The following is a 280991-nucleotide window of genomic DNA, read 5'->3' as shown; positions in this document are numbered from 1 at the left end:
TTATTGACCTTAAAAAAACCGAGTTCTAGAAACTTGTGGCGAGTTACTAATATTTCTGGTATTGGTTTCTTCCTCCCCTTTAAAATGAATAGCTTCAATATGATATGAATCTATGATCTTCCATTATTTAATAAATAATAAATAACAAATACATTGATGCTGTAGTAGAAGTATGAAATCTAAACCATGTTGGCAAAACCCAGTGTCATTTATGGGGTAAAAAAGCCATTATGATAGAAAAAGCTTTGATGAGCTTTTTAATGTTGTTAAAACTTAACTGAAGTTTCCCTCTAGTGGAATTAGAATATCTCAGGGGTCTCAGCTGAGTTTTGGACTACAGGTGTAGAGGGCCAGGAGTCTGGTGACTTACCCTCCTGGGGTAGTTCAGTGGTTTGTGATCTCGGTGTGCATCGTAATCTCTTGAGGAATTTTGCTCCAATACAGACGTCTGGGCTCTGCGAGCCGTACTGCATTGTGATCTCCAGGGCGACCTGCATAAAGAACTGTCCACGGCAGGACTGGTAATTTCTACAATCCTTCCCAGCTCTGAAAATTCTAGACTTAGGATAGAACAACTGTTATAACTGGGCTTATACGGGTTTTTTCCTTCCTTACATACACATCTCATTTACTTACACATCTTCTCTTCATTCTGACCTTTCCCAGTAATAGGGAAGTGTTTTTAAACTTCTTTTTTACTGAAGGGTAACATAGGGAAAAGTACAATCCAGTGAAGAGAAACACACCTGTGCAACCAACAATGTCAAGAAATAGGACATCACCAGTGCACAGAAGCCCCCCTCGAGCTCCTCTTCCAATATTGCTTCCTCTCTTCTCTCTGAGTTATTTTTGAAATGACACTTGTATACTCCCCTCTGCTGCTATTATCAGAACATCACTGCAGCTCACTTTTGTGTTCCTGTGTGTATAGATACATCCTTAATTAAGCCTCCCACTCCTGTTAATAAACTATTCATTTTGGAATAATTTTAGATTTATTAGAAAAGTTGCAAAAATTATGCAGAAAGTTCCTGTATACCCTTTGCCCAGCTTCCTTTAATGTTAACATTTTATGTACCATGATGCATGTCAAAACTGAGAAATTGGGACTTCCCTGGCAGTCCAGTGGTTAAGACTCTGCCCTTCCAATGCAGGGGTGTGGGTTCGATCCCTGGTTGAGGAACTAAGATCCCACATGCCATGGGACGCGGCCTAAAAAAAAATGAATGTAGAAACTTAAGAAGTAGGGACTTCCCTGGTGGCGCAGTGGTTAAGAATCCGCCTGCCAATGCAGGGGACACGGGTTCAAGCCCTGGTCCGGGAAGATCTCACATGCCGCGGAGCAACTAACCCTGTGCGCCACAACTACTGAGCCTGCGCTCTAGAGCCCACGTGCCACAACTACAGAGCCCACGAGCCACAACTACTGAAGCCCACACACCTAGAGCCCATGCACCACAAGAAGAGAAGCCACTGCAATGAGAAGCCCACGCACCGCAACGAAGGGTAGCCCCCGCTCGCCGCAACTAGAGAAAGCCCACATGCAGCAACGAAGACCCAACGCAACCAATAAATAAATAAATAAATAAATATTTTAAAAAATAGTTTTTTTTAAAAAAAAGACGATCTGGCATGCTTATGTAAGGAAGGAAGAAAGGAAGGAAAGGCTATTTTTTTTTTTTTTCCCCTGTTGACTTAGAATCTCGGAGGAGTGGACCTGGAAATCCAGGTGATTCTTTGGGAAATACTGAGGGCTGTAATAAGGAGTTAAGACCATTTAACGTACATTTATTATGATTTGATCTCGATCCAATCACTGTGCAGCAGTTGTGTTCAAAGCTGTCCATTTTGTATCCACCTAAATATCAGAATCACATTTAGAACTAAGTGAGCTCATTAACATCACCGGATCTCCAAACCTTTTTTAACCTGCAGAATCCTTCTTATACCCGGCAACCCCACAGAACAGCAGAACGGCCTTTCAGTCATGACGGTTGAAAGCGGTGTTGCTCTGATCCTAGTGAGGGTGTGGCCTCTTAGTTTGGCCCCCTTTCTTTGCCAAGCAGTAAAGCTGAGGCATTGTCTCAGTGATTAAAAGGCTTGGCTGTGTACTGTTTGGAAAATCTCGAGCTGTTCCATCTTCCCTTTGCAGATGAGGAAATTTGAGTTTCAGAGGCTGTGACTAGCCAAATTCTCTGTGGCAGGTTATTTCCTTGCTGAGATTTGGAACGTACTGCAGTAGTACCAGTACCCAATCTGTGGGAGCCACTTTTGTAAACATGTGCAGATGCCAGGATGGGGACAGTGGCTTCAATCTAAGCTAGAAAGTTGTACCTAAAAGAAGTGTTCAGGACCTGTGAGGTGAATACAGGGTCTGTTGATCTCTACAGTTACTCAGGCGAAATTCCCCCACTTCCCCCTTTGTCATTCCCCATTTACCAGGTCTGTGGACTTGATTAACTTAGTCTGTATCTTTCTTATCCACAAAATAGGGATCCTCGTAGTATCTGCCTCCATAGAGGTGTGAAGATTAAATAGGGTAATGAATGTAATGCATGTAAAGTGGCCAGAAGTACCTGACTCATAGGATGGGCTCAGTACATCTTAGCAATTACTGTTACATCCCACAGGACGTCACAGTGGTTACTGGCATCGTGCATGACCCCCTTGGCAGGGACTGGAGTAGTGCCGTCCTCCAGGATTGTTCTGTGCATCAAACCAGGGCTTGGTAAACTATGGCCTGTGGGCCAAATCCAGCCCACTGCCTATTTTTTGTAAATAAAACTTTATTGGAACATAGCTGTGCTCATGCATGTTTGTATTGTCTGTGGCTGCTTTTGCACCATGATGGCAGAGTAGTTGCAACAGAGACCATTATGGCCCATAAAGCCTAAAATATTCTCTGTCTGGCCTTCTATGGAAAGTTTGCAGACCCTCGCATCAAACCAAGAGTGCCTGTTCCCAACAGAACACACAGGTCCATGTGCCAAATGACAGTGGCCTCTCTCAATATCATTCCCATGAACCCATTTGCAGAATTTATGCTTCCTGCCTCTGTAGCTTTAGGCACTGCTGTACTGGAGTTCCTGAATCCTCGAGAGTGAGGGTACATTTTCACCTGGGAATATAGCAGGGGGTCCACTAAACCTGAAACTATCAGTATGTCTGCCACTTAGTCACGCTGAGGTCCTCACACTGTGGAACAGAAAGCAGTTACTGCGTTGTCATCTCTGTCAGGAGGGGCTAGACTTCACAGCTACATAACGGGGCAGGAAATTTGCAGAGGGAACTTGCTGTTTCCATGCTAGGTGGTCACAGTAAACAGGCAGTCTGGTGAAGGACTAGGGAAGCAAGGGCTCTGTGCCCTTAGTGATGAAGGTGTGAATCATTGTAACAGGCAAGCAACCTAGTACAGCTGAAGTTCTGGCCAAGAATGAGGAAACTCTAAAAAGGATGGTAGAGGAGAGAAGAAGTAATTCTGGGCTTGTGACCAGCGGCAGCAATGAGGACTAGCTAGCTCCACTGCCCCTCCTGTATTGTGTTTTCTAGAGATTCTTGCTGACCTCCCTCAGAAAGTCCAGAGTGCACTTAATGTGGGCATGCGTGGATCTGCATGGTGAATGGGGTAGATGCAATAGATGGTGCTGGTGCCGTGTCATATCTCCTCTGCACCTCTGTTGGGTTCCGGCTGTCGTGGACGGCTCCACGTGAGCTCAGATCATGTTGACAGCACCCCTCCTCCAGCCTGCACCACAAATCTCTTCACTTTTCTGCGCTAGGGCCTTCTCCAAAGCTGAAGGAAACTGCTCAGCCCGCGTGCAAATGTAGCCTGAAACTGCAGGGGTGTTGACACCCCAGGAGCACCCCTCAACCAGCAGGGATCAGAGCCAGGGGACACATGCCCCAGGCTTACGTTCTTCAGATAAGGAATTACAGGAGGCATTCCGCAGCGTTCTCAGAGGTGGAGTTGGGCTTCTGTGCCTACAGAGGCAACTGCAATGACACACCTGTATGTGAGCTTTTCCTCCTTTCCTGGCTCACTCTGTTTCCTACTCCAGTTTCCTAGTGTCACCTGAACTCAAGTCCTTACCTTGGTGTTCTTTTAGAGGATCACAAGCTAAAACATATTCCCATTAAGACCAGAAACAAGACAAGCATGTCTACTATTATTGCTAGTCTCTAACATGGTACTGTCCGTATTTACAAATGAGCTGGTCTTCTACATAGAAAACCCAAAGAATCAATGCAGAATCTATTAGAGGTAGTATAGGAGTTCAACAGGTATGATATATGTAAGGTTAATTTATAAAAAAAGTAATTTTCCTTTATGTCAGCAATAACGAACTAGAAAATACAATGGAAGACAAGATACTGTTCATAGGAGCAATAAAACCATATTAAAGAATGCATAAAATCTTTAAGAAATTTAAAGAAACACTTAAAGGGCATTAAGGAAGTTCTGAATAGATGAGGAGTTATGTTTCTGATATTGTAAAGACGTCAGTTCTCCCCAAACTAATCAATAAATTCAATGCAATTCCAATTAAATTTCAGCAGGACTTTTTGCTCCCTTTCCTCCTCCCCTACCCTCATGCCCCGGGACCCATCAAACTTGTTCTGACATTTATATGGAAAAAAGCAGTACACAAAAATAGCCTAGTCAGTAAAAAGAGGGCCAAAAAGGAGAACACATATGAAGACCTTAGCACATATGAAGGAGGACATAATAAAAAATTATCGTGCAGGAACATTCAGAGATGGGTGTAAGAGGTTAAAGGATTCAAAAATAGACACACATATACATGAACCTGAAATATATCAGTGATGCCATGAACTAGTAAAGAAAATGACTTATTTAATAGAGAGCACTGATAAAACTGGCTCAATTATATGGAGAAAAATACCTATGGACCTTATGCAAAGTTACTCTTAAGATGTATTCAGTGAGAAAGTAAAATTGTAAGTTTAATAAATAAAAGTTTGTGACCTTACAAAGGTCTCTTTAAAACCCCCAAAACCATACAGCAAAAAAAAAAAAAAAATATTGATGGATATTACTCTTAATACATGAACACCAAGGAAACATTGACAAAATTACCAGTCTGATGAGAGATATTAACAGAGTCCAAAACTGATAAGGGATTAATACTTAAACCACACAAGGAACTTATGCAAATCAACAAAATAGACTATGACACAGTGGAAAAATAGACAATGAACAGAAACACACCTGTTTCCCATTAGATCAAAGCGTACTATTTTTGAAGACTTGAATAGGCAATTTACAAAAAGGAAACCCAAATATTGAACAATGTTCAACCTTATTAGGAATCAGAGAAGTGCAAAATAAAATGACACCTTATTTCAAAACCATTCCATTACAAAGATTAGGAAGCTAGATGGTACCAATGCTGGTGAGGGTCTGGGTAGAACTGTAGTGAAATCGTAGACTGCTGCCATTATTCTGGAGGGCAACCTGCCAGTTCTGGGTGAGATTAAATGTTTATATACCTGGGACTCAGCATTCCACTTCTTGTTATGTACCCACTGAGGAACTCATGAAAAGTCAACAGGGGAATCATGTATGAAGATTTTGAAACAGCAGAAATATTAGAGCCAACCATTCACTGTAGGAATGCATAAGTACAATGCAGTGGCTGTACACTTGGAAACACTAATACAATCATCAGAATAACTTACTAGAGGTACATACTGCAGAAGAAGTAATGTGTCAATCGTTGTTTCTGAACATAAAAAGATGCCTTTTTCAAAGTCTAAGCCTTTACTATTAGTCTCATGATACAAGACAAATTACCCAACTGCTTCTACTTAAGAAACAGACAACTCTTACATCTGCTATTAAGTCTTTATTAAGAAGTAAAGTGCTCAGTATTACACATTAATGAAATTCTTGATTGTTGAGAGACTTGCATATGTAACAACTTCTTAATGATACCAATATAGAGGGGAAGATGATAGGGGAGGGATGAGGAGGTAATTCTCCATGACTAAAGAAGAAAAAAAATATGTAACTTATGAGTAAAGAGAAAGAACTCTGCAAAATTTTACAGGTGAAATGAAAAACAGTATGATAATAAGTATCATAAAAAGACTTTCTAGTGACCATAATTGATATATGGCACATGGTCAATACACATGGATACCACATAATGGCTGCACTTCAAATTGAAGTTTGTTTACATGTAACAACATGGTACAAATACATAAATACGTACACTCAATATCCCTGGAATGCAAACTTTAGTACCTAGTAATAAAGAACTTTGTGTAGCATATTCAAAAGAAAGCAAAGATGGAGTTGAGCCATGGGAAATAACTGTTAAAGAAACCCAATCTGTATCACTTCTGTAGAAGCCAGCTAAGAAAGGCTGGTTTGCTCATGTTCTCTTTGAAGATTTGACTGACATATTCTACCAGTTAAACAAACAACTATGTGAGTTTAAACTACAGTATTAGAAACAGGCCTCTCTGCTATTCTCCAAGTGAGAGTTATTCACCAGCACTGCATTCTCTCTTGCTCTCAAAGGTCAGCTTACTCAGTTTTGAAAAATAAGATTTTCAGTTTTTGTTGAGAAATAGGTTTCTTCCCCATAAATTTGGTGAGGCCCTCTCCTAATGAAAAAAAAACAAAAACAAAAACAAAACTGCTGCAAACTCAAACTTTAGCTTATACCTTCTGATAATGGTTGAACTTTCAATAACCAAAACTCCTTTTCATTAAATTGAGCTCCACTTGGGCTATAAATTCTAGTTTTGAAATGCAGGATCAAGAGTATTTGAGTTCTGTGTTCTTAAAATGGTATAAAACTCAAACCTTTTAGTTTTATACTATTTTATATGAATTTCAAAATTCCTTAATATTTTGTTTAAAATGAACATATTTGCTCAGTTAAAACGTTCAGTACATCCTAAAAAATTTAGTAAGTTGATCTTCCTAGATTAGTTACAACATTAAATTCAGTTGCAAATAAGTTGAGCCACATGGGAAAAAAGACTATACGGATAAATCTTTATACTAAACTAATTATTAGAAAAAAATCAAATTTAGTGATTTGGCTCCTTCCAATTCTACTGTGTTATGGTCAGAGATGACACTTTAACCCACAATTGATCTTTAGTGGTTTCACGCAGCTCATTTCAAATGAGAGTGAAAACAGTGTAAAAATTAAGTGAAATGGTTAGTCCCCCAGGCATTAGATACGATAAAATAACGAAAAAGCATAGTGTTCAACATTTATCGTAACCATTCATACAACTTCTAGCATAATGACTACATTCTATGGTTTGGGGTTCTTTTCCAGCTCATCTTCTAGAAAAGTGTACCCCAGGAAGGTAGTTGAAATAAAAGGCTCCTTTCTTAAAAGAAAGCTATGTATTTAAGCCCATGAGCGAAGCCTGAGTGGAAAGGAATGCCCCTATTTTCCCTTCACACACTCGGCAAAAATGACAATACTGATTTTTGTGATTGGAAATAAAAAACTCAGAAGCCTTTTCACAGTTCTTTTTTAGCTTTAAAAGGCTACTTCATTGTCAACTGAGGAGACTCAGTTATGGTACCAAGTGGGCGTACCACTCAATATACTTTACAAAGATTTTCTTTTCTGTACTCAATATTTACACCTGGATTTCTTATATGAGAAAAAGAAAAAACATCTTCTTTGATCCATGGGCAAAGTTTACCTAAAATAAATTAAAGTGCAGAAGAATTAACGATTGGTCACAAAGACCAGCATCATATGGTGGTCAGGGCATATAAATAGTGTACTTGTCACGGCAACTCAAGACAGTCACCTTCTCACCTATTAAGAACACATACACTAGCACATGTCCTACACGTGGATATTGGAACTCCCGTTTCCACCTCCACCTTCCATTCCTTCTGTAGACTGGGAGGAAGAAGGGCGGGAGCTCCTGGGGCGAGGCTGACCATTTAGTCCCACAGGTGTGCCTAAACCATGACTTATTTGGGAAGCTGCGTCATCGGATTCCCAGCGTTCCAACTCTTCCCGCACAAGTCGTTCCATCTGTTCCCTGTGGATTTCACTGTCACGACCCAGCCTTTCATCCTAATAAAGGAAAGAGAAACCAAGATGTTGAGGCAGAGTGGTGCATCCTCTTGTACTTAGAAATTGCCTTAGGAAATTTGGGGACCCAATTATCTGTTCTTAGGTAAGGCTGGAGCAATACCACCAGCCTTAATAGCAATTCTGAGAATCACTGGAGTAATTTTTTTGGCTTAATTCTATAGTCCAGTGAAGGCAGTTGCATCAGTGTGAGAGGAGTATTAAGAAAGTAACACCTCTGGGTTATCATTTTATCTGCACTGATCTGCAGGTACGGAGAAAAAAATCCTCTCAGGTTAAGGGTTACAAACTATGACCCTGATATTTTACAGAATCAGGGTGTTTCTGTTTCAGACGACCACTGACCTCAGCCACTCCATCCAGCAGCCTTCCCAGCACCTCCCTTCTCTTCAGTTTGGCCCGCTCCATGATCTCCAGCTTCACTATCACAGCGTCAATCTTGGACACGATGCTGCCGATGGAGTGCTCCATCCGGTCCACCCGTCTCACTAGGCTGCAGGAAACGCGGTTGAGAGGGGGCAAAGCCACCTTGTGTTGTTGGCTTTTCGGCCCAGTTGGTTTGTCAAATGGAAATGCTAAGATTTTTTTTTTTCTTAAACAATATTATAATCTAAAACACTTTCTAAATAGTCTCAAACTTTAGAGAGAAACTCTCATACACTGCTGGTGGGAACGCTAACTGGCACAACCTTTTTGCAAGTCAACACTGCATCAGAAATATGCCTGTCAGAAAAAGGTGTGCCTATTCTTTTGTTCAGATATTCCATTTTTTGAAAAGTTTTAAAGGACATAAGTATATGCGTAATTTTTGGCCACAAGGATATTCCCTAGGGTTCTGCTTATTAATAGTGGGTCATTGAAAAATGGCTACATTAATAATTAATAGAAGATGGCTTAAATATATTATTCTTCATCTATACAATAGAATTCTAAGAAGACACCAGAAATTATATTGTGACAATATTTAATGCAATAGAATGATGTTCACATTCTAATGATGAAATAGAATGACGTCATCTATAACATAAAAAAAGCAGTTAGAAAATAGTATGCTCACTTATGATCCTATTATTTTAAATAAACAAAATGTTATATAAATACTTTAAAAACATTTAATAGGAGACAAAACTTCTGGAATGGTGGCATGAGAGCCCTGGAGGCCCTCTCCCCATTGAAACAACCATAACTTGTGAGAATTTTTTTTTTTTTTTAATTTCTGGAAATTTTCTTAAGGGCATACCACAAATGAAGAAGCTTTTATTTAAGAAAATCCACTAAAGCAGTGGCACAGCACAGGGGATCATCTTGGTGCTTTGTGACCACCTAAAGGGGTGGGATAGGGAGGGTGGAAGGGAGATGCAAGAGGGAGGGGATATGGGGTATATGTATATGTATAGCTGATTCACTTTGTTTTACAGCAGAAACTAACACAACACCGTAAAGCAATTATACTCCAATAAAGATGTTAAAAAAAAAAAGAAAATCCACTAAATTTCAGTAAGAAGAATAAGAGTGAGTGATATTTGAGCCACAATCTGCCCTCTTTCTCTCTTGCTCCCTAGATCAGTGTGACAGAGCTCCACTAGGGGTGGGTGCAGCAAAGAACACCCACCCCTATCCCATCAGCTCCTAGTGGAGGGCTACACTATTTCCCAGGGAGGGGCAGGCTGCCGGTATTTCTCATCCCTATGCCTCCACCTCCAAATCCACAATGCAGAGGCTCTAATCCAGGCAAGAGTGGATGGAAGGTAGAAGGCTCTTTTCTTCCACTCAACTTCCAATTGTAGGGTGGATTTTCCATGCTGGGAGAGGCGAGCTGAGACTGCCAAAGGCTGCCATCCCAGCCCAGTGCCTTATTCATGAAGCAGGGGTGTCACTGTGAGAGAGATGGGCCAGCCACTAGCTCTGGAGCAGTGGCACAGAGGTTTCGCCTAGGGGGAGAGTCAGGCCATAGGACAGAGCTCCAAAGCTTCCCCAAGTGAACTTGCTTTAATTTGGAACAAACTGGGGGTAAATTCAAGCCTAAGAGTGCTCTTGAAAACAGTGGAGACTGTGGTGATAAGCAGTTAAGAGGAGGCTGGTCACTTCATGAGATCATCACGTTAAACTGTTTATCGGCTAGTTTACCAGAGAGAACCAGGGAAAGAGACAGCCAGGAAGACAGCTAAAGACTGGCTTCAAAACCTACCCCTGCAAAGGGACCTGAATTTCACTGGATCGCACTGTGAAGAAATTTGTATCCCAAGACATTATTGAAAACAATAGACCAATCAGCCAACAATTAGCAGAACTGAAGAGGTAGATGTAATATCCACAGAGGCAGAAGGCTTAACAGAGAGAAAAGGAAAAGGGAAAAGACAAGGCAAGGGAAAGACAATGCAAGCCCTGCTAAAACCTCTGTCTTCCCAGGATGACTGTGTGCATGGTCAGGGTGTGACCTCTGAGAAGTGACATCAGCGGCTTCACAATGCGGGGGAAATAGACTTCACTAAAAAACAAACACACAAATGACAATGAAAACAAGCTCCGGGGGGAAGGGGAATTTATATATATATATATATATATATATATATATATATAAAATATCATTTAACATCTCCAGGTTTCAAAAAAAAAAAAACTACGAGACACAAAGAAAAAGGAAAATGTGACGCATACACAGGAATAAAAAGCAGGCAATAGAGACTGCCTTTGAGAAGGCCCAGATACAGATAGACTCAGTAGACAAAGAAGTCAAAGTAGCTATTCTAAATATATTCAAAGAACTAAATGAAATCATGCATAAAGAAAAATAAAGGACAGTATGATGGTGTTGCCTCATCAGATAGAGAATATCAATAAAGGGAGAGAGATTGTTAAAAAGAACCAAATAGAAATTCTGGAGTTGAAAAGAATAAGAAATGCAATGAAAAATTCACTAGAGGGTCTCAAGACTAGATATGAGGCAGCAGAAGAAAGAACCAGCAAACTTGAAGACAGATGGGCAGAAACTATGCAATCTAAAGAACAGAGAGAAAAAAGAATGAAGAAAAATGAACAGAGCCTAAGAGAAATGTGGGATACCATTAAGACCCCAACTACACATAATGGGAGTCCCAGAAGAAAAGGAGAGAGAGAGGAGCAGAAAAATATTTGAAGACATAATGGTTGAAAACTTCCTATATTTGATGAACATATTATGCATCCGAGAAGTTTAATAAACTCCAAGTAGGATAATTGCGAAGAAATCCACACTCAGATATATAGTAAAAATACTGAAAGACAAAGACGAAGAAAAAAATCTTGAAAGCAGCAAGAGAAAAATGACTCATCACATACAAGGGAACCTCAGTAAGACTAACATCTGTCTTCTCGTTAGAAACAATGGGGGCCAGAAGGCAATGAAGGTGAAATAAAAATATTCCCAGATAAAGAAAAACTGAGAGAATTCATGCTAGCAGGCCTGCCTTAGAAAAGATACTAAAAGAAGTTCTTTGGGCTGAAAGCAAGTGATTCCAGATAGTAATTAGAATCCACATCAAAAAACAAAGAGCACTGGTAACAGTAATTATTTAACTATAAAGGATAGTATAAATGCATATTTCTTCTTTTTTCTCTTAACTGATTTAAAAAGCAATTGTAGAAGACAATATGTACATACTTATATTATTGGGTCTATAATATATAAAAATGTAATAGTATATTTCATAATAACAGGACAAATGAGGTAGGTAAGAGCAAAGTTGCATTGGAATACAGAAATGGTATCAGATAGTAACTTGAATCCACAGGAACGAATGAAGAGAACCAGGAATCGTAAGTAAGAAGGTTAATACAACAACCTCTATATACTCATCTCTTGTTTCTTGTCTCATCTCCTTTAAGAGACATAAAATTATATAAAGTGATAATTATAAGAATGTAATGTTGGGTTTGTAATACACATAGGTAAATGTGTATAATAATGGCACAAAAAGGGAGAGGAGTTGATAGTTATATAGAAATGATATTTCTATATCTCATTGAATTAATTAACTTAGTATAAATATGAAGTAGATTCTGATAAGTTGATTTGTATATGTTAAGTCCTAGAGCAGCCACTAAGAAAATAACTAAAAAACATTGTGAAAAAAATCATTAAAGGAATTAAAATGTTACACCAGAAAATATTCACTTTATGTAAAAGAAAGCAGCAAAGAAGGAAAAGAGGAACAAAAAAGACCTATAGAAAACAAAAAATAAAATGGCAAAACTAAATCCAACTATAGCAATAATAACATTAAATATAAATGGAGTAAACATTCTAATTAAAAGGCGGAGATTGTCAGACTGGATAAAAAGACCAGGTCCAACTATATGCTGTGTAAAGGAGACACACTTTAGATTCAAAGATACAAACAGGTTGAAAGTAAAAGGATGGAAAAAGATATATCATGCAAAAAGCAACCATAAGAAAGTTGGAGTTGCTACAGTAATGTCAGACAAAAAAGACTTTAAAACAAAAAAATTTACTAGAGATAAAGTAGGACATTTTATAATGAAAACAGGGTCAATCAATTAGGAAGATACACCAATTATAAACATGTATGCACCTAACAAGAGAATTCAAAATATACAAAGTAAAACCTCACAGAAATGAAGTCGACAATTGAATAATAACAGTTGGGGAATTTAATACCCCACTTTCAAAAAGTGGATAAAACTAGGCAGAACAACAAGGAAATAAAAGAACTGAATAACACTAAAAACCAAGTAGACCTAACAAACATCTATAGAACATTCCACTCAACAACAACAGAACATACCTCAAATGCACATGGAACATTCTCCAGGATATACCATATGCTAGGCCATAAAAACATAAAAAAATAAACACATGTAAATGGAGACACAAACACCAAAATGTTAACTGACATTTTTTGGTTGCTGGGAATATGAGAGATTTTAATATTTTCTTTCGTTTTTCTTTATTTGCTACTTTTCCTATAACGAACATATTACTTTTATAAAAAGAAAAAACACCAATAAAAGTTATAAAAAAGAACTGATGATCAGTCATGGAAAAGACAAATTGAGAGAGGTGGGAGGAACTACTTAGTGTCATTTTGATTCTTGTCCACTCAAATTCTGCCAATTCCTTTATACTTACACTTGAAACTCTTCATAAGAAACCCCACTGGAGACGCTTCCCCTCCTTCTGGAGCTGTGCCCACTGTCTTCATCATCATCCTCCTCAGAGTCATCCAGGCTTCGAGGGAAACTTCGGCTGCTCATGGGGCGCGGTAAAGAGCTGTGATCCAAGTCCAGGTCCTCCTGAAGAACACGGTATCGCTGAGTGACAAGCAGGAACCCCTAGACTCCACAGACGCTTCACTGAGGGCTTTTGGGCAAATGGGAAATGGGTGTGTGCCATTTACCCAGGATGTCTGTGAGGTTAACACCAGACCGTGATTCTCATACTTTTCAATCTTAGACTGGCAAATTTTCAAAACAGATTTTAATGACCAGCAAGAAGCTGCTAACTTTTTGTTTGGACAAGAAAGAACGGTAAACACAGAGCAAAGCAAAGAAAAAAGTAAATGAAGAAAAATATATTATCATCTTTTCATAAAAGTTAACACATGTAATAGCTACAAAGGAAGGATACAATCTTAGAATAAGAATTTTATTAAATACAGCCATGTGAAAATATTACTCATTGTCTTCTTGTTCATATTTCACTATGACTGGAGCAGCATTTAGAAACCACTGTTCTGTACTGTCTCCTCATAGGAAACTAACTTTTTTGTGTGACATTAATTTGTATTCTCTGTACCTCAATTACCATGGATTTTTTTTTTTTTGGTTTGTTTAACCATTTATTTATTTATTTAATAAATGTATTTATTTTTACTTATTTATTTTTGCTTGCATTGGGTCTTTGTTGCTGCGTGCGGGCTTTCTCTAGCTGTAGCGAGCGGGGGCTACTCTCTGTTGAGGTACGCGGGCTTCTCATTGCGGTGGCTTCTCTTGTTGTGGAGCACGGGCTCTAGGTGCGCAGGCTTCAGTAGTTGTGGCATGCGGACTCAGTAGTTGTGGCTCGCGGGCTCTAGAGTGCAGGCTCAGTAGTTGTGGTGCACGGGCTTAGCTGATCTGCAGCATGTGGGATCTTCCGGGACCCGGGCTCGAACCCAAGTCCCCTGCATTGGCAGGCGAATTCTTAACCACTATGCCACCAGGGAAGCCCTTAACCATTTATTTTTAAAGTTAAAGCTTTAAATTATTTTTTCTGATTATAAAAGCTCATGTAAGTTTATTTTTAACAGTTTCATAGTAAGTATTCAAATGGAAGGCAGCTGTTAGTTTTATTTTATTATAAACGATAATTTAAAGAACAACTAATTAATTTTATCTCTCCTGAGAAATCTTTTTTTCCCATTCTCATGGACATTGTGAAGTATATAACTACTCAGAGGTTTCCCCTCAAGTGGCTTATTAGAAAGCTTAGGGCTAAATTTGTTGCTCAATCTTATTAAACATATGTATTTTTGTGGAATGCATTTTTTTTTAGTTTCATTCACATTCAGTTTCATATCTCAGTTTTGTTTTGCTTCACTCTTTTTTTTATATTTATGCTAACATTGCATTTTAATATATATTTTTTAAAACTTTTTACTTTATATTAGAGTATAGCCAATTAACAATGTTGTGATAGTTTCAGGTGCACAGCAAAGCAACTCAGCCATATATATACATGTATCCATTCTCCCCCAGACTCCCACCCTTTTTGGAGTAAGCAAGGTACTATTACATCAATTGAGAGAGAGAGAGAGAGAGAGAGAAGGAAAGAGAGAAGACACACACGCACATGCTCTCAGTAACCCACTACTTAGTAAGGTGTTTGAAACATGGTAGGTAATGAATCAATCATGTTCTCCTATACTAGACCCACCCTCTCTTTTTCCAGGTCGTCTCTCATCTGCTGGTGCTCATGTTCAGTCAGTTCTTGGTCTCCATCCTGGTCGTACTTGGTGAATATTGCCTCAATCTCTGCATCAGTATGGCCCTTCCTGAAATTAGTGAGAGGTTACAGATGAATTCATTCATGTACACGGTCCAGCCCAAACACAGAGACATCCACGTGCAGGAGGAAAGGAGAAACTGCTGAGTCAGGGCCAGTCCTCCTCTTACAATACGTTCCAAAAAGATACCCACCTCTGAAAAAGAAGTGTCTTCATGAGCACTTGGGTCAGCTTATCACCAAGGATTTATCTTTACATAAGGACTTTGCCAGGGCCACAGAAATTGTGATTCTTACCCTTTGAGATCTTGTCGAAGTTCATCAAAGTTTAACTTGCCTCCCCCTTGTCGCAGACTCTCTGAAATGTCATCCACGGTATTTTTCTTCAGTTTTAGTTTGACCAAGGCTTTATGGTAGCCCTGTTGAAAAGAAAAGACTTGATTTAGTTTATCCTCCTTTTGCATTTGCTCTGCCTTCCAATTACAGTCGTAGCTACTGTAAACCCAGTGACAAGAACAGTGCCTGATGTAAGTGGGCCACAAAACAAGTATGTGTTGGATGAATGATGGATGCGTCCTGCGGTGTCTGTGAAGCTCTTGTGGGAGAGTTATATGGGGAGAGTCAGGGTCTTTCCGTAAATCAAGAACTAGGGGCCTTTTGGTTTGTATTCACGTTTAGGTTACAGGAATGAAAATCACCATGTTCCACAGCTGTCTGTCTCAGAATATGTAGGAATGTGCAACAGCTCTTAAGAAAACTAAGAAACCTGAGTCATGGATTAATTATTTTCCATATTATCTCATAGTTGGTAATTTCCTTACATATGTCACGTGTGTAAAAAAATTTCGGTGACATGGAGATGAGGATCTTTCACTAATGCATTGCAGGCAGACCTTGCTACACATGGCAGCGTGGGGCTGTGCAAACCACCACGCAACTGTGTGAAGCGATGCAAATAATCAATAGGAAAAATTATGATTGTTCTGTGACCTTTAAAACTTCTGTCAAAACATTAAAAACTCCCTTGGTGTTGGTTATAAATTTTACTGAAATTTAAAAAATAGTAAAATGAGTATTTTAGTATGTTGACATTTTAAACAGTAGAAACATCGAAAATTAACGTTTTACTTCTTTGTTAAAAAACTTATCCAGAGCAGTTTGAACAGTGCTTGCATTCTTCTTGTTGTTGTGTAACTTACAATACAGAGTGAACATCTTTTCTACGTCTTGATGAGTTACCGTAATTCTTTCTTAACCTGTATCAGCTTCCAACATTTTATCCCTTGCACTTTCAAAGTTGTGAAATATCTCCAAGAGTTCCTTTAATGTGAAATTTGTTTCCAGTGTGACCTCCTCTGAGACATCTTCATCCTACTCATCAGTCACTTTCCTCATTTATGTTGATAAATTTGCCTTCACTGAGTTCTTCTGGCTGCCGTCTAGCTCTCGAATGGTGGCAGTATCAACACTCCCATGGCCAGCTACATATTTCTTCTGTAAATCCATTACGTTTGTTTTTAATTTCACTTCCAGTGTTATCATTCCTTGTTTCTTTCCTATACTTTCTCTTCTTTGCTGGCCTATTCTCTTTTTTAATTCTGCATATTTGTAAAATGTCACATGGTTTTATCACTGGGAGATAAGGACACAACAGAACTACAAGTTTTGTACGTAAACTGAATAGCAGATGCTCAGTGACCAGCCTTGACTTTGAAAGAAGTGACACTATTAGTCACTGATTATGATGCACATCTGTTATTTATGGAATGATCTGTAGAGCTAGTAGTGAAGTTTGTCCTTCGTGCTATGACTCACAGTTAATATACTGTAATAACTGAAATGTACTGTGATAACTGCAAGTGAAGTTTGTACTTTATGCTATTACTCACAGTCAGTATACTGTAATAACTGAAATTTGAACTATGTTGAGAGGTTCGTATTACTTAACTGAAATCACTGATATTGTGGCACATCAGAACCAAAGTACAAAGTGAGGACTGCTTGTATTACCCCCGGGATTTGCTAGAATGTAATCAACTATTATGCAAAATTCAGCGTAACACAAATGTTAGGTCCTGTCCAAGGGACTTTGTTTTACAAAGCGGAAGTTCTCTGTTTCAACATGATTCACAGACAACATTGTCCCGTGGTTTGAACCAAACGGAAAAATATTATGGTTAACGGGGCACTGTATGTTAGCTGCATGATGACAGGGAACAAGCTGTGCACTTCAGATGTAGTTATTTGTTGTTGCTGAAGTTTTATATTTTAAGTCAAGCATAGAAGTCACATCGAGAAGAACAAAGCTGCCCAGCTTTCCTGTCCTGCCCTCCCATTTAACAATTAAACACTTCCTGAGAAGGTGCGTAAGTGAAAGTTCTCAGGCCCTTAGGTCGTGGCCTTGCTCCAAGGACTTTTTCCTTTGACTATTTTAAAACTTCCCTGGAAGGTCAGGGTAAAGGGTGAACAACAAAAATATTTGCCTCTAAAATTTCTTTCCTTCTTTTTTTTTTTAAATCGTAATTAAGATAGAAGAAGGGAAAATGTCTTTATATAATCTTCCCTTCCCGTTTATTCTGAACTCTGGATCTGAAAGTGAGAGCCGACTAGAGGAGATATCAAAATAAATAAAGGGGATGAACCCAGCAGCTCAGCTCTTAAGAGGCAAAAGAGATTATTGAGAATTTAATTCTAGGGCACTAAAGGATTCCCAGAATTTAAGTTCAAGCTAGCATTATATCCATCTCTATTTCCAATGTAGAGAACATTTAAATTATTCCTGGAACATAGCAATCTACACTTTAAGTGGTGTCAATGGATCAGTGTTGATTTGGCAATCTGGCTGAAACAATGTTCATTTTACATAGAAAATAAAACGATTCTGAGAATTAGGGCTTGTCATACCTTTCTGACAAGATCTGAGAGTTCCATTTCAGCTTTCTGCTGGGCCAAATCAGATTTAACTTCAGAGTAAGTATCATTGATGATGGCCAAAAACATATTCTGTTTGTAAATCAAAGGAAGGTAGAGATTAAAGAAGAAACCTAAATATATTTTGTTAACATCAATCTAAAATTTGACATGTCTTTTTTTTTTAACAATTTGAGTATTTTATGAAGTCATCAATTAATAGTTTTGCTACCAAATTCTTTGGGAAAATTAGTTTTTCCATTGTCATGGCAAGGGAAAATGCAATATATAGTCTTACTTACAAAACCATACACTGATATATTTTGCAAAAAGAGACAATAATGAAATAGAACAAAATATTAATGTATTTACCTATGAATGGTGGGATTATTTTATTATTTTTGCTTATCTATGTTCTCTACATTTTTTCATCTGACATAAATTATTAGAGGTGTAGAACTCTAAATAGCTCCTCAAATTTCAACAGTCAACACAGACAAGTGGAATTCTATGCTTATTCCAAATATTGTTATAATAGTTGAGATTCCAGAACATATTTTAAGGAGATAAAAAGACCTCTGCAAACAGAAACATGGTAGGCCTAGTAGAAAGAGAGTCAAGAAAAGCTTAGTGCTAAAGACAGAGACTTTGAAGTCAAGCAAACTTGGGTTTCTGTCTTGGCGCTGCAAGACTATATTGTGTCTTCTACTCCTAATTTGAAAATTTGTTTGTCTTTACATTTATAAAATGGGAGAAATAGTAGTACCTCCCCTACAGATTTGTTGTAAGGATGAATGAGTTCATCTATGTAAAGCACTTTAGGACAGGGCCTAACGGATGGCAGGTGCTACATAATTTATAGCTATTATTATTATTCAGTGGCGGTTAGTTCATTTTCCTGACTTGTCCCTTCCCCACTATAACGGGTTGTATTTCTAACACCTATTTCCAACGGGTTTTCTCAAAGCACCACACCCACTGATCAGTCCCTTCTTTAACACGCTCTTCCACTGTTTTTCCTTTTTAGCATGTAACTATGGTTTGTGACTGCACAGTTGTGTACTACGTCTGTTCTCCCCACAAGTCTGTGGAATCTTCACGAGGGGAGGGTTGGTATCTATTTTCCTTACCACTTGCATCCCCAGGACCCAGCACATTGCCTGGAATATAGTGGCTCAGTAAATATTTACTGAATGACTGATGAATGAACAAATGAGAGAGCTCTGTTATTTTAATGAGCTACTAAATCTCTATGAATTAAGGAGGAATACCGTTTAAGACTCTGTAGCAGAAATGAGAACAGAATAGAAAATACACGCAAGTTCCTGGCTTAATGCTTGATTCTAAGGGCCGACGGCTGCAGTCAGTGGACCATCTCCCGCCTTCGCCCATCCAACACAGGCATCTAATGTTTCATTTCTGCTTCCAAATGATGGTTAGCTAATGCCCGCAAGTGTCTTAGTTGAAATGCATTAAAGTGTGTGTCCTCTGAAGAGGTTTCAAAAAATGCAAAGTGACTGAGAATGGCTCTCGAAGGTGTGGGGAGAGGAAGTTCACCTCCTCTCCATCCTGTCTCACGAGCTTCACTTAATTGTGGGATGGACTTTGCAATAGGAGGCCTTTCCCTGTTGATGGCAGGGCTTTTGCTTCCTGACTCAGCCGAGCCCCTCACACCACTGTGGCTTTTTAAGTGGCGGCAGTACGTTAACACCCAGCAGTCATCTCAGAATAGTGGCCAGCCCTGCACTTGGCTTGCCATTAAAAAAAAAAAAAAAAAAAAAAAAAAATCAGTACTGACAGTAGCCTCCCCTCTCTCTGGAGGGTACAGGGAGAACAGTTCCCTTTTGTGCAGTGGTACAAACAAATATTTCAGTAGAAAGACAAAAACTAAGAGCTTTTCATGTTCTAGTGACTGATCTGATAAAATGACTGAATAATGTAGGTGCACTGCCTACTAGAGGACAACATTCAAACAAGCCCACATTTGAGCATTTTCAATTGCCACCATCACGTCCCTCACTTGGCAGACTGACGTACAAAGAACGTCAGAGTGAAAGAGATTTTTATTCTCTTAGTAGAGATTCGGGGATTCAGCTGCTCCAGAATTCAAAGTACTACCAATGTTAGAGAGTAACAAAGGCTTACTCTTCCCTCTATTTTTTTCTTTAATATATAACAGGAATGAGAAACTTTTAAGAGGCTTAAGTTTAAAACTAATAATGATACATGCACACAGCAAGATATAAGTGGATTTGCATGCTATTCCTGACTCTTTCAGTACCATTAAAGTACATCTAATTCTCAATCAGTAAATACATATACTTAAGCACTAAATACCTGGACCAACTCTGGAGCTCTTACAACTGAATTAATGAACTTTATACAAAAGATCTTTAGAAAATCGATTAAAAATGGAAACAATGTTTTTTTTCTTAAAATGGTTAAGATTTTATTTTCTTAAGGAAAATCTTAAGTGTTGGTGTTTAAATGAAAAATACCCATGCCTAGGTTAAGCTAACTTAATTTAATACTTTCTTAGTGGAGTGGACAAATAAATGTATAAATGTTAAGATGAAGAAAAAAATGCCTTTTAAAAAAATCTTAATTAATTTAAGGCCAAAATGTTAAAAATGTGCATCTGTACCAAATCAAAAGAATAAAAGAATTATTTTTGAAAATAATACTTAAAGCCATTTCCATTCATTGTGAGATTTAGTTTTAAATTAAAATTTGAATATTTTTTGTAGGCAGCCTCTAGATATATTAAATATGAGTAAGTTAAAACAGCCTATCTTGATCTTGAGAAGCAATAATTCACTCAAATGTTACTGCTGACACCCTGCATCTGGGCTTGCTTTGTCAGTTTCTATTTTTTAAAAAGAAAAGAAGAAGGAGAGAAATGAAAAGTCACTCAAGCAAGTGACCATGAAAGTGCTGACATTCGTGTTAAAAAAAGCATGTAAGCATATTCTACTTCTTAAAGGGCAAAGCACTATTTTAGGTAACTATAAATTTGCACTTGATCTACTTTTTTTGCATTGAGTACATATATAAATGAAAGATCATGGAAAAGATATTTGGTGAAGACTTAAAACTGTGAATGAATGAGAAGTAAAATAAAATATGCTTCCTAATATCTATGTTTTTTCTACTTCCTGAGTCTTTAAAAAATTGATAGGCAATAAAGTGTGAGAGAAAAGAAGAGAGGATGTTTTATGATGGTGATATATGAAGTTTAAACCACCTCAGTATAAACAAAAGTGTACATACCAAAAGAATGAAGAACATAAAGAACACAAATGTAGTGAAATAAATTGGTCCCAAAACTCGATTAGCTTCCTCAATCTCTGCGAAGTTGACATCACCCAAAATGATACGGAATTGAGTGAAGCTATAAAAACAAAACAAAGCACAACACCACAATACAAAAACAAAGAATGTCCAGCATTCTTTTGCCATAACATTTCCTAAAAGATGATTTCATACTTTTGGACATTTTGTTTTTTAATCAGTGTGGAAAGCTGCCAAATAATGGAAAACTGTCAACCCCTTTGGAAAACTCTTGTTACTTATATGAGCAACTAAAGCCTTCTAGAATCAAAATAATATGCTTTCATGCTAAATAATGTTATTTCCATTTGGTAAAAAGAAAATATATTATTAGATGACTTATAAAGCAATAGGCTCTAAGAAATTAAAACATAATCTGGGTAAAATATGATAACTCTAAACCTTCACAATGGTCACCCTGAGTCTAAATTTAAAATCTCATAAGAAAAAAAGATTTTTGAAGGATAGTCAAAATTGTACATGTATGAAGATGCACTATTTCAATGCACTTGAAGTGGGGTTGAGAATTGCTGCATGTTGCCAGATGCTGGGTCTTAATCAGTACAATTGTTTCCATTCCTGACTTTCATCAAACAGCAACATTAATTAGGGGTCCTCTTGCACAAAGCCCCATTAACTTCTATTATCATGATCATCTTCTTTCCTAACTAACTCCTTTCTAAGTGACATGGAAGTCTGAAATGGTTTTTCATATACTATTTGAGAACTTTGGAAAAAAGACTGAAAATTCCTGTATTGGTTTGAGCTTCTCCTAGAATATTAGAAATACCCTTTTTTTCTTAGAAAATAGGCTGAAGTTTGAAGTTTATGGCAACATTATTTAATAGGAATAAAAGTATAGGCAAAGGTCTCTTAAACGCTACCATCTGCATTTGGTGCTAAGAAGACCTCAGTCTTTGGAACAGAGTTGGCTTACTATAGCTGTTCTAGAAGAACATCCTACTACTTTCGGGCTCTGTCTTAAACATTAGCATTTCAGAGGGTATCGTCATCTTTGCATTGATGGGTCAGTGTTTCTGGGGAAGAGAATTAATTCTCATTTTAAACAACTACTTTTAAGTACTTGGTAGCTAAACAGCCACCATGAAGATTTCTTTAACCTTGAGAAGGCAGTACTATCTATGATTCAATTTTTCTTCTTAATTTCATATATACTTACATACACTCTTGGAAAGTACTGAAGTCATCAACCTGAGTGCCAAAGACAAGGTATGCCAACTGAGCATATGCTAAGAAAATAATGAAGAACATAATTGCAAAGCCAAAGAGGTCTTTGGCACACCGAGACATGGTTGTGGAGAGCTGACTCATGGTCCTGTTGAAGTTGATGAATTTGAAGAGCTGTAGAAGAGAGGGGAGATGATATACGAAGATGAATGAGTAAATAAACTGTGGTATATACATGTGCTGGATCATTATTCAGCCCTATAAAGGAAGGAAATTTTGATTCATGCTACAACATGAATGAAACTTGGAAAGCGCTGTGCTAAGTGAAATAAGCCAGACACAAAAAGACAAATATTGCATGATTCCACTCATGTGAGGTACCTAGAGTAGGGAAATTCACAGAGACAGAAGGAGAACAGAAGTTACCAGGGGCTGCAGGGAGGGGGAAATGGAGAGTTAGTGTTGAATGGATAAAAAAGTTGCAGCTGGGATGATGAAAAAGTTCTGCAAGTGCACAGTGGTGATGGTTGCACGACACTGTGAAGGTACTTAATGCCATTAAGTTGTGCACTTAAAAGTAGTTAAAATGGAAAATGTTTTTATGTATATTTTACAACAAAAAGAAAGAGAGGACAAAAATGACTTGCTTTTTTTCAAATCCAGCCACTTGTATTTTCTCATGTATAGTGAAAACAAGTTTAATTATAATTAAAATGACCATTGATATTTTTCCCCTAGAAAGATTAAAATAAAGGAGAAAAAAAACCCCACAAATGAAAACTAGCTAGATAAATGACAAGGACCTACTGTGTAGCACGGGGAACTATACTCAACATCTTGTAATAACCTATAATGGAAAAGAATCCGAAAAAGAATATATGTATGTACATATGTATGTAACTGAATCACTTTGCTGTACACCTGAAACTAACACAACATTGCAAATTAACTGTACTTCAATAAAAACAAAGAGTTAACATAAAAAAGCACTAGTTAAGGGACTTCCCTGGCGGTCCAGTGGTTAAGACTTTGCCTTCCAATAGAGGGGGTGTGGGTTTGATCCCTGGTCGGGGAGCTAAGATCCCACATGCCTGGCGGCCAAAAAAAAAAAAAAAAAAAAAACCAGAAGCAATATTATAACAAATTCAACAAAGACTTTAAAATTGGTCCACATCAAAAAAAAAAAATCTTTAAAAAGAAAACACTAGTAACAAAAACCTCCAGAAAATACTTATTGTGTATTAACAGTCATTTATTGTGCATCAGCTACGTGCCAGGCACTGGCCAGGGCTTGGAGTGAGGATTTGAACCGGGCTCTATCTGACTGCACAGCCACATGGCGCATTTCTGTAGACAAGGCACAGAGGATGTTGCCCAGGTTCGGCAGCTCGAGCCCAGAGGGCACGACAAACCGCACGGCTCTAGCTGGGAGTCTCGGTGGAGGGAAGTGGGGAGATCCGTTAGAAGTTGAGTTCCAATCTCCGTCTTAAAGAACTTAATGGTTCACAAGGTCTTGGGGGCAAGATATTTACAGGCGAAGCACTAAATAAGACGAACACCCTGAGGCACACACTGAAAGGAAATCTCTAGAATTTTACTTAAAGACCTCTTATAAAGCGCTTCTGGTCACAACAAAATGTTTCTGACGGTTGTTGTAATCACATTACTTAACACAATTCCTAGTAGTATTTCTATGAGATCTCGATTATTGTTCTGTTTTGTGATAAAGGTATGGTACGTTAGTGATGGTTTCTCTTGAACAAACATGTAACTGAATAAATAGCACGAGAGATACAGGATGAGGTCTAAGCCCTCTTATAAATTTCAGGCCTTCCGGATGTGAATAACAATTCAGGAAAATAAGTAACTGTTGGAAAGTACCTTCTAGAACGGTGCTCTTCAACACAATTTTCTCTGATGATGGAAATGCTCTGTATTTCCACTATCTAATACAGTAGCCACTAGCCACATATAGACGTTGAACACTTAAAGTGTGGCCAGAGTGACTGAGGAACTGAATGTTTAATTGCATGTCATTTTAATTAATTTAACTTAAAATCTAAATAGTTACTTGCGGCTAATAGCTACTATCTGGATGGCACAATCATGGAACTTAAGTGGTGACAGGCTGGCAGTTGCCCTCAAAAACAGTGAAATTTCCTGAACCTCCAGAATTGAGGCTCGTTGTATACGAGGTGACCTGAGCTTTCACGCACAAGGAAATGCACATGATGCCCTGGGAGAAGAAGGAAATGAGTCGTGAAGGTACTACGCGGAGGAGCTTGTCTGTCTCAATCTCGATTCTAGGTAAAGCTGCCCTGGCCTCCACCTGGAAAGGAGGCAATCCTTCCAGAGAACATTTCCAGCGCAGGATCTCTCCCTTCCCTTTCCCCACCCTTCCCCTCCTTTCTCTTAGTTCCTTTTCCTCCACCTGGTCACCCCACTTAAGGTGAAACTTGAACCTGTCTCTGGGTTAGCACAGCCAGGGGCCCCAGGCCCAGGTGACACACAAAGGTCTCTTAATGCATTTGTTAAATGAAACCTCCAAAGACAGGTCTTCCAAGAGTGCAGGTAGCAGGCAAACAGTGAGATGAACGGTCACGTGAGTCCTGCTAGCTGACTTTACTTGTAAACACGGAGCAGCTTTTGGCTGGCTGCTTAAACTTGGCCACAGAAATGAATTCAAGTCCTTCAACATTTTGTGTGACTCACGTTAATAAAAAGACAAAAACAGTATTAAAAATCTGAACCTGACATTTATAAATTACCTTAATCCAGACAAAAAATACTATGACGGCAGCTATGTTGTTGAACTGTATTTGCCAGTATGCCAGATTCTCAAAGTTGGGGAAAGCATTTTGATCTTCTAGAAACTGTAGGAGCACCTCCACATTTGATGTTCTGTGTATGTTAATTCCTGCAGCTACCACTGACAGCTGGAAGACAAAAGATTTATATATTATTGCAGTGTTCTAGAAATATATAACTTACCTTAAAATGACTAGTTTATTTTCCTTCACGAATGTATTAGTTCTAGGGCTCACCATTCTACTCACCCAACAGCATTCATAAATTAAGTCACTCACACGGAGGGAAAGTGTTGAGCACTGCCGTAAAAGAGTAAAACGATATATCGCTCGCACTTCCTTAGGAATAGAAATCCAGTGAGTGCACGTGTGCACGCATGTGCCTGCACACACGCGTGCACACACCCGAGAGATGTCACTTTATTACAAAAGGAAACTCAAACAGGAATGCCTTCTGTTTTTTTCTGCCACCTTCATTTAAATCACTTTCCACCCTTCTGCTTTCTCAGGCCTCACCTCGCTCTCTGTTTTTATTTGCAGGGCCTTTTTTTTTTTCATTTTCTAGCCATCTATTCTTCCCTTTATTCAACAAACACATGGTGGGTATCTGTGGCCACAGCACCGTGCGAAGGATCAAGAGGAACAAATACAAGTAAAAAGTACAAACCTTCTCCTCGAGAAACTTATACTCTGGTCCAAGAGCAGATAAACACACAAAGACAAATAGCACAAAAACCTTCTAAGAAGCTGGCATCACACAACATAGGTGAAGGGTGAAAGAAGACATGCTCAAAGGAGCGCTCGTGACAGGAAAGAATGAGCTTGGTCTTAGGTGGCGGGAACGAAGGGCACAGAGGGCTCGAGAAGGCTCGCAGTGGGGATATGTGAGCCAAGGGTTCCCCTCTTGCTTGCTTCTGTCCTTTAACTCATGACCATACAACTCTTCACATCTGCTTTGGTTCTGGCCTATAAAAATCCGAGGGGAACGCTGGGCCCGCCTTGTACCCATCACCACTGGATTAACGTGTATGTGTGTAAAGTGCTAGGGGTGAGCCATAACCACGGGGCCCCCACATGGACCCCAAATCCACGGCAGGCGGGCTATGGCAGTTGCCGTGACCTCTGCTGTCCATCTCTCTCTTCTCACGGATGATGGCCAAGGGCCACTCCATCAGCCCTTCTTGAGATGGCTGTCCTGGTGATTATCAGAGTCGGGACCTGCCTGTCTGCCAGCCACAGCTGAAAAAGCCAACCTCCCCACCTTCCTTGTCTTCCCCGTGAAGGGTTCCCAGACTTAGTCTAGTATTTCTGCACTGGTGGTAGGAATACTTCCTTTGAGCTCTCTGGAATACCCTGATAAGTGTTTTTCTGCATGGACTTCCCTGAGAAAAAAGGGCTGACTGACTAATCTAAAAATAACCCTTTACCAACTCTCACTAGGTACCCTTTGTTTTTGCTCTGCCTGGGGCAAATGTTTATAAAAATATGGAATATGTGGTCATTTATACAATATCATAGAAATACACTAAATTTCCTGAGACTCTTCCTTCCAAATAGAGAATGAGAGAGAAGAACAGAGGAAAGAGGTTTGGTGGGCATTTGTGGTCGTTATGTGGCTCTGAGGTTTCTTTGAGATTCTCATCTCTTGTCTACAAAAGAACTTTCTTTCTTTGACATAAGCTTCACGGAAAGCATGCCCTATTTCTAAAGGGTTAGAGAAGGTTTCAAAGGAGAAGTAGGATGCCAGCAGCCGTTCCTTGTTCTCATAAAAGCACACTGTCTGAACTGTTGTCTTGTCAGCACTAAGAGTTAAAAAAAATAAGAGCACAGGGAAGCAAGTTTTCAAAGAAACACTTGCAAAATTCTGCAGCTGCTGAGCCAAGAAACTAGCCTCAATTTCCATGATGTCATCAGCTATTTTCCCAGTGGTCTCCAAGGTGGGTACGAGGCAATTCACTGGGATGTGAGATGAAAACATTAAAACTTCTAGGCAGGTGATAAGAAAGTGTTAGAATTCTATTTGTATTTATTTTTATCCAAATATTTCAAATTCTATGCTGTGTATGTTTTTACAAATGTACTTATTACACCACTACACACACACACTTTATAAATAAAAATACACTAGGGTGTGTCATCAAAGTTTTCATTGATATGTGTACATAATCAAAAAGCTGAATGCCGCTGACTAGTCCTTTGCTCACATTGAAGGTATTTGGTTAAAAAAAAAAAAGAAAACATTAATTAGCATAATATCACACCCACTTTTTTACCATTATTCTCAATGACAGAAACATAAATGTATCCATGTAAACTAAAAAAGCGGAGTTTGCATCCTTAGGCCTCCAAATAATAATTGTTTTCTAGACTGATTTGCAGTGTATATGAACTGCACTCTGCCATCGTGCAGTACAGAAATATTTTGGAAAATTATTTCCCATATCATCGCCTTTCCTGCCTCTTTAAGTACGGGAATTCTTTTGTAATTCTGTTCATTATTAATATGTTGAGAATTTGGGAATCAAGAGTTTAGCTACAGGAATTCTGTGATGTTACACAGCCATCGTGAAAGAAGGGATGCACTTCTAACTGCATCGGGATCAGATGGGTTCCGTGCTGTATTCCATAGGAATATGTATTTGATGTAAAAGTTATTTCTGAAGTACACATGTATGTGGCGTGAGGGCGGTGGCAGAGTGGCTAAGAGGGTTATTGTGAGGACTAAATGAACTGCCGTAGAGGAAAAGCACTTGGAATTGTGCCTAGCACAGACAGCTTCTGAAGTGTTAGCAATTATTGTTATTATTGCGCCTATTTGTATCATTATCGCCATGCAATACACACATATAGCTTATGTCTTAAGTATCCTTTTACTTACATATGAATAACATTTTTTCTATATTTAATAGCATATTAAAATATATTAAGTAACATACTTTCTATATTTTACCAACTGACCCTAGTGGTGATTTGATAATGACTTGATGTAAATGCTTCACAAAGCCAAATGAATTTTGGGTTGGGGAGGAACAATATTGGTTAAGAAGCAGGATAACAGAAGAGAGAATGCGAACAGGATAACGCATCACTTACTAAGATTTCAGAGGCGCAGCTCTGTCGTTGGAAAGGATGGACTTTTAAGCGTGTTACCATTAAGCATGTTGTTATATGCTCTAACGTGTAACAGACTAGCAGAAGATTATGTGTTATTGCTGAAGGGAGAAAAGCTTGCAAAAATACATCTTACACTAAGGCCTCTGGAAGGAAGTGATTAAGACGGTGCTGAAGAGAAACCGTCTTGAACAAGTGTTGGAATCTGTAACAGAGTCACAGGCAGGCAAGGGCTCCACAAGGGGTGACAGTCTTAACTCAATCGTAACTCTGCCTTATGGTTTCTTGCACCTCCTACAGAAAACGCTGATGGCCATCATTTACATTTTGTACACTGTGGACTATTTGCAGGACATTTGAAACTGCAGGGAGGTTTTCTCTGCCACCTCCAAAATTTCCTGGATGTTTCTTTATGCCGTAACTTTACACATGTGCAGAAAGATATAAACTGATTTTTGTTCTGGTTGAAGAAAAATATCATTAGCCAAAGCAGAATAAACAAAATCGTTTTCTCCCCACATCTCATATGGCATGCCAAAGCCAAATACGAATTACTAACCCATTCTTGTTATTAGTGTGGCCAAGTGAGAGCTTATTGCAAATGCCTCTCCACTTCCATATGCAGAAGGGTCACTCATGCAAAATGAGAAAGTTAGTAACAGTGAAGTTGATAGCATAGAGGAGAACCTTTAGATTCTCCTTCAGGAAGATCAAGACCCACAACACCGAGGGGAGCAAAGCCTCTACCACATTTTTATAACAGAGCAGGGGATTTGGTGTTGTTCTCAAACCTACCACAATGATCACAACATCCAGACAATTCCAGAAACTCCTGAAATAGTGCAGCTTGTGAATGCGAATTTCCAATATCTCTTCCACCACATAGTAAAGGATAAAGAAACAAAAGACAATCTCACAGGCTGCCAGGAAGAAATCGAAAGTTGTGACATATCGGATCAGCTTCACAGGCTGAAACTGCCAAGATGGAATCACACCGCCTGTTGCTGGGAATTCGACCAATAATCTGCGTTGCAATAAGAACAGTTAAAACAATTAACAACATCAACAATAACAACAACGCATGGATGCAGCCAGGAAAAACATCATCTATTCTGTCCCTGCTCTAGAAGGTAACAAAACGGAGACCACAGTCACTCCAAACTAGTGGCAAAATGTTTTTATCACAGCCAGTAACTCCATCCTTGTAGAATTCTGTGTCACAAAAACAACAAGACTTCCCAAGGCCTCCCAGACAAAGAGGTTATTCCTCCTCCGTCTCCCATTTACTCTTCTGGTATTGATACCACTCAAAATGCTATACACTTATTTTTAAATGTAGAAGTTAATCAACACACAAGACTTTATAGGACTTTGATTAAATGCAAGTCCTTCAACTGGGGAATGAAGAACATAAGAAATATATGTCATCAATCAAAACATGTATGGCCTGGTTGAGAAGCAGGATGTCTCTTTCATATACATATAAAGATAGGGAATGAGTTTCTCATTCACGCATTTGGTGACACCTAACCAGCATCAGATAATTTGCCTACAGGGACCATTTTGCTATCGGAACTTCTCAGAGCGTTATAGTGAATTGGTGCTCAGGAAATGTCTGACTGTCTGCAACACTGACATATGCTTTTACACTCACGCTGATGGCACTGATCTTTAGTGCTTTATAATAACTGAAGTGAAGATGCTTCTTGCCAAATTCCCATTTGTAGGTGTCACACTGAGAAGGTTCAACGATTCACTTAATGGTACAATTTCCCTTCACACTAGAAACAGACTCTCTAGATCCTTAACTTTAAGACTTTTAAAAGATCTCCAGTCAGCGATTAGGTGTAACCATCTCTCCCATTACAGGATGGACAGGACAGGTGGCCGCTCCTAGAACCTAAGTATCTAGGGCTCAAGCATGAGCAATAATCAAGTATAGGCAAGGACTATAGCAAATCAGAATTGGTCAAAGAAGTGTGAAACATTTTCCTTCCCTGGCACTATCAACCTCCTGTTTTCTTCTGATTCAATATGCCAGAGCGTAGGGGTGAGAACCACAAACTCAGGAGAGCAATACTGAAACAAAGAGCCTGTGGCAGCCTCAGTGGGAACTCACAAGGGCAGGAAGTGGCCTCTGTGTGCTGAATCATCTCTCTCTGCCTGTTCTGGTGCTGCATCATCAAGCCCTCCAGAAATTGAGGCAACAATGTAGAGAAATGAAGCAACTGCCTTGACGATATTCACTCTTACAGTATGGGGAGGAAGTGGAAGACATACTCATTTATACCTTCTATAAATAGATATCTCCTTAAATGTCAATCAGAGTTGCCTGCCTGCGTGTATCCTCTTTCTGTGCTCACTGGAATCATTAGGAGAAGTTCAACAATAATTGCAATAGATTTTCATTCATTTTTAGTAGTAACTATTACTTGATTTAATGTGATATTGTTTTCTGCAAAAGTGTTAGATATAAACACTGGGAGAATCCAGGTGGCTATGTAAAGCGCAGTTGAGTTTAGCCTCAAAAATAATCACAAAATAAGGCTATTATGAGAATTTAGCCTTCTTATTTGGTGGGTAAATATATGTGCGAGTAATTCATGTCAGCAACGTCTGGATGTTGCTGCCATATTCACCAGGAGGATTAAGGCGGGTGAATTCTGGATCCCCCTTGCCTTGTTGTGCATTTTTTATAGCACATATTACCTTCTAACATGCTATTTAATTAATTTGTTTCCTTTGCTTATTGTTTATCATCTAGTATCTCCTCCGGGTTGAATGTGAGCTCCACAAGGGCAGAGATCTTTATTCTGTTCACTGATGCATCCCAAGAGCCTTGAACAGTGCCTGGCACATATTAAGTGTCCAATAAACGTTTGCTGAATGAATGAATGAGCAAGAGGTCCCAGACAAGCCAGTGGGATCTTTGTCAGTTTCCTCGCTGCCGCCAGAACGGTCATGATGGCAACATCACAGAACCTGCGGAAGGAACTTTATGTGCCTTTGGTAATTCTTGAGTGTGAGCAGGTACCGGGGCGCCTACTGAACACAGGCATAGCCCCGACTACTGTGCTTGCGTTCTAATCGCACGCGCATCATCTGAGAAGGGGAAACTCAGGGAAATGAGTTAAGACACGATGCCTGGGGGCCTCGGTAGCAGAGCATGGAGCACTGATCGTCCTCATAATGGGAAAGGAGAGATGTTAGCAAAACACAGTGCTTTATCTGGGAAGGTTCCAGCCTTGGGATGAACTTGGACCAGACTTAAGGTTCTTCCTAACTCATAATATCCCCGGATCCTAACTCCCTTCCCCCAAAAACCCCTATCCCAGTAAGCTTTGGTTTTCACCCCCCCTTGCTGTCAGCTCTGATCCTTGAAACTCTCATTTAGCCAATGGCAGGCAATGATTTTCTGGTCTAACTCCAGACTAGGATGTATATACAAATACACAGAAGTGGGAGGCATGAGTGCCCTTTATACACACCTGATCACACAGAACAGATTAATGTTGGCATTGTACACTGAAAAGTCAATAAAAGTTGCCCGGGTTCCTCGGTCCAGCCAGACATTTTTCTTGAGGTTGGCAACCTGAGCGGCTGTTTCCTCTCTTGTTCTTGACAAATCCAGGTAATAGCCAGCTCCACTATAAGTTGCAATCATTCCCCAGTGGCTACTCCCATTCAAGTCTTTTTCACTTGTGTAGATCCAACTAATTCAAAGACAAAACAAACAGGTAAAATCAGTGGCACACTTGGGGCAATTACAAAGACAACTGGTTCCTGGTAAGACAGAGTACGTAACAAATAACTGTAAGTCTCGTCAAGCTGGGTAATGTGCTTGCCATGCTGCTTTGTGCTTTCTTACATCATTCTCATATAGCTATTATGCCCATTTTAGGAATAAGGGCCCTGAGGCTTAGTGAGGTCAAGTCAGTCTCAAATCTTTTGAAGGTAGAGTCAGGAAACCACCCCAGGACAGTCTGCCTTCAGAGGCCTGTGCTATCAGCCCTCAGTTTATATGGTTGCCTTTCAGGGTGACTTACTTAGGGACTAGCTGACTCTAGGCCCCCCACAAATTGCAGCCAAAAGAGGTACAAGTTCATCAAGTGCCACCATCAGCATCTCAACTAAATAAGACTCCACACAGCATTTGGGAGTTTAATCCACAAACATTGACAGGGCTCTCAGGAACCAGATGCTTCTTTGGTACTAATGAGGACAGAAAGATGAACTAAGATCCTTTCTCTCCCAAATTTATAATAAGTGGGGAGAGAAAAGTTGTAATTAAACACCGAAAATACAAGGTAGGTGATAATAAGAACCAAAAAAGAATTGCTCGGGCCAATCAGAGGGAAGCTAGCCTTCTTTGGAGGTTCAGCGATGATGGGAAAGGTGAACCAGAGAAGGCTTTGGAAGAAGCCACGTTGAACCTAGGCTGTGAAAGGTAAGCAGGGTTCAGACTTAGGCAGGCGGGGCCAGAGAAGTACGAGGCATCCGCCAGTCGTTCGGTTTGGCTCCCACATGATGAAGAAGAGAAGGCTGAAAGGTAGACTCTGGTCAGATGGTGAGGGGCAGGCATGAAGGGGTCCCCGCAGGGCAGGTTTCTGGAGGCACAGAACGGGGTTACTCTGGTGGCGGTGGAGAAGCCTGGAGTGGGGAGGAACAGAGAGAGGGCACGCGTGTGGAAAAGAGCTAACACAGCGGGTCTGAGACCGCCTTTCCTTAAAGAGTCCAGGTTGGACTCGGCTGGCATCCGGAATTTCGGTGATAATCGGCTCCCTACACTGATGTAAAACTTCCTCTGACCAGAAGGAGTGGCTCAGAGTGCCTAGGCTTCTGTACAAACAAGGTGGCTTATGCCCACGCCTGCTTCCCCTCTGGGAGTCTGAGATTTGGGGATGTGCCGGGCAGAGCCTGCCTATGTAACCAGCACCAAGTCTCTGCCGAGCTTCTCGGACAGACAATGCTTCCTACATGTTGTCACAACTCGTTACTGGGGGAAGACGCATGTCTTGTGTGACTCCACTGGGAGAGGACCTTTCCAACCTGGCACCTGGTTCCCTCCAGACTTGGCCCCATGAGCCTGTCCCTTTCGCTGCTTTTGCGTATTTCCTTTCACTGTAGTAAAGCTCAGCCATGAATATATGCTGAATCCTGGGAGCCCTTCCAGAGAATCGCTGAACCTGAGGCTGGTCCCAGGGACCCCGACACAGCTGAGTCAGCTGTCCTTGCAAGAACCGAGAGGTGATGAGGCCTGAAGTAGAGCAGTGAGGTGGGAAGGACAAGGGAGGGCCGAGACAGGGCCACGGAGGTGACTGTCAACAGAGCCTGGCACTGATTTGGAAGTTGGGGGCAAGGGAGAGGGGACTTCTGAAAAAAGACTCGAGTCTCTTTTTGGGTAATGCAAAGATGGTGGTGCCATGAACAGGAGGAAGAACAGATCCGACAAGAAAGTGATGAGTTCCAGGACTTCCCTGGTGGTCCCGCGGCTAAGACTCCGCACTCCCAATGCAGGGGGCCCGGGTTCGATCCCTGGTCAGGGAACTAGAACCCACATGCATGCCGCAACTAAGAGTCTGCATGCCGCAACTAAAGATCCCGCACGTGGCAAAGAAGATCCCGCGTGCTGCAACTAAGACCTGTCGCAGCAAAAAAAAAAAAAGGCTCCGCGCTCCCAATGCAGGGGGCACGGGTTCAATCCCTGGTTGGGGAAGTAGGATCCCACATGCCGCGTGGCATGGCCAAAAATAAATAAAAGAGAAAAAGCGATGAGTTCGGTTTGGCGCATGTTGAGTCATCGGAGCTGGTGGGACATACAGGTGGCACACACACTCATCTTCTATCACTAGAATGTACGCTCTGCCAAGACAGGGGATTTACTTCTGTTTTGTTTACTGCTGCTTTGTCACTCCAACCAGCACCAAGAGCATTTCTAGAAAAGGGAGACCTCACTGGGAACATGCCTGGCGCATGTTAGCACGCAGTCTATCTGTTGAAGAAACGATGAATCATCAAATAGAGATGAGAGTGGGAGCCATCTGAATGTCAAGGGAAAGAGTATAAAGAAAGAAAACACAGAGGCCTGAATATAGAACCTGGCAATAAGAGATAAGAAGCGGGGTGCAGAATTAAGAGGATCCAATTTCAGTGTCACTCACCAAAGTCAAAAGAACGAGCCTTCAACACGGCCGAATCCTGCAGAGGGGCTGATCAGCATGAAGGCAGGACATCGATCAGTGAATCAGCAAACTGAACAAACCCCCTGGTAGCTTCCAAGAGAGATGTCAAAAGCAAGGGCTTAAGCTTTAAGGGGTGAATCACCGGTAAGGAAAAGTGAATCACTGGCAAGTGAAAACTATTCTTTCAAGAAGTTTGGAGTTGAACGGAAGGAGAAATGGGAGTAACTCAGACCCTGGCAGGACCAGGGATGGTTTAAATACACCCAAGAAGGATCCCTTCAGTAGCCCACCCTGTAGTGAAAATCACTTATAAGCGTCTTGGATGTTCCAGGCACCGTTCAAAGCTTTGGAAATACAGCAGTGAACGAACCAGAGTCCCTGCCCTCAAGAAGCTTGAACTCTGACGGGGAGCTGAGGGCGGCAGCAACCACCGTAGCAACATAATTAATAGGGAAGAAGCAATGTGGCGTCATAAAAGAAACATGGGTTTTGGAGTCAAGCTGGTTCCATTTACTAGCGGTGATGTTTTTTCATCTATAAAGTGGAGCTGATACCTATTTCAGAGTTGTTCCGTGAAAAGTAGATGAGATAATGCATGAATTCACTTCTTAGATAGCATCTAGCATAGGATAGAGGCTGCATGAATCTCTCTTGCCAATGGCATGAGATAAAATATTAGACAAGGTACCATAGTTTAAGTGCAAGCATATGCGTTGCAGGAACTGGAAAAAGGAGCATTAGTGAGCAAAATCACTATCACAACCTGGGAAAAAATGTCTTTTGAGATTCAGTCTTTTTACTCTAAATCTTCGGATGTTTAGTAAGTTTGTTCCTTATGGGTCCAGGTACTAAAGAGGGTGTGTACTGGACGATAGACAAAGAATCTGGTTATGGAAAAGGTGTTTGTCCTCATTGTGTATTAACTAATCTGGATTCTGGTGTCTCGGTTCTCAAGAAAGGGATCTAGATGAACTGAAAGAATTAGTTTAGTGAAACTTGGAAGACAATTCTATCCGCAGTGACTCACCCAGGGCCCGTGCCCCAAGATGTCGACCTTGGGACAACCTGAGAACTCTTCTCACTTTTTATAATAATTCTAGAAATAAGGATGGTCCTCCCTTAATACACAGGATGTTTTAAGTATGGTTAACAAAGAGTACCCAAAATCCCTGCAAATACGCACAATGCAGACACGTACTCAAAATCAAAAACACGCATTTGAGAAGGACAGGCTTTACACCAGACAGAATAACTGCCTCACGAGCTTATGATACACTTTAAGTAATTGTAGTGTGAACGCGAATTTATTTCTAAGAGCTAATAAAAAAGAATTTCTGTACCAAAAAACTTCCTACTAACAACCTAGTGAACCACGTTACTGGATTTATAAGAATAGGAATCAGGCACCTTAACAGAAACCTCTGAAGGTGAAGGTAGCTTCTTTCCTGTGGGGATATGGTCAGCAATTTAGCCTTCTGAAAAATAAGTATGCAGAAGCTGAAAGGGGGTAAAAAGTAAAGAAAACTTGAGAAACCAAAGTTTGGCCACGGCCTTAAGTACAAGCATTGAAGGCATCTTCTCCCTGGCGAAGGGGTTAGAGAACGAACGAATGAATGTCCGTGACAGCCCAGGGCCCGGAGCCACAGACACTTACGCGGTTCCATTTCTCGGACCGAACGGAGCCCTGTCTTCACTGCTGACAGAGTAGACGTCATAGCACTCTTTAATCTCGTCTCTCAAGTCCAGGGGGATGGAACAGGATCCATTTCTGACTCTGAGTTGCCGTATACGTGGTACCCCTAAGAGTAGGTTCTCGTAGTAGATGAAGCTCCGGTCGTCGTCTTCGGTTCTGTTGCCGGGTTGCATCTTCCAGTAGAGCCCATCCAACAAGGTGCCTTCCGCAAACTGAAAGCAAAGGCAACATTTTGGAAAAACTCTAAGCTCAGAGGCTGCCTTGCTCCTTCCTGGAATGTCTGTGTGACCAACAGTGTGGCAACTCCGTGAACAGGGTAGAGTGACAGGGGTGGGTTTTGCTGTCAGAGAGATTGGCTATTGCTCCAGTCTTGCTGCGTCATTTCCTTGCTAGCTGTGAGGCCTCGAGCATCTGTAATATCTATCTTTTGCATGGTGGTTACACCTGGCACAGAATGGGCACTTCATACGTGGCGACTCTGATTTTTACTCTGGGACTAAAGGCTGGGGAGAGGGTGCAGTTTGCAATGAATCCATAACCATGACCAATTCCACTTTCCCTTATTAAAACAGCATCCCACATAATCATGGTTCACAATCATTGGAGAGGAAAAGATGATAGTTTTGAAAACCAGTCTGCTATCTGATGGATCTTTAAATTGTCTGGATTATTTTGTCATAGGGTGAATGAACTCTCTAACTTCTCACCCCGCTCCTCCCCTCCATTTTTAGAGTATGGCATTCATTATCACAGAACTGTGTATATGTGAGAAGTCTCTCATTACTTTGCCTATAGGAAAGACAGACCCAGCCATTTCTCAGTGTCTTATCCTTATCAGACAATCAATAGAGATGGAGTGATTTGCCCCCTTGAGGTGGAAAAGATTCATATTATACAAGTGTGGTTTTGGATGCCAGGTATTTTTAGGCATTATTTAGTATATTTAGGTTCTTGTGATCCAGTTCTTCTATCTTTAAAATCAATAGCTCTGACCCCAGGGTTTACTAAGAATTTTAGAAAGTATTTCCCCAGAAGGAAGTAATCATTTCCTTTCCAATTTCCCTCCCCATTTTCTTAGATTCTGAACACATCTTCCAGATCAGTTTAATATTTTTCCTATGGTATCCCTCATTGCTTATCCTCTAATACTAATGTTGGAATTTGTGACAATTTGGGGAGGGCTGGGTTGAATTTTACATTAGAGATCTTTGAAAGAATGTGCCTGCCTTGTATCAGGCACTGTTCTGGGGTACATTCCAACACCAGCAAAGAGACAAAAACAAAAAAACGAAGCAAGACAAAACAATCAAATTCTGCCCTTGTGGGCCTGAACTGAATTTATGAAGCCAAATGAACAATTTTCAATAACAAGAGATCATCTGCAAATACCTTCCAGAAGTCTTCCACTGAAGAAAGAGTTTTAAAGTTAGTTTTCTCCGTTTTGGACACCGGGGTGTCCAGGAAGAGCTGGGACATGATGCGGGTATAGTAGTACACGCTGGAGCTCATCATCCCATAGGTCACTGGAAGACAGAAAGAGCCAAATGAACTCTGCCAGGGACCTTGCACACGCACTCACACGGTCCCGGCGGACGGGCAGATAGCCATCCCGCCTTCCTTCCCTGCATCGTTGTTCCAGGATCCCTCCCCAGCTCTCTGGCTCACACAAGAAATGAATTAACATTGGCTTACATGAAACAAAACTGGCTTACCACTGAGTACCAGATTGAGATCAGGTGACCCCTCCTGGACGCTTGGGACCTCCCGGAGCCCTTCACCTTCACCTCCCCCCACCTCCCGGACGCCCTTCACCTTCACCTCCCCCCACCTCCCGGACGCCCTTCACCTTCACCTCCCCCCACCTCCCGGAGCCCTTCACCTTCACCTCCCCCCACCTCCCGGAGCCCCCTCCACAGGAGAGCCTGCGCCCCAGCCGACGCCACGCCCAGCTCCTCATCCTCCGGCTGGACCCCTGCGGCTCCCTCTCCCAACGACGGCGTGGGCAGCCCACTCTCGTTCTGTTCCCACATCAGCAACTCCCCGTTCTCGTCTGCCCTGCTCTGTACCCTGAGGCTGAGCCCCGCAGACCGACTGGACTCCCCTGCCTTCTGGTTTCCAGTGCATTCAGCCAACAGGAGATCTGGGGGCCCGAGGAGACACAGAGTTGGGTTTGTTCCCAACTCCCTCCTCCCACTCTCTCACTGCCTGGGTGCAGTTTGCTGGGGACCCTCTAACGGTGGCCACCGCTGCTGGGGGCCTCTCTTCTCCCCCAGCCACACCAGGTTCACCCCACGCCATTCCCTGCCCTTGTCCCTCCAGGCCCGGAGGTGGGAACCTTCCCCAAGAGCCTCATGTCCCCTCGTTGGCTCCTATAACCCTGCCGCCACGCCTCTGTACACGGTCCTTTCGTTGAACTCCCATAATTGCCACTGTGAGTCTCCCATCTCTTTCCTTCTGGGATGCTAACAGACGCATCTGCCTCCCACCCACCTGTCAGCTCTTGCGTGGCACACTCGAAACTCAAGCCACAGCCCTGACGTGAAGACTTGCTGATCTTACAGCCCATTCTGAATGGTCCTGGAGAAAGGTGGGGAGATCATGTACGGGCTCAGCAGGTCACAGGAGATCAGGGTTTGAGTCTGGGTCATGCCTCTCACTTGCTGTACAAGCTGTACAAGTTGCTCAGACTTTCTAAGCTTTAGTTGCCTCTTCTGTAAGGAATAATGAGCTATCTCATGGGAGTTTTGGGTGCTTAAAAAAAAATAACTAAATGGGACTTCCCTGGTGGTTCCAGTGGTTAAGAATCCACATTCCAACGCAGGGGATGCAGGTTCGAACCCCGGTCGGGGAACTAAGATCCCACATGCCGCGGGGCAACGAAGCCCACACGCTGCAACTACTGAGCCCACATGCTCCGGAACCTGTGCGCCACAACTAGAGAGCCCGCGTGCCGCAAAGCAGAGCCCACACACCGCAACAAAGACCCAGCACAGCCAAAATTAAAAATAAATAAATAAAGGGAAAGAAGAGGCAGAACAGCATTTCTTAAAAAAAAAAACAAAACTAGAAATTATCCAATACAGTGGTTGACACTTAAATGTCCAATAATGGTGGTTCTTCCTCCTTAACCAGATCGCTACAACATATCTATTAAAAATTTCAGCACTTTGACGAGTGCTGTCTTATGCTGAACTCTAATGATTGCTGGTATCATACGCTTTGATACCTACAATTAGATGACAAAACACTTCAAGAGGAAGGAAATACTTCCTTTTACGCTTCTTTTGACCACAGAGGGTTTTAGAGGTCTTTTGATCACAGTTCTCAACGCCCAGCAAGCAATGAATACCTAGCTGGTTCTGTAATAATCTTGAGGCAGCATAAAATGCATTTTAAAACCTCATATTAAGTGATTTGGGGATTACATCTTTCCTTCACCTGGTCCCCTTCCCTACCCAAGCATCATAGAGAATTAAGATTAAAAGAGAGGAGTGGATAATAGTGATCCAAACACAAGTGTGTCTGTGGGTCCAGCTCGAGCAGTCAGTGAAGCAATAAGCACACACAACCACATGGCTCGTGTGCCGCATCTAGAGGGGAAGGGACCTCTTCCAGTCCTCCATCACCTGTCATCCACGACAGGTTCCATCCCCTGTCATCCTATGACCCACTAGTTAGGACAAGAACACTCCTCTTCCAGTGTGCCATGTCCTGTCACCTCTTCAAACTGCACTGGACCGGAGTTCAGGGTTTGGACTTTTAATCCACTGATGGGACAAGGTGTTGGACATGAAGATGAGCAAGATGTGATCTCTGTCCTCAAGAAGAGGAGCTCATGGTGTCCCCAGGGGGGGCACTGCCTACCAGCTCCCACAGAGGGGTGGACAAGGTACAGTGTGTTCTGCAAAGGCCTCCTTCAGATCCAAAGCTGATACCATGCTGAAGAGGAGTCGTGAAGGCTCCCCAAAGCCCACTAAATGATTACTATATTGATTTTTGGAATTAATTTGAAATTAGAAATTTCTCTAGATTGGCTGGTTAATGTAGATCACTCTCAAATTGTTTTACCTGTGGGGTTTTTTTGGTTGTTGAAAAAGAATTATGACAAATTATTTAAATTTTTTGATTTATAAATATGCAGTATGTATGTATTTTAGCCACTGATTTTAAAATGCATCTCCTTTATTGTCCTGTACTTTTAATATTGATTGCTTTTGAAATTCTCAGGACCTGTATGGAATTTAATAGCTTCACTGAAAGGGAAGGGATACATCCTCTTGGCTCTGCAGTGCCACCTGCTGGACATCCAGAGAAACAATGCCACCTAGTGTTGACGGGGATGATGATTTTAACACCTTCAATCAGCTAACGTTAACTCCGTCCCTCCCTCGTGCCGGGCAGTGGGCTGGTCCAAGGGATATCTTCGAGTGACAGCGCCACACACTCCAGGGGTCAGCTGCATCACGAGTCCAGCTAGGCTGTAGCTAAAGGACCCCCTGGGATTTGAAATCAGAACGATTTGGGTTTGAGTTTAAGATTTCCTTCACCCTTAAGTCAGCCTCTGTGTTCATAATTGTGGGTCTCGGTATCTTGGGAACTTGGTCAAGTATTTAATTTTTCTGAGCTTGAGTTTCATTATCTAGAAAATGGGAATAATAACATCTAAGGCTTTTGTGTAGTTCACTGGGAGAAATGTATGTGAACACAGATTTTGCATACTGTTAAATGCAATAGAAATGTAAGACTGTTATATCGTTTCTCCTTTCAGTCCCTGATGGGGAAAGCCCACTTGGAAGGTAACATACACTCTTTAAATGAACTGAATTGTAAAGAAAAAAGTTACAGCATGAAATAACCATAAATGACGATCAGAAAGTAGAGGAAAATATTTTAAAAATATAAGGTAAAGGACACATATATCCTATGTGCATATATTTTTTTCTGCTATTTAGTCCTTGTCTTAACTCTCAGATTCAATTTTCTATGAAATAAGCCAGAATAAAAAAACATTATCACAGCATCACCAACTAATCAGCATGTAAACTAAAGCTGTCTTAAAACATGGTCTCATTTAAAAATAGGCTATAGACACCATTTTATTCTTAATATGGTTGAAAAAATACAGGCTTAAATACTAAAAACTATATAAAGGGGATTGCACTGTATAAACTCCAAATCAGTGGAATAAAAAACAAAGAAAAAATTTCCAATGTAACAAAAAGAAAAAGAGAAATGAAAAATAACAAGAAAGTGTAAAAGAGAGGAAAAAATAAGATGGCAGAAATTTGACAAAAGCATGAAACGTAAAGAGCTTAAACTTATTAGATGACAAAGTCTTAAATATTGGTTAAAAAATTTTAAAATGTATCTTTAGAATTTTTATGAGACCCATTCAAAATGAAGTTAAAAATAAAGGAATGAGAAAATATATATTAGATATACAAAAGGTGTTAAGTGGTATTGTAATCATCTGACAAAGGAGATTAAAAGGTGAGTACTGAGTTAAAGAAAAAGATTATCTTTTATTGATAAATGATACTTTACACAATGATATAACTATAATGAACTTTCATGTATTGAATAACAATATCAAGATATATAAAGCAATGTCTTCTAGTAATAGAAGGAGAATTACCAAAACCACAATAGCAGCTGGAAACAAATTTATACCTCTCAATCTTTGACAGAGAAAGAAGATAAAAATGATCTTGGGATATTAGGGGTTTTATATAGAACATATGACTTAATGTATTATATATATATCAAACTTTATACTGTATCAAAAGAGCTCACATTCTTTTTCAAATATCCGTGGAAGATTTAAGAAAATTAATCATATTCTGGGCCACAAAGACAACACCAGTAAATCCCTAAAATTAAAAATCAACCAGGCAGGTGTCCAGTGAAGAACGCCCAGTGAAGATGAAGGATTGGAATGATCCCGCTACACGCCAAGGATACCAAAGAGTGCAGGTAAACTCCCACAAATGAGGAAGAGGCAAGGAAGGATGCCCTACAGGTTTCAGAGGGAGCACGGCCCTGCAGGCACCTTGATTTCAGACTTCTATCCTCCAGAACTGTGAGAGAATAAATTTTTGTTGTTTAAAGCCAAAAAAAACAAAACAAACAAAAACCTCCAAAACAAACAACTCCCTCCCAAAAAAGCCCCCAAAACTAACCAAACAATAGTTTTTAAACCACAAATGCAGAAAATTATTTTAAAAGGATGAACAAAGATAGATAAAACTGAACCATTTAGAAATTAAAAATATTTTTCTGTCAGTCACTCTTGGGCCAGCCAAAGAGGAAATCAAAACCGGAGCACAAATATAAATACACCAGATGTAGAGACAGTAGGACCAAGGTGCCTCGGTCCCAGTATTCTAGGTCATCTGCCACAGAGTGACGCCATCACGTTGAACAGGAACCCTGACTTCTCTGCAAGCTCTGTGTTGTACGGTATCCTCACAGGGACACGGTGGAGATAAAATAGGAACAGATATCTGCAGGGATTCTACGAACTAAAAAGTGCGATATCAAGGCAAGGTGCTATTCAGAAACCAAAGAAAGTTGAGGCTTGCATTGCTTCAGTTGTCATATTAGGAAAAGTTCTGTTTGTGAATGAAAAGAAGTACGAGTGAACACGAGAGAAAAGGAAAATGGGCCAAGTTGCCGACACTTAGGGAGAAGATCTATGTGCCACCTCTGAGATGTGCCTGCCAGCAACCCTGGCTGTCCCCCTCCCCGGCCCCTGCACTGAGGGAGACAAGTGCGTGAACGTGTCTGCAATCCAGCGTGAGGGGCACCCACTATGGGAGCGGGCTGGCTGATACAGGCCTCTCCGTAGATCTGGCTCTTGAGCTGACCTTGAAGGATGAGGAGGAACTAAACAGACTGACAGGAAAGGGACAGCACAGTCCAAGGCCTTTTTGAGACTCATAAGTAGTTTGATGTGGTGGAAGTACCAGATATTCACAGGTCGGAAGAAGTAAGCAAAGATCATACAGTGAAAGACTAGCCTATCAGGTAAAGATTTCAAACTTTATCTCGAAGGTGAGGTGATGACAGCATGTCCGATGAAAAGAGTGACCTGATTTAATCTGGTTTCAGAGACAGCAGTCCGGAGCCAGTGCCTGGGAGTCCTAACGTCCAAACATTGGGTCCCATCCAGTCTGTGCTCCAATGGCATTCAGAGCCACTATCTTAAAATTTAAATAAATCTTACCACCCCCTACTTAAAACCCTGGCTTCCCCTTACCGAAGCCTACCGGACCTGTAGGGTCTGACCCCTGACCTTATCTGATAGCACTCTCTCCAATCACTATCTTCACTCAGCTTCTGGAATGTTCTGAGCTCTTTCCTGCCTCAGAACATTCACCCACACAGTCCCCTCTTCAACTGACTGGCTCCCATTCTTGCTTCAGGCCTCAGAGAGGCCTTCTCTTCGGGGAATCCTCTTCCCCAGCTGTCTTCTTCCTCATCACTTACCACATCTAAGGCCAGGGCTATGTATGTTCTTAATTAAATTACTCAACAGTCCATTGAATCAATAAATGAATAATCCACGAGAGAGACAATAAAGGTTAAAAAGAGGGACAACAGCAATCTACGAAAGAAGACAGATTTGAGAGGCACTACAGAGGAAGAAGTACGTGGAATGATACCACGAGAGGAGAGAGAGAAAGCATCTAGGATGATGCCCAGGTTTGGGGAGAGGCATTCATGGGGGTGACGTTAATAGTAACCCAGATGGAGAACGTGAGCAAAGCATGTTTGGATGGACAGGATGAGTCCAGGTTGAGAAATGTTAAGGGTGCCCCTGAGATGCACCAGTGGAGAGGTCCAGTAAAAGCTGGCACAAGATCTGTGGTCCATGAGAGGTCGAGAGGGACTTGGGAGCACCAGCGTACAGGACCAGTTGAAGCTGCAGGAAAGATCCCTTGAAGAGAAAGCCAAAGACCCAGTCACAGAGAACCCTCTGTCTAAACACATTTCAGAAAGAGAAAAATGAAGAAAGTGAATAGAGTAAGGAGGAGTACAGGAAGAGAGGGAGTCACAGAAGCCAGAGAGGGGAGTTTGCAGAATGCCAAATGTCTCGAGAGAAAGGCTAAAAGGAGCCCATAAAATTTGGCAATTAAGACGTCCCTGGTGACCTGCGTGAGGGCCTTTCAGCAGGCAGAGTGAGGCTGCAGAATAAACCAGAGAGGCGAATTAAAGTTACTAACACTCCCAAATATTTTAATGCAGTTTTGGTTAAAATTCAAAGGTGGGCTTCCCTGGTGGCGCAGTGGTTGAGAATCTGCCTGCCAATGCAGGGGACACGGGTTCGAGCCCTGGTCTGGGAAGATCCCACATGCCGCGGAGCAACTGGGCCCGTGAGCCACAACTACTGAGCCTGCGCGTCTGGAGCCTGTGCTCTGCAACAAGAGAGGCCGCGACAGTGAGAGGCCCGCGCACCGCGATGAAGAGTGGCCCCCACTTGCCGCAACTAGAGAAAGCCCTCGCGCAGAAACGAAGACCCAACACAGCCAAAAATAAATAAATAAATAAATAATAATTAAAGGTGTTAATAATTTAAAAAAAAAAATTCAAAGGTAAGTAACAAGTTGTGATGGAAATCTTTGAGGGACAGAGGTTGTCAACACAAGTGCTTTTGTGAATGCCTGCCTGTATTAAGTAGTGTAATTTTTGTTTTAAAACAAGAGAGAAGAGCATGTAATATTTACACAGAAGTTACCACGAAGAAATAAAGAGAGAGCTATGCACGTGGAGTGAAGGCCATGTGTAAAGTAATATTTACATGTGAATCTACCTTTCTTGTTACTGTAGGTTTTGTCCAGTACTGAAAAGGACAGAGAGCTTTCCAGCCATAGCTGGTCTTTAGCAGTTCCTTCCACGGACTGCAGCCTGTGAACTTAAGACGGCACGTGTTTGTGGGGGAAGCTCTGTGGGGAGATGAATGTCTGTCACCAGAAAAGGAAGTAGCTCCCCCAGCGTGATGATTAACCCACTGCCTTTGACTTCACTGACCTGGTTATCAACGATTAACCTGCATGGATTCCCTTACAAATTCAGAAAACGATCTCTATGCTATCATCCTTGCAAGATTTTTACAGGTAAAATAAAATATTAATTTCTTTTTTATTGACATATGATTGACATACAACATGGTGTCAGTTTAAGGTGTACAAAGTGTGGATCTGATACTATTCATTTCTCTGTTTAGAATACAAGGCAAAGTCTCCTTCCAGAGATAAAGAAAAGGAGATTCATAGGTTTCTTCTTAAAAGAGCTCTTCCTGTCCTAGGACATACCATGCTGCATTATGATTATGCTGTTTCTTTCTCCATTTTCATAACTTCTTTGGATACTAGTGAGTTTAAGGTTAAAGACTTTCCCACACTAATCGACTGTATTTTCTATGCTGTGAAAGGTGTTATACTTTCTATTCTGTAAAATATTTACTGAAGTCTTAGTGTTTTTCTCAGTGATTTGTGGGTTCCAAATGTGTTAAAATATTAATTTTTTGTCGTATTTCTTGTAAGTATGCTTTACAATTGTTTTCTGCCTTTTAATTTTGTCTATTTCTTTGACACATAGAAATATTACATTTCTACGATGCTGACTGAACTTTTTGTGTGTGATTTCTATTATTATGTGTAAGCATAGAAGATCTGAGCAATTTTATAGAATGAGTAGAGAGAGCAGAAAAAAAGAAGTGGCAACTATATTTTTATCATAGATTCACCGAAGACTTTCCTTTGTCTTTCACAGAGATCTACTATAATTCGATTTATTCCTTTCTTTAACTTCAGCATCTAACTCACACAGAGAAATACCATTACTATTTATAGCTGTAACCCATATATAAGTAAGTACTCTAATGATAAATTCATAGCAACCTTAGGTTTTAAGTAAGAATAAATGCTAAATTACAGGGAAAGTGGGATTACTTAGTTTCCATGGTATTCTGTCCTCTTGGTGAAGGAGACTGCTTTTAAAGCCACAGGGACGAGAACCAACACTGATAAGATGGAAAATAAGCTTTTATTTATTTATTTATTTTTGGCTGTGTTGGGTCTTCGTTGCTGCGTGCAAGCTTTCTCTAGTTGTGGCGAGTGGGAACTACTCTTCGTTGTGGTGCACGGGCTCTAGGCGCGCGGGCTTCAGTAGTTGCGGCTCGCGGGCTCTAGAGCGCAGGCTCAGTAGTTGTGGCTCAGGGGCTTAGTTGCTCCGCGGCATGTGGGATCTTCCCAGACCAGGGCTCGAACCCATGTCCCCTGCATTGGCAGGCGGATTCTTAACCACTGCGCCACCAGGGAAGTCCAGAAAATAAGCTCTTGATGGGCACTTAGCTGCTCCAAATGAATGTCCAAACAATTTGAACCTATAATTCTTAGAACCTACTGATGAGAGAATTCAGACATTGTCAACAATCGTCAGGACAAATTTGCTCTTATTACTATTATATGACAGACAGCATCCTAAGATGTTTTCGTGTATGATTCCTAATCCCCACAGAATCTTTCAAAATAAGTATTTTACAGAGGAGAAGACAAAGGCTCAGAAAGGTTAACTAACTTGCTTGAGTGGACCTAGTGTGTAAGTGGTAGAACTGGGATTTGAACTCAGATCTCTGTGATGCCAAAAAATCTATACTTTTCCTACTATGTCAGGCTGCTTTCAGAACCCTATCTACTGCATATAAAGTATTTCTAATATCCAAGGCACAGGGATAAGTATTTATCTCATTTACCCACAAAGCAATGAGCTTGATATTATCAGTCATTTGATGTTGACATTGCTGAGAAGATTTTAAAACTGGTAATTAAAAAGATGGTCTTTGAACGATGGGGAAAGGACTCAATCACTAGGAGCCAGCAAGGCTTTCCTAGAGGTAAATCATGCCTGCTTATCCTTTTTAACTCGGTCAGCAGCTGATAGATTAGCTAACAGGTCAGAAGAACGGTGGAGTTATTCAGACAGGCATTTGAAAAAAAATCCTTCTTATCCTATTTCACGAATAGTCTGAGCTAGATGATAATATAATTCAGTAAACTCCACCCAAAGACCTTTGACTAAATGGACTGATGTTCTTAGATCAATCCTTTTTGATTTATTGATTTACTAGGATAAGGACCTGGATGGTATCAACTCTGCTGACGCTATGAAGCTGAGGGGGATAGCTGATATATGAGGTGGATGAATCCAGATGCAAGATAATTTCACTAGATTGGAATGATGAGTAGATCACCATGAGTTGAAATTGAACAGAGCTGAAAGGGAAGGCCTGCATTATGTTCCAGGAAAATGTACTCAGATACTAGCTGGGGAACACAGTGCTTTATAAGCTTTTGGTGAAGAGACTAAGGAATGAGGTATATGAAGGGTCAGGCAATGGTAGAATGCATGGACCACAGTGTAGTATCTGGATGAGGATGCTCATGGCCCCACTGCTCCACTCTTTCATGATGAGGCTCCTGCTGCACATTCAAAGGGACTCTGATACACAGAAGACCCCGAGTAGCCAAAGCAATCTTGCGAAAGAAAAACGGAGCTGGAGGAATCGGGCTCCCTGACTTCAGACTATGCTACAAAGCTACAGTAATCAACACAGTATGGTACTGGCACAAAAACAGAAATACAGATCAATGGAACAGGAGAGAAAGCCCACAGATAAACCCACGCACATATGGTCAGCTTATCTTTGATAAAGGAGTCAAGAATATACAATGGAGAAAAGACAGCCTCTTCAATAAGTGGTGCTGGGAAAACTGGACAGCTACCTGTAAAAGAATGACATTAGAACACTCCCTAACACCATACACAAAAAATAAACTCAAAATGGATTAAAGACCTAAATGTAAGGCCAGACACTATCAAACTCTTAGAGGAAAACATAGGCAGAACACTCTATGACATAAATCACAGCAAGATCTTTTTTGACCCACCTCCTAAAGAAATGGAAATAAAAACAAAAATAAACAAATGGGAACTAATGAAACTTAAAAGCTTTTGCACAGCAAAGGAAACCATAAACAAGATGAAAAGACAACCCTCAGAATGGGAGAAAATATTTGCCAATGAAGAAACTGACAAAGGATTAATCTCCAAAATTTACATGCAGCTCATGCAGCTCAATATCAAAAAAACAAACAACCCAATCCAAAAATGGGCAGAAGACCTAAATAGACATTTCTCCAAAGAAGATATACAGATTGCCAATAAACACATGAAAGAATGCTCAACATCATTAATCATTAGAGAAATGCAAAATAAAATTACAATGAGATATCACCTCACACCGGTCAGAATAGCTATCATCAAAAAATCCACAAACAATAAGTGCTGGAGAGGTGTGGAGAAAAGGGAACCCTCTTGCACTGTTGGTGGGAATGTAAATTGATACAGCCACTATGGAGAACAGTATGGAGGTTCCTTAAAAAACTAAAAATAGAACTACCATACGACCCAGCAATCCCACTACTGGGCATATACCCTGAGAAAACCATAATTCAAAAAAATTCATGTACCACAATGTTCATTGCAGCTCTATTTACAATAGCCAGGACATGGAAGCAACCTAAGTGTCCATCGACAGATGAATGGATAAGGAAGATGTGGCACATATATACAATGGAACATTACTCAGCCATAAAAGGAAACGAAATTGAGTTATTTGTAGTGAGGTGGATGGACCTAGAGTCTGTCATACAGAGTGAAGTAAGTCAGAAAGAGAAAAACAAATACCGTATGCTAACACATATATATGGAATCTAAAAAACAAAACAAAACAAAAACAAACAAAAATGGTCATGAAGAACCTAGGGGCAAGACGGGAATAAAGACACAGCTTAGGTGAGCTGTTTATGAGAATATCAGAACCAGTTTATGTTTGTGGTTTTGGGAAAAATTATTTGTGTTGGGGAGAATGTTGTGGAGGTGAGGGGGATTGAGTTGGCGGTTATTTTCTAATTTTTTTGGTGCATTTGGAAGAAGAGTGACAATAAATGTGCCCCCTTTAAAAAAAAGAAGGGGGGGACTCTGATAAACTGGAGGGAGTTTCTATCAGGTGGGTTGTTCAAAGGCATGTCTCCGATCACATGATCAACAGCTAAGGGAACTGGAAAGGTTTAACCTAGAGAAGACTTGGAGGAGATTGAACGTCTGTCTCCAAACTTCTGATGGGTTAAATTGGAAGAGAGACATGGGAAAGGTCCCTGGTATTAGGTTGGCTTAGAGAGTAGAACTAAGAGGGGAAGTTAGATGAGGACACACTTTGATTTGCATAAGGAAGAACTTTCTAACACAGCCATAGAAAAATAAAATGAACTATTTCAAAGGAGTCAGTCCCTTAACCTGGAACTCTTGCTCAACTGGAGGCAGGATGACTGACCTTTTGGGAAGGATGTTGCAGGCGGGAATTTTAGCATTCAGTGGAGGTTCGATCCATGAGTGCCAAGATTCCTTCTTACCCAGAGATTCTACAATATTTTGAAAAAAAAACTTTGCCTATGTAAAAAATGTAGCTGATATAAGAAGAAAAAATGTGATTAGTGTGAAAAAGAACAAGAAGCATAAAAATTCTAAAATAAACAAGACAACACTAGTTAGTTATATGACAAGCTTGTTTCCTAAAACTCTAGCTATTCAGTTTATTTATCTGGCCTAGTTCCCAAACCTTGTCAGTGCATCTGAAAATTCACTTCTCTGGAAGGCTTTGATTTAGTAGATCCAGGCAAACTGTAATTATAAAAAAAATTCTCTTGGTGATTCTGATGTTCAGGAAATTTTGGGGAACACTGAAATTTTAGACTTGTAGGAGTGCTTATATTTTGCATAAAATCTACGTATGTGTCATGCTCGAAAAAAATTAGTAATAATAATGATTCTAATCTACCTGTTAAAATTTAAGGCCACTGAAGTTTAATATTTAAGCACCATTTCTACGCTGGAAGCAAACGTGACTTCAGCATTTACTCTAAGTTCTAACAGCTTAGAACATAAAAGTTAAAAAATATCACATCTCTTGCTTAATAACTTTTAATGTACTGAATAGATCATTTCTAGGTTTTCAGCATTTCTTAGATAACATGCTTTTAAAAGTAATGAGAGATTCCTTCCTAAACAAACAACAGAAAAGTTCAGAAAATTAGGAAGAAAAAAGCAAGAAAACGAATGTTGTTCATACATATATACTTTTTAGCTTAAATAACTTCTTTTTTTTTCTTTTTCTTAAGTTCCCACTTGGATAGTCAAATTCTCAGAAAATGTGAGAAGAAGTCATGCCCTGTTTGAGGCTCATTAAGAGCTTACCAGTATTAGTAAAAACCAGTGTGGGGATATTAAATAAATCAATATTCAATTTCTTAAAATTACTTAAAATTTCTTAAAATTACAAATATCAAAAGCTTAAATGTTTCCTCAATCTTTTATGTTCAACGTACACATCTTCTTATAAATCTAGTAAACAAAAAACATTTTTAAAGGAAGCTTTTAGCACTTAGTCAATTAAATTCAAGGTGGTCAATTTTAATGTAATAAGAATGGCATTATTAAAGTATTGATTAAATCATGACTCTCTCCATTTACAAAGAAGGGAACTCTTTCCAAGGCTGATGTTGCTTTTTAAGCATTCCCAAGTGTACACTGTAAGAACAAACTCCTTTCCCTGAGGAATACGCTAAGAGGTCCTGGTGGTCATAAATCTGCTTCCTGTCTGTTCTCATAAAGGGCTTTAGAGAGGACACGACAGAACACCATCATCCAATATCCTTTGATTCAGAGGATAAGTCCATTGCCCGTGACCTTCTGGACTTTGAGGCAAACGGTTTCTAAGACTTGTTTCTGGCTAAGGCATCCCTCCCCTCCCAGACAATGCAGGAATGTATTGAAAGAAGAAAGGAAAAAGAAAACAGAAAGAGATGAGTCTGCAGTAAGTTTCCTACAGAATAAAAATCTACGATTATTGAAGATTTGGAAGAAATGATTAGTTAGAATGAAGGCATCCACACAACACATCCGAATCCAAAAAAAGGGGACTTTTAAGTATAAAGAGCCATAAAAGCAATATTAGGTGACATTATTTGTATTTTCTGAGAGTTAAACTTGGAAAATATTTCCTGTGTACACTTTACATTAATTGATGTAATAATAGTGATGCTGTAATTATTGTTAAGAATCTAACACAAAAATCCTTTTACTTGGTTACTTGGTGTCTGGGCAGGTTGCCCTGTGCATCTCATAGTGAAAATGGTCACAACTGACAACAAACTGGCCAATCAAATCACGCCGAATTTTGATCAATGTTTACCAGAGGAGAGAGGAGAGCTTTACCAAATTGTAAATTGGAATTGATAACAGAGAAGAGAACTTCTGAATTAACCGTTACTGGTGCATCTACAGTTCCTCTTAATCATGATATTGACAGGTCAAATATTTTCAAAACTTTTCCTCTAGTGGAAGAAAATGTTCTACTTACAGATGCACAAGACTATGAGAAAAAGGAGATATGTGGCCAGTTCCCGTAAAACGCTTTTAAGGTATTTCTCTCGGTCAGTGCTGCTTTCCTCCATGAGTCTTGTTCCCCAGAGACCTTTAAAAGAGTAATAAAAGATGTCATTTTATTTTAAAAGTCTCATGAATGGCAAAAGGAAAAACACATAAAAAACAGTATAACTTTAAGGGAGATTCTCCTGTATTTTTTTTTAGCATGCTCTAAAGGCAACCGAGAAATGGTTTTAGCAGGAGTACCTTTAATTTAGGAATACATCAGCCTCTACTATCCCCCCAGATGTGCAAAACACAAGGCAATGATCTGATCATTGTCTAAACTCCCAACCTCATTAGAAAATATCTTAGTAAAAATTTAGAAAGAGAAGAGGAAATTTAGGTTTAATAATTATGCAAGCACATCAGTCCTTCCTATATGCGGGAGGAATTACCCTGTTACTAAATTAATTATCCTCGTTAGTACATGATGTAACACTGCAAACGATACTTTTTAGGTCACCCCTGATGAAAAGAGGTCCTGGCTGGAGCACCATTTCATTATGGAAACATCTATCAAGCTTCTAACACGCTGGTGTAAAATCTCTGCTCTGTACCCATTTTTGCCTTTTAAGAAATTCAGTGCTGACTGATTACACTAAACATGCTTAGCTGAACAGTTTTTTTAAATGCCAATTAACGTATGCTTTTTAAATTAAAAGCAACAAACTCATCCGCCTTCTCTCTCTCTTTGGAGAAAGGGTAAAAGCAGCAACTGTGCCCCATATTCCAGCAGATGGAAAAAGCGTTGGGCCGGCTGAGCGAAGATGACATAAGCGGTGGTGAGCTGGCTGGAGAGAGATCCCACAGTTGTGGACGCAGCCAGCAGACAGACATGGTGGCCGTCCAAACCCCCGCTATTGAACAGTGTGGTCAAGTCACATTGCTGGTTACTTGGAAGAGCCTTAGTGTTTTCCAAAAAAGACAAACCTCTCAGTTCTTTCTGTTAGATTAGGTCAGCTGTTAATGGCAAATTGCCTCACACTTCTCTCCCACAGACTTTAACCCCTTCCATCACAGAAACTCACAGAGCCACTGATGCCACAATCCAGCCACACAGAGAACAAGGGGAAAATGGTATATGGTCTTGCACTTGGAAGAGATGACTTCATTGCTAGTGTTTATGTACTTTTTAAGTCTTATAATCATACATTAGTTCTACTCCTAAATTGGGGTATTTCATTTCCTTTTCTTCTTTTCTCCCGAATTTCCTTTAGGAAAAATCAGCATCTGCCCTCAAAGACACTGGGTTACGCGTCCTAGGTTTCACCACGCCGAAAGGGGAGCATGACTTATGACCAGGTTTGCTTCTGCCAACACCTGGTGGTTGTCAGGGGATTGCTCACTCAGAAGAAATGCCCCAAGCAGAATGTTTGCTCGCTGAAACTCCATCATAGTAAAGAATTATTACGAACTTAGATGACATGGAAAATTGCAGCTCAGAATAACACAGAGGCAACCAAATATTAGGCTCAGTAGCCCTGGACAAAACCACACCATTTCTCTGGGCGTATTTCTTTTGGAGGCCAGGCCTAAAATATACACATAAGTGGAAATTGCTAGTCCCCTGACCATCCGGAGAGACTGCTGCCTTGTCTCACTTGGTCAGTGATTTCACTCTTTCCCATGGTTTATAAACAATTATGCACGAAGGAAAAGTCATGGTTCTTAATATTTGCAAATGGTTTTGCTTGACCTATAAACAGAAAACACCAAACTCCTATCAAATTTTCTTCAGGCTACATTTGCAATGGTCTCTGGCAATTTAATTCTAGCCCTTGAAGGAAGCATTTCAAATGAAAAGAAACAAGCCCTTTTATTTATATTGTGTGTGAGTACATTTCTATGCATTTCCTTTTTTCTAAATTTCTCTAGCTACCTCCTCAAATACTTATTGCTTTACAAATGTCATCCAGTTTCCCCGCTGGGTGTGTATGTAGTAGGGTCAGTCTCAGGATACAGGGATCCCTTCACATCCTGATGGGTGAGAAATGCTGCATCCACAAATGGAAAAAACAGCTGTCCTGTAGCCAACTACTTCCCATGTTTACTTATCATCAGGGATCACAGAATAAGAATGGTGAAGGGCAGCGTTCGCGTCCAGAATGGGAGCATTCTTCAAAAACAACTGTTGTCTTTTCCCGCCATCATCCCAGCTGCGGAGGGCGTACCTCCAGCCGCTCACGTTCAGTACATAACGTGTCTCCATCTGTTAGGAGAACATGATATGAGGGGACACGGGACAATATGCAATTTCCTTCCTGTGTAAGAAGGTGCTTAGTCAATGCCAGAGCCCAAAGTCACAGCACATCACCTCAAGAATAAGTGTTACTTATTAATATGCATATGGGAGAACGCTGAGATGGGTCATCCAAAACACCAAAAAGGTCTCTAACATAAATAACTGACTTTGAAAAAAAATGCCATTTTGCAACTCTTTTATCCAAATGCTTCCAAACCCTTTTTATTTTGCAATATATAAAAAAAAAATCACAAAGAGAGAACGATATAATGAACTCCCATGTATCCCTCACCCAGCTTCAACAGTAATCAACCCAACACCAACCTTGATTTCACGGAAACCCTCACCCAGTCGTCAATTACTTTGAAGCTAATTCCAGCGACTGTATCATTTCACCTGTTAATATCTCAGTTCCACGGTAAAAACAATTCAGTGTGGCTCTTTTGCCTCACATCAACCCTGTCCCACCTGAAATACACTAACCCACTATGACTCACTGATCCTGACGAGGTGCAGTGTGGAGGTCTGGAATCCAAGCTGTGTTCAAATGAAGGGTCAGCCCCTTAGGAGCTGTGAGACCTTACCTAACGCCATGAGCCTCCACTTCCTCGTTTGGAAATGAGGTAAGAGTACCTTTCTGTGGGGTTGTTCTGGGAATTAGAAATATTATGTGCACAGCAATACAGTGGTGGGAAGAGGCCCTTTTATGGCTTCAGAAACAGGTCCAAATCTGAAATGTCCTACTTCTGACGCCTAGTTGGTCCAGATTTGAGAATGGTGTGGAGACCCAAATCCATATGAACTTTGAAGTCATTGTGGATAGCCTGACCAAATTCTCATTGCACTCACATCATGAAAGAATCCTGTTTTTGTGCTTAGACACATGTGGGCCTTGCTTAGGAAGATAAATACAATCCTTCTTCATAGTGATTTGAATTGCAGGGACACCTTCAGAAAGGGAAGTGACTTTTTACTATTGGTCCGTTTTCTACAGAATAGTCAGTTGCTACCTTATGATACTGACGCTTGAATCTCAAATTTCTTAGGCAGCCCCCTCCTGAGACGCAGACGGGTATGCGCCACAGCTAATGGCCAGATCTACCTGCATATTCCACAGACAACTCACACTCACATGCCCCAAACTGAGATTTCTCTTTTTTTCCTTTCTCTAGAAACCTATTTGCCCTGTGTGGGTTAATGGTACTAACCCAGAAACATGGGTTTCATCCTAGAATAGGCCCTTTTCAAAACCCTCACATGGAGTTGGTCCACAATTCTGATGGTTTCTTTCATCTAGCGTTCTTCCATCCCAGCTCACAATCCTCAGTTGTACTGAGGATTGTCAGTGCAACTGACACTTCTTTATCACCTTTGTCACTTTATTCTGACCTATTCTCCCAGCATTTGGCACTATCCACCTCACCCCATTCTCTACATTCTTGCTAGAATCATCTTCAGATTGGCATGATATCATATCAGCCCCCTGCTTGAAGCCCTCACTGACTCTGCCTACAGGAAAAAGTACCAATGAGCTACAGGCTTGCTTGGTCTTTCTTCTCTATTTTTCCCTCCTCCAACTCCCCCCTGAATCCTTCAAAACATAACTCAAGATTCACTTCTTCTAACTTCCCCAGGTAGAGCTGGTCCTCTCTTCTTTGGGTTCCTCCCACACCTGGGACCTGGCGTTGCAATGATTTACTTACACTTCTCACCCCCCTACTAAACTCTAAACTCCTTGGGAGTTGGGATCTTGTATTATTCATCTCTGTATCCCTAGTACCTACCACAAGGGAGATGCTCAATAAATGTTTGTTGACTGCACCAATTCTGTTACTAGCATGGCCTTATCACACCCCTCAGAGTAGCAACCCTCCCTCAAAAAAAATCCCCATGCAATGAAAATACAAAATCTCATTTGTTCACAATTATAGTGCAAATAAAAAGGGAAAAGGAAGCAATTATGGAGTGAGGGTTGGATTAAAAATAAAGGGAAAGTCATAATAGCCAAAAGGTAGAAACAACCCCAGTGTCCATCAACTGATGAATGGGTAAACAAAATGTGGTATATACATACAAGGGAATACTATTCAGTCATCAAAAATGAATGAAGTTCAGATACATGCTACAACATGGATAAACCTCGAAAACATTATACTAAGTGAAATAAGCCAGATACTGCGTGATTCCACTAATATGAGGTACCCAGTATAGGAAAATGCATAGAGTCGGAAAGCGGAAAAGAGGCCGGGGGTGCGGGGAAGAGGAGGGGAACTGGGAGTTAGTGTTTAATGGGTAAACCTTCTATTTGGGATGATAAAGAAGTTCTGGATATGGACAGTGACGGTACAATATAGTGAATGGCAGAGGAGGCATCTATTTGTTACAGCAGCTTAGCCCACCCTGACCAATACAGCTAGTCCTTTACGATTTCTCCAGGAAAACAAACAAAAAACCAACCAAGCATATATGTCTGAAATAACAAACAGAAAGTGACTTTAGTAAACTGATGCATCCATAAAACACATTCAACTCTGGAAATTCAGAAAATATGATAACCCATGAAGAGTCTCAAATTTTCTCTCTGCATGAAGAAGCGTCTGCTAAGCAAAAAGTAAACAAGACCAGTGGGTTGGGGATTCCTTTTCGTTTTGGAGCAGTCTTTCAATCTTTCGGCCATCCTTTGCTTCTTTTGGTGCAGGCCTTCATCACCCCTTCGCTGGCTGCCTCCTACCTGGTCCTCCTGCTTCCCTGTCTCCTTCTGCAAGCTCTCCTGCCCAGCACACTGCTTGACTCAGACTCCCTTTCAACGTGCTCTGCCCCTGCTCAAAATTTTCCAACTGCTTCCTAATATTTAGGGGTGAATTCTTAATTCCTTAGTTAGACACAATGCTTCCCATAATCAGGCCTCAAACATTTCTTCGTTGCTATGTTACTCCCGGCTAAGAGGATAGATCTATTTAGCGTCCAAGGAGAGAAATGACCATTTGCTGTCCAGCTCAGATTCATGTCATTTAACGACAACACAGGGTACGCTGAAACTAGAAGGGACCCTGAAGATTAGGTTCAACTCTTCCATTTTATAAATGAGGAACAGAGCCCGGGAAGTCTGAGTGAGTTACATAAAGTCACAAAGGTTGGAGACCTCCAGGGAAGCTCCTGACCACTTCAAATTTGAGTAATTGCTCCTACCTTTAGAAATTCCAAGTCACTCTCTCTTCTGACCCTGGGCACTACTTATACAATGCATATAAGATTTTTGTCATCGGTATCCCAAGAGGGGAAAAAAAAATCACAACTCATTCATGGTTATTCATTTCACTTTCCTGGGTTTCTGTTCATAGGAGAATGGTGATCTGCTATTTTAGTTTTTTTTTTTTTTTTTTGATAGCACCTAGTATAGTCACTAATTATTTAACAAATGTTACTTAATAAGTGACAAGAATATCAATTATATTTCTTCATAAAAGAAATAAAATAAAATTTATTCTAAATTTTTCTGTAAAAAAGATTTTCATGATTCTATTCTACTAATTAGACCATTGATAAGGTTTGACTAGAAGTTTTACTGTTACCTTATTCATTGTAAATTTTCTGAAACTTTTCTTTAAAAGAGATAAACTTATACATACACTCATATATTTCATTTCATTATATTCCATTATTGAGTTTATTCAAAGAACATTAAGTGTTATCAAATACTTAAGCTGAGTTAACAGGATCATGACTTTCCATTATTTATTAACTTATAAGAAACTCCTCTCATTTCAGTGAATACTTTAAAAAGCACAATTAAAACAATTCAACAACCTTAAAAAAGTTTGAGAGTTTTTTACTCATCTACTCACACAGGTTATTCAAAAAGGATCTTTTGGTCCCCACCATGCTCTGAATCAAATTAACTAGCATAATCACTGTGTAAGAGTACCAAAATGTACACTTTTAGAATCTATGATTTAATTTCTATTTATGAAGCACTCACAACATGGCAGAGACTTGCTACACGTTTTACATTTCACCTCATTTAATCCTCCCAAGTCAAGAACTAAGTATTATGATTATCTCTTTAAAAAAAAAAATTCAAAAACGGGGGATCAGAGAGGTTAGGCAATTTGCTCGAGGTCATGTAGCCAATATGTGGTAGAACTGGGGTTCGGGTATAGGCCTGACTTGGTGTTAATCACGTTGCTGTAAAAACACCTGGATAGCTTTTGGTGCAAGATTTTCAAAACTGACAGGAAGAGGAGGGAAGGGAAATTTTCAAAAGAACTGAGAATGGAAAACTCTTAAAAGTAGAGGTTAAAGTCACTTGGATGGCAAGAGCCAATGCAACTCTTTTCCAAAGATGCCTCTGACAAAACTTTGCAAAAACAGGATCCCATTTGCTCTTGGAAAATTTGTGTCCTCTTAATAGGTACTGGCAATTTTGAAAATTCCTTTCCTGCCTTTTGCAGAGCTGGGTGCACCGAACTCTGACACATTTCCACACAGCTGGTATCTGATGACCTCACTGTCTCATTGGAATTTCAAAGAACATTAACTTAGTTATTTAAAAACATACTTTCAAGTTTTTTAAACAACATTAGCATTTCCTTTGCAACTGTTTTAGCAAAATACCTAGACTTAGAAATGGCCGAACAACTGTTTTCTTAGACATTTTATTCTATTCGTGGTGTTCTTAACAGCTCCCTCTCCCCCAAACAACCAGACACCGCCAAAACAACATCAATGACTATCCAATGACACTCCCTCCACAACTAGGACACTGTACTGCGTACCCTTTCCGGAAAGGAATAAGAGGCAATAGGGCACCCAGGACAGTGAAAGACCATGGGTACTAGCACAAAAGTTTCGTTTTTATTTAGTGAAATTCGCAAATATGCAGTTGCAACCACCATTAGTTGCCTTAGAATATTTTTTTTCCTACAAGGAAAAAAAAAAAAAATCTCCAGATGTACCCCTTCGCTCTAATACGGCTTTCACTTATTTCCAAAGGTAAACATAAGCCGACACATCTTTTAGAAGAAGGAGGTATCCAATAAATTTGCACCAACAAGGGCGCAGTGGAATTCCGTGCTGGGTACCGGAAATAGAACGGAATTAGCAGAGGTGCGGAAGACGCTTCCTAGGGAGGCGGGGACGCAATGGGAACGCGAGCGGGAGCGCCGGAGAGCTGCCCTCCGCGGGCGATGGCTCCGGCGGCGCCCGCACTTCTAGTTTGTGCATCAGCCGCCGAGGGTCGCGCTCTTACCTCGCAGCCCGCGAACCAGCCTCTCGGCCCAGGCCACTCGGGGCAGCTGCCCGTCCAGGGGGAGGTGGCGATGCAGCGGGTCCCCGCCGCCGCCGCCGCCGCCGCCGGCCGGGCTGGGGCTCGGCGGGCCCTGGTCCTCTCGCTGGCGCCGCCTCCCGTTCGGAGGGCCCGCGCCGTGGTAGCCCCCCAGCCCCCGGCCCCGGGCGCCCACTGAGCTCACGGCCGAGGAGGCGACCGACCTCCGGCTGCCCGGGCGCCACTCTACGTCCATCTCCACCACCATTCCCCCTTCTTCTCCCTCCACCTCCTCTTCCTCCTCCTCCTCCTCGGCCTCGAAGCCCGGGTTGTCGCGGCTCCACGCCTGCCGCGAGCACGACGAGAGCGGAGGAGATGGGGAGGCCGAGGCTCCGGCCGGGGGGTCCCGCGCGGCCGCCTGCCGGATGCGCTCCATCTCGATCTCCAGGCCCCTCTGCTCGCGGAGGCCGCCCGGGCCGGCGAGGCCGGCGCCCGCGGCCCGCCCGCCCGCCATCAGCCGGCCCGGGCCCGCCGCTCGGGGCGCCGGCGTCCGCTTCGCGTCCCCGGGCTGCTGCGGCTGCACGCGGCTCGAGTTCACCATCGCGGTCACTGGCGCCCGGCGCGCCGTCGCCCCGTGCCGCGCTCGGCGCTGTCCGCCGCAGGAGCCATGTTCCTTTCTTCCCGGGGCCCGCCGCCTCCTGCTCTCCGCCCCCGAGCTCCCCAGAGTCCCGCGTCCCTCGCCCGCCCCCTCGGCCCGCCTCCCCCCGCCTCGCCTCGCCCAGCGGCCGCGGCGCGCTGCAGGGGGAGGCGCGAGGCAGCCGCCCCCGCGGCCGGCGCGCTGGGCGAGCGGCGCCTGGGCCCGTGTCCCGAGTGCAGCCGGAGCCCGGGCGCCCCCATTGCGTCCGGGGGGAAGGGCTTCCGGAGCTGGCACTGCGTGCGCGACCCCGAGAGAGTGCTTGGGTCCCTGCTAGCCGCCAGCCACTTCTGCCTCGGTTGACCGCGGGCCAGGGAGAGAGGGAAACCCCTTTATGCGACGGCGTGAGCAAGCGAGACCCGGCCCGAGCCGCTCTGCAGCAGGGGCAAAAGTCTTTCCTCCGTCTGGAAACTGCCAGCAAGCTCCCAACAGAGTCCTAGCGCTGACTTCCTTGGCCTCTGGCGCGCTCACCCCCCGCCCCAAGCCTGCTGCTTTTTGCAGGGTTTCCTGACTCTCTGGTTGGCTCCTCTGTCCACGCGTTGCGGGGACCCCGAGGGTTCGGCCGCGGGGCTCTTGGATCGCTGACGCTCCGCAGAGCTCGACCGCCCCCTTCCCACCACCTCACCGTCTGTGAGTCCCGGAACCCCGCCTCAGGCTCCAGGTCCAGAGCTTTATTCCCGCTCTCCAGAGCACGTCCAGCTCGACGCTCTGCAGTTGTCTCGAACCTCACCCATCCCAAGGGAAGTTTATTATCTTTTCCCTTCTGCTTTTAAGCCTGCTTCACCTCCTGTATCCCCGGTTGAGATCTGAGGCATCCTCACTCCCCAAAGTACACTTCTTCATGATAAGCACAGCTGTCGGCGCTTCGCCTCCAACGCCTCATTTCCCCCAAATTGTGTTACTTTTGCCCCACAAAGGTCTCTCTGATTAGGATCTCTGTTGTTCATTCCCCTCGTCAATGATTCCAGTCCAGGGCCCTTAACGGCTTGTTTTATTCTGCCTTGGAACAATGGACCTGTCGACTCCACCATCATTCTTCACTTCCGGGTACCCGCTGTTTCCAAATTCTGTTCGGAACCAAACCTGCTCGTGTCACACTGATGTTCAGACACCCGTGGAGGCTTCTGACAGCTTAAAGGGTAAAATTTAATTTCTGTAGTTTGGCTTGGTAAATTTTCATAATCTGCTCCTATATTTTTTTTTGCTAGGGCTGTCGTAACAAAGTACCACAGACTGGGTTGTCTCGAACGACAGACGTTTATTTTCTCACAGTTCTAGAGGCTGGAAGTCTAAGATCAAGGTGTTGGCAGGCTTGGTTTCTTCCGAGGTCTCCCTCCTTGGCTTGTAGGTGGCCGTCTTCTCCCTGTGTCCTCACATGGTCTCCTTCAGAAGACATTTCCTGCACACTGAACTAGGAGCTGGCACGTAGAGCACAGTATGACACAGCCCCTGCCCTCAAGAGGAGACAGACAAATAAACCAGAAATAACTGTCCTGGGTAAGGGCTGTGATGTCTGCCATCTGAAGAGCCTCTACAGATGCCGGGTCCCCCAACAGAGCACTGCCAGATTGCATCTTCAGAGGATTCCCAACAGACACCTGGCCAGAGGAGAGCCAGGCCTGAAAAAAAAGAGCAGAATCTCAGCCAAAGTGCTGGTCTAGTTTAGTATTTTATTTTATTTTTTAAAAAATTATTTATTTATTTATTTATTTATGGCTGTGTTGGGTCTTCGTTTCTGTGCAAGGGCTCTCTCTAGTTGCGGCAAGCGGGGGCCACTCTTCATCGCGGTGCACGAGCCTCTCACTGTTGTGGCCTCTCTTGTTGCGGAGCACAGGCTCCAGACGCGCAGGCTCAGTAATTGTGGCTCACGGGCCCAGTTGCTCCGCGGCATGTGGGATCTTCCCAGACCAGGGCTCGAACCCGTGTCCCCTGCATTGGCAGGCAGATTCTCAACCACTGCGCCACCAGGGAAGCCCCAAGTTTAGTATTTTTAAAACATGATTCTCAGCATCAGTGTGGCACTTGTTAAAAATCCACATTCCACGTCCCCACTCCAACCTGATGGATTCAGAAACCGCAGGATTTCAGGCCTGAAATTCTGAATCTTCTCTGAGGATTCTGGAGCATCCTAAGTTTGAGAAGCACCAGTACATTCCAAATGGATGGGGTTTCATGAAACGTTTCCCTCGTATTCCTAGGGCTTCATTGTCACCAGTGGTGCCATCTTCTGCAATCCCAGGCCTAGAAGAAACTTCAGTGGTCTTTGAGTCAGACTAACTCTTTGTCTTGTGCCTACACTGTGCTACTTCTGAACCCTGGTTCAGTTCCTGCCCTGCCACTTCCTAGCTGTGTGACCTTGGGCAAGTGGCTTTACCTCGTTGTGCCGGAAGATGGAAATCATAATAGTGTTCACCTCACAGGGTTGTTGTGAAGATTAGGTGCATTAATACATGTAAGGCACGGGGAACACTGCCTGGCACGTGGTAAATGCTCAAGTGTTAGCATTATGAGCTCTTATAGCTTACTTAGGATAAGTATTTTCATCTATTATAATTGCATATTTGGAAGTCTTTGTCCTAACCAGACTATGAGCTTCTTGAGGATGGACACTCCATGACCAAGACAGAGGATTCCATAACAAATATTTATTGAGCACCTACTAGGAGCCAGGCACAACGCCAGGACAGAGTGCAAGCAATGACACTAGTGAAAAGCCCCGCCATTAAAGAGCTTGCATTCCCCGCGGATTGGTTGGGGAAATGAATGAATCTAGTCAGGTACAGTCATTTTAAGGCACACAGCTAGACCTCTCTGGCTTTGACAGGGGTTCCTAATTCTTCATGTAGAGGTCTTTTGAACTTTTGCATACCACCACTTCTCCTCCGGGCTCCAAGGGCCCTTGGAACAGCTTATGCCCACTTGAAGCTATTACGTTCCCTGCTCAAAATGCTGTTTTTAGTTTTGCGATATTTGTCTCCCAAGGATATTTTGAGTTTTTCAGAGTTCAAGGTTTAGAAGACAATAGATTTCTGCTTATTCATTTCTTGTTTGTTCTTCCTGTTTTCTGCTAGCAAGCCTAGAGTCCAGAGACATAAGGAGGAGACTGAATGGAAAAACAATAATATCAAGGAATAATAAACAAATTCATTCAAGTGCTATCTACGTATTCAGTTCAAATTCTGTGCATTTACTATGCATAGTAAATAACATTATTATTTTAGTCAGAATATACAAAACAAAATACTATTTGGACACATCCTTCAGGGAGTTATAATCTCAAGGGAGAGATACACACACTGAGTGTAAATAACAATAGATGAGAGAATATAATTTAGTGTCAAGTCAGTAGAGAAGGTTTTTAGCATGGGAGGGGTTGAGAGGAGAGATTGCCCTTGCCTCGGCTGGCGTGGGACGCACAGGTAGGCAGGCCAGATCATGGAAGTCCTCAGATGCATGGTTAGGAGTACAGACTTTATTCTGTAATTAATGATAATAACATGCCCCCTTTCTGTAGTGTCAATTATTTAAAACAAAATCTGAAATATTCTTTCTAAGACTATACCCCGTCCCTCAAAGAATGCAGATTGATTGAAAATGTGTCCGCACATACATAGTTCAGATTTAGATGTGTGCTTACCTGAAACTCAAATCACAAATCATTGAAAGAAATATGCTTTTTTAAAATGCACAGCAATATTTGTGTAATATGACTTGGATAGTGTTTGATCCAGAGCGTCTTTAAATCCTACACTGTAGGAGTTTCTCTACTAATTTCAGTCTTAGTCATCATAAACCCTTCCCCAGCTGTCCAATATATTTCCTGCTCAAATATTTATTCGTTCTTTCTGGCTTACCAATATTCTCTTTCCTGCTTTTACCTTGACTTTTTTTGCCCCTTCAGAGCGCCTAGCTTTTGCTCAAGCAGGCCCTGAGGTTGTAAATTTCTCTCCCTTCCCACAGAATTCCTTCCTTTAGTACCCATCGTAAAACTCCATTTCTCATAAGAAGTTATCCCTTATTAAATAAGTGAGATACACAAACTCATATTTTTCTTCGTCTGGTTGCTACCTCCTCTTGCCATATTACAAATTTCAGTAATCTGTAGGGCCTGAAATACTGTGTGGGGTAGATAATATAGCTTGGATACTATTTGGTTTTGTTTCATCTGTGTGGTCGATTCTTCTGGGGACACACTTATAAAAACCTCACCTATTAGTGTTAGTGCCACTGAGGACACTCAGAGAAGTCATTTAAAAGGCAACTTTAAAAACAGTCTAGCCTAATTTAATAGTAAACTGTTAATTTAAACTGTTTGTTTCCTGTCTTGCTTTTATTTTCCAATTTGAACTGATGAAGCAGACGCAAGCTGAAGTACCCATTGGTCCCACAGATTCCACCTTCAAAAGGAAATCCAAAAGGAGCCTCTGGCATGTGTGGTGTTGCTTAGCAACCCACCCAAACAAACACGTTTCTCTCTCCATTTTTTTCTCAGCCCTTATTTATTCAAGAACATTGTAAAATAAGTTTTTAATCACTTGACATCTGAAATCAGAAGAAAATTTGGTGTTTGGGGATTTATAAGAACTGCCAACCATACTAAAATGTTTACTTTATTTCTCACTTCACTGCTCTAATAATGCAAGGCTGGGATTTGTGGTATTCCTCTAAATGTCTGGAGTTTGGTTTGGATATGTCCCTGCCTCTGTGGGGGTAACCTTGGAGCCATCGTTGGTTGGCACTGTGATTTTTGATGATCTAATCTCTCTCAGTTTTCTTCTCTGAATAATATGGTTAAATACCAACTTTACAAATTCCTGCAGAATTTTCGTTGAAGACATAATGAGGGAATATTAACAAATTCATCAAACACGTATAGAATATCCACTAGACGCCAGGTACCATGTGGAATTCTGGCGAGGCAAAGATAAGACATGACTCCTACCTTCAGGGGGATCAAGTCTTATAAGTCAACAATGCCACTTACACCGGAAATTAATATAATATTGTAAATTAACAATACCTCAATAAAAAACAAAAACAAAAAAGGGTGCCTGGAAACATTTTTACATCACTCCCAAGCTCTCTTCTGCATTGAAAAGACTTATGAATCTTTCTAGACTCAGGCATCATTTCCTTTTGGAAACTTCCTTAGCCACAAACCTGGCCCCCCTGCTTGAATTTTTTTTTCTTTTTTTTTTAAACTTTTTATTTTACATTGGAGTATAGTTGATTAACAATGTTGTGTTAGTTTCAGGTACACAGCAAAGTGATTCGGTTACACATATACATGTATCTATTCTTTTTCAAATTCCTTTCCCATTTAGGTTGTTGCATAATATTGAGGAGAGTTCCCTGTGCCATACAATAGGTCTTTGCTGGTCATCCATTTTAAATATCCCCCTGCTTGAATTTGCTTGCCCTCTACCTTGCAAACCTTTATCACAACATTTACCACCTTATATTGAAAATGTCTGTTGACATAGTCTTCCTGAGTAGGGCTGGAAGCTCCTGGAGAGCAGAGACCCTGCCTCATTTCGTTTGTAGTTTAGCAGACCAGCAGCCATTTCCCTTTCTTATTATAACGGTAATCAAATTTTCTCGGGAAACAACCCTCTCCGTTCTGAGTCCCTGAGTGCCTCAGATGTGGCTCACACCACTGCTAAGCTCCCAAGTGGTGGGTGTGGATCTCAGGCTTGGCCAACAATTTTGAGTATCATGTCCCCTTGACACCTGTGAATGGTATTTAAGAACAGGCATGGGAGCTGGTTCTATCCAATGGAAATCAGAACAGAATTTTTTTTTTTTTTTGAATTCTTGGAAAAGAAAAGCTTTTCTTCCCACCAGATTCGGAGTTGTAAGGATGTAAGTCTAGACAAGTTGGCAGCCAAAATGTTTATGCTAGGGGAATAATGGAAGCCAACAATATATATGCATGAAAATACGTATAATGTGAAGACTGGAAGAATACCAAAATTGAATTAGTGATAATGTTTGGGTGACCATGCTATTCAAGAGCATTGTAAAATACATTTTTATAATTTGCCATATTCTAGTTTTGTCAGATGCAGATATATGTCTTTATCCACATTCAAAAGAATTTTGAATAATACAGGGCCAAGAATAGAGCTCTTTGGAATATTGTGTGAGGCTTTTCTCTTTACCAACTCAAACTTATTCATTATTACCATTTGGGTGTAGTTGTTCAAAAATTTTGAATACAACTCTACTTTCACTAGCCCAGATTTCCAAAGGATGTCAGATTTTTTTCCAAAGCCTTTTGTTGCCAACACGGATGATGCTTACAGCTTTCCCAGATCTACCAGACTTTACAGAATGTCTGCTTTATAACCATCTAGCATAATCTTAGATATGATTAGGGCGCAAAAGAAGTTGTCTTTGCCTTCAAGGCCCTTCTAATTAGCTTGCAAGTACAAGCTATACACAGATAAAGCAATTACCCAGTGAGTGCTGTATGACACTCAACTGGGAAGGTTTTTATTGTTGTTGTTTTTGTTGTTATTGTTTTGGAGTCTAGCTCCTAGGTGGGTCCTAGGAGATGGAGAATGACCAGGTTCTGATGACATCATCTGAGCCCCTGAAACCAGCACTAATTGAAGTTAGATCTAACCCTGGACTTAGATAGCCAAGAATTTCTCTTTTGATTAACTTATTTTAAGTTTGGGTTTCTGTCTCTTGCAACTGGAATAGTACTAACTAATAGATTTGAATAGAAGCGGATCATACAGACTGGTAAGAGTTGTGTTAATGATATGCATAAGATGCTATATGAACACACAGTTGGGCCCTCTCGCCTGAGCTAAGTGGGCTAAATAGGGCATATAGGGTGGCTAGTAGGCTAACCCACTCTGCAAGTGTTAGGAGATTAGAGATTTGGGGGGATGCCGAACCCTACTTTTCTTTCTTAGTGTCTTTGACATCTTTACTATAGGTACCGTTCCAAAGGACCTTTTAAAGATGTCTTTTCATTCTTACAGTATTTTTTAATAGCATAAGTTCATAATTTTGATAATGTCCAATTTGTGAATTTTTTTCTATGGATTGTACATTTGGTATCATATGTAAGAAATCTTTGCTTCACTTAAGGCCATGCACATTTTCTCCTATATTTTCTTCTAGAAGTTTTATAATTTCAGGTTTTACATTTCAGCACATAATCCATTTAAAGATAATTTTTGTTTATGGTGTGAGGTATGAATAGAGGGTGGTTGTTTTTTTTTTTTTTTTTTGCATATGGATATCCAATTGTTGCAGCACTATTAGTTGAAAAGACTATCCTTTCTCTACCGAATCACCTTTGCACCATTATTGAGAATCAGTTGAGCGTATATGAGTGTTTATTTCTAGATGATCTGTTCTGTTCCTTTGATTTATGTGCTTAACCTTTTAGTCATACCTTCCTGCTTTGGTTACGGTAGCTTCCCTCACTCTTCCTCACAGGCTATAGAAGAGCTTTTAACTTTGCAAATTTTAATGGTTTAATTGTATTGAATGGCTCTCTGGTTCCGATCCCTACTTTGGTATGACCCATAAAGGGCTGTGGCTCATCAGTTGATCATAGAGCATTAGTGAGCTATGTTGGGTTTCTGTCTGAATGATATTTTGAAATTACTTACAAATGTAAATTTTAATGTCAATCATCAATTCTTTAAATGAATCAAGCAATTATTTTATTAATTCATCAATTTTTTTTCAGTAGCCTTTGACTCTTCTTCTGAACGATAAAGAACATTAGCAAATGTATACTCTCCACCAACAAACACTTTTTAAAATTAACAATAACGTTTATGTAGCCAAAGTCTATAAACTTTCATTTTTTCCCTAAAATAATAAAGACAATATTTATTTTTTACATTTAAGTGTATTCAGTACTCATTACCAGTACTTTTTAAATATGCGTTCCCTTTCCTTGAGTTCCTTCTCTCGGCTTAGTTTTTTGGGATAGATTTTTTATCAAGCAGTTCTTTTTTTGTTGGGTTTTTTTTGTTTTTTTAAGGCGGACGCATTAAAGCCTCATTGTTCCCAGAATATGTACAAAATTGAGAATGCCTTTCTGTTGCCATAAACATAAAACAAATGGGCTGGGCACAATATTTTTGGCTCAATCTGTTTTTTCTTGTTTTCAGCATTCTGGAAACATTTCTCCACCTTCCTCTGCCATTAAATGTTGCTATGGAGAAGTAGGAGGTCTGATTAAACCCACATTTTTTTTTCTCTCAGCCCTAGCAGGTGACTTGATTTTTCTGTCCAAAAGTTACCTGTTTAGTGAGTTTTTTAAAGAGTACACATTTGGGTCGATCATTCTGCATAATTGTTTTTCTGGGAAATACTGTACAGGTTGAATCAGTAAATTAAAATTTTCATTTATTTTAGAAAAGCTTTCTACTTTTATAATTTTGAAATATTCTGTTTCATTTGTTTTGTTCCCTTAATCCAAGAATACCAATAATGCATACGTTGGAGCTACTGTTTAATTTCTGCATTATCCTCTTTCTAATGGTTTCTGTCATTTTCTGGTTTTGTTTTTAATAGGATTTTTACAAATCATGTCCCCCATGTTCCTGTACTTTTCATATTTTTGTAGTTTTACATGTGGCTTTCATTTCCCTAATTATTTATTTTAAATCCTTAATTCCTTTCATGAATTATGCCAGCTCACTTTTCATTTCTGCATGGTCATATATTTTATTTGATCTTTTTCATTCTTTTTTTTAAAGTTAAAATTATTTTTAAAGGATTTCTGTTCCTGGCCCTGATGGAGCAACAGAAACATATTTACCCACTTACCTTAAACAAATAAGAAACTAGTCAAAATTTATGATGAATGGTTTCAAACATTGGACAACGGGCAGTGATGAATAGTAATCCTTGAAAGAAGATAAACAAACAACGTGAGTCCTATGGTTTCTCCAGTAAATCCCTAGAGAGTGATTCCAGGTTGCTCTTCAGTCTCCCTTAGTTGAGAAGACAGAGTAAGTTGAGAATTTGGGGGAGCCAAGGTGGATGGAATTCACAGAGTACCAGAGAGGAGAGAGCCACACAGAGAAAGAGCTCCAGAGATCTCCAGGGTTTTGCCCTTGAGTCTTCAAAGCATTTGAAGAATCTGCCTGAGGCAAGAGGAAGAATTACCAGAAAGGAGCAGGTGGAAACATTCTTGATACTCTCATAGAGGGGGAATTTTTAAAATTCTTCAAACATCCAAAGCTGAGAAACCTTGCAATACATGGGGTGTTGAGTAGAAACCTCAGAAGGGTAATGCCTCAGTAGTGAAGCTGAATTAGCCTAGAATAAAAGCTTGTTTGCTCTAAGTTTTGGTCAAAATAGTCTGTTGAGTATGTCATCTATTTCCTAAGTGAATCTAAGTGATATGTTAAAATTTTTTACTTTATTATATTCTTTCGCCCTTATTTAAAGACTTTGCTTTAGATCAGTTTTAGTTTCGCAACAAAGTTGAGAAGAAAATACAAAGATTTGCCAGATAACCATCTTGCCTCACATATGCATAGCTTCCCCTACTATCAGCATCCAGATCAGAGTGGGACATTTATTACAATTGATGAGACTACGTTGACACAATATTACCACTTAAAATCTATAGTCTATATTAGCGTTCACTTTTGGCGTTGTACATTCTATGGTTTTGGGCAAGTGTATAATGACACATATCCATTATTACAGTGTATACGGAATAGTTTCTCTGCGGTAAACATTCTCTGAGCTGCGCTTATTCATCCCTCCCTCACCCCCTAGCTCCCAGCAACCACAGATCTTTTCACTGTCTGCATAGTTTTACTTTTTCCAGAATGTCACTAGTGGAGTTATACAGTATGTAGCCTTTTCAGAGTGGCTTCTTTCACTTAGTAGTATGCTGTAAAGTTTTCTCCATGTCTTTTCATGGACTGAGAACTCATTCCTTTTCAGTGCTGCATAAAATTCTGTTGTCTGGATGTACAACAGTTTATTTAGCCATTCACCCACTGATACCTTGGTTGCTTCCAAGTTTTGGCAATAATGAATAAAGTTGCTATAAACATCCATGTGCAGGTTTTTGTGTGGTTATGTTTTCAGCTCTTTTGGGTAAGTTGCTGTATCCTGTGGTAAGAGTATGTTTAGTTTTGTAAGAAACTACCAAACTGTCTTCCGAAGTGTCTGTACCGTTTTGCATCACCACCAGCAGTGATCCTTGCCAGCATTTGATGTCGTCCGTGTACTGGATTTTGGCCATTCTAATAGGTGTGTAGTGTTATCTCACTGTTCTAATTTACATTTCCCTGATGACATATGATGTGGAGGTTTTTTATATGCTTATTTGGTAAGGTGTCTGTTAAGGTCTTTGGTCCATTTTTTTTTTTTTAACATCTTTATTGGAGTATAATTGCTTTACAATGGTGTGTTAGTTTCTGCTTTATAACAAAGTGAATCAGTTATACATATACATATGGTCCCATATCTCTTCTCTCTTGCGTCTCCCTCCCTCCCACCCTCCCTATCCCACCCCTCTAGGTGGTCACAAAGCACCGAGCTGATCTCCCTGTGCTATGCGGCTGCTTCCCACTAGCTATCTATTTTACATTTGGTAGTGTATATATGTCCATGACACTCTCTCACCCTGTCACATCTCACCCCTCCCCCTCCCTGTATCCTCAAGTCCATTCTCTAGTAGGTCTGTGTCTTTATTCCCGTCTTGCCCCTAGGTTCTTCATGACCTTTTTTTTTTTTTTTCTTAGATTCCATATATATGTGTTAGCATACGGTATTTGTTTTTCTCTTTCTGACTTACTTCACTCTGTATGACAGACTCTAGGTCCATACACCTCACTACAAATATCTCAATTTCATTTCTGTTTATGGCTGAGTAATATTCCATTGTATACATTGCCACATCTTCTTTATCCATTCATCCGATGATGGACACTTAGGTTGCTTCCATGTCCTGGCTATTGTAAATAGAGCTGCAATGAACATTTTGGTACATGACTCTTTTTGAATTACGGTTTTCTCAGGGTATATGCCCAGTAGTGGGATTGCTGGGTCGTATGGTAGTTCTATTTTTAGTTTTTTAAGGAACCTCCATACGGTTCTCCATAGTGGCTGTATCCTCCTAGAGAAATGGAAATAAAAACAAAAATAAACAAATGGGACCTAATGAAACTTAAAAGCTTTTGCACAGCAAAGGAAACCATAAACAAGACCAAAAGACAGCCCTCAGAATGGGAGAAAATATTTGCAAATGAAGCAACTGACAAAGGATTAATCTCCAAGATTTACAAGCAGCTCATGCAGCTCAATACCAAAAAAACAAACAACCCAATCCAAAAATGGGCAGAAGACCTAAATAGACATTTCTCCAAAGAAAATATACAGATTGCCAACAAACACATGAAAGAATGCTCAACATCATTAATCATTAGAGAAATGCAAATCAAAACTACAATGAGATATCATCTCACACCAGTTAGAATGGCCATCATCAAAAAATCTTTGGTCCATTTTTTAACTGTGTTGTTTATCTTCCTGTTGTTGAGTTTTAAGAATTCCTTTTATGTTTTGGATGACAGTCTTTTATCAAATGTGTCTTTTAAAATATTTTCTCCCAGTCTGTAGCTTGTCTTCTCATTCTTTTGACATTGTCATTTGAAGAGCAGAACTTTTAAATTTTAATGAAGTCCAGCTTACAAATTCTTTCTTTCATGGATCACACCTTTGGTATCTTATCTAAGAAGTCATCATCATACCCAAGGTCATCTAGGTTTTCCTATTATTATGTTTTCATCAATTATTTATTGTGATTGTAATAGTTTTTGCTATGTAACATTTTGTTGCCCTGTTATTTGGCATGTAATGGTTCATAATAGTTATATCTTTATTGGACCTTTAACAGTATAGAATAGACTCATAGCTACATTGCATGCTATTTGCTTTTTAATTCTACTTCTTTGACAGTACTATTGCAATTCTTTAAAAAAAGTTTAATCTGTTTATAAGGGAAACACATAAAACAAAGAGAAACAAAAATGTTGTAGGATTTATTATTATTTATTATTATTGTTATTATTTTTATCATTATACATTATATGAATCTGTCTTTGAACAGAGGGGCTTCATTTATTTACATTTATTTTTTCCAGCATTATTGCAATATGATTTACAAATAAAAATTGTACATAATTGGGTTGTATGATGCGATTTTTTGAAAAAGTTGTACAATATGGTGATCTAATATACATATTTATTGTGAAATTATTATCATAATCAAGTTAATTAACACATCCATTACCTCACATAATTACCTTGTGTAACTATGTAGGTGTGTGTATCATGGTGAGAACACTTAAGACCTACTCTCTTAGCATATTTCAAGTAAATGCAGTATTATTAACTATAATCACCATGCTGTACATTAGATTTCCAGAACTTATTCACCTTATTACTGAAAGTTTGTACCCTTGACCAACATCTTCTCATTTCCACCACACCCCAGCCAGCCCTGGAAATGACTGGTTCTATGAGTTTGAATTTTTTAGATTCCACGTATAGGTGAGATGATAACAGTATTTGTCTTTCTGTGTCTGACTTATTTCACTTAGCATAATGTCCTCTGGGTTCATCCATATCATTGCAAACAGCAGGATTGCCTTGTTTTTTAATGACTGAATAATATTCCATTGTGTGTGCGTATATATATATATATATATATATATACACACACACACACCACGTTTTCTTTATCCATTCATCTGTTGATGGACTTATGTAGTTTCCATATCTTGGCTATTGTGAATAATGACGCAATGAACATGAGAGTGCAGATATCTCTTTGAGATATACTGATCTCATTTCGTTTCGATGTATATCCAGAAGTGGGATTGTTGGCTCATACGGTAGTTCTATTTTTAATTTTTTAGGAACCTCCATACTGTTTTTCATAAAGGCTGTGCCAGTTTACATTTCCACCAACACTGTATAATGCACTGTATGATGCATTTTGAGTTAATTTTTGTGTATGGTATAAGATAAGGGTCTAATTTCATTCTTTTGCATGTGGACATCCAGTTTTCCCAGCATCGTTTTCTGAAGAGATTATCCTTTCCCTATTGAGTATTCTTGGTGCCCTTGTCAAAGATTTGTTGACCATATATTTATTTCTCAGCTCCCAGTTCTGTTCCATTGGTCTCTGTGTCTTTTTATGCCAGTACCATAAAATAGTTTGAAATCAGGAAGTGATGCTTCCAGCTTTGCTTTTCTTTCTCAAGATTGCTTTGAGAGGTTTTGCTAGATGCATCTGTAAATACTTCATTGTACATCTCTTAAGAATAAAGCCTGATCCACTTTCATAAACATAATGCAATGATCACGCCAAAGAAAACTATTAATAATTCCATAATATCATGTAACGTACTGTGTATATTCAAATTACCATAATTGCTCCTCAAATGTGTTGTGTAGTTTTATTTCTTTTTTAATCCAGGAGTCAATCAGACTTCCTGTTTTGCCCTTGGTTATACCTGTTTAAGCTTTTAATCTAGTATCCTCCCTCACCTACGCCCTTCTTTTTCTCTCATCACATTGACTGTTTTTGTAGTACTGAAAGATTTAGAAAAGAAAAATACGCTCAGGATGCTCAGTTAATTTGAAGGTCAGACAAACAATGAATCATCTTTTAGTATCATATGCCCCATGCTTACACTAGAAGATGATTTATTGTCCGTCTGAAATTCAAATTTAAGTGAGTGTCCTGTATTTTATCTGGCAACCCTACTTTTCAGAAAGTTGAAGTCTGTTGCATTACAGAGTAGCTCAATTTCTAGATTTGTTTGTTTTCTTCTGATTTGAATGGATTAAACATTTCTTACAAAAGCATTTCATAGGTGATGGTGCATCTTCTTATTGTGTCACGTTAGAAGGTACATATCTAATAGTCCCATTAGTGAAGCTGTTTGATTACTGGATGAAGAGGGTGACTATTAAATCTCTTTAGTTAAAAGCATCTTCTTCCTTTGGAATAAGTAATTAGTTGAGTGGTGTTCTGAGACCAGGTGAATATCCTGTTCGCCATAACCTTCTGTGCAATGATTTTAACATTCATTAGGGATCATTTCCTGAATCAATACTACACTGTGGGTAGCAAAATGATTTTGTAATTTTATTATTTCTCCTACATTTATTATAAGTTGGCATTCATCTGCAAAGAAGATCTTTCTTTTATGCTCTCTCTTGTAGTATCACTATATACTAACGGAATTAAGAAATCCAGTTTGTTATTATCTATTACTGCCATTATTCTTTTTACTCTCAAATTACTCCAGTTTTGGCCAATGGAAGTTCCCTTCAAGTCTGCTCTTCGGTCCCATGTATATGATTCCATTTTGTCTTTGAATGCTTTCTTGCTTTCTATTATTAAAGAGGCTTCCCAGGCTTAATTTTTAACTCATTTTGCCCAAGACCATGAATAAGCCTTTTCCTCAAAGAGCCTGCGACAGCTCTCAGTTTACTGCTGTCCTTCTCAGAGCCCATTGCCTCTGTCCCACTTTGTAATACTGGAGTTGGATCCTGTAAGCATGTTTCCTTTGCCAGCTGGCACAACGGCAGGCTTTGTCAGCAGAGGGCACTGGAAGGACACTGCAGGGGACGGTCTGCTTGTGCTGGTGTGTGTCCTCTCTTTTTGCTCCTGAAGAACAGCTGCTGTGACGTGCTTGCAGAACGTCCAGTACAGCTGGTTTTGCTGGCATCCTGGCAGGCGGTTTCCTGCTCAGTCGTGGACCGTCAAGTTTCCTGCTTGCCAGCCTCAGTTTACTGGCACTCCGGTGGGAGGTGCCCTGTTTGGCGACTTCAGCCCACCAGCTATGGACCGCAAACTGCTCTGTCATCCCCTAGACTCTTTAATGAAGTCTGATCTCAGTCTGGGGGAGAGGGCGCCTCTCTCCAAATCGTTCCTTATTTGAGTACTCTCAATCCTATGGTACTGTTAAGGCTTTTTTTTTTTTTTTAATCTCCTGTGGTTAACCCCCTGTTTCTAGAGTTAATCATTCTTTATGTTAAATTTTCCCTGTTTAAATTACTGGTGTGTTTCTTGTCTTCTCACTGAACCTTGACTGATACAGTACAGAGGATGGTCTTTAATGGTACCACCATTCAAAAATGCAATTTCAGGATTATCTTGGTCATGCCCTCGGATCTGAGTACTGCGCTGAGCCGCTTGCCGATGGGAAATGGGATCCTTGTGTTTGATGGCACGCCACAACACAATTAATAAAGCAATCACCTATGGCTGATTGTGATGAAGTGCCAACAAAAGCAAGTACGTTGGAAGCCCAGTGCACTTGACTAATGATGACGACAGGATGGTGGTGTCTTAGTCTGTTTGGGCTACTACAGACTGGGTGCCTTATAAACACCATTTCATTCTAACAGTTCTGGAGGCTGGAAAGTCCAAGATCAAAGTGTCAGTAGATTTGGTGTCTAATGAGGACTTGCTTTTTGGTTCACTCTATTTGCTGGTACCACAGTGTTTTCATCAGAGAGGCTTTATAGTCTGATTGAATATTTGTTAGGGCTAATCCTCCCTTATTGCTTTTATCTTTCAGGATTTTCCTTCATATTGTTGCATGTTTTTTTTTCCCATATGAACTGTAGAATTAGCTTGCATCGCTCCAGGGGGAAAAATTTACTTTTATTTTATTTAGAATCACATTGCATTTATATATTATTGAGGGAGAATTGACATCTTTATGATGTTGAATTTTCCTATATGAGAACAAACAATGTGTTTCTATTTGTTTAAGGCCTCTTTTTTGTCCTATAGGAGTGTTTCACAGTTTTCCAAAACAGTTTTGGCACATTTCCTGTTAAGTATTTTATCGTTTATTTTGTTTGTTTCTATATTAAATGACATTATACCTTTTGAATGGTCACCGTTAGTACTTTTTCTGTATATGTTCTTAGCTAAATTTTATACCATGCTATATTTCAGAACTGGTTAGTTTTATTTTTAGCACTGATTCTCTGTTTTCTAGGTGTTGTATTATATAATCTACATAAAGATATAAATTAATTATTTCTCAATTCTTATGCATCTAAATGTTTATTATTATTAGCTTATATCTCCAAACCTATGTTATATAGTAGTGGAGAGAAAGGACATACTTGCTTCGTCCTTGATCTTAATGGGAATGCCTGTAATGTTTCTTCATTAGGTATGGTGCAGGTTTGGGGCTGAGATATAAAATATTTCATCATGTCAAGGAAGTGTCCCTTAATTTTTATTTTATTTTTATGAAATTATGAATGAGTGTTGAAATTTGTCAAGGGCTGTATTACAGTTTATTATTTGTTCACGATTCTTTTTTCCCTTCCTTGTTCATGTGTGGGGACTGTACTTAACCTGCACATTGATATTGGGTTTGATCATATGACTTGCTTTGTCTTTAATTTTTTTAACTGAAGTATAGTTGATTTACAATGTTGCAGGTGTATGGCAAGATGATTCAGTTATATATATATATATATTCTTTTTCAGATTCTTTTCCATTATAGGTTATTACAAGATATTGAATATAGTTCCCTGTACTATAGAGTAAGTCCTTGTTGTTTATCTATTATATAGTGTGTATCTGCTAATCCAAAATTCCTAATTTAGCCCTCCCCCCCTTTCCCCTTTGGTAACCATCAGTTTGTTTTCTACGTGTATGACTTGCTTTGAACAATGGGATTTGATCAAAAGTGACAGTGTGTCAGTTCTAAGCCCAAAGCATCATATGTTTCTGCTCACCTGTCTTCTGTTCCTGCCTCTACCATCAGAAAGACAGACATGCCCTGGATAGTTGATCCTAGATAGAGAGACGTATGGAGCAGACCTGAGTCCATCCTGCAGCCTGAAGTACAACCACCCCTGCAAACCCACAGACTGTTGAAGGAGAAAAAGAAAAATATTTGATGTCCTAAGCTACTTAGATATTGAGGGTGTTTGTTACTCATTATTTTCACAGGAATAGCTGACTGATACAAATTCTTTTTTATCATCTATAAGTCTAATCATTTGACATCTTTCTCCCTAGATCTAACTATATGGTGAATTATAGGAATGAATTTACCAATATTGAAGCATCATTGTTTGGGTATAAATCGCCCTTGATTATGATGCCTTCTTTAAACTTGATTTTAGATTCTGTTTATTTAGAATTTTTCCACTGCTACTTATGAGTGAGACTGATTTATACGTGTGTGTGTGTGTGTGTGTGTGTGTGTGTTTGCAATCATTACCAGGTTTGAGTGTCAAAGTAATACTTGTTTCATAAAGATCATTTGAGAGTTTTCTTTTTCTGCTACAATTTAAATGGTATTAGGGTTATCTGGTCTTTGAAGTTTTGATAAAATTTCACTGTAAAATCATTTGGGTCTAGTTTTTATAGTTAGTTCTTTGATAACTTTTTCTCTTTCCACTATAGAAGTTTGTCTATTTGTGTTTTCTATGATTAGCAAAGTTAATTTTGGTAAATTTTATTTTCCTAGGAAATAATCTATTTCATCTAGGTTTTCTGTTTAACTTGTACTGAGTTGTGCAAAATATAAGTTGCTTCTGATTTGTAAAACTTCCTCATGTCCTTGGTTATCTCCTTGTTTTTATTTCTTATTTGTGCTTTCTACCCTTCTTCCTTTATTGGGTTAGCTAGTGGTTTATCTGTGGTGCTGATTTTTTTTTTTAACAAAGAACCAGCATTTTGATTTATTAATTTCTACTATTTTTTCTGTTCCCTATTACTTTTAACTTTATTATTTCCTTCCCTGTGCTTTCTTTTGCTTTACTTTGTTGCTCTTTTCTAATTTTTAAGATGGCAGCTCAGTATCCTTATTTTCATTCTTTTATTTTTGCTGCAAGAATTTAAGGCTATGGATTTTCTGTGATCACTGGTTTAACTGTACTCTATTGAGTTTATGTTTTCATTAGAACTATTTTTTAGAAATTCTGCAATTAAAAATTTTCCCCTTTTGTCCCAAGAGTTGTTTAATAGAGAATTTTTAGATTTCCAATGAGATTTCTAGTCTTAAGAAGAGCAGAGGAGCAAGGCATAGAAATAAGGCACTTGCTCCACTTCAGGTTTCCAGAACTTTTAGTTTTGAATGGAGTTGAAAATTTTGATTATTAGCTTTTAGGTTTTTTCCAGTACAAAGGGACTATTTGTTTATTATCTATAAGTGATCAGAATAGCTATGGGACTTACCAAGTTGTAGTCCAAGGGCAAGAAAGCATAAATTCACTGAGGAAATGAATGGAGAATGGTAAAAAACAATAAAATTGATTTGTGATTGCGTCTAAGCTTTCATTAGCTTTTACATCAGCTTTGTGAAAATTAGAAAAAGTTTGCTCTTACTCAGTGGAAGTGGCCTACAGAGCCCTGCATAGTTGGAGGAGTTCTGGCTGAATATCAACCTCCACTTGACTCCTGTTTCCTTGACTGGGAACTTTAGCTCAGCCAGGGGCTGTATGTTTGATCCAGAAGGTCTTAGATTGCTGTCTACTAAGTCCAGCACATTAATTAAAATGATTACATGTATTAATTGCTAGGCAACTATAGGGAATCAAATAAGAAATGCAATTGACATCACCAAACTCTCATTACATTCGAGATATAAGATTTATTCACACCAACAAAAATAATCACAACAAAATATAAACTAATTTAAAAAACAAAAGATCATAGTGACATGAAATTTTATATTCTCTAAGTGTGTAAAAGTTTTTTTTGCTTCTACGTAAACTTCTTTTCATAAAAGGGTAGCAAACATTAAAATGCAGTGATGGTTTGCATTTCTTAGATGGAAAGAACATAGGCTAAACCCTGAAGCTTTTAGTTTACAAGGGTGTTACCATGAAGTCACACACTAAACTAATGATCAAAACCATGATCTGTTTCCAGATCCACACACATATACATTCACCAACTAAGCAGAGAAATAAGCATTTCATATTCTGTCCCACTCTGCTATAATGTATTTTTTCTTTTTACTAAAAGCAAAGTAGGAAACTGTATTTTTCTCCTTTTAGTTGACCTTGGAAGAGGCACTATCCAATTCATGAGAAACGCGAAATTTCAGGTGTTTGTCTTCTTCACTCTTAAGGTCTGGGACTAGCTTGTCTTCCCGGCTACGGAATTCTTGGCTGTGGAACTCATGGCTGACTTTGGAATTATCCTGACTCTCAATCACGTCGGAACGCTCACTGCTCTCATCCTCGGCCTTCAGCTGGAATTCTTTGGAATGCTCGCGGCTGTGGGTTTCCACACTGCGGTCGTCCGGCTGACTCGTCTCCTGACTGTCCTTCCCGCGGCTGTCCCAGTCAGAAGACCTGTGGAGGCGCTGGGCAACCAGGATGGCCTTGGGTGCATCACCCACCTCCTCGCTCTCCACGTGTGACGTGACGTCCTCCTCTGTGGCATCTGGATACTGAATCACAGCACAAACGGGAGAAGAATTCAATAAACAGCCAGAGATGGGAACACTGTAATTTTCTTCTGCTTTCTAACTTTCAGCCCAACGTATTCTCTAAAAATGTCTAAATTTGGCTGAAGCAAAAAAATAATACTAGCATGTTACATTTTTTCAAACCAAGTCCTTTCATTATGTCATCTCCTCTAGTTCAATAGGTACATCAATTTTGTATGAGAGGAAACCCATGAGGAAGGTCTCATTATCTGTTTTACATAAAGGGAAAATGAATCGAAAGTTAAAAGTAAAGGGACTAGTACATGGCAGGGCTATGTGCTAAATCCAGATCCTTTTTTAATTTAAAAAGGTGAATAGAGGGCTTCCCTGAAGGCGAAGTGGTGAAGAGTCCGCCTGCCAGTGCAGGGGACACGGGTTCGAGCCCTGGGCAGGGAAGATCCCACATGCCGTGGAGCAACTAAGCCCATGCGCCACAACTACTGAGCCTGCGCTCTAGAGCCCGTGAGCCACAACTACTGAGCCCCTGCGCCACAACCACTGAAGCCCACGTGCCTAGAACCCGTGCTCCGCAACAAGAGAAGCCACTGCAATGAGAAGCCTGCGCACTGCAATGAAGAGTAGCTCCCACTCGCCGCAACTAGAGAAAGCCTATGCACAGCAACAAAGACCTGACACAGCCAAAAATAAATAAATAAAATAAATAAATTTTAAAAATAAATAAATAAAAAAGCAAATAGAATAAGTGCTTTATAACCAGGATTTGGAAAAATAGCATTGTGACTGAGAGACAAAATTAGGGAGAAATTATGTGGACTTTAATACAAAAACCACCAAGTGGGAAAAGGTTTTGTATTCAATGATCATAAAGTAATAATACTTGCTGAATGAATGAACAAATGAGCATGCAGACCCTTGTTCCCTAGAACTGGGCTCTACTCATAACCATCTCATGTGTCTTGTTCAAGGATTTACCTGGACTTCAGATCTACGGAACTTCTTAGATTTCGACCTCAGTCCATAAGCCACACTATCACCTCGGCCGTCGTATGTGTCTCCGGTCGGGACAGGTGGAGTGAAAACGGAGGTTGCTGGAACGTCAGTGGGAAAATCAGTGACCACTTCATCAGATTCATCAGAATGGTGAGACTCGTCGGAATGGTCAGCGTCATTGGAGTCATTTGCGTCAGTGTCCTGGCTGTCTCCATCGTCTTCGTCATCCACAGTGTCTGTGTGCTCAGGGCTTTCATTGGACTTACTCGGGAGGGTCTAAAAATCAAGATGGCCGGAAAAATTGGTGTAAGGGTTTTTATTTTCCTTTAGCCTTTACGGTGCCTTAGTCTTTTACTATCTTTATTTAGTTTCAGAATCTTTTTTTTTTTTTAAGTCTTTATTGAATTTGTTACAATATTGCTTCTGTTTTATGTTTTGGTGTTTTGGCCATGAGGCACGTGGGACCCCAGCTCCCTGACCAGGGATCGAACCCGTACCCCCTGCCTTGGAAGGCGAAGTCTTAACCACCAGGCCGCCAGGGAAGTCCCAGTTTCAGAATCTTTGTATTCACGACAAAGCACTCAATGGCTTTTAAGAGCTAAAGTGAGCATCTTCCAATGTCCCTTTTAACACAAGGATAAATGGAATCCTATTCTGAGGCATTTTTCTTGCTTTTTCATAAACATTATTTTCAAGCCAAATGTATGAGTTATAAATTTATATCGATAACATGTTTTTCCTTGTCCATTTTAAACACTATTTAATTTACCAAATTCAATAATGCAGTAAATAGAGATACATAATTGTGAGATTGTTTTTTTTCTATGACAATTCTCAGGAGATCAGAGCATCCATGTATCAATGCTTATCCCCAAACCTAAAACTCCTCCCTATTAGCCTGGATAATCAAAAGGCGACTTTGTTATCCATGTGTATAAACTGCAGCTCAATTAACCAGTTAATGTCTATCACACTTCTGATTGCAAATATATTGGGTCATTTATCTCACTTTCCTTATTAGAAATTCTTAGCATCTTCAAATAGAATCTTAAGGAAAACAAATTTAAGTTATCTCTTTGCTTAGCAAATATATTAATAATTCCAATAAAAAGAATAGTTATTAAATAAACCATGTTAGCAACGGAAACGTTCCTGGAGTCAAAGTCTTGGCTTTGGTAGGCATTAATTAGATGCTTACCAGATATTAGATGACAGCAACAAAATATCTTAAATAAATTGCAAGAGGCTTAGTATTTCAAACAACAGACATTAGTAAACATTTCCTGCCACACTAAACTTATTTGAAACCTGGTATTTCTGACATTTAGTAAATACTTGTGTTTTTTGTGAGCAAGTTTTAGACAGGAAATTTTTTTTTTTTTTTAATGGTTGGCTGAGCTCATATTAGGAAGGGAGGGTGGGTCTCAAGATGCAGGTTTTGAGGAGAAAGTTCCTAGTTCCTATTGTTCCCTTGGATGGTGGTGGCAGAGTCACTCAGAGAAATGAGACAAATATGAATCGGGCTACCAGGAGCCCATCCCATAATATTTCTCCTATACCCGCACGTCCACTCCACTCAGTAAAGGCTCTACTTCCACCATCCCTGACCTAGAGCCCACCATACTGTTGGCCCAGTATAATCAGGTCTGCAGAAAGTTCAAGGCTTTGGGTAGGGAATGTTATGCACCCCTGGAATTTCAGGCCAGTGGATAGACAGGGCATTTACTGGAGAATTTTTTAATGGAATTTTGCCAGAATTGAACCCAGGCAATGTCACTAGGAGAAATAATTGCTTCCTTAGTCCCTACCAGACATGATGGACCTTGGATTCAAAGTGGAACCTCACCTCTTGCTTGTTGTCAGCAGTTTCCTCAGAGGACACAGTATTCTGAAGAAGGAAGGGTACAAATCAGTGTACATCATACTCTCCTAACTTTTTAATTCAAAAGTTAGCCTTTTCCATACAAAGCAGGTCTTATTTTTTAGCCTCATTGGTGGATGGCTTAAGCGGGAAGACAACATGACAAATCAATTGCTGCCCTAAGTTCACGTTTACCAATAGGCAGGAAAGATCTATTTAACAAGCCCAATTGGCCTGCTTGGTGGCTATTTTTTGTGGTGGTTGTTCTTTAATTGTGAGAATTTTAATATTTAGAATTAATTAAAATTAAAGATACCTGTGGTGCTAGGAGAGTCTGCTTCTGAGATGGGTCAGGCTTTAGCCATGTGGCTATAGCATCTGGGTATTTGTTGTAAAGCTACAAAAAAAGAGTTGCATATTTGTCATTATTAAGAAAAAGAAACAGGGATCTCTAAGTGATAAGCTGAAAAAACAACTATACTTCCCCAGTCTTGATCGATAAGCATAATATGCATTATTCAGTCAACTAGAGCCTTAGCCGTATCTTTCATAATTTATTTTTTCTGGTAGAGTCATTTAACAAACCGTTACATAGCACTTATCGTGAGGCAGGCACACTTTCAAAGTAATTTACAAATGCTAATTCATTTCATCCTGGGATAGGTATCATTATTATTACTCCCATTTTACAGACCAGGAGAAACTCAGTCACAATGAAGTTAAGTGATAGTAAGTAGCAGAGCCAGGGTTCAAATCCAGTGGCTGTCCACATTGATGATACACTGTGCTTTTCTGTTCTATGTTTGTTAGCGGAAATTACTCTCAGATGAAACACAGCTAAAGCAGAGGTGCCCTTAATTTGTGTTGATCTTCCTTGTTTCCTGTCTCTGTGGAACAAGGAGAAACTCTCTAAGGCTGTGCTGTCCAGTATGCCATTCTCTAGCCATGAAACACGTGGCTATTCAAATTTAAGTTAATTAAAAAAAATTTAGTTCCTCAGTTGCACTAGCTATATTTCGAGTGTTCAATAGTCACATGTGTCTAGTGGCTACCTTAGTGGGCAGCGCAGAAATGTAATATCAACACCGTTGCATAAAAGTTCTATTGCTTTAAGGTGCCAAAGACATGAATGGAATGGCTTTTCACTTGGCCAAGTCATTTATCTGGAAAATGATAATAATATGCTAGTGCAGAGGAGTGGAAATTGCTCTGAATTAAGTGTCATCTGGTGGGCTGTACAGCCCAGGGCAATCACTTCACATCTCTGTAAAAGTTACCCTGGGGGTTCCAAGAATTCCTTCACAGCCACAAAGGAGGGGAAGAGCAGGAAGGAAACCAGTCGTAGCACTTTGGGTTTCCCCATGGTTGGCTCTAACCAGAGCAGCTTCATATTGGGCTTCTATGACAGTTTTTGCTGAAAGAATGGGTTCCTTGACTAAAAAATGTGAAAACTACTGGTCTAGATGAGTTCAAAGTTTCCCTTTTTTTTTTTCTTTAAAATATATATATTTATATAAATATTATACAGATAAATGTTATGATTGATTACATTGAACGTACATATTTATTCTGATGATACCTGTAATACAGGCTTTATCTGTATTTATAAGATAAATTTATAATGTTTAAAAAGTAATATGAAGAACAAATAGATGAGAAAAACAAACTAAAATCTACCCAGTAATCATATCATTCCTAGATAACCGGTGTTCATCTTCAGGGGTGTCTCTTTACAGACTTTCCATTTTTCCTACTAGCTCTAGATTTCTAGGATTCTAGAAGGTTGAGCTCTTCACTTATCTCCTAAATAACATTTAACCACTTATACTGCCGTGGCTTCATGTGCCATATTTTATTCTATTAAAAAGGCACTAATTGTTGCCTCAAAAAGTGTGATCACTATTTTCTCTGGAAATGTTAATTTTCTGGCTTATTGTTGTGATTGAATACTTGTGTTCTTAAATCACTTGGAAAACAGACACACTTACTTATACCCACTTGCACACCCAAACACACGCAGCAATACTTCTCCTAACATCTTCATTAAGCAATCTAACTGCAGTGACCCCAGGCAGCTCTGTGTTGGCCTTTATTCTGTTTATCTGGAATTGAACTCTGTGTGCCTTTTTGTCCAAGCTCCTTGGGACAATGCCCGTTTGTTGTTTGGCTGGCACGGTTTCACCCTGTGGAGGGGCAGGTACATCTATGGTGCTGGTCGAATAATTATAATAAAGAATTTGATTTGGTCTTATGTTTGGCTAGAAAAATGTGATCTAAAGTCATCTGATAAGCACAATAGATACAAACAGCATAAACAGACTTTCTTTTTATAATGGGCTTCTTAGCAAATATCTTAGGAGATATTGTGAATATTATGGTTATGCCAACTCTCCAATATGTGAGGTGAATTTTAAACTTAGCTTGCCACTAAGTAAAGCAAAAGATGGAATTTTTTACTTCTAGAACAGTATGTTGACTCATGGAAACAAAAAGTCACACAACTTCATAGAACTCATTTTACATAAATGATAGGCCTACAGCATCATTTTATTGTATTAAAAAATCTAGTTTGGTTTTAAGAGACTATATTAATTAAAAGCAATTCTGTGCTTGGTACTGGCCTAGAACCATAGCAGGCACTCAATAAATACTTATAAGTTATTTTGTTTGACTATGAAAATAAGTAAAATTGCCATACGTTTGTAGCACATCTTGCAGCAGTTAAAAAAATAATTTAACTATATGATAAACCTAAAAGATGCTCACCTGCTTTTCCTCAGAGCTGCCAGAATCAGTGTGTTTAACCTTGGAAACAGAAAAGGTGAAGAAAGATTACAGTGTGAATGTGTTCCTAGCACCTTGAAACACACAATTCATTTATTTTGAGGAATTTTCTTTAAGAATCAGCTGTACTCACTGGAAGGGCGGAGGCAATGCCCAAGAGGCAGAAGCAAATCACTGCAATTCTCATCGTAATGAATGTTCCTGCAAAATATTTTGTAAGAAATATTTGATCTTTTCCTAGGTTAAAACAGTGATGCTTTTTTAGGCTACCACATTACAAAATCGTCACAAATAAATATATATTTTCTGTAGAAATACTCTCTACTTCTTAGAGAAAAATTTCTTCTTAATATTATGATGTTTTGAGTTAGTATTTGTAATGCCACCTCCTCTATTCTCCATCTCTTCCTATTAGGCAAGGAGACAGGAATTTTACAAGTCTATATTTATTCAACTTTAAAATTTAGAGTTTCAGAGATTATGCTGTTGCTACCTCATGTCACCAGCCATCTAAACCTAAAAACAGATCAACAGTAATTGAGTTCAAATAATAAGCTGGAATGGGAATATTTATTTTTCAGAGAAGAAAAACACAAAGAGAAAGAGAGAAAATAAAACTGTGAAAGAAACTTGCTTTATCCATTTTCCAGCATGCATTTCAAATGTGATTTTCAACTTAAATTATTTAAAAGGTGTTACTTAGGTGAAATGAAGCTGTCTCTAAAGTTAGTAATTTAAGTAAGGTATTCTAGAAATTTGAAACGAAAAAGAAAAACACTGAAAACAGTCAACAGCTTTCCTATTTGTAAGTCTAAATTGTGTCATACAGGTATTTTGGATAAATTTTAACAGCTAAATACAGAGGTGAAAATACTCAGAAAGGTTTTGCTCCTTGAAAACAAGATAAGTCAAATCATTAAATAATTAGCATGATCATTTGTTTACATTAGCACTAAAAATCATTTTCCTTTTAAATGTCTCCACAATCATCTATCCATTTAAAATGATGTAGATGTAATCATTCCAAAGGGGCACAGACATTTCCTTTTTTTTTCTGATGGCAAGAAGTACTTTCAGTTCTTTTGAGGATGGCGTGGAAATATTTTTTAAGTTTTGTATTCGACTGTCTTTCAAAATAGCCGGCCGCCTTTCCTGCAGGAGATCTGCCCTGGATCTGGCATGCTTATTCCGAAGACTAGGGCCGTTTAAGTCTGATGAACACCTTTTACTGTTCAACTCTTTCCCTTACAGCTTGACCTTCCCCATGAAATGAAACAGTGCCTACGTAGGACAGCAAGCAAGCAGCAGACCGCAGCCTTACCTTGGTCTGCGGCGGCGGAGAAGAGCCGGGTCCCAGGCGGTGCTGATTCTGTCTGTGCTCAGTGCTGCACTCTGGCCGCCTCCTCTCCCTGCTGCTGACAACCAGGACCTCTCAGAATTTAAAGGCTGCTCCAGACGTTCTCCACCAACGCAGGGGGCGGAGAGATGTGTCATGAGGTTTTTTGCCACTGCTCAACCCACTTGCTCCTACACTTCCCCCTCTGGTTTTGTGGTTACAAAACAAACACATGCACACACACACATACACACACACACACAGACTACTCTGCAGTTAAAACATTACTTACGCACAATATCATTAACCAGCTTTTTCGTGTATAGGATTGGCTCTCAGCATCCTGGAAGGGTATCGAGGGCGTCCCATAGAAAGGGAAGGAGGGAAATGACTAGTTCTTACCAAGACTCTATAATTTCTGGATTAGAATAAAAATATAATCTAAATCAGTCTTAAATAAAATGAAATAGAATGGATTTTTGTTTCTTTTGGTTTAAATAACAGATGAAGGTAATATATGCAACCAAATTTGCCTCACAGTTATACTTATTTAAGAGCTACCAGCCTGTTGTTCAGATACATACAAAGAATTCAGAAACCCTTCCTCCATTTTCACTTAAGCTCTGTTTTGTGATTTCAAGTGTGTAGCAGCCTGTCATTTAAACAAATGGCATTAGTAACATTAAAATCCAGGTTCACGCTCATTAAATTGGATTTACATTGACCTTTCAAGGACGTGGATTTTTGTCGCCTTGTTTGAATTGTTTGGAAGTGATGGATCTGCTAATTGCTATATAAAACAGAAGAAAGGTAATTTATTCTCAATGCGGCAGAAGTAAAGCAGCTTCTGACCGAGAGCAGGGTTACTGCTTGAAAGTGCTGCTTCAGGAGCCAGAGTGTGGCTTTGAGTTCCACTCTGCCACTGATTAGCTGTGAGACCTTGGGCAAATCACTTAGCCTATCTATACCTGTTTTCATCTGTCAAATGCACAGTTTGTGGGCGTTTTGAGAGGTTTAAGTGAGTTAGTATGTGTAAAACTAAAAATACTTGGCACATATATGCAAATACCCTGCCTATTTTAACCAGAGTATGTGTGTTAACTATTATTAAGATTTTTAGGAGGAGCAGGTAGTCATGATTGGTAATACCTTTAAACGGAATAGGTTATTGGAATGAGATCAGATGTAAGATTTTTAAACTGTGTACATTGACAGGATAATTCGCACACCTCTGAAGGGCTGGATTAGATTTCTGAATTGTCTTTTTCTAATTTTTCTCCCAGGATATATAAAGTTGGTTACTTAATAAGAAAATTAAAAAGAAAATTCTATATTAAAAAAAAAAAACTTTACAGGGTATTCAAAAGGTGTTTGAAAAAAAATTACAGTTGAAGGTTGAATATTGGAACAGAAATTAGGGTTTGCAGAGCTCTGAGTCCACTTTAAATATTTAATATTGTCTTGAAATTACTTAACCTCTTCATCTACCTTTCTCGGTTGTGAAATGGAGATTGCACTATTAATTTATCTCACACCTCCATTGTAAGAATCATGTGTAAAGTGAGATTAAAGTTAAATGTTCCTATTTATTATTGGTTGTATCTAAGGTGTCAACTCCTATTTACCAAGTATTGCTTTTTTAAAAAAATAAGTTTATTTATTTATTTTTGGCTGTGTTGGGTTTTTGTTGCTGTGCATGGGCTTTCTCTAGTTGCGGCGATGGGGGCTACTCTTCCTTGTGGTGCGTGGGCTTCTCATTACGGTGGCTTCTCTTGTCGTGGAGCACAGGCTTTAGGCACGTGGGCTTCAGAAGTTGCAACACGCAGGCTCAGTAGTTGTGGCTCGTGGGCTCTAGAGCGCAGGCTCAGTAGTTGTGGTGTACGGGCTTAGCTGCTCCGTGGCACGTGGGATCTTCCTGGACCAGGGCTCGAACCCGTGTCCCCTGCATTGGCAGGCGGATTCTTAACCACTGTGCCACCAGGGAAGCCCCCAAGTATTACTTTTAATATAAATACGGGTGAATAATTTTTTGCGGTGTTAACGTAACTAATCCATAGGTTTGTAGACACTTGGTGGGAGGAAATGTATCACTTTTAAATTGTATGTGTTTCTAAGCACACATTTTAATAATTCAGATGTCAGCTATCTCTATAAAATAGAAAGCACACGGGTTATAACGTTGCAAAAACAGATTTCTTATTTCTGCTCTTAAAAACTGTTTTTTTCCCTTTAAACACATAACCCACTTCAGTTTGTCAGATTGTCAGTGTAGCGGAGGGAAGTTCACATATTCTAAAAAAAACCCCAAGATTTCCACAGGATCAACTATGGTTTACTCTTTGCCCGCGGGAGTGATTTAATAGGAACTTAGGAAGTTATAGGAATAGATTCAGCTGGCGCCCAGCCATGTTGAGATGAACCACATGACCTATAGGGCTCTTCCGGTCATAGCGCCAACGTGCCACATGGTGGCAGCGTTTCCGAGGACTCCAGACCACAGTCCGGTTCCGTCAGTGACTCCGGCAGGATGGAACGTTCATGCGTTTAATGACTGAGCCATAAAACAACTGTGAGGGCCTCCATTTCTTGGAACGTCAGGTGAGGAAATATTTCCCAACAATGAGCCGCTACACATTAACAGGGAACACAGAGGCCAAGGGAAGCAAAGCATTCTTTTCTGCTTTGTTGTCTTCAGCAAACCCAGGTGAACGCCATGGGCTCCTTCCCCGTTTCCCACGCTTGCTCAAGAGGTTGCTGATTCCGAGGTTCACTCAGAGTAAAGGCTTGTGAATTCATGGTTAAAGAACGTGTCTGGGATGCTTCAGAGATGACAGGATGAAATGATTTGTGATAGAGGCAGTTCTGTAAAGTATGAGATGGATAGTGCGTCATTCTGATTTTTGGAGAGGCCCATGCTTCTTGCTTTTCGTCATTACACATGCTGCTGACAGTTTTTTCCGAGTAAGATTTTCCAGCTGTCAGAATTAATGTGTTAAATGATTTGAATCAGAGAGGCTTGATCTGTAGCATTTCCACATTATTTCCATTCTCGATGAGGTTAATCCTGGGTTGTTAAAATCAAAAGGTCGACATGATCAAATGCCTTCTAAATCTTGTATGTGGAAAGGAAAAAGTTTAGTTGTTAAACTGGAATGAAGAGTGGGTTGTGATCATAAAATATAGACACTATAAGAGGATATGTGGAAACACAAAAAACATATTTTTTTCTCGAATTACATGAAAATTCTCATATAATATGAAAATTTAAGTGTCCAACTGTTTTGGTGGACTTTATTATACTGACTTCTAGTTTATTTGGATATTTCTATTTTACTAAGTATAATAAACTATTTCGACTCTTTCAGCTCTGCAAATAATTATTTTTTCCCTTAAGTCAAGGTTCAGATAAAAGAAGCTGATCTTGGTACCATTGCCAATCTGTCAGAGAAGTTGGAAATTATATCTAATAAGAAGCCTACCACTCATCATTTCATCATATATAGACTAGGGAAGCAGGGAATTATTTATTAGAGGGAGGAAAACAAGGGTTGAAAATAAGAAGGTTTTTTTTTTTTTTTTAAGTTCAGACATGAAAGTAGAACATTTCAGAAATACAAAATAGACGTGCCATAAAACTTTTTATCCCATTGCTCAATAAATTAGTCAACAAAATTTAAAAAATGGTCTTAAAAATGGTCTTACTATCAGAAACATTAACATCACTTAAAACAAAAGAAAAAAGTTTCATTTTAGACCCATAGAATTGTTATAGAGTAAATAATTCTTCAATAAATTGTTAATGATTAACCACTCAACTCTCCATCCATAGCAACTAATTCTGAGCATATGTTCTTGCTTATCAGTATAATGCATGGGCACTATGCTTGAGTCCATATATCGTATATTGATAGCTATTATTTGCCAGTACTCAAGAATCTAGCAGTATTTCTTTGTTAAATTATCATCACTAACTTTGAGGCCATTCTAACATTCTTTAAATGATAGATTCTTTAAAGTGGACTTAAATTATTAATTTTTTTCTTAAAACAACACCCTTCTTACCCTCCTGGAACCCATTTATTCATGAAGATCAACTAAGAAATTTACAACCTGTGCAGCCAATGGAGTGAAGGGGGCGTGGCTAAACAGTAAATTCAGTGGGATGTGGACAGAGAAGGCACAGGGTGGAGACCCTGTGTCTACACTGGTGTTGAAGGGATGGGTGTTTTGGGATTGGCATCAAACAAGAAGTGTTTCTTCCCATCCAACAGCAATCAAAGCAGCATGGGACTCTACACCTGCAGCAACATGGGCAACAACCCAGGAGCCTGCAGTCAGAGAGGACCCAGAGAGGGGCAGGTGGAAAGCTGAAGAGATGTAGAAATAGAAAGTCTAGCAGCTGCAGACCCTTGTAAGTTCTGGTCACTGGTTGCTGCACTAAGCAGCCAGTGACAGGCATTTTGCAGAATGTATTTGAGGGGAGAAAATCATTCTCTGAAATCAGTTTATGAGAATTCTTATTTAAAATCCGATGTTGGAGTAATTTTTGGTAGAGAATTCATTATGAGGTTGACATGAAAAAGTGACCTTTTCTGTACAACACAGAAGAAAATCGGAAGAAAGGGGACAAAAACTGGACAACAGAGGAACCAGCTACATCAGGTATTTTTCTAGCCACACTTGGCTACGAGTTTTTGTTTGTTTTGCCAATTCCAGTTAAGGAATACCTCACATGAATGTCCCTATTCCATGGCATAACATTTACGTTTTTAAAAAACATTATTTAAAATAATCAGTGACTAAAGTTTGACTTCTTATTTAATGCTGGAATTCCTCAATAGATGTCAGGTCTAAGACATTCTTATCCCTCGTCAGTTTACGCACCAACAAATATTTATGCAGTTAATGAAAAAATTTAAATCTATAATAAATGTGTATAATTCTTATGTAAGTTGAATAATTTATGATGATTATTTTCTGTTGCTTTCATAAAACCCCCAATTGAACTTATCCTCTGGGTCGTATAAGAAGTTGCTATCAGGAAGAATGGATTAGGCCTGAGAACTTCAGGCGTGATTCCTGCAACCAAAGAAGGCTGGCCAGGTGAATGCTATTTTTTTTTATAGGACATGAGGTCCTCTGAGATCCAGCATCCTCTGTCTCTCCAGCCTTCTCTGCCACCAGCTCCCCTCCTTGTACACCACGGGACAAGCACACGGAGCCCCCTGGCGCTCCCCGTTGTGCCACGTACTCTCAAGTCCCCATGCCTCTGTCACAGCACGTGGCCCCCACGTCTAGAATATCCCTCCAGTCCCATTCACACCAGCCTGTGAAATACTTTCACATCTTTCCAGACTTAGTTCACATCAAGCATAAAGGCATCCCCTATCAAGCCTTTTTTGACCTAAATAGAAATAACCACTCCCACCTTTGTACACCTAAGGCACGCTGTGCACGATCGATCTAGCACAGCCCCTATGATACTTCATTGCCCGACCACGCTTGTTTCCTAACACTAATAAGTCAAGTCCCTCGAGGAGCGCCTGGGTCTTAATTCACGTTCGCATCCACAGTTTCCTACTAGGACTCACTCAATGTCTGGGCAACAAGTGAATGAAGGAGCGCTACCCTAATAATGCTTAAACCTATGGGGCCTGCAGCTAACACTTGCATTTACTATCAGCTCCAGGGAGCTGCAGCAACTGCTGGGTTCTCAGAACAATTTATATACACATTCAAAAATGCTATTGCAGGATTTGAAGAGCCAGGGCCTTCTTTCCTGCTCTGAGGGGTTTTGGCCAAGCCCTTTAACTTGTCTGGGTCTCAGGTTTCTTGATAAAGTTAATTGAGATGATTTTTAATGTCAGTTTCAGCTCTAAAGGTCTGCAATTTTATGTTATTTTGAAATCCATGAGCAATGAAATATTGATATTACAACAGGAAGAGCAAACAGTTTGTAGAAATAGAGATGGCATCAAGATTGTAAGAGAAGTTTAGGTTAAAAACCAGAAAGGGAAGATTTGAACACAAAAAATCTGTAATGTGAAAAGCTGAAGAGTCTTCAACATGTTTTTGAGTAAGCTATCATGTGTGTTTTGCTATATTTTAAATCATGGATAAAAAAATTAATGTACTTTTTATAATAATATTAATAAAAATAGAACCTTTTTTTTAAAAAAAGGAGGGAAATCACTTCCAACATATGACTCTAGCAAGTCAATCTTTGATGTTCTGAGAATCTTATATTCTTACCTCCCCAAAAATGGGTTTTCTAGAAGCATTTTCTCAATATGGGTCACATGAATTTCTTTCAGATTCTGTTACACCAAGAATAGGAGATCAAGGACAACGTAACTGAAAAGGTTGGCTTGTTTCTTTCCTGGAAAATGCCGCCTGTGGTTTTAGGAGGCAGTTTCGTTGCCAAACAGATCAGGAACATCAGGCTTCTCCATAATCTGGAGGTGTTTTTAGACTTCCCTCTCCCACACTCACTTGTCTTCATCTCCAAGCATCTGTGGATGAGATTGGTTTAAACAACCTATTAATTTCACTTTGTACGTGATGAAATTATTCAAGAATCAAAGTTGGTGACCAATTTCTCTCCTCTTTTCACCCATTTCAGGCTTAACAAATTTCTACTGCTTGTTTTTTTCCATAAGAAATACTTCCTTGTAATTTACCTTTTCTATGGTAACAAAGAGTAAGCCCAGAACTTCTGCCTTTGCTCATGAAAAGAGACCTATTCAAAATAATAACAATAAGAATGGGAATTATATATGTTTTCATGGAACTCCTATAATGTACTAGATTTGAAAGTATATGTTATGTCTAATATGCTTAACAATCTATGAATTCAGTATTATGATCTTAATTTTTCAGTTAATTATAATAGAAGCCATCTACTTGCAGTCACTTCTATATACAGGATTATCTTCAATCTTTGCAAGCACAGGAAACTCTGCTCAGTATTATGTAACAATCTAAAGGGGGAAAAGAATTTCAAGAACAATAGATATATGTATACATATAACTGAATCACTTTGCTGTACACCTGAAACTAACACAACATTGTTAAATGTACTCCAATATAAAATAAAAATCAAACAAAACAAAACAAACAAACAAACAAAAGAGACTGAATAATCTTGTCTCTAGTAGGTTCAAATGTAATAAAAATGTAAAGCTTTATTTTTCCACATATGCTACCCAGCTAGTGTCATGATATGGTCGTGACACAATGTGAGAGAATGTTAATGCATCTCTCCTAATCTCACACTGTTATGAATCACCAATTCAAAATACATGATTGCTGACTGTGGGTTAATATCGTTGGCTTCATACTTAATACATACAATAACCTTAAATATTAGTTGTCTTGATTAGCTAAATTTTTTTTTTTTTTTGATTAGCTAAATTTTGAGTGAATTGCTCACCATATTTTAACAGGTACAGAAAATCTAGACAAAGGCGTATTCCATGGTTAGCCTTATGTCTTACTACATTTGGTACTTATAGTATCTACCATAATAATTGTGGTAGGTACCGCTGGCTGTGCACAGAAGATTCATATTCTTCAGAGTCGTTGCTGGGAAGCAGCTGGCCAGATGAAACTACATTTCCCAGCCTTTCTTGCACCTGGGTGTGGCCATGTGACTAGCTCTTGCCAATGGAATGTGAAATAAAGTGATATGTTTCACATCTAGGCTGAAGTGCCTAAAAACTAAGCGTGTCTCCTCCATAGTCTTCTTCTTCACCATTTGACTGAATAGAGAGGACTCTGAAGCATTTTTGGAGGGCAGAAATTCAAGGAGGAGGTAGCTTGAACTATCTGCTCACTGGGAACCCTGGTATTGGATAGTGTATGAACCAGAAACATGCTTCTATTGCCTTATATCACTGTTATCTGTTATAATAGCAGGTGTTACCTTAATTAATGTAAACTTGTACACATAATAATGTTCAATCCATAGTTTTTGAATGTTAGTATCTGTGTGCCAGATCACTAGACACATGAGACTGGATTTAAATTGTGGTGCCATAACACACACACACACACACACACATATATATGATTTCTATATTATAATTCCTATCTATATAAATTTCTATTCATTTTTGATTCCCCATTTCTAAAGCACTGAATTAGTCCTTGTGAAATTCTCATATATTAAAATCGGAGTTGATTATTTTATACAATAAGTACGTCACTCAATTCTAAAAGGTGATGGTGTGTAGTACCAGTAGATATCTTAAGTGATTAGGATACCAGGTTTCTCTTGATCATCTGTTTTTGTTTTTCCCACTTTTACCAGAAGAGAATTAGTCTTGATACAGGTTTTAGTGGATAGAGTCCAATGTTGGAAACCTGGGAAACTGAATTCTTTCTTGATTATACTGCAAGCTCCATTAAATGTTGTTACGTTAGTTTGCCTATGAGAAGACAGAGGCTACAGTTATCTCCAGTAAATAATAAATTGATCTTTCAACTTCTGATTGTTCACACGGCATCATTTGCTTTTATTTCTTAATTAGACCACCTGTCTTTTGAGCACCTTTTGTTTTCTGGCCTTGTGTTCACCAAGGGGCAGACGGGCAAGTAGAGATGAAGTTAAGAGCAATTTACCTAGTTATATTTGAGAACTTGAAGTCGTGTTCTCTGAAGGTTTTGGATGACTTCTGTTCCCTGCTAGGAATGTGTTTACAGATTAATTTTAGTCTTCGTTGCCTTTTACCAGATCAAATATTGTGTAAGTGGTGAATTCTAGGAAACTTGAAGAGTTTTAAAACATTTCACCATGGTTCCCGCTATGGAGATGACCATAATTAGAGGAAACGGTAGGTTAAGTTAGAAACTGTGTCTGTTTGGGAGCTGGAGTTTTGACACTTCCTTGTATAGTTCACTGATATTCCCCAAACCGTAGTGGTCTTTTGGTCTGTGGATCATAGCTTGGCCAGGGGTGAGCCAGAGTTCTTAGTGAGGCAGTGAAACAGGTCGTGTAAGGCATCTCAGCAGAGCTGGAACGCCCACTCATCTCGGTTGGGAGGAAGTGGAGGCTGGGATCAGGAAGGTGGCCTTTTCCCACTTTTAGACAGTGCCAGAGCGTCTCGGGCTGGGGTTTCACTTTACTTTGTTTATGTGGAGTTGGTTCAGACACAAGTGAAATTGTGGTGTCTTAACCTCTAGAAAGATTTCAAACATACATCTTGCTTCATCAAGCTTGGTCACTTAAGAATCCAGTTTATATTTTAGAGATGATGGCATTCTGAATTTAGAAAGATGAAAGTGACACACTTTCATTTAAATCTCATAATCTTTGAAAGTTTGGGAATGTAAATTAATGAAAACATTTAACTTCCTTTTAAGAAGAAGGATAAGAATCATACACACAGGAAGTCTATTTGCCTAAAATATGTTTTACCTTCATAGTAGTTTCATAAAATTGGGCAACTTATTTAATTCTTGGGGTCCTGTCTTCTATCCTGAGTGCTAACCATGTGAGCAGGAGAACTAGGACTGGGAAATAAAATCAGTTAAATTTGATTCTACTGTACGAGCTACGTGTGAACCTATGGCTATCTGTGTGTAGCTCTTTCTCTCACACGAAGGACTGGAGTTTTTTATAACAAAAATCCATGAAACATAAAAATACACAATAAATATTTCAACGATCTGGGAAAAGAATGCTACGAAATTAATAAAACTTATAAGTGTTTGAGTAACTTTAGCACAAAAATAGAAAATGTCTAGTTATATGGACTAGACATGGACTTATAAATATTAAATTTAGTTGCCTTGAAGCAACATAATTTTAGTATCAAATGCTTAAAAACACTAATTTCAGTCAATAGAGTTTAAAAATACGGATTGTAGGTACTTGATTGGCTAATAAAAAAGTATCTTTGAAAAAAAAAACAGGTAGTAGGAATCCCAAAAGATAAAGAAGAGACCTCTATTAAAGATAGCATTTCCCAATCTAGTACTATCATTCTAGTCCTAGACTCTCCCAAGCAGCTGGAAGAGGAATGGTAAGAAGACAGGTCATGGAGAAAAAGAGGGGCAGTTCTTAACTTGTGGTTCTCTTTTAGTTCTAAGACAACTCAGGTTCTAGATGGGCAGAAAATCAGTAAAAATGGCAGCAGTTTTGGTTCAAATAAAAAAAGATATCTTCTGTGGTAAATATATATATACGACGTATATACATTGTGTGTGTGTGTGTGTGTGTGTGTGTGTGTGTATATATATATATAATGCGATATTACTCAGCCATAAGAAAGAGTGAAATAATGCCATTTGCAGCAACATGGATGGACCTAGAGATTATCATACTAAGTGAGGTATTTGTCAAAGACAAATATCATGTGATGTCACTTATAGGTGGAATCTAAAAAATGATACAAATGAACTTATTTACAAGACAGAAACAGATTCACAGACATAGAAAAGAAACGTATGGTTACCAAAGGGGAAGAGGGGGGAGGGATAAATAAGGAATTTGGGATTAAGAGATACACATGACTATATAAAAATAGATAAACAACAAGGACCTACTGTATAGCACAGGGAACTATATTCAATATCTTGTAATAACCTATAAAAGAAAAGAATCTGAAAAAGAATATATAACTATAAATGTAACGGACTCACTTTGCTGTACACCAGAAACTACACAACATTGTAAATCAACTATACTTGGATAAAAAGATAAAAATAAATAAATAAATATATCTTCAATGATAGTCAAATCAGTGTATTCAGAAAGCAGCACGGGAATTGTCATGAGCTAGGAGATTTTTTTCTTAGTATCTAAGTTTTTTAATCAGGTGCCAAATTGAAAGACTTCAGCTGTACTCATCCTTTGTTTTACCCTTCTAGATCAGGCGTCAACAAGCTCTTGGGTCAAATCCACTACTTACTTTTGTAAATAACGTCTTACTGGAACATGGCCATGCCCACTTATTTATGTAGTGTCTATGGCTGCTTTAGTGCTACGACAGTAGAGTTGAGTGTCTGGGAAAGAGACCATCTGGTTTGCAAAGCTTAAAATATTTACCATCTGGCCCTTTACAGAAAAGGGCTCACTCCTGTTCCAGATGAAAGCTCTTTCCTTTTTTAATCTATTCTTTAACTCAAGCATGTAAGTCAGTCTCTCACCCTAGTTCCAACACTGTCATTTCTAGCTACATCAAGCCATTTTGTGGTCTGATGAACGGTATTCCATGTGTAGTGTCAGATACAGGGACCTGGCTTTGAACCATGCAGTACAATGCTTTCTAGTTTGTTTTCACTCATCCTGATAATGCCTTGCTTTCAGTCAGCATAGGACACTGAATCAATTGTATTAAGGATGTGTTTAATGATCTTTTGAACTCTTTCTGCTTATGAGCAATAGCTCATTAGACACAATCTTGTGAAAGTACTTGGAATTTCTGCCATGTGTAAATAACCCTTCTTACATGTGCTCATCTGACACCTGTCACTTTTCCTGCCCTTTCCATATAGTCCCTTGTGAGATAATTATGTAATGATACCTATTGTTCTCATCTTCTGCTAACTCAAAATCTTAGTATCTTTTGTAAATCTTGGAATTTTAGTATGAATAATGATCGTACTACCTTTATTAATGTCTTTTAAACATTTAAAATGCTTTCAGATTGATGATATGAATTGATGCTTGTAATGGTGTTTGCCTCTGGGAAGGGGATCTGATTGGCCAGAGACAAGGATGGGAAGGAGACTTAAATTTTCACAGAAATAACTTTTATAGCTTTTAAATTTTGTATCATGTGTGCATTAGTTACCTATTACTGTGTAGCACTATTACCACAAATTTAGAAACTTAAAGTAACACACATTTATTATCTCAGAGTTTCTGTAGGTCAGGTAACCAGGTGTGGCTTTGCTGGGTCCCTTGTGTCAGAGTCTTCACAAAGCTGTAACTGAAGTGTTGGCCAAGGCTAGGGTCTCATCTGAAGACTGGACTGTGGAATGATCTACTTCCAGGCTTACATGATTGTTGGCAGGATTCAGCTCCTTGAGGATTGTTGGACAGAGAGCCTCAGTTCCTAGTTGTTCATTGGCTGGAAGCCTTTGTTCCTCTCCAACATGACAGCTTGCTTCATCAAAGCATGCAAACTGAGAAGGCAATGGGAGGAGTCTGCTAGTAAAACGCAAGTCAGAATTTTACATCCTACACTTCTGTGGGACATCCAATTACCTCTGCCTTTCTCTGCTTGTTAATACAAGTCGTTAGACCATCCCACACTCAAGGGTAGGGAATTTCTCGAGGGCATGAGTACCAGGAGTTGGGGATCATAGAGAGGCTGTTTTAGAGTCTGCTTGTCACAACTGTGTGTATTATCTATATTTAGTAAAATTAAATAAATAATTTTAGACATTCAAGACTTAAATGAAAATGAAAGTCTCAGTATAATGTGTGAAATATGATTTCATTTTTCTAAATAAAAATGACATGTCCATAAATACATGTATATCTATAAATGCATACAAAATGGTGGGAATGATACAGATCAATGATTAGTGTCTTTGTCTGTTCAAGGTGCTATAACAGAATACCATAGACTGGGTGGCATATAAACAACAAACATTTATTTCTCATAGTTCTGGAGGCTGGGAAGTCCAAGACAAGGCACCTGCACATTAGGTGTCTGGTGAGAGCCCACTTCCTTGTTCATAGATGGCCGTCTTTGTGCTGTGTCTTTACATAGCAGAAGGGGCGAGGGAGATTTCTCAGGTCTCCAGTACCATTCATGAGTGATCCACCCTTATGACCTAAGCACCTCCCAAAGACCCTATCTCCTAACACCTACATACTGGGGATTAAGTTTCAACATATGAATTTTGAGAGGGCAAAAATATTCATACTATAGCAGTGATTACTTCTGTGGAAGGGAGTGAGAGAGGAATGGGTGTAAAGGAGCTTTCATAGTTTAATCTAGGTCTTTGTTTTCTTCCAAGAAAAAGGAGCTAGGATCATTTTATAAAGTTATAGAGGATAAATGGCTTTCCAATGGCCATTCATATTCACTTAATCGTAGGATCAGGACTCAAAACATAGTTTTCCTAAATGTCACAGTTTTTTTTTTTCCTATTTATTTATTGAATTATTTATTTATTTCTAAACTAAATTGTTTAAAATAAACACTAAACTAAATAAGTTCAGAAAACTTATTAAAATTATTTATGAGAATGATAGATATTAGTTTGTCTGTTGATTCCTGGCTAATCTTATTGGGTGGCCATCTCTACTCAGTATGTCTGGTAATTAAGCCATTTTTAAAACCATGATAAAACAGAAATCTGTATTTAATCCTATTATGGGGTTACCTGATTTAGCAAATGAAAATATAGGAAGTCCAGTTAAATTTGAATTTAGTGTTTTGGGGTCGTTTTTAACATACCTTAAGGTTTTTTAAACTATAAGCTATAATGAATGCTTAAGACTAGAATATTTTTCTGAAAATTGAGAAATTAAAAAAGTTTTAAAGAGTTCAAACATTGCATTATTTTCTTTGAGTCTTCATCATCTTTTCTACTCTTCTGAAATAGTCACTGAAATCTCTCTGTGGACGTATAAAGAAGTAATGTAATTTTGCAGAATGTGATTTACTGGCATAAGTTAGCCAAATTTGACTTTATGAGTATATTCCAGGAAAACAGAAAAGCAAAACTCAATAAGGAAATAATCTGCAACTAAATTTCAGTAAATGTCCCAGAGACAGAGCTTTGTGTCAAGATCCTTTGTACATTGATTTAGTAGATTTTTTTTTTTTTTTCTGTTTTAAACACATTATTCCTTGAAGTTTATCTCGATGATGTAACATAATTGGATGACCGACCAATTACCGCATGAGTTCTAAAGTTCCACTCTTTTAGATTGAATAACAGCTCTCTGGTGGGGAAAAGGTGACTACGCGTAGCCGCAGAAAAGTGGAGGAGAGAACGGGAGTGTGCCATCCAGGGCCTGATTGCTGTCAGCTCCAGTCTTCTCATCCGCTGGGCTCAGCTCTGGATCAGAGGGAATGGCCCCGGGGGCTGCGTTCCCAAGCCTCCACTCATCCCGCCTTTGGCTCGTTTCAGTCAATAGATGGCGCTGACAGGAGATAGGCAGGCGGGAAGAAGGCAGTAGCCTGGGATTTCTCCTTCTCTCTCTCTGCGTCAGGCAGCATCTCTGACAGTGCCTGTGCCTTCCTCCTGGCCTCAGCCTTCCCCTGGTGGCCCCAGGCCCTGGGCTCTCGTACCATTCCCATTCTCCCCTCTGGTTTTGGGAGGGCAGTGGCCCCTGATGGTGTTGCCTCATGGACCCTATATGGCATCTCAGATCTTCCATCTTCCATGGTATCGATTCCCTGTGTTAAAATCTTCCTGTTATATGTACTGGTTTCTGGTTTTCTGGATAGACCTTGCTCGATACAGGGAACGTGGAAAGTTTTAGGAGAATATCAGAAAATCAAACATCCATGTTTCTTTCTCCTTGACATCGTCTTCAGGGTGTTTCAAATAAACAAATGAGCAACTGTTCCTTTAGCGCTAACGCTTTCTCTGTTTCAAAGATCAGAGGCTGCTCAGGGTCTTCCAGAGCAGATGATTCCTAAGAATGTTTGGCTAGTAGAGCATGAACCTGCCCTTTTCCTCAAACCAAGTTTTCTGTTATTTTCTCCGGGAACACAGACAATTTCCCTTTTTTTTTTTTAGTGGAAGGGAGAGGCCATCATTTCTAGGTCAATAATTCTTAAAATCAATCTGTGCAGGAAAAGAGAATAAAGAAAGGCAGAATGAAATGGGGAAAAAGAGTTCAGAGATAAGGGGAAGAAAACAGGAAGACGACATGGAATCAGATAATGTAACTATCCTCTCAGAGAGAAAGGCAATAGCTTTGATTAAAGGGGGATTAAAAAATCTATTTTCTCAGAAATGTTACTCATAACGCTGTAGTTCGTTAACACATTTCAGATATTTGCATGAAATCGTAAGCCATAGGCATATAGGAAATGATGTTTGCTATAGACATCATAAATACTAATAATCACAACCTCTCAGTGAACTCTTTTTTTGCCAGCAAAGGAAAGGAAAAATCTGTCACAGTGAAAGCAGTGAGCTTGACAAATAGGCAGCAGTGACACAAACCTGATGGAGGTGAGGGGCCAGCATATTGCCTTGGTTTGTGTAGGTGTAAAACTCCTTACTCCAGAAAATTTACCTTCCATCTTGTGAGCTAAGGGCCTTATTAGCTGGCCTGTTAGGCAAGTCAAACCTAGAAGTAGAATTTATGTAAGTCACAGATGGGCTCACTGCTTTCTGGAATCAAATATGAACACCTTTCTTAAATGTCCCAAGGCGTTATTGCTATACAGTGTACCGTTATCCTCAAGAGCAAGGGTTTTGCCGTTGGGCTGCTTTGGTCACTTCCTAACTGAAGCATCTTGAGCAAGTTAGTTAACCTCTCTGGGCTTCCTTTGTAAAATAGGGACAGAAACAGCACTCCTTCAGAACGCTGTAGGGAGGATTAAACATGAGCATACGTATACAACTTAGACCAGCACCTGGAATTCAGTAAACACTCAATAAAAGTTAAATACTATTATCGCTCGGAAATGATACCTGTGATTTTAGAGCTCTGTTAAATTCAACGTATGGAAAATACTCTTTAGATAAATGCATAAAGTTATATACCACATTAAATGTAGGAAACCATGCTGGTTTATAATTTCTATCTTACAAGCCAAAGGAGACGAAAAAATACTATATTGACAGTTGGGAGATTTGACGAATAGGCAGCAATAGAAAAACATTTAAAACATTGAAAAATGACATTTCTTTCTTCAGGAGCATTCTGCACATACATATTGAAAAGAAAAGTGACTGTATGTTATAGTAGCAGAGAAAGCAGAATAACTGGGGTTGGGGAATTTGCAGCAAAATAAAGTCACCACATTTAGCTGGACAGTATATTGGGAAATAGTAGGTCTGAAACTGTGATTAACATTCAGCTGACATTCCCTCTGTTTCTTGAGAATCTTAGCTCACTTAAGTCAAATGACATTTTTTTACAGATGGAAAATTATGACCTGTTTAGGGAAATAGCATATGTCTTAACTGGGCAACATCACCTTTTCCATGAGAAGTGTAAATGAAACTTTAAAAAAGTGTTTAGATAGAAAACAATTGATAGAAACTTTCTCTCTCTTTCCCTCCTTCTCTTCTTCCCTTTCTCCCTCTCTCTTCCTTCCTTGAGATGGGTGTAGGTCCCAATCTTCATATTAACAAATATCAATCCAGCAATAAAGGCTGCCAGCTGTATTTTGAGTGGACATGCATTCCATCAGTATCATTGTTGAAACACCAATTTTGTAGCAGGTTCTGACCAAGTCCTGCTAGAGTGACTTTAATGGGGGATCGGGTCCATGTAGGATTTCCCATATGAGAACTCTGGAAATGAAAGACTTAATTGAAAATAGCTAAATGTCACTGTTTGTAAACACATTCAGGTTTAGGAAAGTGTAAATAACCATGCACGTGCTTTCAGGAAATTTATGATCATAAATTTCCCCTCTAGAACAAAGTTAATACTTGGTGGCTCAAATAAGCTGGTGTTCCCAACTCATCTGACTGAAACAAGTTTACAAGCCAGTGTGGGATGGCCCTATGAATCTTCTAGGAAAAGATAGGAAGTATTGGGTTAGCCAAAAATTTCATTCATTTTTTTCCATAAGATGGCTCTAGTAGCTCTTAGTTGTCTTTAACTTCATTCAAAACAATTTTGTTAGATTGCATGTGACAGCTGTCATATCAGTGTGCATTTTAAAAAAAGACATCAAAATTGGTGAATTTTTGTGTAGCCATTTTAATATTGAAGATGGAAGAAAAAAAGCAACATTTTCGGCATATTATGCTTTATTATTTCAAGAAGGTAAAAACACAACTGAAATGCAAACAAAGATTTGTGCAGTGTATGGAGAAGGTGTTCTGACTGATCGAACGTGTCAAAAGTGTTTTATGAAGTTTCGTGCTGGAGATTTCTTGCTGGACAATGCTCCATGTTCAGGTAGACCAGTTGAAGTTGATAGCAATCAAATCGAGACATTAATTGAGAACGATCAACGTTATACCATGTGGCAGATAGCCAACATACTCAAAATATCCAAATCAAGCGTTGAAAATCATTTGCACCAGCTTGGTTATGTTACTTGCTTTGATGTTTGGGTTCCACATAAGTTAAGCGAAAAAAACCTTCTTGACCATATTTCTGCATGCGATTCTCTACTTAAATGTAATGAAAAATTCCATTTTTAAAACAAATTGTGACAGGTGATAAAAAGTGGATATTGGGGACTTCCCTGGTGGCACAGTGGTTAAGAATCCGCCTGTCAATGCAGGGGACATGGGTTCGAGCCCTGGTCCGGGAAGATCCCACATGCCGTGGAGCAACTAAGCCCGTGCGCCACTACTGAGCCTGTGCTCTAGAGCCCGCGGGCCACAACTACTGAGCCTGTGTGCCTAGAGCCTGTGCTCTGCAACAGGAGAGGCCACCTCAATGAGAGGCTCGTGCACCGCAACGAGGAGAAGCCCCAGCTCACAGCAACTAGAGAAAGCCCGCGCGCAGCAACGAAGACCCAATGCAGCCAAAAATAAATACATAAATAAATAAATATATTAAAAATAAAAGTGGATATTGGACAACAATGTGGAATGGAAGAGATCGTGGGGCAAGGGAAATGAACCACCACCAACCACCAAAGGCCGGTCTTCATCCAAAGGAGGTGATATTGTGTAGATGGTGGGATTGGAAGGGGAGGGCTCTATTATGAGCTTCCAGAAAACCAAACAATTAATTCCAACAAGTACTGCTCCCAATTAGACCAACTGAAAGTACCACTCGATGAAAAGCGTCCGGAATTAGTCAATAGAAAACGCATAATCTTCCATCAGGATACTGCAAGACCGCATGTTTCTTTGATGACCAGGCAAAAACTGTTACAGCTTGGCTGGGAAGTTCTGATTCATCCACCGTATTCACCAGGCATTGCACCTGCGGATTTCCATTGATTTTGGTCTTTACAAAATTCTCTTAATGGAAAAAATTTCAATTCCCTGGAAGACTGTAAAAGGCACCTGGAACAGTTCTTTGCTCAAACAGATAAAAAGTTTTGGGAAGATGGAATTACGAAGTTGCCTGAAAAATGGCAGAAGATAGTGGAATAAGAGGGTAAATACGTTGTTCAATAAAGTTCTTGGTGAAAATGAAAAATGTGTCTTTTATTTTTACTTAAAAACTGAAGGCACCTTTTGGCCCACCCAATATATCTGTGATTTTGAGCTCATAAGCGTTGAGCAGTACTTCTTCACAGTGAACCCATTGATCTACCTACCTGTGGCACTTTAGGTAGCAGGCAGGCCATTTTTTCCCACTTTCTGTTTTATTTTACCAACAACAGCCTCACTTACCTCAACCATCAATGTTTTTAAAAAATTTTTATCTATTTATTTTAAAACTCTATAGTGCTTTACAATTTTTAAAGTTTCACGCACATGATTTCCTATAATCCCATAATAACCCCCTTTTTTGAACCCCTTACCCATTTATTGTTCCTCTCCCCTTCCCTCTCCCCACTGGTAACCACTAGTTTGTTCTCTGTGAGTCTGCTTCTTTTTTGTTTTACTCACTAGTTGGGTGTATTGTTTAGTTTCCACGTATAAGTGATATCATACAGTGTTTGTCTTTCTCTGCCTGACTTATTTCACTCAGCATAATACCCTTGAAGTCCACCCATGTTGATGCATATGTTTTGACCCCCATCCCTCCTCCTTAGCATTTGGAAACACCTATGGCTTTTGACTAGTTTAATGCTCTCACCTTCTCAAGTGTGCAGTGCTGGCACAGAAGATTTATTAAAGATGATGGCAGAGCAACATTTATAGTCTAGAAATGAGAGCACATGTTTGTAAGTAAGAGCAGTGAGGGTGAACAGTCATTATGTGCCTGGGCTAGAGGGGAGATGGGTCGGGGGGCTCCAAAGCCCAGCTCACAGTCTTTCTCCTGGTTTTATTTGCACAGCCTGTGGAATTGCTACCACACCACTGCTCCTGGACCCCCGCCTACTGTGAGACTCTGTGCCATTTTGCAAACACTCAGAAGGATGAAACCTCAGAGCAGCTAAGGTAAATGTGATTAATCACAACTTCTTTTCAATCACTAGTTTGTGAACAGAAGAAAGAAAAATGAACATAGTGAAGGCAGTGAGGTTTGACAGATAGGCAGCAATATCACAATAGAGGAGAGGAAGCTGGACTCAAATGGGACAGCTATTCCCTTCGTCCTGGATGTTCACACTGGTTGCATGAGACACCTAGACAAGAAGGAATGCCGTCTCTCCCACTATGTGAAAGGAACAGCATGTCTCCTGCACAATTTTTCTAGGTCATCCGCAAAGTAGTAATATTTCTCTCCTCTGAATTACCATAGAGCTTTTTTTTTTTGAGAGTTTTATTTTATTTTATTTTTTTACTTATAAACAGCAAACATTTATTTTTCACAGTCCTAGAAGCTGGTTAGTCCAAGATCAAGGCACCGGCAGATTTGGTGTCTGGTGAAGGCCACTGCCTGGATCATAGATGGCAACTTTTCAGTATGTCCTCACATACCATAGAGCTTTAAATTTGCTCTTATTATGGTAATTAACATCTCTTCTCCCTCTCAGTTGGATGAGAGTGGGAGAAAAGGGAAAAAATAATACAAAAAATGAATCTAAATAAAAAGATGTGGTAATATCAAATAAGTTATTCTGATGGTGTGGTCAAGAAAAGCCTCTTTGAGGAGATGATATATAAGCTGGGATCTAAAGAATGAGCAGGGATTGGCTATAAAAGCAGAGAAAAGAATGGTCCAGAGAGACAGAACACCATGCACAAAGGCTCCAAGAAAAGAAAAGACCTGGGGTGTGTATGAGGCCAGTATGAGGCTGTAGGCCAGTCTGACTGGAGCTCAGTGAACGTTCATAGCAGAAGAGAGCCTTAGGGAAGGCAAATCCATATCAGGAATAAGTGTCTATTCTAGCAAGGACGAACCACCGCCCCTTCCGTGATGGAGATGCTCCCGTGTGATCAACCAGATACCAGGTAGCTGGCTGGTCCCCCGGGGGGAATGGCACCATAAGGGAGCTCAGTGTTGGTGTCTGCTGAGTGGCTGCGGCCACTCAGGTGGGCCTTGTCGAAGGGCTGCCTGTGCTAATGAGGCCGTGCATAACCTCCGGCCCCGCCACCGTGGCCGCTTCGCTCACGAGCCCACTGGGTGACTACAGTGATGGCTGGGGAAGGAAGCTGACTGGTGTCCACAGAACAAGTTATCCTGTCCCATTGATTACTAGAGTCCTCCTCTGCTGGCGTCACCCTTAGGTGAGCATTCACGTAGGACACAGACACCTTCATGATCTTTGGCTATTCTGGTAAATCTGTCCACATTACCTCTTCTCCGAATTTCTTCGTCCCCAATTTCCCAATCATGTTTCTTCCAAGTCCCTGATCATCCAGCCAAACCATTGGCCATAGCAACATCCCCTGACCCCCCCCCCCCCCAAAGAAAGAAAAGAAGAAGACAGCCTGACTACTACATCTAATTTAATTGGTCAAAATGGTTTTTAAAAATCATTTTTTTCTGGAATGTATTGCTTGACTAGACACAGTAGATTTATCCATATTATTGAGCATGCTCTGTCCAATGCAGATAATACAGAAATGATTTCTTAATTACTGGAAAGCCTGAAACATAAAAAGATAATTGTCCATTAAAGATATTTCTACTTAAACTTTGGTTTTGTTCATAAGGTATATGGAAGTTTATGAATGCATTTCCATTTAAAAATATACTTAAAGTTCAAGACAAGATAATCACTTATTTTTGAAAAATGTATCCTTTTGTTATCTCATCATCTTGAGGGAAGTATGATCTTGCCAAGCATCTTTATTACTATGTCTTCTATTTTTTGCCTTTGTGTTTGAAAATCATGGAAAACCAAAGCTAGAGAGTAAAGCAGTAAGTGAGTAATGTACTACCCAAAGTGGTCACGAAATATCTTTTGATTAATTCTGTTAAAATTTACAGTCATGAAGTGAGAGAAATATTTTATTTTGTATCTTAATTTTATGGGGCAATTAATTTAATTATTTTTCTAGAACAAAAGAAATGTGATACATAAACATATACTAGTAACTATCAGAAATTCATTCATTCCGTTAACAAAACTGCAGTGAACCGTGCAAAGCCGGGCCTTCAAAGAGTTTGAATTCTAATGTCAAGGCTAACTACTACAAATAAATATACAATATAACATCGTGTAATGATAAATGTATTAAAATAGTGGATTGTGTTCATAGTGTTAATTATCATAATCCTTATCTTCAAATTTGGCTGTCGTTTTAGAAAATCATGGATAGCACACTGTTTTGTAAAGGAATTTGCTCCCTGTTATAAGGTATAATAATTTGGAAAGTAACTTGGAGCTAAGCAAGAAGGTATCAAGCAGTTATTTTTGGTTCTAATTTATGCAATCTTTTTTTCAAATATGTGAAGTTTGTGAAGAAAGCTCTTGTCTCTTTAACTTCTTGCTTAAGTAGTAAAACAGAAGTCTAGGAAATTCTATGACCAAGCGAAAATGACAGTTTATTTGTTGGCGAACTTTGTTTTTTTCCTGCCCATAAGCGTAGCCTTAGGAAGATGAAACCTTCACCACAACATATGTGTACATTTTGCTGACCTGACAAAAATTGTGCAATCCAAATCCCAAACTTACAAGTTAGGAATTACACTGGAAAACCTAACTGAAACTGACAAAGACTACAATTATAACAAGAGCAGTACTTGAGCCCCCCAAAGTCGGTTGTTTAGGATAGTAATTACTAAAGGCAAAACTCAATAATAACAATTTTCTTCTTCTGAAACTGGTCACTAGGGACTTCCCTGGCAGTCCAGTGGTTAAGACTCCACGTTTCCAATGCAGGGGGCATGGGTTCAATCCCTGGTCGGGGGAACTAATATCCCACATGCAGCCTGGCACGGCCAAAAAAGAAAAACAAAAAAAAAACCCTGGTCATTAGGTGGAAAATTCTATTCCTGTTATGTAGAAATCCTTCTTTAGCTGGTTGGAGAAAGAAAGTGTAAAAATAAGTAGTCTGTTCCACAGTACTATGTTTTGCGTGTTAGACAAGACAGTTATCTAATTGTGTGTGCTTTAGAGGTACTGAAACATTTAGAATGTGCAAGAATCTTTTCAGTCCATTTTCATTCTTTTCACTGTCTTTCACATCAATGTACTAGGATATTTATTCTTGGTTATGTACCAGGATATTTATTGTCGATTATGTGGCAATCTATCAAGGCAAAGATGAGTGTTGAGACGCTAGTCTAATCAGGGCTACTTGCTATTGAATTTAGGAGCAGAGATGCAACACACATCACCTAAACTCCTGTTTTCTGCCAATGTTATAGTAGCACAGTGTTGACTATTTACTTCATTGGAACCTTTCAGAAGGAATCTGAGCTCCTTCTCAGTGGGTCTATGTAACTGTCTTGGGTTAATATGAGATTCTGTGTAAAGTAATACGCCAGATGGTAACTACCTATTAGACATTTTCCTTTTTTCATATCTACTTAAGATTCACTTTCTAGGCACTCCACAATCCCTCTGGGCCCTTGAGGGTGGAAACCTACCTTCTCACAGGGCATGCATTCAGTACTGTCTGGTTATGCCAGCAACTCCAGGAGCAGCTGTTGGGATGTCATCAAGTCTCCATTGTCTCCTGTTGCTCTGATATCTGGATCTGCTCAGTTTTTAGTTGTTACCTTTCTCTTGATTCTTGAAACTGCAATCCTTTTTCTAAATCACTTTTCTCCATTCTGAACTCTGCCCCCATTCCTTCATTGACCAAAATATCAATAACACAAGGCATATTTGTATTTAGCAGACCACGCTGAAGCTTTGAAGTTGTGCAGTGGAATTACATTATTACCGACTACAAGCCAAAAGTTAAAATTTAACATTTTTCCACCATGGCCTCCATTGGCCATCCATCCACCATTTCTTACTGGCTGTCTCTCCTTTGGCTTGCTGCCTTCACTTCTCGTCATAGCCACACCCTCCCTCTCCTGTCCTTTCCCTATATTCTCTCATATTAGTTTGCTCAGGTTGCAGTAACAAAATACCACAGACTACGGAGCTTATCCAACAGGAATTTATTATCTCTCAGTTCTGGAGTCTGGAAGTCCAAGATCAAGGTGCTGGCAGGTTTGATTTCTCCTGAGGCCTCTCTCCTTGGCTTGCAAATGGCTGTCTTCTCCCTGTGTCCTAGCATGGCCTTTCCTCTGTACATGCATCCCTGGTGTCTCTTCTGTGTCTTAATCTCCTCTTCTTATACGGACAACAGTCAGAACAGATTAATGTCTACCCTAACAGCTTCATTTTAACTTAATTATCTCTTTAAATATCTGTCTTCAAATGCAGTCACATTCTGAGGGTTTAAGGCTTCAACATATAAATTTGGAGGGAGGGGGACACAATTAAGTCCACACTATTTCCCAAGTCCTTTCTTTTCTGTTCCATTGGCAGTTTCCAATCCCCAAGTTTCAGTTCCTTTTCTAAAGCAGAGCAACTTTGTTTTCCATTAAAAACCTGTCTGTATGTTTGAAGCAAAATGATATCTACATTCAGACTTCATTTTTTCTAGCTCAGGTGAAAGTTTTAATAGTATAGTTTCTCATCCAATACAAATAGGTTCCATGGCAGGACTCCATCAGTTTTTGTACATATGAGGGACAAACATGATTTATTCTCCTTGTCCCAGAGTTCCCTCGGGACCACTGGATGGGACAGAGTTGGCTGAGACGCTTGGTTTTTCCTTCTTCCAGCTCATATATTTTCTCTTGAATTTATTCACTTACGTTATAAAAAGAAGTTGTAAAAATTAACTCAGAGAGAAAAGGAAATACCTTGTCAGCTGCTAATACATAGGTCTCAGGAATTTTTTTAAACAGAAGGTTATCCGTTGCATAACTGTTACCCACCATCCATAAGCCAAAGTAATACCTGAGTCACCATAGCTCCCCATCCCCAGTCTCTCCTGGCAGCTCCTCCTTCAATTCCACTCTTTTAGAGACTTCCTTTTCTTTTCCTTTTTAAAAATATTTATTTACTTATTTGGCTGCATCGGGTCTTAGTTGTGGCACGTGGGATCTTCGTTACCGCATGCGGGATCTTCGTTGCAGCATGCAGGATCTTTAGTTTTGGCATGCGGGATCTAGTTCCCTGACCAGGGACCGAACCCGGGCCCCCTGCACTGGGAGCCTGGAGGCTTAGCCACTGGGCCACCAGCGAAGTGCTGAGACTTCCTTGTCAATTCAAGGGCAGTCTCAGCACTCATCTCTCAAGAAATCTTTGTTGGCCAATTGATCTATATTGTCTTTAATCTTTACAACATTCCTGTAAGGTAGATATTATTAAACATATTATGCAGATGAGAGCTAATAGGTCAAAGTCTCAGTCTTGTGCTATTTAGCGACAGAACCTGAATGTAATCTGTGTCTGCCAGGTCCTACTGTCTCTGCTCTTTACGCTGCACAAGAACAGCAGATTGACAAGAGTCTGGAATACGCAACACTCTTAGCCTTCTCTTCAATATTTGGATACTGTAAGGTCTATCCAAGTTTATGTTCCTCTTGCCCCTTTTTTAAAAATTACAAAGAATATTTGGGGGAATTATCTCTAAAGCATAATCCGCTAAGATTATTCTTATTAATTTTGCATTTTACTTTCCCATGCTGGTTGCCATTAGTTTACACATTGGCAATCGTGGCTGTCGCCTCCTGGCTTTGGCAGGGAGAGAAGAGAGTCATGCCAGTCAGGGCCCTACACAGCAGCAGGAGGGGCACAGCAGTGGGAAGCCCTGAAGGGAAAGCGTCCTGGGTCAGTACCAAAGGACAGTAAATAAGGAGACACTATTCCAGGAAGCCACAAGCTAGTGAAAGTTTTGGGAAAGAAAGGCAACATTCATGAACCAAGAGGTAGTTCAAAAGGTGAATCAAGATGAAAAGCCCAGTAGGAGAGGCGAGAGAATAAAACATAATGGTTAGGGTCCAAAGGAAATAAACAGAGACAGGTTGAAGGGAGGGTTTAAGAACAAAACCTTTGATTGTGCTGATATTGTCCTTTATGCATTTCTAAGCGTGCATCATTAGGGCCCAGTTAAAATGTCACCAGAACTGGAATTTTTGGACCTACCTTTCTATAAGAAATGATTGTGTTATAGGTATCTAAGGTAAATGCTTGGTGAGTGTTATTTGGTTCTTCTGAATTCCTTTTTTCCCCCTAAGTCATCATGGTGGGAAAGAGAGACGCAAACATAATCAGTAGTTAATTTTTATTGAATGCTTAAGTTCTCCTAACAACCCTACGAGAGAAGTATGTTATTATTCCCATTTTACAGATGGGAAAAATGGAGGCACAGAAATGCTAAGTAACTTTCCCGTGGTTGCACAAGGGTAAGTGGCATGGCAAGGATTTGAATTGATTACTCTGCAGCTTAAGAGATAAAATAATGACACAGTGTAAACAAATGAGGATTCAATGTATTCTGCTTGGATGAGGATTAGGGAGACCTCTGCCAATGAGATGACGTGTCTCCTGTGGATCATCCCACAACTTGGTACCCATGTAGATATTACCTCTGATTGTGCTCTCACAGAAATATTACCGTAGGTACTGCTCTCATTACCCAGACACTGAAAGTAATACATGAACAAGGATATGTCCGGATTTTTCTTTTACCAAATAACCCCAAGTCTTAAAGACGTTCCCACTCCACAGGGCTGGGATGTTCCATTCAAGTGAGGGTTTGTTTCAGAAATTCTAGGTATCAAGTGCTACCGTGATTCATCGCTTACACTGACATTTTTAAAGAACTAGTAGAGATGGATAACGTGTTAAAAATCCACGTGATGGTTTTTATACCTCAGGCAGTTTGGATAAGAGGAGAGGGTACTTTCTGAACAAAATGTTTTCCTGGAAGTAGTTCTTCTTGTACGTATTATCCTAAAGGTAAGAGTAGACTGGACTAGACATATTAGTTCAATTCTCTTTTCACTCGCATGGTTCTTTAACAGAACTCCCCACGAGAAAAGTCTGACAGAATAAGGAAGTATGATTAATTTCTTTCTCAAAACATTTATCAGTGAGTATGTGGTTTTTTTTAAAATTAATTAATTAATTTATTTATGGCTGTGTTGGGTCTTCGTTTCTGTGCGAGGGCTTTCTCTAGTTGCGGCGAGTGCGGGCCACTCTTCATCGCGGTGCGCGGGCCTCTCACTATCGCAGCCTCTCTTGTTGCGGAGCACAGGCTCCAGACGCGCAGGCTCAGTAGTTGTGGCTCACGGGCCCAGTTGCTCCGCGGCATGTGGGACCTTCCCAGACCAGGGCTCGAACCCGTGTCCCCTGCATTGGCAGGTGGATTCTCAACCACTGCGCCACCAGGGAAGCCCCAATGAGTATGTTTTTATACATGTTTGCTAACAACTTCTTTAAACGTTTGCTAATACAAGTGGCAGAATTCTTCTGAACATTTCCAGCATACCACTGGGGAATGAAGCTGTGTGGATGAGGACATGTAGGACTCGTCGCTTCTAAATGTAAGTGATAAGCTGTGTGGAAAGCCTTGGCTGGATGTTGAGCAGGGTGGTGACATGCTCAGACTCGCATTTAAAATTCTCCTTTAGTGTAACAGTTATTAATTTTTGAAGATTTAAAAATATTCAGCAGTAATTAGCATATAGGCTTCAAACTCTCCATATAATAGAAATATACTAAATAATCACCCCCTTCTGAGAAGAAAAGCTAGCTTAAAAACAGTCCCAATACTTGAGTAATTATGCTTTGCTCTGTGGGTCATATGGATGATAGAGTGTGACTGTATTTGAAGAGGTAACTAAGTTAAAATGAGGGCATTTGAGTAGACCCCTAATCAAGTATGACTGGAGTGTTTATAAGAAGGGGTGATTAGGACATGGACGCAGATAGAGGGAAGACCCTGTGAGGACACAGAGAGAAGGTGGCCATCTCCAAGCTAAGAAGAGAGGCCTCAGAGGCAATCAACCCTGCTGAAACCTTGACCTTGGACTTCTGTTCTCCAGAACTGTGAAACAATAAGCTTCTGTTGTTTAAACCAGGGCTCCCCAAGCCTGGGCCGGAACCGGGCCATGCCGCAGGAGGTGAGCTGCAGGCGAGCGAGTGAGGCTTCACCTGCCGCTTCCCATGGCTCGCATCACCGCCTGAGTCATCCTCCCCCCGCCCCCCGCCCCCGTGGAAATATTGTCTTCCATGAAACCTGTCCCTGGTGCCAGAAAGGTTGGGGACCGCTGGTTTAAGCCACCCAGTCTGTGGGTGGCTAACGAATACATATCTCAACAACAATAACCATGAGGAAGGAACCATTATTATCTCCATTTTACAGATGAAGAAACAGAGGCACAGGGACGTTGAATATTTGCACAAGGCCAACAGGCAGATGGGAAACTTGGATTTGAATCTACATAGTTGTCTCCGGAGTCTGAGCTCTTCTCCATTCTTTTACTCCCTCTCTGATGGGACATTCTCCGTCTTTGGGCAGGGCTTGTTTTCTAACAGCTGTTATTCCTGGAGCTTGACTGGGGGGTTGAACTGCCTTTTTGATTAGGACACTCCTTCGTGTCTATGACTCTAGCTCTTTTCTTTATGGCTGGTTAACTTCTCCAGAGAGGAGTCCTTTACTCGCCTACATGGTAGATATATTTCTGGCTCCCAGCATTTGGAATCAGGGCCAGGGAAGGGGAGAAGGCCATGAAGTCCTACAAGTCTCTATGCAGACTTCACTTGATCTCATTTGCAGCCCCAAGTCTCTCCATACTCATTCTAGCCAACGTTTCCAAACCTGAAGCCTTTCTGATTGAACGCCTCCAGGGAATATACCTGTGGTCAACGCAGTGCAGTGTGGATGGAGGGGATAAGGAGGGCTGCTTGCCCTGATCAACAAAGTGGAGGAAACTACCTGGTCCTTCCAATACAGACTTTCAGCTGGTCTTCTGGTGTCAGCCTCACACATTAGTCCCACCATCAATAACTGATGCTTCAGCTCCTGGGCGCCTCTCATCTTCGTCAGGAGTGTCACACTTCCTCCTGGGGGTGCCACCCCTGCATCAGCCGTCCCGGTTACCACCACTCCTTCTACTGCCCTTCTTCCAGTGTGTTGGCATCTTTGGTCCACCGTTGTTTCCTCTTCTATTTTCTCTCTCTGAATTTACAAGCTTTGGTTTTTTTACGGCCATGGTAGTGAGTTTGAGAAGAGAAAGGGGATGTCTTTGATCTATTTTACTAGATTTTCTGACACTACCTGTTCCATGACGTTGTTCGAGTACTGGGTTTGGTTTCACTTGCACTTGCTTCAGCTTTCGGCTTGATTAAAGCAGTTCTAGTAGATGGGAGGCACATACAGGTGGACATCTTTTTATTTAGTTCAGACTTGCTTAGCCAGTGTGGAACTAGGATGTATCATATGTGTCTGTTGTTAGAACCACACAGAGGTGATTCTGAAGAAACAGCTCTTTCTCAAAAGAATGCTGTTCTGGCTCAAGTAGATGGCCTATACAGACCAGCTTTACCCAACCCATAACATTATTTGACTTCCTTTTAGTAAAGTCTTTTCTAATAAAACAAACAATCCAACCGATCAACCAACAGACTTTTCAGGTGGGTGGCAGACAGGTAGGAAAAAGCACTCCCACCGCACTGTCCCTTCCCCCCACCACACAGACACACTGTTGAGTTTGATTACACTTCTCATTTATGTAACAACAGGAATCAGAAATTATGAGAGTGGTGTGCCTGGAGATGGGGAATGAGAGCGAGTAAGTTGGCTTTTCTTGGTGCAGGAACTGTGGGTCTATTCAGTCCCTTTTGGGGGGATGAGGGCTCATCAGTGACACCAAAGCAGGATATGGTCGCCCTGAAACTAGAAACCGAAATTTTGCTCTTTGCATTTTTTAAATAAAATATTTATTTATTTATTTAGTTGTGGCAGGCGGGCTCCTTAGTTGCGACATGTGAACTCTTAGCTGCGGCATGCATGTGGGATCTAGTTCCCTGACCAGGGATCGAACCTGGGTTCCCTGCGTTGGGAGCACGGGGTCTTATCCACTGCGCCACCAGGGAAATCCCTGCATTATTATTTTTTTAATTTCAGAGGATTACATCATCGATTCAGAAGTAAAGTCTGTGTGTTTTCATTTGAATCATAAAATACTAATGTGGGGTTATTGAGGGTCTTACATCAAACTTGAATCAACTTTGCCATTTGTGGGGAGAAAACAACACCCCCCTAAAAACTAATCGACTACCACTATTACCACGGAAGTCTTATTCCTTTGCAAAGGAACCGTCCAAAAACCTGGAACGTACTGCACTTGCCAACAAGAGAGCTACAGAGGATAAACACTGAAAAGAAGGAAGTATCCTTTATCCCTCTACTGAAGGTACATTCTGTATTGTTAGCACCAATGTAAACTTTGAGGATCTCATTTCTTGATCAGCAAGCTAAGGGTGAGGCATCTGGTGCTGATTCTAATATGTTTCACTAATTTAAGGTTCATTTAGGACAATATTTAATTAGAGCACTAATAGAAGAGCTCTCACTGGTCACATTTTATCTCCGTTTACTCAGTTCCCTTATTGGTAGTAGATTCGAAAGCTCCTCTACCAATGCTTCCCATTGTGCTGTTTTTAGTGGTACTTTTTCATTTGCAACATTTAAGGGCGTATACAGTTTCTCAAATTTTGGCTGAAGGAAAGAAAGAAAACTTTAAAACACTGACTGTGGATCCTGGGAGAAATCACCTTCTTAGACTTGCTTATTGCAGCTCTAAGGCCGTGGTGTCCCAGGAAACGTGGACTATTGACTCCTTGCAAAAGCTGTAAATGTACGTCTTACCAAGCAAACTCCTCCTAGAGGTATCCAGGACTGGACCTTTAGCTTTTCTGGAAAACATCCTAGAGAACACCATTTCCAGGTGTTTTGAACACTCATGATCTATAGAAGACACCAGAGTATAATATTCTAATAGTTAAATTAAAAAATTTTGATGCTCATAGACTCAGAAAGTGGTGAGCTCCTGCTATACCATATGTGAGGTCATGTTGATGAAAAAACATTTATCTGTTATTTTGATGAATGATGTATCCAGATCCTGTTACATCATTATTAGGCCACAAGTAGAAAAGTGAGAACAAATGGGATTAAATTATAAAAGTGTGTTTACAGAAGCTTTTAGGGGGCATTTTGAGTCTTCTCTTTTCCCATTAAGTCTCTGAGCATCCCAGCACGTATAATGTAATGACATTGATGCCGATTTTTATTTATTTTTTTCTTTGTGGAAGGCCATGGTTCTTGAATTGTTTACGGCCATGATTTAAATGTTCTTGGAGTCCCGTGAGTATCTTGCAGTAGAATTAAAAAATACTTCATATAGAATTATTTTGGGGGTGATTCTGCAGTTTTTTGTATGCTTAAGTATTCATTTTTCCGGAACAAGAAAAATTCTTTAGGGATTTGCATAATTTCAAACCCTAAGAAGAGAGTGTGAACAGGCATGTAGATTTCAAGTGTAACATCTATTGAGTTAAATAAGGTGCCATTTGTTTTGATAACTAGAGAGGAACCGTTGACTTTGTCAAAAAAATATAATGCTTGGGTGTTTTTAAAATTCAGTAAAACACAGTTTCCAACTTCGGGCTGAAAAATATTCTCTTACTAGTTTTTTAGCCATTATGCAACTGGGAAGAGGCAAGCAGAGAATGCTTTCTTTGTGCTGGAGCTTGAAAAATGTAGAAAGCTGCATACCTTGGGCAAATTACTTCTCAAAGTGTGTGGAGAAGTCTGCCTTTAATTAAGACCTGATGGAGTGAGCTGCACTATTTTTATAGCAAGGGTGATTTAAAAAATATTCCTTGTGAAAATATTATACGAAATATTTTAGTTTTAGTTCTTGTTACAATAAGATTTTATTGACTTTCTGTCCGAGGGATGTGAGGAGCAGGGCAACTTCTCCTCTGAATACAGTCTTCCAATAGTAGTGCCTCTTAAATAATGTCTAAAAAGTGGTATGTTGACATGACTGTTAAGACTATTATGAAAAGACTTGAGAGGAAGCAGCATGAAAGCAAGAGTGACAGACTTACCGAGAGGGAAACAAAGGGTGGTCCCTTTGTTATAAGCTCACTTCTGCATTATCCAAGGGTTTGCACACATCATTGAAATATGGTTAGGTGTCTGCTTTCTGAGTATTTTTATATCAAGGCATCACCGTGCTTTATAAATACAGACTCCAGAACAAAATACCTTTAAGACTCTTACCGATTAAGTACAATCTGTCTCAGCTGCAGGTTGACGGAATAATGGGACATCCAAATCCAATCATTTTTCCTGGACCTTTTTTTTCATGTCTCTTGGGACTACCCAAGACCTGGCCTCTGGTTTAGGTCCGTCACAGTCACCACAGAGGTGCTACTGGTCTGAACTCTTATCATCATTCTCAGATGGGAAACTCCACTGGCCCCCCTGTGCCGAACTTGGCCATCAGCACCTTCACCGCATGACGTGACGGTGATGAGTGACTTAGTTCCAGAACCACGCTGCCACTCCATTCAGAGGTCTGGCAATCTCCAAGGGCGCTGCCCTGGATAGAATACAGAATTCTGCTTCTTACGGAAACCACCACTTAAGCATCCTTTTAAACTCGAGGAATCCAGCTGTCTCCTGGAGTGAGATCAGACCTCCCTTTGACTTCAAAGCCCAAGGTCCCCACCAACCACTAATTGGGCAATTTACTTTCTTCCTTCTCTACGCTTGAACTCCACAATGTATTAACACCTCCCGGGGCAAGAGATCCCAGCATTCATAAAAGAGAGGTCAGGTATTATTTCTCTTTGAGGAAATAACCTTTTCATTCTTTTGCTAGTGAGTCCATTTAGCAGTGGGGGAAATTCATTAAGATTTTGTTTTATATTTTACCATTTATCTATGGCTGTAGATTATCACAGATGTAATAAAACGGTAATACAATTGCAGTTGCAGTTCTGAACAAGGTATCTTCACTGGAGCAGGAAATAAACATTGCCCCCTGCCTGGTGTATAGCTATTGACCTAGTACATGCTTTTTTGGCATTTTTATCAGCTAAATTCACAAGGTGTAGTTTGCTTTCTAGTAGCAGGGATAGCAGAATACTGACTTGCCTAAGGGCCATCTAATCTATGTCAACCCACTTCCTTCCTCTTATAATGTGGTTCAGGGGGAACTTGATCACCTTGATACTTTATAGCACATTATGCTAGTGCACTAGGTTGATGAAATTATGCTTATTGGACCTAGTGAGCAGGAAATACCAAGCACCTACATGCCTTCATAAGACAGACATGTGTCAGGGGGAGAGTGAAAAGCCCTGCTGATTTCAAGGACCTGTCACATAGGCGGAGTTTCTAGATAGCCAGTCATCTTGGATGCATTGGGACATCCCTTCTAAATTGAGATATAAGTTTCTGTGCTTTGCTTGGCCCACTGCAAAGAACAAGCACAACATTTTGTGAACCTCTCTGGAACTGGGAGACTGCATATACCACAGAAGGAGATGCTAGTCTTCACATTTGTTGGAAAACCTGTAATGCTGCCAGTTATGAGCAGAGCTTGGAGTAAGAAAAGCAAGGAAGGTTCTTCGGCAAGTCTGTGCTGTTCACACTTGTGACCTGTTAGACCTGACGGTGTTAAGCATTTGTTTTGGACAGAGATGTACAGAGCTTCTTTCAAGCTCACAGGTGCAGACCCTTAGGTGTTTGGAAAACTTGACCTCTTCTGACAACTATTCTCCACTTGAAAAACATCTTTTAACTTGCTACTGGGCATGGTAAAGACTGAACACCTGATCTTTGAATATAAGTGAATATGTGACCCAAAATGCCTATTATGAACTGGGTGTTATCTAAACTGTTGCACCGTAAATGTCGACGTGTGTGGACCATTCCAATAAAAAATGAAAATGATCTATGTGAGACAGGGCCAAAGAAAGTCAGAAGGCACAAATAAATGGCATGAATGAATGGCTTAGACTCCCGTGGTTGCTGCACTTAACTGCTTTCCTGCCATTCCCTCAGACTATACCTACCATCTAATGGGGGATTTCTTTATGACCAGCCGAAAGGAGAAGAAAAAGGATGAGCTTGGTTTGTGAATGGATAGTATGTGGGCATCAAACAGAAATGGATAGTTGCCACATACAGCCTCACTTAGGGGTGGCACTGAAAGACAGCGATGAAAGAAAATATTCTCAGTGGGCAGACCTTTGGGCAGTCCTCTGGTTGTCCACTTAATATGGAAGGTGAGCTAGGCTGCAGTATGGATTTACATAAACTGGATAGACCAGCGGTTAAGGCTTTGGAAAGAAAAATATAGGAAAACTAGTGATAAGGTCTCAGGGAGAGGTATGTGGATGGGCCTTTCAGCATAGCAAAGGTGGGAGAATATTTGTGTTCCATGTAAATGTCCGTTCAACGGTATACTGGTGGTGAATGTGTGCTTTTGATAATTAAGTGGATAAGACGATCTCTCCTAGGGATGTCAGTCAGCCTCTTTCCCTAACCTTTCATATGATTGGTCAGTGGAAGTATATGAAGTAGGTATGGTGGCAGGAATGGAGGCTGTGGGTGGGCTCACCAACAGGGGTACCCTCACATCAAGACCGATTCATTTGACACCAAGAATGTGTCCAATCTGCCTGTAGCAAAGGCCATTGCTGGGCTCTCAACATGATACCATTCATGGTGTTCATGTCATTCTCCTGGAATTGTGGGATGGCATCTGGAGGCTCACTTTGGGCACCATCAGGAGTAAAATCCTGTAAGGACAGGGTGCTGTGTACAAGATTCCGTGTACACCTTCAACCAAGGCCAAAATAGGGTACCATCTTCCACGTATCCATGTATCCAGGAGCTGGAAGTGAGAATGGACTTTCCAATTATTATACCAAATATATAATTTGAGGAATTTTTTTGTTCCCATCCATGCGAGCTTGGTCTCAATGGGTTTATAGTGCTGGAGGGAGAAATGCATCCATTAAGGAATTCAATAATAGTTCCATTGAATTAGAAATGAGCCTGCCCGCTGGTCATTTTAGGCTACTGAAGCAATAGACAGAGAAGAGGTTATTGTACTATTTGGGGTGATGATCCTATTTATCAAGGGGAAATTGAGTTACTGCTATACAGTGCAGGGTGAGGAGAACTATTTCTGGAACCCAAGTGGGACTCTTAGCTACTTAGGACTCTATTACCCCGTGGCCCTTGGCAATAGAAAACTGTGGCAACACAATAAAGACAGGACCACCAAAGGACCCAGCTCCTCCTACAGGACTAAAGTTTTGACTCAAGTGATCAGGTTAAGAACCTGTTCAAGCAACGTGCTTTAAGAAAATAAGGAAAACATGGAATGGGGATTTTGGAAGAAAGTCACTATGTTAAAAATTTAGGCTTAGTGACCAGTTACAGAAGCAGAGATTGTAACACCTTTGCCTTGTAATAATTGTTTCTTTCCCCCATGTTCCCTCCCACTCCTTTTATGAAGGGCACTGTTTGTGGTTACCATTTTAGGTTGCAAGTGGTGATGTGAGTGAATTGACCTGGAAGGGATGGTAGCTGACCGGGGACACAAGCTTTTCACTTAGTCAAAGGACAGGAGTGGTTGCTGAGGGGCAAGAGGAGTGGAGAGTGCTGGGCACTTTCTGCTGCGTCTCCATCCTTACTCCTCGTTCTCTGTGTGGATCTTCATCAATGGGCTTCTTTGCTTTGGACTCCTGAGTGGGTTGGGCCAGTGGGATGCGGGGTAGCGTGACGTGCTGGCTTCTCCCCTTTGTGATGCTGCAGATTGTCTGTATCCCTTTCCTGAAGGTTAAGGCTCTTTTCAGCTGACGTTCTCCATGTAACTACCTTCTCTGGGTTTGGACAGCCAGTCCTCTGAGGCTTTGGGCTCCCTTGTTAACAGCCCACAGGTACTGAACTGTTTCTGGTGTGTTCCTTAAAACCTACTCCTGGCAAATGGTCTCTTTTAAAAATTCTCCTCAGATTACCCAGTCTCAGTATGTCCTGTTGGAACCCTGACTGATTCATGCACAATACTTCATTTAATCTTTATAACCGCTCTATGACATAGATTGAATAGATCTTGTCACTTCCGTCTTTGGAACATTCCAGTGGCTTTTCACCGTACTTGAAAAAATAGCACGGCTTATAAAGCCAACCTTGATCTGGTTTCTGCCTCCTTTTCCAAGCTGATCTCGTATCACTCTCCCTCACCCCCACTGCACTGTCCACTTTAAGACCCTTCACCGCTCTTTCTCCTGAGAGCCTCATCCCAAATATCCGCCTGCCTGTAATTCAAATTTCAGTTTAAATGTCATCGCCTCAGAGGGTCTTTCCTTAACCATTCAATCAAAAGTAGTGGTCCAGATATTATCACATCATCCTATGTTAACTCTTCTTATAGAATTTATCACTCACTGATATTTTCTTATTTATTTTTATACTTATAAAATCTCTCGCTCTCCCTCTCACTCTTTTCTAGAATGTAGATTTCCTGAGAAGTGGCTTTTAACGTTTGTGGATGTTGAATAACAAAGCAGGGATTAACTCTGTTCTATTGATAATGTAACAGAAGTTCAGAGGTTTAAAATTCCTCAAGGATTCACAATTATTACTGGAAGAATCAGCACCTGTGACTTCTGATATCCATATGCCAGGGTCCATTACCCATCTGATTGACTGAACACGAAAATGCCGTGGATTACTCAGCCATATAAAAAGAACAAAATAATGCCATTTGCAACAACACAGATGCAACTAGAGATGATCATACTAAGTGAAGTAAGTTAGAAAGGGAAAGACAGATACCACATGATATCACTTCTATGTGGAATCTAAAATAAGATGCAAATGAACCTATCTATGAAACAGAAACAAAATCTTGGACATAGAGAACAGACTGGTGGTTGCTGAGGAGGAGGGGACTGTTGCGGGAGGGATGGAGTGGGAGGCTGGGGTCAGCAGATGTAAGCTTTGATATATAGAATGGAGAAACAACAGGGTCCTACTGTAGAGCACAGGGAACTATATTCAGTATCTTATGATAAACCATAAGGGAAAAGAACATAAAAATAAAGAATGTATATATATATATATATATATATATATATATATATATATATATATATATTTAACTGAATCACTTTACTGTACAGCAGAAATTAACACAACATTGTAAATCAACTATACTTCAATAGAAAAAAATATTGATTAAAACAAATGCCGTGGAAGAGAGAATGCCATGAGAGAGGGTGTAGTGGGTACACCATCAACTAATGTCTGATCCAAAACTCCTGGAAAAAATAATTCTGGGTCTCTTATCTTCTTAGCCCATTTTGGGTTTGGAAATGAATTGTTTTACTGGATATTAAATTACCATTTCTCCCCAGAAACAATTCAGTAAGATGTTAGAAGTGTTCCATGATTTAGTGGCCAAAATAACTTTGTTAAATACTGAATTAAGCACATCTCTTTACTGTAGGAATTCCCAGAGCCTTTAATATGTACATTGTGAATTTCCAGGAGGCAGATGTACAGCTACCTAAACTGATTAGCATAGAAAATACTTTTATGAGAATCCTGTTAGCATCTCATAGAACATGCATTTCCTGGAACACAGTGGGTAAACACGGAATTAAATCTTTAGTGATAGACATCGCGTTGGCAGAACAGTTTCATTGCAAAGATAAATATTAAAAAAATATTTTGTGTTTAGAGAAGGGAAAATGAGTACGTTTGTATTGGCATCTTCTAAATTTTGTTCATATGTGTGCTTTATTCAGTTTTGTGAAAGTCTTTTTTTTTTTTTCCAAGTATGTGTCTGCCAAATTTTTATTTCTCTGGTCAAACCACAGATTATTTCTGACAGCCTGACTATTCTGGTAGAAGTGTTGAAACATTCGTAAGTCTATTACGGATGTCTTCTGCCTAGATCCAGACAATTTCTAAGGGAGCCTGACGGTCAGTTGTCTACCTCCAGTTCAGTCTGCACAGTTGTAGTTTGTAGTCTGTTCTGTAATATGAGTTACGTTTCTAAGAAGACTCCAGGGGTTAAAAAAATTGAATAATGCAGATGTTTCAATGAGAAAAAGGGACTTGGGACTAGAATGTGTAAGGATAGCAAGAATAAAGTTATTTTTTTCTCACAGGAATTTTAATAATAAAGTGTTTTCCAAACTATAAGACTTTATTATTGCATGCTAAATAAGTTGGCTTATCAAAACAGACAGAAACAGAAACCAGACTTAGAAGCATATTCTTTACCTTTTCATCGATCTAAGTTAAGAAGCAGCCTCTCAGTTTCCTCTGTTACCTCTAGCTTTGCCTTGCTCTTATAATTGTGTTTGCAGCACAGTTTAAAATTACTACAAACTTTAAATAAAAGAATTTAAAAATGCATGAATAAAGAACAGGTGTGGAACTGAATAGCATGTCCCTTGTGTGGTTCTTTGTATCTGAACCCAGTTGCCATCCAGAGGTCCACGTCGTCTTCAGTATTTAAGAAAGACTACCCCGAGGGTATCCAAAGCTCTCCCCAAGATTTCTGCGAATTCTCAGGGCCTCTTCCATTTCCTGGGCTCCTGTGTTCTCAAGCTCTTGAGAAGTAAAATATTGCCTGCTGTATCAGTAAACAAAGGATGTCACAGTCATCAGCGATTGCAGCCACCTCCGACAGTGAGCTGGTGAGCCCTGAGGGAACTCAGGAAGGAAACAAAGAATACCTGCCATCTAGCAGCCATCAGACTGCAGCCACGCCCCAAGGTGAGCCCTGAGCAAACTCAAGATTTGAAAACCTGGGATACTGGCCCCAGAGAGCTGAGGCGCGTATCAAAGGAATGACTTCACTGAGCCCAGATTCTTGCATCTTGCAGAAAAGCGCTAAATTCCTTAACTTGAGATACCTAGTTGTCTTTCATTAACAGTAATCTTTTGTTTCTACTACCCGCCCTTTGTTGCAAAACTCCTATATATCCTAGCTCCCCCCTCGCCTCCTCGGAGCAATTTTCCCAGGGTTACTTGAGATGTTGCCTCCCAGGCTTGCTGTCCTCAGTACGTCCGCTGAAGAAAGCAGAACTCTCAACTTTTAGGTTGTCAATTTTCTTTGAGTCGACGCTCCGCACCATAACGACCCAGATGTGATATTTAATCCTTTTGCCAATTTAGACTTCTTTCCTTCTTACGCAACCACAACATTCAGTGGGTATAGTAGACGCCACTACCAAAATGGAGGAGAAAGGGATCACATAAAGTTCCAGATAACAAACCACTTAAATTTGCATATGAGATACTTCTCTCTCTCTTTCTCCCTCCCTCCCTCCCTCTCCCCCTCTGGAGTGGCCAGAGGGACACTGTACATAGTGGGTTTGTGTCACAGACGAAGAACTCCAAGCTTAGGAAACACCAAAATATTATAATAAGCTTTAAGCAGACCTGCCAGCCGCAAACCTGGAGGGAGACATTATCGTTACTATAGTGGCCAGAAAGCAAACCCGAGCTCCACCCTGGAGGGAGACACTATCTCAATCTTCCAAATCTGTTCACTCTAAAACCATCCTTGAAAAATAGTCTAGAACCAAAAGACAGTTCCTACCTCTGCTCACAAGACATTCAGAAACACCTACGGAGAATTCTTTCCCAACAGCTCTGTCTCAAGTACCTTTTGATACGTAAATTCTCCTTCTATCTATTTTGCCTCTGTCTCCTCCGCCCTCACAGCTTCTTTGTGGGAGAAACTGGTACAGTAGAACGGTAACAACCTGGAATTTGCCAGCTGAATCTGTGGTGTCTTTTAACCGTTCTCCTCCTGTGTTTCCTATAAATTGATATAATCTTGATCAGATTCCGGTTTCACCTTTCACAGGAACACTGTGTAGGTGGTGGTGTCTGAAGAGCCACCACGCTGGCATGTGTCCTTTCTGTGATGTTAGACGCCATCGAAGATCATTTATTCTTTAGGGGTTACAAAATGGTGATATTGTAATTCTTTAACACTTCCTTCGTTGATTAGCTGCAACACTTCCATAAAAACTTTCATAAACTCTTTGGTTACTTTGAGATACAGTTCACATAGAAAAGGGAGGTTAAATGCTTGATTCTTTCCCTTTATTTAATAGCTTTCAAAATGATCAGTTGGTGCCCTCACGCCCTGCTTAGATAACCAGTGAGTATCATTATAAACTCATGAAATTAAACATACTTGCAATTGCTGTTATTAGCCACGTTATTATTGTTTCCAAGAGTTTTTTTGGTAAAAGGTGAATCTAAGATGCAAATGGAAATGGTAAGACACAGAATATACACTCATGAGCAAAAATGAGGTGAAAGGATTTGCTTTATTAGAGAGCAAGACTTATTGCTAAGTGACAAAAATTAAGTATGTTATTGGTGCAAGAATTGACAAGTAGACCAAGAGGATGATTACCGAGTCCCCAAATAGATGGGAATATAAATTGGTACAATCACTTTGGGAAAAAGTTCGGCATTATCTGCCACAATTGAAGATAAGCATACTTATGACAAGGGTGACCAAATAATTTTTTCTCAAAACAGTGCACATGGGTTCTATTTTATTCCTCAACCTCATCAGCCTTTGTTGGTGAACATCTTTTCATATGCTTGCTGGCCACTTGTATGTCTTCTTTGGAGAAATATCTATTCAAGTCCTTTGCACATTTTAAAATCAGGTTATGTAGTTTTGTTGTTGTTGAGATATCCCTTATCAGATAAATGGTTTTCAAATATTTTCTCCCATTCTGTAGGTTGCCTTTTCACTCTGTTGACTGTTTCCTTTTCTGTGAAGAAGCTTTTTAGTTTGATGTAGTCCCATTTGTCTATGTTACTTTTGTTGCCTGTGCCTCTGTGTCATAACCAAGAAATCATTGCAAAGACCAATGCCATCAAGTTTTTCTCCTATGTTTTCTCCTAGGATTTCTATAGTTTCAAGTCTTTATTCCATTTTGAATTGATTTTTGTATACAGTATATGGTAAAGATCCAACACCATTTTTTGCATGTGGCTATCCAGTTTGCCAACACCATTTGGTGAAGAGATTATCCTTTTCTCGTGTTGTAGTCTTGGCACCCTTGTTGAATGTCATTTGAATGTATATGTGAAAGTTTGTTTCTGAGCTCTCTATTATTTTTTTCTTCTGGGTTTATTGAGATATAATTGACACTTAGCATTGTATAAGTTTAAGGTGTACAGCATAATTACTTTACTTACATATATTATGAAATGATTACCAGAATAAATTTAGTTAACATCCATCATCTTATATAGATAGTAAAAAAAAAAGAGGAAAAATTGTTTTTTTCCCTTGTGATGAGAACTCTTAGGATTTATTCTCTAACAGCTTTAAAATACATCATGCCTGGGCTCTCTGTTCTGTTCCATTGGTCTATGTGTCTGTTTTTCTGCCAGCACCATACAGTTTTCATCATTGAAACTTTGTAATATGTTTTGAAAAATGCAAGGCCTCTAGCTTTGTCCTTTCTTGGGATTATTATGGCTATTTAGGGTTCTTTGAGATTCCATATGAATTTTAGGTTTTTTCCTATTTCTGCAAAGAGTGCCATTGGCATTTTGGTAGGGATTGTATTGAATCTGTAAATTACTTTGAATAGTAGGAACATTTAACAATATTAAGTCTTCTGATCCATGAACATGGAGTGTCTTTCCATTGATTTGTAGCTTCTTTAATTTCTTTCAGCAATATATTGTAGTTTTCAGTATACACGACTTTCACCTTCTTGGTTAAGTTTATTCCTAAATAGCTTTTTTGGATGCTATTATAAATGGGGTTGTCATATTAATTTACTTTTTAGACTGTAGTGAAACACAATTAATTTTTGTGTTAATGTTTTTATCCTACAGATCTGCTGAATTTGTTTATTAGTATAACAGCTTTTATTGTGTGTAGAATCTTTGGGGTTTCCTACAAACAAGATTATGTCATCTCTGAACAGAAGTATTTTTACTTTTTCCTTTCCAGTTTGTATGCCTTTAATCCTTTTTTCTTGCCTAACTACTTTGGCAAGGACTCCCAATACTATGTTGAATAAAAGTGGTGATAGTGGGCATCCTTGCCTAGTTCCTGATCATAGAGGAAAAGCTCAGTTTTTCACCATTGAGTGTGATGATTTTTGTGGGCTTATCATATTAGCTATCATTATTTGAGGTAATTTCCTTTTACTCCTAGTTTGTTGAATGTTTTTATCATGAAACCATGCTGAATTTTGTCAAATGCTATTTTTGCATCAATTGAGATGGTCATGTGATTTTTACCCTTCATTCTGTTAATATAGTGTATTACATTGATTATTTTTTGTGTGTTGAGCCATCCTTGCATCCTAGGCATAGCACCCACTTAGTCATGGTGTATAATCCTTTTAAGGTACATTTGAATGTGGTATACTGAGTATCTTGTTGAGAATTTTTGCATCTATATTCATTAGAGATTTTGGTCTGTAGTTTTCTTATCTTGTAATATCTCTGTCTGGCTTTGGTATCAGGATAATGCTGGCCTCAAAGAATGAGTTTGGAAGTGTTCCCTCCTCTTAAATTTTTTGGAAGAGTTTAAGAAGGATTGGTATTAATTCTTCTTTAAATATTTGGTAGAATTCTACAATTGAAGCCTATTGGTCCTGGACCTTTCTTTTTTAGGAGTTTTGATTACTGGTTAAATCTTCTTACTGGGTATAGGTCAGTTTAAATTTTTTATTTCCTCATTATTCTAGTAATTTATCCATTTATTCTAGGTTATCCAATTTGTTGGCACATAATTTTTCATAGTAGACACTTATAATCTTTTTATTTTTGCAAATAAAAGGATTTATTTTATCTTTTATCCTTTTATCTTTTTTCTTTCTGATTTTTGTTGAGTCTTTATTTTTTTTTTAGTTAGTCTACCTAAGAGTGTCATTTTTTTGGATTTTTTCAAAAAAACCAATGTCATAGTTTCATAATATTTTATTTCTTGATTCAGGTGGTGGCTATATGGGAATTTATTTTGTGAAAATTCATTAAAAATTTTTTTAAAATTATTTATTTATTTTTGGCTGCATTGGGTCTTCGTTGTTGCATGTGGGCATTCTCTAGTTGCTGTGAGCGGGAGCTACTCTTTGTTGTGGTGCACGGGCTTCTCATTGTGGTGGCTTCTCTTGTTGCAGAGCATGGGCTCTAGGCACACGGGCTTCAGTAGTTGTGGCACGAGGGCTCAGTAGTTGTGGCTTGCGGGCTCTAGAGTGCAGGCTCAGTAGTTGTGTCACATGGGCTTAGTTGCTCCACAGCATGTGGGATCTTCCCAGACCAGGGCTCAAACCTGTGTCCCCTGAAATGGCAGGTGGATTCTTAACCACTGCACCACCAGGGAAGTCCCTGTGATAATTCATTGAATTTTACATTTATATTTCACATATGCTGTGAAAGACATAATAAAAAAAGGAGTTTAAAAAAACAAGTCCCCTCTGGCTATCCCATTACCAGAGATTTCTTCATCTCAGTTGCTCCTCTTCTACCTGTCTTCTTTGATTCTCATGTCCTCTCTTTCAGAGCCCTACAAATAAACATTGGTCTTTCTTTATTATACAGAACAATTCATCTCTCTCTAAACCTTGCTATCAAACTTGGATAGCCAATCTCATCCAATCAAGGTATTCAGGAGTCAAGAATCCTCCACTTAACCAGTTTAACTACCTTTTTAGAAGGCTGTTTTAACCCTATACATATAAAACAAAGTATTTCCTGTCATATGAAAAGCAACTTCCTTTGCTTTTGAGTGATACTTACTTCCGATCACAATTGTGTATAACCAAATGCACTCTTAAAAATGTGGACCTATCGTAACCAATTTGTCTACTGAAAACTCCTATCATTCAGGAAATGCCTATACTTTATTTTTCTTGTTTAGCTTTAGACAATCAATCAGAATCAAGAGGAGTAAAGCAGAACTTATTAATGTGGGCTGCACATTACTCAGAATATGTGAGGGAGGGGAACCTATTAATTAGTTAATTAGTAGGCATCCAGAGTGATGTTTTCCTTTGCAGAATGTCAGTGAGCAATGGGTAGTTAGATAAACTGGAAAGACTGATTCTTTTAGTTATTTGTGAGCAATCTCAGCAACTCTTTAAGTGGCAAAATAACTCACAATAATTTCCTACCGCAAGAATAGCTTAATAAGTTTGGAGAATCAGACATAAATTATTGAATCTATTGGATTCCATGTCCTAGCTAGGTTGGATTCTGCTTACTCAGTTCATAGCATTAATTCATGGTATTTTAAAGAGCTTTCTGAAATCTGTTCATATCATCCTTACTTCCTTGCTGGAATACATGCCCCAGGAGAGCCGGAATCTTTTTCTGTTTGTTCACTGATGCATACCAACCACCTAGAACAATGCATTCCCCACTCCACGTGCTTGATCATGATTTTGGGGTAGGAGACAGCAACGTACATCTCATTGCACATATGAATGTCATCAACTTTGCTGCCACAGTTTCAATATTTAACGTGATGAGAACAGTTTAGAAAAAAGTAAAAATTGCTACAGCCAAGTGTGGAGACGGACAATAAAAGTTCGTTGGTCTAAGTCGTCTTTCAAGCACAATTGTATTATGACTAATAGATTTGTGTAAGAGGCTTGGGGAGGCTTTGTGGCTTCTCCTTGGCATCACATGGCGTGAGAGAGGGGAGTGAGTCAACCAGGTTAGCAAAGCACTTTTGTCTATAGACAGCAGATCTGTGAGTAGCCCTAGACCGTAGAAGCCGCTTGGAAATGTGGGCATGGCTCTCCACTGGCTATATATTACTATTACCTCCATTTTACAGATGAAGGGACCAAAGCACAGGATATTAAATAATTTGGTCAGGGTCAGATAATTGCTTGAGTAGAATAGCTGGGATTTGAACCAGGGCAGTCTGGCTCTAGAATCCATCCTTTTGCCTACATACTGTAGATTCTACAGAGAGTGATACCCGTCACTGGTGATATTTAATAAGGTTCTAGGTAACTGCTAGTGAGGGAGATGTGAAAGGTCTTTTGCTACTTAAAAGATGGTTGGTCATCTTTCTCTCCTCCTTCCTGTCGGATGTACGTGGTCAACTGCTCTGTGAAGAACTTGCAGTTATTCCCTGTTGGGGTGTGTTTCTGGCTACAAGTTTCGAAATCCTGTTCTCAAGTCTTTCTGATGATGCTGTGAGCTATCGAAAATACTTTCATTAAAATTTCTGCTTAAACTAGCCATAGTTAGTTTCTGTTGTTTTCAGATGAGAGCTTCTGAGTAACAGAATTTAAAATGGAAGAGAGCAGGTTCAGGAGATGGAGAGAGACCAGGTCTTCATGACATCATATGGGTTCCTGAATCCAGCTACAACTGAAGCCAGCACTCCCCTTGATGTTTCAGTTACATGAACCGATGAATTCTCCTTTTCCTTAAGCCAATTTGGGTTGACTTTTGAAACTTGCAAAGCAAATAATTCCAGCTGTTACTATATTGTACTCTTCCTCTCTATTCTCATGCCCTTTTCTATCTTTTTATGATTTTTGTGATAAACTTTAAAATGAATAATACTAAAAAGGAAAAACAAACAAACAACCCATTTAATCCTCATATAAGCTGTTCATTACTGTGATCCAAAGTTCTATTAACAGGGCCAGGCATCTGTTGCTCTTTAATATGAGATGAAGTCAGGACAGAATTTGACAACTATTGATTCCATTTTTCTTTCCTATAAATTCTTTAGTTGTTTGAGCTTTTCATTTTCTTTTTAAGACTAACTCAGGGGAAGTGAAATAAAATGCATGATTTTCTGTCTGACTTCTAAGTTCCATTAACTGAAAAATGGGCTTGATACTTATTCATACTTAAATATTAAAAACTCACACAGTTGTGTACACTTTTATTATTTTATAATCTGCCTACATTGCATTGTAAAAACATAAAATACACATTCAATCAAATTGATGGTCTCCTCCCAGTGGAAGAGTTTCTAGAGTGCAGAGTGTAATTGGCTGAAATGTTTGACATCAGGTTCCTTTTTTTGTTATTAGAATTTCTGGCACATGCATTTTACACAAATGTTGGTCAAGGAATGTTGCTCCCTCCTTCCCAAAGTTATTGCTCCTCAATGTTTATGAAACACAGTTACACAGTTAAAAATATTTTTTTTCAGAACAGGGTGGTGTGGGTCAGTGAGTTTACTCACTGGCATGTGATTTGGACTTTCATCAAACCAGTCAACCAGAGTCTTCCCTGGTGGCACAGTGGTTAAGAATCCACCTGCCAATGCAGGGGACACGGGTTTCCCTGGTCCGGGAAGATTCCACATGCTGTGGAGCAGCTAAGCCCATGCGCCACAACTACTGAGCCCATGTGCCGCAACTACTGAAGCCTGCACACTCTAGGGCCCATGTGCTGCAACTACTGAAGCCCGCATGCCTAGAGCCCATGCTCTGCAACAAGAGAAGCCACCGCAATGAGAAACCTGCATGCTGCAATGAAGAGTACCCCCCCTCGCCGCAACTAGAGAAAGCCCCTGTGCAGCAGCGAAGACCCAAAGCAGCCAAAAATAAATAAAAAATTTTAAAAAAAGCAGTCAACCAAGATGAAATCAAAATGAAAATGTCAACTTATTTGAATGGATACATCTGTGTTATTTAGAAAAAATTTAAGAGCGTGTTGGCATAGCATACTGACACAAATATAATGTTGGACTTATTTTTATTCTTTGGGTTTAAAACTGTAGTTGATTTTTATGATTATAAAAAGTGAATACATGAACATTGTTAAAAAGACTAAAAACTGTAGAATTCAAAAAGGAAAAAGTATGCATAATGTTACTATCAGATATAACCATTGTTATTTTTGGAAGTGTCTTTATATCTTTTAGCCAGACATAGATATTTTTATATATATTTTCTTTTTTGAGATAAGCATGTCCATATGATTTTGCATAATGTTTTTAAAATAACTTTAACATAAAAAATAAAGTAACTTTATGATAAAATATTTTAAAATGTTGAGTTTTGAATCATCTGTTATTTTGATAAATTAGTTCATTGCCTGAAATTGTTACTTTTTCTTTTGAATATGGGAATGTATAAAACTATGGCACTATAATTATAGCTTGTAATCATTACAGATCTAGAATAAAGTCTTAATTTTTATAGTCTTACAATATACTTGGTATTATCAGGTTTAAAAAATATAAACCATCCCATTTAATTCTCTAAATGACTTTAAATGGTATATAAAAGAAGTAGCATTAGCCTAAATGGAGTGGGGTTGGGTGGAGAAGTTGGATAAAATACATACTAAAGGAAGTCAGGAGACCTAGCCACCCAAAACTAATCAACTCTGTGACCGTGATGAGTACATTTTTGTATCAACTTTGCTAGACTATGGTGCCCAGTTGTTGGTCAAACACAAGTCTAGATGTCGCTGCAAAGGTATTTTTTTAAAGATGTGATTAACATTTATAATCAGTTGACTTTAAGTAAAGCAGATTGTCTGGGAGGATGAAGAAGTTCTGGAGATGGGTAGTGGTAATGGGTGTAAAATAATGTGAATGTTCTTAACACCACTGAACAGTACACATAAAAATGGTTAAGATGGTAAATTTTATGTTATGTATAGTTTTCCACAATGAAAAAAACGTAAAGCAGATTACTCTTTATAATGTGGGTGAACCTCATCTAATCAGTTGAAGACCTTAAGAACAAAGGCTGAGGTTTCCTGAAGAAGTAGGAATTCTTTTTTTTTTTTTTAAAAATGTGATGATCCATTTATTTATTTATTTATTTATTTACTTATTTATTTTTGGCTGTGTTGGGTCTTCGTTTCTGTGCAAGGGCTTTCTCTAGTTACGGCAAGCGGGGGCCACTCTTCATCGCGGTGCGCCGGCCTTTCACTATCGCGGCCTCTCTTGTTGCGGAGCACAGGATCCAGACGCGCAGGCTCAGTAGTTGTGGCTCACGGGCCCAGCTGCTCCGCGGCATGTGGGATCTTCCCAGACCAGGGCTCGAACCCGTGTCCCCTGCATTGGCAGGCAGATTCTCAACCACTGCGCCACCAGGGAAGCCCCAGAAGTAGGAATTCTGCTTCAAGACTGCACCATAGAAATTCTACCTGAGTTTTGGACATTTTAACTCAAATCTGATGGCCTGCCCTACAGATTTTGGACTTGCCATTCCCTGCCATCACACGAGCCAATTCCTTAAAATAAATCTCTCTCTCTCTCTCTCTATATATATATGTACTACATATATACATATGTGTTATGTTTTTCTGGATAACTATGACTAATACAGAGAACTTGGCTAAGAGACCCCGAGTTTTCATTTCTTCAGCTGAAGGTTAGGAGATGGAATTAGATCAGTGGTTGTCAAATTACAGACTGTGGATCAGTGTTCATTTTGGACAAAGCTCTACCCAGTCTGTGATAAAAAGAAAAAACAAGTCGGTAAGTTTTTTAGATAACCAAATGTGTTCAGCTATATTTTTCTCTCTGCTGCCCCCTCCCCCCGGGAGTAGAGAGCCTTCCCCTCTCTTTTGGAGTGGAAATAGTCTTTCTTTTATGAAGTGATGTTGCTGATAGTTGGTAGTTGCTCGTTCTGTCTTATGTTTTAATGTACCAAGGCAAAATACAAAGTTGGCAACTTTAAATCAGTTACCAAATTTGGGAAATTCTTACTCGTTAACGTAATTGAAAAATCTGGGAGCCACTGCCTTAGATGATCTCTTCCAACTCTAAAATTCTAAAGCTCTAAGATAAGATATTAAGGACTCAGAGCAGTAAATCTCCACCTAGTTAGAGAGTCAGAAATAAACAAAAACAAAAGCAAAACAGAAAACCCCACAAAATATTATGAAGACAAAGAAAGAAATTATTTGTGGACTTTTAGCCATTTTAGATTACTAATGCTACCCCGTATTCTGTAAACACAATAGACGGCAGTGACTGTGGGTTCGTACAATATAACTTCCCTGTTCTGCTGGTGAAACTTTCAGCCTCAGTTCCTGGTAGAAGTTAACATTTAACATGTCTTTAGTTGAGCCTTCCAATTTATTTCATGGTTAGATGAAAGAGATTATCTAAACCAGCTTCACTAATCTCAGTTTTCAATTTTAATCTGACGGAGCAGGGTAACCAGAAAGCCAGACTCTGTGGAGAAAGAGAGGGGACATTTCCTTTTCCTTTTGAATAGCTTAATATCCTCATATATTAACAACACAAACAGCTGAAAAAAAACACCTGGTGTTCCGTATATAGCTGGTTTTAAAATTCAGCCTTGCAGCTCACTAGGTAGTAAAAACCACTGAGTAGTCCTTTGATAGATGACTCTTCAGTGGGTGTAGAGGTGAAATTATAACTTGTAGGCAAATAATAGGTGAGCTTAAAGAACTGTGCAACCAGGATTCAAATCAGGGCTTCAGTGGCTGCATTTGGGTAGCTCAGTCACTGGTCTGTCATAATTCCTTATGGATTATCACTGTTCAGGGAAGAATTCAAATTAATTCACTTAACTATAATATTCTTGAGGAGAATCATTAAAAGCTTTCTTCCCTTATTGTACACTAAAAAAAAGATTTATAAACCTTAAGTAGAGTTTAAGATAATTTTCCAAACTAAAATATATACTTTTAACTACAGTGTTATATTTAGGGTGGGAGTGTCTTCCAAATATTTCCCTCTGATTTATACTGAATTCTTCACTTTTGTTGATGTGATTCAATTCCATATAAAAGGCAGAGCTTATCACTATAGATCTAGGTATATATTGACAAAATATAGTCGATCTTCATTTAAAAGTTCCAAGTTTCATTTTCTTGTTCATCAAGAATGTCTCATCTTACACAGCTTCTGTGTTTGCATGTGTGTAACACAAAGAGGTTTTGAGTTTCTACTTTCTCTCTCTCTCTTTTTTAAAAATATGGGCAACAGAAAAAGTGTATTTAATTCTTTCTTGTCCCATTTCCTTATTCTGTCCAGGGTTTCCATTCATATGGTTGTCGTCATAGTTGGTATCAGGATATAAATATATTTACTACTCAGCAATAGAAATGACTTTTTTCTCAACAGGGACTGTCAAATTAATGGCTCTGGCTAAATGATGTCTTTGTCTGAATCTTGCTTTTTAATATTGACCTCAATTACGTTTCCATTAAGTCTGGCAAAGATGCAGGGCACCTTTCCCAAGGACACTTAAGTAGAGGTAAACAAAGTCGGCGGGAGGTAATGAGAAGTGATATCACGGTGAGTCACAGGTCTGGTGCTCCAGCTGACAACTGAGGATGTAAATTCCTAGAATGGGTCAATTTTATAAGCATATAAGAGAATAAAGAAATGTCATAAGACCTCCAGAAAATCTCTTTTCAATCTGTTTTGTTTATGGCAAGGGGCATTCAAGAAACAGGCAAGACCAGAAAGTAGCAAAGCAATCAGCTGTAAATAAAGCCTGTGTTTATTCGAAGACAGGGTGTTCTGTAAAGCACCCTGAATGTTTGGATTCTTGCAAAGAACTGTGTCTAGTTTAACTGAAATTTGCAAGTGCAGATGAGAGAAGAAAACATATCCAGGAGAACATAGCACACCATATGGGTGTTTAGTGTCCTGTCCTGTTTTGTTTTTGTTCTAGTCACAGGATAAAAATTTCCATTTTGCCTAGAGTGGCAGCTATTGCAGGGCTGCGCCACAAATTCCATTAACATTCATTCACTTATCTGCTGTGTGCCAGAAACCGAGGCCTGAGGATCTGCAGGAAAGAAGCATATTCCTGCCCATAGTCTAGCAAAAGAGAATGAGAGAGAACTGAGAATTATGAATTATAATCCAGGGTGATGAGTGCTAAGTAGAGTGTGATGTGGGAAGAAAAGTGAGGGCTTAGGGTTACTGACTCATCCTTGTTTGACTGGTAGTTTTCTGGTTGTAGCACTGAAAACCCAGTCCTGGTTTTGACTGGGAAACCCCTTCATCCCAGCCAGACCCAGACAGCTGGTCACCTTAGTGAGGTACCCATTTGGGGGTAACTGGACGTATTAATGGGGATTAGAATGATGAAATTTCCCAGAGGAGAGAAAATATGTAAGCTATGTCTAGAAAGGCTGAGGTAGAAAAACGTAGGTGTTATAGGCTGACTCATGGTCCCCAAGTTATCAGGTCCTAATCATTGGAACCTGTGAATGTTACCTTATATGGCAAAAGGGATTTTGCAGATGGGATTAAATTAAAGATCTTGAGATGGAAAGAGTATCCTGGATGATCCAGGTGGTTCCTAAATGTAATACTAAATGTCCTTATGAAAGGGAGGCAGAGGGAGATTTGACAACAGACGAGGAGATGGACACAAGAGGCTGGAGTAATGTGCAAGGAAGAGGCCACCAGCCAAGGACTGTTCGTGGGCTTCGAAAGCCGGAAAAGGAAAGGAAATGGATTCTTCCCTGGAGCTTCCAGAAGGAACCAGCCCTGCTGACACCTTGATTTTAGCCCAGTGAAACCGATTTCAGCTTTTGGTCTCCAGATCCTAAGAGAAAAAATTAGGGTTGCTTTAAACCACTAAATTTGTGATAATTTGTTACAGCAGCAACAGGAGACTTAATATAGTGGGGAACCCAGAGAAGGGCATTCTAAGCAAGGGAACAGTATAGCAAAGGCTGTTAGAGAACAAGGGCTGTTCAGGATATTACAAGGCTCCAGCCTGGCAGTTTGGCCGCAAAGCATGTGTGGGAACACAGTGGGAGAGGAAGCTTCAGGGGTGGGCAGGGCCTGGAACCCAAACGACCTTGTAACTCACATGAAGGAGTTTTTCTTCCATCTGGAAGACAAATGAAAATGTATTCAGTGATGTAAAGCAGGGCCGTAATGAGGTCATTTTTGCATTTAAGAAAAGTCTTTTTGGTAGCAGGATGGAAAGTGGATTATTGAGAGGAGGAAGAAGATCCAAAGAAGCAGGGAAATCCATTTAGAATGATCATATCGTCCAGGCAAGAAAAGGCAAGAGTCTTGATTGCCAGTGGGGATGGAAAGCAGGGGCAGTTTCTAGGGATTCTTAGAGGGTGGATTATACTGGACTTGATGACCAACGAGGAAAGGTTGAAATTTTCATTTGAGTGCTACGGAAGACAGAGCTGTCATAAGTGAGATGGGGAATCCAGGAGGAATAGTGTGTGTATAGGCTGTGGGTGGGAATGATGGGTTAGCTTCTAGACACGTTGGATTCGAGGAGCTAGTGCTATATACAAGTAAAAATTGAAGAGGACAGTTCAATGAAGAATTTTTAAAAAGCTTTGAAAAAAAAAGTTGTCTTTGGGACATGGGGGCAGTGAAGGCAGTAGAAATGGACCAAAGACAAGATGGTCGGTAATGCAGACTTGCCCTCATGCATGGCCTTTTCTCTCTCAGTATGTCCAGCCATTTCTTAAGCATCACCATCCAGTGTTTTCCTGGCTGTGGTTCAGATAAAAGTCTCAGTTGACCTACTTCATTTGGTCTCTGCATCTCTTACCTTGCTGCTCTCTTGTTTGTCCTCATGCCACTCCTTAAGCTCTGATCATGCTGCACTGCTGCTCAGAATTCTTCCGTAGCTTCTCCAATCAAGTGGCCACCTACCTTTCAGCCTGGTTACCACTACTCTCACTCTATATCGGCAGATAAAAATTACTGAAATAAATTATTGTTTAAAAAGCTAATGAGATGAAGGTGAAACTAACCAAATGTAAATGAAGAAAATAAGTATAAGATTTAAAAGTTGATTTTTTAAAAATATAACAATCTTTAACAATGAAATCCATTAATTGTACCAACATTGAGTTATGTGTAAAGCTCTTTCTGATCTTGCACTAGTAGGGAAATGGTGAGGCTCTAGTTATATGCTAACTCCAAACCGAAGTTGTCCATTATCTCCATTTTTTGTTTAATAATGTTAAAGACAACTTTGTGTACAACTTTTATGCATATGAGGGTGTATGCTAGTGTGTGTTTGAAGATGTTTCAATTGATAGCCAACTCTAGTTTTTGTTTTAAAGAGGTATTCTGATCTGTCTTTATCTCTTTAGTTCATTAGGTATAGATGGGATTTCTGATTAATAATTACTTATATAAATTTAAATACTACCATATTTACCTTCTGGTTCTTGAGCTAGAGTGAAAATCACCTTGTCATAGAAGCCTTGCTTTGTCCATTGTCATTTTCTTTACCCTCTTGAGAATTACGGGGAAATGAAAATGCTTTTAGGAGATGAGTGCTTGGTTCAATTCAAAATTTTAATCATTTGGGTACTTCTCAAGACATGAAAGATTAAGATTTCAGTTTAAAAAAAATCTCAGTTACAGTATTATATCACATATTAAAAACACTATGAAATATTTAAAACAGCCATTTTAATCACCATTATTCTGTTTTTGACTGTTGGAAATGTACTTCTATTTAAAAGTTCTACTTTATTTTCTCTTTTTCTCCACTGAAATCAATCTTTGTCTCCTCTGTTTTCTAAAAGTATCTTGTGTAATAGATATCTTAATATTTATCTTATTTCTTCTTTTAGGGAGATAGACTCCTTAAAGGTAGGCCCATGTCATAGGCAAGTTTGCATCCTCCTACTGTATGGTATAGTAACTACACACAGCTGCACTTGATAAATATTTGTTGAACTCAACTATTTACCATTATTCTTGCTCATAGTACAGCTGACCTCACATTTCCCAATGCCTTACTGTACCTTTCTCATCATAACTAGGTGCTAACGTCACTTTGGTATAAAGGCATAGGTCTTGCTAAGAAAAAAAATCTAGTTCTGTGCTGTACTAATGTTCCTTTATTAATTTTCCACTGTTGTCAGATTCTTTTCAGTGATGAAAATTTCCACAAACATTTAAAAAAATTTGACCTAAGAGTTTGTATTTAATGTCTTTAGGACTCTCTCTCCTTTATGAACAATGGAGGAAAATTATAGTTGTAGAATTTCTATTATTTATTTAAAAATTTATTTCAATTAATTTATTATTTTTGGCTGTGTTGGGTCTTCTTTGCGGTGTGCAGGCTTCTCATTCTGGTGGCTTCTCTTGTTGCGGAGCACGGGCTCTAGAGCGCGAGGGCTTCAGTGATGTGGTGTGTGGGCTCAGTAGTTGTGGCTCGTGGGCTCTCTTAGAGCACAGGCTCAGTAGCTGTGGTGCACGGGCTTAGTTGCTCCACAGCATGTGGGATCTTCCCGGACCAGGGCTTGAACCCATGTCCCCTGCATTGGCAGGCGGATTCTTAACCACTGCGCCACCAGGGAAGCCCAGTTGTAGAATTTTTAGATTGACTTTTAAAAGTCCTTAAAACTTCCTGCTAAAAAAAAAAAAGTGATTTACACAGTGCAAAGTGGAGTGGTTCAATAAGTCCAATTATTTAACAAAATTGTCAGAAGAAGAGATGGGATATTTTTAATGTAAGGTGCAGAGACTGACAATCTTAATAATCACTTAAACTAAGATTACTTTTGTCATTTGAGTGAAAAATCCATTTCTTTTCCTTTTCATTGTACGCTTCACACTTGATTAATATGTCTTCCCTGAAATGTTGAAGGTGCCAGGAGATCAAGGACCATCGCTGATTTGTTCCAGGTGACCTATTCCTGGCTGAATCCCAGTGCCAATGAATGTACTAGGTAGCCAATGATTGTGGGAGGAAGGAACGGAGGCAAGGAGCACGATAGGCGTAAGAGGAAGGAAGAATCAAATGACAATTTCCTTGTCATTCCACCATAATATATGGGCAGCATTTTAACTCTAATTCCTTTTAAAAACTAACATTGAGTCATATTTGAAAGAGTCATATTTGAAAGTTCTCTTTTACTCTTTGGAAATTAAGATATTTTTATTTTCTCAGAATGAGGTTTCGAGCCTGTGATGTGATCCCTCCACTAGAATTTTAGTTATTAATGATATTAGCCTTTTTATTTTATTTTCTGAACATTGTGTTCCCATCCTGATTCACTCTCCTGGCCCACTATCTTGTAAATGTCACCACAAGGGAGATATGATGGAAAATAATTGTAAACAAAAGTAATTTTAAACAAATCTTTTGCGGATCAATAGGTTCTTTGTCGTATTTAAGGAACGTGTACAGAATACCTTTCAATTTGAGAATCAGGAAATGTATATGCAGTTCTGTCACTGACGTGCTTTAACACTGAATAAAGCTCTTTGTAAGTTTTTTCTTTAAAGCCAAACCTCTCAATAACTATTTTACACTGATTACTTGATGACTATTCTTAAATGTCAGGGACATCCAGGAATAAAAATTTCTGTCTCATTGCAGAATGCTCTATTACTTACATTTCTATATAAAACTTATTGTGGAGATTGTTTCTTCTTGTCATTGAAAGAATAAAGCTGGTGTCAACATTTTCCACCGGAGACTGTGATTTTAGGATAACAAAGGCCCACATATTTTATGGTTATATTTAACTAAAATGTCCAGATAGGGAAAATCCATAGAGACAGAAAGCATCTTAGTGGTTACGAGGGCAGGAGGGAGGGGAAATGGGGAATTATTGCTAGGGGGACGGGGCTTCTTTTTAGGGTGATGAAAATGTTCTAAAATTAGATAGTGCTGATGGTTGTACAACTCTGTGAATACACTAAGAATTGTATACTTTTAAGGAATTTTATGGTATGTGAATTATATCTCAACAAAAATGTATTAAAAAAGTCTCCTCCCTCCCCAAAATATAGACTTATAAAGTTAGTATTTTCCCCTTTAGAATCAGTTTTCAAGGAGGATGATTCAGTCATTTAAATTAGATTAACAGTACTTAAAATGGGATTGAGCTCTCCCTTTCACTTGACCTCTGAACTGTTTCTCATTCTTTTTAAATTTTATTTATTATTTTTTTAAACATCTTTATTGGAGTATAATTGCTTTACGATGGTGTGTTAGTTTCTGCTTTATAACAAAGTGAATCAGCTATACATATACATATATCCCCATATCTCCTCCCTCCCACCCTCCTTATCCCACCCCTCTAGGTGGTCACAAAGCACTTAGCTGGTCTCCCTGTGCTATGCGGCTGCTTCCCACTAGCTATCTATTTTACATTTGGTAGTGTATATATGTCCATGCTACTCTCTCACTTTGTTCCAGCTTAGTCTTCCCCCTCCCCGTGTCCTCAAGTCCATTCTCTGTGTCTGTGTCTTTATTACTGTCCTGCCCCTAGGTTCTTCAGAACCATTTTTTTTTTTTTTAAGATTCCATATATATGTCATTCTTTGAGTATACTCTTTGATGGCAAGTTTCCATACTCTGGGGATGAATATGATATTGAAAACAACTAAAGGTCATTGCAGCCAAATACAATTAATGAGGTGTAAGTATAAAATGACACTTCCTTGTGTGCTCATAAAATAGCTCTGAATGTTACTTCCAAAAATTATTTCAGAAACAGTTGGAACAAGGTCAGCATGTTTGAATTCAACATAAAATCACCCATGGTGACCTTCTGGAAATAACACACTTACTTCCCCTTATATTTTGATTAGTGAAAAAGTACTCTTAGTACTTTATAGTTCTACCTCTTGGTCATGACAGATGATGTGACAGCCCAGGATTATAATTAAACAAATGTGCCTGGGTGAAAAGTGTAAAGGTGTCCACCACCTCCAGGCTTACTGGGTACAAGAAGCAAATTCCCTTCCTTTTATGAGCAGAAGAAGTGCTTTGGGATGAGTGTGATGAGAGCCTTAGTAAAGCAGGCGTGTGTGTGAATGGAACTTTCCCCCACTGAGGTTGACTGAACTCACCAAAGAAGAGGAGGAGGTGACTTGATGCTGTAATTTCTTGTCCTAGGTCCTGCCCTGGGGACTTCCATGGATTTCAAAGCAGCCAGGGCATAGGGTGTTGTTTGTGCCTATTGGTGGTCAGCAGTCAGCTCTCTTAGCCTTCGTAATGGACAGAGTGCCCATGTCCATGCCAGGGCAGCTACACCACCACTTGCCTTCCTGCCCTGTGAGAAAGCACACGTGGGTAGCTCATAACTTACAGGCCTCAGGCAATATAGCGGTTGTATCTGGATATGTCACCTTACTGATGCCGTCACACGTGGTGGATTCTCAGAGTCATGTTCTGTTCAAGAAGCCCAGTTCTCAAACATGTTTTAAAAAGTGTTCAATTTATTAATTGAGTATCTCGAAAAGCATTAAAGTGCACAGAACTTATGGTTTTTTTGGACTCTTTCTTGGACCCTTCTTCCTCCACATTTCATTCTGTTTCACACTCCAGATTCTCATTTGGCAACCCCAGTTCCCTCTCTCTTGCTAAGCCTTTCCCTTCCTCTTGGCTCCTGGGTTCTGTAGTATTCTGTCTGTTCACCAATTCTGCGTTCCAAAAAGCTAGAAAAGAGTTTGGCAGAGATAGACTACTTCAGAGAAAGTGAATAGAAATTGGACTGATAAATCAGGAATCAGTTGGCAATTTTTGAGGGGTAGGGAGGAGAGAGAATCTGAATACTCCCTTATCAATATTTTTTTTGAAGTATAGTTAATTTACACTGTTGTGTTAGTTTCAAGTGTACAGCAAAGTGATTCAGTTATACATACATATATGTATATACTTTTTCAGATTCTTTTCCATTATAGGTTATTACAAGATGTTGAATGTAGTTTGCTGTGCTATACAGTAGGTCCTTGTTGTTTATCTATTTTATATATAGTAGTGTGTATATGTTAATCCCAACCTCCTAATTTATCTCCCCCCACCCCTGCTATCCCCTTTGGTAACCATAAGTTTGTTTTCTATGTCTGTGAGTCTATTTCTGTTTTGTAAACAAGTTCTTTTGTATCATATTTTAGATTCCACATATCAGTGATATTATATGGTATTTGTCTTTCTTTTTCTGACTTACTTCACTTAGTATGATAATCTCTAGGTCCACCTATGTTGCTGCAAATGGCATTATTTCATTCTTTTTTACGGCTGAGTAATATTCCATTGTATATATGTACCACATGTTCTTTATCCATTCATCTATCAATGGACATTTAGGTTGCTTCCATGTCTTGGCTATTGTAAATAGTACTGCAGTGAACATTGGGGTACCTGTATCTTTTCAAGCTTATCAATATTTTTTTTAACATGTTTAGTTTATAATTCTAATATCTCCCACCACAGGTTTTAGTGTCTGTGCTACTTTCCCTGTGTTGTGTCATATGTTCTATTCCTTTCCCACAGTATTGTAGCTAACCATCCATTACAAAAGTGTTTTTTGATTGTGGTTGTTGTTTTGATTACTCCTTTTAGTTCTGCTATGTCTCCGACCTCTCTCTATCGCACTGCATTGTCTTCTTCTTGTGCCATGATTTAGCATATCTCCCCAGATTTAAGCCATGTATCCTTTGCCCCTATCCTGCATTGTCTGGTTGCTGGGACAGGATGGAACTAATAGATAAAACAGGAGCAGAGCAAAAGGAGATGCACCAGTTTAGGCAGGGAGGGGTCAGCACGGCAAGATGTAGCTGCAGATAGCAGGAGATAAGGATGGAGGGTTTGCCTCTGGGGAAGAAGCTCATCTAAAGACTGTGCCACAGGCTCCCAGAACAATTCAAAAAGAAAGAATCTAAAAATGACTTGGCAAATGGAAGCATCTTTGAATAGTCTCATAGCCTTTCAATGGGACTACCTTGAAGGGGACAAAATTATTGGGCTGGCCAAAAAGTTCGTTCGGGTTTTTTTGGTAACATCTTAACCAAAAACATATTTGATGTTGTACGTTATGCTGCATTTAGGAAAGAATCATTTATATGACTCTATAGTCATGTCTCCTAATTTCTGTGCCATTATCTTTCATATCTGAAATAAAGGTTGACAGGCATCACTAATTATGCAAATGTGGCCATCTTTCCTTCCTTCCTACCTCTCACCCTTCCTTCCTTCCTTCCTCCCTTCCTCTTCTGTTCTTCCCTCCTCCCTCCCTTCCTCCTTCTCTCTCTCTCTCTCTCTCTCTCTCTCGCCTGAAAGACTGGACAAGGGGCTAAGGCACTAAAACATTTCCAAAATGTACATTGGCTAGTAGCTATCTAGGAAACCTAAATGCACTGCTGTTTTACTTTCTCCTGCAGGCCACTGAGAGTTGTTTCTTGCCCTAGTGAAAAGCGTATGGGGTCCTCCAGCAAGAATCAAGAGGTTAAAATAGGGAACAAAAGAGCTTTCAGAGATTAGGTTCTCAGGAACCTGAACAATCAAGCACTCATCTCTTCAGCCCTGCCTCTCACTGTTTATCTGATACAAGTTCATTTCTTGCTCTTTGCTTTTACATCTAAAGCACGTCTTTCGACTTCTTTTACCTTCCCAGATCACTCCATTCTTTATGGTTCAGATCAAGTCCCAACTCTCCCAAGATTCTCTCTGCCCTGGCTCACATTAATAATTATGTTCTCTGAAATCCTATAGAAGATTTTGGTTCTTGCATCATTTAGAACTTACACAGTGTAAATGTGGGAACGCATAAATGGGGAAGAATTGAAGAACGAAAGGACTGAGAGAGGCTTTGCCAATCTGCCTGGTTGACCTCCCATAATTTGACCCAGTTTTTCTTACATTAAGTGGCAACTGCTGCCTAGCTTTTAGATCCAACCACAGTTATACCCTCTTAAGCTGTTAAGACATTACTCATCAAAGTGATCAAATGGAGCATTAATCAGATTAATGGGTGCTGTGCGAAGTTAAATACAAAACAGGCAGATCTAGAATACGACAGTAACCATGATGGGCCAAGGAGGCAATGAAACTAAGGTTGCATTAACTCCAGAATTAAAGAGCTGTATGAAGATGGCACAGTCTGCATATATAAAGTGTTGACAATGTTTTCTGAATCATTGGTTAAAAACACATCTGTATGGCAGAGCAGGCAAAAAGGTTTGCTCCCTTTTCTCTTTCTTTAAATGTTAAAACCCAGGGCTGAAAGGGCAGCCTCTGAAGCGTTGTGTTCATTTTTGTTTTGGTAGGTGGAGTTCACTAACCGAAATGACAACAGACACTTGCAAATGGGAACTTACTCTATGGCATCAGTTCAAACTCTTAAAACCAGGGATGTTTTCCTGTCTGGTGGATAAGCCACCAAGCACAAACTAAAAACATATGCTTCATGGTTCTCTGAGGATATTTATAGCTCAGAATCTATACTTCCCGGTCATCTCTACAGCAGAACCATCTGAATAGGTAGTGAACATTTTGCAATAAGTCTAGCCCCATTCTAGCAAATTGCGACTTCCCTGTTTTGAAATGAGACTACACGTTTTCTTTCCTCAGCGGAAAAAAATATCTTTGCAGAAAGAAGTTGAAGTATTTTCCATACTACATATGACCTAGTTACATACTCACAAGGTTTGATATGTTAACCAAAAACAAGGATGGTTTTAGGTTTATGTACTTAACTACCTTCCTTGATAAATTCAAGCATTTCAGTATAATCTGTTCTTCAGAACAATAAGTTGAAATATGAAGCACAGCAACATTCATAAAAATAGAATGAAAAACATTAGGGTTTCCATTGGAGGACATAAATATGCCATTTGGATTTATAAATCTATTCCACCAATATTTATTATGTGCAATGTGCATAGAGCCGGTGTTATGGGGATTCAATAAAGAAGCACCATTGGTGCACTTTAACTTCACTGAACTCACATCATTGGGAAGAGAGCACTTGAAAATGGAAGTTGATAATAGAAAATAATACGACAGGTGTTGCCTATATGTATACAGAAAATGGCAATTTGGGAGAGGGATTTTAATTTAGCCTGAAATTGTCATTCTTTTTTTATTAATTAATTAATTAATTAATTTTTGGCTGCACTGAGTATTCGTTGCTGCGCGCAGGCTTTCTCTAGTTGCGGCAAGTGGGGGCTACTCTTCCTTGTGGTGCGCGGGTTTCTCACTGCGGTGGCTTCTCTTGTTGCGGAGCACAGACTCTAGAGCGCAGGCTTCAGTAGTTGTGGCTCGCGGGCTCTAGAGCGCAGGCTTCAGTAGTTGTGGCTCACGGGCTCAGTAGTTGTGGCTCACAGGCTCTAGAGCGCAGGCTCAGTAGTTGTGGCCCACAGGCTTAGTTGCTCCGTGGCATGTGGGATCCTCCCAGACCAGGGCTCGAACCCATGTCGCCTGCATTGGCAGGCGGATTCTTAACCACTGCGCCACCAGGGAAGGCCCTCTATCCAATATTTAACACAGAATCCACTAAGCAGATGAATGCTTCAGTTAATGATTGGAAGTTATAAATAGAGTGCCTTAGACATTTAAAAAGGAAGTTTCATTTTAACATTTGTAAGTCACAGCAGGGCTTATTGAGAAAGTTTCCAACCCTAAAGTAGAATACTGGTGTCATCTTTTTTTTTAAATGAGACGTTTCAAATCTTTTCTCTTTACCAACTTAAACAACTCAGAGTTTTTGAGTATGTTAACAAAAATGATTCAGTAGAAGTGAAAATTTTTGTAAAGTAGGGGACACAGGGGGAGTAATGGAACCTAGAAAGATTCTAAGGGCACAGATGTGGCAATAGGACCCTAAAACTACCTAGGCATCACCTAGAGATTTCAGTTACTGCCAATACCTCCATTGCTCAACCCTGAGATGTCCATCTGTTTCTTTTTATCAGAAAATTAGGTTTCCATGGAAGGCAGGGTCAAGTTTGCTCCTGTACCCCTCCTCCACTCTCCATTTCTTTTTAGCCAGCAAGCTATACCCCAGAGAAGTTCACAGAAAGAATAGCCCCTGAGGTCACTGCTCCTTTTATTTCATTGACTCTAAAATGGAGGAATTTCTTATCTGAACTTCTTTTTCCAACTTTCTATTGAAAGTTACTAGTAAGAAATCCTCACCAACAGAAAAAGTTTAAAGTTTGCTTTTCATGTTGGAATTGCATAGGCTTTGGATTCAAGTCTGTGAATTTCTGTCCTTTGTTCCTACCAAACTATTTGGTCCTAGGCAGCTTACATGACTTGCTCTTCTCTTAGTTTATTTACCAATCAAATTGGAATAAAATAAGGAATCATTATTTCCACCATAGACACTGAACTCTAGTCTTCAGAAAGTATGGCTTACTCTGGAACAGTTTAGAAGCTAGTGTTGGCCACTTTCCTGAGATAATCAAGCTGTAAAAATGAAGTTGATAATGGGTCTCAAGATGCACAGATGACATTGGTGTGAATTACTCGGCACCACCTTCCGCCTGTTGCACGGTGGGCAGCTCTGCTAGTCGGTGAGAACCAAGGACTCTCAAAGATGCCCATTTCGAATCATGAATTCACCTTAGACACTGGTAGCTTTGTCGTGTGGATTCTTTGATGGTACCTTTGGCATGTTTCATTGGCCATACTCCATTTAAACCGTTGTTACTTTGGAGTCCACTATTCTGTCTCTACAGAATTTTCTCTCATTTGGAATAATGCTTCTCAAAAATATCTCTAGCTTAACCTTCTTTAGTCTTTTGCTTGTCTATCAAGAATGATAATGTTCTCGGGGGACTTCCCTGGTGGTCCAGTGGGTAAGACTCTGCGCTCCCAATGCAGGGGGCCCGGGTTTGATCCCTGGTTGGGGAACTAGATCCCGCATGCATGCCACAACTAAGAGTGTGCATGCTGCAACTAAGAAGTCCGCATGCCTCAACTAAAGATCCCGCCTGCTGCGACAAAGATCCCACGTTCCGCAACTAAGACCCGGTGCAGCCAAAATAAATAAATATTTTTAAAAAAGAATGATAGTGTTCTGTTAATGATATTAGTCATGGTAGTGTTGATATATAATAATAGCACTATAAGTGGCTGAGACTTATGTACCATTTACCGTGTGCCAGATACAGTGCTTGCCATATGTTAATTCTTTGAATCCTTCCAATAGCCCTCTGAAGAAGGTACTACTATAATTACCTTTTTACAGAGCAGGAGACTGCCACAGTTTGTTAGCCATGTGTGCAAGTCTTATAGCTAGTAAGTGGTGGGGTGGGGATTTGAACCCAGGCCATCTGGTTCCCAAGGTGTTACTCTTAGCCTCTATGATGCACAGCTTCTTTTTTTTTTTTTTTTTTTTTAAAGCTTTCTCTTTTTTTATTTTTTTTTATTTTAATTGATTAATTTATTTATTTATGGCTGTGTTGGGTCTTCGTTTCTGTGCGAGGGCTTTCTCTAGTTGCGGCAAGCGGGGGCCACTCTTCATCGCGGTGCGCGGGCCTCTCACCGTCGCGGCCTCTCTTGCTGCGGAGCACAGGCTCCAGACGCGCAGGCTCAGTAGTTGTGGCTCACGGGCTTAGTTGCTCCGCGGCATGTGGGATCCTCCCGGACCAGGGCTCGAACCTGTGTCCCCCGCATTGGCAGGCGGATTCTCAACCACTGCGCCACCAGGGAAGCCCCAGCTTCTTTATTAATAATGACAAATACTATTTATTTTGTGCTTTCTTTGTGCCTGTCACTGTTTTTAAGTAGTTTATATGCAACATTTCACTTATTCTTCAAAAGAACCCTATGAGGAAAGTTTTTACTTCTAGCTTTCAGATGAGAAAACTAAGGCTTAGAAAAGTTGAATATCTTACCCAAGCTCACATAGCCAGGAAGTGGCAGAACCGGTATTCCCCAAAACCCTTAGCCTTAACTTGACTACAAAATTGTCCAACGTGCATGCTCCTAGCTTCCTCCAAACTGAATGGAAAATTCCATTTAAGTTATTCGTCACTTTTTATATCCTCTCCATAACGTCGTATCAGGAAGATGACTTGAATCTGAGGCAAACAATTTTTAAAAAATTCAAATATTTATTCTTAATTTATAAGTGGTGAGAAAATACTTTCTGAATAGGGAGGAATTGGTATGTTCATAAGTAAAAGTTTGGGGCATGTGTGGTGAAAAGTAAGTTATGTGTTTTGACTGGAGACTGTGGGAGGGTAATAAATCTTGAAATTATACAGGAAGTAAGCCTGAAGAGTTAGGACGTGGCCAAATCATGGAGAGCCTAGAAAGCCTGGTTTGCAGTTGTAGCAAACTGTATATACCGTGAGGAGCCACTGAGAGCTCTGTGGGGGGCCAGGGCCCGGGCGGACTTGGGGAGATTCCTGGGATGGTGGAGAAGCAGAAGTAGGAGATTAGGTAAAAGGCTATTGCATAGTTTTTGTATATCCACCAAAAGATGTACAAGAATGTTTATGGTACTTCATTCATAATAGCAGCTTTATTCAGTCATACTGAGTGAAGTGAGTCAGACACAGAAAGACAAATATCATGTGATATTGCTTATATGTGGAATCTAAAAAAAAAGGGTACAAATGAACTTATTTACAAAACAGAGGTAGAGTCACGGATGTAGAAAACACACTTATGGTTACCAGGGGATGGCAGGGGAGGGATAAATTGGGAGATTGGGACGGACATATACACACTACTATATATAAAATAGATAACTAATAAGAACCTGCTGCATAGGCCAGGGAACTCTACTCAATACTCTGTAATGGCCTATATGGGAAAAGAATCTAAAAAAAGAAAAAAGAGTGGAGATATATATATATATATATATATATATATATATATATATATATATATATGATTCACTTTGCTGTACACCTGAAACTAACACAACATTGTAAATCAACTATACTCCAATAAAAATTTTTAAAAAACCATAATGGAAAAGAATATGAATAAGAATGTGTATATATATATATATATATATATATATATATATATATATATAGCTGAATCACTTTGCTGTAAATTAACACAACACTGCAAGTCAACTATACTTCATAAACATACATAAATGAAAAACTAGCAGCTTTATTAGTGAAATCCATAGAGTGGAATAATAAATAGCAATAGAAAAGAACAAACTGCTGTTATACACACTGATATGAATGAATCTCACAGACAGACAAAGGCTGAGGGATAGAAGCCAGACACAAAAGAGCATACCCTAAAAAAAAAAAAAAAAAAAAAAAAAGAGCATATTCTGGATTCCAGCGGCAGGAAGTTCAAGAATAGGGACAACAAACCTGTGGTGAGAGAAGTCAGAATAGTTACCTCCGTGAGGGCAAATGGTATTTATTGACTGGGAAGGGGCATGAGTCTTCCGGCCTGTTGGAAATATTTTATCTTTTTATCTGGGTGGGATTACACGTTTTTTACACACATGCACACACACACACATACGTATGAACCTACGTATATACGTAAAAATTCATTGAGTTGCATACTTACCATTTGTGAACTTTATGGTACATATGTTATAACTCAATAAGAAGATTTTTAAAAAGATTATTGCATAGTTCAGTCAATTCTTCTAATAATTGTAGACACTTTCCAATGGAGGGTTTCCTTTTATTTTTCTCTAGTTAAAATAAGAAAGCAGGGATTTCCCTGGCGGTCCAGTGGTTAACACTCTGCACTTCTACTGCCGGGGGTGCGGGTTCCATCTCTGGTCAGGGAACTAAGATCCCACATATCACAAAGCCTGGACAGGAAAAAAAGAAAGAAAAAAAGAAAAAAAGAAAAAAAAAAGCATATTTCTTCTCTTACTTTAGATTTTCTTCCCGTGATTCATTGAATCGGTGGCAAGGGTGGTGGGATTCAGTAAGAGGTGGAGAAAGGAGAGAAGGCTTCCGAGGTGACGGTGGGGAGGAGAGGAAGTGAATCAGCCTCGCTGGGTGTGATGCAGAGTTGGCGGTCCCACTCAGAGATGGCTTCTCTTCCTCGGACGGTGATTTCAACATAGCTTCCCTGTTTTTATTTCCCTCCACCAACCACTGTCCCCTGTGAATGAAAAACGAGTCAGGTCACTGTGATTAAAATAACCAGGGACTATTTTTTTTTTTAAAACCTGGAAGCTAATTGGTAATTTGTATCTACAGCAAAGTGGTTCAGTTATACATAGATAGTCTTTTTCATGTTCTTTTCCATTATGGTTTATTACAGGATATTGAACATAGGTAATTTGTATGTAAAACATACAAAGCGTTTGTAGTGATTAGCCCATACGAATGCCTACAGTGTGTAAATCGACAGCAAGCTGATTTTCTTGCGGGATTACCTATATGGAAGCATGTTTCTGAGATGAACACACAGTTTGGTAAACAAGCTGGTACAAGCCAGACTCAGATACATTTATATTTTTTGCAACCAGTGATTTTGAAAATTCTTTCAGATTCAAGTACTTGCTGAGCAAATTCTATGTGTAAGACAAGGCACTGTTGTTGTTGGGAACCCGAGATAAATGGGGTGTAGTTCCTGTCCCCAAGGAGGATGTAGTCTAGCAGAGAAGATCAGACTGGTGCCCAATAGTTGGCTGGCAAGAAAGTACGTGATAACTACTAAGAGAAAAACGCAGACTTCTTGGGAGTTCAGAGAGAGATGGTAGGATTTCAACAGAAAAAGTGAGCAAGAATCTTTGGAGAGAAAAGGGAATGATGGCATCTGTAGCAACTATTTCTTTTTTCTTTTTTTTTTTCTTAAAGATTCTGATTTTATTTATTCATTTATTTTGGCTGTGCCGTGCGGGGTCTTAGTTTCCTGACCAGGGATCGAACCCATGGCCCCTCAGTGGAAGGGTGGAGTTTTAACCCCTGGACCACGAGGGAAGTCCCTGTAGCCCTATTTCTATGGTACACTGTACAAGATGCTATCACATACTTTCTCACTGAGTCTTTAGAAAAACTCTGTAAGTAGCTATTGTTCACTTCATGTTCTTGATGAGTAAACTGAATCATGGAGAGGTAGTGACTTTCCCAAATCAGAAGATGCAGGACCTAAACCCAGGTCTCTCTGACTCCACGGCCCTTCTTAATAAGGGCAGACAAATTACCCTAAAGTTAAGAAAATGGACACTTGAGCTAAGCTAACTGGCCCTGAATTGCAATCCTTTTACTTCCTTGCTTGGGGACTTCTTGAAAATTCTTTCTTTCTTTCTTTCTTTTTTTAATACATCCCTTTCTTCATCTGTGAACCAGGGTTAAAAATAAAAATGCACTTCAGTAAGATTAAATGTTTACCTACATGAAGCATTTAGAACTGCTCCTGTATGTATGAGCAGTACACAAGTGCTTGCTACTATTATTTTTTTGAAAAAAAATGTTATTATAGGGACTTCCCTGGTGGTGCAGTGGTTAAGAATCCACCTGCCAATGCAGGGCACATGGGTTCGAGCCCTGGTCTGAGAAGATCCCACATGCCGCGGAGCAACTAAGCCCGTGTGCCACAACTACTGAGCCCACATGCCACAACTACTGAAGCCCGCCCACCTAGAGCCCGTGCTCCGCAACAAGAGAAGCCACTGCAATGAGAAGGCCTCACACCGCAACGAAGAGTAGCCCCCGCTCTCTTCAACTAGAGAAAGCCGGCGTGCAGCAACGAAGACCCAATGCAGTAAAAAATAAATAAAATTTAAAAACAAAACAAAACACCTGATTTACAAAGAAAAAAATAAGAGACTGTGCTCCCAATGCAGGGGGCATGGGTTCAATCCCTGGTCAGGGAACTAGATCCCGCATGTGGCAACTAAGATCCCGCGTGCTGCAACTAAGGTCCTGTGCAGCCAAATAAATAAATAAATATTTTAAAAAATTTATTATAAAAATAATGTATACTCTATAGAAAACTGGCAAGTGACGTACTAAAGAGTTTGACACACTTGCTAGAGGCAAGACCAACACATAAAAATCAATAATATTCCTTCACCCAGCAGTGATCTATTTGAAAATGTATTAGAAAAAAGATATAATTCAAAATAGCAACAAAAGCTATAAAGTATTAAGGAATAGAGTTAATGAAAATGTGCGAAATGTTTACGGAGAACTTTTGGAAAACACCAAGATAGGTTGTGTTGGGGAGGGAAGACATTGTAGATAAAGGGAATATCGTGAGCAAAGAGAGTGAGTGGGCATTTTTAGGGAACAGTTTGGTGCAGGGTGGGATACACACAACAGGGAGTGAGATTAAGGCAGAAAAATCCATTCTGAGTAAGATCAGACTAATGATTTTGCAATTAATAGGTAGCAGGAAACCACCGCAGACTTACGAACAGGGAGTAGGACTGACCTCAGAACAGGATACTTCAGGAGAAAAGAATTTAAACAAGAGCCTGGGAATTGCCCCGGGGGTTGGGTAAAGTTTAAAATGTATTGATTTTAGAATGGTTAAAAAGGAAAAATGAGCCCTTTAAAAATAATTCTAAAGAATAAATCTCGATTATATATTCTTATCTGTGAATTACTATTTTTTTGTAGATGTGTGTTGAATCTGAGTAATCAAGTAAATTGCTACTTGGTTTACCATCTGAATATCTCTTATGGTCATCAGGTAATGATAAACTTGGAGGTTTATATTTACCTTGGTTTGTTTTGGGAATATGGCAATGTGGTAGTTATATATTAACGTGCTCTATATGAGAATGTGAATAGTTCTACTCAAAAAAATTCCTTGGCAAAAGTTGGAGATTTTTGGAGGTAGCAATACCAAGGAATAACATTAATAATTTTTTATTTAATGGGATGGAATGCAAAAGACAGGGGTTACATAAAGGCAGAAAGGAAAGGAAAATGAAAATGTAGTGAATGACTACTATGTGCTCCATTAGCTAATTTAATCCTGACAACAATGCCGTAGGGTAGGAATTACAGTATTATCCCCATTTCACAGATGGCAAGTTAAACAGGCTTGTTGTCAACTTTCCCTTTCATTATGTATTAACAATCCATCCTCAGTAAATTACTTAACCTTTTTAAACCTATTACCTCACTGATTAAAATGGGGGAATAGTAATGCCCGAGTCCCAGGGCTATTGTCTGGATTAAATACAATAACACACATTAAATCCTTAGTCCAATGCTTGGCTCACAACAGCTAACACATCCTGACTTACCATGGACCAGGCACAGGGCTAAGAAATTTAAATTCATCATCTCATTAAGTCTTCACACAAACTTGATTGTAGGTACCCAATTGTTACTATTGTTCTAAGAAATAATAAAGTTTATTCTTATTTCATTGTAGTTCAGAGAGATATATCCAAGGTCACATATCCAAGGTCAAGAAATGAACAAGTGGCAAAACTGACATTCAAATTGAGCTTTGAGGGCAAAACCCAGAAACTTTTACGAATACTCCACATCAGAAAATAATAGAAATACTAATAAATTACCTAAATTTTTTTCTGATTTGGACTCTGTTGAGAGAATAAGATATTTACTAGGTGTGCTTTGAACATGAAACAGGTATCATATATTTTAATTTTTTTCTAATGTATGTTCTTTTATTAGTAAGGAAGATTTCCTTCCCTGTCCCCCATATGTCATATTCTTTCAAAATAAAGAATAAGGCAGGAGTAGGACAGATGAGATGAGGAGACAAACGTGCAGTTACACGTGACAGGCAGAGGAAGGCTTGGGGATGCCCCCAGACAATGCTCAGAAAGAAGAATGAGGGTAAGTGATGCAACAGAAATATAAAATGTTTGGGGACAATTGGAGAGGGAGTGGGGGGTTTCTGGGAGGAGGAAGGAGAGGACACAAGAGAGCAGATGGGATGAGGGCGGAGGGAGAGGCAGAAAGAAAGACATGGTGACAGCAAGGCAGGGCAGAACCGCGCAGCGTAGTGACCTGCGGCGTGCAGTAACGTGGGGTAGGAGACAAGCCTGGAGCCCCATCCGATCCCAGGCTCTCTGGGCTCTGTATTGCATCCTCAGTGGAAGAGGAAAAGTTGGCATATCTTTACTTACCCGACTATACTTTCTCTGCTGACCTTTTATCTCCTTCAAGTACACTCTGTTTACTTGTCTAATTAATTGCCACCCCAAACTCGCATAGTTGGATAGTTAGAACCTTTCTCTTCTGACTCATGAAAGGAGTGAACATCATAATGTAGCTGACTTTTCTGGAGCTATTTGTGGGACTGTTTGGTTTGCCTGGAATAATGGCTCTTTTCTTTCTTTGTTTCTCATCAGCCAGTGTGGTTTGTGATTTAATAACCAGGGAGAGCACTGAAATTAATACTGGTCAATTCTTAAGCTTGAAGGAGGAAAAGGGAGGCAGGAATTTTAAATTGTTAGTTCTCTGTTTGTGGGCAGCTTACTGTCTCCTTTGGAAAGAGTTTAGGCCAGGCAAGATCTTACCAACAGTTTTAAAAAATGAGCATGAGAGGGGACATGCCGCTGTTCCTACGTTATTTTCCCTTTGCACACAGTTCCTAGATAAGAAGACAATTTTTGCCACTCTGTACACTTTAAGATGTATCCAAAATGAAGTGATGGCTTGTGATGATTAATTCCCTAAAAAATACCCCTTTGTTTCTTAATTTTTTTGGATGAGTGATCTAAAGTTTTTTTTTTTTCAAAATTATATCAGTGGAAGATAGTTTTCTTTTGTGTGAGTAGGTGGTGTTGGAGAGCTCAGATAAGGAGATGAGTGTGAAGAATTAAGACTTAGATGTCTAAGCAGGTGTGCTTCACCAAAGTAAGATTCACAGCCAACGTATGGTTCCCTTTTTCCTTAACGCCTTGGAAGAGAAGCTGTCTTTTTTTTTCTAAAAGAGAACAATTTTTCCTCTTGCATCGGTAGACCAAGAACAAAGGAACAGTTGACTGTTCTTTATTTAGGAGAGGACCGTTCTTTATTTCCTAATAGCTACTAGGAAATATTCATAGGATACAGAATACACATTTTGAAAAAATGAACGACTGCACTGGACAGTCAGTGTTAAAGAAAATGGACATTTTCCGGTATTGCTTTTGCTGATATATGGTAAATATCATGTTAGTGGACTTGCCGTAGCACTGAATGAATGATTGTGCGAACTCCCTCAGCTAACCCTTCCTTTTTTTTAAAAAAAAAATAATTAATTAATTAATTTATTTTTGGCTGTGTTGGGTCTTCGTTTCTGTGCGAGGGCTTTCTCTAGTTGCGGCAAGTGGGGGCCACTCTTCATCGTGGTGCCCGAGCCTCTCATTGTCGCGGCCTCTCTTGTTGCGGAGCACAGGCTCCAGACGCGCAGGCTCAGTAGTTGTGGCTCACGGGCCTAGTCGCTCCGCGGCATGTGGGATCTTCCCAGACCAGGGCTCGAACCCGTGTCCCCTGCATTGGCAGGCAGACTCTCAACCACTGCACCACCAGGGAAGCCCTAACCCTTCCTTTTTAAAACATTTATTTTGGGCCTGTTGTTTAGATTTTTTCATTTTTCATTTAAAAAATATTCTTTGTCATAATATATATTACTTGATTTCATCTCAAAAACCATATAAAGCTTGGTATGATTGTCCATATTATGCTGATGTCGAAACTGAGGTTCTGAGAGACTAAATAAAGGACAGAACTGGGGTTTGAACCCTGGGCTTTCTAACCCTATACCATATGCTTTTACTAGTATATTCTACCCTGTTTTCCCCAAGGCAACTATGTGTATATAGTAGAGCCATTAGTGACTATTTGTTCACCATAAAAATAATTCGGCATCTTTCAAGATTAAAAAAACAAGTAAACCTATCCAACGTGGCTTCAGGAATCTCCTATTGAAAACTCAAATGGTTCCTGCTCCCATCAGACATGACCATAGGAATCCAGTCATTTTATCAGATTCTTTTTCTCTTACTCTGTCTGTTCTGACTGTTGTTGACCATTTCCCTTAGGTCACCTCTTACCATCTGGTAACTGACTTTGCAGTCCCCTTATAGATTTTCCCCAAACGTGGATGTGAGCCACTTCCTTACTTCCCCAAAGCGTAACAATCACCAGATAGCTGCATATAGAAAAACTCTTGAAAAGGCTCATGAATTACAGAGGGAAATTACAATGCAGAAAAGAAAGAAAACCGTGAAACTCTACATTAGATCAACAGATGCAAGTTCAAGGTATTTGTACCATCTGTCAGCCTCACACCTTCACAGAAAGTCGTTTATTTCTAGGTCCCACCTGCTTGCTGGTGGCAAGCCAGGTGCCATTCCAGATGGCTGTGCCTCTGTTCTCACGTTCCAGTTGCCCACTCCCAAGGGAAACAGACTGCGCATGCCTGCCCTCAAGTTAACATCTGCCTCCTCACGACGGTCATTGCTGAGCTCAGAGACCGCCCTGAAGACTGCTTTCCACATGGGGACTTAGAGCTGTTTGGCCCCTCATCCCCGCACCCCTCCCTCCAGCTGAAGGCTGGGCATTCACTTTTGCACAACCGGAAGACCCATTACGTTTTGTGCCAAATCCAGTCTTTCCCCAAAGAGAAAGTCTCTCGCTGCCCAGAGCAATCAGAAACTACGGGTACAATTAAACATTTCTCCGGCTTTCTTTACAAGTATAGGAATATTGAGGTCCTAGCTCTGAGAATCTCAATACCCAAACATAATGGCAAGTCTGTTTTTCTTTGTTGTTGTTTTTTTTTAGGCAAAGTTAATGCTTTAGTTATAATACATTACGAAATATCCAGGTTATTTTATTTTGGTTGTGAGTGGAGGTGATAACTTTCTAGTATTTTTAAGTAAAGAGCAAATTACTGTGTGGAATATGAGGCACGGAGGGGGAGATGTGCAACACTTGCTGTCAGTGGATACCTTGTAGAGGTCTTGGATCTCAGTTGCATGTGGAACGCTGACATTTTCCTGTTGAAATGTTTAACAAATGATTGCTGTTAGATATGTCTTCAGGATTCGTCAAGAGCTAGTTCCCTTAGCTGGTTAGAACACAATAGTCTTAAAACAAATGGGTGAATGATTCTTGAATGGATAAGCTTGGTTCTGTTAACTGACCACAGATTCTCCTTAAAAAACAATTTAAAAAATGGATAGTACTGTAGTTTTACTTCTTGGATTCAAACCAGTTGTTTACTGTGTAACCTTGCGCACATTACTTAATTTCTCTTTATCTCAATTTTCTTGTTTGCTCATTGACTGTAATAATAATACTTGCCTCAAAGAATTGCTGCAAGGATTAAATAATAGGTATAAGGCCTTAACCCAGTACTTAGCACACAACAAGTACTCAAACAATGTTGACTATGATTACTGGTATTAGTAATACTGCTAGTAGTTTCAGCTGATAGGGGTCACTAATTATTCACTCTCTCAATAAGAATATAACAGGTGGGTGATTAAATGATGTCATATCCAGAAGAGTTAAGATTTTTGAGTCTTCTGGCTTCAAATCTTCATTTTATCACTTGCAAGCTGTGTGACTTTAAGCAAATTGCACAGCCTCTCTGTGTAATGAAAATGGCACCTACCTCACAGTGTGTTGTGAGTATTAAATGAGTTTATCCATGTAAAGAACTTGGTGTAATGCGTGGCATAGACTAAGCCCTGAAACATTAGCTCCTTCTCTGTTCACGTCCTTCATTTTATCTTTCTTATGTTATTATTCTTGTTACCTGACTTCTACTACTGTGAATAGTGGCAATATCCTGAAAGGATTGCCTCTTCCAGGGTACAGAGAGTCATGTAAAAGTGTGCAGGGCTGAGAAACACTTGCAGGTCAAGAAGTCAAGAAAAGGTATCTAGTTAAAATTCTCGGAAAAGTATTTTTCTTCAACCAAAAGTGACAAGTTTAGGTCAAAGAGAAATTGCTGAGAAGGTACTAGGGGACCTCCTCTACATATTCACAGAAATAGTCAAGGATGTGGCTTATTGCCTCACCTGAACGGTGGGTTTCCCTGCCCTCCTGGGCTACAGTCAGCTCTGAGTCACAGCTGTGTCACCCCCTCCTCCCAGCCCAACGCCACTTCCTGAGGCTGGTGAGGATTTTCCTCCAACAACGCCTAGGCCTGCAATGACCTTGCTATTTTAAAGGGACACCGGAGGTAGGATGATGTTGTGAAACACAGCTCCAGCTCAGGATACTGGGAATTTGGCTCCTGGCCCCAACTTCAGCCCTGATTTGTCAGTTGACCTTGGGCAAGTCATTATCTTTTTGCCACTTCATTTCCATTAAGTGTAAAGTAGAGAATGATGTCTACCCTTCTGAACTCGTAGGATCATTTTGAAGATTCCATAACGACATGTGCAGATACCTTTACACATTTAAAACATTCTTGGGCTTCCCTGGTGGCGCAGTGGTTGAGAATCTGCCTGCTAATGCAGGGGACATGGGTTCGAGCCCTGGTCTGGGAAGATCCCACATGCCGCAGAGCAACTAGGCCCGTGAGCCACAACTACTGAGCCTGCGCGTCTGGAGCCTGTGCTCCGCAACAAGAGAGGCCACGATAGTGAGAGGCCCGCGCACCGCAATGAAGAGTGGCCCCCGCTTGCCGCAACTAGAGAAAGCCCTAGCACAGAAACGAAGACCCAACATAGCAATCAATCAAAATAAATAAATAAATCTTAAAAAAAAAAAAAAAAAAAAAAAAAAAAAAAAAAAAAAAAACATTCTTATTTACCTGTGTAATACAATTTAGTGTGATGGAGAAAGCAGAGGCTTGGAGATGAAAAGACCTGAGATCTAATTTCAGCGCTGATACCTGCTAACTTTGTGACCTTAAGTCAATCCCTTACTTTCTTTGAGTCTCATTTTGCTCACTGGTAAAATAAATATAATGATTATCTCATGGGTGGTTGTGAGTGTTAAATGGAATGAAACTTCTGCAAAATGTTAGTTTTTCTTTTTCTCTAATGACTATATCCAGGTTTTTTTCAAAAATAAGCCTTTTCCCTTCTTATTTGGTTCACTAAAATTTGTATAAGTGTGATATGGAGTATTTCTTATTCCTTTTCCAGAATTGTACGTGTATACGTATATACACGTATATATACATATATATTTATTTATATACACATATATAAAGTATATTTATAAAACTACTTCAGCTTTCCTGGGATTTCTTAAGTATATATGTTTATTTATCAGTATAAAAATATATTTTACTTAAGTGTTTATGTGTATGTGATGTGTTTGATATATATATCTGTATCTATCTATTTATCAATAGATATAACACATCACACACACATTATATAAAACATATGTATATAATGACACAACTCATAGACAGTTTTATAAATATAGTCTTAGAAAACAATCCATTTAATGATTCATGGGTTGCCTCTAGATCCTAGCACAATGAGTGACACATAGGAACCTTTCAGTAAATTTAGTAAATGTATTTAGTAAATGTATTCTTTTTTTAAGTAATAACCTAGTATTCTATAAGGACCTAATGTGTTTCTATTTAAAATGCAAATTTGATTATTATTCATAATTCTCCATCTTAAATTCCTACCCAAATTGCCTACTCTCACCTAGTCAGCCTTCTATATTTAGTTTAAGAAATATTCTACTAATATAAATATTAACTTTTAGGTTCTTGTACATGCTCCTAGTAATAGAAGTTAATATCAGTGTAATGTATTATTTAATAGATTAAGAATTCATGGTTATATTTTAACTCTTTCCCAAGGAACATGGAAAAACCAGGTCTTATGAAATTGCTATATTTTGTGTTCTATTTGATAGGGACACAAATTCCTTGAATTAAAATTCATTTATTTTTTTTTCTTAGTATTAACATAGAATAAATTTTGGTTTCTGATTACTAAGTCTCAAAATTATCTTTAAATTCAGCTTTTTATGACTTTTTTTAAAAATTAAAAAAAATTTCCCCTTTTACAAGTTTTATTTTTTCATTTAAAGTTATCTCCATTTATCACGTTATACATTTTATTTTTTGAAATTTTTGTTTTCTTTTTAATTTTACAAACAATACACATTCATTGCAGACAACTAGAAATACATAAAAGCATAAAGTAAAAATTAATAATCACCCATAATCCCCAGCCCCCAGATATAACCATCATTGGTATTTTGATTCATTTTCTGCCAGTGACTATATATATTTTTAATTGAAGTATAATTGACCTACAACACTATGTTAGTTCCATGTGCCCAAGATAGTGATTTAATATTTCTATACATGACAAAATGATCATCACCATGATATATCTGGTTACCACTTGTCAGTATACAAAGATATTACAAGATAATTAACTATATTCCCCGTGCTGTACATTTCATCCCCATGACTCATTTATTTTGTAACTAAAAGTTTGTGCCTCTTAATCTCCCTCACTTATTTCATCTATCCCCCAACCCCCCTTCCCTCTGGCAACCACCATTTTTTTCTCTGTATATATGAGTCTGCTCTGTTTTGCTATGTTTGTTCATTTGTTTTGTTTTTAAGATTCCACATAAAAATATAATCATACAGCATTTGTCTTTTAAGTCTGACTTATTTCACTCAGCATAATACCCTGTAGGTCCATCCATGTCACAAATGGCAAAATTTCATTCTTTTTATGGCTGAGTAATATTTATATATATATGATATATATGTGATATACATACATATCACTTCTTCTTTATCCATTCATCTATCGATAGACACTTTGCTTCCATATCTTGGCTATTGTAAATAATGCTGCAGTGAACATAGGGGTGAATATATCTTTCTAAATTAGTATTTTTGTTTTCTTCAGAAAAATATGCAGGGGAGGAATTGATGTATCCTTTGGTAGTTCTATTTTTAATTTTTTGAGGAGCCTTCATACTGTTTTCCATAGTGGCTGCACCAATTTATGTTCCCACCAACAGTGCACAAGCATTGCCTTTTCTCTGCATCATCACCAACACTTGTTACTTGTTGTCTTTTTGATAATAGCCATTTTGACATGTGTGAGGTGATATTTCACCGTGGTTTTGATTTTCATTTCCCTGATAATTAGTGATGTTGAGCATCTTTTCATGTGTATGTTGGTCACCTGTATGTCTTCTTTGGAAAAATGTCTATTCAGGTCCTCTGCCCATTTTGTAGTTTTTTTTTAATGTTGAATTGTATGAGTTCTTTATATATTTTTGGATATTAACATCTTATCAGACATGTCATTTGCAAATATCTTCTCCCATTCAGTAGGCTGCCCTTTTGTTTTTCTGATGGTTTCCTTCACTGTGCAAAAACTTTTTAGTTTGATGTAGTCCCAGTTGTTTATTTTTGCTTTTGTTTTCCTTGCCTAAGACACATCCAAAAAAATATTTCTAGGACAAATGTCAAAGAATCTACTGCCTATGTTGTCTTCTAGGACCTTTATTGTTTCAGGTCTTATATTTAAGTCTTTAATCCATTTCAAGTATATTTTTGTATATGCTGTAAGAAAGTGAGTGTTTTGCATGTAACTGTCCAGTTTTCCCAATACCATTTATTGGAGGGGTTGTCTTTTCCCCATTGTATACTCTTGCCTCCTTTGTTGTAGATTAGTTGACTGTATAAGTGTGGGCTATTTCTGGGCTTTGTATTCTGTTCCATTGATCTATATGTCTGTTTTTGTGCCAGTACCATACTGTTTTTTTATTACTGTAGCTTTATAGTATAGTTTGAAATCTTTGTCTACAATTTTGTTCTTTTCTTTTCAAGATTGCTTTGGCTATGCTGGGTCTTTTGTGTTTCCATACAAATTTTAGAAGTATTTGTTGTAGTTCTGTGAAAAATGCCACTGGAATTTTGATAGGGATTGCATTGAATCTGTAGATTGCCTTGGTTAGTATGGTCATTTTAACAATATTAATTCTTCCAATCCATAAGGCCAGTACGTCTCTTTATTTGTTTGTGCTGTCTTCAGTTTCTTTCATCAATATTGTGGGTTTCCAAGTACAAGTATTTTACCTCCTTGGTTAGATTTATTCTTAGGTATTTTATTCTTTTTGATGCAACTGTAAATGAGATTGTTTTCTTAATTTCTCTTTCTGACAGTTTTGTTATTAGGATATAGAAATGCAACAGATTCTGTATATTAATTTTTTATTCTGTAACATTGATGAATTCTAGTAGTTTTTTGGTGGCATCTTTAGGATTTTCTATATATAGTATCATGCCATCTGTAAACAGTGGCAGTCTTACTTCTTCCTTTCCAATTTGGATTCTTTTATTTCTTTTTTATGTCTGATTGTTGTGGCTAAGACTTCCAATACTATGTTGAATAAAAGCAGTGAGGGTGGGCAACCTTGTCTTATTCTTGATTTTATAGGAAATGTTTTCAGCCTTTCTCCTTTGAGTATGATGTTAGCTCTGGGCTTCCCATATATGGCCTTTATCATGTTGAGGTATGTTCCCTCTTTACCCACTTTATTGAGAGTTTTTATCTTAAATGGATGTTGAATTTTGTCAAAAGCTTTTTCTACATCTATTGAGAGGACCATATGGTTTTTATTATTTAATTTGTTAAGTGGTGTTAATTGATTTGTGAAAAATAAACTTTTTACTTTGAGATAATTGTAAGCTCACATTCCACTTTCTTTTGGCCCTATGAATTCTGATGAGAAATTGTCTGTCATTAGAGTTGTTTTTCTCATATATAAAGAAAAAGTGTCTTTTCTCTCTGGCTGCTTTCAAGGTTTTCTCTTTGTCTATAGTTTCCAAAAGTTTAATTATGATATACCTTGGCATGGATTCAGCTTCTTGAATCTGTAGGTTTATGTATTTTGCCAAATTTGGGACTTTTTCAACCATTATATTTGCAAGTACTTCTTTTTTTTTTTGGCCATGCCACGCGGCATGTGGGATCCTAGTTCCCCAACCAGGGATCGAACCCACACCCCCTGCATTGGAAGCACAGAGTCTTAACCACTGGACGCCAGGGAAGTCCCTACAAGTACTTTTAAAGTTTGGTTTTTTTCTCCTCTCCTTCTGGGACACTGATGACACAAATGTTAGTTCTTTTGGTATAGTTCCACTGTTCCCTGAGGCTCTGTTTATTTATTTTTCCATTTTCTCTCTGTTGTTAAAAATGAGTAATTTATATTGTTCCATCTGCCAGTTCACTGATTCTTTTCTCTTGTCTTCTCTGTTCTATTTTTGAACCGATTCACTGAGGTTTTCATCTGGGTTATTGTACTTTGCAGTTCTAAAATTTATTTGGTTCTTTTTTTATTTCTTTACTGAGGTTTTCTATTTTTTTTTCATTTGTTTCAATTGTGTTGGTAATTTGTCCTTGAAACATTTTTATTATGGCTGCTTTAAAATCTCTGTCAGATAATTCTAATGTCTCTGTCATCTTGGTGTTAGTATCTATTGATTGTCTTTTTCCATTCAGTTTGAGATCTTCCTGTTTCTTGGTATAATGAATGATTTTTTAATTGAAAATTGGACATTTTCAGATTATTCTATGTGACTCTGGGTCTTTTTCAAACCTTCTGTTTTAATTGGCTTTTTTGGACTGTTAACTTGCTTTTTTTTCCAGTACAGGAAACTTCTGCCCATTACTGCCAGGTAGAGGTAGACATCCAGGTTCCCCATGTGGCTTCCATTGGAAGATACATATATATATATATATATATATATACACTGAAAGGTTTTGGGGGCTCCTCTTTACCACTGGGCAGTTCTGGTTTCCCATGTGGTCTCCAGTGACACCATGGGTGCTGGCCTCATTACTGCTGGGCAGTGGTCAAAGTCTTGACTCTCCACTAGGCTTCCTCTGGTGAAGGAGGAGTGCTTCGTTACTGCTGGGTGGAGGCAGAAGTCTAGATGCCCCACAGAGTCCCCATTGATGCCATGCGAAGGGGTGTGTAGGGGATCTTTATAGGCCAATGCAGATGAAAGCCCTGGCTCTCTACTTGACCTTCTCTGATGCCACCCTGGGATTAGTGTGCCTTGTAACAGCCTCTTAAGGGTGGAAGCCTAGGGTTCCTACTCAGTCTTTGCTGGTGTGGGAAGGAGTGGGGCATCAGTTTTTCCATGGTGTTCAGTTGGAGTAGAGTGGTTGTTGTCTAAACGTTTTCTGTTTTGCTAGACTGCCCCTTTCTTCATTCTTTGGTTAGAGAGAGAGGGCTTTTGTTGGGGCTTGTAGTCTGTTCCCACTGGCCTTTCTAAGTTGCTGGATTCTTCAGCTCCAAGTCTGGTATGTATGAGACAAAAAACAAAACAAAACAAAACAAGGGCACTTAGCACTGTGTTGTTTCTCAGGTCCCAAGGTCCCCAGCCTGTCTGCCTTTCAGTCTTCTTATGTTTGTCTTATATATAATGCCCAAAGTTTTTAGCTGTCCTAATTGTCCTTAGTGGGAAGAGTATGGAAAAGTATGGCTGTGCCGTCTTCCCAGAAGAGAACATGCCACGTATTGTTTTCTAAAATAAAAGTCCCATGAAAATGTTCAAAGTTATAACTTACTCATCTGTGCTGTCCCTTTCAATCAGTTTTTCCTTAATCCAAAGTATTCCTAAAGTGACTGAGATGGAGATTCACAGTCTGAAATGTGTTTTTATGATTTTAATAAATCTCACAAGTAAAAGGGTGGATAAGTTTAGGAAAACTGTGCTAAGCAGTTTCCTTTACTGGTGAATTTCTGAGGACTTTTAATGTTAGTGCATATTCCAACTTTCCCAGGTAATACATTCCTGAACAGGGGAATAGACTGATAGATTTGTTATTTAGAGGAGCAGGCAGGTGGTGATGTACATAATAATATAGATAACTAAGTAAAGTATTATTTAAAAATTTTTGCATTGAGATTAAAATAATATTCTCACCCCACCCACCAATAGACAAAAGTATGTATTAATATGCATGAAAGAAAGTAGAGACTTTAAGTCACTTTGTGGGAAGATTTTTTCATTAGACCAGCATGTACCACTCCTGGTTTCATTCCCTTACCCCATCCCTATCTTTGGAATATCTTGTTAGTTTTCAGAGATTTAGAACACACTTTCTGGGCTCTATCTCCAAGATTCCTTAATGACTCCTCCATATAATTAATGAAATGGAGAAGTTGAAGGAGTAATATGATGACTGAGTGGAAATTAAAGGCACATTTGAAGGTCACTCTATGTTGGGTTTCAATTAAAAAACAAACAAGAAACAATGGAATGCTCTGGTAACCTTGCAGAGAGGTGCTGTTTTCAGCCTTCCGATAAACTGGTCAGTCTGGCCTTTGACTGCAGTAAAGATTTGATTAATAAACAAGACTCGTCAGAAGTAATCCAATGTATTATGAATTGAAAGGTGATTTCTTACAGTGACATGTGGTATAGCTGGGCAAAGAAAATAGTATGTTTTCCTTCCTTTGGTACAAGTTTGAAGGGGGAGAAGAATGCATGAAGTGGAAGAGGAAAAAGAGGACCCCTAAGGAAGGATGTGGTGAGACGGCGTAACCGAAGAAATTCCACGTGAAGGAAATGACCAATTCTACGTGGTCATTGTCCTCAAAAGCATCCATTTGTCTGGGCCAAAGATTACATGTTTGTGCTGGAGCGCTATGCATGCTCCTTTCTGAGTTCAAAACCATTTGGAAAGCTGAAGAGGACAGTTGGTTCCTCTCCTTAAATTATAGTTTTCATTTGGCTTATGAACCAACGTGGTATGTTTTCCATACCATCTGGCTCCTGTTCTTGCTCTTGCCTAAAATCACAGGCAGAGGGCTTGGAAGGGAGCCTCCGGGCATTTAGTGAGCTTGTGGCCATCATGTAGGAACATTCAAATTTCCTAAAACCATCCTCTTTAAATGTATCCTAGTAGTTCGGAAGGAATATTCCAAAACATCTTAATGCAAACTTTTTCTGTGTTCAAATGCTTGTGGAAAATTTCAAACCTGTAGAAATACAGAGGGCAGTAAAGCAAACTTCCATGTACCTCTCAATCAGCTTCAGCAATTAACAACTTGTAGCCAGTCTTGTTTCTTCTATACTTCTGTTCCCACCCAGCATATTTTGAGGCATATCCCAGGCATCATGTCGTTTCATTTATAAATATTTCACTATATACCTCTACAAGTACTTTCATCAAGAGGCACACGTTACCTGGCTGTCTCCCTTTTTGTAAGGTTAACAAGTATTGATGACCATTGTCTAGATCTATTAATTCATTAGGGGTGCAGAATGATGATATTATTTCATTGACTTTTAATCTCCCTTTAGCAATAGAATGACTTACGTCCTGCTCTTCCCTCTCCCAACAAGAATCAAGGACCTATTCATATTTTTTTAGTAACTAAAGAAATCTCAGTTTTTCACAAATCTTTGAGTACAACTTAGAATTAATGTTCATAGACTTTAAAAATTTTTTTAATTGATTAATTAATTTTTACTGAAGTTTAGCTGATTTACAATGCTGTGTTAGTTTCAGGTGTACAGCAAAGTGATTCAGTTATACATACAGATATATCTATTTTTTTTCAGAACCTTTTCCATTATAGGTTATTATAAAATATTGAATATAGTTCCCTGTGCTACACAGTAGGTCCTTGTTGGTTATCTATTTTATATATAGTCGTGTATATATGTTAATCCCAAACTCCTAATTTATCCCTCCCCTCCCCTTTCCCCTTTGGTAACCATAAGTTTGTAGACTTTTATCAACAAGTTCCTTGACACAACTACATGGGTTTAGAATTAAGGTCATGTGTTCCTGAAATACAAGAATCAAAGTAATGTATTTCTTCTTAATAATGTGGTACCTTTATAAATTTAAGTCATAAGAAAAATTCATGAATTAATCAATTCAGCTAGTAAGCACCAAAACAATTTATAGGTTATTGGTTAGGGAGTTAGTTGGTATTTTTTAAGTATGATTTGGCAAGATCTCTCAAAATTAAATATGCAGAAAAACCTATGAACTAGAAAGTCCACTTTAGGAAATTTATCCCATAGATAATTTCCATAAATTTCCAAGGATATATGAACAAACTGTTCATTAAAGTACTATTTATAATAAAAAAGTGAGGGGAAAACCCCTCAGTTTCCTTAGCAGAAGACTGATTAAATAGTTTTACATCATAGTAGATGAACTACTATGACATTTTTACAAAGTATTAAGTAAATCTCTACGTACTGATATGGAGAGTTTACAGTCTGTGAACTCAGTGTTTGTGGCCTGGCAGGAAACGGAATTCTATTACTACGAACTGTATACAATCCTACATTTTTTAAAATATGAAAATGTATTATTTTTTAATAAAAACAAAATCTAATAAGTAATTTACAGCTTTAGATAAGATGGGGAAAAGGAATTTGATGGAAGCTCAGTATTTCTGTTAAGGACATTTAATGCACATGCAGAATCTTACGGTTGGCAATTGTTAAATCATGAGGGACAGTCTCACTTTTAATGCTGAGCATAATTAACCAATGACAATCGACAATGATTAGGAGCTTTAGCTCTTTGGATTGATGATTCACATCGGTTGGACCGAGGTCAGAGCACTGGGTTAGGGCATGATATTATGTAAGTGATAGAGGGACCAGTGAGTTCTAGCTGGAGAATGATCGGAGATGAGATGGGGAGATTTAAGCTTGACTTTTGTGCATTGGGATAGACAGGACAAATGTGACTGGCATTTCAGACAGAGATGACAAAGATATAATTATATGCTTGGAGAAGGTGAGCAGACTGCTTTGGTTGGCTGATGGGTTCGTGCAGGTACGCTTAGAAGGATATATCTGGAGCTTGAAACCTGGTTTGGGGGTGTGACCTTTATTCTACAGGCAACGAGAAGGCACTGAAAACTTACAGGGTTCTTCATAACCTTTTTTTTAGATTCCATATATATGTGTTAGCATACGGTATTTGTTTTTCTCTTTCTGACTTACTTCACTCTGTATGACAGACTTTGTGACCACCTAGAGGGGTGGGATAGGGAGGGTGGGAGGGGGATGCAAGAGGGAGGAGATATGGGGATATATGTATACGTATAGCTGATTCACTATGTTATACAGCAGAAACTAACACACCATTGTAAAGCAATTATACTCCAATAAAGATGTTTAAAAAAAAAAACCAACTTACAGGGTTGATCAGTGGAGGAGAGATTCACCGAACTGCCTCGAATCAGGGAAGAGTGATTGCTAATCATATTTTATAAGGCTACAGGCATGAAATCACCCTTGAGGCCAGGTTTGAGCAAGAAGAGAAGACTATCCCCCTTTGTACTCTCAACCAACAGGAGCTTTTTTTTTTTTTTTTTTTTTTTAAAATTTTTTTATTTATTTATTTATTTATTCATGGCTGTGTTGGGTCTTCGTTTCTGTGCGAGGGCTTTCTCTAGTTGCGGCAAGCGGGGGCCACTCTTCATCGCGGTGCGTGGGCCGATCACTATCGCGGCCTCTCTTGTTGCGGAGCACAGGCTCCAGACGCGCAGGCTCAGCAATTGTGGCTCACGGGCCCAGCCGCTCCGCGGCATGTGGGATCCTCCCAGACCAGGGCTCGAACCCGTGTCCCCTGCATTGGCAGGCAGATTCTCAACCACTGCGCCACCAGGGAAGCCCCCAACAGGAGCTTTTAACACCTGCCTGCCAAAGGAAAACAGTGACAAGAAGGCTGTCACCTTTTGCCTTTTGCTTATTACACTAAATGGCTATTTTAGTGAAAACTCCATTCTGTCTCTCAGCACCTCTAGTTGTTGTAAAGTTTTCCACTGGAGCAAGGAGAGATATCAGCTGACCACTTTAATCATCGGAGTGACAGTGTTAGCTTTCCACCTTCCTAATGAAATTCTCCAGTTGGCTGTGAAAATAGCAGGAAGCCAGCTGTATTTAGCAAAGGAAAGCAACAAGTCTAAGCAGTGTGCAGAGAAGGGGAAAAATAGAAGCACTAAGTCTTATGATTAGTGCAACAAACAGTACGGCTTACAATTTTCCGTATTTTGTAACTGGCAAAAGCAGAATATTTTATTTTGCTTTTTAAACCAAAGTCAAGCCTACAGCTTCCCTCACTATTATGTCTAAATAAAATATTTTATTCATTCAAGGGGCAGGGTAATTTTAGATTTCAAAAGAATGACAGAATAATGTGCTTTTTTGAAATAAACCAGCCAGTAAGTATGATCATGCTCATATTCAGTAATTTCTATTTGATTAAAGACATTTCAAATCAAGGAACTGGCATAAGTATTTCCAGTCAATTTCCTGTAAGACTTCTACTCTCCCATAGTCCTGTATTAAATTATCTCCATTTCTGTGAGTTCTAGCAACTTCACTTGAATTGAAAGTTTTAGATTGTATTCACAAGACTTAATGAGACTTGGAATATAATATTTTTTCATGCTTAGAATTTCAGATCCTTAGCACCTCTATTGTAACCTTTCATCACCACTCTGGTATTTCCTGAGAAGCTGCCTTTTGTTTAAACCTATAGAGGGAGGCATGGAGGAATTTACCAATTTATGAGATCAATTCTATTTTAATTGAAAAGTTCTTCCTTTTATTGAGCTGAAATCTTTCTTCTAATTTCCCCTTAGAAGCGCTGACCTCTTCATAAAAATAGACAGTATCTATTCATAATACATAGTAGCTTTTCAAATTTTTGAAATAGGTATAATCTGATCAGAGTATATGTTTAATAGGCTCAGATAACTTCCAGCCTTTTAACACATGTCCCACCTTTGATTCATAATGAGTGTATGGTCAACTCATCTTCCTAGATTTTAAATTAAAGGGCACAGGTGTTGTACACCTGTGTGTTCAATTAGAGGAACATCTTTCTGACAGTTTTCTAGGGCATCTTCTTTGTGAATACAAGACCCATTGTCCAGAGCATCTGGTCGATTCTTGCAGTGTGGACTCAAATTAGGCAGACACAGAAAGTGTTTGCTTAAACCTTCAAAGGGATAATGTTTCTTCTTCATCTGTGGTTTTACTCTGCATCTCCAAAGTAAACAACTAAATTAAAAAAGAAAATTGAAAGGTTCTATGTTTACTCCAAGGCTAACAAATTGTTAGTTCATTAGTTTGTCAAGCTATTAATATTTTTTAAAGTACGGTTCAGAGTAGTTTTAGACACATACTTATTGCATTTAACTGCAAATTATCCTCCCTAGCATTGGGTTTATTTTTCCAAATCATTTCCTCTTTGGTGGGCTGCTGTAGTTGTTAACTTCAGGAAGTCCCTGAAAGCTTGATCAAAGGAGGATAAAGGGAAAAATCAACAAAATAATGCTTAATCACTAGTCCCAGTGTCCTCATTATTCTTGTCAAGCCTCCAGATGTCACCAGGGGACAATTATTAATAGAAAATCATCTTCCTGGATAATATAAAACACAAATCTTTCTTTAAGACATTTGTACTCTTTAAAAAGTCTAGTACAAAGTGAGAGCAAAATCTGGCAGAAACGATTGGAGTAAATCTTGAACTTTTTCTTAGAATAGGTTTAAATTATATTTGCTTACCATTGGTAATGCTAGTGTTCATTTGAATATGTAAACCTCTCACTTCCTTTGTGACATTTTTCAGTGTTTACATAATTATAACTGGGTGTTCTGAGCTATCCCTCAGGAAAGGCTTGTGTCATATTTTAACATGTGTCTAACCCCAAATCCTAAATACACAACTACTATATTTAAAAAGGGAGGGAATTGTGTGGGTCCTCCATGGGTGCCAGAGTGGCATCCGCAGACTATAAAGTATATAATTCTTTTCCAATTTGTAAACAACAGAAGTCATCGGAGTCTTGGAAACCTTTAATTGCCCTATTATGTCCTGGGTCCAGCTAAGGGTTGAGTTCATAATGAACTCAACATACTGAGTAACCCTTTAGCTCCTCCTGGCAGGGGCTTCTCCTGGCTTAGACAGACCGTGCCAGTCCTGTTCCACAAGGGTGGCTGTGGATGGCAGTTGGGATCAAGTCTTCAATTTCGCTCTAGAAAGTTCTCCCTCATCATCTACACCCTCAGCAATCTTTTCCCCTCTTGAACAAGTGGCCATGCCTTGTTCACTTAGCCCTACATGCCTCTCCGCCAGCTCTTGGGTTGTTTCAACATATCCTTTAACTCATTTTGCTCAAGAAGTTTACATGTATTTGTTTGTCTTGGTTGCCCAAGCAGACGCTAACTTCTTGAGCACCTTAACTCGTTCGATTCCCCACAGTTTTTAGTTTAGGTGTTCAGTGAATAATTATTGATTTTACTCTTTCTGGCACAATTTGGACCAGCTTTATTTTACCATCAGTTTTCTTACTATTATTGTATGTATAAAGTGCTTTCATAAAAGCACACATTTTTGATATAATACAGTGTCATAGTCCTCACTTAGGGAGGAACCTTCTTAGACTTCTGAGTATAGCAGTATAGAGTTTTGTGATCTTAAGAAACGGTTTTTCACTGTTTTCCTACATCGGCTTGGAATACCGCTTCCTGATTTATGAGGGCAAAGCAAGTAAAGAGTACTTGTTTTCATAAGACATTTTCGCTCTAAGTGGCACTTCTCAAAAACACCATGATTCTATGATTTTGGGTTCTCATATTTATTTTAAGTCACTGTTAGGAAAAGTTCCATATTACAATAATGAAAACTAAGTGCTTTAAGATAAATGTTGGCCCTTGTTGGAGGAATTAATAAAAAGCTGCAATCAATTTCCCCCTTTCCCTACTCCCTTACTGTATTTTATGCTGTCCTTTTCCTTTACATTTTATAAAAAACCATTTGCAAAAAAGTAGCTGGATGAGAACTTTATAGAACTTGAACCTCAGCTCTGGGGTCAGTGCTACATGTGGAAGAGGAAAAACTTCATGAGCAGACCCAGCCTCAAGAGTTAGAACACAGCCAGGAAGACAAGATTTACAGGCACATAAAAAGTATAGAATGAAATAAGGGCATAAAGTTATAGAACATAATTAAGTGCACAGTGAGTAAAATACAAGTGTTACATTTTACATTCACATAACTTCTTTTTTTTTAACATCTTTATTGGGGTATAATTGCTTTACAATGGTGTGTTAGTTTCTGTTTTATAACAAACTGAATCAGCTATACATATACATATATCCCCATATCCCCTCGCTCTTGTGTCTCCCTCCCTCCCACCCTCCTGATCCCTCACCTCTAGGTGCTCACAAAGCACCGACTGATCTTCCTGTGCTATGCGGCTGATTCCCACTAGCTATCTGTTTTACATTTGGTAGTGTATATATGTCCATGCCACTCTCTCACTTCGTCCCAGCTTACCCTTCCCCCTCCCCGTGTCCTCAAGTCCATTCTCTACATCTGTGCCTTTATTCCTGTCCTGCCCCGATGTTCTTCAGAAACATTTTTTTTTTTTTACATTCCATATATATGTGTTAGCATACAGTTATGTTTTTCTCTTTCTGACTTACTTCACTCTGTATGACAAACTCTAGGTCCATCCACCCTGCTACAAATAACTCAATTTCGTTTCTTTTTATGGTTGAGTAATATTCCATTGTATATATGTGCCACATCTTCTTTATCCATTCATCTGTCAATGGACACTTAGGTTGCTTCCATGTCCTGGCTGTTGTAAATAGAGCTGCAATGAACATTGTGGTACATGAATCTTTTTGAATTATGGTTTTCTCAGGGTATATGCCCAGTAGTGGGATTGCTGGGTCGTAGGGTAGTTCTATTTTTAGTTTTTTAAGGAACATCCATACTGTTCACCATAGTGGCTGTATCAATTACATTCCTACCAACAGTGCAAGAGGGTTCCCTTTTCTCCACACCCTCTCCAGCATTTATTGTTTGTAGATTTTTTGATGATGGCCATTCTGACTAGTATGAGGTGAAACCTCATTGTAGTTTTGATTGGCGTTTCTCTAATGAATAGTGATGTTGAGCACCCTTTCATGTGTTTGATGGCAATCTGTATATCTTCTTTGGAGAAATGTCTATTTAGGTCTTCTGCCCATGTTTGGATTGGGTTGTTTTTTTTTTTGATATTGAGCTGCAAGAGCGGCTTGTAAATTTTGGAGATTAACCCTTTGTCAGTTGCTTCATTTGCAAATATTTTCTCCCATTCTGAGGGTTGTCTTTTCGTCTTGTTTATGTTTTCCTTTGCTATGCAAAACTTTTAAGTTTCATTAGGTCCCATTTGTTTATTTTTGTTTTTATTTCCATTTCCATTTCACTAGGAGGTGGGTTGAAAAGGATCTTGCTGTGATTTATGTCATAGAGTGTTCTGCCTATGTTTTCCTCTAAGAGTTTGATAGTGTCTGGCCTTACATTTAGGTCTTTAATCCATTTTGAGTTTACTTTTGTGTATGGTGTTAGGGAGTGTTCTAATTTCATTCTTTTACATGTAGCTGTCCAGTTTTCCCAGCACCACTTGCTGAAGAGGCTGTGTTTTCTCCATTGTATATTCTCGCCTCCTTTATCAAAGATAAGGTGACCATATGTGAGTGGGTTTATCTGTGGGCTTTCTATCCTACTCCATTGATCTATATTTCTGTTTTTGTGCCAGTACCATACTCTCTTGATTACTGTAGCTTTGTAGTATAGTCTGAAGTCAGGGAACCTGATTCCTCCAGCTCCGTTTTTTTTTTTTTCTCAAGATTGCTTCAGCTATTCGGAGTCATTTGTGTTTCCATACAAATTGTGAAATTTTTTGTTCTAGTTCTGTGAAAAATGCCATTGCTAGTTTGATAGGGATTGCACTGAATCTGTAGATTGCTTTGGGTAGTATAGTCATTTGCACAATGTTGATACTTCCAATCCAGGAATGTGGTATATCTCTCCAACTGTTTGTATCATCTTTAATTTCTTTCATCAGTGTCTTATAGTTTTCTGCATACAGGTCTTTTGTCTCCTTAGGTAGGTTTATTCCTAGGTATTCTATTCTTTTTGTTGCAATGGTAAATGGGAGTGTTTCCTTAATTTCTCTTTCTGATCTTTCATTGTTAGTGTAGAGGAATGCAAGAGGTTTCTGTGCAGTAATTTTGTATCCTGCTACTTTACCAAATTCATTGATTAGCTCTAGTAGTTTTCTGGTAGCATCTTTAGGATTCTTTATGTGTAGTGTCATGTCATCTGCAAACAATGACAGCTTTACTTCTTCTTTTCCGATTTGTATTCCTTTTGTTTCTTTTTCTTCTCTGATTGCTGTGGCTAAAACTTCCAAAACTATGTTGAATAATAGCGGTGAGGGTAGACAACCTTCTCTTGTCCCTGATCTTAGAGGAAATGATTTCAGTTTTTCAGCATTGAGAATGATGTTGGTTGTGGGTTTGTCATATATGGCCTTTATTTTGTTGAGGTAAGCTCCCTCCCTGCCTACTTTCTGGAGGGTTTTTATCATAAATGGGTGTTGAATTTTGTCGAAAGCTTTTTCTGCATCTATTGAGATGATCATATGGTTTTTCTCCTTAAGTTTGTTAATATGGTTTATCACATTGATTGATTCGCATATATTGAAGAATCCTTGCATTCCTGGGATAAACCCCATTTGATCATGGTGTATGATCCTTTTAATGTGTTGTTGAATTCTGTTTGCTAGTATTTTGTTAAGGATTTATGTTCATCATAAATGATGAATATCTATGTTCATCAGTGATATTGGCCTGTAGTTTTCTTTCATTGTGACATTTTTGCCTGGTTTTGGTGTCAGTGTGATGGTGGCCTCGTAGAATGAATTTGGAAGTGTTCCTCCCTCTGCTATATTTTGGAAGAGTTTGAGAAGGATAGGTGTCAGCTCTTCTCTAAATATTTGATAGAATTCGCCTATGCAGCCATCTGGTCCTGGACTTTTGTTTGTTGGAAGATTTTTAATCACAGTCTCAATTTCAGTGCTTGTGATTGGTCTGTTTATATTTTCTATTTCTTCCTGGTTCAGTCTCAGAAGGTTGTGCTTTTCTAAGAATTTGTCCATTTCTTCCAGGTTGTCCATTTTATTGGCATATAGTTGCTTGTCGTAATCTCTCATGATCCTTTGTATTTCTGTAGTGTCAGTTGTTACTTCTCCATTTTCATTTCTAATTCTATTGATTTGGGTCTTTTCCCTTTTTTCCTTGATGAGTCTGGCTAATGATTTATCAATTTTGTTTATCTTCTCAAAGAACCAGCTTTTAGTTTTATTGATCTTTGCTCTCATTTTCTTCATTTCTTTTTCATTTATTTCTGCTCTGATCTTCATGATTTCTTTCCTTCTGCTAAATTAGGGTTTTTAAAAAATTCTTCTTTCTCTAATTGCTTTTGGTGTAAGGTTAGGTTGTTTATTTGAGATTTCTTTTGTTTCTTGAGGTAGGATTGTATTGCTATAAAATTCCCTCTTAGGACTGCTTTTGCTGCATCCCATAGGTTTTGGGTCATCGTGTTTTCATTGTCATTTCTTTCTAGGTATTTTTTGATTTCCTCTTTGATTTCTTCAGTGATCTCTTGGGTATTTAGTAGTGCATTGTTTAGCCTCCATGTGTTTGTATTTTTTACAGAATTTTCCCTGTAATTGATATCTAGTTTCATAGCGCTGTGATCAGAAAAGATACTTGATACGATTTCAATTTTCTTTAAATTACCAAGGCTTGATTTGTGACCCAAGATATGATCTATCCTGGAGAATGTTCCATGAGCACTTGAGAAGATATCTGCTGTTTTGGGATGGAATGTTCTATAAATATCAATTAAGTCCATCTTGTTTAATGTGTCATTTAAAGCTTGTGTTTCCTTATTTATTTTCATTTTGGATGATCTGTCCATTGGTGAAAGTGGGGCGTTAAAGTCCCCTACTATGACTGTGTTACTGTCGATCTCCCCTTTTATGGCTGTTAGTATTTGCCTTATGTATTGAGGTGCTCCTGTGTTGTATGCATAAATATTTAGAATTGTTATATCTTCTTCTTGGATTGATCCCTTGATCATTATGTAGTGTCCTTCTTTGTCTCTTGTAATAGTCTTTGTTTTAAAGTCTATTTTGTCCAATATGAGAATTGCTACTCCAGCTTTCTTTTGATTTCCATTTGCATGGAATATCTTTTTCCATCCCTCACTTTCAGTCTGTATGTGTCCCTAGGTCTGAAGTGAGTCTCTTGTAGACAGCATATATATGGGTCTTGTTTTTGTATCCATTCAGCCAGTCTATGTCTTTTGGTTGGAGCATTTAATCCATTTACATTTAAGGTAGTTATCGATATGTATCTTCCTATTACAATTTCCTTGATTGTTTTGGGTTTGTTATTGTAGGACTTTTCCTTCTTGTGTTTCCTGCCTAGAGAATTTCCTTTAGCACTTGCTGTAAAGCTTGTTTGGTGGTGCTGAATTCTCTTAGCTTTTGCTTGTCTGTAAAGGTTTTCATTTCTCTGTCAAATCTGAATGAGATCCTTGCTGGGCAGAGTAATCTTGGTTGTAGGTTTTTCCCTTTCATCACTTTAAATATGTCCTGCCACTCCTTTCTGGCTTGCAGAGTTTCTGCTGAAAGATCAGCTGTTAACCTTATGGGAGTTTCCTTGTATGTTATTTGTTGTTTTTCCCTTGCTGCTTTTAATATTTTTTGTCTGTTTTTAATTTTTCATAGTTTGATTAATATGTGTCTTGGCATGTTTCTCCTTGGATTTATCCTGTATGGGACTCTCTGTGCTTCCTGGACTTGACTGACTTTTTCCTTTCCCATATTAGGGAAGTTTTCAACTATAATCTCTTCAAATATTCTCTCAGTCCCTTTCTTTTTCTATTCTTCTTCTGGGACCCCTATATTTGAATGTTGGTGGATTTAATGTTATCCCAGAGGTCTCTGAGACTGTCCTCAATTCTTTTCATTATTTTTTCTTTATTCTGCTCTGCAGTAGTTATTTCCACTATTTTATCTTCCAGGTCACTTATCCGTTCTTCTGCCTCTGTTATTCTGCTATTGATTCCTTCTAGAGAATTTTAAATTTCATTTATTGTGTTGTTCTTCATTGTTTGTTTGCTCTTTCGTTCTTCCAGGTCCTTGTTAAACGTTTCTTGTATTTTCTCATTCTATTTCCAAGATTTTGGATCATCTTTACTATCATTACTCTGAATTCTTTTTCAGGTAGACTGCCTATTTCCTCTTCATTTTTTTGGTCTGGTGGGATTTTTCCTTGCTCCTTCATCTGCTGTGTGTTTCTCTGTCTTCTCATTTTGCTTAACTTACTATGTTTGGGGTCTCCTTTTTGCAGGCTGCAGGTTCATAGTTCCCGTTGTTTTTGGTGTCTGCCCCCAGTGGCTAAGGCTGGTTCAGTGGGTGCTGTAGGCTTCCTGGTGGAGCGGATTGGTGCCTGTGTTCTGGTGGTTGAGCTGGATCTTGTCTTCCTGGTGGGCAGGACTGCATCCGGTCGTGTGTTTTGGGTTGTCTGTGACCTTATTATGATTTTGGGCAGCCTCTCTGCTAATGGGTGTGGTTGTGTTCCTGTCTTGCTAGTTGTTTGGCATAGGGTGTCCAACACTGTAGCTTGCTGGTCTTTGAGCGGAGCTGGGTCTTAGCGTTGAGATGGAGATCTCTGGGAGAGATTTCGCTGTTTGATATTGCGTGGAGCCGGGAGGTCTCTGGTGGTCCAATGTCCTGGACTCGGCTCTCCCACCTCAGAGGCTCAGGACTGACACCCAGTGGAACACCAGGACCCTGTCAGCCACCCGGCTCAGAAGAAAGGGGAGGAAAAAAGAGAGAAAAAATAAATAAATAAAATAAACAAAAAGTTATTAAAATAAAAAGTTAAAAATTTATTAAAAATAAAAAAATTAAAAAGTAAATAAAAAAAGAAAGAAGGAAGAGAGCAACCAAAACATAAAACAAATCCACCAATGATAACAACTGCTAAAAATTATACTAACAACAAAACAACAACAACAAAAAAGGACAGACAGAACCCTAGGTCAAATGGTAAAAGCAAACCTATACAGACAAAATCACACAAAGAAGCATACACATACACACTCACAAAAAGAGAGAAAAAAAAAAAATATATATATATATAAAAATAAAGGAAAAGGAAGAGAGCAACCAAACCAATTAACAGATCTACCATTGATAATAAACTGTAAATACTGAACTAAGATAAACATAAAACCAGAAACAAATTAGATGCAGAAAGCAAACCCCAAGTCTACAGTTGCTCCCAAAGTCCACCCCCTCAATTTTGGGATGATTCGCTGTATGTTCAGGTATTCCACAGATGCAGGGTACATCAAGTTGATTGTGGAGACTTAATCCACTGCTCCTGAGGCTGCTGGGAGAAATTTCCCTTCCTCTTCTTTGTTCGCACAGCTCCCGGGGTTCAGCTTTGGATTTGGACCCGTCTCTGCGTGTAGGTCACCTGAGGGCATCTGTTCTTCGCTCAGACAGGACGGGGTTAAAGGAGCAGCTGCTTCGGGGGCTCTGGCTCACTCAGGCGGGGGGAGGGAGCGGTACGGAGGAGGCGGGGTGAGCCTGCGGCGTCAGAGGCGTCGTGACGTTGCAGCAGCCCGAGGCGCGCCGTGCGTTCTCCCGGGGAAGTTGTACCCGGATCACGGGAGCCTGGCCGTGGCGGGCTGCACCGGCTCCCGGGAGGGGCGGTGTGGAGAGTGACCTGTGCTCGCACACAGGCTTCTTGGTGGCGGCAGCAGCAGCCTTAGCATCTCATGCCCGTCTCTGGGGTCCGCACTGATGGCCGCGGCTCACGCCTGTCTCTGGAGCTCGTTTAGGTGGCGCTCTGAATCCCCTCTCCTCGCGCACCAGGAAACAAAGGGCAAGAAAAAGTCTCTTGCCTCTTCGGCAGCTGCAGACTTTTTCCCGGACTCCCTCCCGGCTCGTCGTGGCGCACTAGCCCCTTCAGGCTGTGTTCACGCCGCCAACCCCAGTCCTCTCCCTGCGATCCAACCGAAGCCCGAGCCTCAGCTCCCAGCCCCGCCCGCCCCGGCGGCTGAGCAGACAAGCCTCTCGGGCTGGTGAGCGCTGGTCGGCGCCGAGCCTCTGTGCGGGAATCTCTCCGCTTTGCCCTCCGCACCCCTGTGGCTGCGCTCTCCTCCGTGGCTCCGAAGCTCCCCCCTCCGCCACCCGCAGTCTCCGCCCACGAAGGGGCTCCTAGTATGTGGACACCTTTCCTCCTTCACGGCTCCCTCCCACTGGTGCAGGTCCCGTCCCTATTCTTTTGTCTCTGTTTTTTCTTTTTTCTTTTGCCCTACCCAGGTACGTGGGGAGTTTCTTGCCCTTTGGGAGGTCTGAGGTCTTCTGCCAGCGTTCAGTAGGTGTTCTGTAGGGCTTGTTCCACATGTAGATGTATTTCTGATGTATTTGTGGGGAGGAAGGTGATCTCCACGTCTTACTTCTCCACCATCTTGAAGGACCACCCACATAACTTCTTTCTCCAAGTTTCTCCAAGGAATTCAAGGTGTGAATTGTAGGTGCTAACAATGACTAACACTTACTCTACGCCATATGCTGAACAAAGGGCTTTGGATGCATTATTTATTTACTACCCCACAACAATCTTTCTAGGTAAGTATTATTATTATTTCTGCCTTAAAGGCGAGCACATCAAAGCCTACTGGGGCTAAATCACTTGTTCAGTATCACAGGGCTCTTAGGGTAAAGTGTGCCCAAGTTTGACCCCATCTCTGTCTCTGGTTCAGACCCCATAGCTGCTCTCAACCTTATTCTTTGTTCTTCAAACTGCAGGTCCCAGCTCACTATTGTGTCATGAGAACAATTTAGTGGGTGACAACTATAATTTTCAGAAATAAAGTAAAATAAAAATGAGCAGAGTACATTCCACATATTGTTTCTTGAGACTCCTGTGTGTAAGTGGACTGAGTCATGATGTGAAATGTAATGCTTAGTATGTGTTCGAGGCAAAGAAGTTTGAAAAGTACAGCCTCTCCGGGAAATCTTAATCAGGATTAAGAGATTTATTATTGGAAACAGAGATTTATTATTATTATTTTTAGTTGATGGATGAAGAGGTTGAGGACCAGAAGAAAGGCAGGACAACTTTTTTTTTTTTGCCACACCTTGTTGCATGTGGAATCTTAGTTCCCCAACCAGGGATAGAAGCTGTGCCCCCTGCAGTGGAAGCGTGGAGTCCTAACCACTGGACCACCAGGGAAGTCCCCCAGGACTACTTCTTAAAATGAGAAATATATGGAACTGGGACTTCAGTTTGGCTTCAGTTTTTTTTTTTTTTTAAATTTTATTTATTTATTTATTTATGGTTGTGTTGGGTCTTCGTTTCTGTGCGAGGGCTTTCTCTAGTTGTGGCGAGCGGGGGCCACTCTTCATCGCGGTGTGCGGGCCTCTCACTGTCGTGGCCTCTCTTGTTGCGGAGCACAGGCTCCAGACACGCAGGCTCAGTAGTTGTGGCTCACGGGCCCAGTTGCTCCGCGGCATGTGGGATCTTCCCAGACCGGGGCTCGAACCCGTGTCCCCTGCATTGGCAGGCAGACTCTCAACCACTGCGCCACCAGGGAAGCCCTGGCTTCAGTTTTGACAGCAAACTCACTGTACTATCCTAAAGGCTATGGTGAATGTAAAGATATTAAAAGTGCTCCTTCCCACCCCTCCCCCGCCCCTGGCTTCCGGTCTAGAGGAACAGGTAATGTTAATGGGGAAAGAGATGATGCGTAAGAGGGGACTCGGAAGTATTATGAAGAGGCAGAGTACGTGTCACCTGAGTGACTTATTCTTTCGTGATTTGGGGTCTATTTGGAGAATGCTTTTTAAAATTTCATGGGAGGGAGTTAGGAAAAAAATATGTCTAAAAAGTCTTCTTGGGGGAGGCAATAATAAAGAGAAGGTTGTAAAACACTAATGTAGACCAGGTAATTGGGAATGCAAAAACCTGAGAAGAAGTTATGGGTGGCAAGAAGTTATGAATTAAAGGTCAAATTTAGTATGTACAGAAAAAATTAGAAGAGACAGAAAGAAAGGAGGTAATAAGTCAATGGGCTTCAGGGAAAACATTCAGGGGAGTATAGCAAGTAAGACCCGGGGGATCTGTGGGGAGAGAAGAAATGAATGCAAGAGAAACGGCGAAAGGGGGTTAAAAAATATTAATGTGGATAGTGAATAAAACCCCTTTGACGCTGGTCTAAAGAAGAAGTAAGGATTAGAATTACACTTACTTAGTTTTGACTTTTGAACTTCAGTGGTGGCATTAAGAAGTCAATTCTTTGGGATGAATAATCTGTGCTTTTTAAATATTATGTAAAATGCTACAAAATGCTGTTATCATAGGTTCTCTGGCACCCTCCTGTAACACAACTAGCTAAGCCCATATTCCTTAGAAGCCACAGCAATTGATTATGTTTCTTTGAAAGCAGGACCTGAGGAGACTGGGCCTCATGAACCCTGGACTTTATTTGGGTTATGGAGTTTACGTAATTATCTCAGAGTCCTTTAGGCTGAATGGTCTGCAGGGTGTGTGGTTCATTTCTTTAGAGCTGCCTCAAAGACATTCAAGTGTATTTTGTGCAGCTTTGAACACCTATCTGTATGAATGCCACCAGTCCAGAGAAGTCCAAAGATCTAGTGTCAGAGTATCTACAAGGGAACCAGGCATCCTCAGTTTTTTCTTGTCCTTAGGGGGGAGCTATGTCTTCTAATGGTGTAGAGAAATGATCCTTCAGAGATCTTGCTGCAAAATCAGTGTCATTCTTGGGAAATGAGTTGAAGTCTACCTTGTTCCACTTACTAACTTAAAATGATAGGATCCTCCTTCAAATGAATAGTAATATGGTCCATCTCCCACTGTCAGGGATGCACTCAAAATCATTCATTGTATTGTGAATAAAGTCTTTTTGTTGTCAGAGAAGGTTTACTTCAGTGTACTAAAGGATGAGGATATTTGTTAAATGGACTACAATACAAATGCCAAATTAGACTTCTCAAAAATAATGCCAGACCCCAAAGTCAGAAAGGCATAGGGCTTTTGCCTTAAATTAGGAGCATAGCTGTTCTAGTTGATTTAATAAGGAATGCCTTACCAATGATAAATCCCTGAACTACCTGAATCAATTATATAAATTAAAGGAGCAGAATATAGCTAGAATTAAATGCAATTGAGTTCTTTCTTAGTACCTTTAAAAAGTGTAAGAATATTTAACATGAGATCTAGCCTTTTAACAAATTGTTAAGTGTAGGATACAGTGTTGATAACTTAGACATGATGTTGTATACCCATCTCTCATCTTGCATGACCGAAACTTTATACCTATCAAAAAACAACTCCCCGTTTCCCCCTCCCCCAGCCCCCAGCAGACAGCAGTCTACTCTGCTCCCATGAGTTTTTTGAGGCTATTCTAGATACCTCATGTACGTGGACTCCTTACTACCTTTAGGTTGGCATATGAGTGTTGGTATAGGAATGAGAGAGAGAAGGGAGAAAAAGGAGCAAAATAATGGTCAAGGGCAGGCAGGGACTTCCCAGACATAGTTTGGAAGTATTCCAAAGTGTGTAGTTAAAAATAAATAATGGTTTTTGCAAATTTCTTTTTCCCAGTTGTGCATTGTCTGATGTGATCATGACCTTGTCAGCAAGTTCTATTTTCACTGTGACTGGAAAATCTTTTACCTCGTGCTCACTTTGGGGAAATTTTAGTCCTTACGGTTATAACTTCTTCCTTCACTAATCTGCCTTCTCCTCCTCTGTCTCCTCCTCTGAGAAGCTTCATGGAAAGTTCAACTCATTTCTCTAAGAGGTTCCTCCTCAGGGTCATTCTAAAATTTCATTGTATTATATAAATTTTATTTTAGTCATTTCTATTTCCCTTACAATAAATATTGTTCTTTATTGCTTGAACCTATGTTGTGAAGCAATATAGCTGGCCCAACCTCAGTTCAGGTGGTATCAATATGATTGGAGTAGTGACAGAAGAATTCTGTCACTGGAAATGGAAAAAATACCTGATATTTTAAAAATGGATTTTATGATATCCCCAGTTCCTCCTGATACTATTAGGGAGTTAGTATCAATTAAACTTTGCTTTGTTTTGAAACTTTTTCAAGAATTTCAGAAAGTATCTCCAAATGATTTAAGAAAATCTGTGAGGTACCACAAATGGGCCCAGAAATTAATGGATTAGAAATACAGTAACCTCACTCTGATACTCTCACTATTTGCACATACCAGATTTGTGTAACACTGTAAATTATCCTATACTGGAGTAGTTAGGCAAGTGCATCAAGGTTAAGATTTACATTTAAAACCGGCTTCATTTTTGGGGGAAATGGGGACATTTATATGTAACTTTTGTACATTCTTCTGCATTATGATACATAGTTAAGCTCTATTCAATATGGAATTAGTCCCATGTTTAGTGCTATAATAAAGAACGTAGGAGTTACAAAGAACTAAGTGGTTTTCTGCCAAGGAGAAAATTATCACTGAAAAGATAAGACAGCACTCACATGAAACTGCTTCAGGGAATTAGAGAAACTTAGTTTCATAGCTAGTATACTCCTTTAAATCACCCATGTGTATTTTGGCAAAAACCTAAAACATGATGAGAAAATAAATTAACCTTCAGTTGTTCAATAGGCAGTATTTTTGTGACTGTCTACTGAATTAGACATGGTAGCCACAGGAAGCGTAGGAAACGAGGTGGGATAGAGAGTGGGTTGGGATGATGATAGTTCTGTCCTACTGTGTTTCAGTGAAGTTTTGTATAAAGTGGGCTTTAGGATGTTTGCTGAAACCCACATACGGGAAATGTTTGGTTTGAACTTGAGGTAAAATAAGCTGCCATGTCCTGGACTTACTGGCTGGCCTCAGTAAGCCAGTCAGGAAGGAGCTATCTCCAGGAACCTCCCTGCCTCTCACCCACTGAAGAGGTCTTACTTTTATTGCCCAACTAATACACCCCTTCTTGGCATTCTTAATCTTCTTCTTACTCTTTGTCTGTGGCCATACCACCCTGAATGCGCCCGATCTTGTCTAAATCTTCTTATTCTTTTATCTAGGAGGAAACAAATATTAAGAATATAAGAAGTTTTCAGAGCAAAAAGAAGAGACAAAGACAAAGTCTGTGACTTTTATATGCATCAGTGGAACCTGGTCGTATCTGAATGGCAGTGATCTCTTGCAGGGCTGGCTCCGTGGGCAGGTGGCTGGCCTGTGCTGTCACACAGACGCCACACTCAGAAGGGACACACACTTGGCTTAATGCGCTGCTGTTGCCATCTTGAAATTCTTAATAATCGTCTTCGAACTTGTGTTTTGTAAGTCAAGTCTGATGGGACAATGCAGGCTGCTCTTGAGCAGATGACCTGTACAGGAGAAAAGAAGGAGCTTTATAATTTAGTACCTTTCCCCTGCTTTCCCTGCTTTCTGAATAAGAGGTCTTGCATTTTCATTTACATTGGGCTTCGCAAATTATGTAGCTGGTCTTGTCTCTGTAGATCTTTACAGTTTTTATCCTACTAATTATAGCACACCTTTCGAGAGTTTTCTCCTGTAAGTGGTCATGTTCATCTATTAAACTTGTATCATAATGTTTTGTTGCAAACATTCTTGAGACTAATAGCTAGGAGTAAGTTGATTAGAATCGTTGTCTTAGTCTGTTTGAGCTGCTATAACAAAGCTACCGTAGACTTACTGGGTGGCTGAAACAATAAACATTTATTTCTCACAGTTCTGGAGGCTGGGAAGTCCAAGATCAAGGCAAGATTCAGTGCCTGGTGAGAGCCCACTTCTGGTCCATAGACAGCCATCTTTCTGTAACTTCACATGGCATAAGGGGCAAAGGGGGTCTCTCTGGGGTCTCATTTATAAGGGCACTAAATTCCATTCTTGAGGACTGGGCCCTCATGCTTAACCACCTCCTAGAGGCCCCCAACCCCGTTCCTGTTCCTTTGACCAGAGAGGGTAGGCTTTTGTTGGGGCTTTTTTTTGTCTACTCCGGTTAGCATTTCTGGGTTGCCAATATCTTCAGCTCCAAGTCTGAGATATAGGAGGCAAAAAGAAAACCCAGGGAATTTAACACCTTGTCATTCCTTGCGTCCCAGGGTCCCTGGCCAGTCTGCCTAATTCTCTCCACCTTTCAGCGTTTTCACTGGTTTGTTTTACATATATGTCCATTATATATATAACGTATGTCCATATATATTAGTTGTACTCAGCAGGAGGAATAGGGAAAAGTACCTCTAATCCATCTTCACTGAAGTAAAACTCATCTATTATTGTTATTTTAAAAACCTTTTTAAAAGAGCAGTTTTAGGTTCACAACAAAATTGAGAGGAAAGTACCAAGATTTCCCATATACTCCCTCTCCCGCCCAAGCATAATATCCCCCATTATCAACATCACTCACCAGACTGTACATTTGTTACCAGGGATCAACTTACATTGACCCATTACTCAAAGTCCATAGTTTACCTTAGGTTTCACCCTTGGTGTTGTACATTCTATGGGTTTGGACAAATGTGTAATGACTTGTATCCATAATTATAACATCATACAAAATATTTAAACCACCCTAAAAATCCTCTTTGCTCTGCCTATTTATGCCCCCCTCCCCAACTGACCTTATTGTTTCCATAGTTTTGCCTTTTCTAGAATGTCATATAGTTGGGGTCATACAGTACATAGCCTTTGCAGGTTGACTTCTTTCACTTAATAATATGAACTTAAGTTTCCTTCATATCTTTTTTATGGCTGGATAGCTCATTTCTTTTTAGTGCTGAATAATATTCCACTGTCTGGTTGTATCACCTTGTATTTATCCAGTCACTTACTGAAGGACATCTTGGTTGCTTCCCAGTTTTGGCAATTATAAATAAAACTGCTATAAACATCCATGTGCAGGTTTTTGTGTGGACGTGTTTTCAAATTCTTTGGGTGAATTTCAAGGGGAGTGATTGCTGGATCATATGATAAGAGTATGTTTAGTTTTGTAAGATCTTGCCGAACTGTCTTCCGAAGTGGCTGTACCACATTGCATCCCCATCAGCGGTATATAAGAGTTCCTGTTGCTCCACATCCTGGCTGGGTTGGTGTTGTCAGTGTTCTGGATTTTGGCCATTCTAATAGATGTGTACTGGTATCTCGTTGTTTTAATTTGCATTTCCTGATGACATATGGTGTGGAGCATCTTTTTATATGCTTATTTGCCATTTGTATGTCTTCTTTGGTTGCACCTCTGTTAAGGTCTTTGATCCATTTTTTTATTAGGTCATTTGTTTTCTTATGTTGAATTTTTTTTTTTTTTAGAAATTCACATTCTTTTATTTATTTATTTATTTATTTATTTATGGCTGTGTTGGGTCTTTGTTTCTGTGCGAGGGCTTTCTCTAGTTGCGGCAAGTGGGGACCACTCTTCATCGCGGTGCACGGGCCTCTCACTGTCGCGGCCTCTCTTGTTGCGGAGCACATGCTCCAGACGCGCAGGCTCAGTAATTGTGGCTCACGGGCCCAGTTGCTCCGTGGCATGTGGGATCTTCCCAGACCAGGGCTCGAACCCGTGTCCCCTGCATTGGCAGGCAGATTCTCAACCACTGCGCCACCAGGGAAGCCCTCTTATGTTGAATTTTAAGAGTTTTTTGCATATTTTGGATAACAGTCCTTTATCAGATGTGTCTTTTGCAAATATTTTCTCTCAGTTTGTGGCTTGTCTTCTAATTCTCTTGACATTGTCTTTCACATACCAGAAGTTTTTAATTTCAATGGTCTAGCTTATCGATTATTTCTTTCATGGATTGTGTCTTTGATGTTGTATATAAAAAGTCATTGCCATACCCAAGGTCATCTAGGTTTTCTCCTATGTGATCTTCTAGGAGTTTTATAGTTTTGCATTTTATATTTAGGTCTATGATCCATTTCGAGTTAATTTTTGTGAAGGGTGTAAAGTCTGGGTCTAGATTCAATTTTTTGGCATGTGGATGTTCTGTTTTCCAGCACCATTTGTTGAAGAGACCATCTTTGCTACACTGTTTTGGTTTTGTTCCTTTGTCAAAGATCAGTTGACTATATTTATGTGGATCTATTTCTGGGTGCTCTATTCTGTTCCATTGATCTATTTGTCTAGCCTTTTGCCAATACCACACTGTCTTGACTACTGTAGCTTTTAGTGAGTCTTGAAGTCAGGTGGTGGTCAGTCCTCCAACTTTGTCCTTCTTCAATACTGTGTTCACTATTCTGGGTCTTTTGCCTCTCCATGTAAACTTTTGGATCAGTTTGTCAATATTCATAAAATAACGGTATGATTTTGATTGAGATTGCATTGAATCTATAGATCAAGTTGGGAAGAACTGGCATCTTGACAATATTGAGTCTTCCTTTCCACGAACATGGGATATTTCTCCTTTTATTTACTTCTTTTTTGATTTCTTTCATCAGCGTTTTAGAGTTTTTCTCATGCAGATCTTGTACATATATTGTTAGATTTATACTAAATGTTTAATTTTAGGGTGTACTAAATGGTATTAAATTTCAGATTCCACTTGTTCATTGTTGGTGTACAGGAAAGTGATTAATTTTTGTATATTAACTTGAATCCTGCAACCTTGCTATCATCACTGATTAGTTCCAGGTTTTTTTTTTTTGTTGATTCTTTTGGGTTTTCTATACAGATAATCATGTCACCTGTGAACAAAAACAATTTTATGTCTTCCTTCCCAATATGTATACCTTTCCCCCACTTTGTTGCCTTATGGCATTAGTAAGGACTTCCAGTATGATGTATGAAAGGAGTGGTGAGAGGGAATATTATTTTTTTAAAAATCTACATTATCACATTTTTGTGTAGTTTTGTTTGTACGATTCTGATTTTAATAGTATTACTGATCTTATAGACTAGGAAATGCTGAAGAGCACAGGGGAGTCAACATCATCATGCAACAGGGCACTGTCCTAGCCTCCACCCTGTTCAAAATTCTTACAGATAGCTGAGATGAATGCCTAAAGGTAATGATATATTTGCATCTCAAAAAACTGAGAGTGATAGTTAATACCTAGGATCATAAAATCAAGGTCCAGAAAACCTTGATAAAATTGTATTATAAAATATTACATTAGGAATTTTGTTTCTGAAAATAAATTATATAATATGGTATAAAGGGCAGAGCTGGTCTAATATTGGTTCTTATGGAGTAAGCAACAAGCAAACAAAAACAGAAGGAGGGTAGCACTTATATAATTAGAAATTAAATAAGAAGCAAAGGAAACTGATATTAATTCAGCCTGTAAATGGAGCCAAGCACTGGCAGAGGCATTTTGTAGGTGCCAAGGAATCTAACACAATCCTAGACCATATTAACAGGAGTTAGTAGCCAGAATACGGGAGGTAACTGCCACACTGTGTGCTGAGAGGTGTTGGTGATTTGTGGACATGGTGCCCAACTAATTGAAGGTGACCAGCATGGTGACAGGTCACACGAAAGGTCATTGAAAAAGGTTTAATTTGAAAGATGTCAGGTAGAAAAAAATGAATTATTCTGTCTAGAACCAGAAGTACAAGGTAGTATGTTCCCCGTCAATGTAAGTATTTAAGCAGTGGCAAAATGACCAGCTGTTAGGGATGAAGGAAAGTGATCTGCTTTAGGTGAGCATTGGACTAGATGACCTCTAAGGTTCCTTCCAAGAATCTAGGTACGTCTTTAGGCCAAGTTAGAAAAAGAATGGCGGAGCATTCATGTCATGGGGGTTTATCCTCACCGAACTGAGCACAGCTGGTCTTCAGCTTTAATGAGATTCAGACAGTGAGAAAGAAAAGAGGTATTTCCAGTTAAGATAAATTCCAGCTATTATCTTAGGAAACAGGAAATTCAGGGTTTTACAGGAGAAATGTGTGCCAAAAAAAGCTGGAGTTAGTTTCTAGGGGGACTATTATTCAAACAAAAGAGCCCTTGTTTTTGATTATGGAGTTCAAAAGTCATGGGATATGGGCATTATAAAAGAGAGGCACCTGCTTGTGTATTAAAAAAAAATTAATTTCCTATATGGAAATATTGTCTCCGAATTTAATCATGAATGAGAAGGAAAAAGACTCAAGTGCTCTGCTTAATTTTGTGTTAAAAATAAAAAAGTGATTGAGGTTGCCACCTAGTGACTGTTTTCTGCTTTTCAATTTTAGCTCTTGAACATGGGTCCCGTGGCAGTGATTTCGAACCTGGCTGTGCATTAGTATCACCTGGAAGTTTTCCTAAACTTTTGATTTCCAGGACCTACCTGAAGCCGAAATCAGAATCTTTGAGGTGGGGCTCTAGAGGTTCTGCTCTATTTTAAAGATCTTCAGATGACTCTACTGGACCTAGTCTACCACCAGTGTTAGGAATTAACTGCCCTGGGGACATATTGTGTGTGGGATGAAGTGTCACAGAGCCAAATTTAAAGTGCAGTATTTACCTACTTTCTGTAACAACTTGGTTTCAGCAACATGCAGCTTGGTGTTGCACCTTTGTACCTGAAACTTAAGATAGGCTTAGCATGGCTAGAGTTTACCCTACTACTAAATACAAAGATACACAATCAAAGATGTTTATTATAACACTGGTTTTAATAATGATTAACAAAAAACTGCTTCAGTGTTCATCAATAAAGTTTGGCTAAAAAATAACAGTAAATCCAAACATTGAAATTCTATACAGCCACTTAAAAAGAATGAGGTATTTCTCTATATGCTGACACCCCAGATGTATTATGTGCAGAAAGCAAGCTGTTATTTCTAGGAAAGAAGTGATTCTGATGTAGGTGGTCTGGAACTGATCTCAGAAACACTGAATTAGTGAGTAGAGGGAGTAATAGTTGTGATACAAGGCCATGAACGGGGTCTAGGGGTTTTCATTTTTAACGGGTTCCTCAAGTGATTTTAATGCAAATCAAAGTTTGAAATCACTAGCTGGTATCTTTCCAGTGACCCTCAAATCAGTCTCCTAGTTTTCCTCTAGGTTTGTGGACAGTCCAGATCTTCCTCTGTGTTAACCTGGCCCTGTGGGGATGCTTTCAGTTTATGATGAAGAGATACTGTGCCTTGTGGCTTGTCTCTATCAGAAAATGATGAAAATATGATTTAAAGTGAGTTTATAAGATGTCTTTCAAACACAGACCTTTAGACAGGCTCTTGCAAAACGGAACATTTTCCCAGTTTGTGGGTGGGGCTTCCCCAATTCACCCCAATGTGGAAAGTAATCTGGTGGCTCTCAAGCTGTGGTGAGCCATCAGGTCACGTACAAATCAGTCGTTCTAGCAGGATATGACCACAGCATATGTCTCTGTAAAAGACAGAACAGAAAGTGTGACAAGGAAACAAAGAAGGAACCGAAGGAGCAAAAGTCAAAAGTGCAAAGGGTCGTAAAGGGCTGATTTGAGATGTGTTTGCTGTTTTATGTTTCCCAAAGGCTTGGGTTCTGGGAGATTGTCCCTTGTTATTTGAATTTTCAGCTGGTAGAATTTGCGAGCAATAATCCATGCGTCTGCAGTGTTCTCCTACAAAGTCGCCTTTGCGCCCTGTCCAGTGTTAGGTTGGTGAAAGGAACCAGCCCCTTACAGGGGAGGTCCCTCAGTTGGGCTCACGTGTTTTATAGCAAGGGGTGGGAGATTGGAGGGATCCATGAAGATGGAGAATATGAATGTGAAAGCCTCCTTGGACCCCCAAGCCTCCCTGCAGCCAGTGGAAACGAGCCTTTACTCTGACTCTCCAACACATGGTGTTACAGGGATTACATAGTTGATTTTGGTTTTTTTGGATGTGGACCATTTTATAAAGTCTTTATTGAATTTGTAACAATACTGCTTCTGTTTTATGTTTTGGTTTTCTGACTGCGAGGCATGTGGGATCTTAGCTCCCTTACCAGGGATGGAATCCGCACCCCCTGCATTGGGAGGCGAAGTCTTAAACACTGGACTGCCAGAGAAGTCCCAGGGATTATATAGTTTCTTTTGTTTTGTTTTGTTTTTGTGTTTGTTTTTTTTTAACATCTTTATTGGAGTATAATTGCTTCACAGTGTTGTGTTAGTTTCTGCTGTATAACAAAGTGAATCAGCTATATGTATACATATATCCCCATATCCCCTCCCTCTTGCATCTCCCTCCCACCCTCCTTATCCCACCCCTCTAGGTGGTCGCAAGGCACCAAGCTGATCTCCCTGTGCCATGCAGCTGCTTCCCACTAGCTATCTATTTTACATTTGGTAGTGTATGTATGTCAATGCTACTCTCTCACTTCGTCCCAGCCTACCCTTCCCCCTCCCCATGTCCTCAAGTCCATTCCCTACATCTGCGTCTTTATTCCAGTCCTGTCCCAAGGTTCATCAGAACCACTTTTTTTTTTTTTAGATTCCATGTATAAGTGTTAGCATATGGTATTTGTTTTTCTCTTTCTGACTTACTTCACTCTGTATGACAGATTCTAGGTCCTCCACCTCACTACAAATAACTCAATTTTGCTTCTTTTTATGACTGAGTAATATTCCATTCTCTATATGTGCCACATCTTCTTTATCCATTCATCTGTTGATGGACACTTAGGTTGCTTCCATGTCCTGGCTATTGTAAATAATGCTGCAATGAACATTGTGGTACAGACTCTTTTTGAATTATGGTTTTCTCAGGGTATATGCCCAGTAGTGGGATTGCAGGGTCATATGGTAGTTCTATTTTTAGTTTTTTAAGTAACCTCCATACTATTCTCCATAGTGGCTGTATCAATTTACATTCCCACCAACAGTGCAAGAGGGTTCCCTTTTCTCCACACTCTCTCCAGCATTTACTGTTTGTAGATTTTTTGATGATGGCCATTCTGACAGGTGTGAGGTGATACCTCATTGTAGTTTTGATTTGCATTTCTCTAATGATTAGTGATGTTCAACCTCTTTTCATGTGCTTCTTGGCAATCTGTATATCTTCTTTGGAGAAATGTCTTCCAACCATTTTTGGATTGGGTTGTTTGTTTTTTTGATACTGAGCTGCATGGGCTGCTTGTATATTTTGGAGATTAATCCTTTGTCAGTTGCTTCATTTGCGAATATTTTCTCCCATTCTGAGGGTTGTCTTTTCGTCTTATTTATGTTTTCCTTTGCTATGCAAAACTTTTAAGTTTCATTAGGTCCCATTTGTTTATTTTTGTTTTTCTTTCCATTTCCATTTCTCTAGGGGGTGGGTCAAAAAGGATCTTTCTCTGATTTATGTCATAGAGTGTTCTGCCTATGTTCTCCTCTAAGAGTTTGCTAGTGTCTGGCCTTACATTTAGGTCTTTAATCCATTTTGAGTTTATTTTTGTGTATGGTGTTAGGAAGTGTTCTAATTTCATTCTTTTACATGTAGCTGTCCAGTTTTCCCAGCACCACTTACTGAAGAGGCTGTCTTTTCTCCATTGTATACTCTTGCCTCCTTTATCAAAGAAAGGGTGACCATATGTGCGTGGGTTTATCTGTGGGCTTTCTAGCCTGTTCCATTGATCTATATTTCTGTTTTTATGCCAGTACAATACTGTCTTGATTACTGTAGCTTTGTAGTATAGTCTGAAGTCAGGAAGGCTGATTCCCCCAGCTCCATTTTTCTTTCTCAAGATTGCTTTGGCTATTCGGGGTCTTTTGTGTTTCCATACAAATTGTGAAATTTTTTGTTCTAGTTCTGTGAAAAATGCCAGTGGTAGTTTGGTAGGGATTGCATTAAATTGCTTTGGGTAGTACATTGCTTTGGGTAGTACAGTCATTTTCACAATGTTGATTCTTCCAATCCAAGAACATGTTATATCTCTCCATCTGTTTGTATCATGTTTAATTTCTTTCATCAATGTCTTATAATTTTCTGCATACAGGTCTTTTGTCTCCTTAGGTAGGTTTATTCCTAGGTATTTTATTCTTTTTGTTGCAGTGGTAAATGGGAGTGTTTTCTTAATTTCACTTTGAGATTTTTCATCATTAGTGTATAGGAATGCAAGATTTTCTGTGCATTAATTTTGTATCCTGCTACTTTACCAAATTCATTGATTAGCTCTACGAGTTTTCTGGTAACATCATTAGGATTCTCTATATATAGTATCATGTCATCTGCAAACAGTGACAGCTTTACTTCTTCTTTTCCAATTTGGATTCCTTTTCTTTCTTTTTCTTCTCTGATCGCTGTGGCTAAAACTTCCCAAACTATGTTGAATAATAGTGGTGAGAGTGGGCAACCTTGTCTTGTTCGTGATCATAGTGGAAATGGTTTAAGCTTTTCACCATTGAGGACGATGTTGGCTGTGAGTTTGTCATATATGGCCTTTATTATGTTGAGGTAATTTCCCTCTATGCCTACTTTCTGGAGGGTTTTTTATCATAAATGGGTGTTGAATTTTGTTGAGAGCTTTTTCTGCATCTATTGAGATGATCATATGGTTTTTATTCTTCAATTTGTTAATATGGTGTATCACATTGATTGATTTGCATATATTGAAGAATCCTTGCATTCCTGGGATAAACCCCACTTGATCATGGTGTATGATCCTTTTAATGTGCTGTTGGATTCTGTTTGCTAGCATTTTGTTGAGGATTTTTGCATCTATGTTCATCAGTGATATTGGCCTGTAGTTTTCTTTCTTTGTGACATCTTTGTCTGGTTTTGGTATCAGGGTGATGGTGGCCTCATAGAATGAGTTTGGGAGTGTTCCTCCCTCTGCTATATTTTGGAAGAGTTTGAGAAGGATAGGTGTTAGCTCTTCTCTAAATGTTTGATAGAATTCGCCTGTGAAGCCATCTGGTCCTGGGCTTTTGTTTTTTGGGAGATTTTTTAATCACAGTTTCCATTTCAGTGCTTGTGATTGGTCTGTTCATATTTTCTATTTCTTCCTGGTTTGGTCTCAGAAGGTTGTGCATTTCTAAGAATTTTTCCATTTCTTCCAGGTTGTCCATTTTATTGGCATATAGTTGCTGGTAGTAATCTCTCATGATCCTTTGTATTTCTGCAGTGTCAGTTGTTACTTCTTTTTCATTTCTGATTCTATTGATTTGAGTCTTCTCCCTTTTTTTCTTGATCAGTCTGGCTAATGGTTTATCAATTTTGTTTATCTTCTCAAAGAACCAGCTTTTAGTTTTATTGATCTTTGCTATCATTTTCTCTATTTCTTTTTCATTTATTTCTCATCTGATCTTTATGCTTTCTTTCCCTCTGCTAACTTTGGGGTTTTTTTGTCCTTCTTTCTCTAATTGCTTTAGGTGTAAGGTTAGGTTGTTTATTTGAGATGTTTCTTGTTAAGGTAGGATTGTATTGCTATAAACTTCCCTCTTAGAACTGCTTTTGCTCCATCCCATAGGTTTTGGGTCATCATGTTTTCATTGTCATTTGTTTCTAGGTATTTTTTGATTTCCTCTTTGATTTCTTCAGTGATTTCTTGGTTATTAAGTAGTATATTGTTTAGCTTCCATGTGTTTGTATTTTTACAGAATTTTCCCTGTAGTTGATATCTAGTCTCATAGCATTGTGTTTGGAAAAGATACTTGATACGATTTCAATTTTCTTAAAATTACCAAGACTTGATTTGTGACCCAAGATATGATCTATCCTGGAGAATGTTCCATGAGCACTTGAGAAGAAAGTGTATTCTGCTGTTTTTGGATGGAATGTCCTAAAAATATCAATTAAGTCCATCTTGTCCAATGTGTCATTTAAAGCTTGTGTTTCCTTATTTATTTTCATTTTGGATGATCTGTCCATTGGTGAAAGTGAGGTGTTAAAGTCCCCTACTATGATTGTGTTGCTGTCAATTTCCCCTTTTATGGCTGTTAGTATTTGCCTTATGTGTTGAGGTGCTCCTATGTTGGGTGCATAAATATTTACAATTGTTATATCATCTTCTTGGATTGATCCCTTGATCATTATGTAGTGTCCTTCTTTGTCTCTTGTAATAGTCTTTGTTTTAAAGTCTATTTTGTCCGTTATGAGAATTGCTACTTCAGTTTTCTTTTGATTTCCATTTGCATGGAATATCTTTTTCCACCCCCTCACTTTCAGTCTGTATCTGTCCCTAGGTCTGAAGTGGGTCTCTGGTAGACAGCCTATATACCGGTCTTGTTTTTGTATCCATTCAGCCAGTCTATGTCTTTTGGTTGGAACATTTAATCCATTTACATTTAAGGTAATTATCGATATGTATGTCCCTATTACCATTTTCTTAATTGTTTTGGGTTTGTTATTGTAGGTCTTTTCCTCCTCTTGTGTTTTCTGCATAGAGAAGTTCCTTTAGCATTTGTTGTAAAGCTGGTTTGGTGGTGCTGAATTCTCTTAGCTTTTGCTTGTCTGTAAGGTTTTTAATTTCTCCGTCAAATCTGAATGAGATCCTTGCTGGGTAGATTAATCTTGGCTGTAGCTTTTTCCTCTTCATCACTTTAAATATGTCCTGCCACTACCTTCTGGCTTGCAGAGTTTCTGCTGAAAGATCAGCTGTTAACCTTATGGGAGTTCCCTTGTGGGTTATTTGTTGCTTTTCCCTTGCTGCCTTTAATATTTTTTCTTTGTATTTAATTTTTGATAGTTTGATTACTATGTGTCTTGGTGTGTTTCTCCTTGGATTTATCCTGTATGGGACTCCCTGTGCTTCCTGGACTTGATTAACTATTTCCTTTCCCATATTAGGGAAGTTTTCAACTATAATCTCTTCAGTTATTTTCTCAGTGCCTTTCTTTTTCTCTTTTTCTTCTGGGACCCCTATAATTCGAATGTTGGTGTTTTTAATGTTGTCCCAGAGGTCTCTGAGACTGTCCTCATTTCTTTTCATTCTTTTTTCTTTATTCTGCTCTGCAGTAGTTATTTCCACTATTTTATCTTCCAGGTCACTTATCCGTTCTCCTGCCTCAGTTATTCTGCTATTGTTCCCTTCTAGAGAATTTTTTATTTCATTTATTGTGTTGTTCATCACTGTTTGTTTGCTCTTTAGTTCTTCTAGGTCCTTGTTAAATGTTTCTGTATTTTCTCCGTTCTATTTCCAAGATTTTAGATCATCTTTACTATCATTATTCTGAATTCTTTTTCAGGTACACTGCCTATTTCCTCTTCATTTGTTATGTCTGTTGGGTTTTTACCTTGCTTCTTCATCTGATGTGTGTTTCTCTGTCTTCTCATTTTGCTTAGCTTACTGTGTTTGGGGTCTCCTTTTCGCAGGCTGCAGGTTCGTAGTTCCCATTGTTTTTGGTGTCTGTCCCCAGTGGCTAAGGTTGGTTTAGTGTTTTGTGTAGGCTTCCTGGTGGAGGGGACTAGTGCCTGTGTTCTGGTGGATGAGACTGTATCTTGTCTTTCTGGTGGGCAGGTCCACGTCTGGTGGTGTGTTTTGGGGTGTCTGTGGCCTTATTATGATTTTAGGCAGCCTCTCTGCTAATGGGTGTGGTTGTGTTCCTGTCTTGCTAGTTGTTTGGCATAGGGTGTCCAGCACTGTACCTTGCTGGTTGTTGAGTGGAGCTGGGTCTTGGGGTTGAGATGGAGATCTCTGGGAGATTTTCGCCATTTGGTGTTATGTGGAGCTGGGAGGTCTCTGGTGGACCAGTGTCCTGAAGTTGGCTCTCCCACCTCAGAGGCACAGCCCTGACACCTGGCTGGAGCACCAAGAGCCTGTCATCCACACGGCTCAGAATAAAAGGGAGAAATAAAAGAAAGAAAGAAGAAGATAAAATAAAATAAAATAAAATAAAAAAGTTATTAAAATAAGAAATAATTATTAAAAATTCTTTTTCAAGTAATTAAAAAAAAAAGAAAGAAAGAAAGAAAGAAGAGAGCAACCAAACCAAAAAACAAATCCACCAATAACAAGCACTAAAAACTATAGTAAAAAAAAAAAAAAAAAGGAAAGACAGAACCCTAGGACAAATGCTAAAGTAAAGCTATACAGACAAAATCACACACAGAAGCATACACATACACACTCAGAAAAAGAGAAAAAGGGAAAAAAATATATATATCGTTGTTCCCAATGTCCACTTCCTGAATTTGGGATGATTTGTTGTCTATTCAGGTATTCCACAGATGCAGGGTACATCAAGTTGACTGTGGAGATTTAATCTGCTGCTCCTGAGGCTGCTGGGAGAGATTTCCCTTTCTCTTCTTTGTTCGCACAGCTCCCGGGGTTCAGCTTTGGATTTGGACCCGCCTCTGCGTGTAGGTTGCCTGAGGGCATCTGTTCTTCGCTCACACAGGATGGGGTTAAAGGAGCAGCTGCTTCGGGGGCTCTGGCTCACTCAAGCAGGGGGAGGGAGTGGTACGGAGGAGGCGGGGCGAGCCTGTGGCGTCAGAGGCGTCGTGACGTTGCAGCAGCCCGAGGCGCGCCATGCGTTCTCCCGGGGAAGTTGTCCCTGGATCACGGGAGCCTGGCCGTGGCAGGCTGCACAGGCTCCCGGGAGGGGCGGTGTGGAGAGTGACCTGGGCTCGCACACAGGCTTCTTGGTGGCGGCAGCAGCAGCCTTAGTGTCTCATGCCCGTCTCTGGGGTCCGCGCTGATCGCCGTGGCTCGCGTCCATCTCTCGAGCTCGTTTAGGCGGCGCTCTGAATCCCCTCTCCTCGCGCACCAGGAAACAAAGAGGTAAGAAAAAGTCACTTGCCTCTTCGGCAGCTGCAGACCTTTTCCCGGACTCCCTCCCAGCTAGCCGTGGCGCACTAGCCCCTTCAGGCTGTGTGCACGCCGCCAACCCCAGTCCTCTCCCTGCGATCCGACCAGAGCCGGAGCGTCGGCTCCCAGCCCCGCCCGCCCCGGCGGGTGAGCAGACAAGCCTCTCGGGCTGGTGAGTGCTGCTCGGCGCCGAGCCTCTGTGCGGGAGTCTCTCCGCTTTGCCCTCCGCACCCCTGTGGCTGCGCTCTCCTCCGTGGCTCCGAAGCTTCCCCCCTCCGCCACCCGCAGTCTCCGCCCGCGAAGGGGCTCCTAGTGTGTGGACACCTTTCCTCCTTCACGGCTCCCTCCCACTGGTGCAGGTCCCGTCCCTATTCTTTTGTGTCTGCTTTTTCTTTTTTCTTTTGCCCTACCCGGGTACGTGGGGAGTTTCTTGCCTTTTGGGAGGTCTGAGGTCTTCTGCCAGCGTTCAGTAGGTGTTCTGTAGGAGTTGTTCCACATGTAGATGTATTTCTGATGTATTTTTGGGGAGGAAGGTGATCTCCACATCTTACTCCTCTGCCATCTTGAAGCTCCCCCTGAAGTTGTTTTTGAAACGCAGGCTTCATAGTGTCTTAAAAACTAATGCATCTTGAGTGTCTACTTGGTTGAAAATAGGTCCTAATAAGACTGAGTGGGAGGGACTTCCCTGGTGGCACAGTGATTAAGAATCTGTCTGCCAATTCAGGGGACATGGGTTCGAGCCCTGGTCTGGGAAGATCCTACATGCTGTGGAGCAACTAAGCCCGTGCCCCACAACTACTGAGCCTGCACTCTAGAGCCAGCCATCCGCAACTACTGAGCTCACGTGCCACAAGTACTGAAGCTTGTGAGCCTAGAGCCTGTGCTCTGCAACAAGAGAAGCCCTTGCGATGAGAAGCCCACACACTGCAATGAAGAGTAGCCCCCGCTTGCTGCAACTAGAGAAAGCCCGTGTGCAGCAACGAAGACCCAACACAGCCAAAAATAAATAAATAAAAATAAGTAAATAAATTTATTTAAAAAAAAAGACTGAGTGAGGAGGCAAGGTTGTTTCTTATGGATTATAGCAGTTGCCCTTTGGTTGTCCCTACATCCAGTCTTCTGCCTTCCAACTCCCCCTACCCAGTCTTTCTTAAGCTCTAAAATATATATAGTATAATTTAAAGTCATCGACTATCAAGCCCTCATTTGCCCGTTAGAGCTTACTGTCAGCAGCCCTTCTGCATGTGTAATACCTCAAGGAAAATGGATTTTACTAATCTTTGCTCTTTCCTTCAGCTAGAGTTCATCTCTTTCCTCAGAACTCCTATAATCACTTTATGTTTCTATTATTGAACTTACCACAGTCTGCCTTGTATCTTTTCTATCCCTTTCTTCTTGACTAAATTACAGTCTTAATAAGAGCCAGGAACATCTCTTTTCTTCTGATCCCCATGTAGTTTTGTAAAATGTGGTCATTCAGTAAATGTTCTTCAACTGACCTGAATGTTATATCGAACAGGATCAGGTATCTTGACTGGCTGGAGTTGCCAAGAACAATTTAATTAGGGCTGCAATATCAAGGTAGATATTTACAAGCTGAGAAATCTAAAACAGTGAGGCTGGAGAGAGTAGCAGATGCGGAAATAAATTCCATAGCCTGGTGTGATCTTTTCTTTTTGGGCACAAGGTGGCAGACTGTGCCCATTTCAGTAATTGCATGCAAGGCAGCTTAGTGAGGCTGAAATTTTCTGCCCTATTTTGGAAATCTATGTTTACTTAAAAAAAAATAAATAAATAAAAGTGAAGCTGGTGAAGCTTGGTGGCTGAAACCTGGGTTTGGATGAAGCACAGACCCACTATCTGACTGCAGGCTGTGCTTCCGGATCTCTGGTCCTTCTGTTTGGGACTCACCCCTCCATGTCTGCATCATCCCTTAGCAATGTATCATGGATATTGAAACATTTAGAGTTTCCCTTAAATGGATGAAGCAAATCAAACGTTGTCAGTGTTTTGAATAAATATGCATGAACACTGAGGCTTGGAAGGAGGAAACAAAATCTGACCAGAGAATTGAAATGTACAGTTTCCACACTAGGTAGCAGACTAGGACAGATAATCTTTGGAAGGTCCCACCTATAATCACCCAAAGAAAACATTGGTTTTTCTCTATCAGCTCATTTTTTTGTCTTTACAACAGCAAGTGTGTTTCATGTGATCAGACCATTCACATGTAAAGGTCTGATACAATCTAGATATAACTAGCAGGTTGATTTCAATTCATTTATCTGCAATTTAAATGCTAATATAGTTTTCTTCACTTCATTAATTGCCTTCAGTTGTATGTGTGCGTGTGTGTGTGTGCACCAAAACTGTCTTATTAGAAAAAAGCAAAGTACCTGTACTAAGGATAGTTTATTCGGGAATTCTGATTGTGACTAATTTATTAGGTGATATGTTAAGTCTTTCTATTGATACTCGTTTCTGTTATACCCAGAAGATGGAGAAGAACTGAGGGGGAAAATGTATTCCTTGTGTGCAGGTTCTAAGAAGCATTTCTTTCAGGTTCTCTCTCTCTTTAGAGATATATATGTATGTGTATATATATATATATATATATATATATATACACATACATATATATGCTTACATATTCATATATGTGCATAAATATATACATACACTCTCCATGTGTATGTCTATATATACATACATTCATATATATAATGTATATTATGTATTATGTCTATCTGTCTGTGTGACATACATATGGTAGTACAGTGAGTGTTTAAGAGCAGAGACACTGGAGCTTGACTGCCTGGATACAAATCCTAGCTTACTAGTTGGATCATTTTCTAACAGTTCTATGCCTCAGTTTTCTCATCTGTAAATGGGGATAATAATACTACTTGTGTAATAGGGTGGCTGTGCAGATTAGAGGATTTAACAGAGCATGGCACATGTTAGCCATTATGATTTGAGTGTAACTGATTTATTCCATAGCTTACACTACAGCTTTTATTTAGTAAAAAAAAAAAAAAAAAAAAATGTACCTTCTATCTACCCAATGTGGGAGTTTAGATTTTTTGAAAGCACCGTAATGTTGTATTGACATTGACTTGTATTCGTTTGTGTTATATAGATTATTCAACTCGGTAATTAAGGTGCTGTACAGAAAGTGCCAGTCATGATTTCTATTCGGGAACTTTCGTCTCAAAGAGACAAGAGAAATAATATGCACCTTGATTACTGTATTCCCTATCTCTCTCTCTTTCTTCTTCTCTTAGCCCTTCTCCTTGAGAAGAATGTCAAAAATGGAGAGGTGTATTCATTAGGAATTCAACTCAGCTATCAATAACCACCAAAAGAACAGTTGCTTAACAAATCGAGAATTGTTGAAGGAAAGAAGCTGATGGGGCTGGTTGAGAGACATCTCTGTGATTCTTCTGTCCTTTTGTGTTAGAAAACCTAGACTCCTCCTATCTCTTTTACTCTCACACTGCTATCACATTCACACTTCTGACACCAGATGTGTGGGGTCTTTTTCCCCACACCAAGTATGTCTGTGACCCTAGCTGGGTGTCCCCAAATTTAACTCAGTTCTGACACTATCTACCCAGAGATAGTGTCCGATCCCACAGATTAGGGGCTCAGTCCTACAAGACTGCCTCCCTCCCCCACTTCAGATGCCAATGGCAAGTCCATGTTGTCACTTGTGCTTCCAACCTATTGCCTGTTGATTGGAGGTTCCCAATACCCCCTCCTTGGGTTCCATTAATTTGCTAGAGTGGCTCACAGAACTGAGGAAAACAGTTTATTACTGTTTACCAGTTTATTGTAAAGTGATATGATAAAAGATACAGATGAGCATCCAGATGGAAGAGACGTGTAAGGCAAGTTCTGTGGGAAGGGATGCAGAGCTTTCATGCCCTTCTGGGTGAGCTGTTCTCCTATGATGTGTTCACACAACCTGGACGCTTTCTGAACTCCACATTTTGGGGATTTTTATGGAGGTTTCATCACATAGGCATAATCAACTATAAACTCCATTTCCAGCCCCTCTGCCCTCTCTGCAGAATAGGGGGTAGGGTTGAAAATTTCAAGCTTCTAATCATGGCTGGGTCTTTCTGGTGCCCACTCAGAGTCACCTCATTAGAACAAAAGACACTGCTATCACCCAGGAAATCCAAAGGGATTTAGGAACTGTGTGTCAGGATCTGGGGTCAAAGACCAAATATTAGAACAAAAGATACTCCTAGTGTTTTTATCACTTAGGAACTTACAAGGGTTTTAGGAGTTCTGTGCCAGGAACTGGGAACAGATACATATATATATATGTGTGTGTGTGTGTGTGTGTGTGTGTGTGTATACACACATATATATACACACACACACACACACACATATATATATATTTTTTCATATTATCTCATGCCCTTCCTTCATGGTCACAAAATGGCTGCTGCACCTCCAGGCATCATGTTGATGTTAAGCAAAGAGGAATAGGGTAAGAAAAAAAGGACGGGTGGTATTAACTGTATACAATCTCTTACCAAGAAGACAAAAAGCCTTCCAGAACTCCGCTCCTCTCTCTGACCAGGAGACTTAAGGTTAATTTCCAGAATGGTGTCACAAGGCTATTAGCTGGAAAAGCATCTACGCTAAAAGTCAGAAAAAAGAAATAGGGCTGAGATGATTTGGAATCAGCCAATGAGTAATATCTGCCAAAGTAAGTTTTTGTCTTGGTTTTGCATTTGTGCTTCTCCTTCTCAAATTCTCCCTGTTGCCCTCCCTCCACCCCATTCACCTCTTTGTCTAGAAGGAGGTAGAACTGAGAAAAGTGATAACCTGGAGAGTTGCTTCAGGAAATAAAATTTACTTTACTAGAAGTTATAAACGTGCAACAGAGGAAAGAGCATAGAAGGACATGAAGCAGGATATCTTTATTAGAGCAGAAGCAAAAGGAACTACTGGCTTGAGCAGAGTGGGATGTAGGGAGGCTCTCAAGCTTTACCCAGTGGATTAATTTCATAGCACTGCCTTTGCCAGAGGCAGAACTATTCTTGTTGCGTCTGAAATGAAGCACCACAGACAACAGACTTCCTTATAGATCATTTAATTACAGATTATCGTATGAGAGAGATTGTTTTTCACGTCTACAGAGCAAACAACAAAGGAAGGGTTTTGTGACACTCACAACCTATTTTTAAATGATATCTATTCAAATGTTACCTATTCCATGAATCCTTAATGAATTCTTTTTCCTTAAAAAAGCATCATAACTTTGAATAGAATTTCATAAAGCATCATAACTTTGAATAGGATTTCATACTGTGACCGTTAAAATAGCAACAGTTCTCCCCAGGAGGATGGGTTTCTTGGCTTATTCAATTCCTGGCTCTGTCCATCTGATCTGCTATCAGGTGGCTCCCCTTTATACTGTTAAGTCACAGTTGACTAAGTATTCAAATCTTTATCCTGCTGGGAATTTCTAGTCACCATCGCTCTCACTGGAACTGCCACTGTCAGATGATTCACTACTGTCATGCTTTTTAGGGGGGCGAAACCTCCTATTGGAATGGGGCTTTCTGTAACCCCAGGAACCTTTGCTTTGTGACACACCCTTGTTCTGCATAGAATTATGGGGCACGTAATAATTTTTCCTGCTGTGTGTTATTATGGCCCCTTCATTATTGGGACCATTATGGGAACCTATTTCATTTTTAATTTCATTATCAAGACCACGAGAAGGAATGAACTGGCCCTGACCTTTGCCCTTACTAGGAAATCTTTGTTTTTCATTTGAGGTTGCTTGATTCCTATTAGAATGTTCTGTGTCTTTTCTACTACTACCTTTGCCATTTTTCGGAATTTCATTAGTACTTTCAGCTCCATCACTACTGCCATCTTTTCTTTTGTCTTCTGTGGGTGCGTGAGGGTAATGAAACTCTATTTTCCCTTGATGAGCATTTTGGCTGCCGCCATCCACTCTGCTTCCTTCTTTTCCAGGGAGTTTCTTAAAATTGGTGCTACCTATAATGTTGTTGCTGCCCTCCACTAGGCTTACATCAGCAGCATTTGCCTTTTGGGCTGTTTCATCCCTGGTTCCAATGGTATTTCCACCATTCCCTTCTTTCTCTGGGATCTCATTATAACCTGGTCCTCTTGCATCAGGATTAATGGTCCCAGCTTCACTCGGGCTCGAAAACTCTGTTTGAATATCTGCACCTTCTCGGTCAGGACGAATAGCATCTCCTTTACCAGAAGTGTCCTTAAAAGGTGGACCATCTCCACTGAAAGGAGAGATATCATTGTCCTCCTGCCCTTGAAGGTCTGGATAACCACTGCCTTCAAAATCACTGGAGACCTTTTTGACTTTGGGGAGCTGTTTTAGATAGTCCATGTTGTGTTGGGTACGGTGGGTACTTTTGCTTTTTACTGGAATATTCTGGGCGTGTGAATCTCTTTGATGATTCTTCTTAATTTTTGAGGGGGCTTTAGCATAATTGGCACCTGCTGGAACTTTGCTTAAAACATTCCGGGGTTTGTTCTCTTTGATCTCTTCCCTCAAGAGTTCAATCACAGCCCCTGGCTCCATTGTGTGGGGCATGTTATTTCTGATGAGAGCTTTGCCAGATTCTTCTTGGTCATGTAGTTTGCTAAGAGCATTGTCTCCATCCTCAGTCCCGTGATTCCCGGTTGATTCAGGAGAAATGGACATCTTCAGGTCATTGTGGGCATTTTCTTTGTTACTAATCCTGTAGTCTTTCTTCATTGTCTGTCTATTTTCCAAAAGACTTTGGGATTTAGTGCTTTTGTTATTTTCATTGGTTCCAGGGAGGGACAAGTCTTTCTCTTTTTCTTGGACAATGTTTTCTTTAGGTGCTGGCTCTTGATTTCTTCTCTTGCCAGAATGGGGAAGAGCAATATTGTCTTTGTTTTTTTCTTCCTGCTGAAGTGTAATTTTCAACATAAAGTGGTTATTTTATGTTAAACTTTTAAAATTTAATAACTCTTAGGCAATAATAATAAATTTAAAAACCCCACCAGATACTTAATAAAAAGAGTCTTTTAACTCAGTAGAGATTTGTTGGTAGAGATAATTCTGGAATGGCCAAAGCAGGTTTCATGGAAAAAGAAGAATGAGCAAGGCTTGAAGAGTGGGTAAGATTCAAATACATGGAAGGAAAATGGTGAGACTATCTTAAGAGTAAGTGGCATATTCAAATGTTTGGAAACAGGAAACATTTGAAAGATAATATGAATAAAATTATAAGGCTAGAGTAGAGAAATCCTAAAGAGGATAATAAAGAAGAGAATCCAAATAAGAGAAATAAGTTTGGAAATATAGATTAGGGCCTGATTTTAAAGGAGGAGCTGACTTTAAAAAAGACAGAGTGTAGTCTTCATCTTGTGACTAGTGACACATTGCAAGTGAAATGAAGTTCATCTTTCAAACATGATTTTTCTTGCTCTCATTCTCTCTCTCTCTCTCTCTCTCTCTCCCTCCCCCCCACCCCCATTCTCTCTCTTTGCTTTTGCCCTGGTCTTCAAGGTATAAATCTTTTCCTCTTCTCTTTTTTCTCAACAGAAAATATACAAATAGAAGAATCTAGGTTCTGACATCCAAACAAAATATTTTGCAGCAGGTGTTGGCCACCCTAGCTTTTGTCTGAAAAAGGATTCATTAATTTTATTTTTTTCCCTCTTTTGTCATGTAATAAACCAGATTTGATAGTCTGGGTCAATAGTTCTCAAATTTAGCATTTCTCGTAACTATTTGGAAGGCTTACTAAAACAAAGACTGTTGGACCCAACGGCCAGAGTTTCTGATTCCGTAGGCTTGGGGTGGGGCTCTGGAATCTGCATTTGTGACAAGTTCCCAGCTGATGCCGGTGCTGCTGGTCTGTGACCACCTTTTGAGAACCACTCTTCTGGATCCTAAATTTAAGTAATGAGGTCCGGATGAGAAAAGTCCCTGAGAGAATAATGGGATGAAAAAGAGAAAGTGGAGAAGAAGAGTAGAGTGTTTATGCTTGTATCTCAATTTGTCCTTTTTTGCGGGGGAAAGGTCTGTAAAATGCTGCTTCATAAGCTGCACCTTACCAACTCGAGGTACAGCGAAGGTGCAAGAAGCTTGAACAATGTGGTCAAGAAGAAAGAGGGGCTGAGATTGATTTTGCCCACACCACTCACTGTTTCTCTGTGGCACAGGCTAGATATGGAAGCATCTGAGAATGGTTAGGAGCTTTCCAGAGGGAGTGAGGTGGCTCTAGAAGGAGCAAAGTAGATGGAGCATATATACAAGGAACAAATGTGGGTCATACGCGAACAAAGAGGGGTCTACATTGTCCGTGAGAGCCCGGAGAGCCTGAATCACCACTGCCCCGAGGCTGTACTGTTTGGTCCTAAGCTATTGTAGCCAGTGACTTCACCTTAGGGTACCAGCAGGGCAAGCAGTACACAAGGGGTCGAGCGACATTGTCCCATCCATGTCCGAGGATCCCACGTCCTCCTCTCCACTGTGGCTTGAGCCGTGTGTGTGCATATGGTATATGGTATATGCTGGATGGCGTAAGCCACCCCCAACTCCCTCACATGCGTGCACGCCATCTTAGGGGGAGAAGGAGAATCTGAGCATTTTTATCCAAAAGGGACTGAAGGGCTTCCTTAAAGAACTATTTCCATGATTAGATACCCTTAAGTTTAAACAGGTTGAATTTAAATTAATTTCTGCACGCTCCCTACCCTTTTGTTAGACCACGGGTAGGAGCTCTTGAGCAACAGAACAATTATAGACAGAATAAATACCATACTCTCCCTCCACCTCAGACATGTAGGGTGAGCTGAAATTTACACCACCACTACATAGACCTTTGAACTGGCGGGTAAAATGAGATCAAAATGAGAGCTATTTATTGAGGAACTGGGACATGTAAGAAGTTGGGCTGGGCGCTACATGTTCTAAGCAATAGCTGATGATTTATTGAATGGCAGAGACAGCAGTCCTGCAGGGGTATGGAGGGTGGGTGTGAGGTGGTGTGACAGAGACCTGGTATTCAATCAGGGTCTGCACAGACAGAGGGGCAGAGCTTTGTAGAACCTGGGACTCCAGGCATAAGAATCTGGTTTTATTTGGCAAGGGATGAAGAGCTACTGAAAGTGCATGACCAAGAGATTAACAAAATAAAAATCAGAGGTTTAGGAGGAACTGCGGTAAGAAAGCACGGTCAGGAGGGTGCTGGATTGTCCGGGAATGAGGTGTAATCGCTTGGATTAGGATTCTGCCAAAGAAAAACGCCACAAAGAAAAATCGTCTGCTGGTGCCCAAATAGAAGAAGGCTTAATAACTAGAACGTTGACATGCAAAAATGAAGACAAGAGAAAAAGCTAACTTTAATATTAGATGTGTTGATGTCTGTGGGATATAGAACCTAAGCTCAAAAAGCAACATCCAGTTAGAGACAGAGTTGGGTGTCACAGCCTCCCAGCCCACGTCCTTCCCAGTTTCTATGACCTATGGTCAGCTTGAACATCCTTGAACATTTTATGAGCTAATTACTTGTTACTTTTCATATCAGATCTTTTCATTTATGGATATTCTAATTTTTTCAAATTTTTTTAAACCTGCAGCTAGTAACTAGTATCCTTTTTTTTCCTGATGCAGCAATCCTTAAGGTTATTTCCTCGTTCATATAAAACCCTTCCAGGAAAGTCGAGGTTTTCTCCATATTCACTGGGTGCTTTCTCTTCTCCAGGTTGACACGTGCATATGGCTCTTATTAGGTCACTATGTTCAGATCCATCCTCAAATAGGAGTACTGTTCTACTCGGAAGACTGCCTGCTTTTATACATAAATTCTTAGTCATGTTGGAAGCTGTGGGGAATTGTTGACTCAGCTCACACTTGAACCTCAAGATAAAAATGGTTTACAGAAGTGCCCTCTATTCTTACAAAGCTGGCTCATATGCAGTATACAAAAGTTCCAAAGTGTACTATTTCTAAGATATAATTTGAAATGACTTATTTGGGGGAGTTATCATTATTCACTAATCTTTTATATTGGCAGATATATTCTGAAAATAGATAAGGTTTTCTCATGAGGAAAAGTATAATAGAAAAAAACTTTATAGTGAATTATTTCTGGATAAAAAGTATTTAAACATCTGACCTATTTTAAGACATTACATCTGGGAAATTTTTACACAGACATTTGTATTTTCCTTTGCAACTAAGTTCATTTGCTCACTGCTAATATACACTTTTGAGTTAAACAGGTGCATTATAATAATCCCTTCTTAATTTTTTTCCCCTCCCTGTTCTGAAGTGGGAAGTTTTGTTTTACCTTTGGTGCTTTTACTGCTTTTAAAACAGTAACGTGTATACTAATGAATTGTGTACATGTCTTTAAAGACTGAAGAGTTCTTTTATAAATGAAACATGAAACAACTTTTAAATTGTGATGCGTGATGGTCAATCATTTTTGCACTGCTTATGTTAAATGACTTCCTATGGCACTCTTGATTGTATGATGGTTGTACAGTCAACACATCAGTTGGCTGAACTGCTTTCCTGTCTCCATGCCTTAGCTCATATTATTCTTTTCATGGAGAACAGTCTCTCCCACACAAATGTTTGCTCAAATCCTACTCATCCTCCAAGGTCCAGTTCAATTATTTCCATTATGTAGCTTTCCCTGAACCCCACACTAGGAACTAATCTTTTCTACTCCAAGCCCTAAAGCATGATTTTTTGGGTACCACTCACATAGCACTTTGCACATTCTGTCTCGGGTTATAATAATCTTTGTAAGCACCTTTTGTTTCTTTTCTAACTCTAAAATCCTGTAGAGAAAGAGTTAAGTTTTCTCAATCATTTAATCTCTCATAATATCTTGCACAATAGGAAGCTCTCAGCATGTATTTGTTACAACCAATAAGTTTAAAAGGCAGCTAGCCTTAGAGGTGCTAAGTCTTCGAGATGCATATAAAGAATATTGAGCAGAACAGAATAACATTCTGAAGGGAAACTACTACTTTCATGGGGAATGAAGCCAGATTTGAAGAAAGTAAATAGTCCTTTTGCTGATGGCATTTTAAACTGTTTCTAGCTCTGTGGCCAGTGAATCTGCAAGAAAGGACTGAGTGAAAAGAATTATTGTTTTATTCCAGTGACAATGCCCTTATTCTTTCTCTTCCAAGCATCCTGACACAGATGGCATCATCTGTGCAATGAATTTAAGGGACACTAAAATGTGCCACTTTTTAGGCCAAAATGATTTCTTTCTAATCCATTCCCCCCTGCCCCATTAGAGCATATGGTAGAATATGTCCAGAAAACCCCCTTACAAAGAATCAAACTTTATTCAGAAGCAATAACATGAAAAACTCAATGGGTGTCCAGTATGCACCAGCACCACATCTGCTGTGGCAGGTCCTGAAGCAGGGCAGGGTTTGGGCCAGGGCATGTGGTAGCCCATCTGTGTCAGGAAGACACTGGGACACAGAGTTCCATAGCAGAGACTCTCCAGGAGCCTGGGACCGTGGGAAAAAGATAAAGGCACCAGCCATAGACAGAAACCCCAGAGAAGGCAAAAGTCAACTTTGTCTTCCCTACAGTTTCTCGTAATGTTTGTCCAGAGTTTGGCTCATGATAAAATCACTAGGATTCTGCTTACCTTCACATCAGTTTGATTTTTCCTCCCAGACGAGGTATAAACATACTTAAAAACATAATACCCATGTTTCTCATGGTGGCCTTTGTACATTATCTACAAAAACACAACATTGGGCTTCCCTGGTGGCGCAGTGGTTGAGAATCTGCCTGCCAATGCAGGGGACACGGGTTCGAGCCCTGGTCTGGGAAGATCCCACGTGCCACGGAGCAACTAGGCCCATGAGCCACAATTACTGAGCCTGCGCATCTGGAGCCTGTGCTCTGCAACAAGAGAAGCCGCGATAGTGAGAGGCCCGCGCAGCGCGATGAAGAGTGGCCCCCGCTCGCCGCAACTAGAGAAAGCCCTCGCACAGAAACAAAGACCCAACACAGCCATAAATAAATAAATAAATAAATAAATAAAATTAAAAGAAAAAAACCAAAAAACCCCACAACATTATATTAAGGTGGGTTTATCTCTTACTAAGAAGTTTTCTGGCTCTCTTTCTGATAGTACAAGGTATTTTTAACTTGGGTCAAGTCTATTTCTGCATCTAACAAGTGGTAGTACATCTGATAACCACAGGACGGCGTGTGTCAGCCAGCTCCTCAAGAGAGCAGCTTGTTCCTTTCTTTTCTATCTCTAAGTCTGTCTTCCCTGAGGATGACGGTCAAACAGTTCTCTCCCCCAGAGTGTATCAATTTTATTACCAAATTTCAATGGAAATGGAGCACTTGGAAATATTTTCAGGTAGGAGGAGGCGGGGGATGAGGAGAAAGGCAGACTTTACAGTATTCATGCTGATGTCAAATTGGCAAACTCACAGCATGAACATTCAGGCTCTTAAGCGTGTGGTTTTTGCCTTTGCAATTTTCAGCTGAGATAGAGAACGGAAGATTGTTAGTTTTTAGAACAGAATTTTCTGAGACTGCAAGGAGAAACCGTGGTAGGCAGAAGTAAGTTGCAATTTGGTGACACGAAAAGCTGAAGGTACTTATTTAACTTTCTGCTTGCATATGGAAAACTAACTCCATGTACACAGAATTCCCCCATGAAGACTTGTTAACTCGCTTCCCTTTGTTTTCTCCCTCATTTATCTCTCTGTTCTCATGTACACGTGTGGGAAAATATTGTTTGCTAATAACAATATCCCAGAATTTTTACTCATCCCTCTGAAGGACGAAATCATTGAAGAGAAAGAATTCCCATTCAGAAGGCTTTTCTCTTTTCTATCACACATTGTGTGAATTAAAGTGCCAAAATTGTGTTGTATGGTTTTCCATTTCCATTCTAGGTACACAAGAATATTTTGACAGTTAAAAATTTCCTCTTATTGACTTTTCTCTTTACAGAGTTGGAAGGGGTGTATTTGAGAAGAATAATTCTGTTTACCCTCTGTTCTTCCACAGAGTCCTGCTTCATTTTCTCAGCCTGTGGTTGCAATGTCTGAAAGGAAATAAGAAATAAAACTTCACTAAACACTTCTTTCTTTCATTTCTTCAAACAGTGAATGTTTCCTTTCTTTTTTTCTCTCACTGGGGTGTATTATTCAATGTGGAAAATCATTCTGACTCATAGAAGATGGGCACACGCATCACATTTGTTTCTGTATTGAAGGAGAATGCCGACCTTCCTCCCCCAGAGGGAGACAGTGCCGGCTCCACTACGGAACCACGTTCAAGTGCGGGAGAACAGCCGAGTTGGGAGGGGTGGCACTCCAGGTGAAAAAGCTTGGATGTCACTGGTATCCACTGAACAAGTTTCCCCTGGCACACTGGGAGTGTTTAGTATCAGTGAGCCCAAATCAGAGTTGAGTGATGTGGATTGTATGTGCATTGATTGTATAAGTTCAGTCATTGCTCTTCGAGTTAAGATGACCTGCTGGTCCAGCAAGAGTGAAACCATAGCCCTGCACCTAAGGGGAAGGAAGACACCTGAGGATGGGACTTCACTGTTGCCAGTTACCTGGGCAGCTTTTTCTTTCAGGGAAAGGGAAAATGACATTTTGAAAGGTTGTATTTTATAGAATGTGAGATACAGAATGACACTATAAACCATTAAGCTTTCCATTACTTCCACTATTAAAAATCCAGAATTTTACCTACCATCAAAGCCAAGAAAATTACTTCTTTTCAATTCCACAATAATTTTTCTCCCCTAACTGCATGTTTTATAATTCTACCCTTTATTGCCCTCTGCTGATGTCGGTTCTTGTGTGCTCTTGTGCATATAAATTTAGAGCATTGCATCACTCCTCAGAAATATCAAAACAGTTAAAATAGTTCTGGAAATGGGGGTATAGGAAAGAGAAAATATAAAAAACGAGATGGGTAGATATTAAGCAAAAGAAAGAAATGACAGTTTGGGGTATTCGGTATTTTCTTACAGAACACACACACAACATGTATTAAAAACCTACTTGATGGTATGTTTAATATAGTTCACGATAATAAATCATGAACTTACAACTAGGTAACTTATAACAAAGGCTTCATAGTCTAATTGCATATCAATGAATATTAATTGAATTGCATGGCCCAACAATCATCTTTTATATTCTTGCACTTAAAATTTTGTTTTTTAAGGAAACAAGAATGTTACCCTTAAATATGTCTTTTTGACATAAAGATTATTTTGAGCTGAAGGCCATTAAGAAGTAGAACATGTGGAAAGACCTTCCCCTTTTCTGCCTAAAGGCAGGAAGTAAATTCTCCTTTTACTAGAGACAAACTCTTATCAGTCCAGAGATGGCACAGAAGAATCTGGAAACAAATCTTGTTAAACTAACCCTAATCTTCCTAGTTAAGGAAGACAAGGACTCCCTAGTCCTAGTTGGACTTCCCCTAGCCCCTTTATCTTGTCAACTCTTCACAAATGTATTGTTTCTTTGTCTAAAAGGTATAAAAGCTTCCTGCTCAGGTCACTTCTTTGGGTCCTCATTCTTTTGTGAAGGCTTTCATGTACACGTAAAACTTTAATACAATTTGTGTGCTCTTCTCCTGTTAATCTGTCTTTGTCAGTTGAATTTTCAAACCCAGCCAGGGACCCAAAGGGAGTTGAGGAAAACCTCCTCCCCTAGAGTTTGAATTTTGATTATGATTCCAGAACATATGTAAGTGGCTTAGTACGTACTAATTTCTGATACCACCAATCTGTAATTAAGTACTTTAGATAATTACTCAAATAGAATCCATATCTGAAAGAAAACATTGCATTTAGCCATTCATAATTCCAAATTTGTCTCTTGTGTCCTTGCCGAACCTCTTTCATTTGAAATCTGCCCCCGTCCTTCCCCACCCGCCACCCCCCACACCCACTTGGCAGCTCTCCTGCCCTTGAACGTGACCCTGAAATGGAGACGGCATTGTTTCCCTCGAGTGAAGAAGACTGGCATCCTCTCTTGACCGGTGGTCACTGGGCTGGTGTTGACACAGCACATTTACTGGAAGATGGTCCGAGATGCCACTGCAGCTGTTCTTTGGAATGTGCCGCTCAAAACAGGCTTGTCCTCAGCTGGTGGGATGAGCTGGGTCAGCGGGGCCACGCCATCCTCCTCACGCCTAAGCCCGTGCCTCTGTGGCCCCGATCGAGCAAAGTCAGTTGTGTGCATTGGGCCTGGCAGATGTCTGTTTCAAGCAGCACGTCCCCCAGAGGACTGTTAGAGCACGTGTGCTGAGAGGGGACACGCTTTCCTCAGCTTCTGCTCTCCTCGCCGGTTGGCATAGCTCGTGCTCGTCAGTGCATTTCCCAGTTCGTTGCCCACTCGCTCAGGACCTATGTGTAAGTTCTTCTGACAACAGAATGACCGCTTGCTTCCACGCTTTTCCAACTGAAAAGGTTACTCCGGGAAGTTAGGATGTTTTTCAGACACTATCTAATTAGCAGTGTGACTCCTTTGCAGAAAATATCTGTAGCACTCAGCATTTTCACAAGATGACTTAGTCACACCCTGAGCACTCATCTGGGTGAATCAGAGGCAAGAAAAGACACAAAAGGAAATTGGAGCTTGATTTGGGTTAAGCTGAGGGGGACTTCTTCCCATCTTTAGCCTCGCTGGTGAAGACAAGATCGCTAGCAGGACCGCACAGTGTTGGAGTGTTGCAAGAATTACAGAAAAGGTCTGGTCCCTTCATGTTATCATGTAGTTAGAAAGTCTAGTTGCTTAGTCATGGAACATTCAAGTCAAATTCTCTCAGTTTTTGGTAAAATATTGAGAAATTCTTTTGACAGGTTATAATTTGGGTATATTTACTCACAAGCATTAGCTGATTGAAACACTGTGGCTGGTTATTGGTTTTCTCAAAAATATTTTTACTGGTGTCTCTCCAAAGGCAACACGTAGACATCTTGTAATTCTTCTCACATGTTTGTTGAGGGCTTCCTTGGTGACAGACATTTGTGTCAAGTGTTGGATGCGTCCTCTTTGTGTGGTACTTTATTGTAACTGAACTAGGTAAGTGCTACTAATTTAAAAAGACATCGCTTAAAAGAAAAATAGATGAAGAGAGCAAGAGATTATAGGATGCATAACTGAATCTGTAAATGCTTACTGGTGCTGCCAGGGTCAGGCTGAAAAGGAGCAGTCCCAAACAGATGATTCGCATCTTTGAGAATCTCTGTAAAAAGACAATAATATTTTACCCTAAAGCATTGCCAGTTATGAACTGCAGCCATAACAATAAATAAAACAGAAAAGTCTATACAAACCTCCTTCCCCTTAGCAGTCCATTTCCTCTTGTTTAAAAAAAAACTACATATAATTTATATCCAAGTGTAGAAACTTTAATCGGAGCTTTCATATGTCTAATTATTCCAATGTGAACATGAAAATTGTCCAATATTATGAAAACAATGAAGTTGGTTAGAAATGGAGTTCATAGACATATTTATTTGCTCTATTGTCAGCCCAAACTTTTCCCTTTTATCTTTAGAGAGAGACCATTTAATTGAATTATTTATATAATTCAGAATAACATTAAGCAAAGAGTCAGTAAACTTTAAGGTAGATCAATAGAAATGATGTAATTTGAACAAGAGAGAGAAAAAAGGGTTTTTAAATGACCATTCTTTTCTTTCAGTCCTTTATAAATACATTCTACTTCCTCAGGGACCTGTGTGATGGTAGCAATGGTCAACTCAGAATTCTATCTCTCAGAGAGGAAGTAAAGCAAAATTGTTAAGAAATAGGGTTTGAAAGTTAGATCTGGGTTTGAGTTCTTGGCTCTGTTATTTCATAGCCAAGGGACCCTGGGCAAGTCATTTAAACTCTCTAAACTTTGGTTACCTCATTTGTAAGATCTGAATAATACTTGTATCTGATGAAAAAATTCTTAGTTCTTTACACAGAGCCGGGCACATAGTAAGTGCTCAATAAAGGTTAGCTTTTGTCATTAAAAAAATAAACAGTTAAAATAAAAAAGAATAACAGTAGGTTAGTGTAGGAACTCATAACAGACTCTAGATGAATCTGCCAGGGTAGCAGGCTCTACTGTGAGGAATGAAATCTTGTTCACCACCGGCCCTGTGCCTGAATATATATCCTCACACTCATTAGCAAGGTATATGAGGTGGAAGCCACCTGTGAGCTGGAGACCAAAGCAATTTATGTAATAGTTATATTAATAGCTAACATTATCGAACACTAAAATGGACCAAGCACTGTTCTAAAAATTTGACATATATTCAATTAATTGAGCCTCACAGTGACCCTGTGAAGATAGGTGGCATTACTAGTCCTGTTTTACAGATTAGGAAATAGACACAAAGTCAAGTAACTTGTCCCAGAATTCCCAGGTGTTCAGGGGCAGAACTGGGATTAGCATCCAGCCAATGTAGCTCTAAAGCCAGACTCTACACCACCTTGAATAAGTTTCTACTCTTTTATCTTATTACAGAAAAATCTACATGTAGTTGATGTAAAGCAAATCATAGTATTTTCCTGGGATCCACAAAATGATGTTTAAAACACTAACATTTTCTTATGGATAAAGGTACATGTTTATATGCTAAGAGGATCTAGTGAGTTCATTTAAGTCAAGCAGCCATTAGATTGAAAAAGAAAGTCAACATAATTTTGGATGACTGATCTGTTGGTTTTGATATTAAGTATTTTACTAACTACCACACAGACATATAGCAACCAACATGAGAAGTAAAATTTTATACCACTCTTTGATATTACTTGAGAGAAAAGTACTTTTAATAGGAAAAATAATCTAAATACTGTTGCAATCTTTAACCAGCTCAAGGTAAAAGCTTTTATTTGGAGAAATAAATATAACTTTTAAATGTATTCTAAAATCCTGGACTATTCTCTTCTAAATTAATACAATTTTAAGGACCTTAATCCTAGCTATAATGTAGCTTCCAAGCGTTTTAGAGGTTAGGACAGTACAAGTCAAGTATCAAATGACAATGCTGATCAGTAGAAATATCAGTCCAGATGAGGTTTGAAAGTATAAGTCTGATCATATTATCCTTATTCTGTCTTATAAGCAAAGGTGTAGAGTAAAATTGAAGTCTTTGAGTTATTGTGGAGCTTGATAATGTTGGTAGTCAAATCAGAGGGAAAGTTGCCACCAAACCACCAATTTTAGTTGATCATTTCTAGAGCTTGGTAACACACTTTCTTTTTCTAAAACAAAGCACTAAATAGTACACAGGTGTGCTCAGTAGAGAACACTTTCAATATGCATTCATTTTCAAAAGCAATCTCCCTACCTGGATGGCATGCATCTTAAAAATGTGAACTACGTTATAAAGTTGTTATCAAGAACATCAAGAGAGCCAAATTACCTGGGGATCTTTGACCTTCAGAATACCTGGTTTCTTCTGCAGAATTAACAGTGTCTGGGCATTCTGCTGAAATTTAAAGTTTGTTAGAGTTCCCAATGGCCAATCAGCACTGGCTCACTTAGCGCTAGCAAACAATTTGTTACCAGTGCCCACAGATAACCATAGGGGGCAAAGTAATTTTAATCTAAAAATGTTTTTGTGGTAGAAAGCTGCTATCAAATGTTCCAGAAAGTGGGATAAACAGAAAATATAAATACCTCAGCTTGGTTTATCATGTTGTCAAATAATTAAAATTGATTTCAGAACTATTAATTAGGACTGGCTGAATAACTCACAAGTTTATAAATAGAAAACATTTTAGCTATCCTTTTATGTCAAAAGCTTATAATTTCAACTGTGCCTGAATGAACTTCAGCAACATTTAACAAAAGTGCGTTGAGTGCCTATTATGTGACCAGCATTAGGGAAACAGCAGTGAATGAAAGACAGGAAAAAAAAAATCCCTGTCTTCGTGGAATTTATAAGCTGTCAGGGAGACAGACAATAAATAAGATGAGTAAGTAAAAAATGTTATGTTAGGTAGCGACAGAGCCTAAGTCTAAGAAGAAAAAGTGTTGCAGGGAGGAGACAATAACAAGCATTGAGAGTGGAGACATTGGGTTGAAATTTTATTTTTTTAATTTTTAATTGTTTAATTTTTATTTTTGTGCTGCGCCACATGGCTTGCAGGATCTTAGTTCCCTGACTAGGGTTTGAACCCGGGCCGTTGGCAATGAGAGCATAGAGTCCTAACCAGTGGACTGCCAGGGAATTCCCTGGGTTGAAATTTTAGATAGTGAGGCCCAGGAGGGCCTCGTTGAGAGAGTGACTTTTGAGTAAAGACCTGTAGGCATCTGACTTTCTAGGGGAAGAATATTCTAGGCAGAAGGAAGAGAAAGAGGAGAACCCCTGGGACAAGAGCCTGCTGGCTTGTTCCAAGACAGAGAAGGGTCAGGTTGGCTGGATGGACTGCAGGAAGGGAGTAGCAGAAAACAAGGTCAGAAAAGTATTAGATGGCAGATGATGTAGTGCCCCTGGGTCATCGCAAGGCCCTGACTTCACCCTGAGTGAGAAGGAAGCCCTTGGAGGTCTTGGGCAAAGGAGGAACTGAAGGAGGGACTGAGTAGGAAAAGGCAGAGACTGGTGAGGGAGCTCTTGAAGTAATCTGGTCATGAGACAATTAGGACTTGAAACACAAGGGGTGGTGAGAAGTGGTCACGTTCTGAATATACTTTGACAGTAAAGCCAGTAGGATTGGCTGATGGTCTGGGTGTGGCTGGGAGAGATAATCAAGAATCAAGGATGGCACCAAGGTTTTTGCCTTGAGCAACTGGAAGAACGAAGTTGCTCTTTAGTATTGTTATGCGGGAAACTGCAGAAGTGGTTTAGGGGGAAATTCTGAGAGTTTGGGTTTGTATGTGAATGTTATAAAATGGTCAATTTAGGACGTTGACTTTTTCAGTGAAAAGAGTAGCACACGCATATTGGAATAAGCCTTTCTAGGGCAGTAGTTGGCCCAGTCTGGCTGCCAAAATCATGACTGCAGTAGTTCAGGAGGTTCCATTCAGTCTAAAATATTATACGACCTGGAGGGGTAATTAGAACTTTATGTGAAACATCAATAAAAGATAATATAAGAATTGTTTAACCCATACTAAGGGATAAGAACTACCTATAGCTAAACACAACTTTAACAGACTATAAATGATATTTAATGAGATTTAAATGTAAACTCCCAATTTCTCCTAACTTTCAAAACAGACAAAACCCAAGATAAAACAAAGAAAGCAGCTCTTAGGCAGCTTTAGCTGAGAGAATGGTTTCTTTTCTAGTTCAGGCTGAATCCCTATTTTTGATTCTCTTCTGAGTGTACGTAGCTGGTTCTTAAAACTCTTGCCAGGATTAGAATTTTAGCTGTTAGGTTGGGGGCACTGCTGACTCAACAATCATTCAACCATGGGGTTTAGAGTATTTGACATTGTCATTGACAGTGGAGACGTTTAACTGGTAGCTTTGGAGTCAAACAGACCTGAGTTCAAATACTGACTCTACCTCTTGTTTGCTGTGGTCAATTGCTTAAGCAACTAAATTGAACTTCTGTGAGCCTCAATTTCTCCATGTGAGAATGGGAAGCATAATAATAAGCTGAACTTTCATTGAATGATTACTATGATCCAAGTATTACTCTAAGTGTGGTATATTAACTCATTTAATATTTACAAAAACTCTATATTGTAGCTCTTATTATCACCCTGATTTTAGTGATAAGACATAAAGCAGTTAAGTGACTTGCTTAAGGTCATATATCCAGCAAATATAAAAAGCCAGAATTTATAATTAGGCAATGAGGCTCCAAAATGAGGTTTGAAAACCACTGCACTCTACTGTAACTTAAAGTCTGCATAAACATTAAATCAACAAATGTTCCGAAGTCTAAACTAAATGATAAATACATGATAGCTACCCACCCCACCCATTCTTCCCATCATTATATAATAATCTGGCATTCAGAGGACATCCTTCTGTATCTCTTTTCTGTCCTCTCTTTATTTTCCAACCATGTCTTCTTTTACGACTCAATTGATGAAGGGAAAAAAAATCAATGAAATGGTGAAAGAAATAATAGAGTTGAAGTTTAAGAGCAAACGGTGGGCTATTTCTCTAGACATCACAAATATTAATGACCAGAATTTCAGCAAAATGTAAAGGACTTGGCAGACATAGAAAAAGGCTAACAAGAAAATGGAAGTAAAGGAAAGGAATGGACAAACAACAGTGTTCAGTCAACCGTAAGACTGAACAGAAACATACAGCTATATAAACAGTAGACAGATGTGAATACCACAAAAATCCTCACTTTAATATTCTCTTCAAGCAATGAATTATTCACAGATCTCTATAACACTTAGAAAATCCGCAGCGTTTTAAGGTTTTACACTCTTCCGTAACTTTATAGTTTATAAGTAACTTTATACTTTTGAATGATCAGGTAGAAGTAAGCACCTGTTATGTGCCTCATACATGGGGCAGCTTTAGAAAATGTTAGAATTTTTCTCATTAATATTATAGTTTCAGATTATTTCCCAAGTGTGCTTTTTCTTTGTCTTTCCTTCTTTCCAAAGAAATTTAGTAAGAGATTTCCCCTTTATTTAAGTGATGGGAAAGTGTTTAATTCTATCTAGATGAATCTGTGTTCTATAAGAGAAAATTCATAGAATGTTAAGAGAAAAGTTGACTTAGCTACCAATCCTACCAAGGAGTAAACTGGCAGTAGCTAAATATATATATATACTTCCAAAGCTAAAATGAATGCAAAGCTCAAAAAATAAAAATGCAACTTGAGCTTTAAATTTAGAACCTACAATTGACTAAAGCAGGAAGAAAAAAAAAGAAAAAAAATTGAGCCTATTCTGTCTAAAAGTTTGCTGAGAAGAAACCACGGGGAGAAAAACAGAGAATAATCATTTGCTAAAGTTCTGTGAAGTAGAGGTGTTATTTCTACCCTCTTAAAACTTGCCCCCTGGGTTGAGCTTGAACTTCAAAAACTCAACAGAAGTTTCCTAAATGTTTTTGTGTAATAAACAGTTTTGCCATAACATTTCTTAGGAACCAAAGATAAAGACCAGGGTTCTGTAAAAAAGGTAATCTAGCCTCACACTATTTCTATTTAATTGGAAAAGACAACAAAATAAAACAAAATTAAGAAGGACTAGAGAAGAACAGGAAATGGACACGAACTTTCTTCTGGTTCTCAGTTCATGGTTCAAGAATAGACATCTCCACCGAAGATGCACCTAGCCTGAATCTCCTGGGCCAGGCTGACACAAAGAGTTACTCCTCAAAGAGATTTTCAGATGAAAATAGTCCACGAAACTTGTTTCATCTTGTGCTGGCTTTTTCATTTCTTACCCTTCACTTTATTGAGAACAATCATATAAAATATGAGCTAACTAGGAACCCACACTATCTGTTCCAGCTACTGGACCCTCATCCAGGAGTAAAGCTTTGTGTTTTTGTTTTGTCTTGTTTTGTTTTTCCATCTATTTCTGGAACCTCCCATCCATCTTCTCTATACTTGTGCTCTAGGTCCAATTGTTTTGATATACATTTTTAAAAACTTAGGATAGTAGGAACTCTTTTTATTTTCTGGGATCTTGGTCCCCAACTTATTCTTAACATTATTAGGTGACACATTTCTCCGTATTATCATAGGCAGTTAGAGATAAATATATACTATTTATATTTCCATAGGTTCTGACTAACTGAAATAATGCTCTATTTTCTAATTTATATATGCAACAAATACTGAGTTTTCCCTTCTGAATCAGTGGGGGGATCTCCACAGTGTTGTGAATGGAAAAAAAGGGCCCTTGTTGATGTTGTTGAGCATCTCCTCTTTACCATATGGACCCTTAAAGATTTGTCAAGGCTTTAGGCATTTCATAGAAGCATTTATTCCCCATTCATCTCCAGAAGAGAGTGTGAAATGCGTGTGCTGGGACTTGCCCTGTTTTTAGCAGAAGAAAATGTTTGTTTTAAATATGTTCATTCATGAGGATCAATATTCATCCTGAGTTTAAAAAAGGTCACTTTTTAAAACGTCACTTACAACCAACTTTCTCATCTACCTCCAAATTATGGGGTTTTTTTTAGTTTTTATTATTTTTTTCCCTTAGTGTTTGGGAATTTCAACAGAAGTACATAAAAATTTCGGCCAGATACGGAACCACAAAGGGTCACGGAGTAACATGAAACTAGCTGTGTTCATTTCTCTAGGCTATTTGTTTACCCATTCAGCTATTACTGGCAAAGGGAAGACATGTCAATATAATTTGCTTTTATTTTTATTTTAGAAAGATGTCTTACTACACCTTAAAGTGTAATTCAGAGGGTGTAGTTAAAATGTAATTATAATGATACCAGGCTTTTCCTTCAGGACATGGTGACATTGCTGGAAGTAGCTGTAAAGCTTCATTGTGTGACCTCAGGAGGGAAATATCTCTCATTCCCAAATAGTTCTTGCCATTTTGTTTTGCAGGACCAAGTATCCTCTTAAGAGACAGAACATGATAACATATACCAGCTAGCTAGTTATTCATTGTATTGGACACATACTATTTTCTTACCTAATTTCGGCATATCTTGTCTTCTCAGTTTTTAAACTTCGTGTTTATATGTATTGCGTTATCATTTTATTTTAGCTCTTCTCTCATGACTGTCTTAATTCTCACAAATTCTCAGAATTTTTTCTATGCTTGTCTGTTCTTGTTTCAGTTATCTATTGCCATATAACAAACTACGTCTAAACTTAGTGGTTTAAAACACCCATTGATTATTTTCTCTCAAATGTCTGTGGGGTGACTTGGCTCAGCTGTGCCATCCTCAGATCTCTCATTTGGGACACTCAGGTGGGATGGGTGCAGGACTTCTCTGAAGACTTGATTGGGCTGCACATCCAAGACGGTGCTTTGGTGCTTCTTCATATGACCTCTCTCTCCAGCAGAACCAACTGGACTTCCTATATGGTAGCTCAGGACTTAAAATACTCAGTGGGTTAAAAGCTCATTAACTGGATTTGTTGGTCTAATAGTAGAGGTTCCCATGCAAATTACATTCTGTTCTTTCTCAGGAGGCTTCCCTACTCCTGAGACCCTCTAGGGTCTCAAGAGCAGAAAGCAGAAGTAAGCTAAGCCTGGAACTGTTAAGAGTCATCGTCATGATATTGGTCAAAGCAGTCAGATTCAAAGGAGTAGGTACATGTTCCACACCTTGGGGAGAAGTGGCAACGTCACATTGCCAAAGACTTGTGGAAAGGGAGATAGTGTCGAAGCTGTCTTTGGAGAATACAGTGTGCCTGAGTCGGTCCCGATAGCAATGCAGGTATTGAGAATTCACTGAAAATTCCTCTTAAAATGTTTGGTGTACTTATATTAGTCTGTTTCTCTCCAGAGAGACAGAACCCATAGGTTATACATATAGGAAGAGATTTATTATGAGAAATTGGCTCACATGATTACAGAAGCTGATAGGTCCCATGACATACCATCTGAAAGCTGGAGACCCAGGAAAGCCAGTGGTGTAAATCCAATCTGAATCACAAGGCCTGAGGGCCAGATGAGTAGCTGGTGTCATTCCCAGTCCAAGGCAGAAGACAGATGTCCCAGTTTAAGCAGCCAAGCAGGAAGCTACCTTTTTGTTCTTTTCAGGCCCTCAATTGATTGGGTGATGCCCACCCACACTGGGGAGGAAAATCTACTTTACTGAGTCCACCTATTCAAATGCTAATCTCATCCAGAAGAATCTCACAGACACACCCAGAAATAAAAATGTTTAATTTGGGCACCCCTTGGCCCAGTCAAGTTGACACACAGAATTAACCTTAGCAGTACTGGATTTGGTGATCACTCATTCTACACGGCCTCAGTGATGGTTTATGTTGTGCTGTTGATTCCGCTTCACTATCCTATAGCTAGAATCGAAATCAAACTTTCCCTCAGCTGGCTAAGGGGTTAGACATACCTGACAATCTCTGTCACAAAATTTCAAAAGATAATTAGGATAATGAAAATATTATCTTCAAATATTATTTATTAGAGATAAATAAGATTCTTGATGTGTTCAGGTCCAGGAAGTGTCAGAAGCATTTTATTAAGCAGCTGCAGAAAGGAGATAACTCACAGATTGCTGTATCAAATATGAGAAAATTTACTGCATTTTTAGTGAGTTCACTGATAGTTTGTTTATATCCTAAGTGATTAACAACAGCTAAAATTTTAAATTAATCAGTTCTCTATGGTTATGACTTTGTAGTCATCTGAAATGGGAATCAGTAAACTATGGCCTGTAGGCCAAATCTGGCTCAACAGCTGTTTTTGCAAATAAAGTTTTAACGGACCACAGCCATGCCCATTTGTTTACATTTTGTCTATGGTGGGCTTTGCTACAATGACAGATTTGAGGAGTTGTGACAGAAACCATATGGCCTGCAAAGCCAAAAATATTTACTTGTCTGGTCCTTTACAGAGAAAGTTTGCTGACCCATGACTAAAATAGTGAAAGTTGAATTTGTGCTTTAAAAAGCAATAAGACAAAATTCTGTACACACTGATGGAGGTCTTATCTTCTTGGACCCAGGGAGTTATGAAATACAGGGGGGAAAGCCTCCCGAAAAAGAACAGAATACAACTTGCATGGAACTTTTATTCTTAGAACAACAAACCAAGTTAATGAGTATCTAACCCACTGAGGGCAGAAAATATTTACAGGTATTTGCACTTGGATAAACAGGTCCAAGTGATTGCTTCATGATTTCCTTTTAATTAATATTGATTCTTTTTTTAAAGTAAGACTCATATTTCTCGACATTAGACTATCCTTTTCAAAAGAATGTATTTATATTTTTCTGCTTTTCTCACACTTTCATTACTTTTTCTCTTTGTCACTCAGAGGGATTCACTTTGCCTAGAGATGGATTGGGATTTTTTTTTTTTTTTTGGCTGTGCTGGGTCTTAGTTGCAGCACGTGGGATCTTCATTGCAGCGTGTGGGATCTTTTAGTTACGGCATGTAGGTCCTTAGTTGTGGCATGTGGGATCTAGTTCCCTGACCAGGGATCGAACCAGGGTTCCCTGCATTGGGAGCACGGAGTCTTAACCCCTGGACCACCAGGGAAGTCCCGGATTGGGATTTTTTTTAATAAGAGGAATCCAAATGGAAAGAAAGTCAATGTTTTGTTTTTCAGTTCTGAATAGGCTCTTGAAACTCTCAGCAGAAGCAATCATTTTGAAAACCAAAGCTTTAGTTTTGCAAGATGAAAATCTTGTTAGGAGAGGAAAGGGTGATAGGAAATCAGCAGGGTCAGCCATGAAAGAGGCAGGGTATAGAATTTATGTAACAATAATACATTGAAAAGGGGAAGGGGGATATTCAGTGCTCCCTGCGGATTAAACATGGCTTACCCTGGTTGCCAGCTGGGGAGGATATTGATTGAGGCATCATGTTGGAGGAGGTGAGAGGGACTTGAAGTGAGGGGATAGGGCCTAGGGGGACCACAGGGAGAGGGGCAGAGTCATCTGTCAGAAGCAGCTACCCTGTGGCCACGCTAACACCCAAAGACCATCCACCCCTGGGGTGTGGCCTGAGCTGGGAGGCGAATCAGCATCCCATTGCTTGGTGAGGGCCTACATGTCACCATGAAGCATCTCACATAAGTAGCCCTCTCTCATGCTAAGCCCATCTGAACTCCCCGTGTGGTCAATGTTCTGTAAATGGTCTAGGACACTCATAAGTCTCCCAAACCTTGGTATCTGGAAGAGACACATGGGAGAACAGCTCTCTGACAACCTTGCATGGTCTCCTTATAGACCATGTGGGCAAGAAATGACTGCAGTCCAACCCGAGTCTTAGCAAAGTGCCCTGTGGCTGGCCAAATCTAAGATTTGATGATTCTATGATATATTGAGATAGTTTGTGACAATGTCACAAATAAAGAATAAAGATTACCTATATTGCCAAATAAATAGTATTTATCACACTGTTCCCAAGACTTCCATCTCATCAAAAGCTGTTGCTTATAAAGAGGCATTAGGACAAGAAAAAAATGATCTATGAGTTCGCAAAAGACAGTTTTTATGGCCAGGTAATTCTGTTACAGTCAGATGCACCTAAGTGTTAAGATGGAGAAAGGAAGGGACTGGAGAGGAGAGAGGTGATGATCAGAGTAGCTCGTAATGGGTCGGACTCTAAACAGCAACCCACTGAGTATACTGCACATGTAGGAGGTGAGGGAACAAAGACTAGGGAAGAAAATTCATTTACTCTCGATAACACCATCATTCAAGCCCACCTAACTCCAGGGCTCATGCATTTTGCACAATACCAAGCTACCTATATAGAAAGGTATACCAGAATACCTGAAAAATATCAGAGGATCCTTGCTTTGAAAATATTCTTTAGGGCTCACGTCATAAAAAAACATAGTTGGTTCTAAGAAAATTGCGATAGAGGACATCTCGTTTTTTCAGCAATGCCCTCATCATTAGAGATTTCCTGTCCACTCATGGCTCAACATCCATTCCTGATGAATATACACTAATGAATATAACATTCCTAATGAATATACACTAATGGTCAAGAGAACAGATCCTAAAGCTAGGCTGCTGCTTCGACGTTGTGACCTGGTGCAAGCTGCTCAACTTCTTTGTGTCTCAGCCCCTTCGTCAATAACATGGGCGATAACAATAAAACCTACCTGACAGAGTTTTGTGAGGATTAAATGAGTTAGCAGTAAATTACATTATTGGAATAATTGGGGAAATTTGAATATGGACTGTGTATTAGAAAATATTATCATATCTAGGTTGAATTTCTTGAGAATGAGAATAAGAATGGTATGGCAGCCATGTAGGAGAATTCCTTGTTCTAATACTAAATGCTGAAGTATTTAGGGGTGAACATTGTGATGCCATGATGTCTGCAATCACTCTTTAATGGTTTGGCAAAGCAGTGTATATATATGAAGAGAGGCACACAGAAATAGAAAGAGGTAAATATGGCAAAATGTTAACCATTGGTGAATTTAGGTGCTCATGTACTAGTCTTCCAACTTTTCTGAAGGCTTGGCATTTTTCAAAATAAGAGTTAGGAGATGGTGGGTTGATGTTTGTGCGTATGTGTAAGAGTTTTCTGCCCCATTCCGCTGCCACGCCACCTAGAACCAAATCAATAGGAGTAGGGTTGCCAGATGTAACACAGGACAGTCAATTAAACTTGAATTTCAGATAATGAATCATTTATTTAGTATAAATATGTCCCAAATATTTCACAAATGCCAAATATTGCATAGAGCATACTTATACTAAAAAGTTACTCATTGTTTATCTGAAATTCAAATTTAACTAGGCATCCTACATTTTTACTTGTCAATTCTGGCAACTCTAGTAAAAGCTGTTTATTTCCCTGATATATATGGCTGAGCCCGCCCACAGGCATGTCAAAATCTTAGTTATGTTGATTTATCCATGAAAAAATGTCTATCGTCCTTCTGAATTTTTAAACCATAGAGGAAATAAGCTTTCATACGTTAGCTGAATCGTCATCCCACTGGTCTCACTTTTTTTCATTCTGAATCTCTCATTTTTCTTCTTAATTATAACACATTTGAAGGATTGCATTTTTATTTGTGATAAAACCCATCGATAGAATATACATACAAGTCACATAAAAATACATGAGGATGGTAATGAAACCTAATATACAGTGATGGATAGGTAGTGCGATTAGAGAACTACACATTTATTGTATACAGTGTTACTCATGTCAGTGAATCTCTTCTAAGAAGCACCTCTCCATCAAAGGGTATGTTTTAGCAGTTAGCGCAAACACGTTAAAAACACTATTTATAGAACTACAACCTCAAAATATTCAGTCACACACGATCTCATGCATTGGTTAACCACTTTGGAACGGCAGCGCCATTCCACATTATAATATGCACATTTGTTATATTGCACCTTCCTGAGTTGAACTTTGAAAACGGTAACCGCACAAAGTGCCAGAACGGATGAATTCGTCCCAGGCCGGGCCTTCACTGGTGGTAGTAATCTTGACCGTCGTAGCCGTCGTAGCTCCGCCCTTTATAGTAGCTGTACTCATCCTCATAGGCTCGGTAATTGTCCCCACGAGGTTCCCCATTTTCGTTTTCGTAGATTTCATATCCATTGTCGTACTCATTGGTGCCTGTTTGTTCATACTCCCCCTCATATCCAGGGGTGGTAGTTTCCCCAAATGGTGGTGGGGTAGTCCCGTCGATCTCCTGGGGTGGAGTTGTAGGTCCAACTCCACCATTTGGAGAGGTAGTTGCCTTAGAGCCACCATTGTCCTGCCCTCCAGCCACTGTGGTTCCTTCTGTGTTGGCTTCAGTGACACCTTCTTCGCCTTCTTCCTCTCCATTGTCCCCACCACTGCTGCCATGGCCATTGTCTATCTCTGTGCCGTTGGTGCTAGTGCCATTTATGCCTTGCTCATTATCATCCGCTTCTGCTTCATTTTCATTTTCTTCCTCTTCTTCTTCATCACTTTCCTCCTCTTTTGTAACCTTCTTTCCTATATCCCCAGCCTATAAGGAAAAGTTTGAAGGAATCCAAATTTAGGTGTGAAAAACATAAAACTTAAGGCCGTTATTTCATCCAACATAGGCTGTACTGACAGCCTTGTTCTACATGTAATTCTTAATTGAAGCCAATTTAAGTTACAAAAGAATTGGTGGGTTTTTAAACATTCAGAATTAGTACCTTTGTCATTGGGTTTTGAGGGAGAAAAAGGTACCTGATAAATAAGTCTCTGTGGGAGATGCTTTCTATAGCTTTGCTACTCACTTTCTCTGTCTTGGAATCCTCTTCCCAGAAATGCTATGGCATCTCTCAGGACCTTTTATCCATTGCTAAGATGCTTGTCCTTAGTCTTCTGTGATAATATTGAAAGTCAGTATAAGAACATGGGAGAGAACGTCCATGGGAAAAACCTTTCCTTATTTGTAAACAGGGACATTGTACCTGCTCTTACTTTTTCATTGAGTTAGTGAAGATAATATAAAATACTGTGTGTAGAGTGTCAAGATAACCTCAGACTTCAGTAAAGCAATGAGAGCAGATTGAACATCTTGGAGGGATTGTTACCTTCGTGGGAAGCTGGATGGCAGCTAGACCTATATTCCCTGTTCCAGGTGTGGTCTCCTCTCCATAACCAAGTGTGGTGATGGAAAGGGTGGTGTTCTCAGCCTCCGACTCTTCGTCTTCATTTCCATCAGAATCTTCGTTCTCTTCATTGTTTTCTTCTTCATTTGAAGTCTCCTGGGGTAAGTGTCCAGAGCAAGAAAATGTATTTAAGCTAGAAGATAACTCAAGATTTGTTGAAGTCGTGAACCATTATCAGAAAAAACCTTCTCCGTACCCCTCAGACAGCTTGTCACCCAGTGTTGACAATTCTGCTTCCTCTTATGCCGTTTGCACTTCTCACTTCTCAGAACTCAATTCAAAGTTTTCTCATACTACTTACCTCACTATAGTGTGTTTTAGATATTTATGTATTCCGTTTAATCAATTCAAAAATATTTGTGTAATAATTTCAGCATATCTGACTATATGATATCATACAATACATGGCTTAGGCTCTTGAAGTCTTGTTAATAGCAACTACGACATGATAGTTCATTAATTATTGTATTTGCTGACAAATAAGCTGAGAACTTTATACCTATTTTTTAATTCCTTAGAGCAGTCTTTTAAGGTAGGGTTGTAACTCACACCCTTTAGAAAAGAAAAGTGAGCTCAGAAAAGTTAAATATCTTGTTTAAGGTCTCATAGTAAGTGATGAAACTGTATCTTTCTAATTAAAAAAAAAAAAACCTGGGCCCTTTCTGTGCACCATGACATTCTTGATGACAAGGAGGATTTATGTGAATTGTCCACATTATACCTAGGATAGTTTTTCAGAAAAGAATTTTTTATAGAAGCCCCTCTCTTCAAACAAGTTGATTGCATGTCATATTTACTATCAAAAAGAAGTGAATGTATTTCATTTACTTTCAGGAGTATTTAAAGAAAAAGAGACATATTAAATTCAAAATCCATCTGCCAATATATAAGCCAGTTTTGAGCTGTGTGCAGTATTCAAAAGATGTCAGGCATTTGACACACAATTCTTCTGTGCAAAGAAGAAATCAAACACTCCAAGAAATCCTTAGCGATATATTATGTTATTGCAGGAAGATGTTTTTTAAAAATTGCTACTCCTCAATGAATGTTATTATCATCTTTAACATTTTACTATTTTGCCTTTACTCCATGTTGTTAGGCAATTGTTTGTTGATGGAGTTAATCTCTCAAAGTAATTCATAGCTAATATTGAAAGTCAGGAATTCATACACAGAATTTATTTACTTTAAATGAGTACTGGAAAACTGAAATTATTTCAATGTGTTTTTAAAGAGATTGTGACGTTAGGATAACTTTAACTAGGCATCCTATATTTTAAGACTTCAAAACAAACAAACAAAAGCCAGATTTAGCCTGCCTTATTACTAAAACAAATGATGTTTGTTTCATCAGATTTGTAAATTCCACTGTTTTAATGAACTCTTGGGACTACTAGAGTCCAGTCCAAAACAGTCTCCAAGCTAACTGTGTCAAATATCACACTAACACCATACTATTTATTTTTTCATGTTTATATGCTTTAGTCCAACAGACTAAATCTTTCAGGGAAGAAGGAGGAAAGATCCTTAGAGTAGGAGAAGATACAGTTTGGGTCCTGCACCATTGTTTCACAGGTAAAGAACCTGAGGGTCCAGTGGGATAAATGACTCACATGAGGTCAAAGATGTGGCAGTTCATTAGCAGCAGGGTCATGACTACAGACCCAAACTCCCAACTCATAGGATTCTCCATTTTCTCCTAACAACACCCTTTCTTTTCCTAGTACTTGTTCTGCTACAATAAGTTAAAAAGGAAAGTAGGTCAGTCTTTTTATGGGTATGAGACCTCAAATATCTTCTTGAATAGAAAACGTAGCAATCATTTGTGCTTAAAAAAAGTATTATTAACCCACCAGAATAGCTAAAATGACTGAAAGAAATACGTGTTGGTGAGAATGTAAAGCTACTGGAATGCTCATATATGGATAGTGGAAGTTTACATTAGTACGTCGTCTTTGGTAAGCTGTTGGTGGCATCTCCTCAGGAAGAACATATGCAGACCTTTCAACGTAGATATTTCATGTCTAGGTAAAGTGGCCTCCAGAAATGAATGCATATGTTCACCAGAATGAGTACTAGAAGTTCACAGCAGCACTCTTTTGTCATAGCCCAAACCTGAAAACTCCCCAACTGCCCTTCAACAGAAGGGTAACACATTGTGGTACATTCACATAATGAAATACTGACAATGAGAATGAACGATTTTCAACTATAGAAACATATGAACCAATCTCTGAAGCTGAGAGTGGAAGAGGTCACATGCAAAAGAGTATATGCTGCATGATTCCATACGTGTATGTATGTGTATGTGTATGGAACACAAAAAGAGCCAAAAACAATCTATCTGTTAGGAGTCAACATAGCGGTTGCCCTTGGTGGTGGTTGGTTAACGGATGGAATGGAGCACAAAACATGTGCTGCTTTTTTCTATGGGTGCTGGTTACCCTTAAGTGTTCAATTTCTGAAATTTCAGTCATCTATAAACTTATGATAATTGTGTTATGTACATTATATTTCAATAAAAGTTTTATAAATGTGAGACTGAATAATTTAGGAGAAGGGAAAAAAATGTATGATCACCAAATAGAAAATATGCCTAAGCACCTTCTCATGGGAATACAATTCCTGGAGACTCTGTATTTAATCTGAATTGCCAGTGAAATTTTCGGGAAGAGATGGGGAAAAAAGAGGCTCTAAACTCTCTTCAGGATGGAAGACTCCCAGGTTCATTCATCCAGTTTTCCACTATCAGTTTGAATGAATGGTCTTTGGAGCATTTATTCCTCTGAAGTTTCAAAATCAAACCACCAAATATTGACTGGGCACTATATATGTATAAGAAACTGGGCTGGGCAGTGTGAAGAGATGCAAAAGAGGGTACAGCACTGTTCATCTTCAAAGCAAGGATTGTTACCTATGGTCTCTAGTCTCCTGGGTCATGGGGAGTTTGCAGATAAGTTCTGGGAGGACCAGAAATGTTCAGAGATTGTTGGTAAAATATTGAGTACGTGAGATTTCATCAGAGTTCTAAAGGAGCCTTAATGTTTCTCCATCCCAACCACCATCGCAACAAATGAAGAACCATTGTCAAAAGATATGCAGTCTAATTGGGAAATCTAGCTGGTAAGGCAATTTTACAATCTCTGTACAGCAAGCAGCTGTGGTTGAATGGATTACCCTAGCTTAGTTCTTGTGTAAGATTACTATGTGGAACTCCAGGCAAAATTTTGTGGGATTTAGTAGGTGGCATTTTTCCTGGTACTGGCTTGACATTCCTGTTAAGGTACCCCTTTAAAAGCTATTAGGATAAATTGTGGTACTAAAAAAGTTACTTTTATGGTTAAAAAAAAAAAATCAGACTAATTATGCGTCATTTTTTTTTTTTTTTTGCGTCACTTTTAAAGTTCCCACACCATTTTGTTTTCAAGAGAGCAGACGTTTACCCATTTTCTTTGGACTGTCATTGTCCCTTCATAAATAGCATCTAAGAATACCTGAATTTAGAAGGTTCCCAAACCAGTGGATGGCTATAATTGACTACCCAGGAAAATGTACCGAATTCGTATGTTTCTATGGGCAAGAATGTCAGTTATAAACATGTTAGCACAATTTCCAAGTTATATAGATAAATTTTAGCCCTGAACTACACTAATTTGTAGTACTATATAGGAAGGTATTTATACATCTTGAGCATTTGCATTTCTATGAAAACATGAATTTTATTAGTAGGCAAAAAGACATGTAAAACTCCAATCAGAAAGAACAGCCCTACTTTGTGAGTCAAGAAAGGCAGATGAATCACAATAACACTGTAGAGGATATGAGATTAGCTTTCTTATACTACCCACTGATTAAACTGAATTTTTAAAGTTTAGTCATTAAAACAAGTATTGCACTAAGTTTAGGATTATTATATATTTGTCTTTTACCATCATGCTCTATCCACCTAAATGTAAATAATACTTTCTTTCCTTCTATCAGAATTTACATTTCTTCCACTTAAAATGGAGATACTTTTGTATTCATGTACAACTTACAGGTAACTTTATCCCCAAACTGTAATAGTGTTTTAAGCAGGTCATTTTATTTAATCCTAATTTAAATAGTATTCTCCTTGTCCAAAATAGAAGACTGGGCAGTTGGTAACCTGGCAATGTCTATTTGCTGAGTGTAGACTACAGGAGACTAGTTTTCTATTTGTTTTTTGTGCTGCCCGGTTTGCTTTGAAAAAACCTGCAGAAATTCCTTACCTCTTCTTCCTCCTCTTCTGAGCTATCATCATTTCCATTTTCTTCAGACAAGTCACTACTGCTCTAAAAAAAAAAGTATACATGAATTCATAGACATATGAATATATATGTACATACACATTTATTTACTTAGAACAGTTCTCATGCTACTGTGAGAAAGCTATGAGGAGATTGGACATATGCAAAACAAGGTTAGAGACAAAGGGGCATTTTACAGTGATCAAGATATGCATTGAAATACTCCATTTTTAACCTCGAAAGCATTGACAATGTGTTGAAATATTTTGTATGTAAAAACGAGAGCAATGAATGGCAGAATGGCTTAGCTCTGAGAGAATGAGAATTATCTGGTCCAATTTTTTTATTTTACAGAGAAGGAATCTGAAGCCCACACGGTTGTGAATTCTCCAACCAGTTCAACACAAGTCTTGAGCTAAAACATCGATCTCATTGTTTTATTTTCTTTATAAAATATGAATGAAATGATAACGAGGCTTATTACAAAATATAAGTTGTCACTGGATGATTTTCATAAATAATGAGCTCTCTTTGTGAATTTAACTTAGAATTTGACTTGAAATTAAATTTGCATATAATTTTTAGTACCTTTTAATCTAATTAAAGCTAATGCCTAAAATGAAGTATGTGTGTGTGTGTGTGTGTGTGTGTGTGTGTGTAAAGTTATATAAGAGAAAAATTCATTTACTCATTTAGGAAATTTATGAGTACCATTCCTCTAAAAAGCTCAATATTGAAGAGAATAAATTATACCAAGGAGTCTGTATATAAAAATAAAATTATAAGTTAATGAGCTTTGCTACTTTTTAAAAGGAAAGGTATATCTAAACATGTTATCTGAGCCTTTAAGACAGTGGAGGAGATTTTTCCTCTTTCTCCCAATGTTAATCCAAATTGAACTTTCCTTCTTTTTTCTGCAACCACTCCTTAATGACACTAAGTATACAAGTAGATACCTAACTTAAGATTCTGTCATTTTCTGCTCTGCAAATTTATTTTTCATTCTGGTGACTCAGTTAAGTACTGTCGGTCTTAGAAAACATAGCTGCAGAAGAACCTTAGGGTTAAGAGATCAACATGAGGGAATATTCATGTCCCAACCCTGCTCAGGGCTCTCCATGTTGGGCTCATTCTTCAGATGGCCAAGCCATCCACCCAAGGAAAGGAATGCTTGTCTCCTTGAGCCAAGAGTAATCTTGGGTGGAAAAGAGAATAATTAGACCTGCTCTTCCACTGCCATGACCTTAATGGCTGTGTCTTCACTAGCCCAGAGGTGAATAAAGGATTAGATTCTATTGGAACTATTTCTATTTGTTAGTTAAATTATATATAGAGGACAGCATATTTGTGCAGCATATTTTGTCTCAATGGGAATGTTTTAGTCATTTTACAAGCTTTCCTTACCTCTAGCTTTCATCTTACTCCAACCATTTCACTCTTCAATTAGTATCTGCAGTGAGGACAGTTTTAAAACTGCATGAAATGCCTTGAAGACTTAGCATTTCTTATTTTCCTTTTTTTTCATTTACGCCTTATTACCAGCTTGTCAATAAATCCTATTGATTCTTCTGGAAGTCTTTCATATACTCCTTCCAACTTCTATCCCTACTGCATTTATTCAGTTCCAAAATATATATTCCAGGCATTGTACTGAGAATGAAGGTCGTAGCAAGAGAGGAAGTTGGAAATATGGGCAGTTCCCCATGTCAAGTCCTGTGATAACTGAGATGAGTCTGATAAAAGAAATTTAAGATAAAGTCCCTGCTGTCTAAGAGTTCACACACTAACCAAATATCATTTTAATCATAAAAAAAACAATTTCCTCAGTTAAAAATGCTTAGGGTGTTAAGCTTATTTATACTTACATTTCTGTAGCCAAGCAGATAAGCTACAATAGACTGACAGCCTTGCAATCAACATAAACTATTTCATGCAAGTTGGTATTTTAGAAAAGATTATTTATAAACACAGATCAGTTTGAATAAAACATGAACTTCAAAGCCAGTGCAGCTTAATGCATTTGGGAGTGATAATCTGAGCACTAGATACTTAACAGACTTAAGAAAATAAATAATAAGGAACTATGGAAACATATAAGTAGACATGTAAGGAGAAAAATATTGGAAATCAAACTTTGTAAAGTGGGATGATAGATCATAAATACCAGATCAGACTGTTGGATCAGGAGATATATTTTATTGGATTATATTTTGAAACAACTGTCTTATTTACAAATTCTACATTGGTTGAGATAAATCTATCTGCATATAATCTATAGAAAATTTGTATATTAAAGATCTGCTTAAAAATCTGTGAACTTTGGCTCTATCAGTAAGGAAAAATATTACCTCTCCTAATATCTTTTCACTACAGACATTTGAATTGGGCCACATGTAGATATCTATAAAAATTTCTAGATGGGAATACCTCCAAGTATATGATATTTTAGAAAAGTTGAAGAGGTAGTCCAAAAGGTAAATGTATTATCATTTCCATTTAGTTTAAGAAAGACAACAAAGTTTCAAATGAGCAATGTTTATTTATGGGGAAACCAAAGAATGGAAGGCAATTCTGAAAACCCACAACTCTTGTATCATTTGTGCTCATATTTCTGTGGCCATACACATTCCCCATAATTATTATGGTGCTAGAAATACTTTAAGATGATCATTTCCTACCATTGTATGAGTTGGAAGTGGGTTAGTCCAACATATGGCAGGATACTATGCCAAGCCACTGTGCTAAGGCATCGTTTTCAGCGTTCTTACTGCTTTTAGTGTCTCAGGAGACTGGGGTCAGATGCTGCATAATTGGTGCCCTGAGCCCAGACTGTATAGTAATAAAAATAGCACAATTCTGGTTTGTTGTCTATTTAAAATCAGCACCACACCCTCTAGTTTTCAGAACCCTCTTCACAGGTAACTCAGTAAAAACAGAAATTCTTATTTTTAGTGTTTAGTTATTTTTTGTTTGTTTGTTTACAAATTTTAAGGATGTTTTGTTTTTCTCACAAGCTTTTTAGTTTGCTTCATGAATTTCTCTCTTTCCTCTGCATTCTTGATCTACACTTTCCATCAGAGGTATGCTCCAATATGATGTATTGTTCTAGTGAACTACACAGGTCAAAGGTTAAGAAACTCTTCAGCAAACCAGTGATTATCAGGAATTTTTTTAATGCTCTTTGTTGTTTATGAAGTCATTTTTTTCCCCTAAATTAAAAGAGTCTAAATTATTGGCTATAAAACAGCTATATGACTGTATAATATGGCAATCAGTGGCCTTAGCACTGACTTAAATGTCAACAACTGATAAAATTGTCCACTTTTGTCAGTGAATTAGACAAAACACCTGAACTCAGTGTTCTGCAGGGTGTGCTTTCATTATGTCATTCTAGACTGGGCCCAAATGAGTTTACTCTCTATGTGTGTGGCTCTGCTTTACAAGAAAACCTTAGGAATAAATTTTATTTTATTATATTAAAAACAAACTGTTTGTAGTAAGTGGTCTTTCCTTCTGGCTGAAATTCAGGGAGAGTTGAATTTAGGTGTTTTACAGTTAAACTGGATTCCCTTTCAATTGTAATGGGTGAGAAGGAAAATTAATTTTTATACTTACCTGAACCGGAAATCGTTTTAGAGGAGGATAAAAGTAGGCATGCTTGTAAAGATAATATCGGGTCCTGTACTTAAAGACCTGCATGAACACAATAAATGATACATTCATGTTTCATGTGCAATAAATCTAGAGGAAGTGCAGTCAAGCCAAGGAAGTATGCTAAGGTGAATTACCCCATTTTCTTCAGAATCCTCTAATTTGGCTCTTCGATGCAAATTTTTCATCTGTTTAAAAGAGCATTTAATTATTATATATTCTCTCAATATAAAAAGACAAAAATGGAAATAACTATAGGTTTTTAATAAAGAACTTACCGAGAGAGCACAGGCCATTCCCAAAATGCTGAGCAAAATTAAAGCCGTCTTCATTTTGCTTCTGGAATTAATGAAGTGGTAAAGTTAATGAGTAAAACTAAGAATGTACCCTTTTTTGCTCATACTAGGTGATGTATTTAATTGTTTTCATTTTTGTCCAATTAGAGCTTTGACTAAGTAGGACCAAATTTCTGCTTTTGTTCTAAAATTGTTCCTTCTGTTTAAGTGGTAGAAGACTGACTTTATCCATCTATTTGAATAATCATGAGTTCCATATTTGGTTTTAACCTATCTGCTCTGATTTGTCAGTGGAAGACCATTTCATCACTGCCAGGGGCTTGCGTGCTCAGTGTACTTCATGTTGGGGCGTGGAAGCCTCCTGATGCCCTTGACATAGGAACATTAGCTAGTGTAGTTATGGGACCTGTTTGTTTTGTTTATAATTAAAAACTAAGCAAAAACTGAATACATTCCGATGGTTGCTTTTATGCCAATTATCCTACAGGCTCTTTCCAGCTTCTCTATAGCTTTTGAAGTAAAAGTTTGTTTGTAAAATGAAGAGTAGGAGGCATTTTCCCATGGATATCTTCGAATACTTGATATTTTTTATGTGTGTGAAAAGATCCATGACATGTGAAATATTATTCTCATAACATGTAGCACCCAACATCCATGTTTAAGGATGATTCTATGAGAAGAGTTATCAGAGTGCATCGTGGGATATCAGGGGGAAATTTCCTCAAGTTACATTGTTCTCCAGCTCCATTTAAGCTTTCCATCACTGATGTGGGAGGTTGTCATGGAATGGATGTGGGGCTCTCCAAGGTCAGGGTGATAGTTGTGATGGAGATGTCAATTTTATGGAAGAATTGAAGATGTAACTCTCAGAATAGGAATACATTGTGAACAGTCCCGGGGTTTGCAGCCAGGCCAAGATCTCAGTTCCACATAGATTCCTCAGAGGTAAAAGGAAAGCGATTGTGAAATCGTATCTTAATTTTATTCTATTTGATAAAATCCTATTTTAATAGAAGTTGAACAAACTTAGCTGAAAGCCACTAACACCCAGCACTTGCCCTGACAAACACATTTAACTGAGAGTGCTTTCTCCTCCAGAACGACAGTTTTGGCAACATTTTAGAAGCAATATGTAATGGTAATGGGAATTTCCCCATAAACACACTGGGAAAAGTAATATTTAAAATGTATTAAACGCATGTCATATACTATACTCTGAAGGTAGATTCTGCATTTTATCGTCACTAGCCACGATTTATTGCATCCTTATAGAGTATCTGACGCTAAAATAAACATTACACAGAGTAAGGCTAGAGTCCTGGAGAAGCTGTCTGGGGTCCTCTGTCACCTCTCTTTGTGGCAGAGTGGGTCTTTGATTTTGATGCCTGCAAACTTGCTCACAGCCCTGTCTACTTTAGCAAAAGTTCTTGATGGCCACGCGGGGATAAAGAGGTTTCCCCTAAAGGAGACCCATCTGTTTAAGAAGCTCACATTGCTACTGAGGTGCTCTGAACAATACTTTGACCTTGGCCACCCATGATGGAGCCCATCACCAAACAGGAAGATTATTGCTCTTCAGCTTTATGAAAAGAGTTGGAGTAATTACAATATCTTAAAGAGCTAAAAACTAAAATACGTAGAACCGTAGAAAGAGTTCAGAGTATAAAATTTTCTCACTACAAACCATAAAAACAACTAGATGAAAACACAACAGGAATAATATTAAAAAGAACCAAGTGACTCATGTAGGTAGCAATTGGCTGCCTACATAAATCTCATTTTATTTACTTTGTGATTCATCAAAAGCAAAGACCTCTATAGTGCCCATTACTAACCCAGACAACAATTAAAAAAATTTTAAAGGATTGTTTTGAGAATCTAATTGCAAGTTTTTATTGGGAAGAGTATAAACTAACAACATCTCTTATTTCCCTAGTACTATGCATTTTTCCATTCTGCTTTTAGAGCTATAAGATATTAACACTTTGAAACCAAATATATAACATATTGAAAAATACTGTTTATAATTGAAGTACAAGTTAGGCATAATTGATGGAGAAATCAACATACATCGAGGCAGATTTGTAAATGCAAAATAGTATTTCAGTCAGATTATCTTGAATGCATCAGAATGAGTAAACAAACAGTTATCTGTGAGGTACAGAGGTAGAAAGTAGGAAGCATAATTTTCTAGTTTATGTACATAATAGTAAGAACTTATTTACATGCTTAGGTTAATAAAGTCAGCCTTTTGGAAAGAATCTAAAACATGAGGTACTAGTTTAATGATAAACAAGTGTTAAGTTACTTAGCAATTCTATACAATGTGTTAATATCTATATTTAAATAAAAAGTTCAAAACCAAGCCCGGAGATGTGAAATGTGGCGTGTTTGATTTTAAGATAATCAAGTTGTCATATTAAACCCTACCCTTTTGCAGTCCTGGAGTGAGAAGGCAGCCTCCCAGGAGTGAGTGACACAGATTGAGTACTTCCTCTGCTGTCTCACTCACTCATTCACTTGCTCTTGCAGGCTATAAACTCTTCTTTGCCTTCCCACAGCCAATCACTGTCATGGTCAAGGTGATGTCAGAATGTGGATTCTCACCAGAAAACCCCCGAACTTCCACACTTTTTCAAGACACAAGCTCAGCTGAATAAACATGAACTGTGGTTCTAGTGCCAAGAGGTTTGCATTGTGGAATTTAATTGAAGGTTTAGATGAAGATGAATAGTTTGGGTTCTGAATATATATAATAATATACTGGATTTGAATGAAAATAAATAGCAAAAGATTTAACCATTTTAAAATTTCATAATTATACAAATTTTCATTATGTTGAAAGGAAGGAAAACTTACTGTAATCAGATACAATCCTACATTATTAATTTAGTAAAAAAAGAAAGAAAGATACTAAATAATAAAGGAGAGGAGCTGGTAAACAATGAATACTTTAATATCAATTATTTTATATTTTTTTCCTGAAATATGCTTCAGAGACTCATAAATTAAAATTGGTATAATTAAATGTCAAAATGTGTAAGATATATTTCCTGAAACATATTGCTGAGTATAAAGGTTTTACACTAAGTTTTTGAGGATTGTGCTACTGATAGTAGCACGGTGTACGATACAGTGATGGTAAGTATGCCCTGGGTTGCATGGCTAGTAAATGGGGAATCTAGGGCTCAAAGTCAAGTCTGTCTAATTCCAGAGTCTACTTTTAATCACTATATATCCTTGCTGGCACATTCAGAAAACTTCAGTGATTCAGTAGATTGGAATATACTGAGTGGAGGTAGGGACAGATGAGGATGGTCAGGTAGGCAAAGACCAGGTGAGGGAGTAGACTTAGGCTGCACGAAGGAGTATGGACTCCATCATGGAAATGAGAGACTCCCAAAGGGTTAAAGCAGAAAAGCAATACATTTAGATTTGCAATTTGGAAAAATCTTTTGTTGATAAGGCAGAGCTGCGTTGAGGAAGACAAGATTGTTATGGAGGAGAGGAGTTTCAAGAAGCTATTTTAGTGGTCCAGGAAAACAATGATAAAGGTCTAAACTAAAGCAGTAGCAGTGGGGGATGGAAAGGGTGGAACAAAGGAAAGCAATGTTAAATAGATAAAATTAACAGGACTTAGTAGAAGTAAGAGAAGTGGAGAAGCCTAGGATGATTTCTGGATTTAGGGCTTGGGTAATTTTGAGAATGGTGCGGCCATATCTCATGCAATACCTAGCAGAGCAATTGGTATACTATAATCACTCAGTAAGTGATTAATAGTTAATAGTATAAGATATACTATTCAAGTTAATAGTATTAACTTTAATATTAAAGTTAATAGTATAAGATATAATAAAAGGAGTAGAGAACTGAGAATCAAAAGATTGAAAGTTTGTCCTACGAATATGTGAATCACTCAACCCCAAGGAGTCTTCAGTTTAAGCCATCTTTTAAAAATAAGGGGATTTTCACACCAAAAAAACCCAGCCATTGCATTCCTCCATCACCTGTGAAGTATTCGTCCCAAGCAATAGAACTTGAATCTGATGAAGCTTCTATATCTACCAGGTTAGAGAAAATACAGGGAACAGAAGACTATGTAAAATGAAACCATTGGGCTGCATTCAGCAAAATCCAGAAAGTGGGAAACTTCATCAGACATATTACCTGGCTTCTATCTTATTAGCAGAAAAAAATACAAAAGGAGGAAAGGGAAACTGTCGATTTAAGAGACTTCAGAGACATATTAGAGAAATTATGGAACAACTGGAGAAATGTTGAGTCCTGACCAGATATTTTCTGGTATTAAGAAATTGTTGTTAATTTTTTAGGTATGATGATATTATTATTATTTTAAAAAGAATGCTCATCTTTTAGAGATTCAACCTAAAATATTTATGGATGAAACAGATATCTTGGGGTGGGGATAAAGATGAAACAAGGTTGGATATAAATTGATAATCATCGGGACTTCCCTGGTGGTACAGTGGTTAAGACTCTGCGCTGCCAATGCAGGGGGCCTGGGTTCGATCCCTGGTCAGGGAACTAGATCCCATGTGCATGCCACAACTAAGAGTTCACATGTCACAACTAAGGAGCCTACCCGGCACAACCAAATAAATAAATATTTTTTAGAAAAAGGACTTCCTTGGTGGCACAGTGGTTAAGAATCCATCTGCCAATGCAGGGGATACAGGTTCGATCCCTGGTCCGGGAAGATCCCACATGCCACGGAGCAACCAAGCCCGTGTACCACAACTACTGAAGCCCGCGCGCCTAGAGCCCATGCTCCGCAACAAGAGAAGCCACCGCAGTGAGAAGCCCACGCTCTGCAACGAAGAGCAGCCCCCGCTCGTCGCAACTAGAGAAAGCCTGCGCGCAGCAATGAAGATCCAACGCAGCCAAAAAATAAATAAATAAAATTTGATAATCATCAAATTGATGATAAGTCAATGCAGATTCATGACACTATGCTCTTCACCTTTGTATACGTTTGAAGTGACCTATACAGTTTTTTTTTAATGGAAATGGTTGAACTAAGTGATGTCTAAGACTTTTTCTGTTTCTAATATTCTGTAATCTCTTATCTTCAATGAGTCATTTAAGCCTGATATATCCTTTCCAACAGCCCTATAGCTACTCTAAATTGACTAGATTTATTCATGCAAGTTTATTGGAACATTCTTTCTAAGAAGTAGTGCTAGAGAAAAAAAAAAAAAAAACCAAAGATTCTTACTGCTTTTTTTTTTGTTTTTTTTATAACTAGGGCTGTCCCAACAACACATTTTGTTAAGGTCTCATCACCACAATGGTCTTCTTTATTTAAACAGGCTGTTATGAACTGATTCTCTTAGATGGCATATGAACACACATTCATGTCATTGATGCCACAACCAAGTTTCACTGTGTGATGAGTCATTTCTGGAAAAACCCTACACTCGTTGTGATGTACTCTTCTTTCTTACCTGCCACATTTACTCAGTTATCAAATCTTATTAACGCCACCTCCACAGTTTCTTTGAAATCCATCCTCCTCCCTCTTTTCTTGTTGCCTATGCCTTTGTTCAAGTCCTCATTACCTCTTGCCAGGTTAGAATATCAGTAGTAATATCCTAATTGTGAGCATGTTGCCTATTTCCCCTTACCAAAACCTCTGTGACCACAGGATTTAGAATCAAAGATTGAACTGAAGTCCTGGTGCTGTCTCTTGCTAGCTTTTGACCTTGGGTAAGACTCGCTCAGCCCAAAAAGTCTGCCCCCAACTTTCCCTTCCAATATCGTTTATTACTTCTTGCCTGCTAGAATATATTTCAAGATGCTCTATATAGACTTATTAATAACTAAGTCTAAGAAGTAAATAAATACTTTTAAGACATATTTTCATGTGAAGTCTCTTTGCAGCTCTTAATTGAAATCTTAATAACCTAGAATTTTCTGGAATAAATGACAAAATTTCCTCTTTTCTATCAGAAAAATGCTAAAATTCCTGGCTATGCCAATATTCTAGTTCTTACTAAACCTTAAAGGGTTCCACATCTTTCTCATCCACTCTTTCTCTATGAAACCAAAAGGTAGTATGTAGTTTGGACAACAACCTTCACACCTATAGTGTTCTTCTCCTGAGCTATCCCACCGTCAGACTTGTTGCTCTTTGATACTTCATCATTGGACCCTTTTCTGCCCAATCTAAGGTGTCATACCCCTTTAACCTTCTGATATTCAGTATGCATTTTGCCCTCCATCCAAGCCTACCTATTCAACCTTTGCCTAGTTTTTCCATCAGTAAGTCTCTGGATCTAGGACTTTATATAATCAGTCAATTGCTGTCACTCATTTGGTAAGCTTGGGTGGTGGGGTCCAAAAGAGACAGGTTTTTTCCCCTTAGAGCTTGTAATCTAGTCAAGCTCTCCCTCCCCTCTTCCCTCCCAGACCTCCCCTGTTTATGTGAAAGCCAAGTAATGCTTTTCCTAACCCCACTCAATTTCCCAGCAAAACTTTCATATATTCCATAGCCAGAAAAAACAAATACCAAACATGTACCTAATATAAATTCCTATTTAAGAGCCATCATGTTCTCTTACTATAATATTGTGCCCTTGTGTGGTAATGGTGGTGGTAATGTGTGTGTCCGTGTCATCTGTTTTTTATTGTGAGATTCTAGAGGGCAAGGACTGTATCTACTTAAACTGCTAGATACAGAGTCAGGAAAACCACATCTACGGTTATTTACATGAGACTGATGTTCTCATAGATTTTGACATCAGGTGAACATTAATGAGATGTATCAATTAATTCCTTTCACTTTGATAAAGAGAAGGTGAAGATTAGCACACAATGCTATTAGCAGGTAGTAGACTGAGGGCAGAGTACTTATAGACTGTTCTCTGTGACGTGGTTCCTGTCTCCAAGTGGAAGATTCTGAATTTGTGTGTTTCCTTCCAAATCTTCTTTATTCAAGATTTGGAAGAAGTGAATGAAGGTTAAATCTGGTTGGATCTCTCTACAACCTTCCCAGGCACTTCTCTTTCTACTTTACCATCTACTTCTCCCTATTGGCTCTCTTTCATTGGAATTTTAGAGTCTTTTTTATAAAACAAAGACCAAAAAAACCCTCCTTCATCCATACACATTCCCACCCAGCTACTCATATATTTCTCTCTTCCTCTTCACAGTCAAATTTCTTGAGAGTTGTCAACATTTAATAACCCACCTTCTTCACCTTCTACTTGTTTCTCAGCCCCCTACAATATGGCGCTGCCCCCATAACTCTGTAGAAACTTATCTCATAAAGGTTACCAATGACTTCATTCTGGTTAGCCAATGAGTTCTGGCTGGTGAATTGCAATGAACACTTTTCAGTCACTTTCCTAGGTGGTGTCAGTAGCATCTGATGCCACTGACTGTTTCCTCCTCTTTCAATACTTCTACTTCCCTCCCGCATGCATGGTACTGCATTCTCCTGTTTCCTCTTCCCTCCCTGCCTGCTGTTTCTCAACTGCTCTTACGTGCTCCTCTTTCTTTAGCTGTCTTCTGGATGTTGATATTTTCAGGGTTCTGTCCTTGTCCAGCTCCTCTTCACATTCTCCAGAGTCTCTCTGGATGAGCTCTTTCATTCCCATGGCTTCACTTACCCATCTGCTGTTTTTTTTTAAAATTCGAATTTTCCTCCTGGCTTCAGGGTCATAACGTATTATCAAACTTATAATGGAAATCTCCCCCTGGAAGTTACCAATTACCTCCAATTCCCAACTACCCTTCCTTCTATGTTTCTGTTCCAGTTGCTCAAGCTAGGAATGCAAGTCATCCTTATCTCTTGTCTGTCCCCTACCCCCCCCGCCCCAATGTGGTCCTGTCAATTCCACAGCCCTCAAATCTTACTTCTGTCCACCCTCACTACAACTATTATCTTACTTGAGGCCACTGTTGTCTCACCTGGGTTACTGCAAGAACCTCTTTATTTTCTTTTTCTCCAATCCATTTTTCACACCTTGGCCAAAATAAACTTTCTAAAACATATTTTCAATCATATATTTTCAACCTCTGCTAAAAATTCCCCATGGCTCTCGGATCTTCAGGATAAAATTTAAACTTCTCAGAGCTGCATAGAAGGCCATTCATGATCTGACTCTTACATATGACTCCAGCCCCACCCCTTTACTTTCCTGTCTCACACTAAGCTCAAGTCATACTAAAGTATTTCACTTCTTTCCCTTTACACCACGTCTTTTTCCCTGGGCCTTTGCACATGCTATCTTTGTCTGCCTAACTCTGACCAGTCATCCAGGACTCAGTTCTGATGTCACATCCTTCAGGAAGCCTGCCCTTATTCCTAGCCTCACTTTGGCTAGGTTGGTACCTCTTCTATGTTTCCAAAGCACTCCTGTGATAGTAATGACCCTTCTCTCTTGGGGCTGATTGCTTATCTCTTATGACCTCTGAATAGATTAGAAGTTTTTGATGACAGGGGCAGGGTCTTATTTACCATTATATCTCCAACCACTCATCAAAGTGCCTGACATAGGACATTTAGTCAATAAATATTCTTGAAATAATTGCTGACTGATTAAGAATGAATACTGAAAGACCATTATCACAGTGTTTCTCAACTCTTTTTTTCCCATTATTGTCCAATAAGGAGAAAAAATTAATTTCATTTAATGTCTCCCTAAGGAGAGAGATTAAATACTAAGGAATAATAGAGTTGAGCTTTGAAGGGCCACGAACTATTGTAATATCTAAGAGAATGGGAAAGGGAATCTATATGATTTCCAGAGGGCTGTCATGTCTATATCTCTATCAGCCATAGTTAAGGAAAAAACAAACATTCTTTTCTACATATGGACAGACTGAGGGATCATTTTGATCTTGCTTTTTATTAAAAAAAAATTTTTAACCCTGTTTGTGTTTTGAGCTGGAAACAAATTTTTACCTACCAAAGAGAAGCTTTCATGCTATTACTTGATTATTCAATTATTTTGTGAAAAACCTGAATGTTCCCTGAATGTTTACTTTGTGATGTTAAAATGCCTAATATTTTTTTGTCAGCTCAGCACATTCTTTAGTGAGGAACTGAGAAATGAGTTCTCAGAAATCATCATTTCAGGGATTGCACAATTGACAAATATAGTCTTTTAGTTACTAGCTGGGGTTGGTTATATTTTTGGTGTTCCTTAGGTTTTCCATTGCCTTGGACCTTCTGCAATGACCTGCAATAATAACAGTTTGTGATTCCACAAAAAACAAATCACTGCCAGTCTTTGTTGTGGTCTTGTTGTAATTTTGTATGGTATGGCTCATTCCACTGCATCATCCGTAAAGGTTACAACACTCATTGGACGTCTGAGGCCACCTGGTCACTTAGTGGACATTTATTGGGATTTGCTTTGGTATTTTCTGCTTGACTGTGTCGAATGTGGATTCCTTGGGATACCTCTGGCCCAGTGCATTCCAAGCAAGCTTCTTCCTTTTCTCCCTTTTGGAAGAATAATCTCTCTATGTATGTCTCATTTTCGTCCAGCTGATTTTTTTCCCCCTACCTGGGCTTTCATCTAGAACCTCGGTCCTAAATTTTTTAGTTTTAAGGTTTCTTTTTCTTTTTCTTTTGATATTTTCTAGTTAACTCCCTGGTTTTCTCTATTCCTAAATAACTTTCTGTATTGCTGTCATGGTACCGCACCTATAGAAAGAATTTATTAGATACTGGGTGTCTGACTAAACGACTGATTTTCTTGTACTTGTTACTAAGGATGAAGTCTGCCTACCATATCAGAATTTGAGCTCGGGACATAAGCTCCTTCCTCCTCTTAATCCTATGCACTACCCTAAAGAATAAAATATCAGTTATTTAGATTCAGAGTTTTAATGCATAAGAAATGCATATCTTAGAGAGATTTTAAACGCAAGATGGTTATCTATATCCTTGTATTCTCCAGGAGCAACCACACTCAGAGGCAAAGGATAAGATCACATGTCTCGCCTCAATTTTTAAAATCTAAAGAAATTTAAACAATTTATAATAAAATCAGATGGAATAAAGTGATGACAAGTTAAATAATAATAGGCCAAGTCAGAAATAAAATAAATCAGATTAAGCAAGAAATTTAACAACTCTGGAAAACATGAGCTCTTGTCACTGTCATTGCTCTCACCATCAAAAATGTTGAAATGCCTATTTTCACCTGAAACCTGGCAAAGTCTCTCTTTTGAAAGAATGACATTTATATGCAAAAAAAATATGGGGGTTTTGGCATATTTTAGATAGAAATATCTAAAAACCTAGACATAGTTATTCCTTGATAGAAATATAAAATTAAATAACAGCCAAAATAGGCCATGTTCAGTATTCCCAATAGTGAAAGGAAAGTAGTGATTACTTAGTTATGGGACGGTGGACTGGAGACGCCATTAAAATTCAAGTTTTGTGATCTAATTCTACAAAGTTAGAAAATCTTCTAAAATACATGGAACTTCTTATTTTTCTTTAGATCTGATGAACTGGCATCAAGAGAGGATGTCCTCCCTTGGTCTTGTGGCTTTACGTCTAGGGTGGGGGTCAAGGGATTTGCCTACAATTTCAGGCTGATTCCAAACCAGAGTCAAGTCCTCCTTGTAATTATGTTTTCCTGTAATAGCTCAAGAGCTCCTGCTCCACATTCAAGTTCATACTTTATTAAGGTAGATGGGCTGAGTCTTTGCTTTTGTTGGTGTTACTGTGTCAAACAGCGAGAAGCCGCCACCCGTAAGAGACCAGAATTGGTCTCTGTGGTAGAAGAAGTGTTGGTCACCATGAGAGACAGAAGTTCTCTATGCATTTGGATGTTTTAAATTTGGTGGTAGATTCTATTCAGGACTCGAGGGAGACCTCACAAAAGAACAGGTTATTTGAGAAAAACCAGATCTAAAGGACTGCAAAGAAGGAAGCAGTGTGTATCAAATGAGGCATTGGATTGCAAAGGGACCACTGTCCAGCTCAGGGGCCCATGGAGAAGTCACAAGCATAATACCAGAGGTGGCTGGGGTAGGGGGGGTGAGGGTGGGAAGTGGGAGCAAGGAGAGTTGCAGAAGAAGATGGATCTAATAGAAAAACTAAACACTTCACTGTGTCTAATCATAAGAAAGGCCCAGAAATTCAGACCTTCACCAAGCTCCTCCATGACACTGGTGGGAGAAATTTTTTTGCTTCATTTGTTTCCTAAAATAAAATTCATATTTCAAGAGAGAGTTTGGCTAATACAATCTAGCCATTTGTCCCAAAATTTGAAGAATGGTTATAATTTTCTAAAACACACTCTTGCTAAGCAATAACATTCCACACACACCAAAAGGCTGTAGATTACTCATCTACCTAATGGTCGCAGAGGCACCTGTTGAAGTAGGAGATTGGTAGCCTTTTATAATACTTCTTCACTTGACATTTCTTTTTTCTTTCTCAAAGAACAGATAGCAAACTTATCAAAACCAAATAAAATAAAGACATTCTCAGGAAACTTTTTAAAGATTCCCAAGTGGGTGTTAACTGTGAATTTAGTTGAAGTGAGAGATATTTTTTTCATTGTTTTAGACCTGTGAAAAATACTTTCACCAACTCCAAAATACATGAATTAATTTCATTACCAGAGGATTGGAAATCAATTTGCCTGCCTCTTACTACAGGTTTTCTTCTATTATCCCACCATCATTTTCACATTCACATTATGCTTTAGAACCATAGCAAAGTTATAGGCTATACAAAAGGAATTACGTGTTTAACATGGACAGTAAGGAAAAAACCTGTGATCCCACTTGAAGCTTTCAGACACCCTTATGTATATGGAGAACAGTAGTCACTGCAACATCCAACCTGCTAGACAACACTGTATGCACAACTATGGTGCTATTTTCAATTTAACTCTGTAGACCATCTAACTCAGAAGAGTACGTTTTCTTTTTGTTTTCCCTCTGAATTGCACCATACTTTGGCCAATGGTTCTGTGGTTGTTTCCAAGTAAGGCGGCGAATTGATGCAGTAAATTAAACGTGCTTGCTGGGATGCACTTAACATTGTTTCAAAGCTGTTAGGGCTTAAGGTAGCATTAGAATTCAGATCAGGGGCTTCCCTGGTGCCGCAGTGGTTAAGAATCCACCTGCCAATGCAGGGGACACGGGTTCGAGCCCTGGTCTGGGAAGATCCCACATGCCGTGGAGCAATAAAGCCCATGTGCCACAACTACTGAGACTGCGTGCTACAATTACTGAAGCCCGCGTGCCTAGAGCCTGTACTCCGCAACAAGAGAAGCCACTGCAATGAGAAACCCGTGTACTGCAACGAAGAGTAGCCCCTGCTCGCCGCAACTAGAGAAAGCCCGCGCACAGCAACAAAGACCCAATGCAGCTAAAAATAAAATAAATAAATAAATAAAAAGAATTCAGGTCAAACCTGGGGCCTTTAACAAACTTGGTTTCTTAAAAAATTAAAGTGTTGGGCTTCCCTGGTGGCGCAGTGGTTGAGAATCTGCCTGCCAATGCAGGGGACACGGGTTCGAGCCCTGGTCTGGGAAGATCCCACATGCCATGGAGCAACTAGGCCCGTGCGCCACAACTACTGAGCCTGCGCGTCTGGAGCCTGTGCTCCGCAACAAGAGAGGCCGCGATAGTGAGAGACCCGCGCACCGCGATGAAGAGTGGCCCCCACTTGCCGCAACTAGAGAAAGCCCTCGCACAGAAACGAAGACCCAACACAGCCATAAATAAATAAATAAATAAATAAATAAATAATTAAAAAAAATAAAGTGTAAATACATATAGTAAACTATGTGTATCTTACGTGTACAGTTCATTAAGCTTTGATAACTGTTTACACCCAAATCAACACATAGACAATTGCATTACTCTAAAAGTTCTCTCATTTTCTTTTGTGGTCTGTTCCCTCTGTTTGCCAGAGGCAAACACTATTCTGCTTTTAATTCCATAGATTAGTTTTGCCATTTCTTGAAGTTTATAGAAACGGAATTGTACAGCAAGTCTTCTTTTGTGTCTGACTTCTTTCACTGAGCATAATACTTTTTAGATCCATTCATTTTGATCATGTATCAGTAGTTCATTGTTTTTATTGATGAGTAGTATTCCATTATATAAATATACCACAATTTGATTATTCATACTCCTGTTGATGGGCATTTAGTTAGTTTTTTCTGTCATGAAAAAAGCTACGGTGAACATTGGTGTACCCATCTTTTTATGGACATATGACATGTTTAATTTTAAATTTAAGCTATAATGAAGTCAGAGCACTGATACCTAAACTTTAATTAAGTGGCCACTTTGAGTAAAATCAGAGTATAAAGAAGATGGATTAGGAGATGGATACATTTAGTAGGATCTATAACCAGGGGGGGGAACCAGAACACACCAAGGGCTCCACACTGCACTGTTCTCATTTTAGCTCTGAGCACTTCAGCCCAGCTGTGTGTGAGCTGTCATGGGAGTAAGTAGACATCAGTTAGAGTTATACGTGAAAAGACATACTTAGAGACAGACATACGTGGGTTAAGTTCTGGCTCAGTAACTTAAGACAAATTAATTGACCACTCTGAGCCTTAGTCTTTCTCGTCTGTAAGACAAGGTAATTCCCAATGTGATAGGTATAAATATTAAATGGGATGTAAGAGTTAAGGTCATAGCACATTTAATTTGTATAAAATATTATTAGAGATAGCATAATTTGTGTATCATAACGTGACAAAATATCTTGAGGTTATAATTTGAGTCCTAGCTCATACCCTATAGATAGTGGGATGATTTAAATTTAAAAAGAATTTGTTGGATGTTAACTAGACTTATTGTAGTGATCATTTCACAATATATAAAAATATCAAATCATTATGTTGTACATCTGAAACTAATATAATGTTGTATGTCAATTATACCTCAGTAAAAAAATAATTTTTGTTTTAAGTAGGTGATTCTGTGGTTAAGCTTACATAAGGCAAACTGTTGCAATAAATGACACATACTCTGATGGATAAAACCCCTAACATTAGTGACAATAAATAAAATCGCATTTCAGGATCTTTTCCTTAAATTTTGCCAAATGTTCAACATTGTTGTTCTCTATCATCGAAATTGACTGCAAAGGGACATCGTTAATGAAATGAGATTCTACATATTTCGTCTTTGAAAATGTCTTTTCACACAGATAGAGCCAGCTAAATACTGATATCACTCCATAAGCATGTGATTTTAGTTGAGCGTATTCATTACTTGGAAGACATCGATAGAATTCTATTAGATTTGTCTCTTGATATTTGCCTTTTATCCTGTCATTACATTGCAAATTAATTACCCTCAATTGAAGTTAAATGGAAGCTCCTCAATTTCATTAGTTAAATAAATTTTATATTGTTATTAAATACATTTTGAAATTTGAAAAATTTCCTTCATACTTCCATGGAGGTCTGAAAAATGCTGCTGGAACTACAGTTTGAGCTTGGAAAATATATCTGTTGCAAATTTTTGTGAGAATGGAGATCTCACTACTTGTTTGAACATTTGATGGCCTGGGAAATGTATAAAGCATTGCAGGTGTAACCAAGAATTATTGGTCCCCATTGTAGTGATCATTTCATAATGTATGCAAATGTCAAATCATAGTGTAATACACCTGAAACTAACATAACATCATACATCAACTGTATTTCAATTAAAAAAATAATTATTGGTCCCTAATAACTTACATTTTCATTTACTTAGGTGGCCAAATCATACTGATAACTGGAATTTTCTATTAAATGTAGTAAAATACAATATAATTCTCAACTTAAATTAATGTTTAATTAAATTATTTCATATACAACACAATTTACTGAATGACTCTCTGAAACATTTTTTCTCATATATTATTTGTCATAATAATTATTTATTATGTTCTATAGCCCTGTGGGATACATTACCTTTTCTATTGTTTTCCTGATCCCAGCACCTTTCTTTTCAGCCTCCATTAAACTCCTGGTTTGGGCTTTTCTATTAAGGATTTTGGGAAAAAAAAATCGACAAAGAGCATTAGTGTTGTCATTCAAAATATTGTGTTGCCAATTTCTCCTATATTGTCACTTTTAAATCATGTTGTAAGAGCAAATAGCAAATGTAGAAATTGTTAACATAACCATTCATCTTTTATTAGAATTAAAACTCATTTTAGCTTCTCTTAGTCTCAGTTTCCATATTTTTAATATGAGGATCATGATAGCTACTTTAAAGCCCTTATGAGCAATAAGATAGTGCACACGGAGTGTCTGCTACTGTGAGTCTTCAATATATTTCACTTCTTGGATCTTAAATTACTTAACCGTAACATTAAACATTCCTTTTATAGATTTTGCATACATATATTCCTTTTATTTTTAAACACCTCAAAAAATTTGCTGTTCATATGACAGTTCACTTTCATCATACTCTAGGGAAACGTAACAGTATAGTTTTCTGAATCACATGTGTATGAATTTAAAGTATCCTTAAAATATACGTGTGTGTGTGTGGGGGGGTGTGTGTATCTAAACACAACATGTTGTGCATATATTTAAAACAGTCTTTCCTCTACTGTTTTATTATATCTATAAATATGTTGCCTTTTCACTAATTAAACATTTTAGTGAGAAAATTAGGGAGGAAAATGAAAAAAATATCAGCCATCATTCCTTGAGGCATATCATTCACAGACCATAGAGAAAGAGCAAAACAGTTTGTGGACCACTGCGGCCTGAAACCAACTATTAGCAAACCAATGCTTTTCAAACGCAGAGGGTCACGGGGAACCCAGTACGATCTGCTGTTTCCAAGGATCTCTCAACAGCAACACCCCATGCAGCAATGTTTTCTCTGGTGGCATCTTGTTAACTCATGAGCCACAAACTTTCGTGCTTAAAATGTGGTTGAAAATTTAAGCAGAAACTTGTAAATGAGTAGTTTAGTGTCTTAAAACCATATACTTAGCCAAATGAAGGCGTGGCCCCATGATGTTTCTCTTTAGATGCCCAAACTTTGAAGAGCAAAGGGTTAGATCACTTTTAGGCATTTCTTGCATGTAGGTAGAGGCTCCTCTCCTCTTATTTTCTCCCCCAAATATTATTTTCATAGCTTGGTGAAATGGGAGTCACCTTCTATATTTGCCACGTTTGAATATGAAGACTGTGGTGGTGGTTTTAATAACTCAGGAGTATTCACAGGCTTCCACCCTGGAGCTATTCTAAAGAGAAACCACAGTTCCAGAAATAAGCAAAGCAAACAAAACAAAAACTAATGTGATGTCTTTTAGATTGCAGGTAGTAAGGTTACTGGTAAAACAATGTTTGGCTCTGCAAATATATTTCCCCCTGCCATTAAGATGTAAATATAACTAGATATTTCTGCTCGGCTTTATTTTGGGACCCTCTGAATGTCAGTGGCAGGTCAGAGGGGAGATGGAATGAGGAGCCCTGGGGAGCTGGAAGACCATGCCTGCTGGCCGGCTGTCCTGGCCTCAGGAGCGGCTCATTCTGTTGGCCTTTTCTCCTGGTCCTCCTTTGAATCTTGGTGAAAAGAAGGCCAATATTTCCTTTATTGCCCGCCCCCCCACCCCTTTCTCATTTCTTATCCTTTCTGATGCCCAAAGACTCTAGGGCTTCTTGCTACTATTACCTTTCTGAAGACCAATAAAGAATGAGTTATTTATTCATTTGTTTATTCATTCAACAAGTATCTAGAGATCATCTACTATGAATATGGTCACAGAGTTCTAGGCTAGGCATTCAAGGGTATAAAAAGAAATGAAGGGAGGGCCTTCAAGATGGCAGAGGAGTAAGACTTGGAGATCACCTTCCTCCCCACAGATACAGTAGAAATACATCTACACGTGGAACTGCTCCTACAGAACACCCACTGAACGCTGGCAGAAGACCTCAGACCTCCCAAAAGGCAAGAAACTCCCCCCGTACCTGGGGAGGGCAAAAGAAAAAAGAAACGACAGAGACAAAAGAATAGGGACGGGACCTGCACCAGGGGGAGGGAGCCGTGAAGGAGGAGAGGTGTCCACACACTAGGAGCCCCTTTGCGGACGGAGACTGCGGGTGGCAGAGGGGGGAGCTTCGGAGCCACGGAGGAGAGCGCAGCCACAGGGGTGCGGAGGACAAAGCGGAGAGGTTCCCGCACGGAGGCTCGGCGCCGAGCAGCGCTCACCAGCCCGAGAGGCTCGTCTGCTCCCCCGCCGGGGCGGGCGGGGCTGGGAGCTGAGGCTCGGGCTGCGGTCGGATCGCAGGGAGAGGACTGGGGTTGGCGGCGTGAACACAGCCTGAAGGGGCTAGTGCGCCACGGCGAGCCGGGAGGGAGTCCGGGAAAAGTCTGCAGCTGCCGAAGAGGCAAGAGACTTTTTCTTACCTCTTTGTTTCCTGGTGCGCGAGGAGACGGGATTCAGAGCGCCGCCTAAACGAGCTCCAGAGACGGGCGCGAGCCGCGGCCATCAGCGCGGACCCCAGAGACGGGCCTGAGACACTAAGGCTGCTGCTGCCGCCACCAAGAAGCCTGTGTGCGAGCACAGGTCACTCTCCACACCGCCCCTCCCGGGAGCCGGTGCAGCCCGCCACGGCCAGGCTCCCGTGATCCGGGGACAACGTCCCCGGGAGAACGCACGGCGCGCCTCGGGCTGGTGCAACGTCACGACGCCTCTGACGCCGCAGACTCGCCCCGCCTCCTCCGTACCGCTCCCTCCCCCCGCCTGAGTGAGCCAGAGCCCCCGAATCAGCTGCTCCTTTAACCCCGTCCTGTCTGGGCGGGGAACAGACGCCCTCAGGTGACCTACACGCAGAGGCGGGTCCAAATCCAAAGCTGAACCCCGGGAGCTGTGCGAACAAAGAAGAGAAAGGGAAATCTCTCCCAGCAGCCTCAGGAGCAGTGGATTAAATCTCCACCATCAACTTGAGGTACCTGCATCTGTGGAATGCCTGAATAGACAATGAATCATCCCAAAATCGAGGCGGTGGATTTGAGAGCAACTATAGACTTTGGGTTTCCTGTATGCACCTGACTAGTTTCTGATTTATATGTTTAACTTGGCTTAGTTTTTGGCGCTTGTTGTCATTGGTGGATTTGTTTATTGGTTTGGTGGCTCTCTTCTTCTTTTCTTTTAATTATTTAAAAAAATTTTTATTTTAATAATTTTATAAATTTAATAACTTTATTTTATTTCATTTATTATTTCTTTCTTTCTATTTTTTTTTCTCCCTTTCCCTCTGACCTGTGTGGCTGACAGGGTCTTGGTGGTCCGGCCGGGTGTCAGACCTGAGCCTCTGAGGTGGGAGAGCTGAGTTCAGGATATTGGACCACCAGAGACCTCCCGGCCCCATGTAATAGGAATTGGTGAGAGCTCTCCCAGAGATCTATGTCTCAATGCTGAGATCCAGCTCCACTCAATGACCAGCAAGCTCCAGTGCTGGACACCCTATGCCAAACAACAAGCAAGCCAGGAACACAACCCGAGCCATTAGCAGAGAGGCTGCCTAAAATCATAATAAGGTCACAGACACCCCAAAACACACCACTGGATGTGGTCCTGCACACCAGAAAGACAAGATCCAGCCTCATCCACCAGAACACAGGCACCAGCCCCCTCCACCAGGAAGCCTACACAACCCACTGAACCAACCTTAACCACTGGGGGCAGTCATCAAAAACAATGGGAACTACAAACTGGCAACCTGCGGAAAGGACACCCCAAACACAGTAAGTGAGGCAAAATGAGAAGACAGAGAAACACACAGCGGATGAAGGAGCAAGGTAAAACCCCACCAGACCAAACAAATGAAGAGAAAATAGGCAGTTTACCTGGAAAAAAAATCAGAGTAATGATAGTAAAGATGATGCAAACTATTGGAAAAAGAATGGAGAAAATACAAGAAACATTTAGCATAGAACTAGAAGAACTAAAGAACAAACAAACAATGATGAACAATACAATAAATGAAATTAAAAATTCTCTAGAAGGAATCAATAGCAGAATAACTGAGGCAGAAGAGTGGGTAAGTGACGTGGAAGATAAAATAGTGGAAATAACTACCGCAGAGCAGAGTAAAGAAAAAAGAATGAAAAGAATTGAGGACAGTCTCAGAGACCTCTGGGACAACATTAAACGTACCAACACTCAAATTATAGGGGTCCCAGAAGAAGAAGAGAAAAAGAAAGGGACTGAGAAAATATTTGAAGAGATTATAGTTGAAAACATCCCTAATATGGCAAAGGAAATAGTCAGTCAAGTCCAGGAAGTGCAGAGAGTCCCATAGTGGATAAATCCAAGGAGAAACACACAAGACTAATTTTTAATAGTTTGATCAAACTATCAAAAATTAAATACAAAGAAAGAAAAAATATTGGAAGCAGCAAGGGAAAAGCAACAAATAACATACAAGGGAATCCTCATAAGATTAACAGCTAATCTTTCAGCAGAAACTCTGCAAGCCAGAAAGGTGTGGCAGGACATATTTAAAGTGATAAAAGGGAAAAACCTACAACCAAGATTACTCTACACAGCAAGGATCTCATTGAAATTCAGCAGAGAAATTAAAACCTTTACAGACAAGCAAAAGCTAAGAGAATTCAGCACCACCAAACCAGCTTTATAACAAATGCTAAAGGAGCTACTCTAGGTAAGAAACACAAGAGAAGGAAAAGACCTACAAAAACAAACCCAAAACAATTAAGAAAATGGTAATAGGAACATACATATTGATAATTACCTTAAATGTAAGTGGATTAAATGCTCCAACCAAAAGACACAGATTGGCTGAGTGGATACACAAACAAGACCCGTATATATGCTGTCTACCAGAGACCCACTTCAGACCTAGGGACACATACAGACTGAAAGTGAAGGGATGGAAAAAGATATTCCATGCAAATGGAAATCAAAAGAAAGCTGGAGTAGCAGTTCTCATATCAGACAAAATAGACATTAAAATAAAGACTATTACAAGAGACAAAGAAGGACACTACATAATGATCAAGGGATCAATCCAAGAAGATGATAAAACAATTGTAAATATTTATGCACCCAACATAGGAGCACCAAAATACATAAGGCAAATACTAACAGCCAAAAAAGGGGAAATCAACAGTAACACAATAATAGTAGGGGACTTTAACACCCCACTTTCACCAATGGACAGATCAACCAAAATGAAAATAAATAAGGAAACACAAGCTTTAAATGATACATTAAACAAGATGGACTTAATTGATATTCATAGGACATTCCATCCAAAAACAACAGAATACACTTTCTTCTCAGGTGCTCATGGAACATTCTCCAGGATAGATCATATCTTGGGTCACAAATCAATCCTTGGTAAATTTAAGAAAATTGAAATCATATCAAGTATCTTTTCCAACCACAATGCTATGAGACTAGATATCAATTACAGGAAAAAAACTGTAAAAAATACAAACACATGGAGGCTAAACAATATGCTACTAAATAACAAAGAGATCACTAAAGAAATCAAAGAGGAAATCAAAAAATACCTGGAAATAAATGACAATGAAAACAGGACGACCCAAAACCTATGGGATGCAGCAAAAGCAATTCTAAGAGGGAAGTTTATAGCAATACAATCCTACCTCAAGAAACAAGAAACATCTCAAATAAACAACCTAACCATACACCTAAAGAATTTAGAGAAAGAAGAAAAAAAACCCCAAAGTTAGCAGAAGGAGAGTAATCATAAAGATCGGATCAGAACTAAATGAAAAAGAAATGAAGGAAACGATAGGAAAGATCAATAAAAGTAAAAGCTGGTTCTTCAAGAAGATAAACAAAATTGAAAAATCAATAGCCAGACTCATCAAGAAAAAAAGGGAGAAGATTTAAATCAACAGAATTAAAAATGAAAAAGGAAAAGTAACCACTCACACTGCAGAAATACAAAGGATCATGAGAGATTGCTACAAGCAACTATATGCCAATAAAATGGACAACCTGGAAGAAATGGACAAATTCTTAGAAAAGCACAACCTTCCGAGTGTGAACCAGGAAGAAATAGAAAATATAAACAGACCAATCACAAGCACTGAAATTGAGACTGTGATTAGAAATCCTCCAACAAACAAAAGCCCAGGACCAGATGGCTTTACAGGTGAATTCTATCAAACATTTAGAGAAGAGCTAACACCTATCCTTCTCAAACTCTTCCAAAATATAGCAGAGAGAGGAACACTCCCAAAGTCATTCGACAAGGCCACCATCACCCTGATACCAAAGCCAGACAAAGATGTCACAAAAAAAGAAAACTACAGGCCAATATCACTGATGAACATAGATGCAAAAATCCTCAACAAAAATACTAGCAAACAGAATCCAGCAGCACATTAAAAGGATCATACACCATGATCAAGTGGCATTTATCCCAGGAATTCAAGGATTCTATAATATATGCAAGTCAATCAGTGTGATACACCATATTAACAAATCGAAGGAGAAAAACCCTATGATCATCTCAACAGATGCAGAAAAGGCTTTCAACACAATTCAACACCCATTTATGAAAAAAACCTTCAGAAAGTAGGCATAGAGGGAACTTTCCTCAACATAATAAAGGCCATATATGACAAACCCACAGCCAGCATCGTTCTCAATGGTGAAAAAGTGAAACCATTTCCTCAAAGATCAGGAATGAGACAAGGTTGCCCACTCTCACCACTATTATTCAACATAGTTTTGAAGTTTTAGGCACAGCAATCAGAGAAGAAAAAGAAATAAAAGGAATCCATATCGGAAAAGAAGAAGTAAAACTGTCACTGTTTGCAGATGACATCATACTATATATAGAGAATCCTAAAGATGCTACCAGAAAACTACTAGAGCTAATCAATGAATTTGTTAAAGTAGCAGGATACAAAATTACTGCACACTGGGCTTCCCTGGTGGCGCAGTGGTTGAGAGTCTGCCTGCCAATGCAGGGGACACGGGTTCGAGCCCTGGTCTGGGAGGATCCCGCATGCCGTGGAGCGACTGGGCCCGTGAGCCACAAATACTGAGCCTGCGCATCTGGAGCCTGTTCTCTGCAACAAGAGAGGCTGTGATAGTGAGAGGCGCGCACACCGCGATGAAGAGTGGCCCCCCACTTGCCGCAACTAGAGAAAGCCCTCACACAGAAATGAAGACCCAACACAGCCATAAATAAATAAATAAATAAATTAATTAATTAAAAAAAATTACTGCACAGAAATCTCTTGCATTCCTATACAATAATGATGAAAAATGTGAAAGAGAAATTAAGGAAACACTCCCATTTAACATTGCAACAAAAAGAATAAAATACCTAGGACTAAACCTACCTAAGGAGACAAAAGACCTGTATGCAGAAAACTATAGGACACTGATGAAAGAAATTAAAGATGATACAAACAGATGGAGAGATATACCATGTTCTTGGATTGGAAATATCAACATTGTGAAAATGACTATACTACCCAAAGCAATCTACAGATTCAATGCAACCCCTATCAAACTACCAATGGCATTTTTCACAGAACTAGAACAAAAAATTTCACAATTTGTATGGAAACACAAAAGGTCCCAAGTAGACAAAGCAATCTTGAGAAAGAAAAACAGAGCTGGACCAATCAGGCTCCCTGACTTCAGACTATACTACAAAGCTATAGTAATCAAGACAGTATGGTACTGACATAAAAACAGAATTATAGATCAATGGAATGGGTTAGAAAGCCCAGAGATAAACCCACACACATATGGTCACCTTATCTTTAACAAAGGAGGCAAGAATATACAATGGAGAAAAGACAGCCTCTTCAATAAGTGGTGCTGGGAAAACTGGACAGCTACATGTAAAAGAATGAAATTAGAACACTCCCTAACACCATACACAAAAATAAACTCAAAATGGATTAAAGACCTATATGTAAGGCCAGACACTATAAAACTCTTATAGGAAAACATAGGCAGAACACTCTCTGACATAAATCACAGCAAGATCCTTTTTGACCCACCTCCTAGAGAAATGGAAATAAAAACAAAAATAAACAAATGGGACCTAATGAAACTTAAAAGCTTTTGCACAACAAAGGAAACCATAAACAAGACCAAAAGACAACCCTCAGAATGGGAGAAAATATTTGCAAACGAAGCAACTGGCAAAGGATTAATCTCCAAAATATAGAAGCAGCCCATGCTGCTCAATATCAAGAAAACAAACAACCCAATCCAAAAATGGGCAGAAGACCTAAATAGACATTTCTCCAAAGAAGATATACCAATTGCCAACAAGCACATGAAAGGTTGCTCAACATCACTAATCATTAGAGAAATGCAAATCAAAACTACAATGAGGTATCACCTTACTGGGGTCAGAATGGCCATCATCAAAAAATCTACAATCAGTAAATGCTGGAAAGGGTGTGGAGAAAAGGGAACCCTCTTGCACTGTTGGTGGGAATGTAAATTGATACAGCCACTATAGAGAACAGTATGGAGCTTCCTGAAAAAACTAAAAATCGAACTACCATATGACCTAGCAATCCCACTCCTGGGCATATACCCTGAGAAAACCATAATTCAAAAAGAGTCATGTACCACAGTGTTCATTGCAGCACTATTTACAATAGCCAGGACATGGAAACAACCTAAGTGTCCATCGACAGGTGAATGGATAAAGATGTGGCACATATATACAATGGAATATTACTCAGCCATAAGAAGAAATGAAATTGAGCTATTTGTAGTGAGGTGGATGGACCTAGAGCCTGTCATACAGAGTGAAGTAAGTCAGAAAGAGAAAAACAAATACTGTATGCTAACACATATATATGGAATCTAAAAAAAAAAAAAATTATTCTCAAGAACCTAGGGACAGGACAGGAATAAAGACGCAGAAGTAGAGAATGGACTTGAGGACACAGTGAGGGGGACGTGTAAGCTCTGATGAAGTGAGAGAGTGGCATGGACTTATATACACTACCAAATTTAAAATAGATAGCTTGTGGGAAGCAGCTGCATAGCACAGGGAGATCAGCTTGGTGCTTTTTGACCACCTAGCAGGATGGGATAGGGAGGGTGGGAGGGAGACGCAAGAGGGAGGGGATATGGGGATATCTGTATATGTATAGCTGATTCAGTTTGTTATACAGCAGAAATTAACATGGCATTGTAAAGCAATTATGCTCCAATAAAGGTGTTATAAATAAATAAATAAATACATCAAAAAATAAATAAATAAAAACAAAGGGAGGAGGTCAACGGGAATGACAGCATCCAAATCAACAATTTATTCTGCAGCTAAAACTTCGATGAGGAAGGCAAAAAAGTCCCCCTTTCATAGGAATATTCAAGGGAAATTCAGGATGTGCAATTGTGAAGAAGAGCAACACAAAACGTTTGGTTTTTTCATGGGTGGGGTTAGGGGTGCAAATCTTTGTTTAAAAATAAAAAGCTTACCTTTTAGTCAAAAAAAAAAAAAAGACATGAAGTGTACAATCTGGAACTTGCTGTCTGGTGAGAAAATACTAAGTAGAAAATTTACATTACAATGCAAATGCATAAGTTAGATGAGAAGGTAGTGGTCAATGGAAACCATATTGTCTAGCAGGGTGAACTTGGGCATGATCCGAGTGGCAGGTGTAGAAACCAAAGTGTCTGGAAAAAGTAGGTCTGTATTTTGTGAAGCATCATGTGTTTTCAAGAACAAATTCTCTCAAGGTACCTCAAAAAGGGGGAGCTGTAGAGCAATACGGCAAAACTGGAATGTCAGAGGCAGCCTCTCTTCTCTCTAACTTGGTCTATATCTCTCTTTCCATGCCATCTCTCCTATCCTGTCTGTTCTGCATGATTCTTGGCTTCTGATCTTCCTTAATGTCAGCTTGTATGTACCTTGTTTGCCAAGAACCCAACTCCAATTCCAACCTTGGAAATGTGCCTAACATATACTCAAGAGTGGTAATGACACCAGTCTATGATTTTGTGTTACTTTTTCAGAAGCACTTATAACCCAGATATAGGAATGGAGAAGCCAGGCAGTAAAACCGGATGTAGGACTGGCAGGAGGTAGGATGAATGTGGTGAAAGTAAATGGAAGCAACGACGTTACAAGTATGGAAAGAAAGAATTTAAACGAATGAAATCAAAACTGTGTTAGGAAGTTGAAAGGGACAAAAACATTAGGAAAAAGAGGAAAGTTCAGGGACCTGGAGAGGAGATATTAGATCAATAAATGGTATTTAGTTTTCCATTTGCAGTAGACTTCCCCTTATAACTAACTTACACAAGTTACTTTTTCTTGCTGAAAGAGTTACTGTGGTAAGTTGATGTGTAACAAATAATTTTCCAGGGAAATCATCTGTGTTTGAGACAATGGAGTAGAGTGGGAGTTAGCAGGTGTTACGATGGCTATTGTAGAGCTTGTGTGGGAGTAGACAGATTTATTTTAAGTTAATGCCGTGGTGGGAGGGAACAATATGCCCTCCTTTTGGGGGTGAGTACCACCGAAGGTTCTATCCGCGGTGGGAGGGCACCGTATGCGCTCGTCTTGGGGGTGAGTACCACCGAAGGTAGTATCCGCGGTGGGAGGGCACAGTATGTGCTGGTCGTGGGGGTGAGGACCACCGAAGGTTCTACCCGTGGTGGGAGGACATAGTATGTGCTGGTCTTGGGGGTGAGGACCACCGAAGGTTCTACCCGCGGTGGGAGGACATAGTATGTGCTGGTCTTGGGGGTGAGGACCACCGAAGTTTCTACCCGCCGTGGGAGGGCACAGTATGTGCTCGTCTTGGGGGTGAGGACCACCGAAGGTTCTATTCTGAGAGGAAATTGTACTTTTTCTTCGACTCTTGGTTTAAGAATGGTGAGCTAAGTACTTTGAATTTTAATCTAGTGGGTGGGAAAGAGCTTGTAAATTAAAGTGTGGGTGCTAGTCTGATATAAGTTATCTGAGGAGTCTGTATAGCTGGAAGATGTCGATTCGGAGCATACATTTCTACAGTTGCTGTGGGTAGTTTATTCCCTAGTATAGTAAGAATGTGGTCATTTTTGAGGAAACCTCTTTGGATGTGAACATGAGCTCTTTTTCTGACACACACACACACACACACACACACACACACACACCTCTGAAGTCTGTACTTACTCCCATAGGTCTTTCTGGGTATGTGATCACCAGGAGTGCCAGGACATAAGTCTTGAGCTAGGAGACTCAAGGGCTAGGAGAGCTGCTTCTGGGTTTAAGGCAATGTGTTACAGCTTAGATTTTCAGAAAACGATGGGTGAGGACTTTATATACCAGAAGGACACGGTGTCCTGCAATATTGAGGACCTACCAGCTGAATACATAAACATTACAGACATGACTGCATCTCTTTTAGTCACTAGACTACAGTTTGTGCCAGGGAGGGTAAGCCATATCTTTGGAAGATTCAAAAACTGGATTTCAAAGGTAACCTAAGAATATAATTAAAGTAGATGATCTCACACCTGTCTACACATGTTTAGAGTAAGCTTCCAAGTGGCTGTGACTCTTGAGTTAAGCTTGGAAATAGCATGCAGAATATATTTGTCTGTAACATTCTTTATGCCTTTTTTTAAAATTGAAGTTTACTATACATAATACTAACCATTAAAATTTTATAATTCAATAGCATTTCATGTATTCACAATATTGTGCAAACATCACCTTTATGTAGTTCCAAAACAGTTTCATCACCACAGAAGGAAACTTGACACCATTAAGCACTTCATGACTTTTCTGCATTCATACTATTTCCACCTTCCTGAACATGCTCCCATCTCCTGCCCACGTGTGGAAATTCAAACCAGCTTATGCTGGAACTAAAAAACTGAAAAACAAAATGAGATAGAAGCAAGGCTGGGGCTGGGACCAGGAGGTGGAATTGTTCCCAGGTGGACTTAATGCCATGTTCTGCCTTCAGTTGGAATTTTTCTTGGGAGACCTGTATGTTGGCAGTAGGCTCTGGTCCTCTATTGAAAAAAAAAAAAAAATTTATACATGGGAATAATTTTATATGAATACATGATGCAGCTTGTATTATAAATGCTGGTTATTTTAAGCTCAGTCTTGTTTTTCACCTTTTTGGTTCTCATTTTCCCCTTCTGTCGCACTCAACCTTCTCCCCCCTCCTGCATATACCATGCTCTCATTCATAACAACTTAGTGTGTATCCTTACACTTCCTCACCATGCTCATAGAACCCTATACAGACATTTATCTACTATACAATACACATAAGTTTTTAACATTTTTCTTTTATAAAAATTATCATAAAATGAGTACCTGTATAACCACCCATCTTATGTATTTTACTCAACAATGAATAAAATTCAGCTTTGAACCTTTCTGGTCTTGCTGCCTTTTTCAGTGGAGGATATTTAAATGCCCTTCTAATATCTCTCAGGTAATTGATACTTTTGAGTTTTATATTTATCCTTGGGTAAATTTGGGTAATTTATATTTAGCTAGTAAACAGTTGATTTTCTATAGATTTTCAATTTTGTTGCTATGGACAACTTAATCTTTCCTGTATCTGTGGCTATGAATGATTTCTCATTCTTAATGTGGTATATTTTTTTCCCCTCACCCTTTCTAAATTATGCTCACTTGGGCACATCTTATTGGTTTTTAAAAAACCAATGAGCTAGCTATCTCATTGGTTTTTAAAAAACATTGCATGTGTACTTGTTCCTTTTTAGTATTTTATTCTGCTTTATTAGTTTCATCTTTTTATTTTAAAAATTCCATCTGCCTGATAACTTTGGATATGTTGTGCTTCTTTTTCTAATTTCTTTACATGAGTACTTTGCTCCTTTTTTTTTCTTTTGGTTTTTCTTCTTTAAAAATGAAGTCAATCACAGTTACAAATTTCCCTCTGTGTCCCACTGGTTTTCAGAAGAAGGGAATTCCTCTTCATTGCTTTCTTGATGTAGTTTCTAGTTTGATTTTCTGTTTGGTCCAAGAATTCCCCAGGATTATGATTCTTTATATTCACATAATTAAGATTTTGGTGAGAGCTTCTTTCATTATTTATTTCTGCTTTTAGATTATGCTAATCAAATGTAAGCTATAAAATCCCTAAGTCTTTAGGTTTTAAACTTTTCTTTGTGAGTAAGCACACAGTTGATTTTTGTAAATGTTCCATAGACAAAGAGAGAAATGTAAATCTCTACTGGAGGGATACTTAATTTCTCCATGTGTTTGTTTAATGTTTTTTGGCTATAATAACCATCCTATTCCAGAGAAGTATATTGAAGTCTTTAACTGTAATCATATTTTTACCACATTTTCCGTGTTTTCTGATACTTCAATTTGATATATTGGGTTTCTATATTGCATGGTATAATTCTGCAATTCCCTAAATTGTGCCTTTAATTGTTAAATAATTATATGATTATTTATACGATTTGATGTATTGGGATTTTGAGTAGCTATTCAAGTAAATAGCATTCCTCTTCTCCACCTAAGCAGAACAAGTTAAGAAATAAAAGTTAATGGATGGTATATGGAAGACGGCCTTCCTCATTTGAGGGCTCAGTGCAAAATGAAAATATGAACCTATTTGTTTAATAATCATTAAGAATTCAAGACAGGGACAACAGAGCATTAAACCAAGCCCAGGGACCTCTAAGCACAGGGACCTTCTAAGCACAGGGACCTTCTAAGCGTGGGGTCCTGTGCGACTGCTCAGGAGGCAAGCCATGCGGCCAGACATAGTATATGGAAGTCTAAGTACCAACCTGGTTACTAATGGAGCTGATGTAGGAGAATGTGTGAGAGTGAAATGGGCCTGCTAACTCAGACTTACCCTGCTGGTGACTGACCAGTACCACATTTTCCTCTCAATAGTCCAACTCTGTAAGTGTTCAAAAAGTGAATCACTTACAGATCTGGTAATACATAAAACTACGTTAAGTGATGACATATCATAGATAATTATGTATCATAAAGGAAAGTTCTGAGTAATGTCATTAAGTCTCCTCTCACCTGTTTTTTGCCTATTATACTTTCTCTTAACTTTTGCAAAAAGATTTGCTACTGAGCCATGGAAGCTAGCTGTCCCAGGAGATGGTGTCGCCTTCCTTCTTCACGTGCTATGAATAGCACAGGCACTGGCCATATGCACTGAGCCCGCAGCAAGCGAGCGCTGGGCTTCAACCCTGTAGTAAAGAGGCCACCCCCAGTGATGGGAAGGAACTTGTCCTTCATGGCAATTTCATTCTTGGCTTTTCTTCTGAGAAGACACAAGTGAAGGACACAATTAGTGTCAACAATGATGGGGTGTGTTTATTTTTCATGGTGTGGACACCCAACTTCTGGGACCAGTTCTGAGGTCAGTACTCGAGTGGCCACCCAATGGTTTCTTTCTTTTTGGTGTTTGTTGTCCTGGAGGAGTTAGAACTAAAAAAGTAAGGGTCGTGACATGCCGGAAATATGGCATGTCACAAAGAGAATAAAATACAGTTATGTGATACACCAGTTGCACACATGAATTCCATCCAAGTCCTCACATTGAACCAACTACTAGTAGCAGTTATGCCGTGAATAGGTTCAGACACAGCCTTGAGATCTGAAGAATCCAATCAGACGTTCTAATATTATTAAGAGTTGTATGCTCCAAAAAGTCAGGAAAAAGGAGAGAATAATGAATTCTGTTAATGATTTTTAGCCAGTGGATAAGAAGACATTTACATATTTTAAGAGCCAATGAATTACAAACTTCAATTAAGTGTGTACCTGCTGAATAAGGATTACAAACTAACTTTATTTGAAAATTGGGAATAAAATAATTCAAATCTGAGAAAATAGGTATGTACCCAACTTTTCCTTTATGTTTGGAGTCATTGATATAGCAACTATAAAATGGTTCACTGTGTCCCATCAGTGTCTCAAACAAGGACCTAGTGGCACACTGATCGATACCACTGGTACTTTAAAAACAAACAGACTACAAATCCGCTTGCTGAGAAAGAAGCCTAACAATATTTTCCTAGGAAAAAACACTCAAAATTATTGGGAGTGGCATAATTATTTTCCTAGTGAGTATCCATATTTTAAACTTGGAAAATTTAATATTAAGTATACAAGTTGTAAAGATAATTAAACCTGTATTATTCATGTTTTGAATTAAAGAATTAACATATTTGGCATTCTAGATATTTATAAGGTTGAAGAGAATTTTCTAGACAAAAAGTCAACCTTGTAATTTACTATAAGGAACAAATTTTTGGTTGCTGGTCAGTTGTACCTTATATTTGCTTTCTAGCTCGTTGATTGATGTTCTTATCTTTATTATTTCCTTCCATTTTCTTTTCTTTTAATTTATATATATATATATATATATATATATTTATTTTTGGCTGCATTGGGTCTTCGTTGCTGAACGTGGGTTTTCTCTAGTTGCGGCGAGCGGGGGCTACTCTTCGTTGCGGTGCGTGGGCTTCTCATCGCGGTGGCTTCTCCGTGGCATGTGGGATCTTCCTGGACCAGGGCTCGAACCCGTGTCCCCTGAGTTGGCAGGTGGATTCTTAACCACTGCGCCACCAGGGAAGTCCCCCTTCTATTTTCTTTAGATTCAATTTGTGTTCATTTTCCACCTCCTTGAGTAAATAATTAGATCATTAATTTTTAGCCTTTCTCGTTTTCTACCATATGTATTTAAGGCTATATATTTCTCTCCAAGCACAGCTTTAGCTGTATCTCATAAGTTTTGATAAACAGTATTTTCATTATTTTGCAGCTAACATTTTTTTTCTGATTTTTATTATGACTTTTTTCTTTGACTGATGGATTATTTAGGAATAAATTGCTTAATTTTCAAACATATGGGTATTTTAAAGTTTTCTTTTTGTTTTTCTATCTAGTTAATATCTACCATGATCAGAAATAGTATTCTGATTTCAATCCTTTGAAATTTGTTGAGAATTGCTTTATGTCCCAAATTTGGTTGATTTTGATAAATCATCCATGTGCATTTGATAAGATCCTCTCTTCTAGAGTTATTGGGTACAGTGTTTTATATATATTCACTTTGGCCAAGTTTGTTATGCATGCTATTCAAATATTCTAAATCCTTTTTTCTTGCTGTTGTCTATTTCTTCTATGGGTTACTGAGAGAATTGTGTTAAAATCTCCTACTAAGAAAATGAATTCATTCATTTCTAAGTTCTGTCATTTTAAAATTTGTATTTTTCAGGTTAAGTTTCTAGGTCCATACAAATTTAAACTTGTTGCATCTCTTGGTAAGCTGGTCTTTTTATTATTATAAAATGTCCACCTCTATCTCTAGTAATAGTTTTCAGTTTAAAGTCTGGTGTCTCTGATATTGGTATTGCCCGCTCTCACCTGGATGAACTTGCTATTGAAACCCCAACTCTGGTTAAATCCACCTTTCTGCCTACTCCACCCCTGGATCTGTTCAACTAAACGTGGCCAGAGAAACACCACATTGGTTGCTCTTGCTTCATCATCATGACCATGAATTTCAAGGGGCCTACTAATGCTGCCTCCCAATCATTCTATGTTTCTCTAGTTCTTTCATTCTTTCTCTCTCTGCTAACTACTGCTTCATGTCTTCCTCTCCTTGATCCACATTCTCAGCTGAAGACCTGCTTTGCTAATTCACTAAGAAAAAATGAAGCACTCAGAAGATAGCAGGCACAGATTTCCAGCATCCCACCAGCCCACGTTGTAGCATGTGTGCCCATGTATTCTTCTGTTCTATATGCCACTATAGATGAACTTTCTGTAATCCTGTCTAAGGTGCACTAAGATCCACCTGCTCTAACCTGCTCAAGCCTCCACTCCAGCAATCCTCACCTGTCTCCTAATTTAAAAATTCCCTGCTCCCCTTGAACATTCCCAATAGCACATAAGCATGCAGGTTTCCCCATACTATCTCAAAAAAACCTCTCTCTGACCCTATACTGATGACAGATCAATCAAATGCTTATGCATGGGGGGAAATATTCTACTTTCACCTTTTATATTGGCAAAAGTCTAAAATCGGATTAAAGAGTCCCTGTGGAGTATTGGGTAGGAACACATTTTTGAACACATTTTTGGACTTTTCTATCCTTCAGTTTCTTCATTTGTAAAATGAGAATCAGAATTATACCTACCTCATAATAGTGCCCATCAATAGGGCACCAGTAAATAAGTTAGATCCATCCATTCCTGGAGAATTCACCTCTAACTGTCTGTGTGTGGATAAGGAGATTTTCAAGTTATTTATATAACAAGATATATTTTTTCAATAAAAAAGCATGGGGCAGAATAGTCTTGCCTAGGATGCTACCATTAGTGTAAAAAAGAAGGATAAAAAATTAAGTTTTGTATATACTCACATATGCATAAAGAAGCTCTGGCAATCTCAAAAAACTAAAAACAGAACCACCATATGACCTAGCAATTCCACTCCTGGGTAGATATCCGAAAGAAACAAAACACTAATTCAAAAAGATGCATGCACCCTAAAATTCATAGCAGCATTATGTACAATTGCTAAACAAACAAATGAAATTTTGCCATTTGCAATATGCAACAACATGGATGGGCTCGGAGGGTATTATGCTAAGTGAAATAAGTCAGACAGAGAAAGACAAATACTGTATAATGTCACTGATATGTGGAATCTGAAAAATACAACAAACTAGTGCATATAACAAAAAAGAAGCAGACTCACAGATAGAGAGAGCAAACTAGTGGTCACCAGTGGGGAGAGAGAAGAAGGGAGAAGCAAGATAAGAGTAGGGGATTAAGAAGTACAAACTACTATGTATAAAATAAGCTGCAAAGATATATTGTACAACACGGGGAATAGAGCCAATATTTTATAATAACTATAAATGGAGTATAACGTTTAAAATTGTGAATCACTATATTGTACACCCATAACTTATATAATAGTGTACATCAACTATACTTCAATTTAAAAAAACTTTTAAAAAGTAAAAATAAAAAAGGAGCGCTGGCAAAATTCACAAGAAACTATTAGCAGTGGTTTCTTGGGGTAGTAGGCACAACGGGAGGCTGTGAGATCATAGTCATAGGAGTAGGAAGAAAACTTTTCACTGCATGCCTTTTCATACTTTATGATAGATAGATTCACATTATGATAGATAGACTGGAAAAAATGCCAGAACATTTTAGTTCTCTGCTTACAATTCTCCAAATAGCTTTTCACCTTTCTTAGAGAGCAATTTGGGCTTTTTTTTTTTTTAACACCTTTATTGGAGTATAATTGCTTTACAATGGTGTGTTAGTTTCTGCTGCGTAACAAAGTGAATCAGCTGTACGTATACATATATCCCCATATCTCCTCCCTCTTGCATCTCCCTCCCATCCTCCCTATCCCACCCCTCTAGGTGGACACAAAGCACAGAGCTGAGCTCCCTGTGCTATGCGGCTGCACTGTTGGTGGGAATGTAAATTGAGCAATTTGGTTCTACAGTGACCTACAGGGCTCTGAGTCCTTTGGTTCTCTTAGTTTCCTCCAACCTCTCCTTCCTCTCTGGGCACCCGCTCTCACAGTCATGCTGCTCCTTGCCATCCCTTGAAAATATCAAACACACTTCTCCTCGTTGCTGTTGTTCTCTTGGTTTCAGTGCATTTCCTTCAATATACTTGTGGCTTGGGCTATCATTTCCTTCAGTTATCCGCTCCATCAGATGCTTCTCCTGATCATCCTATGAAAAGAGCATGCCTCTATCTCAGTCATTCTTTAATAACCCCCGAGACACACACACACACACACACACACACACACACACGCACGCATGCATGCACACTTTATTTTTCTCCATGGCCTTTACCACCACCTGATATTATAATGCGTACATACATGCGTGCACACACACAGATTTGTATACACGTTGATTTCTGCCCCACTCCCTCAATAGAGGATGAGCTTCATGAGACCAGGGACATTATCTTTTTGGTTCACTGCTGTATCCCTGGTGTTTAGGAGAGTGATCAGCACATAGAAATAAGTGATTGAAAGTGAAACCGGGCGTTCCAACATTGTGAACAGGGCTCCCTCCTGATGTGAAGCTATCCGCTTCTTGGCTCTGCTTCCCTCTGTAGTTTGGCCCCAGTCTTAACAGTTGGCTGCCAACAGTTTCTTATTCACATCCTCCCATTTTAGGAGCTCCAAGCCAAGTAAGTGGTTTGAATAGAATCACTTGGAGACACTGGGGATAGTTGCAAGAATGGGAAATCATCATTTGGTTTCCCAGATGAAAGTTCTTTCTTGTCTGTGGCATGAAGATATTTTAAAGATATTGACCACTCTTTTTGCTTCTGTGTTCCTACTTATCTTTAGATTGGCTGTAATTTGTGAGGTATGAATTCTTCAAGATCTTAAAGAACTTCTCCTTGAAGAATGTGTTTTCTGAATTTTTGTATTTTCGAAACAGTTTACCTCTTTTCTTTATACGATAAATACAACTTGGCTATGTAGGAAATCTTTGGGTCATGTTTTCTTTCTTTAAGAATTTTGTAGTTATTGCTGCATTACCTTGTCACATGTAATTTTGTTGTCAAGAAGTCTGAGAGCACCCTGATTTTTTTCCTTTGTAAGTTAACTGATCTGTTTTGCCTGGATACCCAAAAGATTCTCTATTTTTGAAGTCCAATAAGCTTAATATTCTTCAGGGTTGACCATTTTTGATCAACTTGATAAACTTCTATGGGAGCTGGATGCTGTGTTTTTATACAACCTAATTTTTTTTTAATTTAATTTTAATTTTTATTGGAGTATAGTTAGTTTACAATGTTGTGTTAGTTTCAGGTGTACAGCAAAGTGATTCAGTTATACATATACATATATCCATTCTTTTTCAGATTCTTTTCCCATATAAGTTATTACAGAATATTGAGTAGAGTTCCCTGTGCTCTACAGTAGGTCCTTGTTGATTGTCCATTTTATATACAGTAGTGTGTATATATTCATCCCAGACTCCCAGTTTACCCCTCCCCCGACCTTTCCCCTGTGGTAACCATAAGTTTGTTGCTCCTCTCACTTTCTGCACCCCAGCCATACTGGTCTCCTTTCTCTTCCTCAAACCCGAAAAGCCCTTACTGCCTCAGGACCTTTGGACGTCCGCTCTTTTCTGTCTGGAATAGTGTTCTTCACTTCTTCACTAGCCAACTTCCACAAACACCTCAGATCTCAGTTCCTTATCCCTGACCCTGCCAGCCAATTAAATCCTCCATTGTTGGTCTCAAAGTTCTAGCCTCTTTACTTCATAGCAATGGTCACAATTGAACTGTTTATTTATTTTGTGATCATTTGATTACCCTCTGCCTTCCGCATTAGGCTGTCAGGTCAATGAGCAGTGAGAACAAATCTGTACCCTCATTTTATTCACAGTGACCCAGGCACATAGTAGACATTCAAGAAATTATTGAATGACTTCAGAAGTCTTCCCAAGCGAGTCTTCACTCTGGTAATAATGGTTGGCACTCTCTGAGCGCAAACTCTCTGCCAGGCACAATTAGAAGCATTTCTTATGTGTGTTAGCCTGTTGAACTCTCCCAACAGCCCTGTGAGGTAGGCAGTGCTGTTACCATCTCTGGTCTTCAGATTGGGCAATAGGCCCAAGCCTCACACAGCGGCAAAAGGCTCAGGGTCTGTGTCTCCACAGCCAGTCTGCACTGCCTGGGAAGTCTGTTCCAGGTGAGCTGCTGCGCCCACCAAAGAAAGGCGGCGCGGACCCTTTTCATGACAAACTAGATTTAATCCATATCGAATTTTATTAGTTATAAGACCATGGGCAGCTTGCATACCTTAAATTCTCATTGAATGATGCACATTCTCCATTCATTATCTAAGGAGTGTGTATTGAGCACTTAGCATGTGCCAGAATGTGTACTAGAAATTAAGGAACATGAAGGAGAATGAGAGAGTCCTTGCTCTTGAGATGCCCCCAGTCTGGTGGGATAAGTGGAGACAGAAGGAAATCATTCAGGATAATTTTATGGGAACAGTGATGAAGATGTCTACAAAGTGCTGGGAGCTGGAGGGAGGGACGAAACTCAATGTTCCCTAGCAGGAGGTGTGGATGGTCAAAAAAAGAATTTGCTACCTCTTGGAGTCTCTATAGAAAAAATGACTGGTGTGAGGTAGGCCCTTGTTAAGGATTCCTAATGCCCTTTACTCTATTTTTTTACTCGAATGCCCTTTTTTTCACTCAAATACCCTTTATGCTATTTTTCCACAGCCCCAGTAAGTTTGCAGGGCTGCCAGGACAAAATACCTTAAACTGAGTGGCTTAAACAACATAATTTTTTTCTTTCACAGTTCTAGCAGTTGGAAGTCCAAGATCAAGGTGTCTGGAAGTTGGTTCCTTCTGAGGGAAATGAAGGAGAATCTGTTCCATGCCTTTCTCCTAGGTTCTTACAGTTTGCTGGCAATCTTAAACCCTTCAAAGAATAAGAAACATCATTTTACTTTACTCTCTTCAAGCCTGTCTTGCTTCAGTGGTTACGTTGTATTAAGCATAAATTTATTCATTTTCGTTATAGTCTTTCCATAAGAATTGCTCTTCAATGATGTAATATGAATGGGATTAAAAATATATGTACATAGAATCCTGCTTTATAGATCCCCTCCCAGAAATGCAGGCATCCTTGTCTAATTTCAGACGCCTGGTTAGTGTACCCCAAAAAACACAACAGCAACAAGAATCTTTAAATAGGCAAAACCTACTGTGCTCTGTATCCGGTGCATTGCTCCCCCTCTGCAGGAAAATGACCAGACTGTCACGTTCTTTGGGAACAGTCTACACAGTGTTTCTTTTCTGCCACCTCTGTGCTTCTTTAGTTGATTGCAGCCCTGATTCTCACATGTACTTTCTTGGATTTTTCAGATATAAATATGTTCCCATCAAAGAATCTTTTTCTTATGTTCTGTTTGTCTCTCTCTCTGTGTCCCTCATTTCAACCCATCTGTAAACCCCAAACCCACCCAAACATGGCTGATCTGTTTCAACGTACTTCTATAAAATATCTCTAAAAAGCAGGAGGGACGCTGCCCAGACGTGTGGATTCCTAGCTCCATGGAGCGCGAGTGGCATGCGAAGCGGCAGCCTCTGTCACCCGTCCACCGTCCACAGTCCCGTGGGGCCTGGGTCCGCCGCCCACCCACCACCTCGCTGGAGCTGGCACATGCCTACGGTCCCCACCCGTGGAGCCTTGGCGCTAGTACCAGAGCTGCCAGAGCTCAGACCACAGGCCCGAGCAGTCAGCCTGTGTGGTGGTCTCCGGCAGTCCACACCCCATCACCATGCATTTGAGTCGCCCTATACTCTTGGGCTTCAGTTGCCGTCTCCTGGTCAGCAGGCCCTGCCCAGCTAAGAGGCCCGCCCACAAGGTACTTTTTACTGCACGTGGAGCTTCTTAAAAGGTCAGGCTTATTAAGGTATAACTTACATACAATAAGGTACAGTTTTGACAAATGCATACAATCCTGGAACCGTCACCACGACGTACGTATGATATTTTCATCACGCTGAAAAGTTTCATCAAGCCCCTTTGCAGCCCATATCCTTCTCCATCCCCAGATTACAGTAGGTAATGAATATTTGATGAGCAAATTTTAGTGACCTACTGCACTCAGTGAGTTCTAACGTCCAATAACTAGAACGCAGTCCAAATATCACAACTACGAAGAAACCAGTCATTTAATCCAGGAAACACAAAATACATTGGAAAAAAAGAACAACAACAGAAAAAGAAGAGAGAAATAAATTTTCTCATGAAATGATATATTTTGTCAAACCACAAACTTTTTTTTAAATGAAGTTCTATTTTTAAAAATTAATTAATTAATTAATTTTATTTTTGGCTGCATTGGGTCTTCGTTGCTGTGCACGGGCTTTAGTTGCGGCGAGCAGGGCCTACTCTTTGTTGCGGTGCGTGGGCTTCTTATTGCAGTGGCTTCTCTTGTTTTGGAACATGGGCCCTAGGTACGCAGGCTCAGTAGTTGTGGCTTGCGGGCTGTAGAGTACAGGCTCAGTAGTTGTGGTACATGGGCTTAGTTGCTCCGTGGCATGTGGGATCTTCCCAGACCAGAGCTCGAACCCGTGTCCCCTGCATTGGCAGGTGGATTCTTAACCACTGCACCACCAGGGAAGTCCCTGAACCATAAACTTCTAAAGCTCTTGAAAAAATCTGGAAATCACTTCAGAATAGCCATTAAAGGGCCTCTCTGCCTCTTCATCCTACTCTGATTATAACCATTTTTCTCAAATATTTACAATAAGATTTAAAACATTTATTGATTTGGAAGTTAATTACTAGTATAGTCAGTATTCAATTTTCATACGGGTTGTTCGCAAGTCCAATTGTAAATCAGTTGTTTCTATCTCAGCAGGTATTTTTTTATATATGTATATAATGTTATAAAAAATGAGTGTTTAAATATTGTTCAAAAAGAGTATTCTAATATTTGTTCTTTGCTTGAATTCTAGGTTCTGGAACCTGGGGAGAGACACAGTAAATATTTAGGAGGGAAAATGATGAGGACTTGAAACATCAAGTTGGAATATAGGAGATGACATTTCTGGATGAATAAAATAATGGCTCCTATGATTCGGACTTGGCAGTGCCACCCACTGAAAGAGAGAAAACACAGTATGAGGAATAGAACAGGAGTTGAGAGGACGGCAAATTGCATTTGACATGACTGTGGAACATCCAAGTAGAGAAGCCCAGCTGGAGTTGGAAACAGAAATCTGAAATTTGGGGAAGAGGTTATCTGTATGTGGGTGGTCGTTGAAACCAGGAGACAATTAGATTCCTAAAAGAGTATAAAGTGTGAAAAATGTAATTCACCAAATATCTAATGACTCAACACTCTCTGAGGAGACATCAGTATATAATACATGGTCAGATAAGAGAAACCCATAAAGAGAGAGAGGGAAAAATTCAAAGATTCTGTTTGGAGTATCATTATAGTCTCAAAAGAAAAACAATTGAAAACACTCTAAGTAAATCTGACTCAAATGCCACATAAACCTGAATTTGAAGGAGGTCATGGGACAAAGGCGTCAAGCTTTAACAAATCTCCGCTTCCCACCACAGTCTGTCAATCTGCCAGCCAGCTGTACCATCATCACCTGGGAAGCTTTTTAGAGATAAACGTTCCAAGCCCCTTGCCTGTGTATTTTGATCTAGGGGGTCTTACGTGAGGCTCAGACTCAGTATTTTTAGAAGCTTCTTCAATCCAACATGCCGCCAGCATTGGAAACTTCTTCCTAACACCTTCAGCCCTCACCACCTCAAGGTGCACACTTCATTTTTTTTTTCTTACAGAAGAAAATAAGTCTCGGTGTATTTCTTGAACTTGGAGACGCATGGCTAAAGACAGAAAGTACCTTCTGTTTTCCTAGTTGTCACGAACTTTTGTGACTAAGAGAAATGTATAATTGCCAAACTCAGAAACACCCGGAAATAAAAGAGGTTATTATAAAAATAAGCACCTGTAGACAGTATTTATTTTACTGAAAAAATAATGGTTTAGAGGAAAAATCAAAGCTATAATAAAATTAATTATTGTTCTGTAAGCCATCCTAAAGGAGGGTTTCCAATAAAAGGGGTTCATTGTCACCATTCAGCTATGCACATGGCTGTCAGGGAGCTAAGGGCTGCAGCTGCTCTTGGATGGGCATTATGTGATAACCTGGAGGGTTCCAAATAGGTTTACCCACCCAGGAATCCACAGAGCACTGGTCTTCCTCAAGATGTTACTAGGTGGTCCACGAAGTAAATGTCAAGTAATTTTTTTTTAAAATAAATTTATTTATTTACTTATTTTTGGTTGTGTTGGGTCTGCAGGGTATGGGTCCAGATGCGCAGGCTCAGTAGTTGTGGCTCACGGGCCCAGTTGCTCCGCAGCATGTGGGATCCTCCCAGACCAGGGCTCAAACCCGTGTCCCCTCCATTAGCAGGCAGATTCTCAACCACTGTGCCACCAGGGAAGCCCTGTCAAGTTATTTTTAAAACTGCTCTTTACTCCATCCTTTTTTGGTGTTTCACAATGAATATTAGCATACGAAGGGCCCTGAATAGTCCGGCCATCAAGAACCCATTAATTTTCTTTATTCTATTGGTTCCCAATTTTTTTTGACCACACTTTACTTTTTATATAAAACACAGTCATGGAAATGGTGCTCCAGGCAATATCATGGCAAACTTTATAATTCCAATGAGAGCAAGAAAAGAGTAAATTTGTGATCATCTATGAGCAAAAATGAGGAAAGCCTTAGGATAATTTGGAATAATAACATTTGACTGTTAATCTTGATAATACATAGTTTCTGGGTTAAGATAGAGTATGTCAGCATGTTGTAATATAAATGATAATTCAAAGAAAATATTTTAGAAATTTAAGGCACGCTACTAACTTTATTTTAGCAATATTCATCTCCTTAAATTATTGGGATAATTTAAAATATCGTTACCTATTCATTGAAGGATAATAATTCCTAGGAGCTTTTTCTTACTAATGCTAGTAGCATATGTTTGCTTAAAAGTATGAAGTTCATGCCGTTCAACATCCAACTTACCTTTCTGGATGCATCTCCCATTGTTTATGCCATGCTCTAGCTTGCTACACTAAACTCCACAGCACTCTCAAACATGTAATGAATTTTTTTTTTTAAAGTCTATTGAATTTGTTACAATATTGCTTCTCTGTTATGTTTTGGTTTTCTGGCCGCGAGGCATGTGGGATCTTAGCTCCCGGACCAGGGATCGAACCGCACCCCAGTCATTGGAAAGCAAAGTCTTAACCACTGGACCGCCAGGGAAGTCCCTGTAATGAATTTTTAAATTCTAAATTCTCTACACATTTGCTCACACTGTCATCTTGGCCTGGAATGTCTTCATCACTCATCTCTCAAAGCTTCCTTCAAATCTACATTTCCTTCTCAAACTACTCTTGGTCCTGACCACATGGTATTAAACTTTAATCTGTCTCTTCCACTAAATTGTGAATTCCAATAGGACAAGAACTAAATCATGTTTACTTGGGTAACACGTAGGATTTTAAGGCATTTTCCACTGTAATTAAATTTAGAATACGCGATAATACAGTTCCTTCCCTAATTAAAACACATCCTCCGGTGGTCTGAGTTAATGAGATCTGGTAGAAGGCATCAAACGCGTCTAGCCCTCACAGTGTTCCTTCATCTAAAGTTTGAGGCCATTTGGAGATTTTATTGCTAAGAGTTTGTCGAAGCCTGGCTGTAAAACACTGAGGAGGCTCCTTGAGACACAATAGGGTCGATTAGGGATGCAGAAGCTCTGGCCCAGCAATAACACTTTTCGTCCTTGAGGCAGAACTTAAAATTTGATAACAATGTAAATAACAACGGCAACAACAGAGTAGCAGTCCGGGTACTATTCTAAGGGCTTTACCTCTGTTCATTCACATAATCCTCCCAACTACGCCATGAGGTAGACGCTATCATTACGCTTCCCACTTAAAGGAGGGGAAACTGAGGCACAAAGAGGTTAAGTAACTCGTCCAGTGTTACCCAGCTTATAAGTGGTAGAACCAGAATTCAACTTCTAGATTCATTTTGATGGACAAAACAGAATCAGTAAATGCCATAGGTGTGGAATTTCTGGAACAAGACTGCCTGTGTTCATAGCCCAATTGTGGCCTTGGGTAAGAAATTATCTTCTGTGGTCTCATCTATAAAAATACCTTGTAGCAGTTTTAATTAGAGTGAGCTTTTTTGCTGTGCCAATCTGACTGCCTCAGGTTCTACCTGTTAGAATGAGTTCCTTTGTCCAATCTTTCAGGGTCATTTCTGAGAACAGAGAAGGATTTTTGCAGGGAAGGCCATACCACCTTAACAGTCCATGAGGTCTTTTGCAATACAATTCCATTAAAATTGCATTTTAAAAATTTTATTGAAGTATAGTTGATTTACAATGTTGTGTTAATTTCTGCTGTACAGCAAAGTGGCTCAGTTATACATATATATTCTTTTTCATATTCTTTTCCGTTATGGTTTATCATAGGATATTGAATATAGTGCCCTGTGCTATACAGTAGGACCTTGTTGTTTATCCAACTAGTCAGCTGATTGTTTATCATGTTTTCAAAACCCATATCAGTGACAGAAAGCTTTTCCATCACACTCTGAATCTCAAGTTGAAGCAGGGCCCCAATCCTCATGGCTTCTTCACAACGTAAGTGAACACTCTGTCCTTTCTGCTAGCGTTGAGCTTTACAGAATCAGCCTCAGGTTCTGTGACAAGCCAGGCAGTGGTGACAAAGTGGGGCTGATCTGTCCCAGAATGCTCTGGCCTCTCCTGGGCTGTATTCCTGCCCATTTGCTGGTCAGTGAGAAGCATCAAGTCTTTGGACTGGCAGTGGATTTGCAGCAGAGGGTGTTTTTTGAAAGAAGATCAGTGCTTCCTGACTCTTCTAGCTTCCCCCAAATATCTCCATTTCAAATACCCCAAATCCCTCATTTCCTTCAACAAGGCATTTACTTTTTTGCAGGTCTCAGGGAATTTGGCACTTGCCACCCAGCAAGGCTTTGGTCATCTCAAGCTTCGTGGCCTTCCTTAGCTAGGCCTCAGATGGAAAATGGCTTTTCTTCACAAGGCTCTGCACTGAACTGATGTCCCGTATCTGCTTTCCAACAGGCCCACCTGAAGGGAGCTCCTGTCTCTCTGCAGTCCTTGCTGGAGCTCACCTTGCCTACAGCTTCTAACACAGGCACCCCGCCAAGTTGCCAGCAAGCCTCAGTGCTCCAGTGTTAGTGGCATGAAGTCTGAGTCCCCAGAGGCAGCAGGATGTTTAGGCTGCTTGCTTTGCTGCTGCATGAGACCTGCGGTTTCCCATCGTCCTACGTGAGGGCCAGCGAATCCTCAGTTCTTCTCACCTGAACTCATCAAGCTCCACATGTTGGGGTCTGTCTTTTGCAGCCCCTATTTCTTTTATATCAAGTTCTAATTAGTATTTTTCGGTTGCAAGTAAGTGAACCAAATCTAGCTAGCTTAAGGAAACGAGATATTTATTAGAAGGCTATTAGGATAATGGATAAAACTCAAAGACAGAAATGCAACTGGGTTTCAGGAACAAACCAAAATCAGGAACTCAAAATTGTTAAAATTCTCTCCATCTCTCTTTTCTATCCAGCTCTGTAGGCCAGCTTCATCGGTCTTTCTCTCTGTATCTTAGCTCTCTGTTTCCCAATCTACATTTCAAAGAAGAAAAGAAAGTAGCCAGTGACAGCTTTGAATTTTATAAGCTATAGGTGTAATCGCCTCTCTTCTACTCTTGCAGCTGTTGATGAAGATACCTTTTAAAAGGAAAGAGCAGTGGATAAATTCTACATAATTTTTCCTTGATTCTTTAAATTACATTTTAAAGAAGTATTTAATTTTAATCAGTCTCAAATGTGCAGAAAAGTTACAAGAAGGGTGCCAGAAAGACTGTTTTATCCTGAACCATTTGAGAGTAAGTTGCCAAAATACCTCATCACCCCCGGACACTTTAGTGTATAATTCCTACTAACAGGGATGCTTTCCTATATAACAACACTATACCATTAATATTAGGAAATTAGTATCAACATATCACTACATCTAACCCCCAGACTCCATTCAGGTTTTCCAATCATCCCAATAATTGTCCTTTATGGAAAAATTATGTAGTCCAGAATCACATGTTACAATTAGACATCTTCAGTCTGGACCAGTTCTTCAGTC

At 39.3% G+C, this 280991-nt stretch overlaps 4 protein-coding genes, 1 long non-coding RNA gene and 1 other non-coding gene across 6 annotated transcripts; 2 read left to right on the top strand and 4 right to left on the bottom strand.

Moving 5' to 3' along the window:
• Positions 1-5847: 5847 nt before the first annotated feature.
• Positions 5848-60072, bottom strand: PKD2 (polycystin 2, transient receptor potential cation channel). The gene is made up of 15 exons (XM_059922380.1): positions 59345-60072; positions 51787-51900; positions 37695-37828; positions 36267-36517; positions 31919-32143; positions 29226-29454; positions 25281-25448; positions 22505-22686; positions 21265-21385; positions 17989-18087; positions 15382-15503; positions 15016-15133; positions 13234-13397; positions 8451-8598; positions 5848-8087 (listed from the first exon to the last, which is right to left on the bottom strand). Exons 1-15 carry the CDS (start codon positions 59958-59960, stop codon positions 7851-7853), a joined length of 2928 nt encoding a protein of 975 aa, XP_059778363.1. The 5' UTR covers positions 59961-60072; the 3' UTR covers positions 5848-7850.
• Positions 60073-78684: 18612 nt separating this feature from the next.
• On the bottom strand, positions 78685-86668 carry SPP1 (secreted phosphoprotein 1). The gene is made up of 7 exons (XM_059922379.1): positions 86468-86668; positions 85280-85347; positions 85129-85167; positions 82679-82759; positions 82348-82389; positions 80484-80777; positions 78685-79511 (listed from the first exon to the last, which is right to left on the bottom strand). The coding sequence occupies exons 2-7, from the start codon at positions 85331-85333 to the stop codon at positions 79110-79112; spliced, it is 912 nt and encodes a 303-aa protein (XP_059778362.1). The 5' UTR covers positions 85334-85347; positions 86468-86668; the 3' UTR covers positions 78685-79109.
• A 2326-nt stretch (positions 86669-88994) lies between these two features.
• LOC132366331 (uncharacterized) lies at positions 88995-276607 on the top strand. The gene is made up of 3 exons (XR_009503423.1): positions 88995-89080; positions 105556-105659; positions 275729-276607. It is a non-coding gene; the product is annotated as an uncharacterized LOC132366331 (long non-coding RNA).
• MEPE (matrix extracellular phosphoglycoprotein) lies at positions 204281-217262 on the bottom strand. Its single transcript, XM_059923888.1, has 5 exons — positions 217242-217262; positions 214997-215062; positions 211839-211892; positions 210468-210560; positions 204281-205741 (listed from the first exon to the last, which is right to left on the bottom strand). Exons 2-5 carry the CDS (start codon positions 215048-215050, stop codon positions 204281-204283), a joined length of 1662 nt encoding a protein of 553 aa, XP_059779871.1. The 5' UTR covers positions 215051-215062; positions 217242-217262.
• On the bottom strand, positions 227865-237282 carry IBSP (integrin binding sialoprotein). The gene is made up of 6 exons (XM_059923890.1): positions 237229-237282; positions 237088-237138; positions 236915-236992; positions 233282-233344; positions 228955-229128; positions 227865-228395 (listed from the first exon to the last, which is right to left on the bottom strand). The coding sequence occupies exons 1-6, from the start codon at positions 237280-237282 to the stop codon at positions 227865-227867; spliced, it is 951 nt and encodes a 316-aa protein (XP_059779873.1).
• TRNAG-GCC (transfer RNA glycine (anticodon GCC)) lies at positions 241719-241791 on the top strand. The gene has a single exon. It is a non-coding gene; the product is annotated as a tRNA-Gly (tRNA).
• Positions 276608-280991: the final 4384 nt, after the last annotated feature.

This window comes from Balaenoptera ricei, chromosome 5 (assembly GCF_028023285.1).
Source record: "Balaenoptera ricei isolate mBalRic1 chromosome 5, mBalRic1.hap2, whole genome shotgun sequence".
NCBI classification, from domain to species: Eukaryota; Metazoa; Chordata; class Mammalia; order Artiodactyla; family Balaenopteridae; genus Balaenoptera; species Balaenoptera ricei.
The sequence above is the reverse complement of the archived record's forward strand: the minus strand, read 5'-3'. Positions and strand labels throughout refer to the sequence as shown.

Bases quoted from the DNA above. Each gene is read 5' to 3' on its own strand.
- PKD2 (XM_059922380.1), bottom strand. From the start codon at position 59,960: ATGGTGAACTCGAGCCGCGTGCAGCCGCAGCAGCCCGGGGACGCGAAG. The intron at 13,398-15,015 runs GTGGGTCTAGTA...CGTGTTCTTCAG, and splicing joins ACGACCTGGAAAAAGAGAGG to GAGGACCTGGACTTGGATCA. The intron at 8,599-13,233 runs GTAAGTATAAAG...CGTTTCCTGCAG, and splicing joins TCTTATGAAGAGTTTCAAGT to CCTAGTGAGACGGGTGGACC.
- SPP1 (XM_059922379.1), bottom strand. From the start codon at position 85,333: ATGAGAATTGCAGTGATTTGCTTCTGCCTCTTGGGCATTGCCTCCGCC. The intron at 85,168-85,279 runs GTGAGTACAGCT...TCTGTTTCCAAG, and splicing joins GCATTGCCTCCGCCCTTCCA to GTTAAACACACTGATTCTGG. The intron at 80,778-82,347 runs GTGAGGTTCCAC...CTTGATTTTTAG, and splicing joins CTGCTGACAACAAGCAAGAG to ACCCTCCCGAGTAAGTCCAA.
- MEPE (XM_059923888.1), bottom strand. From the start codon at position 215,050: ATGCGAATCATCTGTTTGGGACTGCTCCTTTTCAGCCTGACCCTGGCA. The intron at 210,561-211,838 runs GTAAACAGAATT...GTGTTTTTGTAG, and splicing joins ACTCTGTGGAAGAACAGAGG to ATAATGTACAAAGGCCACCA. The intron at 205,742-210,467 runs GTAAGCAGAATC...ATTACACTTCAG, and splicing joins AAAATCAAACTGATGTGAAG to CAGGAAGAAAAAAACAAAGA.
- IBSP (XM_059923890.1), bottom strand. From the start codon at position 237,282: ATGAAGACGGCTTTAATTTTGCTCAGCATTTTGGGAATGGCCTGTGCT. The intron at 236,993-237,087 runs GTAATTCACCTT...GTGTTCATGCAG, and splicing joins AGGATTCTGAAGAAAATGGG to GTCTTTAAGTACAGGACCCG. The intron at 228,396-228,954 runs GTAACAATCCCT...TTTTCCTTATAG, and splicing joins CCATCCAGCTTCCCACGAAG to GCTGGGGATATAGGAAAGAA.